The following is a 241,845-nucleotide window of genomic DNA, read 5'->3' as shown; positions in this document are numbered from 1 at the left end:
GGAAGTATTTACAAACACTTCCACGATCACAAAAATAAAATAAGTAAGACAGCACTGTAAATAAAGCCAAGAGCAATGTGGCATTGTTTGCATCTTAAATTTGTAATAATAGGTTTCAACTTTTTTCATTTCCCCTGGCTTTCATAGTAGAAAAATAAAAACCTTCCCCCACAGTTTCAAGAGATGTTAGTACATTTGTTTTGCAGATAGTATGCATGCTAAGAGGCTTTTTTCTTTTCCTGCATCTCAGATACAAAATCTGCCTCAGATATTTGGTGCCTTTCTGATTTTGTGGCTGAGGAATCCACCCCCCGCCGCCCCGCCGCCCCGCCCGCCTCTTTCCGTCCCTTTTCCCTGTCTGGTATGTAACTCTGTGGGTCCTCATACAATCACTGCACGGAGCTTCACAAGCACCTTTATTTTTCCAGTTGTAAAAACCTCTACTCTTTCTTTGTTATTTCCTTAACTAACCTTTGCTATTGCCTATTGCTGATGAAGTATTAAGAATCGTTGACTTTTATCCAGTGCCAGACACTCGGAAGTGTTTATCATGCATTATCCTTTTGGATTCCTACAATACAGAGATGATTTTACAACTTGCCAGGGTGAAGAAAGAAAAGTAAATAAAAGGATCCAAGCAAAAAGATTCCAGATCCCCACCCTAACTCTCCCACCCCCAGCTCTAGCCTCTGCTGAAGTCGCCAGTGATGACAGAATATAGGAATATAGTTTGAGTCCTGTCTTTAAATAATTTAAAAATCTTGTTATGGGTAGATGAGATTTACACACATGAATTAAAATAAAATCACGAAGCCAACGTTTGTGTCTTTGACCGTTTTTTCTCCCCTGCGAGATGTACCCTGAGGAGTTTGGGGATGACTAAATAAGTTAATGCACCCGGAGGGACTTAATACAGTGCCTATCACGTCGTAAGCATTCAATAAATCTTAACTATTATCATTATGTTTTAAAAGAGGCAGATTGGAGCGTAGAGTACACTGAAGGGAGTAGGGAGGCCGGCTGTATGAGCTGGATTCTTGGACCTCAATTCTCCGAGCCTCGGTTTCCTTATTTGTAAACTTAGGTGGCTGGAGTGAAAAAACTCGAACAGCAGTTATAGCAAAGGGTGCAGCTGTAGCCGGGGGAGCCGGGGAAACCGGGGAAACCGAGGAGGCGCGGGTCGGAAAGGGTTAGCTATGAGCCCAGATGCTGATTTGTGGGCGCCCGGCGAGAGAGACCCCGCCCCGCCCTGGAGGCCCTGGTGGCCCTGTCAGCTCCAGCCTGAGAGCAGTTCCGGTGCCAAAACCCTTCCCTCCCCCGCTCCCCCGGAAGTGCTTTCCCAGGGTTCGGGTCGGAGAGAGGCCTTGTAGGCACAGCGGCTGAGGCTCGATCCGCTGCAAGTAGGGGCTTCAGCCCGGGTCGGAGTCCGGGGGTCCGCTCCCGCCGACCTGCGCCCTGCTCCCTCTCAGCACCTGGGAGACGGTGAGTGGCCAGGGAAACGGACTGGGACGGCCGCGGGCCCGCGTCAGGACTGGCGTTCTCTTGCCTCCGCTGCCCGCTTCGAGATCCGGGCTGAGGGCTCGGCTGCCGGGGTCCGGGGAAGTGGGTTGTCGACCGTCGCGGACTTCTCCGGGCCAGCTGGGCGGGAAGAAGCGGGCTGTGGGTCCCTGGGGTGGGCGGGGCGGAGCCAGGGAGGGGGTTCCCAGAGCTGTTGTTGCTGTTGGGACTCGAGAGTGGGGATGGGCTGGGCCTCTGTCCGTCCGACCCCCTCATGCGTTGCTCTCCCAAACCTCGCCGCTCCCCAGTTTGGTTTTCTGCGTCCCGACTGGGATAGTAGCTGGACAACAGACTCAGTCTTGGGCTCCAGTTCCCGACTTTCGCCGCCTCTGGGTCTGTCCCGGGCTCAGCAATTAAACCAGGTCCCAGGGGTGTCGTCTTTTCACTCCAGGGTGGGGCGCTGCCTGTAAATGCCAGGGATCTTTTGCAGGGCTTTTCATCTAGATCTGCTTCAGGGTTGTCCGGGATCGATTTGGACTAGGCTCGGAACCGGTTCTGGATACGTAGGTCACTGTGGCAGCAGCATGCTCTGTATCATCTTTACTCGCTTGAAAGCTTACTGAAGCTGTTGTTGAAGTAAACTTAAAAAAAAAAAAAAAAAGCATGCTTGAGGAAATCATTAGTTTAGACAAATCCATCCCTTTTTTGTAGACATATTAAAAAAAAAGATGCTGTTCTGCTGTTCTCTAATGTACACTCTTAATTCCTTTGGCTATCCGATGTCACAGTTGTATGATTAGTTCATTCAAAGGCTGTACGAATTGATTGCAAAGAGTTGGACAATTACTATATCCTTTCCCGTGTAGTTTGTTTACCTTTATATTTAGAACTGTCATTTTTCTTAAAAATTGTTCTTGATTTTCTTGAAAATTGTTCTTGATTTTCTTGAGAGATTCCCTACACTGTTAAAATTGTTGCTGCAATGCAGAGTTTCACAAAGGTGGGCAGAAGTGTTTTGTTTGTTTAAACTTGTTCCGTGAAATGTTTACTTCGGATAAAATGAGGATTTCCTAGAGAAAAAAGTGATGTAGGTAGGTTTGGTGAACAGATTTTAGGTAATAAACTACTGCTGAAAGGTTCGTAGGAAATACGGGTTTTCCACAATTAATGCTGATTTAAAAACTATTTTTATAAGGGAATGCAGTTACTGCAGATTATTGCTATTAGCAGATGGCCACTGTTTTTGCAGCGTAAAGTATACACAAATCACCTTCTTGAAATCATTGACACTATCTGCACCTCTCATCTTGTGTGTATATTAGGATTTATACTGTAGTTTTTTTGGGTAATTATGTCGTTCTCTTTCCTCCCACCCCTGAAAAGAGAGGTGGTATCATGAATCAGGAAAAATAGACCGAAGTGACAAGTTCAGTGAGCTTTCTTATGCAAAGGAAAATTTATGTCAAGGTTGTTGATTTTGAGCAGGCAAAGGATAGGTGATTTTTAAAGTCCTTGGAAAAAATTGTGAAAGATTAGCTCCGCAGCTTTTCTTTTTCCTTTCGTTTTCTTTCCTTTTCCTTTCTTTTTTCTTCTTTTTGAGACGACCTCATTTTGCTCCCCAGGCTGTTGCACCGTGGCACCATCCCAATAGAGCTCACTGCAGCCTCCAACTCCTGGGCTCAAGCAAGCCTTCTGTCTCAGACTCCTGAGTAGCTAGGACTACAGGCACCAACCACTACAACTGGGTTAACTTTTTTATTTTTTGTAGAGCCTAGGTGTCACTATGTTGCCCAGGCTGGTCTTGAACTCCTGGGCTCAAGTAATCCTCCCACCTCGCCTTCCAAAGTGCTGGGATTACAGGTGTGAGCCACCATGCCCAGCCTATTTGCACAACTTTTAAATGTAGATAGAAACTGTAGATTCTTCAGCATGTGAGGTGCTTAATTATTTAGAGCATAAGATTGGAATATTGGAATTGAGAGAATCTGAAAAAGGAGTTAAGTTAGATGTAGTTACTGATCTGCAGGTATTATAATTAATGTGTTTTGAAGGGAAATATTTCAAGAATTTTAAGAGCAGAGAAAGGTGATTGGGAAACATCAGATACTTAGGCATTGTAATTTTATATTATTCAAGTCAATTCAACAAATATTGAGCATTTGCTATGCATCAAGCTATGTTAGGCAACTATGTAAGGGTTGAATTGTATTCTTTAGGCATACTAAAAATTGTCTTTTTTTTTTTTTTTTTTTTTGAGACGGAGTTTCGCTCTTGTTACCCAGACTGGAGTGCAATGGCGTGATCTCGGCTCACCGCAACCTCCGCCTCCTGGGTTCAGGCAATTCTCCTGCCTCAGCCTCCTGAGTAGCTGGGATTACAGGCACGTGCCACCGTGCCCAGCTAATTTTTTTGTATTTTTAGTAGAGACGGGGTTTCACCATGTTGACCAGGATGGTCTCGATCTCTTGACCTCGTGATCCACCCGCCTCGGCCTCCCAAAGTGCTGGGATTACAGGCGTGAGCCACCGCGCCCGGCTAAAAATTGTTTTTTAATTGGGACTTAACATTGGTGATGGGTCAGTTGAGTGCTTCGTGAAAAACACTATACTAGGCATTTTAGGATATAAAGATTAAATTTTTGTTTTTAGGAATTTGAAATCCAGAAGGGGATATATTTGCATAAACATTTACAACATAAAGAAACATTGTAAATACCTACATGGGTGGTTTGAGCTGAAGTTTGGAGTAAGTTGTACGGGCTCATTTTTAGCTTATGTAATAGAAATTAGTGGAGATAGCTCAGAAGCTCCTATTTATTGGGCACTTATTGAACACCAGACTCAATGCTATTTGCTGTTTACAACATTTTCTTAGCTTCACAGCAATGTATATCTTAATAATGAGGACACTGAGGCTCAAATATGTTGAGTTACTTGCCTGGGCTGTATGGCTAGCAGGTAACAGCCCCAGTTTGAAAATCTGTCTGGTGCCAAAGCCTGTGTGTTTCTACTGCATTATGTTGCTTCCCAATGAAGTGATAACCTGAGTTTAATGTTACAAAGAATAAGACTTTTCTAAGACAAAGATTTACGAATTGGGAGTAGGTGGGTGAAGAAGGCCTTTCAAATAAAGAGAATGATGTGAGCAGGATTGTGGAGGTGGGAAAGTTCATTGTGTACTTGAAGAAAAGTTAGTGGACCAGATTACCTAGAATATACTGTTCATTTTTGGGATTTAGAGATGAGATTTGAATTTTAATTTGGGGTACGATTGTGGAGCATATTTAAGTGCTGCTTTTAAAAGTTCAAGATTTGGAGAAAAAAGAAGTTTGACATTTGGGAAGTAATAGAAGTTACTAAGGTCTAATAGAGTAGTGTGCAGAATGATTTGATGTGGAAAGCTGACTTTCAATATAGTATAAGTACTGGGCAAGGGCGTGGTAACAGAATTAGAGCAAAGGCTCTGCAGGACTTCAATGTAGTAGGTGGATGGGGAGGAGGGGATTGTTGGAGAAGGTTTAGAGGAGATGGAAGGTGAAGATTACACTTTGTAAGTCTCGGCCATGTTGATGGTGGTACTCTTACCAGAAATATGGGCAAGGAGATACATAATGAAATCAGTTTGGGATTTGTTAAGTTTTTTATATACTTGCCAAATGCTGGAAATGCCCAAAAGCTTTTGAAGATGTGGATTTGTGATTGAGGAGCGAGGTCAGGACTAGGTATATATTAAACATGGGTTTAGTGAATAATACAAATAGGTGTACTAGTTGAATCTGTGTAAGAAGATGAAAATGCCAAGGGAGAATGTAGAGGGGAAAGAAAAAAAAACTTCTATTTTAAATGGCATTTTTTTAAAAAACAGAAGGAAATACACTAAATGGATTATTTTATGCAGTGGGTAAAGAATTTGATAGTCTGTGTATTGCCCCTTTATATTGCAGGTTCACATGGAGTAGAATCTGATCATTAAAAATTCAATTGAGAAAAACAGTTTTCTTGCCCTTGCTAGCAAGAATACTATACTATCATTACCCTATTTCAGAGAGGACAAACTACTTCAGACTCATTTCATCCAGAGTGTCAGATTTGGTTACTTAAAAGCTATGTTAGGTTGTTTCTTTTGGACATTTGTTTGGCAAGTGATATGTGAGGAGTTGGAAGCAAATCTTTGATATAGTATTTCACTTATTTATGTGTATGACATTGATTTTGAGACGACCTCTGAATATTCAAAGGACCTCTTAATATTCAAAGATAACATTTATGTCTCATTAAGGCCGTTGATGTTGCTTTTTATAGAAAATGGTATTTAATTACATATTTTTCTTCCAACTCTATAAGTACTTTCGATTAACATGAGTAGTTTTGCATTATAATGTTTGTATTATATTAGAGGGATAGAATAAGGTACTCTTATCCATTATATAATGACATATGAAAGTTACATATTTTATTTTGGAAACTTTAAGAACTGTAAATTTACAGAATTTCATGTGGTTTTCTGTTTAGGTATTTAAATAGGGGGAACTTGAGTATTAATGTGTAAAAGTTGTAATAGTTTGCAGAATGAGGCTTAGAGTTGTAACTTTTTGAGAGCAAGTTTATTATTTTTAGACTGAGTTACCATGGAAGTGTTTATTTCCTTCTTGAGAATTAATACATTCCTTTTGTTTTTCAGGAATATGTTTTCCACTGTATCACAGGCACTTGGGAATGTCGAAAGAGTCCTGCGTCAGTGTTGTTCGAGGCAGGGGGTTTTGTGTGTGCTTTGTCTGGGCTGTTTGGCTTAGTTTCAGTAAGCCTGGTATTAATGAGGCAAAGGTCAGGAGTTCCATTTAGCTTTGCTCTAAATGATGGCCAGGGAGTACACCCCTCACTCCCTCCAGCTGTCTTGGAAATTCCTTGGTTGTCATTGGTCACAAAGGTGACTAGATGAGGGTGGATTGTTATTACCATTGGAAGAATATTCTAATATAGAGGAAACTTACGGTAATGACTAGGACCTCTGACTCTAGAATTAGATAGACCCATGTCAAAATCTTTGGTGTTCGAACTTGGGAGAGTCCCTAAACTTCTCCAAGCGTACATTTCCTCATTATTGTGAATAGGTTAATTTTGGTTTGGGTATTACCTAACATTGCTTTCCTTTTCTAAGTGGGAGCTAGCCACTTAAACTTGTGGCTCCCAAAATGCTGGACTGTGGAGTAGTGTCAGTTCATGACAGTTTTCCTTTGAGTGAAAGGAGAATGTAGTTAGCTTTCTATAAAGCTAAATCTATTGACATTTTTTTCTAAAATTATCTTTTACCATTTTTTATGGGAACATACTAGTTCTTTTATCAAATAGTGGTGATGGTTAATTGGTAGTTTTTGTTTTTGTTTTTGTTTTTTAAATGTCCTTGGCAGAATGAAAGTGGCAACCCTATGCTGGTCACCCTCTCTTTCTCCCTGCGCCTTTTTAAAGATTATGGTTCTGTGAAATCCAAAAATCTTGGCTTACACAAAATCTGAGAGATTGGAGGAGACTATTCATCCACATATTTATGCATATTAAAGAAGCTTTGGGGTACATTCTGCCCTTGTGTTACCCTACAGATGCTGTATTGTGATTCTCACCACCATTGAATTTAATTTTGTCAAGATTCACAGTCAATATTTAAAACACATTTTAAGGAGCAGTTCAGACTGTTTTCAGTTGAGTTCACTCAAGTGGCTCCAAATTACTTGTTTAAGACTGTTTCTCAACCAGAGCCCCAGGAGAAAACTGGTGAACTGTGGGCGCTGCCTGAGGATGCTGCTTTAAATTATTGCTCTGTTGATTAGCCAACAAGATAAATAACTCACCTTTGACATAGTGAAGCAGCAGAAATTGGCTTTCCATTTCGCTTCTTCTGCAGGAAAAATAGAGCAAGAAAAGCATTTGTATTAATATAGCAAGTAAACCTTGTACAAATATCAGTGTTCAAAATGCTTTCTAGAGAAAGAATAGTGCAGCACTATGCGTAATGGGTTACGTAAGTGGAGCCACAGAAGCCCTCCTGGGGACACAAACCAATTATTAACATAAGTGCTTATTGAAATTGTATCAGTTGTCTAGATGAGAAGCTTATTGACTCCCTGTTTCACTTGGGTGGGCAGGCGGGTGGGGCATGGGTGGGGAACCTAAGGGGCAAACCTAGCCTAGGTGACTGTTAAATTAAGAGTTAACATTTGTTTCCTTTGAGTGTTTTTGGTTGGGTAATTTTAAAAGTTGGGAGTGCTATAGAAATACTTAAATTCCATTAGAATGCCTAAAGAAAAATGTTCAGGTTAAGTTGAAATAGCTTGGACCTACTGTTGTTTAATTTAAAGAAAACTGTGGGTTTGCTGCTTTAGATATTAAAGATGATATGGCTTTATAGAGTTATGTTGTATGTCATTGTTAGTAAATAAAAAAATAATGTTTAATTCATTTAGCAGTGCTTAAATTTTTCTCTTAAAGTACTGCCAATGGCAGAAATGTGGATGAATAGTACCCTCAGAAGGCTAGGAATGAAGCCCAAAGTGTGCCTGCTATAAATTGAAGTTTTTGATGCCTGTAGGGTTTTATTTTTTTAAATTTATGTAAATGTTGCATTTTGCTATTTTACATGCATATAGGTAGTATTTAAAAATACTCTCAACTAAAATTGATGCTTCTAAGAGAGAGTGGAATGTTCATCCTGCGGCTTTTTATATCCCTAAGTCATGGCTTGTATCACTGTTTAGTAGTACTGTGCTTAACTATTTAGTAGTGCCCCATTTATTTATTTATTTTTAAACCCTGTGTCTGATGGTTTTTGTTGGAACATAGGAAATAGTGAACAATTTCTGATACTTTCTATGTATTTTTAATAAATAGCAAGCTGTTTTAAATACTAAGGAGCTGTAGTTTCATAGAAATAAAATGATTTTTAAGGGAGATTTAATCTGTTAAATATTTTTTTCTATTTAAGATTTTAAAATGATCAGTGTATTTCTAGCATTATAATAAAATATGGTAGTACTGTCTAACAGAGCTTTCTGAAATGATGAAAATGTTTTGGAGCTATGCTGTTCAATATGGTTGCCCATATATACCTTCTGAGCACTTAAAATGGATCTAGTGTTATAGGAGAACTGAATTTTTAATTGAATTTAATTTTAATTAATATAAATGTGAGTAGCCACATGCAGCTAGTGGCTACTGTATTAGACAGTGCAGCTCCTTAAGGTTAGGAAGATGAGAGAGAACAGAGATGAGATGTCTTCATGTCACCTCTCACCTCACGTTTAGGCAAATTAGGCACTCAGTAAGTATTTATCGAATGAAATAATTTATCATTTTATTGTTTGAATGTTGAAGACCGGTGTTTGTGAAGTATTCTAGATTTTTGGGGAGGATCCATAGATTTTGAATTTTTTTATTCTGTATTGATTTTCAGAATTTACCTTTATTCTTACAAAGGCATACATCATTTTGTGTGTGTGTGTGTGTGTGTGTGTGTGTAAAATTCTATAATGAACCACCATGTACCACCAACCACTTTAAAAAACAGAACACTGCCAGCACCTTTGATGCCCCTTCATGTTTCTCACTACTTGTGTTTTCTGACATACTCCTTAAGTAACTGCCATCTGAATTTTATGTTAATCATTACCTTGCTTTTCTTTTTAATTTTATATGAATGTCTTTTTTTTTTCTTTTTACACTTCCATTTCCCTCTGTCTTGAAATTTGGAAGTTAAACTCTATGTAGTTTTCCTTTATTTTAGTTCTCCCTGACCTCCAACAAATGAGATACTTTTGTTTTATACACTGTTATTTTGATTTGCCTATACACTGAATTTACAAATGTCTTTGCTTATCATTCTCATTTGCATCTGAGACCTCTGATCTGGAATCATTTTTCTTTGTGTGAAGTATATCTTTTAGAATTTTCCCTAGAAAGGGTGTGTTGGAAAATGCCTTTATCTTAGTCTCATTCCTGAAAATGGTTTTCCTGAATATATATTCTAGATTAGCAGTTATTTTTCTCTTTGTTTATTATAGATTTTATTTCATTCCATTCTGGCTTTTATTGTTGTTGAGAAATCCACAGTGTAATTGACAGTCCTTTATAGTTAATTTGTTGTTTCTTTATGGCTAGTTTTAGAACCTTTTCTTTGTCCTTGGTGATCTATATTTGCATTTTTATATGTTTGGAAGTTGATTTCTTTTTATTTATCGTGCCTGGTATTAACTAGGCTTTGGAATCTGAAGATTAGTGTCTTTCAACAATTTTGGAGAAATTTTGGCCATTTCCTCAAATTTTGTCATCCATATTTTCTGTCTGGAATTTGTATTTGAAGTATGGTAGATCTTTTTACACTACCTCTGTGTCTCTTAACCTGTCTTTTTTATTGTCCATTTCTTTATCTTTGTGTATTGTATTGTATTCTGGATAGTCAGTATCTTGTCCTGAAGTTAACTACTTCTCTCTTCAGCTGTGTTCAACCAGTTTATTGAATTTAAAAACTTTTTATTTTAACTATTACACCTTTTTTTTTATTATTACGGTGAAATACACATAACAGAATTTACCATTTAACTTTTTGTTTTTTGAGACAGAATTTCACTCTTGTTGCTCAGGCTGAAGTGCAGTGGCATGATCTTGGCTCACCGCAACCTCTGCTTCCTGGGTTCAAGCGATTCTTCTGCCTCAGCCTCCCAAGTAGCTGGGATTATAGGCATGTGCCACCACATCCATCTAATTTTTTGTATTTTTAGTAGAGACAGGGTTTCTCCATGTTTGTTGGGCTGGTCTCAAACTCCCAACCTAAGGTGATCCGCCTGCCTCGGCCTCCCAGAGTGCTGGGATTACAGGCATGAGCCATTGCACCCAGTCCGTTGAACCATTTTTAAGTGTACAGATTGGTGGCATTAAGTGCCTTCACATCATTTTGCATCTGTCACCACTACTGATCTCCAGATCTTTTTCGTCATCACAAGCCAAAATTTGTACCCATTAGACAGTAATTCCTTATTTCCTCTTTTCTCTAGCTCCTGGCAACCACTATTTGAGTTTCTGTTTCTACAGATTTGACTATTCTAGGTACTTCTTATAAGTGGAATCAGAAAACTCTAGCTAAGATTTGTCAGATCAAAAAGTTGATAGATTTGCACATAGCAAAGAAAATTCGAAAGCATTAGGTGACAAAGATTAGTGAGGCAGATTTTTTGATACCAGATCATTTCTTTTTATTAAACAATCCTTTAAGATTTGAGTGATTAGAGGAGGTGAGTTAAGGTTTTCCTAAGGTAAACTTTTACATTGCTATTACAGGTAGTATTGGTTAATATAATCCTTTGATCTGGTAAATTGTTAAAAGCTGGGTCCTTTTTCCCTCTTACTCTCTACCTCCCATTCCCAGTTAAAGCTGGAGAGACTTGGGCATTGAACCTTTGTTAGAATATGCATTCATTCCTTGACTGACTGAGTAGGTAGTTGTTGGGAGCCTACTATATCAAGAACCATGCTAGGCATTGTGTTAAAATGTTTAATTAAGACAGATGTGATTGCTGTCATGGAGCACAGTCCAGTGGTGATAAGCTTTTATATACTTTGTAGTAGTCATTTATATATTTAAAGTGAATATATGTAAGGAAATATCATTTATATCTGTTGAAACTGTTTTCTGGCAAGGAAGAAAGTTCCAAGGGCTCTTGCTTAATAAATTATTGTAAGTATAGGTTTTGAGGTTCAAAACTATTCAGTTAAGCATGTTCTGAAAATTGACTGACATTTTAGTTTAAATTGAAGCCTGTAATTAAAACCTGATTAAGTAAATTACATTCAGTGTAAAGACTGCCATTTGCCTTCTGTGGGGTTTGTGAATACTTAGTATGTTAGTGCCTTAAAAGCTGCATGTTATAGGGCTCATTTTACATCTTCACATCTCCTACTCTCTCAAAGAAAAGTTTAATATTATACATGCTAGTACATGTATTTTTTTAACATTTTATTTTGAAGTAGATTCATAGGAATTTGGAAAATAATAGTCCTGCATACCTTCACTTGGTTTTCCCAATGAAAACATCTTATATAGATGTCATTTATGAACACAAAAAAATTGACATCAATACATTACTGTTAACAAGACTACTTATGTTTACAGATTTCACCATTTTTCAAACCTGGACTTCTTTGTGTGTGCATGTGTATATATAGTTCTATGTAATTTTATCCCATGTGTAGTTTTGTGGAAACAATACCACAATCAAGATACAGAATTGTCCCATCACCATGAAAGAACTCCTTAGTGCTACCTATTTCTAGTTACAATGCCCCACATCCCCCAACCACTAGTTTTGTCATTTTGAGAATGTTGCATGAAGTCATGTATTATGTAATCTTTGGAGACTCATGTTTTAAAAACGTAGTTTGTTTTAATTCAAAAAGTGAAATCTCAGAAAGTTTACAAAAATAGAAAAAAATATTCTTAATTCTATCACTCTACTCGTTATCATTTTGGAATTTTTTAATAGCCTTTTTCATATACATTTTATATTTATAGTATATGCTCAATTTTATTTGCTGCTTTTAAAAAACTTTATATTATTTTCTGTGTCACCATGCATCATATTTAGTTTTTGCTATCATAAGAAATGTTGCAAAATATAAATAAAAATGAAATTAAGCTTAAGAGAAATGTCGCAGAAAACATCTTTGAGTATATGGATTTCTTCATACTTCTGGTTATTTCCTTAAGATAGATTCCCAGGTTTGATTTTTGAGTCAAAGGATATGCGAGTTTTTTACTTTTGAAACGTGGTTACATTGCTTGTCAAAAGAATAGTATTGCTAGTACTGTTTCGCTGTATTCTTGTTAGATTGGGTATTAGTGCTGCTTTCCCCTTCCCACAACTCAGTAGGTGAAAAAGGTAATTCACTGTTGTAGTTTTAGAGTGCATTTCTTGATATAACAGTTTTTTCATGAATAGTAAAGTTGATTGTAATGTCAGAATGACATGAACTTTAAAAAATATGATATTGCTTTTAATTAATTGGAAAAGCTTTTTAATATCTGTGCCATTGTTCAACAGTTCTGAGCTAGAAGCTGAATCACCACACCCTTCTCTTTAGCTTACAGGTTTACATACAAAATGATTGCTAGTTTCTACATTGCTTCTCTTTGGTCTTTATCTTTATCTCCTAGTTACTCTGCTCAACTGGATTCTTTCTCTACCTTTCCTCCTGTCTGCTCCCTGTTCAGAGAGCTGCTGCTCCCTCCACTCGTACCATGCCAGCACCTCATTCATTTTTTGTATGTTGTCGGTTTCAAGTGTCTAGTCATGCTGATATGTAATACGTTACTGTAATCTTTATAGTTAAGTATACCCCTGGGAGACTACAGTCTCTTGGAGCTCTCAGGAGTATTGGCCTTGACTGTTTTGGTGACTGCTAAGGAATTTATATGGCTAATAATATCTGAAGTCTGTATGAGTAACATATAGGAATATAAAAATAACAAGAAAATTGTACATCTTTTACTTTTCTGTATGTTTTAGGAGACAGCAGTACTCTATTCTGATAACAACAGAAGACAACAAAACCTGCCAAGCATGGTGACATGCACCTGTGGTCCCAGCTACTGATGTGGGAGGATCACTTGAACCCAGGAGTAAGACCTCATCTCAAAGGAAAAAAAAAACTCTTAAAGTAAAACAAAAGGTTTTTATTTTATTTTTTGAGATGGAGTCTAGCTTTTGTCACCCAGGCTGGAGTGTGCAGTGGTGCAATCTGGGCTCACTGCACCGAGTTCAGGCAATTCTCCTGCCTCAGCCTCCTGAGTAGCTGGGATTACAGGTGCCCACTATCATGCCCTGCTGATTTTTGTATTTTTAGTGGAACAGGTTTTCACCATATTGGCCAGGCTGGTCTGGAACTCCTGACCTCAGGTGATCTACTCCCCTCAGCCTTCCAAAGTACTGGAATTACAGGCATGAGCCACTGCACCAGCCCTAAACAGTAGGTTTTAATTGAATACTTTCTAAGATTCAGATTCTGTACTTAAGTACATTTTTTTGTCTTCACAATAATTCTATAAATTTTGAGGTAGCTACATATAGAGATCCTCTGTGATATATTGAGTAGATAATTGAAAATGTTGTTTACAAGGAATCATAAAAAATAACGTATTTTTTATTTTAACTAGAATATACATTTCTTTGCCACTTTTTCCCTATAGGGTCAAGGTTTTTGTTTGTGGATGGGTCCTTTGATTAGAATTCTGGATTGCCTTTTTTGGCATAATCCACAGCCATGCAGCATTATCCATTAAGTATCCTAATAATTCCCTTTTTTTATGGAGAAGAGAGAATATAAGGCACTTTCAGTGTAATCCAGGTGTACCTCATATTTTTGTGCTTTGCAGATAATTGCATTTTTACAGATTGAAGGTTTGTGGCAACCCTGTTTAGAATTCTGTATCAGTGCCATTTTTGCAGCCAGCATGTACTTACTTCATGTCTCTGGGTCACATTTTGGTAATTCTCACAGTATTTCAAACTTTTTATAATTATTATATCTATTATGGTGATCTTTGATGTTACTATTGCAATTAATTTGGGGCACCTCAGACCGTGCCCATATAGGATGGCGAACTTGATCCAAGAAATGTGTGTGTTCTGACTGCTCCACCAACTGGTTGTTTCCCCATCTCTTTCCCTCTCCTCAGGGCTCCCTATTTCCTGAGACCCCCAAATATTGAAATTAGGCCAATTAGTCCTATGTTGGCCTCTAAGTGTCAAGTGAAAGGAAGAGTCACACATCTCACTTTAAATCGAAAACTAGGAATGATTAAGGTTAGTGAGGAAGGCATGTTGAAAGAGAAAGCCATGTAGGTTATAAATGCAAAGGAAAAGTTCTTGAAGGAAATGAAAAGTGCCACTCCAGTGAACATCCAGACACTAAGAAAGTGAAAGTCTTATTGCTGGTATGGAGAAAGTTTTAGTGGCCTGAAGATCAAACCAGCCATAACATTCCCTTAAGCCAAAGCCTAATCCAGAGCAAGGCCCTAATTCTGTTCAAATGTATGAGGGCTGAGAGAGGTAAGGAAGCCTCAGAAAAAAAAGTGTGAAGCTGGTAGAGGTCGGTTTATGAGGTTTAAGGAAAGAGGGCATCTATGTAACATAAAAGTGCAAAGTGAAGCAGCAAATGCTGATGTAGAAGCTGCAGCAAGTTATCTAGAACTTATTTATTTATTTATTTATTTATTTTTAGAATTATGTTTTATTGTTATATAGACAAGGGCTTTCTGTGTTGCCCAGGCTGGTCTCAGACTTCTGGCCTTGCCTCCTTATGCACCAGAACCATAGGCCTGAGCCACCACGCCTCCCCAGAAGAACTAATTTAATTGATGAAGGTGGCTACCCTGAACAACAAATTTTTAAGGGAGATGAAACAGCTTTCTATTGCAAGATGCTGTCTAGGACTTTCATAGCTAGAGAAAAATCTATGCTTGGCTTGAAAGCTTCAAGGGACAGGCTGACTCTACTTAGGGGCTAATGCAGCTGGTGACTTGACGTTAACGTTTACTGTTCCAGAAATCCTGGGGCCCCTTAAAACTGATGGTAAATCTACTCTGTGCTCTATAAATGGAACAACAAAGCCTAGCTAACAGTATATCTCTTTATAACATGGTTTATTAAATATTTTAAGCCCACTGTTGAGACCTACTGCCCAGAAAAAAAGATTTCTTTCAAAATGTTACTACTCATTGACAGTGTGCCTGGTCACTCAAGAGCTGTGATGAAGATATACAAGATTAATATTATTTTCATGCCTACTAACACATCTATTCTGCAGCCTATAGATTGAGGAGTAATTTTGGCTTTCAAGTCTTATTGTTTAAGAAATACTAGTTTTTAACACTATAGCTGCCAAAGGTAGTGATTCTTCTGATGAATCTGGGCAAAGTAAATCGGAAACCTTCTGGAAAGGATTCACCATACCAGATGTCATTAAGAACATTTGTGATTCATGGGAGGAGGTAAAAATATCAATATTAACAGGAGTTTGGAAGAAGTTGATTCCAACTCTCATAGATCTCTTTGAGAAATTGAAGACTTCAGTGGAGGAAGTAACAGCATATATGGTGGAAATTGCAAGAGGACTAGAATTAGAGCTAGAGCCAGACGATGTAACTGAATTGGTGCAATCTCATGGTCAAGCTTAAACAGATAAGGAGTTGCTTCTTAGGAATGAGTAAAGAATAGTTACTTGAGATGGACTCTACTCCTGATGAAGATTCTGTGGACATGTTAAAGTGATAAAAGATTTAGAATATTACATAAATTGAGTTGATAAAGCAGTGGCAGGGTTTGAGAGGATTGACAACTCCAATTTTGAAAGATGTTCTACTGTGGGTGAAATGCAGTAAAACAGCCCCACATGTTACAGAGAAATCTTTTGTGAAAGGAAGAGTCATTTGATGCAGCAAGTGATTGTTGCTTTAAGAAATTGCTGCAGCCACCCCAGCCTTTAGCAACCACCACTCTGATCAGTCAGCAGCTGTAACCTTGAGACAAAACCCTACACTAGCAAAAAGATGACCACTTGCTGAAGGCTCAGATGATCATTAGCATTTTTTGTTGTAATAAAGTGTTTTTAAATTAAGGTATGTGCATTTTTTAGACATAATGCTGTTGCACACTTAATAGACTACAGTACAGTGTAAGCATAACTTTTGTATGTCCTAGGAAACCAAAAAATGTGTGACTTGCTTTATTGAAAAATTTGCTTTATTGCTGTGGTCTGGAATAGAACCTGCAATATCTTTGAGGTATGCCGGTATATAAAATCTTTCTACATTTTCATGCTTTTCCTCCTATTTAAAGCTGTTTTGACATACACCTAATTCCATAATAACTTTAAAAAGACACTAGCCTTTGAATCTTTTTGAACTTTTCAACATAATTTTCACAGAAACAACTCCTTTTTCCTCATAATTCATCAATTCATATGATCTTAAATTACATAATTACAATAACAAGTACAGTTGGCATAAACTGGTTTGGGAACGGACAGCTGGCTCTTATTAAACATTAAATGCTAAATAAGGGTAGGGACATCTTAAGAAAGTGGTCTACTTAGAAGACTACTAGGTGTATGTGATGAGCCTGTGTTGGGCATTAGAGAGTGATTAATGGAGGGATTGGAGAGCTTTATATTTGTAAGTTGGTTACAGTAGAGGTCTGTTAAAAGAGTTTCTACTGAATTATTATTCCTCTTTCCATTTTATAGAGGTGAAAACTGAGGCTTCAGAGAGTTAAGTAACCTTCCCAAGGTCAGGCAGGTGATAATAATGCAGCCCCAGGATTTTTTACCTAGATCTGTATAGGTTCAAATATAGCATGTACTCTGGCCTTCTGTGCAGGTGTTTGATGCCCTTTAGGTCATCTGATTTACCCAGTCAATAAGTAATCTTGAGTGGTCTTCAGGTAGTGTTTAAGGCAGTGTTCTGTATGTTGTCCCACATCTTAGGTACTGGCTTCATTTTGTTCCTTGGTTCTTTTCTTGCACTGACTCTGTGTAAGAAACATGAGGGTACATTCCAAGATAAAAATTAAGCTTATAAGGCTGGGTGAGGTGGCTTCTGTCTGTAATCCCAGCACTTTTGGAAGCTGAGGTAGGAGGATTGTTTGAGCCCAGGGGTTTGAGACCAGCCTGGGCAACATGGTGAAACCCCATCTCTACAGAAATACAAAAAATTAGCTGGATGTGGTGGTGTATGCCTGTAGTCCCGGCTACTCAGGAGACTGAGGTGTGAGGATTGCTTGAGCCCTGGAGGTCAAGGCTGCAGTGAGCCATGATCATGCCACTGTACTCCAGCCTGAGTAACCCTGTCTGGAAAAAAGAAATAATAAGCTTATAATCATTTGTTTTATATTGGCTATGTCTTTGTGAGATAATGATGGCTAAGACCTTGCATTGTTATTAACTACTGAGGTCATTGCAAAATGAAAGAATGTAAAGGGGAAAAATGGAGTGGAGAGCACAGACATAAACTTTACTCTTTGACCCATTAGGTTTCCTTAAGATTGGAATCTGATCATTCATCTTTATGTCACTACTTATTTCATGAGGCATCAGTTGAGCCATTAGGGTTTAAAGAAAAGGAATATATATATATATATATATATATATGCACACATATACAGACATGCATATACACACATATATATTTGTAATTCATAGGTATCTTTTTGTCCTCATCCAGCACACACAAATCTTTTTCCCGATTAAACTTAAATGTTTTTTCAGTACTTAAGAGCCTGGTGTGTGTTTTTAGTTGGTATTTTGCTTTCCTAGAACATTTGGAAAAAAAGAAACCCCAAATTACTCTATTTTCATTTTCAGATGCTGACATCTAAAAAAGTTTCTACAAAATAAAATACATTTATTATTTATTGGATTTTCTATTTTTGATAATGAAGGCTGTAACCCAAACCAGAGCTTCTAATCATCATGCGATAACTGGCATTACCACATTAAGTTCTTTTTCCTACAGCACATGAGACTTTTATATTGTCAAGTAAACCACATTGAATTTTAATTCCAGTCCGAAAAAAGGAATTTGGTTATTTTGGTTGCATATGAAACTGTATTTCAGACAGTATATAAGACTGTTAGACTATTTTAAAATCTCCAAAATGGCTTAAGGAGCTCCCAGTTCTACCTTAGGTGGTCCTGGTCCTGGACTCATTGTCTTTAAATATGAGTTTAGGTGGGTTTTTTGTTGTTGTTGTTGTTTATAGTTGTGAATCCTTGACTTTGATCTGATTATAATTATGATTAGCAGTACTCATTAGTCGAATGTATGAAGTACCTAAGTCACTCTTGAGCTTTAGTAGTTTACCAATAAATATAAAATTATAGTTAAAAATGAAAATTATCAGTTGATGACATTCTTATCTTTTTTCTTTGTAATCGTCAAGGTATGTAAACACCACATATTAATTCTGAGTTTTTTTTTTACATCCTGTTTTCTTAACTATACCTTTCATGAAGTTTTGGGGATTTTTTTTTTTTTTTTGGGCTTTTTGCGGGGCGGGGAGTCATTAGCCTGAGTATTTGAATCTGGCAAAGGAATATACTGATTATTTGATATGCCAGCTAACCTCTTTTGTTTGCAGAGGTATATTCTAGTCCTCAAAAGACTGTAATTGATTATGACAACAAAACTTTGGGCTATATAGTTTGATTTAAAAAAAAAAAGGTCATCAAGTCTAAAACATACTGTTGTAGCAGTATGTTCAGATGGCCAAGTCATAATGTTATTAACAAGAGACTCAATAAAAGGATTTTAACAAAAACCAAATATACTACTCTTCATAATGTTACCATTATGTATTTTTCCCATTTCAAGAATTTGTTTTCTAGTTTTATAATCAGACAGATTGTTTGAATCTGAGAAAGAAGAGAGGACCTGAGTAGTAGTAGCTGCCATTAAATTAATAATTCTTTAGTAGGATAAACAAAAATCTTATTAAATAGCAACATTTAAACATTAGCTTGAAAAGGAGATAAATTGTTTCTTTAAATTTCTTGAGTTTTAATGACTAATTGAGGATTATAGTGTTCAGCTTATTTGGAATTTAAAAGCTAAAAAGAAAAATTCCATTAGAAAAATACCTTAAAAGTGTGTGGGTTTGTTTTTTTTTTTTTCCATTTGAAACTTTTGCCCAAGTTTTTCTCCTCCTCCTCCTCCTCTTGTTTTTAACTGCCTTTTAGATTCAAATTATTTTGGCACTTCTTAGGTTCTTTATAAAATATTTCTGGTGCATGTAGCCATTTGAGATCTAGTAGACCCTAACCAGAAATTTCAGCCAGATGGTTTTTTCCTTTTGGTAAAGCACAGTTTGTAGAGTGCTAACAAAATTATATTGTATTCAGTGTTATTTCTATAAAAAGATTGCTTTGAGTAAGATACATTCTTCGTTTATTTGTTGACTTATTATATTTTGGTTGATGCAAAGTTGCCATAGTCATACTTTTCATTAAAGACGAAATAAGTCCTCTACCCATGTTTATTGGTAACCTCTAGTAGCCTAGATTTTCAGTCCTAATTAAAAATGCCTAGAGATAAAATAGTAGAACTATTTATGGATTAGAAGATCTGAGAGACTGTCCTAAATTCTTTTGCTGTTTTAAAAATTATTCATTTTAACAAAAGTGTAGTATGTGTACATGATCTAAAATTTAAAGATACAAAAGGGCTTATTGTGAAAAGCAAGTCTTTTTTCCGTTCTACTAGGTCCCATATCCTGAGTCAGTTGCTGTTTATAGCAAGTTTTTTTCCTACATTTACAACCATACTCTTTTTGTTTTTTTCTTTTGAGACAGGGTCTCTCTTGCACTGTCACCCCAGCTGGAGTGCAGTGACGCAATCTCTGCTCTTTGCAGCCTTGACCTCCTGCATTCAAGCGATCCTCCCACCTCAGCCCTTGAAGTAGCTGGGACCACAGGCACAAGCTACCTCCCTGGATAATTTTTTTGTATTTTTTATAAAGATGACGTTTTGCCATGTTGCCAAGGCTGCTCTCAAACACCTGAGCTCAAGCAATCTGCCCACCTTGCACCTTGGCCTTTCAAAGTGCTGGGATTAACAGACGTGAGCCACTGTGCCCGGCCCATACATAGTCATGCTTTTTAATGGCTGTATAGTATCCATTGAATGAAATGTACCATAAATTCCCTTTTTGGTGGACATTAAGCTTGTTTCCTACTTTGGTGTGTTTCTTTTCTTTTCTTTCTTTCTTTCTTTCTTTCTTTTTTGAGACAGAGTCTTACTCTGTCACCAGGCTGAAGTGCAATGTCACAGTCATAGCTCACCACGGTCTTGAACTCTTGAGCTCAAGTGATCATTGTGACAGCCTCCCCAAGTAGGTGGGACTACAGGTGTACAGGTGCATACCTCCATGCCCAACTAAGTTTTTAAAATTTTGTTGTAGAGGCAGGGACTCACTATGTTGCCCACACTGGTCTCAAACTCCTGGCCTCGAGCAGTCCTCCTAAGTGCTAAAATTACAGGTGTGAGCCACAGTGCTGGGCCTATGTTTGGCTTTAATGATTTAATGATTATTGTATGCATATTTTGCCCATGCAAATATTTATCAGTACTTTAAAATTAGAAGCACAATTTCTGTGCCAGTGGATATACATTAGCATTTTTGATAAATATTTCCAAATTGTTCTTCGTGTATTTATTTCTAAAGATAAAATGTTAGTTTTATAAGGTACTCTGCAAAAAAATGTGATTACTAGTTTGGTTATATGCTGTTTACAATTCTATTTATTTTCTCTTTTTATTATGTGATTGCAAGCACTGATCACTCTTCTACAAACAACTGGCTTTCACTGGTTTATTTAATCAAAAATGTATCATTTTCATTACTGGCAGTCGCTGTAATTTTACTTTATGTGGATAGCCTGTATCTTGTGAATGAATTGTGTTTTAAGGAGAATTTGGCTAGACACTAAGGGTAGAGGAAATGGATAGTTTAAAATGAGACAAAGAAACAAAAAAAAAAGTAATTTGGAATTATGAATCTATATTTCCATTAAGTCATATAAAATGGGGTAACAGGGAAATGGGAAAATATATTCCTAGTTCCACCCAGGGGATCCTGATACCTATGATTCAGGTGAGTTAAGATGAATTAGGTCTTGAAGGAGATGATGGAAATGTGGAAATGGCTGCAATTGTCAGGAAGATTTATGGAATCTGAGCAAAGGGAAATGGAATGGAAAAGAAGATTTCTAGGGAAAGGGCAAAGAACCATCTGTATGTTAAGCATTTATTCCTTTTTTAAAAATCTCATATATTTTTGGGGGGCAAGTGAGTGGTTAGTGTTGCACTTTAAGGATTTTTTTGGGAGAGAGGATAGCTTGGCTCCATATGGATTTTTTAAGGGATACTATAACCATTCTTCCCTGAAGTGAAAACATACTCAAATGCTCTAACTTAAAGATAATGTTCTGTCTGTTATATCCCAGTTAGTTTAGAGGTATCTAGTGCTGGTCTCACATGGTGGCAGTAATTCTCTATTTGGTTCCATGGTGAAGTAAAACAGACTTGACTGTACAGCCATTGTCCTTCGGATGTGTCTAAATTTCTCAGTCTATTTATGAGCATCAACAAACACTTTGTGCATACTTCTGCTGTGGGTTGAATGCATCTATTTTTCTTTAATTTAGTTTAAAACTAGTGATGGAATTCCTGAGGTTTTGAGAGGAATAGTGTTGGCAAATTAAGTTTTGAAACTAAAGGCATATTAAGATACCAAGCAAAACAGAGAGAGACTATTGCTTTAGAAAGAGATCTTAAAACTCCGCTGACATTTGCAAAGCCAATGTCTTATATTTATATAAGCTTTAGATAGGAACTGCTATTTTTCTAAAATTGTTGGTTTAAAAATAATTGTTACATTTGTGCATTTTAAAAGTTGCTTGTAACACACTTTGGGTATGCTTGAGTTCAGCATTTTCAGCAAAGTATTCAGACATTTGGGCATCAGCCCTTTTGGTTTTATTCTGTCTCAGACCATTTAAGACAATTTCGATGGATTGTGAATGTCAGGGATTTGATAAGCTCCCATTAAAATTTAATGTGGTTTTTAAAATTGCCTAAAATGCCCTTTGAACCTGTTAAAATGTGCTGCCATCATCTGAATTAAGAAATTTAGCTAAATATTACTAAAATGACAAATGATATCACTTGTCATTTGTTCTTTAAGTGTACTTTCATTCTCTTTAGAAAATATTAGCTGTATATACATAGGATTATGTTGATTTAAAATATACTTTTTCCTTGATTAAATATCTTTAATACTATGTCATCTGCATCCCATTAGTATGCAGTTGTGGCTTCTGCTATTTATGTGAATTTTACCCATCAATCCATGAGCTTTTTTGAGTGCCTACTGTATGTTAAATCTGTCTGTATGTTTGGTTTTCTTGTTAGGCTTCCTTTCAAAACTTTTCCAGGGCAAGAATTATGTTTTCTTACATTTGACAGTTTTGCACAATGCAGTGTATACCTTATTGTAATGGGTAGATGCTTAGAATTTAGTCATCCATTTATGCTAGAGGCTGAGGCTACGAAGTCCAGTGAGGTAAGGACTCTACAAGTTCCTTACATTTTGATAGGAGATAAAGAAATTTAATTAATTATAGTACCATAATAATATAAAAATACATCTTTGCGAGGACAGAGCTCTGTCTGTGATGGAGATTTTACTCTGAAGAATGGTAACTAACATTTGTATAGTGTCTACTCTGTGCTTAGGGCTTCTGTCTCAGTTTTTCCTCCTAGCAGTCTTTCAGTATAAGCATGACGTCTGTTTTATACATGAAGAAACTGTCTCAGAGAGGTTATATAATTTGCTGAAGAAGTTCATTTAGCTAATGAGTTGTAGAGCTGGAATTCTAACTCAGTTCTTTCTTTTAAACTGGGACTTCTAAGCATTAGTGTTATTGACATTTTGAGCCAGGTACTTCTTTGTTGTGGGAGACTGTCCTATGCATTGTAGAATGTTTAATAGCATTCCTGGCTCTACCTAAGGCCAGGGTGAGTCAAGGAGGCACGTAGAACTCAAAATTTAAGGAGGCATTCACTCTCAGGATCTTGTAAGTACTGACCCTGTGTTTTGTCTCACAACACCTGAGTAAGTTCTCCCACATAAGCCTGTTGCTTCTAGGTTTTTGTTTTGTTTTGTTTTTGAGATAGAGTTTCGCTCTTATTGCTAAGGCTGGAGTATAATGGCGCAACCTCGGCTCACTACAGCCTCCACCTCCCAGGTTCAAGTGATTCTCCTGCCTCAACCTCCCAAGTAGTTGGTATTACAGGGGTCCTGCCACTATGCCTGGCTAATTTTTGTATTTTTAGTAGAGATGGGGTTTCACCATGTTGGCCAGGCCGATCTCAAACTCCTGACCACCTGCCTCAGCCTCCCAAAGTGTTAGGATTACAGGCGTGAGCCACTTCACCTGGACACTTCTAGTTTCTAATTCAGTATTCTCTGGTATTAGTATGAGTACTAAATCTCTTACACACTTAAATGTTTCTTGGGAGCTGAAGAACAGTGATGAACAGATGCTTTTAGGCATTTATTGTTTCTCTCATCCCAGAACACATACTCTTGGCCAAAAGTGGCTTATAAGAAATAGCATTTATAAATGATAAATAAATACTTGCTAAGTTAGAAGCTGTAAGTGATGTGTTATGAAACAAACCAATTGCTTCAAATTAATGGAAACTTAAGAGAACAAAACTGTACATGGAATATACTCAGCTTATTTTATGCCTGATGGGCCTAGCACTTAGCTGCTAGTCTTGGCTTTTTTGCCATTAGAAATTCCATTGATTATTTTCTCATGTCTGTGCTTCAATATAATAAATATTTCCTTGTTGTATGCATATATCCACTAATACTTTTTGCATTATAAACACAGTCTAGATTGTTTGGGTAGTTTTCTAGAATGGAGTATTTAAAAAATCAAGACTGTCATAATAATCTAAAATTTAAGGGTATTACAAAATAACGCTTAACAGTTTGGGAGGCTGAGGCTGGATGACAGTTTGAGGCTAGGAGTTCAAGACTGGCCTGGGTAACATAGCAAGACCCTGTCTCTACAAAATAACAGCAACAACCAAAACAAAAATTATCTGGCTGTAGTGGTGCACATCTGTAGTTGTAGCTACTTGGGAGGCTCATGCGGGAGGATTAGGAAATACAGAGTTTGTGAACTGTGGTCATGCCATTGCACTCCAGCCTGGATGACAGCGAAACTCTCTCAAAAAAAAAAAAAAGAAAAGAAAAGAAAAAAAGAAATAGTGCTTAATTGAATTATTAATAGTATGCCAGATTTGGAGTCTAAGTAGTTTTAACATACATTTAGCTTTCTGATGAAGCATTAATATTTGACTTACGATAATACTAATTTTTTCTTTTAAGTTTTAGTGGGGTTTTTTTGATAAATGGTCAAAACTCAGTGTTCTAAAACATATTGTCATGGATTTACACTTAAAGCTTGTAGTCCGAGGAACAAATCCATTGCACTAGAAAGGAGCCTGTGAAAGATAAACTATGTATATCTACATATTTTTGAAGTGTGCAGCTAAAGTCAAAACAGCAACCTAGTTTGGGTTTGGTAAAGCTCTTACAGGCTTCAGAGCATATGTATAAACCAAATGCTTTCATTTATAATAACAGTGTATAACAATTCTAACTTCCAGTTGTATGAGTAGTTTTATCATTATATTAGGAAACACTCTGTACTTCATAGGTTTTTGCCTAACATAACTTTTGGTTTTCTCTAAACCAAATTAGTTGCCTTTATCATTTGCCTACAAATATCGTTGTTTAGGGTATAACAAATAGGAATTATACATTTATAGCTAAGAATATAATTGGATATAAGTGGCTAATATTAATAACAATAGGTAACAGAGAACAATTCTGAGTGCTGGATGCTATTCTGAGTTACACTTACACACATTCTGCCTCTTAATCCTTACAGCTCCTGCGAGGTTTAGGTATTATTCCAAATTTATGAATGAGGAAATGAGGAAGCAAAGATAAAAAACTGATGATATTAAATAAAATTGAAGATAGAATGCTTAGAGTCAATTAATTCAATCTAGATTTGTTTACCCATACAACAAATCTTTATTGACTCTTAGGCCCTATTGTCTCTACTGGGGACTGGGGCCATAGCAGTAAACAAAGCAAGGTTTCTGCACTCATGGAGCTTATAGACTGGTAGTTAGAAAGAGACAGTAAACAGGTATCTAATTCATTGGTGGTAGTAAGTATTATGAAGAAAGAGCTGGTGAAAGGGTTGAAATGTGGGGTGAGCTTAGTGCTCTTTTATATCGGATGGTGTCTTAGTTCATTCAGGCTAATATAACAAAATACCTTAGACTGGGTACCTTATAAATAACAGAGAATTACTTCTCATAGTTCTGGAGGCTGGGAAGTTCAAGATCAAGTGACCAGTAGATTCAGTGCCTGGTAAAGGCATACTTTGTGCTTCATTGATGGTGTCTCTTGCTGTATATTCATATGGTAGAAGGGGCAAGACAGCTCCCTTCAACCTCTTTTATAGGGCACTAATCCTATTCATGAGAGCAGAGCCATCTTGACTAAATCACTTCCCCCAAGGCCCTACAGCTTAATACTGTTGTGTTGGGTACTAAGTTTTAACATAAAATTTTAGGGGAATGCCAGCATTCAGACCATAGCAGATGATAAGGAAAGGGCTATCTCCTGAGGTTGCCTGAAGAGCATAGGAGAGTGAGCCTTGTGGGTATTTGGGAGAGAATATTTCAAGAGAAGGAAAAGCACATGTAAAAGCTCTAGCTGAGCTAATTTGTTTCTTACTGTAGTCAAGGAGCTGCAGAGAGAACAAGGGGCCTGGCCATTGTAAATACTTTCTCTTTTACTTGGGTGAGATAGAAAGTCCTTGGATGGTTTTGAGCAGAGTCGTAGTGTGATCTGGTAAGTCTGCTGTGTTCTGCTAGTAGATGTATCAAATAGTAAGGTGATTATGAGGGTATAACTGTTATTCCAGGAAAAAAATAATTCCACCAGTATCTATCATCAGGCCTTGTTTGTTTTTTCAGATTTTTTTGATGTGCATGCTAGCTTTTACAGTTAGCCCTGACAGTAGATTGCAGTCTAGTTGGAAATAAAAGACGAAAATATGCAAAATAATAATTTTATGTTGTGGATCTATTCTATACAAGGAATTAATGTATCCAGGGATAAAAGTGTAAGGCACAATGACTATCCTCAGACTGATTATAGTCTAGTAGAGGCTGAGACAGAGAACATTAAACTCTATATATTTTGAGGTGAGTTGAGTATTAATCTACCTGCCACAAGAGCCATGAGGTGTGGCCATGAGGTGTGGAGCAAACTTGTCCACCACACAGTCCATGCGGCCCAGAATGGCTTTGAATACAGCCCAACACAAATTTATAAACCTTCTTAAACCATTATGAGTTGCCTCTTGTCGCCCAGGCTGGAGTGCAATGGCACTATCTTGGCTCACTGCAACCTCCAACTCTGGTTTCAAGTGATTTCCTGCCTCAGCCTCCTGAGTAGCTTGGATTACAGGCATGCGCCACCATGCCTGGCTAATTTTGTATTTTTATTAGAGATGGAGTTTCTCCATGTTGGTCAAGCTGGTCTTGAACTCCCAACCTCAGGTGATCCACCCGCCATGGCCTTGCAAAGTGCTGGGATTACAGGCCTGAACCACCATGCCTGGCCCAAGTTTTTTTTTTTTTATATAAAGCTCATTAGCTGTTGTTAGTATATTTTATGTGTGGCCAAGACTATTCTTCTTCTTCCAATGTGGCCCAGGGAAGCCAAAAGATTGGACACCCCCAAAAAGGATATGGGAAGTGGGGGAGGTCTGATCTGTGCACTTCTCAGAGAGCTGGTGGAGCTTAAGGAAGTGGAGGATTGACAGAAGTTATTCAGGGCATGGGGAACACTGAACCAAGCACATAAAGTCAGGAGTATTTGTTACAGTGGGCAAACCAGCCTTGAGCCAAGATTTTGTGTAGGATTATAAAGGAATAATAGCACTATTGTTTATTGAGCTTCTGTTATATACCAGTCCTTTATTACACACTTGGTGTTTATAACAACTTTATGAAGAATTATTAGCCCTCTTAACAAATGCATAGCCAAGGTGTCTGGAGGTTAAATTACTTTTGTAGGATGACACAGCTGATAAATGATGGAAGCATTACTTGAGCAGTTTGATTCTAGATACCATGAAAATACTGTTGTATTGTAGAATTGGGGCTAGATAAGTGCCCAAGAGCTAGCAGAGTAGGCAACTCTTATGATTACAGGCAATAGGAAACTATTAAAGATTGTTGACTAGAAGTGTAACCTAGTAAAAACTTTTCAGGAGTATTATTCAGGCAGTTGAGTGTATAATGTATTGGACAGTGACCTTTACAAAGGTCAGTTTAGAGGACAGACAGGAGAATTTAAAGGGAGTTTGAACTAGCATGCTTGAATAGGAATTGAGACACAAGTCCACATGGGACCACTTTTTGGAATGTATTTTTTCTTTTGATATAAATATAGAAAACATACAAAGTTACAGGAAAATATGGAGAAGATGGAACTTACTCATTTCTACCATGTACCCATGTAGAAATGACCCCTATTAATATTTTAGGGCATTCCTTTTCAAATCTGTCCTATCTCATGTCTTCCCCTCTGCCCTGCCCCCTCCAATTTTGGACAAAGAGTCCACAAGGCTACATATCTCCTCTCAAGGAGTGTGAAAGGTTTTTAAGAAACAGCATTCTAAAATAATGAGATTTTATTTGCATGCATGATTTTGTTTGTGGAATGAATGAGCTGGTAAATTCTGGAATTCAGTGAATAGAGAGGGATGAATCACATGTAGCTCCTAGATTTTTAGATTGTGTGAATGGTTATATAGGAGAATTTAGCTAGGCTTTGATGGTGAGGTTGGAGTATGGTGGGAATAGGGGGTGATCCAGAAGAAAATGGTGTTGAATTTGACTGGTACAGCATCCCAAGTTGGAATCTGGAGCTTAGTTGAGAATTTGGGGTCATCAAATAAGCCAGAAAATGTGAGAAAAAATTGAGTTTAGAAATGGCCACAGTTTTGGTCAGAGTAGTGTTTCTGACACTTCAGTTTTTTTGAGGGCCATTCCAAGATTCATTTATTTCCTTAATATCTTTAAATGACTCTTTTACTTAAATACATTTATTTAAAGAGAAACTTTATATTGGTACTGTAAATGGAAAACTAGTTCACTTGCTTTGAATAGTTGGCAACGGCAAAATTAAAATAACAAAATAATGATATTAGCTCTTAGATAGATGCTGTTACATGCTAAATTCTCCAAGCCTAAATCTGCCCAGTAAAAAACCAAAAAACAACAACAAATGAAGTGACTAAGATCTTGTAATTAGAAGTCTTCAGAAATTGAAAAGCTATTAACTTTCTCATGACATGATTGGTTATTATGTTGGTTCTACCTAAAGTGAGGAACACACATCCTAAAGTCGGGAACAGCAAGGTATGGCAGAGGAAGATGAATTGGCAGTGGAAACAGAGAGGAATTAATAAAATACTTCCTCAGTGTGTTAGGAAGTTTTATCTAGAATATAAATTAGTAAATGAAAATGTGGACAAGGCACCCAACAATGAGGAAAATACATTCTTAGCTTTCAAATATAGTAACTATTAGAACATTCTTTAGATTATGATTCTGGTCTTATGATTGAGTCTTAGCAGGCTTATTTAATTCAACGATAATAATTGAGTAAATGAAATTTGTAGATACAAGCTTAAATGTGAATTAGGCTGTCATCTTTTTATATATGAACTGTCTCTAAAGAGGAAGAATTCCACCACTTTTTAGATCCTACTTTGAGGAAATGTGATTATATATAATAGGGATAGGGAATAATTTTGAGAAGTAGTTTTGTGAGTCATATGCAAAGGTGTGAACCAACACTGGTCATAGATGTGAAGTTCCTTTTACTTTTGGTGGATGGGAGAGGAATGAATGTATTAATGGTTTACTTTTGTTTTTGTTATCCTTAAAATGAAAATTTGTCCCTTAATTCTGAACACATTTTTGGAAGTTCTTTGAATTTTAGTGATAAAATCATTCTACTTTTCTGTGGATTATGCATAATAATACTTCGTTGTTCTCTACATTATAAAATTAATTTTAAAGACTATCTAAAAGGAATATATGTGCTTTCCCTGCCTTCTTTTCAAGCTGAATTGAGATGGTCCCAATTTAAGATGAACTTTTTCTATTGAAAAAAGACTTGTTTAGGAATTGCCATCCTTAAAAAAAAAATCATTAAATTGCTACATATGATGATTATAACCTCACCTTTCCCCTTTAAAAGAATGAGACAAGATATAAATAAATACATAGTGTAATTGCCAGGCCACAAAGCTCTATAATGTACCTGAAGTACAGACTGCTCACAGCACCTAACCACCATTTGTAACAGTGATTCTGTGGGGGTAGAAAGACATTCATGACCCCCCAACTAACCAGTGAATCATTTTGCAATGTACCATGTTGAAGTTTGGAATAGCAGTAGAAGTAATTGTTTCTAGCAGAAGAGATGTATTAAAAGAGAATTAGATATCTCTTGCTGTTATCTGCTCTTGCAGGTGCCTGCAATTGTATTTAGTAGAAGGTATAATTGTTAACGTTTTGTTTTGCATTACATTAGAGCTTTTAAACTTAATTTTGAGCAACATTCAGTTTAGCATAACAAATAAATTAGATGTAAATGTGATTCACTGTAGAAATATGCTCTGCTGCTTATCTGGAGATTTTTCTGGTTCTCAGTTTCTTCAAGCATATCAGGATTCTTGAAGTCTGAAGGGTGTGGTTGGTTGTGTGGAAAGAGGTGATGAATTGGCTGTATCACCTGAAAGTAAATTCCCCATCTTAATCAATTGATATTGGGATTTCATTATCATATTGTTTATTAAAACACCATCCTATTGTTGTTGATATATTTTCCAGGTTACAAGCATTTTTTACTGGATACCATTAGTGTAGACATCTGTGGAAGCATGTATGAAACAACTGTATGGAGAAATACCTGTCTTTTGTATTAAAGGGACATCATTTATTAGAATGGACTTTGTTGGATGCAGCTTTTCCAGTTGATAATATAGTTACTTGAAAAAATCTTAATGTGTAACACAGTTTACTATGATTATTTTTAATTTTTAATTTGTTTTATTATAGAGATGGGGTCTCACTGTGTTGCCCAGGCTGGTGTCAAACTCCTAGGCTCAAGCAGTCTTCCCACCTCAGCCTCCAAAAGGGCTGGGATTATAGGTGTGAGCCCCATGCCTAGCCACTGTGATTTTTGGTTGATGACAATTTATCCAGCAAATATTTATTGCATGCCTATGTGCCAGACATTTTTTAAGGTGCTAAGTAGTCTGCAGAAACCAGGAAACATAATCTCTGTTCTTACGGAACTTTCATTATGATGAGTGAGACGAACAGCAAACAAATTAATACATACAGTCTGGTAATTATAAATATGAGGAAATGAATGCAGTGTGGTTTCAAAGTTATATACACCATTATGGTTACCTTTATTTAGTTTCCAGGCAAATTTATAGTCTGCCTCTGGTCTTCCTACTGGCGGTGTTGCTGAAGCTTGAAGGAAATCTACCTACTACAGCAGCAGCAGCAGCCTACAACCTTTCCCTCCAAGGAGTCCCTTATTAATTTTGCTACATAACAAATTACTATAAATTCAATGGCACCCATTTATTAGCTTACAGTTTCTATACATCAAAAATCTGGATACAGTGTGACTAGATTCTCTGCTCAGGATATTATTACAAGGCTGAAATCAAGGTGTCAGCTGGGATGATTTCTTGTCTATAGGCTCTGGCAAAGAATCCGCTTCTAAGCTCATTCAGATTATTGGCAGAATTCAGTTCCTTGCAGCTGTAGGACTGATGTTTCATTTCTTTGTTGGCTGTCAGCTGGGAGCCACTCTCAGCTTATAGATGCTGCCTTTATTCTTTGCCATATTCCCCGCTCCCCCTCCCCACCAGATTTTGAAAACCAGCTATGGAGAATATACTTTTTGTCTGCTCTCTCACCCACCAATCTCTCTGACTTCTCTATTCTAGACCCACGTTTGAAGGATTTTTGAGGCTAGTTTAGGATTATCCACCTGGATAATCCCATTTTCTTAAAATTAACCTGATGATGAGAGTAAAATCCCATCGTATTCATAGTCCCAGAGATTCTGCAGGGTATATACACCATGGAGCAGGGATTTTGGATCTTAGAATTCTACCTACTACTGACAGTCCCCAGTCCATGGCTGCCAGTAAGGGTTGCAGTAGCCTCTTGTATGTGAAGAGGGGGCATTAGTAGCTCTCCTTTGCACATCTGCCTGTCACCAGAGACCACGAGATTCTACGTGATGGTAATGGAGATTCTTTGGGGATGTTGAAGGGGTTTGGGCAGTAGTTGGTAGGAACTGGCTGAAGTTGTGGAACAGTGTCTTTACATTTACCTCATCAGTGCTAGGAGTAAGATGGGGAATGATAACTCAGGGGAAGAAAGCAGAGTGGAAGGGTAGGTTCTCATGCCCCACATCACCCCTGGGGTGCAGAGTTTAGCCATTTTATAGAAATGAGAACACCAGTGGTTTTATTTTTTAAACCTCAAATGAAAATTAGTATTAAATTGCTTTTACAGATTTTTAAAATTTGTCAGGGCTCGATGGCTCATGCTTGTAATCCCAGCACTTTGGGGGACCGAAGTGGGCATATCACTTGAGGTCAGGAGTTTGAGACCAGCCTGTCTAACATGGTGAAACCCCATCTGTACTAAAAATACAAAATATTTATTGCATGCCTGTGTACCAGACAGTTTTTAAGGTGCTAAGTATTCAGGAGGGAACAGGGGTCATACTTCTGTTCTGATGGAGCTTTTATTCTGATGAGTCAGACAAGCAGCAAACAAATTAATAGAGACAGTCTGGTAATTATAAATATGAGAGAAATGAATGCAGTGTGGTGGCATGTGCTTGTAGTCCCAGCTACTCAGGAGGCTGAGGCGGGAGAATTGCTTGAACCCAGGAGATGGATGTTGCAGTGAGCCAAGATCATGCCAGTATACTCCAGCCTGGGTGACAGAGTAAGACTCCATCTAAAAAAACTAAATAAAATGAAATACAATAATAAATTTATAAGTTTTTAAGGAAATTTAAAGTGTAGAACTAGGAGACTGAAATGAGAATTTATTTAAGAAGACCAAATAAAACAAAGTGCAGATGATCCCTAATTTACGATGGTTCTGCCTTTGATTTTTTGACATCACAATACTTTCATTGGGATGTAATCCTATCATAAGTCAAGGAACATTTGTATACATTATAGAGGGAAAATAACCTAAGTCTGCTATGTTAACAGTTGCATCCCATTATAAATATATTTTCTCTCATAGATTATCATAATGTAATGTTCTTTTTATTTAATGTATGCTATAAACATAAAATGTGCATTATAACTTTAAAAACACAAATAATGTTTCCTTCTTCCTCAAGGTAGAATTACAACTTGATGGAAATAAATGGACAGCTATTTCCAGTTCCCTACTTTTTAAGTTGCTTACAGTTGTGCATCTGATGGTAGAAACCTAATCTCCCAGAGACAGTGTTTCACTGTGTCACCTAGGATGAAGTACAGTGGCGTGATCACAGCTTAGTGCAGCCTCAAACCCCGAGGCTTAAGCGATTTTCCCACTTCAGCCTCCCTTAGTTGCGGGGACTGACTAAAGGTGCATGCCACCATGCTAGGCTAATTTGTTTTGTTTTGTATTGTATTGTATTGTATTGTATTGTATTGTATTGTATTTTTATTTGTAGAGATGGAGTCTCAGTATATTGCTTCAACTGGTTCAAACTTCTAGCCTCCAGCGATCCTCCCACCTTAGCCTCCCAAAGTGCTAGGACAACAGGTGTGAGCCACTGTGCCTGGCCTCTTCTAATTTCCATTTCCTTTTCTAATTTCTCCAGTTTCCGTTTCTAAAAACTGAATATCACCAAATGAGGAAATGGAAGCAAAGAAAGTGTGAACTTTCTTCTGTAGTTGTCAACTTTTGGCTTAATGTTTTGGTAATGTAGTTCTGTGGAACATTTCTCTGCTTAAAGGTGGTAGGATAGTAGGATTCACTGTGTAGCTAACCTTAAAATACTAATTCCATAAAATAAAGGGAATACATAATAAGAATCTAGCAATAGAGTAAATAAGCACTAAGGTGGTATTCTCATACTAGGGAAAATTTTTGATTTATTACATCATCAAACAATGTGTTCTACAAGTTTTATTATTTTAACTATATAGGTGGTCTTGCATCTAAAAAAGAATATCACTTAAAAGTCTTGTAGTACGGCATGAAAGTTCTGTTAGACATGGAACTGTGTTTCTGCCAATAACTCGACATTTTGAGGACAGATAGCATCTTATTTGCAATTTGAGATTGGATACAAAAATATCCTAGGGCTGAGAAAAGGCATAGTAAATTGCACCAACACAAACCTTTTGTGTATTTGTAGTGAAGGAAAAGTCTACATTGAGTTTGCTTGGGAAAAATATCATAAAAACTCTTTATGCTTTTAACCAGTAGATTGGACCTCATTTTGTGATGATTACTTTGTATGACTAATTTCCAACGCAGATTCCAAGAATGTTTCTGCACATTAGTTCCTTATCTTTTTTCTGTTATTTTCACCTTTGGTTAGTTGAAATCTACCCCCAACCACCATGTCTTGTTCCAGAAGTGTTTCATTAGTTTTTCTTATCTTAATTTATTTTCATGTTTTCTTTAATGTTTTTATACTAACCTAAAAATTTCTCCTAGTGCTTTAAAAAATTATGAGACAGTAAAGTTGTCTTCAGATGTTTTTTATTTTTACCCAAAGACTATTTGAGTTGGCTTGCAAGACGTGCTTATATTGCATAACTTTCTCTTCATGGGGAAGAGTCACTTTGAGCATTAACACTTCTGGGAATTGTTTCAAAATGTAGTTTATTGTCTTAATGTTAATAAGAGTTCCGAAAGTCTGGTAGGGGTTTTTTTTTTTTTTTTTTTGTCCTGTATCCCCAAAGACTATATTTAATTTTGTTTTAATTGGGTTCTATAACACTTGAATTGGTTTGATCCTGGATCCTTCATAAAACTATAATTACTTTTAGTAGTCTCTTGAGTTTATCCAGTATTTTAGAATATAGTTATGCTGATAAATTTGGGAAGTATTCTTTTTTTTTCCTTTCCTTTTCTTTCCTCATCTGACTGATATGTATTCTTTAGGAAAAATATTTTAAAATATTAATGCTATTAATTATTAAGTGCATTTTCTCAACTAGAAAAATTTAATTAACGTTAAGACTATAATCCGGTATTAGATAAAACTTTATGGTGACAGCAATTAAAAAATTAAAAAACAAACAAGCCCATTCAAAAGTGGGCAAAGGATATGAACAGACACTTTATAAAAGAAGACATACACGAGGCCAACAAACATATGAACAAATGCTCGTCATCACTGGTCATTAGAGAAATGCAAATCAAAACTACATTGAGATACCATCTCATGCCAGTTAGAATGGCAATCATTAAAAAATCTGGAGACAACAGATGCTGGAGAGGATGTGGAGAAATAGGAACACTTTTATACTGTTGGTGGGAGTGTAAATTAGTTCAACCATTGTGGAAGACAGTGTGGCGATTCCTCAAGGACCTAGAAATAGAAATTCCATTTGACCCAGCAATCCCATTACTGGGTATATAGCCAAAGGATTATAAATCGTTCTACTATAAGGACACATGCACACGAATGTTCATTGCAGCACAGTTTACAATAGCAAAGACCTGGAACCAACCCAAATGCCCATCGATGATAGACTGGACAGGGAAAATGTGGCACATATACACCATGGAATATTATGCAGCCATCAAAAACGATGAGTTCGTGTCCTTTGTAGGGACATGGATGAACCTGGAAACCATCATTCTCAGCAAACCGACGCAAGAACAGAAAATCAAACACCGCATGTTCTCACTGATAGGTGGGTGTTGAACAATGAGAACACATGGACAGAGGGAGGGGAGCACTACATACTGGGGTCTGTTGGGGGGAAATAGGGAAGGGACAGCAGGGGTGGGGAAGTGGGGAGAGATAGCATGGGGAGAAATGCCAGATATAGGTGAAGGGGAGGAAGGCAGCAAATCACACTGCCACGTGTGTACCTATACAACAATTTTGCATGTTCTTCACATGTACCCCAAAACCTAAATTACAAAAAAATAAAATTGTATAATTTAACTTTTGGTAAGCTGTGGAAGTTTGTATAAACTCTTTTTACAGTTATCACTGAAATGTAACAAAGGTATCTAACTGGCCATTAGGATATATATGATTGGTCATGTATTTAACTAGCCTGATACATGGTCATTGAAGCTGACTAACAATTTAATATACAGTATTTCATGTGTTTTTGTGTGTATGTATGAACTGATACACTGATATTATTTTTTAGAGAATGAAAAATAATAAAGTCCTGAATGGTCAATGAAATACTTTAGTGAATGTTACTATTCATTATTGATTTTCTGAATATGATTGGTTGAAACACTGATCTGAGCTTCTGATATGCTCTTGATATCCATTATAATTGTTTTCTTGTTGACAGGTTCAGATAATATAATTTTAAATGTTAAACTAAGACATAATCAGGATGATATGTACTAAAAATCACATAACGTATGTAAATGTAAGTAGAAACAATTATCCATCCGTAACTACATGACTGCTTTGTGGAGTAATTAAGAGAATAGATTTTGGAGTCAGGCTTCTGGGTTTGAATCCTGGCTCTACCACTTAGCTGTGGGACTTGGGTAAGTAACTGAATCTCTCTGTGACTTAGTTTCTTCATCTGTAAAATGGGGATAATATTGATAACTGTATCATAAGGTGGTTATGATGAGTAAATAAATTGTAAAGTGCTTAGGACAGTTGTTGGCACACACGGTGAGCACCATACAAGTGTCAGTTAAATATGATTTAAAATTACAGTTTACAGAACAATTCATGTTTTTTCCTTGGTCATTTACCAGAATCACAAGAGCCTCTGTGTTGTAGCCTTACTGTTACTATCCTCACTGCCATCATCACTACCATCACCTCTACTACTTGTACTACTATTAGTACTAGTACTGCTTCCTCCTCCTCCTCCACTTCCTCTTTTTCTTTTTCATCATCAGAGACTCTGCTGAGTTAAGGTACTTTCCTGGATATACACCTTTGGAGGCTGAACCTGACAAGTTGAGATGCTAAGTGAAGGAGATCACTCAACTCATAGTAAAGTGGCAGAGCTGGGATTAAGACCCTGGTCGTCTGCTCCAGGTACATTGCTTTTTGTATTATGCTGCAGCTACTTTAGAGGGTAGAAGGTTGTCTTTGGCTCATTTGTGCCTCCATTCAAAACTCCTATGTCCTGCTCCTAATCACATGTGGACACATAAATATATAGGTAGGAAACTGAGTTATATCCTTTAGTTTGCTAAGTAAATGGGGTCAATTAATTCGGTAGTGGATCCCTGTAGAAGTGGGAGGGAGCGGCCGGGCGCGGTGGCTCAAGCCTGTAATCCCAGCACTTTGGGAGGCCGAGGCGGGTGGATCACGAGGTCAAGAGATCGAGACCATCCTGGTCGACATGGTGAAACCCCGTCTCTACTAATACAAAAAATTAGCTGGGCATGGTGGCGCGTGTCTGTAATCCCAGCTACTCAGGAGGCTGAGGCAGGAGAATTGCCTGGACCCAGGAGGCGGAGGTTGCGGTGAGCCGAGATCGCGCCATTGCACTCCAGCCTGGGTATCAAGAGCGAAACTCCGTCTCAAAAAAAAAAAAAAAAAAAAAAAAAAAAGAAGTGGGAGGGAGCACTTGACTGTTATCAGGGATGTTTCAGGTGGGAATGTAGTGGAAGAGCATAAGAATCTTCTGCTTTTGGTGTAGGGAAAGAGAAGAAAGTGAGACTGTAAGGGACCATGAGTGATAGATGCTAGACTAATGAGTGCTTTTCAGTTTGTAGTGAGTATTAATCTAGTTTGGCGCACACCAGTAAACATTGATAGCATTTATAGGTGTGGAAAGCTAATAAGATCTTATCAATTTAGAGAAGGGAAAGTTTTATTTTGGGTGTAAAAGATAGTATTGATTGTAATTTCTGAGGATGCTAATAAGTTTGTGATGAATAACTGTATGGCATAATAACACGTGCATTTCATGAATGTGATTATTTTATGATGTTTTCTTTATTTTCAGTCTCTATTCATGTAGCTGACAGCTTACAGCCAAAATAATTTAGATAAAACACTGAAAATGTTTTTGGTGTAAGTTCCTTGGAACTATGACTTTAGCTCCCATCTGAACACCACCCTCTCCTCCTCTAACTGTTAAAAAATGTCCCGTTGGCTAGTGGATACATTGAGATAGTAACATATCTCAAGTTTACTGAAAAGGCCATGGTTCTAGTTTTAAAAGTTTCATGATCTTAAGTGAGACCCATTGGCTGTGGTGTATTACAACATACTTCCCTAAAAATGGACATCTTTTTAAAATACTACCTATCACTTCCTAGTGTTTTTGGTTGATATAAGAAACTGACCTTGATAATAAAGCAAATGTGGTATAAAACACTTCATGTTAGCACTATGAAGTATAGTATATAATGCATTGTAGGATTATAGGATAAAACTGGAATTAGGACGTGTCAGCTGCTGTCCTTATGTAGTTCTGTTGCCAAATGCGATTTATCTCTTTTTGTCAGTTTCTCATTGTGGAAGTGGGATTATAATGCTTTTACTCTTATTCTCTCTCAAATAATGGAATGAGACTAAGTGTGAACATTTATTGATATACATTATATATATGATATATATTTTTTTAAGTTATGGATAATTTTTTTTAAGTTATGGATAATTTTCCCTCTGTATACAACTTTATTTTTCCTTTTCTAGGTAGTTCTCTTTCAGATAATTCTTCTTTGATTTTGTATACATTTCCCTCCAATATTTCACTATGAAAAAAATGTAAATATATAGCACAATCTAGGGAGAGAGTGTGTTCATTCTCCCTAATATCCCATATCTTTTCAAATGCTTTTATAGCATTTGAAAGACTCTTTTTTTAGACCCAGTTCGGTGCCTACTTCTTTCAAGCCTTCTATTATCTTCCCTTTCTCTAAATTTCAATTTCATAGTTTAGTTCTTAGTCATTTCACTGTTTTGTATTGTTCATGAATTGTTTTAATGTCTTAATATTGGCAGCCTGCTATGGTTTGAATGTTTGTCTCCTCCAAAACTCATGTTGAAACTTAATCCCCAATGTGGCACTATTGAGAGGAAAAGCCTTTAAGAAGTGGTTAGGTCATGAGGGCTCTGCCCTCGTGAATAGATTAATACATTCATGGATTAATGGATTAATGGGTTATCACGGGAGTAGGACTGGTAGCTTTATAACAAGAGGAAGAGAGACCTGAGCTAGCATGCTCAGCCCCACCATGTGATGCCCTCTGCTGCCTCAGGACTCTGCAGAGAGACACTACGAGCCAAGAAGGCTTTCTCCAGATGCAGCCCCTCAACCTTTGGCTTCTCTGCTTCCATAACTGTAAGAAATAAATTTCATATCTTATTAATTGCCCACTTTTAGGTATTCTGTAATAAGCAACAAAAAACACACTAAGATACAGCCCTACTACAACATACTTCTTACCCGTCTGCTGCATTACTAAATTTCAAACTTCTTGAGTGCAGGAGTCTTGTCTCATATGCATTTCTTTCTGTCATGTTCCCACACATAATGCGCACTCAGTGATAAATACTGGGGAACTTTTTTGGTTGCTGTATCTCTGATGCTATTTCTGTCTGGTTATAGGGGTGTGCAATGTAAATAATAAAACAAATATTATTTTAATGTTCTTATGCCTTTGTAATAGTTTATTTGCAAATTTGTTTTATAGTTGACACATGAAATCGAGCAACTCTATGTTGTAGATCAACACAGTCCATTAGTACTGCTGGGAAAGGAAACTAAGGTGCATAGCTTTTATCTTTATATGAACAGAACTTCATTAATTTTTTAAAAAATTTAGTAGAATGTGATGTTTTAATCTCTTGATTTTAATCTTTCTTTTTAAGCATTTTCCTTTTCTGGATGAGGTTCTTGGTTTTGACTGTGTGGAAGTGTATTCATTAGATTATATTTAGTTGATGAATTTGTGTCGTGGCTCATGCCGGTAATCCCAGCACTTTGGGAGGCCGAGGTGGGCAGATCACCTAAGGTCAGGAGCTCAAGACCAGCCTGACCAACATGGAGAAATCCTGTCTCTAATAAAAATACAAAATTAGCTGGGCATGGTGGCACATGCCTGTAATCCCAGCTACTCTGGAGGTGGAGGCTTCAGTGAGCTGAGATAGCACCATTACACTCCAGCCTGGGCAACAAGAGTGAAACTGTGTCTCAAAAAAAAAAAAAGTTACAAGTTGCTATAGTTCTTGCAGATAAGATTTTTTACTGTTTTCTTTTGCATGTTTATTACTTTGTGTATTTTTCCATGAGGTGGCCTTTCAGTTTGTCCATTTGTATCATTTGGTAACTCTGCTATCACTGGTGTTTACAAATACTAGTCATTCAAAATGTCAAAATTTGGATTTGACCCAAGAGTTGCAAATAATATAGGCTTTTATAAAATATACCCAAATATGTATTTTGAGGAAGAAAGAAAGAAAATACAGTATTTAAGGTGTGGTTTTAAACAGCTAGGCTTTAGAATTGCTACATTCCCAAAGTATTTCTATAGTGAATGACATATCAGTTAATGAGTTGTACTCCAAGAAAGACATTTATTATAATTGGCCTCACTATTACTGGAAGTTCTAAGAATTAACAGAAATTAATAATGATAGTTGGAAAAAATAATATATACTTAGACAATTTTAGATCTTTGAAACAAAATCTTTTGGTTACCTTTCTAAATTAAATTTGTATTTATTTTGAAATTAAAGTGATATTTGTACACGTGTAGTTTAAAAAGTCAAATTGTATTACAAGTCTTATGAAAGCAGCAGTTCCCCATCTCACCTCCAATTATTAACCTTTACAAGGCATTCAGTTTCAGTTCTGTTAGTTATTCTGATATTTGCCTTCATCCTTCCTTCCTTCCTTCCTTTTCTTTTCTTTTCCTTGCCTTTTCTCTTTTCTTTTCTTTTCTTTCCTTTCCTTTTCTTTCTTTTCTTCCTTTTTTGAAATGGAGTCTCACTCTGTCACCCAGGCTGGAGTACAATGGTGCGATCTTGGCTCACTGCAACATCCGCTTCCTGGGTTCAAGCAATTCTCCTGCCACAGCCTCCCGAGTAGCTGGGATTACAGGCGACCACCTCTGCACCCGGCTAACTTTTGTATTTTTAGTAGAAACAGGGTTTTGCCATGTTGGTCAGGCTGATCTCGAGCTCCCAACCTCAGGTGATACACCCACCTTGGCCTCCCAAAGTGCTAGGATTACAGGCGTGAACCACCATGCCCGGCCATTGCCTTCATTTTTCTAAGTGAGTTCTGCATTTTGTTGGTTTTTCATTTTAGACAGTAGCTACTGACTTCTGTCTAAGAAGGATGAAGATTAGTTATCTTAATCTCTCTACTGCCCACAAACATTTATACATAATTCCCTTTTTCTCATCTTCTCTTTATGGGATATCAGACTTTGGGGGTAGTTTAGTGTTTATTAAGACTATGCAAATATTTTTCACAGCTGAGTCACAAAATTCACTGTGATTATATTTTGTTTTCCCAGATAATTATCCCAGTTTAATATTTTTTCTTATTATTAATTCACTTACAATTATTTAACAAATCTAAAACAACTGTAAATATGGTTGGACACATTAAGTAATCTGTCAGCTCCATTTTCTTCTGGGAGATAGCCTTCTGCATCCCAAGCAGAATTTCACCTAATTCTCTTTTTCAGTAAGGCATTTTGTCTTGCTTCAGTTGTGACTTGTGTTCCTGAGACTGAGGTCTCTTGTTCACCCTCTCCAGAGGTGCATCTCCATGCTTTTATCAGCAATAGGGAGAAGATTGGTTTTCATGGGGAGGCCACTTATAAGAATTTACAACCAGTCATATGGTTTCCACCCCCATGATGTGTTTTGTCTTCACTGTGCCTACACTACCTGAATCTTTCCAGCATGAATTCACCTTGCTGCCGCTTTTTTTGTTAAATTGTGGTAAAATATAGTAACAAAATTTACTGCTGTAACCATTTTAAAGGGTACAGTTCCATGGTATTAAGTACATTAGTGTACAATAATCACCACTATTCATCTCCAGAACTTTTTTATCATCTTCAACTGACACTCAGTACTCATTAAGCAGTAAAATCCCCTTTCCCCCTCCCCAGCTCTTGGCAACCATTATTCTACTTTCTGTCTTTATCAGCTTGCTTCCTGATGGGTTCTCCCTGGCAGGTTTGGATTTCAACTTTCTTGGTCTTGATAGGTTAGTTAATCACTCTTTTCCTTTTCTAGCTTCCAAAATGTTCTTGATGACTCTCATTTGCTGTTGTGTCTTTCCCAGTTCTCTTCATCCTTATGGACTTTATATGTCTAAAAACTCCTTTAACTTCTTAAAGCGAGGTTTCAGGAAGAGTCAGTCAGTCATGCTTTGCTGAAGGTCCGCCTTTCCCCTCTCTGCCCTCATTCCTTTGTTATTGTTTTTAAATTTAGGTGTTTTTTTTTATTATAAGAACTTATTAGGAATTTACAGGTATGTCAAACATAGGCAGTTTTAATAGCCATGTTAGCTATAAAATTAAGCTTGATAAATGGACTTCTTTGTCACTGGCTTCTATTGTGTTGGTAGGGGTTTGATTCCGCAGAGCTGTCAAAATCTCTAAACCCTTTTCTCTCTCCCTGGCGCACCTCATATGGTACCAGCTGTGCTAAGCCATATTCTGTGCTTCTACTACTGCAGCACTTTTCATAGTGATAACCTGACCCTTCTGTAGAGAATGATTTTGAGAGAGAAACTTTAAGCCAGAGACATTAAAAGTCTGTTATTCAAGTTCCAATTGAGCTGTTTCCTCTTCTGTGCAACTTCTCTGAGTGCCCTAGGCAGAGTTAATTACTCCTTCTGTGTCTTAACACTTGTGAGTAACTCCATTTTATTCTATCTCCATTACATCTGTCTCTGTACACTAGATATCTACACTACAAGATCTGCCTCTTTCTTTCCTGAACAGTTTTCAAGGTTTGGAGAACACTCACGTATTCTGATACAGTTCTTGGCCCATGATAGATAATAAATAATTATTTACTAAATGAATAAATAATTCATCTAGATTGATTGAACATCTGATTTTCTGGCAAGCATATTGTCATTGGGCCCTTTATCACTAATGTCCACTGAAAGCTGTGCCAGAAACTGTATTTGCTTTTGCTTGTTACTTGGAGTCAATACTGTGTGGTGATTAGGAGTGCGGCCAGAATGTCTTGGTTCAAAGAAACAAGCAAGTTTCTTTACCTTCTGTTTCTTTGCCTGTGAAATAGAGATGGTAATGCCTAGCATGGAATGTGGTGAATGTTAAATTAATACATCGAAGTGCTAGCTCAATTCCCTGCACATTGTCTTGTAGTGAATCTGTTTTTCATCTTTATGAGATACCTGCTATGATAACATTAGCACCTGTGATTGAAAATCAAAGTAAAATGAAAAATCTAGCTAGTATTTAAAATATTTAGCACTTTATTTTTATTTTTAATTTTTTTTTTTTTTTTTTGAGACAGAGTTTCGCTCTTGTTACCCAGGCTAGAGTGCAATGGCGCGATCTCGGCTCAGTGCACCTCCGCCTCCTGGGTTCAAGCAATTCTCCTGCCTCAGCCTCCCAAGTAGCTGGGACTACAGGTGTGCACCACCATGCCCAGCTAATTTTTGTATTTTTAGTAGAGATGGGGTTTCACATTGTTGACCAGGATGGTCTTGATCTCTTGACCTCATGATCCACCCACCTCAGCCTCCCAAAGTGCTGGGATTACAGGCATGAGCCACCGCGCCCGGCATATTTAGCACTTTAAAGCTCTTTGAACATGTTCTGAAAGGATCTCCATGGACAATGTGATGTTTAGACAATAAATTGGGAGAAGTAATATCTTTCAGTGTTACATACCTACTAAAATACTGTATTCTTTATACTATGCGACATCCAAACTCTTTTAAACGTATGAAGATACTTTGAGTGGCAGTGCCAGTACTTGTGCTTTTTTCTCCCTAAGGAGGGTTTTATGCAGCCCATCAATAAATTTGATATTTGGCATGATTTGTTTTCTCATTTGGGAACCTGCTGTATTTAATTCTCCCTTCAGAGACAGTGTGCTAAGAAAGAGGAAACCTCCATCATTCATTAAGCATTCAGTGAAAACTTGCTCATGTACTAGATGTTTTGGATACAAGGGAGAATAAGGCACAGTTGTTTTCCTAAAGGGGCCATCATCTCTTTGTTATTTCAGTAATAATAAATCTTCCAGCTGAATGTGTACATACTCTTTGACCTAGAATTCCATTGATAATATTTTATGAATGGAATCAAAATGTGTAAAGATTTATATCTTTTACTTTTTGATGAAAGTGTTCATCAAACTGTTAATCATAAAAGCAATAAAAATGTATCCGTTTTAGTATATTCATTATATTTTCCACAATTTCAATTAGAAACATGTTACTACTTAATTCAAATTTTGTTTTAAAAAAACCTCTGAACTAGTGGATTTACATGGGGATGAATAGAGGATTAGGTCAGTTGTTGAATTCTATGATCTTACAAAGGAGTGGGGGTTGGATTGTGACCAGAAAAAAATGTTTTTTTGGTTAAGTGCTATACATAAATTCATGGTGTTTAGGTATATGTTCTGAGGGCATGCAGTAAATAACAACCTATATAATGCATGTTTAAGAAATAGCCCTTGACACAAATGCAAAAATGATTTTACTTTATAATACATCCCAGGCATTACCTAGAAATGAACTTATAGACACTATAAAAATTTTAACTTTTTTGATGACTTTTTCTGTATTGGTATGTCTAGAGTATTTATGAATCATTATAAATCAGAACTTGATGTTAAAAAGTACAAACAGTTGGGTTTTGAAATCACTTGCTTTGGATTTAGTATTTTTTTGTTATTTTAAATTCAGTAGTCATGCCATATGTTATTCAGTTAACTTTATTTTACCTTATTTGAAGGGCAAAATGAAGATATCTTAATGAATCATTCAGCTATGAATCAGCAGATAAGTTCCTTGGGTAAGGTGCTCAACTCTCAAGGCCTCAGCTACTTGTATGTTGTAATGTAGCTCTAATGTGTGATCATGAACCTTGAAATTCTGTGACTTCTCTCCCCACCCCCAAATCTCTGGCAAAGTTCAGGGTTTTTTTCTATGACTTTTTAATACACTGGATGTCCATTAACAGCATACATTTCCCAATACTTCTTTTTTTTTCCTAAATTTTAATCTGAAAAGATTTGCTTTTTTAAACTTTTTTTTTTTTTAAGTTTGGGAGTCAAGAAACTATGACTTAAAAAATATATATACTTGATTTTGTTCAGTATTTTTTTTTTAATTCATTAAAACAGTTTCAACTCCATATGGTAACTGGCTCCTGAGACTCTAGGGAAACTAATCCCCAAGTTTCAGCCTCCCAACAAACCTTGTATCAACATTTATACTGACGAGTAATAAAATTAACAGATTTGAGCTGTAATATTGTAGACACTGGAAAAAGCATTACTGGACTGTAATATAGACTGCAGAGAAATCTGGCAGAAGAGGAGGAGTGTGCATTAGCCTATGATAATCAGGCACTGACTATGCACTATTTTAACAGAAAATTGAATAGTTTTGCTTTTTAGATATTTTATTGAGTTATTTTTTAAAACAAAAGAGGAATATGTATGATTTTTTGATAATAATTAATTTTTTGACCTAAAAATGACCCTTGGGGGTGAGGCTCCTCAAATGTGAAGCTCCTGCTAGGAGGAAAGCTGTTGGGAATACATAGGTTGGTTTTAGGCATGGTAAAATCGTTTGTTACCTCAATGAAAGCTATTTCTTGCATAGAGTTGTTTTCCTATGACATCACTTCTCCTTGACAGTGTTCCTTTGAAGTAAATCTAAAACTGCCTAGATATTTCTCACTTTCTAAATTAAGAAAATAATTATCCATAATTTATAAAATAAATTTCCAAGACTTCCCAGGATAAATCTATTGGTTAAAAGTGAACAATACATGCTTGCTTCGGCAGCACATATACTAAAAAAAGTGAACAATACTTTTTGAGTTTTTTTGGAGAGATGGAAAACTGTCTCTTTTTTTCGTGTGGATGGTGCAGGTGAGAATGGATTTCACTTTTGCATGATGTCAGTCAGAATTCTTGGTTAGTAAAAACCAACTCAAATATGTTTTAAAAGGAAATTGAGTATAGCTCAGTGGCTCATCGAATTGTTGTGAGTGTTGGAGAAACCAGATTCAGGACTAAGCTACCAGAAATAATGCCCCAAATCACATTGCACAACAATTCCCATGAGGATGCCAGTACCATCTAGAGACAGACGGACGGACGCCACAGCCTGTCCCAGCAACACTGCTGGCTCTGGATGACTCTAAATGCTGCCACGTCTGCCCTAGACTTGATCTTGCTGAAATTGCTCCAATCAGTGTGAGAACAAGCTCCTTCTGCTCTCGGCTACTGCTCACTAGTTCACTACTCTGGGCTGTACATGTGTGTTTGGCAAAACACATATCCTAGTTGTATGGGAGATGTGGGAAAGTGTTTAACCTTCTGCAATCATAAGATGGGTGGATGGCCAGGTGCAGTGGCTCACGCCTGTAATCCCAACACTTTGGGAGGCTGAAGTGGGTAGATCATCTGAGGTCAGGAGTTCAAGACCAGCCTGGCCAATATGGCGAAACCCCATCTCTACTAAAAATACAAAAACCAGCCAGACGTGTTGGCGCGTGCCTTAATTCCAGCCACCCAGGAGGTTGAGGCAGGAAAATCGCTTGAACCCAGGAGGTGGAGGTTGGAGTGAGCCAAATTGCACTGCTGCAGTCCAGCCTGGGCGACAGAGTGGGACTCCATCTCAAAAGAAAAAAAAAAACAAAAAAAAAAACATGGGTGGAGTTCTCAAAGCCAAGACGTGGAACCAGTGTTTTACCTTCTGAAATCATATGACAGGAGAAGTTTGAGCAGACAAATAGAATAGATGTTCAGACAAAAAGAGTAATAGATGTTCACTGCACCTGATGTTTCAGATAAAATGTTAAGCTTTCAATATGTGCCACCATGCTAAATGTTTTACAAGAATTATCTGTGTCATCCTCACAGCAAATTTAATAGTTTCATCTTAGAGATGAAGAGGTAGGCCAAGAACAAATAACCTACCCAAGATTGTACAGTTAGTTATAGCAGTGTTGGTATACAAATTCAGAGCTGTGACTCCAAAGCCAGTGTTTACTGCTTTATTAAACTGGCTTTTAGTGTTTTTTCCGTCCTGATGTATTTAGCTCAAAATTCTATAAATGAATCTATTAGATTTAACCTACTAAGTTTATTTAGATTTTATATATGGCATATTTATGTGTTAGATAGTTCAAGAAAAGCTGAAAATCTGTGGCTTTAATATTTTCTGTTTTCAAATGATGATTGAATAATTTCTGATTCTTTTTCTCACTTTGTGAGTATTTTTGTAATTCACTTTGCCTCAGACTACAACTTGATAAAATGCCTGGTTTCTGATTATCGGTGCTTAGAAATGAGTTACTGAGTGTAAGAAAGACAGGCTGACATGAGAGGGGATTTAGAGTGACTGAGACTGAGGGAGGAAGGGAGAAACATTCCTCACTCTCTCTGTCTCTCTCACATACATACACACACCCACACCCACCCCTTGAGAGGGAGAAACAAAGACAAATACATATGGGAAAGAAGGGATGTACACATGTTACCCTGAAAGCAGCATTTTTAATCTTTTGTTTCTTGTAATGTAGGTTGAAAAACAATTAACTTTTTCCCTTTCTGTATCAGGAAAGTCATTGAGGTATGTCTTTTTAAAAAAAGTTTGAATCAGTGCTTTCCCTAGAGTCAACAGTAGATCTTAAGCCTCTCTACCAGTTTACATTTTATATTGGCTTATGTATTTTAGTTTGACCCTCCCCTCCACCAAAATATGTGATATCTAGGAGAAATAAACAAGAACTGTTATTTAACCCAGGAAATATCCCACTTGGTTTGGGCAAGGGGAAATCATAAAGACAAACTCCCATCGTTTTGATGATGTCAGTTAAGCTAGAGTATTTCTTCATAAACCACATCTCTTGTTAATTGTTACTTTAGTACAAGTCTGCCCTACAGATTTTTCTATACTTTAAAACAGTATTTGATAGTAATGTTATTTTATTCACTTGTGCCTTTGAGACTAAATGGGCAGCTATATTTTTGTAAAAGTGAATAGATTGAGTGCCCTTCCACACACACATGCTCTTGTAGACTGTCTGAATGTGGGCTGGGTGCTAGAGAAGTGCTTGATGTAAGGTAAATATCCATGAAATTAAAAGTGATTTGTGTTCTCTTTAAATACTAAATTTTCAATATTCAGTATACTATACTTTTTGTCTTATCTCCATCTGATCTTTTCTAGCACATAACTTTTAATGTGAGAACTGTTATTTCTTTATAAATTGTTTTGGTTTTAGTCCAGTACTAGCTGTATAAAATGGATTTTTGCATAAAAACAATTGATGTTATATTCTTCTATTCTACCACTAAGATTTATGCTTCTTATACAAACTGTTTTAGTGAATCAGTTTTCAAATGAGCAGTAGTCCATTTTTGAAAACAGAATGTTGGCATATAGAGGCTTAGCATCCCTAATCCAAAAGTTTGAAATCTGAAATGCTCCAAAATTCAAAACTTTTTGAGCACCAATATGATGTCACAGTGAAAATTTCACACCTGACCTCATGTGATGGGCTACAGTGAAAACACAGGCACACAACACACAGCTTATTCATTCTCCACAAGGGTTAAAAAAAAAAAAAAGACCCTCCCAGCCCTCACAACTATAGTTACCTTTTCTATGTGCAGAATGATGATAGTGCTAAACAACCACAGATTGTCCACATGGGTGACTGAGATAGCAACACCTTTGCTTTCTCATGGTTCAATGTATACAAACTTTGTTTCATGTACAAAATTATTTAAAATATTGTATAAAATTACTTTCAGGTTATATGTATAAGGTATATATTTCATTATGTATATGCAGATATTCTAAAATCTGAAAAAAATCTGAAATTCTAAACACTTTTGGTGTCAAGCATTTTGGATAAGGGATACTCAACCTGTAAATTTTTTTTTATCTTTAGGGGCATTTGCCAATGGTGACTCTTAACTAATCATCTAGATAAGAAATGGTGTGTGAGGCCAAAGCAGTGATCCACCAAGCCTAGACTGTCCTAAAGAGCTGCACCACCTGAGGTTAGGAGTTCGAGACCAACCTGACCAACATAGTGAAACCCCATCTCTACTAAAAATACAAAAATTAGCCGGGAGTGGTGGCACGTGCCTATAATCCCAGCTGCTCGGGAGGCTGAGGCAGGAGAATCGCTTGAATCTGGGAGGCAGAGGTTGCAGTGAGCCGAGATCATGCTACTGCACTCCAGCCTGGGCAAGAGAGCGAGACTCCATCTCAAAAGAAAAAAAAAAGAGCTGCACCAAGGAAGCATATATCTTACTGGAATTCTGCCATTCCTAAAGGGCACATAAGCCATTTCTAATTTCCCTTAACTCAGAATTCATGCATTAATTTAAACTCTTCAGCATTGCAGTCTGTTCTAATTCATGTATAATACATGTATGTTACATATTTATTAAGCTAAAACATCTATTGTAGATTTGTTGGTTGGGTAATTCTGGGGGAAGAAACATTTATATTGCAAACTTGAGTTTTTTCCTTGTTCGTAAGCTGCTTCAGTTTCTTTACCTGTAAAATATAAAATGATATCACAGATACGTTCCCCACACTCTACAAATATGTTCTAATATGGCAAATTTATAGGGCATATCTTTTTTGCCCTTCTTAGCATTTTTTTCCCTATATTACATTTATGTATAAAATATCAAGCATGTTTCTGATGTATAAGGAAGGATGCACGTATTAGGGTGGGCCTCTGAATTCATTTGGTTTATCTTGACTAAAAGTTTTGTGGATTTCATGAGAAATACTATTTCACAACAGTAGTTCAGAGAAAACAATGTAGCTTGTCTTTGAATTTATTGAAGATCTCTTCATGAGACATGAATTCTACTCAATTTGTTGGAAACTGGTTGAAGCCGTTGATCATTCCTTCTTTCATTGTCCTTTGTACAATGTCCACTTATGGGAAATTACCTTAGAGTTTAGTTGTGGGAAAAATTGTCTCTATATGCTGTGCACTGCTGAAAAATATTTAGAGCCTGCCAGAACTACTGACAAATAAAGATAGTGTTTTCATTCTGGAAGATAAAGGCAGATTTTTTTTTTTAAATAGTAAATATTTTTGGCCAGAGGGCTCACACATGTAATCTTAGCACTTTAGGAGGTCCAGGTAGGCAGATCGCTTGAGCTCATGACTTCAACACCAGCCTGGGCAACATGGTAAAACCCCATCCCTACAGAAAAATATATTTAAAAATTAGTTAGACATGGTGGTACATGCCTGTAGTTCCAGCTACTTTGGGTGCTGAGGCAGGAGGATCACTTGAACCTAGGAAGTCAAGGCTGCAGTGAGCAGAGATGGCACCACTGCACTCCAGCCTAGTTGACATAAAGTGAAACTCTGTCTTAAAAAAAAAAAAAGTATTTTTGATTGACTTCTATTTTTGAGGTTATGGGTTATTGCCTAGAAAATAAAGGGGCCAAGGTGTGTTTTATACAAATTGCTTCCACTTCTGAGGAAGTTAATGGAGTGGGTGACAGTCTCTGGGACACATAGATATGAAGATCATCTTCAAGAAGAGGCTGTCAAATATTGAGATCTTTTTGTATTCACGTAAGTCGATTCCCTGGGGATCATATCAAAGGCAAACCTGCTTTAATACCAAGCTACTCTTCATAATGAATATTTTGTGTATTGCATTAAAATTCATGAAAAAAATAAAATCACAGACTCTGATGATGTTTACATTTGTATGCATCTCTTACATATAATGTTGAAAACATAGAAGAAAACTCACTCTGGAAGTTTTATTTTTCTTAACTTTTAAGTTCAGGGGTACGTGTGCAAGTTTGTTATATAGGTAAACTCGTGTCACAGAGATTGTTGTACAGATTATTTATCATACAGGTACTAAGCCTAGTACTCAATATGTTATTTTTTCTGCTCCTCTCCCTCCTCCCTCTAGTCTCTGGTAGGCCACAGTGTCTGTTGTTCCCCTCTATGTGTCCATGTGTACTCGTTATTTAGCTCTCACTTATAAGTGAGAATATGGGGTGTTTGGTTTTCTGTTCCCGTGTTAGTTTGCTTAGGATAATGGCCTCCAACTCCTTGTTGCTGCAAAGGACGTGATCTCCTTCTTTTCTTATGACAGCTTAGTATTCTGTGTTGTATATGTACCAGATTTTCATTATCCAATCTACCATTAAAGGGCATTTAGGTTAATTCTGTGTCTTTGGTATTGTAAATAGTGTTGCAATGATCATATATATGCATATGTCTTTATGAGAGAATGCTTTATATTCCTTTGGGTGTATACCCAGTAATGGGATTGCTGGATTGAATGGTAGTTCTGTTTTTAGTGCTTTGAGGAGTTGCCACACTGCTTTCCACAATGGTTGAACTAATTTACACTCCCACCAACTGTATATAAGAATTCCCTTTTCTCTGTAACCTTGCCGGCACGTTATTTTTTTGACTTCTTATTAATAGCCATTCTGACTGGTGTGAGATGGTATCTCGTGGTTTTGATTTGCATTTTTCTAGTAAACAGTGACTGAGTTTTTTTTTTTCATATGCTTGTTGGCCACATGTATGTCTTCTTTTGAAAAGTGTCTGTTCATGTCCTTTGCCCACTTTTTAATGGGGTTGTTTTTCTCTTGTAAACTTAAGTTCCTTATAGATGCTGGATAGTACACCTTTGTCAGATGAATAGTTTGCATATATTTTCTCCCATTCTGTAGGTTGTCTGTTTTCCTCTATTGTTAGGGTTTTTTTTTTTTTTTTTTTTTTTTTGCTGTGCAGAAGCCTTTAATGTAATTAGATTCTATATATCAATTTTTGCTTTTGTTGCAGTTGGTTTTGGTGTCTTCATCATGAAATCTTTGCCAGTTCCTATGTACAGAATGATATTACCTAGGTTGTCTTCCAGGGTTTTTATAGTTTGGGGTTTTACATTTAGGTCTTCAGTCCCTCTTGAGTTGATTTTTGTAGACGGTGTAGGAAACAGATTCAGTTTCAATCTTCTGCATATGGCTATCCAGTTATCCCAGCAGCATTTATTGATTAGGGAGTCCTCTTCCCATTGTTTGTTTTTGTCAGCTTTGTTGAAGAGCAGTGTTTGTAGGTGTGTGGACATATTTTTTGGCTTTCTCTTCTGTTATGTTGGTGTTTGTGCCTTTTTTTTTTTTTTAAACCAGTACCATACTGTTTTGGTTATTGTAGCCCTGTAATATAGTTTGAAGTCAGGGAGCATGAAGCCTCCTGTTTTGTTCTTTTTTCTTAGGATTACATTGAATATTTGGGCTTTTTTTGTGGTGGTTGTTCAGTATGAATTTTAAAATAGTTTTTTCTAGTTCTGTAAAGAATGTCATTGGCAGTTTATAAATTGCTTTGGGCAGTATGGCTATTTCAAAGATATAGCCATGAGCATAGAATGTTTTCCCATTTGTTTGTGTCGTCTCTGATTTCTTTGAGCAGTGTTATGTAATTCTTGTTGTAGAGATCTTTTACCCCCCTGGTTAGCTGTATTCCTAGATATTTTATTTTTTTGTGGCAATTGTGAATGAGATTGTGTTCCTGATTTGGCTCTTGGCATGGCTGTTGTTGGTTTAGTACATCAATTTTGTATCCTGAAACTGCTGAAGTTGTTTATCAGATCTATGAGCTTTTGGACTGAGAATATAGAGTTTTCTGGATACAGAATCATGTTGTCTGCAAACAAAGATAGTTTTACTTCCTCACCTCCTATTTGAATGCCCTTTATTTCTTTGTCTTGCCCAATTAGTCTGGCCAGGACTTCTAATACTGTGTTGAATAGAAGTGGTTGAGAGAGGGCATCCTTGTCTTGTGCTGGTTTTTAAGGGGAATGCTTCCAGCTTTTGCCCATTTAGTATGATGTTATTATTTTGAGGTATGTTCCTTCAGTAACTAGTTTGTGGAGAGTTTTTAATGTGAAGAGGTGTTGAATTTTATAGAAAGCCTTTTCTGTATCTATTGAGATGATCATGTGGTTTTGGTCTTTAGTTCTGTTTATGTGATGAGTTCTGTTTATGTGATGAATCACATTTATTAATTTATGTGTGTTGAACCAAACTTGCATCCCAGGGATAAAGTCTACTTGACTGTGGTGGATGTGCTTTTTGGTATGCTGCTGGATTTGGTTTGCTCATATTTTGTTGAGGATTTTTGCATCTATGTTCATCAAGGGTATCATCAAGGACATTGACCTGAAGTTTTCGTGTGTGTGTGTGTGTGTGTGTGTGTGTGTGTGTGTGTGTGTGTGTCTGTCTGTCTGCCAGGTTTTGGTATCAGGATGATGCTCACCTCATAGAATGAGTTAGGGAGGAATTGCTCCTCCTCAGTTTTTTATTTTTATTTTTTATTTTTGTTTTTTTTGAATAGTTTCAGTACAAATGGTACCAGCTCTCCTTTTATTCATTTCTTCTAGATTTTCTAGTTTGTGTGTATAGAGGTGTTCGTAGTAGTCTTTGATGGTTATTTGTCTATCTGTGGGGTCAGTGGTAATATTGTCTTTGTCATTTCTCATTATGTTTATTTTTATTTTCTCTCTTTATTAGTCTAGCTAGCAGTCTATTAATTTTTTTCAAAAAGTCAACTCCTGGTTTTGTTGATCTTTTGAATTTTTTTTTTTTTGTCTCAGTCTACTTAGTCTCAGCTCTGATTTTGGTTGTTTCTTGTCTTCTGCTGGCTTTTGGGTTGGTTTGCTCTTGCTTCTCTAGTTCTTTCAGTTGTAGTTTTAGGTTGTTCATTTGAGGTCTTTCTAACTTTTTGATGTGGGCATTTAGTACTATAAATTTCCCTCTTAATGCTGCCTTAGCTGTGTCCAAGATTCTCGTATGTTCTATCTTTGTCCTTATTAGTTTCAAGTAATTTCTTGACTTCTGCCTTAATTTCGTTGTTTACCCAAAAGTCATTAAGGAGCAGGTTAATTTCCATGTAAGCAATTTTCTTAGTCTTGAGTTCTATTTTTATTGTTCTGTGGTGCAAAAAAGTGGTTGGTATCTTTGGTTCCTTTGCATTTTCTGAGGATTGTTTATGTTCGATTGTGTAGTTGATTTTAGAGTATGTGCCATGTGGCAATAAGAAGAACGTGTAGTCTGTTGTTTTGGGGTGGAGAGTTCTGTAGATGCGTATCAGGTCCATTTGGTCCAGTGTTGAGTTCAGGTCCTGAAATATCTTTGTTAATTTTCTTCCTCAAAGATCTGTCTAATACTGTCAGTGGGGTGTTAAAGCCTCACACTTATTATTGCCTGGGAGTCTAAGTCTCTTTGAAGATACTTAGATAAGAGCTATCTATGTCAACTTGCTTTATGAATCTGGGTGCTTCTGTGTTGGGTGTATATATATTTAGAATATTTAGGTCTTCTTGTTAAATTGAACCTTTTGCCTTTATGTAATGTTCTTGTCTTTTTAAATTTTTGTTGGTTTATGGTCTGTTTTGTCTGAAATTAGGATTGCTTTTTCTGTTTTCCATTTCCCTGGTAAATTTTTCTCCACTACTTTATTTTGCGTCTATGGGTGTCGTTGCATGTGATATGGGTCTCTTGAAGACAACATAACATTTGGTCTTGCTGCTTTATCCAGCTTGTCACTCTGTGCCTTTTAATTGGGGCAATTAGCCTACTAACATTGCAAGTTAGTATTGATATGTGTGGATTTGATCTTGTCATCATGATGTTAACTTGTTAGGCTGACTTGTTTGTATGGTTGCTCTATATTGTCACTGGTCTGTGTACTTCAGTGTGTTTTTGTAGTGACTGGTAAGGGTCTTTTCGTTCTATAATTAGTACTTCTTTGAGCAGCTCTTGTAAAGTGGGTCTGGTGGTAACAAATTCCCTCAGCATTTACTGGTCTGAAAAGAATCTTATTTCTCCTTCATTTATGAAGCTTAGTTTGGCCAGATATGAAATTCCAGTGCTCCAGGAACACTGGTCACCACCCTCCAATGGGCAGGTGCCAGCCAAAGCACTTCATAGAGTGGTAGCAACAGGCTAGATCCTTGTATTTGTTTGCACGTGCCAACAGCAGTGACAATATGGATGCTCATGAGCTGTAGCAGGGTGCTAGCCAGTGCCAGAGTGCCAGCCTCCATGCAGCTGGGTGGCAGCATGGCTGGAGGAGGGCAGGAGGTCCCTGCAAGGAATGGGGCACTGGTGGGGGCAGTCCACTGTTTTCTGTGCTTAGTTTTGGGCAGGTGGCAGTGTTGGTGACAGGGCTGGTGGATTTAGGGCTGGTGGTCTCATTGCTGCCAATGTTTCCCTGACAATGATGATATGGTGGGGCAGAGGGCAGAGGGCTGGGTTGCACTTGTGTCAGCAGGCATGGCAGGGTGCAGACACCCTGGCTGAGAAGGGAAGGCAAGATTCCCACTGGTACGCACATGCTGGCAAAGTGATTTGAGGGGTTGCTATGGGCCAATGCTTGTAGGCGAAGCAGCACAGAGGAGGCCACAGTTGGGGGAGGTCACAGACGGCCTGGTATGTGTTCATTGGGCAGCTCTGCTAGAGCAGTCTGCCAGTGAGGCATGGTCTGCCAATGCAGGAGCTATGATGCGGCCCCCAGGAAGTACCTGGGGGCTGCACTGCGTGGAGATGTGGCCAGAGTGGGACCCTGGGAGAGGCCATCTGACTGAAGGGTGTTCAGGTCTGACTGGCCCTGTTTAATGGACACGACTGGCTCTGCAGAGTTCAGATCTGACAGTTCCCCTAGAGCTAAAGTCTCCTATGGAGCAAGTCAATTCTAGGGGAATGGGCAACCCTGGCCATGTTCGCTGCAGAGGCTCCAGCACTAAACCCTCTAGACTTGGCACAGGCTGGAGTTCTGCTACTATCACTTCTCTGAGTAGCTGTCCCTACCAACTCAAGTGTCCGTGGTGGCAGAGGGGTCTCTTCCTGCGGGGATTCCAGAGGCCCCTGGTGAGAGCAGGTTGCTCCTTGTCTGTTCAACTCACCCCTAATGCAGGAATCCCTGGGGGCCAGGAACTAGTCCTTGTACCCAGTAGCCCTGTGTAGGGTTCCCAGCTTCCTCCCACTTCAGCTCTGCTCTGTATCTTTCTTCCATCTGCTCTTAGTGCCTTCCCTCTGAAGATTTGCTACGAGTGCATCAGTCTTCCTGATGTCCCATTCCCTTGGTGGGAGCTGTTTCTTCTGGCTTCACATAGCCATCTTGGAGAGTTCTCCAAGGTAGATCATCAAGATAAAAACTCTGAAAGTTTTTATCTTGATGATCTAAATAGAATCACAATGTTAAGATGTAATATTGTTTTTTACAAAAAAAAATACATTTTGTGTTATGGCCTGGAATGTGATGTGTGTAGCACGTTTTTATACAAACCACAAATATTTAAATATGTGTTATTCATACTGTGTGTGAGTATGCAAGAGGAAAGAAGAAAGGAGAGAAAGATGAGACAAACACTGACTATAGAGAGACTGTGTGTATCATAAAGTTTCAAGAAACAATACATACCTATATGCTCTGCATCTCCACTTCCTTAAAATACAAAAGAGGCAAATGCCACAGGTGATAACCCCCAACATTGATTTCAAAAGCATACAGACCATCCTGTTATCTTTATATGTTCCGAATTCTAGGTCTGGACACCAAGTCTTTGTTGCTGAGAGAGGAACACTAAAGTCCTAAGGTTTAAAAAAATTAAGTTGTATTATTTATAATTGGTATCTTGAGAACACATGTCCTCTCTTTCCTTCATCTTTATTAACCATCAGCATAATGGAGACTGTAAGGGAGATTTGTTGTTGTTGTTGTTGTTGTTAACACTGTAAACTCAACCAAGTGGTATGTGTTTTTTGAAAAGAATTTTTTTTGCTGATAATTCCCAGATCACAGATATTTAGAAGACTAGCATATGTATTTAGTTCTTAGGAAATTTTATTTATTTTTATTTTATTTTATTTTTTGAGATGGAGTTTCGCTCTTGTTGCCCAAGCTGGAGTGCAGTGGTGCAATCTCAGTTCACTGCAACCTCCACCCCTTGGGATCAAGTGATTCTCCTGCCTCAGCCTCCCAAGTAGCTAAGATTACAGGTATGTGCTACCACGCCTAGCTAATTTTGTATTTTTAGTAGAGACAGTATTTCACCATCTGATCAACTAATCTCCAACTCTTGACCTTAGGTGATCCACTGGCCTTGGCCTCCCAAAGTGCTGGGATTACAGGTGTGAGCCATGGTGCCTGGCCCTTCCCTTGGGAAACTTTAAATTGATCAGTCTGTTTCTCTGTGTAAATCAGCAAGCTGTATTGATATTTAAAAGGCATGTTTTTTAATCATGGGGATAATTTGTTCCAAGGAATTTTCCAATTTTTCCGAATAATTTAGGACATTAGTATAATAAGGCAATGTTTCCTGGGTAATGTGTCCTGATAAGGAATTACCTTTTCATTTTAAAATACAGTGGGTATGTTACTTTTGTTTTGTGATAGGCAGTAGTTGTATCTAATAATAACCAATGAAGTTTATGATTTAGAAAGAAAATATTCTTACACAGTATTTTCTTATTACTGACACTTACAAAATAAGATTCTATTTAGTATGAAAAACTAAAACCAGTTAGTGTTATCTGATCATGTCAAGAATGTATTCCACATGAGAGAATTTTTCAGAAAAAGAAAATTTGGAATCTAATTTTCAAATTATGAAACTTAATAAAACTAATAATTTTATTATAAATTCTAAAAATTACTTTAAAAATAATTTAACATATACATGTGTATGTATGTAGATATATGAGATGAGACAAAAAAATATTTCAGATACTCAGAAAAATACAGAAACTTTTGATGAACACCTGTGTAGCCACTCTATTGAACCCTAACATTTTTCCCCTGACTTTTCTAAGTGTATAGATTAACAATCAGTCATTTAAAGGTGATTTGGGTAAATTTTTAAGAATGAAAACCAATTATTGTGCTGTGTTCTGGCCAGCTTATTTTTACCCAGTTGTTTTAGACTTAAGAATGGCATATACTTTGGATTCATAATCCCTAATGCCACAGGTTTACTCTTAATGTATAGCAGTGAATCTTGTCTGAAGCAAGAATGGAGCAAAGTTTTTTAAAAATGATTTTTTTTTCTAAGAGACAAGGTACATCACCCAAGATGGACTTAAACTCATGGGCTCAAAGAATCCTCCTGCCTCAGCCTCCAAGTAACTGGGATTCCTGTTGCGGGTGACCACGCCTGGCTTTGAGCAAATTTTTTATGTAAACAGCTAAATTTACGTGTTATTCCTATGGCACAAATATGAGATTTGTCATTAATAACTGTATTCCAAGTTACTGCAGATGGTAATATTGAACAAGACAAACTGGGATTTGGAATCCTGAGGCTATCTCTGATTTGGACAAGTTAGGTAACCACCATGTGCTTTAACGTTTTTGATAGAGAAGTTCTGAGAATTAACTAATGCAAATATGTGGCACACAGAAGTTGCTCAATAAAAGTTTTTAATATCAGTAGGCTTCTTTCAAGTTGTTGAACTTACTAAAAGTCTGATTTCTAAATGAGTGGGAGCATTTCTGTACACAAATATTCAAGTATTCTCTCCAACTTTCCAAACAAAGCAGATTTGAACATTAAATTTAATCATCTAACTTTTGGAATCCCTGCTCATTGTTTTCATTGTATCTTGGTTTATTTTTATACCTAAAGTCTGGTAGGCACATAAAAAGTACCTTATGAACCTTAAACTAAGTGAAAATAGATTGTTCAGATGAAAGGTATGTGGATAAATCAGTTTTGCGGCACTTCTACTAGAGAACTCTTGCCAGAACTGGTTATCTTTGTTTTGTTTTTCAGGGACTGTTAAATGTGATCACTGAGTCAGATTTGCTGTTTTCTCTGTCCCCTGGCTATCTCTCTTAAGACTCTGAAGTTTGCCAGCCATAGAATGTTTAAAAGGCAGAGGAGGCCTTAGCTCAGGGGGAGTTTGTTTATTTAAAGAAAAAATATTAAATTCAAACATCCTACCATGTCATAGCTAGTGCAGTCATGTTAAGAGTTAGTGAGTTCTTTTGATTCTTTCCTGGTGGTCATGATACCTGAAGGTAACATAAATTTGAAGCAGTTAAACGTCCTGATATTACTTGGAACCTTATAATGTAATACCAAACAGAAATCCCTAACGAAGTGGGAAGAAAGGGAATGCCATTTGTTTTACTGGTTTCTGTTTTTTAAAGGGACTGTTTTGATTCAAATCTTCTACCACTCTATTCTAGAGTTATGGTACGGATTATTTAAAAACAAAACAATTAAAAACACACACTATGATAGATATATCTTCATGATTTCTTTGAAGTCGGGAACATGAGAGTCTTTTAAAAGGAACAGTATATTTTTACAGATGTTTAGACACAAAGAAAGATCTAAAAATTGATGATGTTATGTTTGAAGATTACCACCTCCCAAATGTATAATTTACTTTGCTTACAAATTCTTTGCCAGATAAGGAAAACTAAGGCAGCTATTTTGGAATTGCCCAGGACACTAGGGCAGATTTCTTTGATGAGAGAGAGAGAGAGAGAGAGAGAGCTGTTGTTACTGGCAGAGGGAAAAACAAGTCCTGAGACCCTGAAGTGAGAAGGTGCTTGATGAGTTTAAGGAAAGGAAAGAGGCCAGTGTGGCTTGAATGGGGTGAATAAGGGAGAGAGTGGTAGATGAGGTCAGAGAGATGGGGTGGGGGATAGCAGATCATGGTCTTTATGAGCCTTTGTTAGGACTTTGGCTTTCAGACTAGTGAGCTGGACTCAATTGGAGGATTTGATTAGAAGAATGACATGATCTCTCTTTTGAAAATGGTTAATCTCACTGACTTGTTGAGGTGAGCAAGAAAGAAGCTGGGAGATTAGACAGGGAACTATTATTATACTAATGTGTATGCAAAATAAGGTAGCTTAGACCATGGTGGTAAGAGTGGAAGTGGTAATAATATGAATATCTTTTGAAAGTGCTCCTAGGATGAACACTACATGGGTAGTGACATTTTAAAATACTGGAAGGTAGGCTGGGCATGGCAGCTCACGCCTGTAATCCCAGCACTTTGGGAAGCCAAGGCGAGTGGATCACTTGAGGCCAGAAGTTCAAGACCAGCCTGGCCAACATGGTGAAACCTCATCTCTACTAAAAATACAAAAATTAACTGAGTGTGGTGGTACTATAATCCCAGCTACTTGGGAGGCTGAGACAGGAGAATTACTTGAACCCGGGAGCAGAGGCTGCAGTGAGCCGAGATTGTGCCACTGCACTCCAGCCTAGGTGACAGAGTGAGACCCTGTCTCAAAAAAAAAAAAAAAAAAAAACCCAAGAAATAAATGAATAAAATAAAGTACTGGAAGGTTAAATATTTCATCAATTTAAGTTAAAAAAAATTCATCAATTTATTAATCATTTCAGTAAATCCTTAGAACACTTATAGCACGGAAGTCATTGTTTTAGGTGCTTGAAAAATACCAGTAGGCCAGGTGTGGTGGCTCACACTTGTAATCCCAGCACTTTAGGAGGCCAAGACAGACAGATCACCTGAGGTGAGGAGTTTGAGACCAGCCTGGCCAACATGGTGAATCCCTGTCTCTACTAAAAATACAAAATTTACCTAGGCATGATGGGGCAGTAGTAGTCCCAACTACTAGGCAGCCTGAGGCAGGAGGATCGCTTGAACCTGGGAGGTGGAGGTTGCAGTGAGCTGTGATCTCAGCACTGCACTCCAGCTTGGGTGACAGAGTGAGACTTTGTCTCAAAAAAAAAGACAAACCAGTAAATAAAACCAACAAAAACCCCTTCTGTGGTTTGCATTATAATTATGGGGGAAAGTTGACAATAAACAAACATAATAATTGCTTATAGCAATTAATGATAATAATTGTTTATAATAATAAGCAATTAATTTGTTGTGTTTAGAAAGTACTATATTAGGGCCCCCATGTATTTCTTTTTTTTTTTTTTCCAGTCTGTAAATGGCACTCGGGAGTTGCAAGGTCCCACTGGGTGATAGGAATTGAGGATTGAAGAGTTCTGGTCCTGTGGAACAAATAGCCACTTTTCTATCCCTCCCACCTCAGTCTCAGCCCTATTAATGTTTTTTATGAGAAGGTTGCTCAAGAAGTGTTTGAGGCTGGGCATGGTGGCTCACACCTGTAATCCCAGCACTTTGGGAGGCTGAAGTGGGAGGGTCCTTGAGTGCAGGAGTTCAAGACTAGCCTGGGCAATGTAGTGAGACCCTGTCTCTACAAATAATAATTTTAAAAATTGTTGAGCATGGTGGCATGTACCTGTTATCTCAGCTACTCAGAAGGCTGAGGTGGGAGGATCGCATGAGCCCAGGAGATTGAGTCTACAGTAAACCGTGAGGGTACCACTGAACTTTAGCCTGAGCAACAGAATGAGGCCCTGTCTCAAAGGAGAAAAAAGTGCTTTGAGAGTTCTTTCCGGTTGCTACAATTTAGGCAGTTGTCCTTAAAGAGTTTTGTTATATTCAAGAGTAACATTCTTCATAACTTACCCTATATTTCAGAAATGACCATTAAGAAGTAGATGCCCAGATGAAAAGTGATGAAACAGTCCATTTGTCATAAAGTAAGATGCAGCTGTGTCATGTCAACCACCTTGGTAAGTGTGGCCAAATCTTTTTGTTTTTTTTTCAACTATAGTTATCTACTTTGAAAATCACTTAATTAAAAAATATGATAGACAGGCTGGGCATGGAGGCTCATGCCTGTAATCCCAACACTTTGGAAGGCCAAGCCTGGCCAACATGGTGAAACCTTGTCTCTACTAAAAATACAAAAATTAGCTGGGCATGGTGGCACATGCCTGTAATTTCAGCTACTCGGGAGGCTGAGGCACGAGAATTGCTGCTTGAACCCCAGAGGTAGAGGCTACAGTGAGCCAAGATTGTGCCACTGTACTCCAGCCTGGGCAACAGAGTGAGACTCTGTCTCAAAAAAAAAAAAGGTAGATATTAAAAGTTACCTTGTATTTTTGGTTTTAATTTGTAGTACAAATTCTATCATACAGCTCTAGAAAGTGTATTTCTGTGTTGTATCTTAAAACATAATTTTGATCATTATACTTCTTGAATATTTTTTAAAAATTAAATTTGTTTCATATGTTTCTCCCTAGGATTAAAAGTATACCCTTCAGTTTGGGGTTTCTTATTGGAGTGGTGAAAATATTCTGCAGTTAGATGACGTGGTGATGGTTGCAAACTTTGTGAATATGTTTAAAAAAACAGTTTAAAGAAATACATTTTACCTTATGTGAATTACACCTAAAAAAAACAGTACCCTTCAGAACATTAAGTCTTAGAGAGTAAAACCTATTTGACTTACAGCTCTTTTAGAATATAAAAATTGCCACATATCATCATGTACCTAGCAAAATGACTTGATATTTAGTGAATAGAATAAATATTTTTGAAATAACAAAAGTAATGCATTTTCTAAGTTTTTTAATAACACATACTTTTGTTATTAGAGACCAACTGTCTCTCAAGCTTTTGTAATATCAAATGTCATGTCATAATATTCTGAATGTACTATGTTAGCATTTTGTAACTTTTCCTTTTCAATGGACTATCTTGAAACTAACATTTCAACTTTCTACCTGAAAATTTTTTAGGAACAAAATTGTATCTGTTTTTCTCAGAAGAGAATTCCACAAGGTAAGAAATTATAAATATAGTAACAAAACCAATATAGTTGAGTAAGACTTAATTGGTCTTGATTTTTAAACATTTGTTTCCATGTATTTATTTAATATATTTTCTTGATTATTACAAGATTCTCACTAATTTATTAGCTACTGTTTTACCATGTCAAAATTTGCTAGCAAGACATAGATCATCTTGTTTGAATTTAGAATTAAAGGGTATGATCAAAGTAACCACCTTTAAAATTCAGATACTGCTTCTCATGGTCAGAGCTTATTAAGTGGGTTTATCCATTTTAGGAAAAAAGTTCTTCCATTGGGGCTCATTTATCTTTTACTCAGTGGACATTGCCTACACGTCTTGGAGGAGTAGAAGGTTCATAGAAGCTCACTTAGGGGCTGACAGATTTGGTTGTCTGGTGAGGGTTGCATCCTCCAGAGGGGAGGAATGCTGTGTCCTTGCATGGTGGAAGGTGGAGGGCAAGTAAAACTAATGCTGAGCATGCAAAACTTCTTTTATAAAGGCCTTAATTAGTTCATGAGAAAGGAGTCCTCATTACCTGATTACCTCCTAAAGATCCCACCTCTTAATACTATCACATTGACCATTAAATTTCAGTATCTAAATTTTGGAAGGAACACTTTCAAACTATAGGAAGAAGGGAATTCACACATCTGCTAAAAGTGAAGCCAAGATTAGGGCTTTTTAAAAGAAGCAGTAATTTATGTATCAGCACTTAAATATTTATAAGATCTTTGGTGGGAAGACCAGAAAGTACTGAAGTTGATATTGACTTAGTCTATTCATTGTTGAATATTCCCTCCATCCTCTTTTAAAAATAAAATACATCGGGTAACATAGTCCTTTTCTCCAGTTTCTTTAATTTTTAAGTCTTTTGTATGGCGTAGTAATTTAATTATTCTTACTTTGTTATGTTACCACACTGCGTAAATAGAATAGATAGTAATCTCATTTTACAAATGAGGAAACCAGTAGTAGGATTGGCTTTAGGTTCTTTTTCTAATCTTATACTGCTTATTCATTACCTTATAAGCAATGAATACTGTAGGCTGTAGTCAAAAGAGCTTTTATTAAATTAATATGGATTTGGTCCACCTCTGTTTTATCTTTTTGTTGAATTGAATTTTTATCATGATGAAAGGGCTCTCTATCTAAAAACACTTTTAGCCTTGCAGTTTTTTTTAAAAAAAAATTGTTATTGCTGTTTTCTTGGATTAATACAGCTACTGTAGTTTTCTTTTGGTTAGTATAGTATCTTCTTTTCTTTTCTTTCTTTTTTTTTTTTTTGGGGAAATGAAATCTTGCTCTGTCACCCAGGCTGGAGTGCAGTGGCGTGGTCTCAGCTCACTGCAACCTCCATTCTCCTATGTTCAAGTGATTCTCGTGTCTCAACTCCCTCGGTAGCTGAGATTATGGGCGCATAATATATATACCTATATATAAAAGGTATAATTACCAGGATAGTCTTAAATTGAAAGAAGTTGTTTCTAACCAGGAAGAACCTCATAGCCTGAGAAGTTTATAAAACACACATATATGACAAAAATATAAGCAATGAATACTGTAGGTTGTAGTCAAAGGAGCATTTTAAATTAATATGGATTTGGTCCACCTTTGTTAATTTCTAGTTGTTTTTTTGAGACAGAGTTTTGCTCTTTTTGTCCAAGCTGGAGTGCAATAGCACGATCTTGGCTCACCACAACCTCCACCTCGCAAGTTCAAGCGATTCTCCTGCCTCAGCCTCTTGAGTAGCTGGGATTACAGGCATACGCCACCATGTCTGGCTAATTTTGTATTTTTGGTGGAAAGGGGGTTTCTCCATGTTGGTCATGCTGGTATTATCCAACCTCAGGTGATCCACCCACCTCAGCCTCTCAAAGTGCTGAGATTACAGGTGTGAGCCACCGTGCTCGGCCGTATTTCTAGTTTTGAGCATGCCTGTTTACGTAAAGGTTATGTGTCTAGTTTGATGGATGGGAAATTAGAATTTCTTCGAGGGGTTGAAATGAGCAGTTTGATCTTGTGTTTTTTATATAGTAATCCCCTCCCCCCAAATTATTTGTTTGTAGTGTGAAAATCAGGTATACTGGATTATAAACCAGTATCTTCTGTCCTACAAGGCTTAATTTGGTTCAGACCCTGCTTTACGGGTAGAGGCAGAGATTTAGATTGGTTTTCAGTAATCCAGTGCTATTCTGGGTCATTTTAGGTCTGAAGGGTCTTCAGACATATAATAGTAACCACTTGGCTTACATCTAGCTTACATGTAGGTGGTGGAATACAGAAATGCAGATTGATAGTCTCCTTGGAGTTTATGGGACTTTGAAGTTTAGCAGTGTTTTTGTTGTTCAAAAATAGACTATTATATTAAAAAGAGGTGGGTCTTCTGACTCTGATTTCTTACTGTGCATTAGGGCTTTAGGTGTTACAGTTCATTTTCACTGAGGTTGAATGTAATGCACAAAAATGTGAATTGTTTTATAGTTTTATGAAAGAACATTTATTTTAGATACCTTTTTGTTTCATGTTCCACTCTTAGAGCTCCCTATGAGCTGGCTTGATTTTATTTTTCCAGCTACGTGCTTTTAGATTAAAAAACAAAACAAAATTCAGAATAGGTTGAAACTCAACACAAATTGCTGCCACAGAACAAAAGTGCTGATCAAGTTAAATCAACCCCTGTAATGTGTATTGAAAGGAAAACCTCTCCTCTCTCCCCCAGTTTGAAGAACAAGCATTTTCCCTGCCAAGAAGGACTGACTTTAAATGGACCAGCTGTCCATATTAGGAGTACAGGGTTGCTAAGGTGACCATGGCTGTTTGGAGAAGAATGCAGCTGAGAGGGCAAGTTCTTGTGTGAGCCAAGGGAAGGAATGTGGTGTGATTGTGCATCATTCCTCCTAATCACATGCTCACAAAGTGCTGTGTGGGCAGCATGTAGAAACTACAAGTCTGAGTGCTGGAGCTTGTGTGTGGTTAAAATCATTTTGTTTTCATGTAAGCCACAGGCTTACAGTTTAGACGGAAAAGGTCTGCCTTGTATGTATGTGTGTGTTTGGGGTTAAAGTTATAGACAGTGCTTTGTTGGTAGATGAAATGGGAATGAATTTGTTTTGCTTGATAGATACATATTTTTATTGTTTTTTAAAAAATTATTTATCTTGGAATAATGTTGTCTTTCCAATTTATCCTTTTCAGTCACATATACAATATTAATAGTCCCCAAGTACATGATGTGTTCCTTGTAATTGTGTATTTCTTGGCACTGTAATTTCAGAATTATTTGGAAAGTCCTAAAAATGTGTTGTCTACTTGTTCCATTTCTTCTTTTTAAAAAACTGGGTGTTTTTTCCTTGAGGCATCCAAAGATAGGTTCTGAGTGTGTCTGACAAATAAGTAGCCAATTTGGTAAAAATAATGATTCAAGGACAGTGAGAAGAGTCAAACTAACATCCCACTTACCTGAGATGCTGTTAAGATTTTACTATGGGTGCCATTACTAATACTTGAAATGAGATCTAGATATATGTGTTGATGTAGATACTTAAATGAAATGTGTTCGTTTTGTTATCTTTTCTTCTAAATTCCTACAATGATGTGTTGATCTTAAATGAGAGCAGCCCTTTATTACACTAGCATGATATTATTTTTCATAATCAGATAGTCTATTTGCTTTGAAATGACTGCTGTTTAAGTGATTAATTTATAAAAATATGGAGGGAAATGAAAGGATTAAAATAATTTGACCTCCTGTGCTTAAGCAATCCTCCCACCTAGAATATGGCTAGTTTTTATAAATGTTCCATGTGTATTCGGAAAGAATGCAAATTTTTCAGTTATTAAGTACAGTATTACATTTATGTCTAAGAACTTGTTAATTGTTCTCTTCATATTTTTTCTCTCTTGGTTTTGTTTTGGATTCAGGTTTGGTTTTATTTGGAAACTGATTTATCAGTTTCTCTAGAAAGGAAGACATGGTAATTAATGTCTCTCACCATAGCAATAGGTTTGTCAGTTTCTCCTTGTAGATGTGTTAATTTTTGCTTTATTCATTTTGAATGTATGCTACTAAATACATTAATAATAACCCAACATAATGACACAATTTAGAATTTAGAACTGTTTTATCTTTCCATTGAATTGAATTTTTATCCTTATGAAAGGGACCTCTATCTAAAAACACTTTTAGCTTTACAGTTTTTTTTTTAATTGTTATTATTGCTGTTTTATTGGATTAATGCAGCTACTTTAGTTTTCTTTTGGTTAATACAGTATTTTCATTCTTTTTTTTTGGAGACAAAGTGTCGCTTTGTCACTAGGCTGGAATGTAGTGGTGTGATCTCAGCCCTCTGCAATCTCTGCCTCCTGGCTTCAGGCGATTCTCATGCCTCAACCTCTTGAGTAGCTGAGATTACAGGCACACACCACCACGTCTGGCTAATGTTTGTTTTTTTAGTAGAGATGGGTTTTCACCATGTTGGCCAGGCCAGTCTCGACCTCCTGACCACAGGTGATCCGCCTGCCTCGGCCTCTCAAAGTGCTGGGATTACAGGCATGAGCCATCACACCCGGCCAGTATTTTCATTCTTTAGTTTTCCATGTATTTGGGTTTGAGTTTTAGAAACAGAATAAGGTTGAGTTTTATTTTTGTTCTGAATGACAATCTTTATTTTTTAAATGGAGAATTTTAGTCAGTTCTAATTACTATAGGTTTAGATTTTTTTTTTTCTTTTTTGAGACAAGATCTTGATCTTTTGCCCAGGCTTGATGGAGTACAGTGGCATGATCATGGCTCACTCTAACCTCGATCCGCTGGGCTCAAGCGATCCTCCTACCTCAGCCTCTCAGGTAGCTGGGACTTCAGGCATGTGCCACTGTGCTTGGCCAACTTTTTAATTTTTTGTAGAGATGGTATTCGACTGTGTTGCCTAAGTTGGTCTTGAATTCCTAGACTCAAGCATTCCTCCTGCCTTGGCCTCCCACAGTGTTGGAATTACAGATGTGAGCCACCGTACGCAGCTCTGATTTATGTATATTTCTATCCCCTTCTGTGGTTTTTCTATTTATCCAATTCTTCCTCTCTTTCATTCTCACCAGTCTTTTGTATTGATTTAGGCATATATGTTTGTCTCATTCCATCTCCTCTGCATACCTTGCATACATGTATACTTGTTTATAATTAATGTATTATTTATTCTTTAAGTGGTTTCTCTGGTTATTTTAACATGCATATTTTCTTAGAAAAGTCCAAGTTAATCAGTATCTTTAACCTATTCATGAATAATAGAGTAATTTAGAATGCTCTGGTTGTTCACCTCCCAACCTATAACATTGTTGTCTATTATCTTAGTTTTGGCATATTCCTTTTGTGCATACATTCTGAATTTTAGACAAATTACTGTTTTAGGTAGTAAACCTTTGTTTAAATTTATTTACCTATTTACTCTTTTCTTGGCTGATTGTTCGTTTTTGGATCTGAGACCTTTCTTCTATGATAATTTTTTTTCTATCTGAAGTACGTTTTTTAGAATTTTCTTTAGTGAAGATCCTTTGGTAAAAAGGACACTTTTTTTTTTTGTCTAAATATGTCTTTATTTCATTTTCATTCTTGAAAGGTAGTTTCTCTGTATGTAGAATTCTGTTTTCTCATCAGATTGAAGACATTAATCCGGTCCTTTGACTACCAGTATTGCTGTTGAGAAGTCTTAATTGCCCTTCCTTTGTAAGTAATCACTCTTTCATTTGGCTGTTTTAAGCCTTTTTTTTTTTTCCTTCCCATTTACTGTTTTGCAAGTGTCATTTTTTTCATTTTATTTTTTTATTTTCTGTAATCCCACTTGGGATTCTTTGGGCTTCTTGGATCTGAGAATAGTAATAATGTCTTTGAATAATTGTGGAAAATTTTTAACCATTATCTCTTTGAATTATGCCTCTTATTTTCTTCTTCTGTAACTCTAATTAGACATATAGTCTATTTTCCATGTTACTTACGCCTTTTCATCCTTTTTCATCTCCCCAAACTCATTTAAGAGCTGGCTTATAGTTGTAAATTCTCACAGGAGATTTCCTTCTTTCTACTGGCATCAAGGTCAAGCAGGCAAGTTTACTTGCTGTCACTTTCTACAAGGTAGGTTTACTGCTCATTCATTTTTACTTTGTGAATTTGGGGATTTTCAACTGCATGCAAGGCAGTCTTGGACTATATAGTCTGTCTCCTGCAGTTTTCTAAGCAGCATTGTGAGTACCTTAAAGTCAAGAACCATCTTTCATAGCTTTTTACATTTGTGCCAAATTAGGAAAACATTTAATAATAATAAAATTAAAAATACATATATATAGCATTGCAGATTCCAGCAGTAGAGCCAGTCTGGACATCTACCATGTTGCCAAAATAGAATTCCTTGATTCGTTTCAAATAACGTACAACTTAGGTAAGGTTTGTATGAGAGACATAATACAGAATTTCAATCAGCAGTCTCCCATTAACAACAACAACAAAAAAAGGCCCTAGCCTTAAGTTTAGTGAATTCATGTTTTTTTATATTTTTAAGCTAAAATAAAATGTTTAAGTTAGGGGCTTGTGCAGGGGTGGTATGTGTGTTTTCATTTCCTGCCTTAACCAACTGACTTCATGTCTATTTGAATGAAGATGGATCCTACTGAACTTCCGCTTTTATTCCTGACATTATGCATTTGTCACCTTTTCTTTTTGCAACAAAAATGGCATGTCTTACATTTATATTTTGAAAAATTTAATTTCCCTTATATTATTCAGATGCATTATTTTCAAAACACATTATCACTTTTTATGAGGTGATAAATACCTATCTATAGTTGTATTAATTTTTAAACTCTATAGACCTAGTCTATTTTGCACGAGTTTATTTCTATATTTTGTTATGCAAGTTCCCCCCAAAATAACATAAAATTTAGTTAAACACAGAAGCCCTTCTAGATGAAATGACACCCCAGTAGCATGAGCACTCCAAGAACCCAAATTTTGTCTTCCAATACAAGTTGATTATCCTTATCCTTATCCTTATCCTAAATGCTTGGGATTGATGTGTTGTGGATTTCAAGGTTTTTTATTTTGTTTTGTTTTGTTTTGAGACAAAGTTTCAAAATTTGTTTTTTAAAAAACCAGAAAACTTAGTACCTCCAGTATTTTTTTAAACCTAGAAGTCACTCTATTGCCCAGGCTGGAGTGCAGTGGTACAATCTTGGCTCACAGCAACCTCTGCCTCCTGGGTTCAATTGATTGTCCTGCCTCAGCCTCCCCAGTAGCTGGAAGTACAGGCACGTACCACCATGCCTAGCTATTTTTGTATTTTTAGTAGAGATAGGATTTCACCATGCTGGCCAGGCTGGTCTCGAACTCCTGACCTCATGATCCGCTCACCTCGGCCTCCCAAAGTGTTGGTATTACAGGTGTGAGCCACCGCGCCCAGCCAGATTTCAGGGGTTTTCTTTTTGGATTTCAAAATATTTGCATATACATAATGAGATATCTTGGGGGTGGGACTCAAGTCTAAACACGAAATTTATTTATGTTTCATGTATACCTTATACACAGAGCCTGAAGGTGATTTATAGAATATTTTAAATAATTTTGTGCATCCATCATGTAAGGTCAGGTGTGAAATTTTCCTCCTGTGGTGTCATGTTGGAGCTCAAAAATTCTCAGATTTTTCAATTAGGGATGCTAAATTTGTATGCTTCTTCTTTAAAAAGGACCAGAATTTCTTGAAGAAATGGCTCAATCTAGGACTGGGACAAGAAATAGATAAGATCAGCTTAGACCATCTGGTAGTGCCAAAAAAATAAGGAAGGACTTTAACAAAAACCCCACAAAATGGGACTATGTCAAAAGGGCATAGGAGTGCCCTGAAAGAGCTCACAATGATCAAAGTTGGAATAATTTGAACAAGAAAATAAGTGTAAAGTAGTATTGAATTGTAACCCAGAGTATAAAATAAATATCCACAGACTGATACTGGTATGAACAAATGATTGAATAAATAAATAAACAGAGAAGAGACAAATCTCCTGTACAGAAGAACTCTAAATAATTTATGTCAACGCTCCACCTTTGTCATAGTGAAACACAACTTTCTAATCCTTAAGTGTGGGCTGTGCATGCTTTCGTTCCAAGTATAGTATGGAGAAGAGTTTGGGGAGAAGTAACTTCACAGTGGAGAAACCTGACAGGTAGGTTGTCTGGGGTAACAGCAACAGTGATAAGTCATGTTGATAGTATGTTTCAAGGGCTATGATATAATAAAAATAGTACTTTATCTCTGTGATCCTCCTCCCCAAATCCCATACTCCCAGTCTAATGAGAAAAGCATCAAATTCCAGGAGAGGAGAGGCATTCTGCAAAATGCTTTACTAATGCTGCTGAAAACAGTCAGGGTTATCAAAAACAAGAAAAATCTGAAAAATTGTTACCGCCAAGAGGGTCCTTAGGAGACATGATGACTAAATGTAATGAAGTTTGTTTTTAAAAAACACCACAAAACTTAGTCCCTCAAATATTTTTTTAAACTGAGAAGTTACGTACTTTGCAATTTTATTATATTTTAGATCGCACCCCACTCTTAAATGCGTATTACCCTTGGAGCAACCCAAGTTTTAAAAAATTTAGTAAAAGAGGATATCAGATAACCAGTTCTTACAGACAGGCCTAACATTTATTATGTTGCATTTGTTGTCATCTGAAAGCCTACTCACACAAATGGTAGAAAGTTGCATTTATTACAATCTTAACTACTTTAGTATTTCAAATTTTTAAATTTCAAGGTAACCAAAAGTCTTATGAAAATATTGACACTATACCTTAGAATGTATAATTTAACTCTTTTTGTTTTAAAGGAAGTGTGTGTGTGTGTGTGTGTGTGTGTGTGTGTGTGTGTGTGTGTGTTTGGCCCACTCTGGAAAAATAAAGAATATAGCATTAATATTATTAGGCCCAGTTAGTCCATATTCTAGTATAGTTGCTGGCACAAAAGTAACATTGGGCCAGGTGCACTGGCTCACACCTATAATCCTAGCACTTCAGAAAGTTGAGGCAGGTGGATCACTTTGAGCCTGGGAGTTTGAGACCAGCCTGGGCAACATGGTGAAACTCCTTCACTACTAAAAATACAAAAATTAGCCAGGCACCATGGCATGTGTCTGTAGTGTCAGCTTCTTGGGAGGCTGAGGCAGGAGGATCACTTGATCCCTGGAGGTGGAGGTTGCAGTGAGCCGAGACTGCACCACTGCACTCAAGCCTGGGCGAGAAAATAAAACCTTGTCTCAAAAAACAAGCAATAACAACAACAACAACAAAAAGTAACACTGTATTATTGTTAATTCAGAGGAAGTGGTTTTGATATAAATCTATTAACTTTATATTAAAAGTCTTCTTATTCTTTGATATAATCCTAACACATTTTTAACAATTTAAAGAGAGATACTGGTTTCAAATAAGTTATTTCTCCGTTTGCAGAATAATTTTTCCTGACACACTTGAAAGATGATTTGATTAACTTTTATTATTAAAGCAAGTATTATCAGGGCCATATATTAGGAGAATTTATTGCCTCTAAAACCAGATACAGGTGGCAGGGCATGTGTTCTGAATATTTTTCTCTACTGACAGGCATACTTGGTATAACAAACATATTAATTTGCAGCATTCTAATTAAAAAGTGAAAATGTGCATGCTGTCAGGCCCAGTCTTAGACAGGTTCAGCCTTATCAACTAGAGGAACTTAAAGCCTTACTTTATGATGCCTTTATTTTTGATTTGTAGTTGGTCATTCGTATCCATAGGTTCCACATCTGCAAATTCAATCAGCCATGGATTGAAAATATTTGAAATAGAAAGCAATATAAAAAAAAATACAATACAGTATAACAACTATTTAGATAGCATTTGTATTTTACGTAATCTAGACGTTAAAGTATATAGGAAGATTTGGGTAGATTATATGCATATATGCCATTTTATATAAGGTACTTGAGAATTCACTGCTTTTGGTATCAAAGAGGGTCCTGGAACCAATCCCCCTTGTATACCAAGGGATGATTGTATTTATAGATTAAAGAAGAAAAAAGACTAGCTTTAAAATTTTTTATTTTTTAAACAAATGTTTGAATGAATTGGCGTATGTAAAGAAAGAAAATATTGAATATTGTTTGTACCTAACCATTATTTCATTCGTCTGTGATGTTCCAAACTTATACTTTCTACCATATATAACCATATTTCTATTTTCACAAATAACTACTTTCAGTAGATCAAAGTTGTTGGTATTGGAATTACATGTGGCAGGTAGTCCAAGTGATACTCAAAGTAAATCCTAGTTAGTATTAGGTACCTTTTAATGTTAGAAATTAAAAGAGCTTAGGAAAAGCTTTAGGATGAGAAATCCAACATGAACAGTTATCTCAATCCTAGAGTATCTTCAGCTTCACCCAGGCCCATCCCAGGACCGCAAAACATCAAGGAGTGACCTAGCTTCGAGGAAATGATGTAGCTTGGATAATGACTTTTAGGCAGTTGACCCAGATAGAGTCTTCCGGAGTTACATCTGCTATAATAACTATAATCCAAATGACAGTTTTTGAATCTGTAGTACAAAAAGGAAAACATCTGGTACTACTTCAGTCTTCTGAGTGTACTTACTCACTTTGATAACAACATGGTAGCAGTGCTTCTACAAGAAATTTTGTGATACTGTATCTTAAATTTCAAATTATTTTTCATGAGATAGCTGTCAGTGTACAAACAAATCTAAGTGATAATTTTGAGCCCCATTTTTACAAGTCATCTCAATAAGTAACTATTAAGTATTATACGTTAATAAGTAAAAATGGAAAAGCATTTGGTTGTAGTTTTATTGACATGTTTGTACATTGCAGAAATTCAGGAACAAATTTTATGTATATATATGTTGCTATTTTTAAACAATATCTGATATTCATTCAACTAAAACTTATTAAGCATTTAATATGTGTCTGGTACTCTTCAGGCACCAAGGATATATCAGTGAACAAAACAAAGTCTTTGCCACTATAGAGTTTACATTTTGTGGTGGCATTGGAGTGAAGAGATAGGGAATTAAAAAACAAGTCAGTATGTAGTATGCCACTTGGTGGTAAGTCATTTGGAGAACAATGTAGTAGGGAAAGAGGAAAAGGGTGTAACATCATGGGCTAGTGGGTAAGGGTTTATCTATTTCATATGTAGAGTGCTCAGGAAAATTCTTTAATAAATTGATCTGTGAGCACAAACCTGAAGCAAATAAAGGAACAAACCATGCTGCTATCTGGTAGAGGAGCATTACAGGTACAAAGAACAGTAGTTGCAAAGGACCTGAGATAGGAACATACTTAGTGTATTCTAGAAACAGCAAGGAGGCCATTGTGGCTGGAGCAGAGTATAGAGAATGAAGAATTTTAAACTACATGATCAGTAGTGGAACAGCAGGGGCAGGAAATGATACTGAAATATTTAGGATCTCATAGAGACTGTTGAAAAAAGTCTTTAATTTTTATTCTCAGAGGAATAGGGGGAGCCATTGCAGGATTTTGTCAGGAAAAATTATGAACCACTTTGAAGTAAACAAAAAATGGTGAATGGGTGTCCTGTCTAGCTCAACCATTGAGTTTATCTGTCTCATTTTGAGGGGGAAGCTTTTTTTTTGTTTGTTTGTTTGTTGTTGTTGTTTTTAAGAGTACTGGAACTTAACAAAACTGTTATGAAAAATGCAATTGAATCATAAACTTTGATGTGAAAATCCTCAACAAAATACTAGCAAAACCAAATTCAGCAGCATATAAGTGGGATTTATACCATGATCAAGTGGGATTTATTCCTGGAATACAGGAATGGTTCAACATATGAAAATTGTTTAACATAATATACACATTAAAAGAATGAATGGGAAAAAATCACATGATCATGTCAATTGATACAGAAAAAACATTTGACAAAATTCAGCATCCTTTCATGATTTAAAAAAAAGAAAAAAAAAACACTAAAACTAGAAGTAAAAGGAGCCAGATGTGATGGCTCATGCCTGTGATTCTAGCACTTTAGAAGGCTGAGGTGGGCAGGTCACTTGAGGTCAGGAGTTTGATACCAGCCTGGCCAACATGGTGAAACCTCATCTTTACTAAAAATATAAAAATTAGTTGGGTATAGTGGCACACACCTGTAATCCCAGTTACTCAGAAGGCTAAGGCAGGAGAATCGCCTCAACCTGGGAGGAGGAGGTTGCAGTGAGCCCAGGTAATGCCACTGCACTCCAGCTTGGGTAACAGAGCAAGACTCCATCTCAAAAAAAAAAAGAAAAGAAAGAAAGAAAGAAAAGGAAACTACTTCAACATAGTAAAAGCTATATATGAAAAATACAGTGAATGTCATTTTCAATGGTGAAAGACTGAAATATTTTCCTCTAAGATCAGGAACAAGGCAAGGATTCCCACTTTTACCAATTCTGTTAAATACTGGATGGTCTATCCAGAGCAATTAGGTAAGAAAAAGAAAGAAAAGGCAACTCAATTGCAAAGAAGTAAAGTGAACTCTGTTTACAGATGATAGGATCTTATATGTAGAAAACCTTAAAGAGTTAGCATTTTCATCTACTAACAATGAACAATACGAAGGAAATTAAGAAAATAATTTCATTTACAATAGCATGAAAAAGAATAAAATACAAATTAACCAAAGAAGTAAAAGATTTTTATGATGAAAACTATAAAACGTTACTCAAAGAAATTAAAGAAAAGTAAATAAATAGAAAAATATCTGATTTTCATGAATTGGAAACCTTAATAGTGTTAAGATGTAAATACTACTCAAAATAATCTACAGGGTCAGTGCAATTCCTATCAAAACCCCAAGGATGATTTTTGCAAAATTAGAAAAGCCCATTCTACAATTTATATGGAAAATCAAGGGATTCTCAATAGCTACAGCAATCTTGAAAAAGAGCAAAGATGATGACTCACACTTGCTGATTTCAAAACTTGCTACAAAGCTACAGTAATCAAAATAGCATGTTGTTGGCATAAAGGCAGACATATAGTCCACTGGAATAGAATAGAGAGTCCAGAAATAGGCTGGGCACGGTGGCTTATGCCTGTAATCCCAGCACTTTGGGAGGCCGAAGCGGGTGAATCACGAGGTCAGGAGTTTGAGACAAGCCTGGCCAACATGGTGAAACCCCCATCTCTACTAAAAATACAAAAAATTAGCTGGGTGCGGTGGTGGACACCTGTAATCCCAGCTACTCAGGAGGCTGAGGCAGGAGAATCGCTTGAACCCAGAAGGCGGAGGTTTCAGTAACCCGAGATCACGCTGCTTCACTCCAGCCTGGGCAACAGTGCAAGACTCCATCTCAGAAAAAAAAAAAAAAAAACCCTAGAAATAAACCCATATATATATACACACACACACACACACACACACACACACATACACACATGTATACACACACATATATATATTTCAAAACTTGTATATATACATATGTATATATAGTCAAATAATTTTTGACAATGGTGCCAAGATTATTCAATGGGAAGGGGACAGTCTCTTCAAGAAGTGATGCTGGAAAAACTGGGTGTCTGCATACCAAATAATGAAGTTAGACCTTCACATAGCACCATATACAAAAATTAAAATCAAAAGTATAAAACTTGCCGGGCATGGTGGCTCACGCCTGTAATCTAAGCACTTTGGAGGCCAAGGTGGGCAGATCACCTGAGGTCGGGAGTTCAAGACCAGCCTTACCAACATGGTGAAACCCCATCTTAAAAAAAAAAAAAAGGTATAAAACTCATAAGCAAGTGTAAGGCAAATGCTTCACGACATTGGATTTGGCAGTGATGTCTTAGATGTAACACCAAAGACACAGACAATACAAGAAAAAACTTTTGAAACTCAAAACCAAAAACTAATTTAAAAATGGGCTAAAAACTTGAATAGACATTACACCAAAGATGTACAAAGGCCAGTAAGCATATGAAAAGATGTTCAACATCACCAATTTATTAGAGAAATACAAATCAGAACTACAGTTAGATACTACCCTGACACTTATTAGGATGGCTACCTTTGTTTTTTTTGAGACAGTCTTGCTATGTTGTTCAGGCTGGAGTGCAGTGGTGTGATCTTAGCTCACTGCAACATCCGCCTCCCAGTTTCAAGTGATTCTTATGTCTCGGCCTCCCAAGTAGCTGGGACTATAGGTATGCACCACTACGCCTGGCATATTTTTGTATTTTTAGTAGGGAGAGGGTTTTGCTATGTTGCCCAGGCTGGTCTTGAACTCTTGACCTCAATGATCACTCGCCTTGGCCTCCAAAAGTGCTGAGATTAAAGTCATATACCACCATGCCTGGCTAATATTTGTATTTTTAGTAGAGATGGGGTTTCACCCTGTTGCCCAGGCTGGTCTAGAACTCTCGGCCTCAGGATTCACCTGCCTCGCCCTCCCAAAGTGCTGGGATTACAGGTGTGAGCCACTGCATCTGGCCAAGGATGGCTTTTTTTAAAAAAAACAGAAAGTAACAAATATTGGTGAGGATGTGGAAGAACTGGAAACCTTATGCACTGTTGGTGAGAATATAAAATGGTACAGATTCTGTGGAAGAGAGTATGGCAGTTCCTCAAAATATTAAAAAAAGAATTACCATATGGTGCAGCAGTTCACCTTCTGAGTGTATCCAAAAGAATTGAAGGCAGGGTCTTGAAATATTTGTACACTCGTATCCATTTGTACACAGTAGCCAAAAGGTGGAAGCAACCCAAGTGTTCATTGACAGATGAGTGGATAAGTAAAATGTGGTATATACATGCAGTGGAATATTATTCAGCCTTAAAAAGGAAGAGAAGTCTGTAATATGCTACAACATGGATGAACCTTGAAGACATTATGCAAAGTGAAATAAGCCATTCATACAAAGACAAATGCTATGTGATTCTTCTTACGTGAAGGAGGTAGTATAGTCAAAATCAGAGAGAAAGTAGATGGTGGTTGTTAGGGGATAGAGGGAAAGGGAATGAAGAGTTATTGTTTAATGGATGTAGAGTTTCAGTTTTATAAGATGAAAAGAAGCCTGGGCAACATAGTGAGACCTCGCCTCTACAAAAAATTAAAAAGCTAACCGGACATCGTGGAATGTACCTGTGGTCCTAGCTAATTAAGAGGCTGAGACAGGAGAATCCCTTGAGCCCAGGACATCAAGACTGCAGTGAGCAATGGTCACATCACTGCCCTCCCACCTGGTTGACAGAGTGAGAGACCCTGTCTCGAGAAGAAAAAAAGAATTAGAGATAAACAATGGATAGTTAAGATGGTAAATTTTATGTGTATTTTACTGTAATAAAAAAGTAGAAAATGCAATTAAATCTTATCATAGAAGTAATATAAATTATACCCAGTAGAATGCAGTTGATTACTGCCCTGTGAATATACCTGTTTTGCATCTATTTGTAAGTTTATTTCAGAACTTTTTATTCCCTATGTATGTGTAGTTCTTGGAATGTTCCTCTGAACCAGTTGTAACATCTGACTAATTCCATTATTAACTAATGAGTTAAATAATATCTTTGACATGTTTTGGTTTACTGTCTTTGAGAGTCATGATTTTTACCATTTTTAGAAAAATGTATCCATTAATACCTTTTTTTGAGCTAAGGTATTGCTTTCTCACACAGGGTAGAGTATAGTGGCACAGTCATGGCTCACTGCAGCCTCCAACTTCTGGGCTCACAGGATCCTCCCATCTCAGCCTCCTAATAAATAAGTAGCTAAGCCTACAGGTGCATACCACCACATCTGATTAAGTTTTTTATTTTTTTATTTTTTAGAGATGAGTTATTGCAGTGTTGTCCAGGCTGGTCTTAAACTCCTGGCCTCAAGTGATCCACCCACTTCAGCCTCTTGAGTTGCTGGAATTACAGGTGTAAGCCACTGCGCCAAACTCCTCTGTTATATTTTTTAACAGAATTAATCTGGTTGCTCTGTTGAGAAAAGACTAGAGCAGGACAAACAGAGGCAAAGAAAAATTAGAAGGCTGCTGGAAAAATTCATAAAGAAATATTGGTAACTTGGACCAGAGAAGTACTGGTGGAAATGATAAGCATTGGTTGAACTTGGGTATATTTTGAAGATAGATCTGAAAGGATTGATGGATTGGATAAGGGATGTGAGAGAGTAAGATGTAAAGGATGATTGCAAGATTTTTGGATATTAATCTTAATAAAATGTATAAGTAATTCTCTCAGACATTTTTAGGTTGGTAATTTCTATTTTTGATTCTTGTGAATTTAGTTGGTTTGACTAAGAAATGTAAAAGCTGGTGATCATGACTCTTTTCTCATAAGGTATCTTTTGCACTGATTATAGTGTAATATATAATTACAGTATTGAATAACAGCTGTTTAAATCAGGATTCTGGCAGGAACCCTGTAATGGAAAAGAATTTAATAAAGTGATTATTTACACAGTATGGGCAGGTTAAGGGAAATCAGCAAGTGATGTTGGCCAGGTTTGCTAGGAACACTGAGCTTGCTAGGAACAGCTGTTAACACTCCTAGGTGTCTAAAAGGGACAGAGGGAAGAAGTGGAAGTGGTTACCTGAATCAGCAAGAGCTATAGGTATGTGAGAGAGCTGCCTAACAGGGGCCATCACTAGAAGAACCTCAGTAAGGAAGGGAACCACAGCCAACCTGTTCTGCTGGTACCTTCATGCAAGTGAGGCTCCTAGGGAACAGACTAGAGTAGAGAAGGTTACAGAGTGGCTTCAGAGGGTCAAATGGAAAATATACAGCACTGCAGATAACTTTTAAGCCCTACCTTAAAACAAACAAATACACTTACGTGCTTCAAGTTTAAAAATGTAGCAAAGAAAGAAATGAAGAACATTATGATTTAGTGGTAGAACAACATGATAACTCAGTTGGGTAGGTTTTAATAACATTAGACAGAATTAGTACAGCTAAAAATCAACCATAAAATTTGGTGAAGACTAGAGGTTTTATATCATATTAAATGTTTTACTTTGGACTCACAAAGTTAAAAATACTTTTTATCTTTATGTGTTTTACTTAGAATTAATTGAATATAATATTTTATAACTTCAGAAATAATAACTTAAGAAATGTTTTATATTTCTTAAGTATTTAAAAGCTGTTTTGTTGTGTTTCTTTGTTCCCTTTAATGTAAAGTAGTTAGATTTAGTCTATTTCAGTTGAAAGAAAGCTCAAATCATCACATCTAACTTTGTTGTTAATTTTATGTATTTAATTCATTTTTTTTTTTTTAGAGACAACATCAAACTTCTTTACCAGTAATGAACTCTACTGGAACACTGTCAGTGATTGTGAACTCAGCATTTAAAGGGAACTCAGTTCTTGTTGGGTAGATAGAAGTTTGTTCCATTTGCTTAGACTTCTGTGGTTTGATCAATCTTCTATTTCAAGAGCAAGTCAAGCCTATGATTCTATAAGACGGAAATTTGAAGACAGTTGTCTGTCTCTGTTCTGCTCTTCCATATTGCTAAGTATTTTCTTCTCCACACTGATTTCTACAGTCTTACCTTACTGATTTGACCATGTTCTTTCTATCCCAACTTAACCTTGTCTCAGTTTTCCCTAGGCTTCTGTGATACCACACTCTTGGGGGTTTTCTTCTTGCTTCTTGGAGAGTGAATGTCCAGTCTCCTTGTGGGCTTTTTTTCCACTCTGCAGTTCCTTTAAACATTGGTATTTCTGAGCTGCTCTTCACCCTGGGTAGTCTCATCTGACCTATGCTTGCATCCATAAGTTGATGACTCAAATCTCTCTCCCATTTCCACACCTATATTGCTGTTTGCCTGTTGAGCATCTCCATTTGGATGTCTCACAGACATCAAAGTACCTTGTGTCCTTCCTATGTTCCCTAGCTCACTGAGTATACTGTCAACCTCAGCTGAAAATGTGAGTATTTTCCTTGACTCCTGCTTTCCTTCCCAGTCTAATCAATCATCAGGTGTTATTAAGGCTAGCACTTAAATATCACTCTAATCCATCCTTTTTTTTCCGTCTTCATTGTTCAGTAACTTAATTCAATCCTCATGATTATTGTATGCAACCACTTCCAAACTTGCAAAAACCATATGAAGTGTAGGGTGTGTTGGTAGGAAGTGTTTTTAACTTAACCTGTGAGGAAATACAGATTCAGAGAGGTTAAGTTAGAAATCAGATCTCTCTAATGTTGTAGTACATATTTAGTACATACACTAAATCTAAAATGAAAGGCTTTGTTTTTAGCATTTTAAATTTCTCCAGAAGACTTATCAGTCTCCAATCACGCCAGCCTGGGTGATGGAGCAAGACCTTTCTCAAAACAAACAAACAAAACCATCAGAGCCTTTCCTTTTAAATTCTAATGTAGTGTTTAAAGTACATATAGGTAGCAGAGATATTGTATGCCATTTGTCAATTATATGAGAATTAAAACCTCACTTAAGCCATGCTGCACTTTCTTTTTAGAAGGGTTAATCGTTTCAGAGAATTCAATTTTGTAATTTACATGTGGAAAATTTAAAACTTTAAGGCTTCAACATGAGTATTTTATGTACATGATTATGGGAAGCCAATATTCTTTGTAGCTAACTGTTGAATTAAGTTCAAAGACTTTTTAAAGATGATTCAAAAACTTCTTTAAAAGATTATTTAAAGTACACAGCTTTTCAGCCAGTGTTGAAGAAACATTTTGAGAGTGTGACAGAATAAAACAATTTAGAAATTTCAGCTGTTTTTTGTTGAGATTTGTTTTCTTCACATTTGTCTTTAAAGAAAAAAAAGACGAAGAAATAAATATTCTCAAAGTTGCTTTCAAATTGTATTTTCTCCTGGCTGGGCATGGTGGCTCACACTTGTAATCCCAGCACTTCGGGAGGCCAAGGCTGGGGCTGGGAGTTTTAGACCACCCTGGGCAACATCTTGAGACCTTGTCTCTACAAAACATACTAAAAATTAGCTGGGTGTGGTGGTGCACACCTGTGGCCGTAACTACTTTGGGAGACTGAGGCGGGAGGATCACTTGAGCCCAAGAGGTTAGGGCTGCAGTGAGCTATGATCGCGCCACTGCACTCCAGCCTGAGCCATGGAATGAGACCCTGTCTCAAAACAAATAAACAAAATCATCAAATTGTATTTTATTGTAAGTTGTGTTCAGAGAGATGAGCTCAAGTGTAATTATGAATGTGACTTCAGAATTACATTCACCATGGATGATTGATATGTGTTTAAATTAAGATCCAGAGAAAGCTGAAGGAAAGCAAACCATGAAGCCTTTAGAGGAAGGATGCATATTGTCTTTGTTAATGTGGTAGAGAGGAAAACTAAACATTCTAAATTTGGCTTCTAGTAAAATTTTGATTAATTTCCTCACCTTCATTTCCCTGTTGATAAATGAAGAAAATAGTTCCCAGCAATCTGCATTATGAGATTGTTTTTTATATCAATATTTAACAAGGGCTCAAAAGAACATCACTTTAGTCTTGGTTGCTCTGAAATCCTACCACTTGATTCTAACTATCTTCAATATCTGGGAAGGAGGAAAGAAAAGATGGTCCAAACAACTTGTCATTTCTTTTATTTGTAATGTGTTCTTTGTTCTTTCATTGACTATATAATGTTTTTATTGTGTATTTGCATTTTTATTATTTCATTGACTGTATAACATATTTTATTGATCCTAAGAGACATTTCCCAATTTTATTCACTAAAATTTGGGTGTATCTCAAGATTAGTGGCATAGTTAAATTGACTTTTTTTCTTTCTCAGTGGTATATAAAATACCAGTCTTAAAATCAATCGTGTCTCAGCTTTGATGAAAAACAGGATATATGTCTATTAATATTCAAAATAACAATAATAGTATAGTGGCCACCATACCTAAGGATCACTTTTTTGGTAGCGTCTACTTTCTTAAACACAGCCAGGAACTGGAAAGTAAGAAAATAAAGGCTTCTGGTGCTTAAAATCACTGTTATAGAACTCATGAAGTAAAGGCCAGGTACTTAAACTTACAAGACCTCTTTGCCTCTGAATGTAGTGCCTTATTTTTTACATCATTAAGTTAATCCTTAAGTATCTTATTACAGATCCACAAGGATTCAAAAGAGTAAACTAAAAAGGAATGCATATAAATGTTTATTAAATGGCAGTTCTAGGACTTACTATACTTTCTGCTGAGAATGAATGGCCCATAAAAAGACAATTAAAAATTATTTTTAAAAAGCAACGCAAAACTCAGAACTGGCCACTTAGAGCTATCTTAGCAGGAGCTTGCAGCCTAATACATGTCAGTCACACTGATTACAGCTTAGAAGAGATTCCTTATTAAAATGTAATCTGATTCCACTAGCACTTCCCTTAAGGGATGATATGATTGTACTTTTAAATTTTGATTGTAGAATATTTGTTGTTGATTAAATTTTCCCTTCTGATGGCTTAATGGAGTTTCTAGAACATACTTATTCCTGAAAGTATCAGGGGAAAAAAAAAACTACTTATGGGAGGCATCTGTTACACATCTGAAGTAGGATTTGATTCTGTAATTCCAGTGGTCTCTAGACCCGGATAATTCTACCCACGTTGCTAGATGGCACCAGGGTGCTATTTTTAGGCCTTTGGGCTAAGGAATGGGCATATGTGGTAGGAAGATGTTAGAGAGGAAAGAAGCAGGGAAGAAAAACTTTGGGAACATACTGTGGTACTGAAGGATGTCTCTGTAAGTTCTCAGTGGGCAGTTGCTTACCAGATGTCCAGCTGCGTTATTTGTGTTTGAAGTAAACCTATGCTGTGCTCTGTATCTCTCCATGAATTCTTAGTATTGGGGGCTTTTCAAGACATTCCCCGCTAAGATGTGAATTTTGAGCATAGCTTCTTGGCCTCAGGCACTTTAACCTGAGAGTAGATGTTAAGTTCTGCTGGTTGGCAGGTTTCCAGCATTTACTAATTAGATGCTCATGGCAGTTTCCCTTGGCCACTGTGTTCTTCACAGTCTGCCCAAACATGTTTTGTATGTAGTCTGCCTTTGGGTTCTGCTTAGACACTTACAGCTTTTGTTTCTAAAGATCCCTTCAGTAAGTATTGATTTGTATTTCCTTTAGCTAATAATTCATTGATTATAAAAGCAATTCACACACTAGAAAACACAAAAAGAAAAAATCCTTTTCATTCTACCACCAAATGAATCAGTATTAACATTTTAGGGTGTGTTCATCTAGTCTTTTTTTGTGGGTTTATGTATTTTGTGTGGAGGTAGGGGAGAGAAAAATAGGTATAAAATGTTACTTTTTAGAAATGCAAATCCTCTCAAGTTTGCTACTGGGTGTGAAGAGCAACTTTTAAAGTAAAACTTTTTAGAATAATTTTAGAATGTTAAGTTGCAAGGACAGTACAGAGATTCCCATATACCCTGCACCTAGCTTCCCCGAATGTTAGCATCTTACATAACCATATGGAACCAAAAGAGAGCCCGCATAGCCAAGACAATCCTAAGTAAAAAAACAAAGCTGGAGGCATCATGCTACCTGACTTCAAACTATACTACAAGGCTACAGTAATCAAAACAGCATGGTACTGATACCAAAACAGAGATACAGACCAGTGGAACAGAACAGAGGCCTTAGAAGCAATGCCACACATCTACAACTATCTAATCTTTGACAAACCGGACAAAAACAGGCAATGGGGAAAGGATTCCCTGTTTAATAAATGGTATTGGGAAAACTGGCTAGCCACATGCAGAAAGCTGAAACTGTACCCCTTCCTTAACACCTTATACAAAAATTAACTCCAGATGGATTGAAGATTTAAACATAAGAACTAACACCATAAAAACCCTAGAAGAAAACTTAGGCAACACCATTCAGGACATAGGCATAGGCAAGGACTTCATGATGAAAACACCAAAAGCAATGGCAACAAAAGCCAAAATAGACAAATGGGATCTAATTAAACTTAAGAGTTTCTGCATAGGAAAAGAAAAGTCATTAGAGTAAACCAGTAACCAACAGAATGGGAAAAAATTTTTGCAATCTACCCATCAGACAAAGGACTAATATCCAGAATCTACAAAGAACTAAAGCAGATTTACAAGAAAAAACAAACCCATTCAAAAGTTGGCAAAGGATATGAACAGACACTTTTCAAAAGAAGGCAAATATGTGGCCAACAAACATATGAACAAACGCTCATCATCACTGGTCATTAGAGAAATGCAAATCAAAACCATGTTGAGATACACCTCACGCCAGGTAGAATGGCAGTCATTAAAAAATCTGGAGACAACAGATGCTGGAGAGGATGTGGAGAAAAAGGAACACTTTTACACTGTTGGTGGGAGTATAAATTAGTAACCATTATGGAAGACAGTGTGGCGATTCCCAAGGATCTAGAAATAGGAATTCCATTTGACCCAGCTATCCCATTACTGGGTATATACCCAAAGGATTATAACTCATTCTGTTTTAAGACACATGCACACGTATGTTTTATTGCAGTGCTGTTTACAATAGCAAAGACCTGGAACCAACCCAAATGCCCATCGATGATAGGCTGGACAAAAAAAAAATGTGGCACATATATGCCATGGAATACTATGCAGCCATAAAAAATGACAAGTTCGTGTGCTTTGTAGAGACATGAATGAATCTAGAAACCATCATTCTCAGCAAATTGACACAAGAACAGAAAACCAAACACTGCATGTTTTCACTCGTAGGCCTGTGATGAACAATGAGAACACTGGGGCACAGGGAAGGGAACAACACTCACAGGGCTGGGTGGAGGGGGGTGGGGAGGGAAGGGGAGGGACAGCAGCAGGGGTGGGGAGGATGAGGAAAGATAACACCAGGAGAAATGCCTGATGTAGGCGACGGGGGGAAGGAGACAGCAAACTACTGTGCCATGTATGTACCTATGCAACTATGCTACAGGATGCAGGATGTGCACATGTACCCCACAGCCCAAATACAATAAAAAATAAAAAGAAATTAATAGTAGTACAATACTGTTAACTACAGACTATTTAAATTTCTTCTGTTTTTCTACTAATGTTCTTTTTTTGTTCTAGGATCCAACATAGGGATACATACCACATTTAGTGGTTATTTTGAGACAGTGTCTCACTCTGTCTCCAGGCTAGAGTGCAGTGGCATGATCAAAGCTCACTGCAGTGTTGGGCTCCTGGGCCCAAGTGATCCTCCCACCTCAGCTCCCCCAGTTGCTGGGACTATAGGCGTTTGCCACCATGCCTAGCTACTTGTTCATTTTTTTGTCGAGTCAGGGTCTCACTGAGTTGCCCAGACTGATCTTGAACCTGGGCTCAAGCAGTCCTCCCTACTCGACCTTCTAAAGTGCTAGGATTACAGGTGTAAGCCACGTGCTCAGCTCAGTTTTTTGTTTTTTTTTTAATAATAGTTTTTTACGTTTTTTTTTTTTTTTTTCCGAGATGGAGTCTCCTTCTGTCACCCAGACTGGAGCGCAGTGGCGTGATCTCAGCTCACTGCACCTTCCGCCTCCTAGGCGCAAACAATTCTCCTGCCTCAGCCTCCCGAGTAGTTGAGATTACAGTCATGTGCCACCACACCTGGCTAATTTTTGTAGTTTTAGTAGAGATGGGGTTTTGTCATGTTGTTCAGGCTGGTCTCAAACTCCTGACCTCAGGTGATTACCCACCTTGGTCTCCCAAAGTGCTCGATTACAGGCATGAGCCACATCATGAACGTTTTGTTTTTGTCATTAAATAGTTTTTGAACAATACTTATTTTAAGAGCTCTATAAAAGTTAATCACAGGGTAGATGTGCTGTGATGCAAACTTTTCTGGTATACGTTTTGTTGTTGGCATATCATGAGGGGGCATGTTATACAACATATATACAACTTACCCTTTAACAACATGGGGTTTGAACTGTATGGGTCTACTTGTAGGTGGATTTTGTCAACCAGAAAGTATTTGTGAGATAGAAAACTTGCATATACAAAGGGCTGACTTTCCATATACACAGATTCCACAGGGATGACTGTGGCAATTGAGTGTGCACGTATTTTGGTCCATACAGAGGCCCTGGAACCAATACCCTGATACACCAAGGGATGACTATACAGAGCAAACATTTTTATTACTGGGATACTTGAATCAAGTGTGTTAGATTGTAACATTTATTTTGAATGTACTGCTCTAAAAGTAGAGAATAAATAGGCAAATTTAGTTTTCTTTGAGAGTATATTTAACAGCATTTTAGGTTTATTTAAATGTAGAAATATTTAAATGAGCTATTTGAAACAATTTAGGGGTTAGACTTACTTGGCATTTGGCATAGCTTATCTTGAGCTATGTGTGTGTGTGTGTGTGTGTGTGTGTGTGTGTGGTGTACACATGGTGTACATATTTCATATACACATAGTCAATATTAGGTTTTTTTTTTTTAATAGAGATGATGTCTTGCTATGTTGCACAGGCTGGTCTCAAAGCCCTGTCCTCAAGCGATCCTCCTGCATCAATCTCCCAAAGTGCTGACATTACAGGTGTAAGTCACCACACCTGGCCCATATTTAGGTTTTTAATATTAGTCTAGTAACTAACATCATATCCACCTGAGTTTGGAAGTACGGTTACAGTAAATTCTACTTATACGTTTCTGCATTCAGTTTTGAAAAATACATTTTAATTTACTTGCTTTTTTTAAAAAATCTCACTCTGTCACCCAGCCTGGAGTGCAATGGTTCAATCTCAGTTCACCAAGCAATTCACATGCCCTAGCCTCCTGAGTAGCTGGGACTACAGGCGTGTAACATCTCACCCACCTAATTTTTGTATTTTTGGTAGAGACAGGGTTTCATTGTGTTGGCCAGACTGGTCTCAAACTTCTGACCTCACATGATCTGCCTGCCTTGGCCAAAGTGCTGGGATTACAGGCGTGAGCCACTGGGCCCAGCTTTTATTTACTTTTCTGCTATCCATCATTAATGTTTATTTAGCTCTAGTTTAAGGGTATTATATATAAAAAGTGAAGATACCTAGGGACTTTCTTACATGCCTTTGAGTGTTTTGTTGATGTTTATAGTTTGAATATATTCAGTAGTTTGTATATTTATTTAATGTGAAGCTTGAAATTAGAGTGACTTGCATTTAAAGTTTTGCTGTTTTAAAAAATAAAGCCATAAAGCCAAATGCTTTTTAAGAACTAATAGGTATACCAGATTAAGGAAAATATTGTAAAATTCATACTTGTGGTTTTACCTCCTGCGGTTGCTCAGTTTAGTAAAAACTTCATTGCCTATAAACACAAGTATAATAGAGAGAACTGAATTGATTTTAAGTTACTCAATGATTACATTAAGAAGAACATGGCATTTATTTGGAAAATAACAATTCCTTTGAATTTCACAGTATTTTTTACTAAATGGGTATTGGGGTTAAAGATCTTGTATGATATGTGGTTTTTCATAATTTAAGTATTTATTATGCTCGAGTTTTGTCCTGCTAAGGGATTAGTGTTTATTAGTAAATTTCTAAACTAGAGGTTTATTATGGAATTTTGATCTACAGTGTTTACAGAAAACTGAATGCACTAACTCTATGAGATCAAATATATTCATTCAGATTTTCAGAGTTGATGATAATCGTTTTCTAGAGAGTGCCTCTACTTGCTTACTGCTATCTTAAAAGCATACACGTATCTCTGCTTTCTGTGTTGCGATCTGTGAATTTTTAGTGGAGAGAGCTATGTAATTGCTCATAGAGAACGTTCATCCTTTTGGTGTTGCTAAAGGATGCTATTTTATTTTGCTGTATATGTTTTTATACTGCAGTATAAGGCACTAAACTAAGACTTTCTTTGAGAGTTCTGAAAGTTGATTTTATTTATTTTTATTTTTTATTTTTGCTAGGATTGTTGCCCTTGGTCCTGATTACCTTACTAAATTAGCTAAGGCAGAGTGACTCATCTGCTGGGTTCGCACATATCTTAGGACAGACACTATGGGCACTCCATCTTAATTGTCTAAATTTCATCACCAGTGTCTCTTGCTATAGATATGTACCAAGATTAAGGATGACTCTAGGATTAAGTTGTGACCCACACTATTAGAGGTAGAGATAGTATTTTGTATCATCTTCCATTTTAGCTTTTTTTTTAAAAAAAAAAAATCTAGTTTTTAGCTATTTTAGTAACATTTTCTTAGTATTTGCCAAATACACAAAATTATTTTATATATGTTTGTTATTTTATATATATATACATACACAAACACACATACACATATAGAAGTCTCTCTGTAAATATATTCTTGTGTTTCATTCCTAAAAAACAAAATACATGATTAAAAGGGACTTTGTAAGATTCACTGTGAGATTTGGGGTTAAAATGTGTGCATTTTCTGGGTCTAGAAGAGAAGAGGGAATCTGAGGTTAAGGTCATTATGCAGTGATGCTGCAAGTCCAGATGCTATCCAGGGAATGTTTAGAGACGTATGCTGTGTCTTAAAAGTTAGACTTTGGACATCACACAGACAGTAAAACACTATTAATTTTATTCTTACCAATTTTAAATTAAATTTTTCTTGTATGTAATCTCAGTTTTCTGCCTTCATGGGAAAGTATTCTGGTAGGACATCAGTGGTTTATGTAAGAGTATAAGGGGAAATGTGAATTACCCTGAGTAGTACAAACTGACCCTTGATGAAATGGCCATGTGCCTTCCTTCCTACCTATTTCCTAATATTTTCCCATGCACACCTTACATTCCAACTCTTAAGGAACTACCTGGTGCTCCTGGAGGAGGCCATGTTCTTTTAGGTTTGTGAGGTTTTGCATGCTTTCTTCTTGATCTGGATTGCCCCTGCCCTAGCTAACTCCCATCCATCTTTCAGGACTCAATGTTGGAACCAGCTTTCCCAGGGAGCCTTTTTGTTTTTATGCTTATTTCTGTCTTTCCTTCTGCTCTGTATTGAATGTTCTGATAGCACCAGCACATGGGTCTGCAATTCTGCCACATATTCATTTTCTTCTTTCTCTCTCACCAGACAGTAAGCTCCTTGGAGTCAGGGAATGTATTCTTTTTCTTTATTTCTAGCACTTAACTCAGTGCCTAACACAGAGTAGGTGCTCAGAAAATACTTGTAGAATGCCTCAGTTTGTGGATAGGGAAATGGATAAATTCATTGTTTAATTTTCTCTTTAATATTGATAGTTGTTTAAAAATCATTTTTGCCTACTAAGTAACCTTTTGTTAGCTTAATTCAAGCAACTATGTCTGAAATAAAGAAATGCTGCTTTAAGCTGGGCATGGTGGCTCACACCTATAATCCCAGCACTTTGGGAGGCTGAAGTGGGAGGAATGTTTGAGCCCAGAATTTTGAGACCAGCCTGGGCAACATAGTGAGACCCATCTTAAAAGAAATGCTACTTTATTAATACTTTAGATTTACCCACAGAAAAGTGAATTGTTGACAGCTTAAATATACATAAGCATATACTTAATCTTTCTTGATCCTACTGATTTTACTTGTCTCTTATAGAGCAATGAGAGGAATCTGGTTTAAACTGCAGTACAGGGAATTTTGATTAAATATAATTGCCAGAAATTAAAATACCAGATATTGAAGTGATTTGTAAGTAAGGTAATTGATTTTTTTCAAGAGTTAAAAGAGGGGGTGGGTGGAGGATTATGAATTATGAAGCAGTTCATCAGCATTGCCCTCAGACTAAAAAAAATTAAAGGAAAGAAAATCTGTTGAGGAATGTGCAAATGCAACCATATTCATGGATGGAGTCTTAAAAATACCCATATGGCTTTGCAGTTTTGTGTATATGGGTGTACTTTAAATTTTTGCCTAATAAGGGAACTGTTATAGACACCCTTGCTTTTTATATAATGGCTTTGGTTTAAGGTAACTAGCATAATATACTGAGAATCTCCCCTCAGCTTTCATTTTTAACTCCTATTTTTCAGAATAATGTAAATAATTCAGAAATCTTTGTCAGTGTTAAGAAATAACAGAAAATTAATGTGTAGAATAAAAGACTTACCCAATGGTTGTTGTTTTTGTTGTTGTTGTTTGTTTTGAGACGGAGTCTTGCTCTGTTGCCAGGCTGGAGTACAGTGGCATGATCCCAGCTCAGTGCAACCTCTGCCTCCTGGGTTCAAGCGATTCTCCTGCCTTAGCCTCCCAAGTAGCTGGGACTACAGGTGCATACCACCACGCCCAGCTAATTTTTGTATTTTTGGTAGAGATGGGGTTTCACCATGTTGGCCAGGATGGTCTCCATCTCTTGACCTCGTGATCCGTCCGTCTCAGCCTCCCAAAGTGCTGGGATTATAGGTGTGAGCCACCACGCCTGGCCCCAGTGAATTTAAAAACAACAACAACAACAAAAACAAACAAAAAACCAGCCAGACCATGGACACAAAGAACATGGTTTTTGAATGCCATCCTCTTGATTGTTTTAATGTAATGAAATATGGCAGTTTGCTTTGCCCAAAATTTAGTCATGTTGCTATACTTCTAACTATAGACATTCTTTCCTGGTTGTATTTGAAGAAAATTACTGTAGTATAAGCCAAATTCCCCCTCATTGCTACTACACCAAAAGAGCACATATACCTTCCTGAGCACCAAATTTATAATCATACTTTTGAATAGAGTTCATTGTTCTTTTTACATGTCATTCTGCAAGAATCGTATTTGGAATAATTTAGGACAGCTTTACTAAATTTATTAATGTAACACTTGTTATAAGGATGTGCTTAAGTTGTAGATTTTCTGTGCTTACAGTGCAAAAGCCTTCTTTATGAAATAAGAGACAGAATTTTACCTGTAATGGTGATAAATAATGCCTTGTCTTTTAAAATGCTATTTTCTAAATGTTTATATCCAGAGTTTATTTGGTTTTCATGGTAACTCTGTTAAGTGAGTGCCCTAATATTATAAATGAGAAAATGTAAGCACAGAAAGGTCAACTGACGGTCAGAGGCATGCAGCATTGTATAATAACTAAGTATTTTCACTTCCACAGCTAACATTTACTAGTGCTTACTGTATGCTAAATACTGTTTTAAGTTTTTTATGTGTATTAATTAATACGTGCTTGGGCTTTAGTGTCAGATCAGAATTTAAGTCTAGCTCTTCTGATCAGTTGTTGACCTTGGAAAAGATACCTAACCCTTTTAAGTCTTGGTTTCCTTATTTGGAACACAGAAATAATGGTAGTATCTACCTTACTGGTTATTTGGATTAAATGAGATCATCCAAATGACTCTGTGTGTGGCATAAAGTCTGTAAAATTAGTTTGCTGTAGAAAAGTAGGGTGGTGGTAGACAGCATTTAGTGTAATTGTTAGCCTCTTGGTAAAATTGTATTCTTTTTTAATAAGTATCATAGTCGATGCAGTTATATATACCTATTTTATAGAAAAATACTGATGTTACAACAATAACATTATAGTTCCATATAGTGCCTGTAACCACCTCTTCTCTTACTGCCTCCTAATTATCTTTCGGTTCTTAGTCTTCCAACAGTGGGGAGAAACCAAAGGGGGTTAAGAAGTCAGAGAGAGTATCTGAGGCATCCACTGGACACCCACAGTCCATTGGATTATGTTCATTCCAGGAGTATTTTGGTATGTCAGTTGCTTGGAACTCAGAATGTGTTTTCTTAGGAAAAATTTCCTTCTAAATGAGGCACAAAAAATATTTTAATCCCTGATACAACTGACATGTTGGATATTTGCACTGAAAAACAGTAAAAGCAAGCAAAAACTATGCAATACATTGTCAGTGTTACTCAAAATAGTTAATAAAATTGAATAAATATTGATTCTCAAGAGATTAAAATAATTTCTGGAGATTCATGTGAGGACTTTTTAAAGTTTTTAAGAGCTTTATGAGTTGGTATACTGATTCTTTAATATATTTAACTTCATTTCAAAGCGTATGACTTTTCGTTGATAGTTAATAGGTGGATCACTATCATTTCTCTTATTTATTTTATTTTATTTATTTTTTATTTTTTTAATTTTTTTTTTTCATTGCATTTTAGGTTTTGGGATACATGTGAAAATCATGCAAGGTTGTTGCATAGGTGCATACATGGCAGTGTGATTTGCTGCCTTCCTCCCCTTCACCTATATCTGGCGTTTCTCCCCATGCTATCCCTCCCCGACTCCCCACCCCCGCTCTGTCCCCCCGACTCCCCCGCAACAGACCCCAGTGTATAGTGCTCCCCTCCCTGTGTCCATGTGTTCTCATTGTTCAACACCCACCTATGAGTGAGAACATGTGGTGTTTGATTTTGTGTTCTTGTGTCAGTTTGCTGAGAATGATGGTTTCCAGGTTCATCCATGTCCCTACAAAGGACGCGAACTCATCGTTTTTGATGGCTGCATAATATTCCATGGTGTATATGTGCCACATTTTTCCTGTCCAGTCTATCATCGATGGGCATTTGGGTTGGTTCCAGGTCTTTGCTATTGTAATCCCTACAAAGGACGCGAACTCATCGTTTTTGATGGCTGAATAATATTCCATGGTGTATATGTGCCACATTTTTCCTGTCCAGTCTATCATCGATGGGCATTTGGGTTGGTTCCAGGTCTTTGCTATTGTAAACTGTGCTGCAATGAACATTCGTGTGCATGTGTCCTTATAGTAGAACGATTTATAATCCTTTGGATATATACCCAGTAATGGGATTGCTGGGTCAAATGGAATTTCTATTTCTAGGTCCTTGAGGAATCGCCACACTGTTTTCCACAATGGTTGAACTAGTTTACACTCCCACCAACAGTGTAAAAGTGTTCCTATTTCTCCACATCCTCTCCAGCATCTGTTGTCTCCAGATTTTTTCATGATCGCCATTCTAACTGGCGTGAGATGGTATCTCAATGTAGTTTTGATTTGCATTTCCCTAATGACCAGTGATGATGAGCATTTTTTCATATGTTTGTTGGCCTCATGTATGTCTTCTTTTGTAAAGTACCTGTTCATATCCTTTGCCCATTTTTGAATAGGCTTGTTTGTTTTTTTCTTGTAAATCTGTTTTAGCTCGTTGTAAATTCTGGATATCAGCCCTTTGTCAGACGGGTAGGCTGCAAAAATTTTTTCCCATTCTGTTGGTTGCCGATTCACTCTAATGACTGTTTCTTTCACCGTGCAGAAGCTGTGGAGTTTGATCAGGTCCCATTTGTCTATTTTGGCTTTTGTTGCCAATGCTTTTGGTGTTTTGGTCATAAAGTCCTTGCCTACGCCTATGTCCTGAATGGTTTTGCCTAGGTTTTCTTCTAGGGTTTTTATGGTGTTAGGTCTTATGTTTAAGTCTTTAATCCATCTAGAGTCAATTTTAGTGTAAGGTGTCAGGAAGGGGTCGAGTTTCTGCTTTCTGTATATGGCTAGCCAGTTTTCCCAACACCACTTATTGAACAGGGATTCCTTTCCCCATTGCTTGTTTTTGTCGGGTTTGTCAAAGATCAGGTGGTTGTAGATATGTTGTGTCGCCTCCGACGCCTCTGTTCTGTTCCATTGATCTCTGTTTTGGTACCAGTACCATGCTGTTTTGATTACTGTAGCCTTGTAGTATAGTTTGATGTCCGGTAGTGTGATGCCTCCTGCTTTCTTTTTGCTTAGAATTGACTTGGCTATGCGGGCTCTCTTTTGGTTCCATACGAAGTTTAAGGTGGTTTTTTCTAGTTCTGTGAAGAAGGTCATTGGTAGCTTGATGGGGATAGCGTTGAATCTGTAAATTACTTTGTGCAGTATGGCCATTTTCACGATATTGATTCTTCCTAACCATGAACATGGAATGTTTCTCCATCTGTTTGTGTCCTCTCTTATTTCGTTGAGCAGTGGTTTGTAGTTCTCCTTGAAGAGGTCCTTTACGTTCCTTGTTAGTTGTATTCCTAGATATTTTATTCTCTTTGTAGCAATTGTGAATGGCAGTTCGTTCTTGATTTGGCTCTCTTTAAGTCTGTTATTGGTGTATAGAAATGCTTGTGATTTTTGCACATTGATTTTGTATCCTGAGACTTTGCTGAAGTTGCTTATTAGTTTCAGGAGATTTTGGGGGGAGATGATGGGGTCTTCTAGATATACAATCATGTCATCTGCAAATAGAGACAATTTGACTTCCTCCTTTCCTGATTGAATACCCTTTATTTCCTTTTCTTGCCTGATTGCTCTGGCTAGAACTTCCAGTACTATATTGAATAGGAGTGGTGAGAGAGGGCATCCTTGTCTAGTGCCAGATTTCAAAGGGAATGCTTCCAGTTTTTGCCCATTCAGTATGATATTGGCTGTTGGTTTGTCATAAATAGCTTTTATTATTTTGAGATACGTTTCGTCGATACCTAGTTTATTGAGAGTTTTTAGCATAAAGGGCTGTTGAATTTTGTTGAAGGCCTTCTCTGCATCAATTGAGATAATCATGTGGTTTTTGTCTTTGGTTCTGTTTATGTGGTGAATTACATTTATAGGCTTGCGTATATTGAACCAGCCTTGCATCCCCGGGATGAATCCTACTTGATCATGGTGGATAAGCTTTTTGATGTGCTGTTGTAATCGGCTTGCCAGTATTTTATTGAAGATTTTTGCATCTATGTTCATCATGGATATTGGCCTGTAGTTTTCTTTTCTTGTTGAGTCTCTGCCGGGTTTTGGTATTAGGATGATGTTGGTCTCATAAAATGATTTGGGAAGGATTCCCTCTTTTTCGATTATTTGGAATAGTTTCAGTAGGAATGGTACCAGTTCCTCTTTGTATGTCTGGTAGAATTCGGCTGTGAACCCATCTGGACCTGGGCTTTTTTTGGGTGGTAGGCTCTTAATTGCTGCCTCGACTTCAGACCTTGTTATTGGTCTATTCAGGGTTTCGACTTCTTCCTGGTTTAGGCTTGGGAGGAGGCAACTGTCCAGGAATTTATCCATTTCTTCCCGGTTTTCTAGTTTATGTGCATAGAGTTGCTTGTAATAATCTCTGATGATGGTTTGAATTTCTGTGGAATCTGTGGTGATATCCCCTTTATCATTTTTTATTGCATCTATTTGGTTTTTCTCTCTTCTTTTTTATTAGTCTGGCTAGTGGTCTATTTTGTTGATCTTTTCAAAAAACCAGCTCCTGGATTTACTGATTTTTTTGTAGGGTTTTTCGTGTCTCTATCTCCTTCAATTCTGCTTTGATCTTAGTTATTTCTTGTCTTCTGCTAGGTTTTGAGTTTTTTTGATCTTGCTCCTCTAGCTCTTTCAATTTTGATGATAGGGTGTCAATTTTAGATCTCTCCTTTCTTCTCATGTGGGCACTTATTGCTATATATTTTCCTCTAGAGACTGCTTTAAATGTGTCCCAGAAATTCTGGTATGTGGTGTCTTCGTTCTCGTTGGTTTCGAAGAACATCTTTATTTCTGCCTTCATTTCAGTGTTTATCCAGTCAACATTCAGGAGAAAGTTGTTCATTTTCCATGAGGCTGTGCGGTTCTGGGTTGGCTTCTGAATTCTGAGTTCTAACTTGATTGCACTGTGGTCTGAGAGACTGTTTGTTATGGTTTCCGTTCTTTTGCATTTGCTGAGGAGTGATTTACTTCCAATTATGTGGTCAATTTTAGGATAGGTGTGATGTGGTGCTGAGAAGAATGTATATTCTGTGGATTTGGGGTGGAGAGTTCTGTAAATGTCTATTAGGTTTGCTTGTTCCAGGTCCGAGTTCAAGTCCTGGATATCCTTGCTAATTTTCTGTCTCGTTGATCTAATATTGACAATGGGGTGTTGAAATCTCCCACTATTATTGTGTGGGAGTCTAGGTCTCTTTGTAATTCTTTAAGAACTTTCCTTATGTATTTGGGTGCTCTTGTATTAGGTGCATATATATTTAGGATCGTTAGCTTTTCTTGTTGCATTGATCCCTTTTATGTAATGTCCTTCTTTGTCTCTTTTGATCTTTGTTGCTTTATCAGAGATGAGAATTGCAACTCCTGCTTTTTTTTGCTCTCCGTTTGCTTGGTAAATCTTCCTCCATCCCTTTATTTTGAGTCTTTGTGTATCCTTGCATGTGAGGTGGGTTTCCTGGATACAGCACACTGATGGGTTTTGGCTTTTTATCCAATTTGCCAGTCTGTGTCTTTTGATTGGGGCATTTAGTCCATTTACATTTAGGGTTAATATTGTTATGTGTGAATTTGATCCTGTCATTTTGATGCTAGCTGGCTGTTTTGCCCATTGGTTGATGCAGATTCTTCATTGTGTTGATGCTCTTTACCATTTCTTGTGTTTTTGGAGTGGCTGGTTCTGGTTGTTCTTTTCTATGTGTAGTGCCTCCTTCAGGAGCTCTTGTAAAGTTGGTCTGGTGGTGATGAAATCTCTGAGTTCTTGCTTGTTCACAAAGGATTTTATTTTTCCTTCACTTATGAAGCTTAGTTTGGCTGGATATGAAATTCTGGGTTGAAAGTTCTTTTCTTTAAGGATGTTGAATATCGGCCCCCACTCTCTTCTGGCCTGTAGAGTTTCTGCTGAGAGATCTGCTGTGAGTCTGATGGGCTTCCCTTTGTGGGTAACCCGACCTTTCTCTCTGGCTGCCCTTAGTATTTTCTCCTTCATTTCAACCCTGATGAATCTGATGATTATGTGCCTTGGGGTTGCTCTTCTAGAGGAATATCTTTGTGGCGTTCTCTGTATTTCCTGGACTTGAATATTGGCCTGCCTTGCTAGGTTGGGGAAGTTTTCCTGGATAATATCCTGGAGAGTATTTTCCAGCTTGAATGCATTCTCTTTGTCACATTCAGGTACCCCTATCAAACGTAGATTAGGTCTTTTCACATAGTCCCATATTTCTTGTTGACTTTGTTCATTCCTTTTTACCCTGTTTTCTCTAATCTTGCCTTCTCGTTTTATTTCATTGAGTTGATCTTCTACCTCTGATATCCTTTCTTCTGCTTGGTCAATTCGGCTGTTGAAACTTGTGCATGCTTCGCGAAGTTCTTGTGTTGTGTTTTTCAGCTCCATCAATTCACTCATATTCCTCTCTAAGTTGTCCATTCTTGTTAGCATTTCATCAAGTCTTTTTTCAGGGTTCTTAGTTTCTTTGCATTGGGTTAGAACATGTTCTTTTAGCTCACGAAAGTTTCTTATTATCCACTTTCTGAAAGCTGATTCTGTCATTTCATCACACTCATTCTCCATCCATTCTTGTTCCCTTGCTGGTGGGGAGTTGTGCTCCCTTGTAGGAGGAGAAGTGTTCTGATTTTGGGTGTTTTCATCCTTTTTGCACTGGTTTCTTCCCATCTTAGTGGATTTATCCGCCTATCGACTTTGTAGTTGCTGTCTTTCTGATTTTGGTAATTTTAAGTCTGCAGCAGCAGAACTCATAAACCCCCTTTTTCTTCCCTCCCGGTGTTCTGTCCCAGGGAGTTAGGGCTTTATGATTTTCTGCTGTCTTGTTGTTGCTTTCCCTGCCCACAAGGTGGCAGCCTAGTTGCACTTAGCCTGCAGAGGCTTCGCTGAGCTGCTGTGGGCTCCGCCCAGCTTCCTTGTGAACTTCCCTGCAGTCCTGTTTATATGGGTGTAGTTAGAACTGCTTCCGCTATGCTGGCCCGCCCCTGTAGTGACGGAGTCTCTGTAGTGGCGGGTTTCCTTGGTTACAGCAAATTGCCCTGGGAACTGCAGGGTGTGTCCTAATGGAGGACGCCCCTCTCCCACAGAGCTGGACCGACCCGGGTTCAGTTGTGTTTCCTGTGGCGCTTTCTTTGCCCTGGAATCTCCTGGCTTGACTCCCTGTTTCAGCTCCCCTTGCTGGCTTACCGGGGACTCGGTCTCGCTCACTCTGCAGGAGGAGCCTCTGCCCCTGCCTCAGGGCGCAGGCCGAGTGGCTGCGCCAGTCAAACCAGCCGCGCTGGCGACCTGTGGGGCTCTTCCACCTGTGAATCTCCTGGTCTGTGGGCAGTAAAAATCCGTCTGGAAATGTGGCGTCCACTCACCCTCTGCGCTTTCTCTCAGAGCTGCAATCGCGAGTTCCTCCTAATCAGCCATCTTGGATCTCCCTCCTATTTCTCTTATTTTTATGTACTGTTGTTAAAGTCATTGCAGGATAAGGGTTGGAGAATGCTTATGAGAGGAATGAAGAATGAGCAGAATAGAGATGTTTCTGACCTAATTGGCCAAAATCCCTTAGAATACATTTTAGAAGAGACAAAGAGAATATACATTCACCTAAAAGAAGTTGTAGAATTAGTTCAGCCCTGGGCCGTTTTCCAAGCCAGAGACAAAGCATGGTGTATATTTGAGCTTCTGGAGAAGAGAAAGGGATAGTAAAGAAGAGGGAGTGGATTGCTGCCCACCTTAAAGTGAGGTGTAGCAGCAGTTCACAAGGGATGTAAGCCAACACCTGGCATGCTGATTTTATATATAAAATTAAAGTTCAGAGTTGAAATTGTTGACTGTCTGTGGGTACATGGTTTTGGAAATGTTCATTTCAGCTATCAATCATATTTGTTCTCTAATTAATATGTAGATTAAAATGAGACTATTCCCATAACCCCTAATAAAATGCCGGATACAGAGTAGGTATTTAGTAAATATTAGTATCCCTGTTTGAGTGAGTTTGATTTTTCTGTGTGTTGTGAAGGGTAAATAAATTGACCAGAAAATTTTCAAAAATATATTGAAATCTCTTGTAACTCTAAACTGTAATTTATCACTGTAATTTCACTGTTCTATGATTCTGTGGCATGCTTGTTCATACCATCGATTTTCTGCTTTACTGACTTTTCTGAACTGGTTTTGGAGGGGTCTTATGGAATAGGAAGATATGGAGGGTGGATTTTGAAGACAGTCTTCAAGAGGAATTATGGTGAGTGAAGTTTAGGAACAGTCACTGGAGATGGAGAATTAGTCTGCTACTGGCTAAAATGGGTTTTTAGAACTGGAATGGAACCTTAGAGGTGGTTTAATCTAACCCTTCATTTTACATCTGTGGAGTATAGAGAAGTGAGTTGTGCAAGTATTATAGCTGTAGTAGAAAAGCCAGAAACAACATAGAACTAAGACTATTTTTACTTTTTCTTCTGAAAAAGAATGGTAACAGGTACATATATTAATTTTTAAAGTTGATGTTATATATTAAATACTTTTTATTCAATCTTTTAGACTTTTGAGTTTGTTTAAATAGATTAACTGAACTGTGTTGCCAGAAAGTTCATAAGGAATATTATTCTTTAGAAATAAGACATTCTCAATGTTTTCCTTCTGTTTTTAGGTTAAGTCAGCAAACAAAGAAAACATGGTATTTTGAAGTATGATTGAACTCCTGATGCTGCAGCACAGGCTAAGAATATTAATGGCCAGATCTAGGTAAGTTGAAGTTGATTTGCTTTTTATATCACTAAGCCTATATTTACAATTATTTTTTATTTTTATTTTAAATAGAGATGATGTCCCACTATGTTACCCTGGTTTCGAACTCCTGAGCTCAAGCGATTCTCCACCTTGGCTTCCTAAAGTGCTAGGATTACAGGCGTGAGCCACCACTCCTGGCTTATAATTGTTTAATGAGAGAATTTAATAATGTCTTCTTGAACTGCAACCATTGCTGACACCACCACCTCCACTTCCAAGAATGGCTTTAATTAAACTAAGACATGTTTACTAATTTAAAGTAGTCAGCAAGCTTGTTACAGTATTGCTCTTCCCAAACAAAAGCTACCTTTTATTTTTTGAGACAGGGTCTTACTCTCACCCAGGCTTAGAGTACAGGGGCATGATCATAGCTGAGTGCAGCCCCGACCACCTGAGCTTAAATGGTCCTCCTACCTCAACCTCCAAGTAGCTGGGACTACAGGTGTGGGCCACTTTGCCCAGCTAATTTTCTGTTTTTTATAGAGACAGAGTTTCACTGTGTTGCCCAGGCTGGTCTTGAACTCCTGAGCTTAATTAAGCAGTCCTCCTGCCTCAGCCTTCCAAAGTGAAGGCATGAGCCACCACACCCAGCCTACCTTTTGTCTTTTTTTTTTTTTTTTTAAAGAGAAAGAGAGAGAGAGAATGGGAAGGAGGAAAAAGGAAGAGAAAGAGAGAGAGCGAATGGGGAGGAGGAAAAAGGAAAAGAAAGAGGGAGAGAGAATGGGAGTATTGCTTTCTTGCCCAGGCTAGAATGCAATTTAGTAATGGGTATTGAAAACCTCTTGTATACTGATAATTATACTTAATGATGTAGTCAGGAAGGAATAAGGGAAGAAGATAACAAACAAACAGCCAACCAATATTTCATTTAAACCTATGAAATGCTATGCGATTACTGAGGAGTGATTTACTTCCAATTATATAGTCACTTTTGGAATAGGTGTGAGGTGGTAATGTATGTTTTGTGTATTTGAAGTGGAGAGTTCTATAAATGTTTATTAAGTTTACTTGTTCCGGGTCTGAGTTCAAGTCCTGAATATCCTTGTTAATTTTCTATCTCGTTGATCTATAGAATCGTTAGCTATTCTTGTTACATTGACCCTTTTACCATTATGTAATGTCCTTCTTTGCCTCTTTTGCTCTTTGTTGCTTTAAAGTCTACTTTATCAGAGGCGAGAATTGCATCTCCTGCTTTTTGTTTATTTGTTTATTTTTTACTCTCTGGTTGGTAAATCTTTCTCCTTCTCTTTGAGTCTTTCTGTATTGTTGCATGTAAGATGGGTCTGGATGCAGCATACCAATGGGTTTTGGCTTTTTATCCAATTGAAATATATATAAGTTTAATACTGGCGTTTGATGCTAGCTGGCTGTTTTGCCCATTAGTTGATGTAAATTTTTCATTGTATTAATGTTCTTTGCTTTTTGATATATTTTTGGAAAGGCTGATATTGGTTGTTCCTTTATATGTATAGTGCTTCTTTCAGAAGCTCTTGTAAAGCAGGCCTGGTGGTGGTGAACTCTCTAAGTACTTGTTTGTTCGCAAAAGATTTAATTTTTCCTTCGCTCATAAAGCTTAGTTTGGCTGGATAGGAAATTCTGGGTTGAAAGTTCTTTTCTTTAAGGATGTTAAATATTGGTCCCCACTCTTTTCTGGCTTGTAGGGTTTCTGCTGAGAGATCTGCTGTGAGTCTAATAGATTTCCCTTTGTGGGTAACCTGACCTTTCTCTCTGGCTGCCCTTAGAATTTTCTCCTTCATTTCAACCCTAATAAATCTGGCAATTATGTGCCTTGGGGTTGGTCTTCTTGAAGAATATCTTTGTGGTGTTCTCTGTATTACCTGGAGTTGAATATTACCTTGCCTTGCTAGGTTGGGAAAGTTTTCCTGAATGATATCCTGAAGAGTATTTTCCAACTTGGATTCATTCTCTTCATCACATTCAGGTACACCTATCAAACGTAGATTAGGTCTTTTCACATAGTCCCATATTTCCTGGAGACTTTGCTCATTCCTTTTTATCCTTTTTTCTCCAATCTTGTCTTCTCGTTTCATTTCATTGAGCTGGTCCTCGACTTCTGATATCCTTTCTTCTGCTTGATCAATTCGACTGTTTAAGCTTGTGCATGCTTCGCGAAGTTCTCGTGTTGTGCTTTTCAGCTCCATCAATTCACTTATATTCCTCTCTAAATTGTCCATTCTCGTTAGCATTTCGTCAAACCTTTTTTTAAGGTTCTTAGTTTCTTTGCATTGGGTTAGAACAAGTTCTTTTAATTCACAGAAGTTTCTCATCACCCACATTTTGAAACCTGCTTCTGTTATTGGAACACACTCGTTCTCCATTAAGCCTTGTTCCGTTACTGATGAGGAATTGCATCCCCTGTAGAGGGAGAGGCATTCTGATTTTGAGTATTCTCTGCCTTTTTAGGCTGCTTTCTTCCCTTGATTATATATTTATCCATCTGTCGTCTTTGTAATTACCGACTTTCTAACTAGGTCTCTGAGTGGACGTCCAACTTTTTGATTCCCAGCACCGAAATCTGAGCAATCCACTGCGCCGGCCAAGACAGCAGTGTTAAGGTTGATGGTGCCTTTCTGCCCAGGAATCTCTGGACTCTGCACCAAGAACTGCCGCCTTAAGGCGCCAGCAAAACCGCCACGCCGGCCACAAGAGTCGCTCTGGCGACCCGTGGAGCTCCTCCGCTGGGAATCTCCTGGTCCGTGAGCTACAAATATTCGTCTGAAAGTGTGGCATCCTCTCGTTCTCTGCGCTTTCACTGGGAGCTACGTGCCCGAGCTGCTAGTGATCAGCCATCTTGGATCTCTCACCACCTTTTGTTCTTAAATGTACCCTACTTTTGTATGTCACTCTCTTGAGGGAGCATAATAAAATCATTTGTGTTTTTGCTGAGTTACATACTTGGAGGAGCGCATGCAAATGAGATCACGATTGTTCCTCAAGTGTGTACAATATTAGTGCATATAATTTGGTGTCACATAGCTCAGATGTAGTCTCCAGATATTAATCTGGTAGTTATAAATGCAGAATATCTAGTATCTAGCCTTTTCCCTTGCCTAACAGTGTGTGGTTTAGGAGAAAGAATTAGAGATGTGGATGAAAACTTCACATTAAAGAAGTCTCCTTTCAGGAATTGGAAGATTGGCCATGACTGCCTATGTTCCAGCTGTTTCTATCCCTCACTCATACTAAGCCTATTCTTTAGCCTTACTGAGGCCACCTGTTTTTTTGTTTTGTTTTGTTTTGTTTTGGGTTTTCCCCCCCATTTTCTATTTTGTTAGCTCTCTTCTTTCTTTACTTCTTTCCTGACTAGTTGTGATGATCTGTCACTTCAAACCCCTGTATTACCAATATCCTTTAGTATTCGTGCCCTCTTATCCTCTGACCCTGGATCAGTTGAACTGTCTACCCCGTGGACTGCTGAGCAGCTATCAAAACAGCATACCTTGCCTCTGCAGCCTCTGCTGAGTTCTCATCTCAGCCTACTTAATAATCTTGCTCTCTTTTCTTGGATAGTTCCTTGGTGACTAATCCTGCCATTCTCAAGTGCCTCATTCTGCAAGCCTTGCCTTCTGTTTTACAAAGGAAATTTAGGGTGATAAATGTTACCTACTTCAGCCTCTTTTCTACGTTCCACCACCCTTATATCTTTCATCCTTCCTCAGAGAATGAAGCATTCCTCCTTCTCTGGGTAAACCTCTCAGTTTGGGCCCTAGAACTCATCTCTAGTATCCCCTCTTCTTGAGCTGTCAATTAGCCCTTCTCTTTCCTTTGTTTTTCCTGTTTTTAAAACTTTGTTGACCTATTGATTATAAGCCTGCATAAATCTATGTCATCTTAACATATATAACTCAAGTAATATATTCTCTTTTGAATATGTTCACACCTTAACCCTCTCTACTCCTTATTTTTTCAACCAGTTCTTGAAAGGCCAATTTCCATCCTCTAGGGATTACCTCCTTATCTTCCACTTGCTCATTGCAGTTTGGTATCTGTCCCTGCCATGCCACCATGGATGGTGCCCTCCTGCTTGATGCTTAGGTTTTGTTTGTTTGTTTTTTTGTGGTTTTTTTTTTTACCTTCACTGGCTTCTCTCTACTCCTGTATTTAAACGCATTTGTATTTCCCCAGAATTTCAACCACAGACCAGTCTTCATACTATTCTTGAACCAATGTCTTCTATTTTAGAGCTTCAAATACTACATGTGTTCTAACATTTTGCCTTCTCCCTCAAACACATTCTCATGTACTTAACTATTGCACTTGGCTGTTTACTGGGCCCTCAGTTTAACGTATCTGAACAAATCGTTATCCCTTCCTCTTGAAGACTACTGTTTTTTGCATATCAGGTAATAGAACCGGCACCCTTTGCCATGCTGGAAACTGCCTCTTTCTTCCATTATGTCAAGTCAATTCTTGGTGCCACTAACTTTTCCTCTTAAATTTAGTATTTTCTTCTTTATTCCTACCGTTGCTGCTCTTGTTTTAGGTTTTTATTATATTTCACTTTTTAATAATCCCAAACTGATTTCCTTTCCTCTGAGCAAAACTCCTACTTAAATTTATCCTACAGATAGTTATATTTAAAATGCACTTCTGACATCTCACTTTCTTACTTAAAATACATCAGTGGTTTTCCATCATGTGTAGGATAAATTCCTTTCTCCTTGGCATGACATACAAGGCTTTCATGTCACATATTAGGCATTTCAGTAATTATTGTTGTACTGAACTGAAACAGTCAGTGTGGACAGAGTCCCCAAGTAGGTTGCACCACCACTCATATAAATCATGTATCACTTAATGATGGAGACACATTCTGAGAAATGTGTCATTAGACAGTTTTGTCAGTGTGCATACATCGGAGTGTGCTTACACAAACCTAGATGTTATAACCTACTATACACCTATATGGTATAGCCTATTGCTCCTACTCTACAAATCTGAGCAACATTACTGTACTGAATACTGTAGGCAGTTGTAACACAGTGGTAAGTATCTGCATTTCTAAACACAGAAAAGGTACAGTAAGAAAACTATAAAAGAGAAAAAAGTGGTACACCTGTATAAGACACTTGCCATGAATGGAGGTTATGGAACTTTAAGTGCCTCTTGAGTGAGTTGGTTAGTAGTGAGTGAATGTGAAGGCCTAGAATGTTATTGTACATTACTGTAGACTTTATGAAACTGTACACTTAGGCTATACTGTTTGTCTAAAAAGTTTTTTTCTTCAATAACAAATTAAATTTAGCTTACTATAACTTTTTTACTTATAAACTTTTTAATTTTTGAAACTTTGACTCTCTTGTAATGATACTTGGCTTAAAACATACACATTCTACAGCTGTACAAAAATAATATTTATATCCTTATAAGCTGTTTTCTGTTTTTAAAATTTTTAATTTTTTTTACCTTTAAAACTTTTGTTAAAAACTAAGACAAAGACACAAACACACACATCAGCGTGGGCCTATACAGGGTCAAAATCATCCATATCAATATCTTCTCCTACATCTTGTCCTACTGGAAAGTCTTCAGGGGCAATAGCATGGAGCTTTCATCTAGGAAAACTGTGCCTTCTTCTGTAATACCTCCTGAAGGACTTGCCTGAAACTGTTTTGCAGTTAATTTTTTTTTAATAAGTAGAAGGAGTACACTCTGTAATAATAGTAAGACATATAGTGTAGTAAATACATAAACGAATTACATAGTCATTTATCATTATCAAGTATTATGTACTGTACATAATTGAATGTGCTTAACTTTTATACACTGGCAGTGCGGTAGGTTTTTTTATACCAACATTATCTCAAACACATGGTAATGTGTTGCACTATGAATGTCTCTATTATCCCTTTACTTAAAATTTTTATATTACTCATCCTATAAATTATTAATATTAAACATTTATTATTTTTTAAGAAATTAAATGTTTATCGAATATGTGCCATGTCAGTCAGTACGCCTAGTGCCCTGGAAAATGAAGAAGACAAGATTTTCTTTCTTTTTTTTTTTTTTAAGGTTTCCTATGTTTCAAGAGATCACAGCAATGTGGATGGTGCAGAAAGACAGACCTTGCAATAGGATGTGAGAAAGGCCATGACAGAGTTATGCCCATTCTATTGTGGGAACACTAGAGGCAGGCTAGCTTCAAGTTCATTTGAAGATCAAGGCTCAGATCTAGGGAACATGTCCCTAGCTTGTTCAGGCTGCTTTTTGGTTGGGTCCCATTTGTCTTCCATCCTACCCTTGTAGTCCAGTCATACTGAACTCACTTTCTCCTGAATGTGGCGTGACCCTTAATGACTTTTGTCTGTCTCAGGTGCTTATTTATCTTTTTTTGCTTAGTACATTGTTTGTACTCACCTTTTAAATCCCAACTCAAATAGTGCCTCCTGTCCTGCCTAACCCAGAAAGTTAGGTGCTCCCTTTCATGTGCCCGCAGTACTCTGCTCATATCCTGAGTTATCACAGTACATTATCTGCATTATCTGTTCGTGCGCGCTCTCTCCTCTCTCTCTCTCTCTCTCTCTCTCTCTCTCTCTCTGCCTCCCCCCTCCCTCCCTCCCTCCCTCCACCCCTCCCTCCCTCCCTCCCTCCCTCTCCCTCCCTCTCCCCCCCTTCCTCCTTGACACTCACAGCTCTTCAGAGACAAAGATGATGATGTAAGTGTCCTTGTACTATGATACCTAGCTGGCATGTTAGTTAAAGTAAAATACCAAATATCATGAGTCTTAATTAACTTTACTATTATATGTTATCATATACACTTTTGGTTTATACACTAGTACACTTTTTCATTTTCTTAATACTTACACCTGCCAGGCATCCTTCACATTTGTTTTGTGCAGTCCATTTAAATCACAAAGGTCCTATAGGACTACTATATGTTAGGTCTTGTGTTAGGTACTAGGAATGTAAAAATGAGTAAGGTTCATTCCTGCTGTCAGGGGGCTCACAATGGAGGAAAGAAGACAGATAAACAGACGCTTGTCACAATTTCTACTCAGTATGAAGTGTGATAGATGCTATGATACTAGAAAGCCCAGAGTGCTTTGCAGTAGGCATGACAGTGATCCATAGTAAGTATAACTCACCTAGTTGCTTGGAGTCAGGGAAAGCATCCCAGATGAACTGCACTTTGAGTTGAATCTTGAGAAAGCAAAGAAGCAGAAAGGGAGCAGCTTGGAAGGGTGTGAGAGACCAAGGTGCTCTGGGGAAACTGCAGCTTGTTCATTCTGATTCGACTAAGAGTAGGGCTTCAGACAGAGAACAAGGAGAGTCTAGACTGGATCTGTAGGCAGGGTTCGGATTGTATCTGATCAGACTATCATACTTAAGCGTTTAAACTGTTATACTGAAGGTAGTGGAGAGCCACTGAATAATTTTCAGCAAGTTTCAATCAAATTTATGTTTGTAATGTTATGTTTTGTAGCTTCTGTGCTTCCTTCCCTCCTCCTTTTTCATATATTTTCATATTCTATCTGATTATTTCCCTTATTTGTAAGGGATACTTTGATGTTTTCTTTGTCTGCTCAGTTGGAGTATTCTTAAATACTCAATGTCAGGTATATAACCACTTATCTCTAACCATCTATGGGAAAGAAGTATTGAATAGACATACTGTATCAGTTTTGCCAGTGTTCTGTGTGTTACTTTACTGCTTAATTTTGAGTTGTCTTTCTCTTTTACTAATGCACTATTCGAAATTTGGTTTTCTTTTGATTACCAATTTGATTTTGTTTTAATTACCAATTTAACTACCAATCTTGTCTTGTGGAGACATAGAAGATACTACAATGAGTAACAACAGTCAAAATACCTGCCAAGCCAGAAATTCACCATCCCTTTGGTGATTTTTTTATTTAAAGAAGAACAAGCATGGTAGTCCTGTAGTTCCAGCTACTCAGGAGGCTGAGGCAAGAAGATCACCTGAGCCCAGGAGTTTGAGCCTAGCCTTGGGCAGCGTAATGACCATCTCTGTCTATCTGTCTCTCTCTCTGTCTCTCTCTCTTTCTCTCTCTCTTTAAAGAAGAGCGTGAAATTCCTAATAAGCCACAAAGGGTTAATTCCATTATTCCAATATTCTTAAACAAAAATTAATTATTTAAATAATATTATATATATGAGACCTTAAGTTGGTTTGTTTTTTAGATAATTTTAGAATAGGTGGCCTTTGCAAATTTAACTAGAAATTTGAGATTTGTGTGACATTATTAATACCTCACAAAATTTACTCTTATTCTTACTGAGTAAAATCAACTAGCTAGTTGTGTAAAATCTAGCTGCAGCCATATACCTTGTTGGGCTTAATTTTCTGCATCAAAATAATGTTTCCATTAGATGATTTCCAAAGTGTTTTCCTGTTTACAATTTTTGTATTCTTCATCTAATAAATTTTTCCAAATTATTTTTCATGTAGTACACACATGGTCTTCTGAAGAAGCCATGGGTAGCTGTTGTAGCTGTCCAGATAAAGACACTGTCCCAGATAACCATCGGAACAAGTTTAAGGTCAGTAAAACTGGTCAAGTTGTGTATCTTACTGCCTACTTGGATGTTCTTCTTTTATTTCACTTAACATATCTTACTTACTCCTGGCTTTTATCACCAAACTCTTCTATTTCCCTTTCTTTCTGCCCTGTCTTTTCTAGATTTAATAAATGATGACAACATTTTCTTACAGTACGGAATTTTTTTTAGTTTTCCTTTGGTCTTCTGTATCTAATTAGCCATACAATTCTGGTAACGCTGTCTTTAAAATGCCATTTCACAGGGTGCCTTTTCAGTCGAATCACTGTCTGTCTTTCAGTTATTATTTTCATGCGTGCCTGCGTGATTTTTTAACTGGACGCTTACCTCAAGTCACCCTCTGATTCATCCTGTAGTCACCATCAAATTAATCTTCTTCTTTCATCATTCACTAAGCTGTTTGCCAAAACTTCTGTGGTGTTATGTTACCTATAGGCTAAATGCTCCCATAGTTGTTATGTGTCTCCTAATCTGACCTCGATCTGTTATAAAGAATAGCCTTGATCACACAAACCTAGGTGTAAGTCTGTTACTTTATAAGCTTTGTGACCTTGGGCAGGCTACATTATTACTAAGTCTTACTTCCATTTTTTGTACAATATAGTCTAGGATTGTTATGAGGGTTAAATGAGAAAAATTATACATATAAAGCTCTTTTTTCACTCCCATGGGAATAGTAACTTCTCCCTAAATGTTATCTACTATTCTTAGTCTTTGGATGTTTTCTGAAGCTCAGCAGTACAAAACCTTTGCTTATATGAACTCCATGCCAATCTTACTTTGGTCTCTTTGAAAGACACTTTCTTTGTTCTGCTTTAACATTGTGTCTTCATGATGTACCCTGTATCTCCTGACCCACTAGATTTCGCTTCTTACTTTATTTTGTGCATGAATTTAATTATACTAGCAGTCCAGCTAAAGGCCTTCCTCCTCTTACGTGAAGGTGTCTCTCAACAAGCTTAGACCACAGTTCCTGCCTTCTGCAGCCTCTGTTGCATTCATCACTTAATCATATACTGTTTTGTGGTTTGTATATTTTGTTTCCCCAGTGGGAATATAAATTTCTTACAGATCTGAACTGAGTGTTACACTGCTACGTAGACCATGGCTGACACACACATTATTTGATGAATGAACTAACAAATTACAAATAACTAATTAGCAACAATGCATTTTCCTGACGAATTGGTGAAATATTTGTATGACTGTTACTTTTTTTTAGGTCATTAATGTGGATGATGATGGGAATGAGTTAGGTTCTGGCATAATGGAACTTACAGACACAGAACTGATTTTATACACCCGCAAACGTGACTCAGTAAAATGGCACTACCTCTGCCTGCGTCGCTATGGCTATGACTCGAATCTCTTTTCTTTTGAAAGTGGTCGAAGGTGTCAAACTGGACAAGGTAGAACCTTTGTTTTTTTCCAAATATTATATTTGAAATATTGCTCTTTCAGCTATTTTATATATAAAGATTAAATTAATATTTTTTTCTCCTGAAAAAAATCCCAAAATAAATAGGTTGTTAAGAAAAGATATGGTATACTATGTATTCATTTATTAAGTTTTTATTAAGCATATTGTCTATGTGGGAAATTTTGGCTTGTGTTAACTTTAAGATTTTTTAGTAAATGATTAGGCCTGCTAAATTGACTAAGTGTCTTTATCATTGGTTTTTTTACTACCTACTACTTGAATGGCCTTGACAAGTTACAACACTTCTGTTGAATGTTAAGTTTCTTCTCTATAAAACGGAAATGGTAATACCTATCTTATAATTATTGTAATAATTAAACAAGATAACGATTGGCAAACACGTAGGGACTTTGCAAGGGGCCTGTTACATGGCAAATGATCACCTTGGAATGGTGAGTTGGGCTCCCCCTGCTGTTAAAAAAACAGACTAGCGTAATTGTGCAGGTCTTGATTTCATTAGCTTTATTTTGGGCCATCTCTTTTAGATTAATGAAAATTATTCTGTAAACTTTTGGCAGGGGTTTGTTTTGAAACAGGGAATAATCAATAATTTATCATATATTTATTTAAAATGAATTTCTTACTCTTGGTGCATAGAATGCTTATTTTACAATTCTGCTCTTTGTCAAGTGTTCCTATAGTTTTTTTTAAAGGTATATTAACTATTTTTCCCTTTTGGTTTATATTTTTAGGAATCTTTGCCTTTAAGTGTGCCCGTGCAGAAGAATTATTTAACATGTTGCAAGAGATTATGCAAAATAATAGTATAAATGTGGTGGAAGAGCCAGTTGTAGAAAGAAATAATCATCAGACAGAATTGGAAGTCCCTAGAACACCTCGAACACCTACAAGTAGGTACCCATTTTTCCTCTCACATTTTGAGTAACAGGTGTTTAGTTGTAAGCTATAGATGATGGATAGTTAGTCTATAACACACTGGAAATCACCATTGGATAACAGAAGTATAATGGTTGTCAGTTTTTAAAAACAGCTGTAATTCTAAGTACGTCAAATATTTTAAAAATGAAAACATTATTTCATAATATCTAAAATATGGAGTGGGTGGGTAATACTATTTGTGCTCTGATTTCTGCTGTCTTGGCAGAAAGACCTTCTATAATCCTCTCAGTACAGATTGGATTCTTACTCATTTTTATTCTCTTTGCCCTACCCTGCTGTTCCTTAAACCAATAAACAAAAACTCAGCTCCAGGATTTGCTGCTCAGAACTTACCTAATGGATATCCCCGATATCCCTCATTTGGAGATGCTTCATCCCATCCTTCAAGCAGACATCCTTCTGTGGGAAGTGCTCGCTTGCCTTCAGTAGGGGAAGAATCTACACATCCTTTACTTGTGGCTGAGGAACAAGTAAGCATGTGCTACTGTGTAACAACAGCAATAATGATTCTTCAGAGTTAGCCTATCACTGTGCTAATACTGGAAGATTTTATTCAGCTTGAAATTTAACTTTCACTGTTTGTAAATTACTTTCATAGTGAACAGTCAGAGGAAATAGCATATATTTGTTGGTGTATGTTCAAATACATGTGGGTATTCAGGGGAACTTAGCATTATAGTAGCTTGTAGGTTCACAAGAGAGGTGTATCTATAGACTAAGAAAGGCATAATTTATGGTCAGTTCTCATTATAAGAACCTCCAGTGGATTAAGAGTTTATGCTACTTTTCTTATTTTAGTCATTATAGTCAGTGAACTACTAGTAGGAAGGTAGATTTTGCTGTTAATGTTATGGAGTTATTTAGTGTTCCTGAGTATTCTAGTTTTCATGTGTGGAATGAAGTATCTGGTTGGAACCTCTGTATTAATTAGTTATACTTATGTTTTGTAAACCGTATGTCACATTAAAAAGTTTTTAGTGTTTTTAAAATCAGTTTCTTTGTGTTCTTTACATAGTGAGTTCTTATATTATTTACTGTAATTACATTTTTTCTTGTTTTGCATTTATTTTTGAATCTTTAAACTTTCATATATGGTCTTCTAAATATTTTTATATTATCTCCCCAAAATATCATTAAGCTTTTATAAATTGTGATATTTTCTTACTAGGTGGCATTTATTTTATATCTGTGCATTTTATAGAACTCTTATTAAATCTAGTAGAGTTTATCTCCTTATACAGTCAGATCATCAGTAATTAAGGATAAATTTATCTCTTCCTTTTCAAAGTTGTTATTTCTTATTTCTGAGTCATGTTTTAATGCTTTGATGAGAACCTCTACAACAGCAACAAAATGGTAATCTCTATTTTGTTCCTGATTTTTATTTTCTACATAATATTTATTTTGTTTAACCAGCAAATATAATGCCTGTTATTTTATTTTTTTAGATGAAATATCACTCTATCGCCCAGGCTGGTGTGTAATGGTGCAGTGTCGGCTCACTGCAACCTCTGCCTCCCAGGTTCAAGCGATTCTCATGCTTCAGCCTCCCAAGTAGCTGGGATTACAGGCACCCACCACCATGCCCGGCTAATTTTTGTATTTTTAGTAGGGACAGATTTTCACCATGTTGGTCAGGCTGGTCTTGAACTCCTGACCTCAAGTGATACACCCACTTTAGTGTCCCAGAGTGCTGAGATTACAGGCTTTAGCCACTGTACCCAGCCTGCATGTTATTTTAAAGTAGTTATTCTTTTATCAAACTAGGAAGACATTTCTATAATTAAAAAAAAAAATAGGTACAAAAGTTTTGAAATAAGTACATTTGGAGAGAAAAAAAGTTAATAAAATTAACTGATATGGTCAGGCTTTTTTCATTCTTTTAAGTAAGTTAACTAATTCACTTTCTGTTTTGTTTTAGGTACATACCTATGTCAACACTACAGGTGTGCAGGAAGAGCGGAAAAACCGCATAAGTGTGCATGTTCCATTGGAAGCGAGGGTTTCTAACGCTGAAAGCAACACACCAAAAGAAGAACCAAGTAGTATTGAAGACAGGGATCCTCAGATTCTTCTTGAATCTGAAGGGGTCAAATTTGTTTTAGGGCCAACCCCTGTTCAAAAGCAATTAATGGAAAAAGAGAAACTGGAGCAACTTGGAAGAGATCAAGTTAGTGGAAGTGGAGCAAATAACACAGAATGGGACACTGGCTATGACAGTGATGAACGAAGAGATGCACCCTCTGTTAACAAACTGGTGTATGAAAATATAAATGGGCTATCTATCCCTAGTGCCTCAGGGGTCAGGAGAGGTCGTCTGACATCCACCAGTACCTCAGATACCCAGAATATCAACAACTCAGCTCAGAGAAGAACTGCATTATTAAACTATGAAAATCTACCATCTTTGCCTCCTGTTTGGGAAACCCGCAAGCTAAGTAGGGATGAAGATGACAATTTAGGACCAAAGACCCCATCTCTAAATGGCTACCATAATAATCTAGATCCAATGCATAACTATGTAAATACAGAGAATGTAACAGTGCCGGCAAGTGCTCACAAAATAGAATATTCAAGGCGTCGGGACTGTACACCAACAGTCTTTAACTTTGATATCAGACGTCCAAGTTTAGAACACAGGCAGCTTAATTACATACAGGTTGACTTGGAAGGTGGCAGTGACTCTGACAACCCTCAAACTCCAAAAACGCCTACGACTCCCCTTCCACAAACCCCTACCAGGCGCACAGAGCTGTATGCCGTAATAGACATCGAGAGAACTGCTGCTATGTCAAATTTGCAGAAAGCACTGCCACGAGATGATGGTACATCTAGGAAAACTAGACACAATAGTACTGATCTGCCCATGTGAGCCTGGAAAGCATTATGTTGTTTGCACCTTTGTGAAGTTTTTAAAAATGAAGATGCAAGTGCTTCATTTTCATTTCTAAACACTAACTCCTTTTATAGACTGATAAAATTTTTTCTGAATATTTCATGTGCATCTTTAACTAAAGGGAATTAATGTAGAGCAGGTACTCCTTAAAGAACACTAATTTCATTATATACTACTCATTGTACAGCAGCATTCCCGTTTTCACAGTGCCTATTTAAAATGAGAGTTGAAGTGAATGACATGCTGGTTGATTTTTATCAATATTATGGACTTACACATATCTTTCATGTCTAAGTCATGGTTGGCTTTTAAAACTTTTTATAAAGCCTCTTGACAATGTGCATTGCTAGCAGATAACTATAGGCTTTGAGAGTAATGCTTGTAGATTCACTTTTCACAGTACGTGGCCTCCAGCATGTGACATGAGGAATTCTTTATTTCATTAATTAAAGGTTTTTTGACTTGAGCCAAAATATATGTAAAGGAAACAGAAGTACCACACCTCCTCTTATACCAGTCAGCTCCTTTGCCTTCAGTGTTACTAGAAAGAAGCCTGTGTCCATGAATACGGTTTGCTGTTGGTGCATTGAAAGGCAGGAAGGAGACAAAATTTTCTATTTACTCATCTCATGATGTCATTTGAAGGGCATGTCCAGATATCTTACTCAGAATTATAATAGGCTCAAGAATCAGTCTCAGGTCACTTTACCCAAAAACATTTGAAAATCTGCACCACAATCTCTTGAAAGTTTCTCTTCTATAGATTATTGACAACATGTTGTTTTCTGGAGGCATTTGTGCCATTAGGTTTTCATTTATCTTCGGTTTTTTCTTTGGTGTTTGGGATGTCTTATTTTTGTTGCCGTATGTCCTTTAAAATTTAAAATGTTTGAGTTTGTATATAGTTTTGAAATTGGACTATGTGTTCATTGTTGTTTAGTTTGCATTTTTGTCAAATTACGGTTTTGAAGGTTCATTTGGAACTTACTGTTATTCTATAACAGGGTTGCCCTTGTCCAGTATTTATTTATATGCTGTTTACTTTTCAAGTTGATAAAAACAGTTTCTCAATTCTAAATTTCCTGTGTCCATAGGTGATCTCTTTAGCAACTGAGAGAAAAAGGAAGATACTTTTAACATGCAAAGTTCCCTCCAGGTGTACTGTGTTTTCTCTGTGGGCACTCTCCCCAGCACTTTAGCAGTAATTCCCCAGCTACACGCTGCAGTTGTACTCTGCCCACTCTAGTGTTCCTCAGCTCTGCTGTCCTTTTCCTTGTAGCTGGATCTTTGATTATCCTTTGATTTCCATGAAATGTTAATATTGTTGCCAGCATAGCAGGTACAGTGGAAGTCTTGTAGCAATGAGATTGTGTCATAATTTAGGATTTAAAATGAATTAAAGTTTGTATAAACTAAGGAGTCTCCATATGTCAAACTCTTGGAAAATCGAAGATGTTCCAATTTCCTAAACACTAGAGAATACAAGAGAAGGTAGAGTGGAAAAAGGTTAGGTAACCTTGCAAAATATTTTACTATTTTCTCTAAATATGAGGAAGTTTGAGATTATGATCTGGATCTACCAGATGTAACAAAGGTTAATTTAGCATGAAAAAGTTTTAGTCATATTAGCATCCATCCTATTCAGTAAATAAATGAATCATAGGACAATGATGGATTAGCAGAACAATAGAGTGGGATCATTATAAAGAAAATAAATTATTAAAGGTGTCTTTATCGTTTTCAGTGCCATTTTTAGTGTCTTTATTATAAATCAATATCAGTGTCTTTTATCATTCTATGTGCATAGCAGGATTTTCTTTTCCCCTTTTGTTGCCCCGTGAACTTGGTGCTTATTAAAGTGTTCACTGTTCTCTTAAAAGAGAGCAGTGGTATAGGTGTGCAGTTTCCCTGATGCAGGTTCCATTTTTAATATATTGTTCCACTTATTCTTTCTTCTAAGTAAATTGCTAATTGTGCCAAATTTATGTAATAGTTTTTGTAATGTGGAATAAGAATTACGATGGAACCAATGCACATAGTTTTTTCTGAAACAAGCAGTCAAGGCAGAACATTAATCTCCAAATGAAAGGGCTGATCTATTTATTCATTTTGGAGGTTGGATACTTTATGCTTTCTTTCCGTCATCCTTTTCATTGTTTCCTCCAGATTCTAATTAGTTTTTCTTTTTTTAGATAACTCCAATATAATCATTGCTGTTTATGCTTTAAATACTATGTGCTTTAAAAATGAAAATGGGACCAATTTGTCTGCTAAGAATTTGACTTTAGGTACTATAAGAGTATTAGGAAGATATATACGACTGGTGTTAATTTCTAGTTGTCTTCTAGAAATCACTTGTGTTCCTATTTAATAAAAGGTAATTTAGAATACTACTTGTCCTTTGCAGTAGTTTAGTAATGGGCATTAAGCTGTGTCCTGGAAGGATGTACCTATTAGTAGGTGCATTTTAGAATGAGATATTAATATTTTATTAGCATATAATTGTGGCCATATGTCTCAGATTTTCTGAGGCGATCTAATTTTAGATATTCTATTAGTAGACCATGTGATCCTTCTTTTTGGTTTTGGAAATATAATCACTGTTAATGTTTTCCCTTCAAATAGAATACTGTTTTATCCATATAAATCATAACAGCATCTATCCCATGCCAGGGTTGGAAACTGATATTGGTATTGCCTGTGTTTTTTCTTCGTGTGTTTTATTTCCCAGTTTCATCTTCTTTTAAAAATGAAAATATGGTGCCTTCCCTCCCTCCAGGAAGATTGGCAAATAGTTCCTTTTATTTACTGCTGCTGTGGAGTGATGAGATATGCACTTTACTCTCGAAGATTCAGCAAAAAGCTTTTCACTTCCCAGTATATCCAGAATACATCACATCTGGGACTTAGGAAAATTTGCCAAGCAATCTTTGTTTTTATAGATATTAATGTTGATCCCCCCATTCAATGTTATAAGAACAAGTCAAGGTAGTGTTTGTTTATCTCCTCTCCCTCCCCAAAACTGTGGCACAGCATATAAAAATGTACCTCAATAATGTTCTATTAAAAATGGGACAGGGGCCTTATGTTTTCATAATTTCCCAACAATGTGCCGCCATATTTTTGCCTCAAGGTAAAGGTTTTAACAGACTAAAAAGTACTTCCCAATTCCCTGTGCTATTTCTAACCTATGATGCCCAAGTGTTTTGTGCAATGTGTAGTGCGTGTGTATAAATACATATATTCTTGAAATAGACATAACATCAGAGACATCATTCACGAGTAACTGATGTATTGGCATCTCATTCATACTTCTGATGTGTGAGGTATATGGTACTAATTACCTTTTCCTTGATGTTTGCCAAATTCCAATAAAGACATTGGTACGAAATTACAGAATGTAAAGAAAATGTTTTTGGCTTGAAAAATTAACAAATATTTTATGACATACCACAATATACTCTGCCCAAACCAGCACCCTATCTATCTTTCCTGTTCTTTACATCCCTGTTCCCCATCCCTACTTCCTCATTTTTTGGGGGTATAACACAGTTCTTTTGTAGCATCCTTATATTGCAATTCTATGGCAATTGGACAATTATAGCATGGAAACAGACTGGTATTAATAGTACAGTAGTCACCAGTGTGCCACATTTGCATTAGTAATGCAAAATATACATTTTATAAGGAACAAACTTTGTGTTATGTTTTATTTTCATTACATTGTATAATACTGTAAGATTATTGTATGTCCTAATTTGCATTATAAATGTTTTTTTCCTACGTAAAGGCATAAATATAGCAACTTTGTATAAAGGTAGCTTATTAGATTTTTAATTTTTTCTTTTATAAAAAATTGTCTAACAGTGGGACTACCATTGCCAAATTGTACATGAAATATGAATTTTACCCCCATGGTTAACTTCCTTTATAAACATTCCGTATTTCTCTAATAAAAGACATAAGTGATACTATACTATGCATAAATTGTATCTTAATGCTGTTTGAGATCAGCATTTTAAATTTTGGTTTGCATTTTTACTATTGGCAAAACGTAACCACTGTTAATTAAAATAAAACCTTGTATATGTAACAACATAATTTGCCCTCTATCCCTTCCCACCCTTTGTTCTCTATTTCTCCCTATCAGTGCCAACTTCATACATTTTGTAGCATGGCAATAAAATATAACTTTTACACTGAGGCCGAGTGTGGCTTTTTGGAGGAAGTGGGGATGGGACGATTGCTCTCTAGTTGTCCTTTGCATATGACTCTCCTTTGCATATGACTCTCATAGTATGAGCCATGTCATCAGGCATGAAAAGTTCTCTCATACACGATGTAAACATGCTTTTAAGGACAAGTGTGAATGTGCTTTTAATCTTAATTTTTGTCATGACAACTAATTTTTTTTATCTTTGGAGAAGTCAGAGTTCTTAAGTACAATCAAACCTTTATTAACTGGAGTACTTATAAGCTAGTAATTGAATTTAGTTCAACAAGGGCTAAGCAACACATTTTTAAAATCCTTATTTATTATAGAGTATTAGTATATTTTACTGTCCTACAAATTATGTAAAATATGGTTTAATCTTAGATGACTTAGGATTTTGCAATGCCTTACTGTTGTCATTTTGGCATAAATATCCATGATGAGGTACTCAAGTCAAGCTGAGCTGACCGTACAGTAACCTGAAGCATTCATGAAAAATTGCTTTGTTGAATAAAGTCTGATTGGAGTTCTTTTCATGCTCACTTTCCCCTTATTGCTGAAAGTAGATTGCAATAAAAACCCCAATAAAAAGTTTGGTTGGATATTTACTTAAAGTTTTATTGTATTTATGTTTCACATATTGCTTGAAACTTTGACATTTTCTTTTCTAGTCTCATAACACTGCCTCTGTTTTCAAAACAAACGTATAGTAAGATTATCGAAATGAAATTGTAAATATTTGACAGGCTCTGTATGATCATTCCAACTAGAAGTTCTCAGCTCTGAGACTTCAAACCTGTTTTTAGCCACTGAGTGACATTGCAAAGCCTTAGTTGAGTACAGGTCAAGATTAAAATTATTTAAACAATGAAGGGGATGGACATGTCCACAAATGATTGATGTAACTGGTATGATAAAGACACACAAAAAGGAAGGGCATTCAACTCGGCCTAGGGGTGGTTTTCAAGCAAAGCTTCTTGGAGGGGGTGATCCCTGAGGTGTTTTGTTGAAAGCCTGTGTAGCTTAGAGAAAGAGAGGATGTCTTAAGGAGAAGGGATAGCATGTGCAAAGTCAGAGGTATAGAAAGATCATGACATTCAGTGGTTGCAAGAGGTTCCAAATGACTAGCACATGGAGAGCAAAGGCAGGGTTGGTGTATAGAGAAGAAAGGAGAAATGAGAAACACATCACATAGAATCCTAAGGAGCTTTTGTTTAAATTAGGTGAGAGAACTTGAAGGATTTTAAACACCAGAAAAATGATAGTTTAGAAAGATTACTCTGACAACATGGATACATGAAGGCACAGTATTTTAACAAAGCAGGGAGACTGGTTAAGAGGCTTTTTTTCAGAAATGGAGCCAGATCTGATAAATGCCTATTCAAAGGCATTGTTAAAGGACCATTAAGATTGTTTATTGCTGTGCAACAAATCACCCTAAAATTTAGTGGCTTAAAGCAGCAAATTATTTTGTTTCTCAAGTTGCTATAGATCGGGATGGGCAGGGCACAGCAGAGACGGCTTATCTCATACGATGTCTGGAGGCCTAGCTTCCTCACGTTTTGTGTCTCAGCTAATACGGTTCAAGCAGCTGAGGGCTGGCTGGACCAGTTCAACCAGGTCATGTCTCGTACTTCAATTCTAGCTGTCAACTGTTGCCTTAGTTTTCTTCCATGTAGTCTTGGGTCTTCATGCGGTCTTACATGGCAGCTTAGGGTTTCCAAAAGCACAAAAGTAGAAGCTGCTAGGCTTTCTTGAGATCTAAGCCCAAAACTGGCACAATGTCATTTCTGTTGTATTTTGTTGAATTATGCTAGATCATGTAAAGGCATAAACAAAAATGTAGTTTATTCAGGGCCACCAATGTAACAGAGGGCCTAAAAGAGAAAGAATCAACACTTCTGATTGACAAGGGGAATGACAGAAATGGAGGGGTCAAGGATGACCCCAGTTGTCTGGTTTGGGTGACTGTGATGGTTGATGGTGTCAGTTCACTGCTGAGATTTAAATATATTTGGGGCTGGGCATGGTGGTTAAAGACAATTTTTAAAGATGTTATAAATGACAGCCCTCCAGAATACCCTGTTTTATTATGACACTTCTCACAACTGTACAAAACAAAGCTTCACTCAAACCAGCCAAGCTCAAAGCACAGAAATAAAAGCTAGGTATTTCTACTTTACCTCTCTCTCTCCCGTGCTGACATTCATCCCTTCCTGTGCACAGCCATAAGAAAAGCCAACATTTACGTAGTGCTTTTATTTATTTATTTTTTTAGACTGAGTCTTAACTCTGTCGCCAGGCTGGAGTGCAATGGGGCAGTCTCGTCTCACTGCAACCTCCGCCTCCCGAGTTCAAGCGACTCCCTGCCTCAGGCTCCCAAGTAGTTGGGACTACAGTTGCGCACCATCATGCCTGGCTAATTTTGTATTTTTAGTAAAGACAGGGTTTCACCATATTGGCCAGGATGGTCTTGATCTTCTGACCTCAGGTGATCCGCCTGCCTCAGCCTCCCAAAGTGTTGGGATTACAGGCGTAAGCCACCGTGCCGGGCTATAATAGTGTTTCTTATGTGCTAGGCACTTTATTAATGCTTTTCAACCTCAGGATAACCATAAGAGATCATTTTGATTATTCTTACTATACAAAAAATAAAACACAGATTTGTTAAGTAACTTCTTCCAGGTCCCATCTTGTAATTTAGAGCCAGGATTTTGAACCTAGGCACTTTTCTATGGAGATGTTCTTAAATGCAGTTTGTTTCTCATTCTACACACTTGATCTAAGTACTAAGAAGTCTTTATCCATCTCTGCTTTCCTTTTGGGTGACTCTCTTGCAGGATGTAATTATGATCTTGTCCTATCTTCACTCCTAAGATAACTACCTAGTCAAGACCAGAAACATTTTACTTATTTTCTGATTTGAAAAGATTGGTGATATGCAAAGGCCTAAAGAAGTTTGGCTACTCTGCCAGGTGCAGTGGCTCACACCTGTAATCCCAGAACTTTGGGAGGCTGAGGAGGGTGGATCACTTCAGCCCAGAGGTTTGAAACCAGCCTGGGCAACATGGTGAAAACCGGTCTCTATGAAAAAGTACAAAAATCAACGGTGTGGTGGTGTGTGCTTGTAGTCCCAGCTACTCAAGAAACTGAGGCAGGAAGATAGATTAAGCTTGGCAGGTTGAAGCTGCAATCCACTGTGGTCCAGCCTGGGCAACATAATGAGACCCTGTTGTTGTTTTTTTAAAGTGCTACTCTAAGTGTGCACCACAGACTGGTTCCTGTGTACAAACTATCACAGTCTGCAGTAGGAGAAATATCAAGTCCTCTAACCTTCACCTTATTACCCAAACAGTAATCTGGATGGACCCAACTCAGTGTGACTATGGACTCCTGGTCCTTTATTTGGTTTCCTTTCCCAGGTATTCTGAGTGTTCCTGAGGAATGTAGACAAGTCCCATAACTCTGTTCTGGTGGTTGTTTGCTACTTCAGCTAGTTATTTCACTCCAGATAATGAATCCACCCTTGCTCCCAAATCACCTCTAGCCATCAAATAACGATATGCTATAGTGCTTTCCTACTTCCACATCATGCCAAGCATACCCAACCTCAGCTACTATATTTCACAAAGCTTATTAGAAGACTGGGGATATAATGATAACAATAGCTAAGCTAAACAGCTTACAGTAGGCTAGGCACTGTTCTAAGCTATTCAATCTTTGTGATAATTATCTCCATCTTACACAAAAGAAAATTGAGGCACAGAGAGATTATATAACTGGTGGCTGGCCAGTTAACAAAAAGCCAACTCACTGAAAGCCAAATTATACCAAGGGGAAGAGAGAGGAGGACATAGGGTCATAGAGAGGAGGACTTAGGGTCATAGAGAGGAGAGGGTCACAAAGACTTTGAGGGAGGAGAAGAGGTTAACTAAGAAGCAAAGACCAAGGGACTTGAGAGTAGAGGACAGATGATGAGCCAGGAGAAAGTCACACAACGTGTTTAATCACAGATACATGGATTCCCAAGGTCTCACTACCTCCCTAGGTTCTGTAACCTATCTAATACAAATTGCTATAAAATGTATAAATAGGCCAGGCACAGTGGATTCCGCCTGTAATTCCAGCACTTTGAGAGGTCAAGGTGGGCAGATCTCATGAGCTCAGAATTTCAAGACCAGCCTGAGCAACATGGCGAAAACCTGTCTCCACCAAAAATACAAAAAATTAGCCAGGTGTGGTGGCACATGCCTGTATTCCCAGCTACCCGGGAGACAGGTGGGAAGATCGCTTGAGGCCAGGAGGCAGAGGCTGCAATGAATGGAAATCACGCCACTGCACATCCCAGCACTTTGGGAGGCTCAAGTGAGCAAATTGCTTGAGGTCGGAAGTTCGAGACCAGCCTGGTCAACATGGTTAAACCCCGTCTCTACTAAAAATACAAGCTGGCCATGGTGGTGCATGCCTGTAGTCTCAGTTATTCGGGAGGCTGAGGCAAGAGAGTTGCTTGAACCCAGGAAGCGGAGGTTGCAGGTAGCTGAGATTATGACACTATATTCTAGCCTGGGTGGCAGAGAGAAACTGCATCTCAGAAAAAAAAAAAAAAAGTATAAACAGCTAAAAGAGAGTTTTTGGTAAGCCACCAAATTGATCACGCTCTGAATGACCTTCAATGAACTGATTTAAAGAGCCCGTGAAACCCACCCAAGATTACAAAGCTAGTATGTAAAATGGTTGAAATTCAAACTCATATACTCTGGGTCTAGAAGCTGAGTGTTTAGCCTCTGGGTGCAGGGGTGGCATCAAAGGATGGGGAAATAGGAAAGGAATAAGTGTCAAAAGATGCAATGGAGAAAGGACACATTTCCAGGGTCCCATTATAGGATCTCTTCCTGGCTGCCTCTAGCCTCAGTTCCACAGAGTGGCAGGGCCTGCCTCCTTCTCCTCACCCAAATACCTCTGGCTACATTAAAGCCCAGCAGGGAGCAGTCATTGGTTTCCCCATTACACACAGTCTCAGACTTGCCTACCAGAGGACATAATAAACATCTTCAGGTATGTAATTTTGCCCACAATAAAAACAATCTTTTTCAATATTGTGCAGGCATCTTAGTTTTTCATTATGAATCTTCTCATTCCAGAATGCGATTTGGGATTTGCCTAGTAAAGTACATTTCCTGAAAGAAGACCAACTTTTCCTACAAAGAACAGAAAAACTCTTAGGAGATTTAAAATAACAATTTGTCCAGCCCGAACTCCCCTTTTTATGTTGGACCTGAGGAATACAGTAAACCAGGGTCAGCAAACTTTTTCTGTAAAGAATCAAATAATAAATGTTTCGGGCTTTGTGGGCCCATACAACTTGTCATGACTACTCAACTCTGCCAATGTAACTCTGCTATTGTATTGTGATGTAAATATGAATGGGTATGCCCATGGATTCCAACGAAGCTTTATGGGCCCTGAAATATTAATTTCACAGAATCTTAAAAATGTAAAAACTGTTCTTAGGTCTCAGGCCATAGAAAAACAGTTGGCAGGCTGGGTTTGACTCCTCATAGCTTGCCAACCCCTGGTGGAAATCAATCCACCTAGAGGAAATCTGAAGGGTAGGAACAACTAAAAATTGAAAATTCCTGAAAATGTTAGCAATGTCAAAAATCTAGGAGACCCCAGCTACTCAGGAGACTGAGGCAGGAAGATTGCTTGAGCCCAGGAGTTCCAGGCCAGCCTGGGCAACATGGGAGACCCCATCTCTTAAAAAAACAAAACAGCCGGGCGCGGTGGCTCACGCCTATAATCCCAGCACTTTGGGAGGCTGAGACGGGTGGATCACAAGGTCAAGAGATCGAGACCATCCTGGCCAACATGGTGAAACCCCGTCTCTACTAAAAATACAAAAATTAGCTGTGCATGGTGGTGCACGCCTGTAGTCCCAGCTACTCGGGAGGCTGAGGCAGGAGAATTGCTTGAACCCAGGAGACAGAGGTTGCGGTGGGCCGAGATCGTGCCATTGCACTCCAGCCTGGGTAACAAGAGCAAAACTCCGTCTCAGAAAAAAAAAAAAAAAAAAACAGGAAAAGAAAAATCCAGGAGCTTGTTAAGTGATCAGTTAATCAAAGGGAGAAAAGTGGGTATCACCAGATGACAGAAAACAAATTTTTCTAGAGAACTAATTTTGCTTTAGACATCCGTCAACTTAGAGAAAGTAGAAAACTGTCTCTAATAAACTGAAATATTTGGGACTGATCTCGATCTCTGCCAAACCATGTGAGAATGTTTTGGCAGAGATCGAGATCAGTCCCAAATATTTCAGTTTATTATAAACAAAGACTAGTAAGTCGTCTCTGCTATTGGAGGGAAAAAAATAGACTAAAATGCAAAAATTCCTGAAAATGAGGAAATAAGGCAAAGATAAAATACTACAAATGTCTCTTGTCAGTTCACAAGACCTTATCCTGAGCAGTTAACGTCCAATTATAAATAACGTTTGAAAATTTAATAAGAGAAGAGGAAGTCTTCTTCTGTAATACTCAGTAAATGATGTTTAAAATTAAAATAGCAATAATATTAACTGGTAATATGGTAAATATCCCCCCCGAAAAAACCGAAAAAGTTGAAAGCAATGGTATATAACATTTTAAACTGTGTACATATGTGACTTTAATACAAATGTTTCAAGATTAAGTTTAAGAAAATAAAAATTAAAAGTACGAGCAAGAACTCCATTGCTATGACAACCCGCGCAGCGACCACCTCTTTGTTTTTGGGTTGTTCTTCTCTCAACCCGCCCCTTCCTCCTCCTCCTCGAGCGGTGGCCACGCCCCCTCCAGTGCGAAAGGCTGCGTTTCCGGCCCGTGGGTCTCGAATCAAAATGAGACACCTGCTGGCGGCAACGGCTGGTCGGCGGGGCGCGCAGGTCGAGGCTCCGCCCTCGACAGTAGGGCGTGTGGCGTCACTTCCGACTTCCTCCTGTCCGTCGGCCCCCGAGCACGAGCTGTGAAGGGATCCATTTGTGTGCGGAATCCCTCGGAACCATGGTGAGCCTGGCCCCCAGCCTCTTGCCCTGCTCCTGCCCCGCCGTGCCCTTGCCACCCCATTGCTCCCTCTGTCCTGCTAGCGTCGTAGGCTCCATTCCTCTCTCCCGGGCCCGCCGCACATGGTGCGGGCCTTGGGGCGTGCGGCCTGTGCCAGGCCAACCGGTGGAGCCCACCACGAGGGGGAGGGGTGGGCCACAAGACCAGCGTCTCCTTCTGCCCAGACCGGGTTCCCATAGTCCCTGGAACCCAGGCCCGCGCCTCACCCCAAGCGAAGAAATTTCTAGTGCGGGTCCCTCCCCGCCCTCCCTCTAGGGGCGGAGCCACCCGAGGGTGGAAGATGGAGGCCGCCGTGTTCACTCGCCCGCCGGGCGGCTGTACCCTTGACGGCCTGCAACCCCTCCGTGCCTCGGATCTTTGTTTCAGATCGTCTTTAGTCTCGCTATACGTAACTGTCAATCTCGCTGGTGTATAGTTAATACTCCTGGGGCCCTTGTAAATCTGAAAAGCCATGTCGCTTTCCTTCAAGTCCTTCCCTGCACTTAAATGCCTTCTCCGATGATGGAAGCTTCATTTGTTTGAAAACATTATTGTAAATGAATTTTCGGATAGATTCCATTTGTAAGACTAGTGGAAGGCACCTCAGTATAGAGTATTGGTACTTAAACAGAACGCCTCTTGGTTTTCCTTTTTAGGCGTCCCTTTCCCTTACACCTGTTAACATCTTCAAGGCAGGAGCTGATGAAGAGAGAGCAGAGACAGCTCGTCTGGTAAGCCTTGTTCTAACCATTGTTTTAAAGATAAAACTGGAGGCCAGGCGCAGTGGCTCACTCCTGTAATCCCTGTACTTTGGGAGGCCGAGGTGGGCGGATGAACTGAGGTCAGGAGTTCGAGACCAGCCTGGCCAACATGGCGAAACCCCGTTTCTTCTAAAAATATAAAATTAGCCGGGCACGGTGGCTCACGCCTGTAATCCCAACACTTTGGGAGCCCAAGGTGGGCGGAGTTCGAGACCAGCCCTTGGTGAAACCCCATCCCTACTAAAAATACAAAAATTAACTGGGAGTGGTGGAGTGCACCTGTAGTCCCAGCTACTCAGGAGGCTGAGGCAGGAGAATCACTTGAACCGGGAGGTAGAGGTTGCAGTGAGCCAAGATCACACCACTGCACTCCAGCCTGGGTGACGGAGTGAGACACAGTCTTTAAAAAAAAAAAAATACAAAAATAGTCGGCATGGTGATGGGCTTCTGTAATCCCAGATACTCGGGAGGCTGAGGCAGGAGAATCTCTTGGACCTAGGAGGCTCAGGTTGCAGTGAGCTGGGATCTTGCCATTGCACTCCAACCTGGGCGACAGAGCAAGACTCTGCCTCAAAACTAAAATAAATATAAAACTACTTTTCTCTAAGACTGTAAAGGTGATTCTGATAATCTCCTTGGTTTTTACTCTAGTCTTCTTTTATTGGTGCCATCGCTATTGGAGACTTGGTAAAGAGCACCTTGGGACCCAAAGGCATGGTAAGAAAAATAGCAAAGTTTTATGTTTTAATACTGTTTTAGAGCCTTTAGTGGAAATATGTTAATAACAAACATTTTTAAATGCTTTTTAATCTTTAAAATGTTTAATTATAAAAGACAAATGTATTATCCTTAGAAAAATCAAACTCACTAGTATCGCCATCCCCAATCCCATGCCCCTCCCCAATGACAAGTACTGTTATTTGCATGTACAACTTCTAATACTCTGTTTGCTTTTATAGAAGTATATGTACTTTATTACGTATTTTCTTAGATATTCTCATGTAACGATACTGTTTTATAAAACATAGATACTATTTACAAATACTTTTTTGTAGCTTGCTCTTTTAAATTGTTTTCAGGGTAAGTAGATAATACAGTCTCCTCTTTAACAAATAGTATGTTGCACCTTAATTATTTTATAATTTAATTATGGCGTATTGATAGTTTCTTTTCATTGTTTTTGCAGTTACAGTGCTGAAACAAAAACTAGTGTCTCCCTGTGCTTCTAGTGTTTCTAGGGTAGATACCACGGTTTCGTTACATGGTGTATGTATTGAAAACATTTGATGGATGGATACCACAAAATGGCCATCCAGAGTGTTTATACACTAGCATTATATGAGAATACTGATTGATGCATGCATTCTTCAAGATGTACTTATGTCTTAACTTGAACCAATTATGTTTCCTTTAGGATAAAATTCTTCTAAGCAGTGGACGAGATGCCTCTCTTATGGTAACCAATGATGGTGCCACTATTCTAAAAAACATTGGTGTTGACAATCCAGCAGCTAAAGTTTTAGTTGGTGAGTCTGAATATACTTTTTCACCAACCTAATAATACTGTTTATTAACATTTTGAAATAACTTTTTAAATAAGCTGTGTTGACCAGCTGTACTGTCAATCAATTGATGTCCACTACTTTTTAATTATCATCATTAAAATACAGGCTTCAGGAGTGCCATATATTGGTGGTAAAACTGTTGCATTTTAGACCTCAGAGTTCTAAAGAATTTATTGGATGAGGAAGCTTGATAAATTATGTTTAGATTGGAAGTGAATATTTTTGAAGAATTTAGTGCTAAGAAGCAATTTTGAGTTAATAACTAATTTCTTTTTCTAGATATGTCAAGGGTTCAAGATGATGAAGTTGGTGATGGCACTACCTCTGTTACCGTTTTAGCAGCAGAATTGTTAAGGGTAAGAGCAGCTGAACAACTCTCTTTTCCTGCTGTGTTTTTGAATATCAGATAATCAAGTCCTTATTTCATCTTTACTATTGAGTGCTTAATAAATTTTCATTTGTGACTTTTATAACTTTATTAATAGGAAGCAGAATCTTTAATTGCAAAAAAGATTCATCCACAGACCATCATAGCGGGTTGGAGAGAAGCCACAAAGGCTGCAAGAGAGGCTCTGTTGAGTTCTGCAGTCGATCATGGGTTGGTATACCAGAGTACTACTGTTTTAAACATTTAGTGTTCTTTCATAATATGCTTAATGCAAGAAATCTAGAGGATACTGAAAAGCATACACAAAGATCATCTTGCTGCCTCACCCCACTCCAACAGTCAGACCTAGATCAGCCTCCAGAGATGACCACTGAAGTTTGGGTTTTTAGTCTTTTTGTATCTATAATCAAAATATGCAAATAAAGCAAACAGTATAGTACTGTGTAGAGGATTTATTAGCCTCTTTTTAACGTAATTAAATGTTAAGCACATTTTTGGATGTCAGTTTTCTATGCAGTATTTTAATAGTTACCCATTTGAGTATGTGGCTAGAATGGCTACATTTACTTAACCTGTCTCTAGCGGAGGATTTGTGTATTCAACGATTTTTAGCTTTATGATAACAATGTTATTATAAAGAACATAGCCCACAAGTTTCTAAAGTGTAATTGTTGTGTCCAAAGGTAGGTGTGTGTGTTTTAAGGCAGGGTTCCCCACCCCCAAACATGGGCTGCACAGCAGGTGGAAAAATTGTCTTCCATGGAACCAGTCTCTGGTGCCAAAAAGACTGGGGACCACTGTTTTAAGGCAGTTTCACATACATTATGAAATAAGCCTCTGGAAAAAAAAAGTATTGATTTACCCATCCACAGTTGTATAATAATATTTGTTTTCCACATTTATTTATTTATTTATTTATTTTGAGATGGAGTCTTGCTCTTAGAGTTGCCCAGGATAGAGTGCAGTGGCATGATCTCGGCTCACCGCAACCTCTGCCTCCTAGGTTCATGCGATTCTCTTGCCTCAGCCACTCAAGTAGCTGGGACTTTAGGCATGCGCCCAGCTGATTTTGTATTTTTAGTATAGATTGGGTTTCACCGTATTGGTCAGGCTGGTCTTGAACTGACCTCAGGTGATCCACCCTTCTCGGCCTCCCAAAGTACTGGGATTGCAGATATGAGCCACTGCGCCCTGCTGTTTCTAATTCTTGCCAACATTAGATTTTTGTTTGCTTATGTGCCTCATCCCCTGCCCCCTCAACCCCCTTTTTTTTTGGCATGTTGCCAGTTTGGTGGGGAAAAAAATATCGTTTAATTTGTGTTTCCTGATTACTGCTGAGGTTTACTTCTTTTCATATAGCTTACAAACTTGACCAGTTAGGGTAAAATTATCTATTGACGTGAATATCTAGATAAATTTTGAAAAGTAAAGTAGGGTTAATATGTATATTTGGTTGGTTTTATTTAGTTCCGATGAAGTTAAATTCCGTCAAGATTTAATGAATATTGCGGGCACGACGTTATCCTCAAAACTTCTTACTCATCACAAAGACCACTTTACTAAATTAGCTGTAGAAGCGGTTCTCAGACTGAAAGGCTCTGGCAACCTGGAGGCAATTCATATTATCAAGAAGCTAGGAGGAAGTTTGGCAGATTCCTATTTAGATGAAGGTATGTATGAATGTCAGATACAAGAAGCTTTGATTAGATGCTGAGGGCTGAATGCTGAGTTTTGGGACCAGTGGCAGTTTATAAAGCCATTGAACTTGTCTTTAAGGATGTATCATATGTGCAACCATTTCTGTCATTTTATTGACAGTGTAGTCTTCTTCCCACACTATTCCAGCATTGTAGGTAATCTCTACAGTTATCTACGATGAAGTTATTTGCACTCTGATAAAGAGGAAATACAGTTTTCTTTTACTAGAAATCATCTATTCTCAAATAGTATTTTCCAGTATTATATGTATTTTCCAGGAAGGGTCTGGGTCAGTCAAATCAGTGAGGATGTACAGTTGACTCAAACAACATGGATTTGAACTGTATAGGTTCACTCAACACAGATTTTTTTTCAATAAATATAGTTCTTTGTGGTTTGCACATGTGCAACCAAACATGCATGGAACATGCAGTATTTGCAGGATTTGAAACCCATGTATATAGAGGGTCAACTTTTCAAATTTACTGGTTCCAGGGTCAGCCTGGGACTTGAGAATGTGTGGATTTTGGTGTATGTGGCCATCCTGTAACCAGTCTTCCTTGTTTGTATACCGGGGGATGACTAATTTTTTTAAAAAAGAATTTTAAAAAATTCTTTAACAAATAATTATATATGTTGATAGGGCAAGTTTTGAAGAGTGATAAATGAGTCTTAAGTACTATTTTCTTAGTACATTTTGTTCATAGAGTATAGTTTTCCAAATCATCTTCACATTGTATTTATTTCACAAAATGGCCTGTCAAAGAGTATAAGCATTCTCAGAGAAGAAGGAAAAAAGAATTAGATAGTGCTTTACAACTTCTGCTTTTACTAGTGATTTGGAGTCCTGGTTTTGCTCTATGTCATATGTCTTGATTTATTTTAAGAGAGTGTCATAATTCTGAAAATACTCCTGGTTAAGTTTATATATAAGAAGTGTGTAGCATTTCTTTTTTTTATTTTTGAGACGGAATCTGGCTCTGTCGCCTCTGCATCAGTGTGATCTCGGCTCACTGCAACCTCTGCCTCCTGAGTTCACTCCTGCCTCGGCCTCTCGAGTAGCTGGGATTACAGGCATGTGCCACCATGCTTAACTAACTTTTTGTATTTTTAGTAGAGGCAGGGTTTTGCCATGTGGGTCAGACTCGTCTCAAACTCCTGATCTAAGGTGATCCACCTGCCTCGGCCTCTCCAAGTGCTGGGATTACAGGCATGAGCCACCATGCCCAGCTGCTGTGTAGTGTTTCTAATAGGGACTGGTGTAGGGAAAAAGCATTAAAACAAGAATAGTAGCACAAGCAGCACCATTCTTGAACATCTGCTGTGTACTAGGAATTATAGTAGGAGCTTGAGTCATTTAGTCATCATGATGATCGGGTGAGTGAGGATCAGGTGTACCTCAATACAGTAGAAAACCCAAGATAATGGTGGCTTTATAAAAGAAAAGTTTCTAACATAACCAGAAAAGGCCTGGAAAGATAAGTGGTACTGGGTGGTTCATATGACTGTTTGGTTCCAAAGCAAGAGGACTAGGCTGCTAACTAGCACCTCTGCCACTGGTTACATTCCTGTTTTATAAATTAGTATCTGTGGTTGGATAATTTGTCCAAGGTTATATAGCCAGCAGCAGGGGCATGATTGGGGTCAAGTTTATCTGACTCCATTGTCCATGGTTTTTCCATTTTTACCACCAGCCTCAATACTTGAATATCTGATCCTTCAGTTTCTCTCTTGTGATGATTTTAAGCTAATAAAAGTGGACTTAACCTATTGTCTTTATATTGCAACCCAAACAGATGTGTGTGTAGTATATATCTGAAACAAAAGTTACAAAATGCTGTTTAATTTTACTGTCTGTGCTGTGCTCTCATATTTTCTGTTTTATACATTATTTTTTGATTTTGTAGTAACTCCTCCAGTGGGATGCTTTATACCAGGAATGTCCAAGGGAGAGAATACAATCATGGGTTCTTAGTTTCTGTTTCTGATTGGGCCAGTAAAGCTCCTTCATCATCCCTCCTTTCTGCTTGTCACTAGAGAGAGAAACTAAAATCCATGGCTTTCAAGCTGCTAAAAACCTAAAACAAAGCCAAACAGCAACAACAAAATAAGGCGGGTTGGACAAGCTTGCTTTTATACCATCTAAGAGCTTGGTAAATTGGACTTTAATGGCTTTAGCGTTTTTGAAATAGTAATAAGATAAAGCAGAGAGCTTTATAAGATTTACTAAGGCTGCTTTGAAGTATTAAATGTGATACCGTTCTTATATTTATTATAGGCTTTCTGTTGGATAAAAAAATTGGAGTAAATCAGCCAAAGCGAATTGAAAATGCTAAAATTCTTATTGCAAATACTGGTATGGATACAGACAAAATAAAGGTATGTAACTCTAATTCTGAAAAATTCAAATTGCTGGCTTTTATAAACTGAAGAATCAGTCACGCTAAAAAGCTTGAAATATGTATGAATCTGTTGTATATATACACATATATTACTTTTTGATATGTATGTTAGTAAAAATGTTGAAATATGCTATGGGACTCTTTTTAAAAAAGAGTAATGAAACTGATGCTTTTTTTATGTGTTTCCTTATCTTAGATATTTGGTTCCCGGGTAAGAGTTGATTCTACAGCAAAGGTGGCAGAAATAGAACATGCGGAAAAGGAAAAAATGAAGGAGAAAGTTGAACGTATTCTTAAGCATGGAATAAATTGCTTCATTAACAGGTCTGTGTTTGCTTGCAAGAAAGGATTTTTTTTTTATGAAAATGTAACGAATAGTTTATTTACATTGAATTAGTGATTTGTTACTTAGGAACTGCTATACATAACTTCACTTAAATTAGGGATTTTCATAATCAGTAAATTGTGATTTATACACATGGCCAGAATTACGGGATCAATGAATACAGTAACTTTAATAAAGAATACCTGTTTTCAGTGTCAGCATGGATGTGTTAGTATTATAATTGATAAGTTCCAATTATACAGGTAAGAAATACAGTCTTGTTCTAATGTAAAAATATTTACATATTTTTTAGTCTAACGTAGTTTATCTTGTAACAGTTTTGAGCATAATGTTTTTATGTATTTTATTTACAGGCAGTTAATTTATAATTATCCTGAACAGCTCTTCGGTGCTGCTGGTGTCATGGCTATTGAGCATGCAGATTTTGCAGGTGTGGAACGCCTAGCTCTTGTCACAGGTATGGAAAAAAGGTATTTTCTAATGAACACAGTAGTTACTCTTGGGTTTATTATTTGTTACTATATACAATTTGCTGAGAAAACAAATGAGTCTCTAAGGAGTTAGAATTTCAACAGTTATTCTGAAATCTAATTCATACTCTTCAATACCTTTAATTTAGATACATTATATTTACTATACCAAATTATATGCCACATTTGCCATTGGTACATATTTTTTTCATTGTGTCATTGTTTTAAAGGTAGATTTTTGGCTGGGTGCAGTGGCTTATGCCTGTAATCCCAGCACTTCGGGAGGCTAAGGCAGGCAGATCACTTGGGCTCAGGAGTTTGAAACCAACCTGGGCAACATGGTGAAACCGGTCCCTACCAAAAAAAAAAAAACTAGCTAGATGTGGTGGCGAGCACTGTGAGTGCAGCCGCTTGGGAGGCTGAAGCATGAGAATTGCTTGAGCCAGGGAGGTGGAGGTTGCAGTGAGCTGAGATTTTGCCATTGTGCTCCAGCCTTGGCGACAGTGAGACCCTGTCTCAAAAAAAAAAAAATTTTTTTTTTTCTCACAAACCTGTAAAGACCACTGTTAAAATCTGAACAAACTAGAGCTTTAAAAAGAAAAGTTTCCTTACCTTTATCTAGTTTGTTCATTTATTTTTATTGCCAAGTAGTTGAGTGCTTTGTGTCCTGTGTAGTAGTAGTACAGTTAAAATAATAGCCTTTATTGAACACTTACTGTGTGCTGGAGAGTGGGTCAAGTACTGAAACATTGCTTTTGTTAATTTTTAAAAATTTTCTGAAAGCAATAAATTTTAGAATAAGTGAAAACAGTCAACATTGTATAATGAAAATTAATATACCTCAATACCCTTTAATAGAAGTGTGAGTGATATAATCCCAGTTGTGTCAAATAGAAATTGTGTTTATAAATCAGATATATCTGTTTACATCAAAATGACATAATGATGCAGGCTGATTGCAGTGGCTCATGCTTGTAATCCCAGTGCTTTGGGAGGCCGAGGCAGGAAGATCACTTGAAGCCAGGAATTTAAGACCAGCCTGGGTAACATAGTAAGACTGTCTCTACGAAATATTAGCCAGGCGTAGTGGCATATACCTGTAGTCCTAGCTACTTGGGAGGTTGAGGCAGGAGGATCTCTTTAGCCCAGGAGTTCAAGGCTGCAGTGAGCTACGATCCCATCACTACACTCCATCCTAAGTGACAGAGCAAGACCCTGTCTCTTAAAAAAAGAAAAGTGTAACTTGTTGCTCTTTATTCTGGTAATGGTTTAAAAAAATTTGTTTTATTAAATTTTTTAGATTGAGGGGGTATAAGTATAGTTTTGTTAATTCTAAGTAGCCCTAGAAAACTAAGTTTAACAAATTTTTCCAGATTTTAGGTCCTTGAAAATGAATGAATAGCTTGGAAAGTTGGTTTGGGAATGGGAATTAAGGAGACCTGGAGACCTGTGTTATGAGCTGTGAAGTCAGTAAGACTGTCATACTGTTTGGAATAACCATGAATATTAGAAGAAATTAACGTGTGCTAACATTTGAAGAGTGGACTTGGTCTCATCTCAGAATGATCTCTTAAGACATTTTTTAAAAATAATTTGAGAAGCATAGTCTTCCTCTGACCAAGAGACATTTTCCTTTAATTACTTGAAGTGGATTTGCCTCCTTTAAAGTTCTTTAGGAGCCGTTGCATACTTGACGCTTTAAGGTGACACATAAAATTTAAGATGCCCATGTTTATGTAATTTTTTAGTGCCACAAAATGAAGATGTAAGAAATAAAGGATAATAATATATTAATGGGATAAACATATCACAAGGACTTGACATATGAAATTGCTATATGTTCCCAGAAGAATGTTTATTAAGTACACCAACTATGTCTATGAAGTTGACCACATGGTGGCTCCCATCCTTAAAAGCTTAGTAGTTGTCAAGTTGTATGATGACATTGGTTCTTGCAAGTGTCGTTAAATAAGTGTCTTGTGTTGAGCATGGTGGCATGTGCCTGTAGTCTCATCTGTTCAGGAGGCTGAGGCAGAAAAATTGCTTGAGCCCAGAAGGTTGGGACTGTAGTGTGCTATGATGGTGTCTAGTGAATAGTCATTGCACTCCAGTCTAGGCAACATAGCAAGACACTGTCTCTTTAAAAAGAAAGAAAAAAAGTCCTAAGACCAGAGTCTTTATGAATTTATTGTAAAATAAATAATAGAGCATTGGCAGATTTATCAGTAAGGAATAGGAAAAGAAGAGTTGATTGATAATATATGGAATCCACATTATGAAATGAATAGTCAGCTAGAGAAAAGGATTTTGACATGGAGACCTAACTTTTGCTTAGTTAGGAAGTAGGGAATGAAATGGCTGACCTGTTCAGTTTACAGCATGGGAGATGGAGGGAAAATAGGAATAGAAATGAGACATAAGGACTGTAATTAATTTGTTCATATTGAATTTGCTCTGGGAAATTCTTAGTATGCTTTTTTTTTTTTTAAGGCCTTATGATGTTTCAGTTGTGGTAATTAGATCAGGTGCTTATTATTTTAAGCAGTTCATGAAGTGTATAGTGGTTGATATAGGACAAGTATTTTCATGTCTTATGCTGGGAATTATATCATAAGGGCTTAGTCTTAGGATTGGATTCAGAAGAGAATCTGAATTTAAACTCAAAGTAACTGCTTTAAGACTCAGTTTAACCTTTGGGAGGCAGTAGTATTGTATAGTATGTGCTTATAGATCTGAAGCCAGATTGGTTCGGTTTGAACCCCAACTTTTCATATTCATCCTAGTTAGGTAACTTTGGATAGGAAAGTAAACCTCTTGGCCTCATTTTTATCATGTGTAAAATGAGATAATGAACCTATCTAAGAATTGTTGTAAAGATTAAATAATTAGTCCATATGAAGTACTTAAAAAGACTGCCTGGCATATAATAAGCAATCAATTTTTAAAATGTTAAGATACACATTATCTATCATTATCCATTACTGCTTATTAGAAAACAGGAATTTTAAGCCTGCTGTGCATTGAACTAGTAAATGTTTATGTTTATAGGTGGTGAAATTGCCTCTACCTTTGATCACCCAGAACTGGTAAAGCTTGGAAGTTGCAAACTTATTGAGGAAGTCATGATTGGAGAAGACAAACTCATTCACTTTTCTGGGGTTGCCCTTGGTGAGTGATTATGTAGATCCTGGTTAAGGTTTTTAAATTCTTGCTAGGTTCTGTTGAAGTAAAGGTTATTGTAGTTACCAGAATAGCACATATTACAAGTCTTAACTCTAGAAACATGATATATGTTTTGTTTCAGTCTCTTGAGGTCAACCTCATCTTTACTGTGTCTTTGTGAACAGTGCATGTTCAACATAGGTTTTTTCCTTGATAACTTAGAACCATTATGAACCTTGATTGTTAGAGAATGTATAATCAGGAAGATCCAATAATATAACCGACACTTGCATAAATAATAGAAAGCAAACTTTTTATCCCTAAGTGTCCCTGTGACTTTTAATTTTAGGTGAGGCTTGTACCATTGTTTTGCGTGGTGCCACTCAACAAATTTTAGATGAAGCTGAAAGATCTTTGCATGATGCTCTTTGTGTTCTTGCACAAACTGTAAAGGACTCTAGAACAGTTTATGGAGGAGGTAAGCATTTGAAAAATATTGAACATATTTTTATTTCTTAAAGTACAACTTAAGTCATAAGTGGTTTTAATGGTTCTTATAGAAACTATATTGCCTTTGCACTATATTTAAAATGCTTGGCATATCTTAAGGAAAGTCAGTAATTCAGTATCTTGGAGACAGCATTACAATATTTTATTGGAATTTTAATCTGTAGGCTGTTCGGAGATGTTGATGGCTCATGCTGTGACACAGCTTGCCAATAGAACACCAGGCAAAGAAGCTGTTGCAATGGAGTCTTATGCTAAAGCACTGAGAATGGTAAGTTAATAAAAATAAGAGATCTGGACTTAAATTTTGTGGTTATTGATAGTTTTAAAATGAATAGAAAATGATCTGGTTAATACTACTTTTAAATTTGATTCTGGAGTTTCTCCTCTTCATGAGCAGTAATTAAAAGGAAACAGATTTTTCATTGTTTCTAAATGTGTAATTTTAAAAAGCCATGCTTTTAGGAGTAAATCAGTAGTTCTTATAGTAGGGTGAGTAGTTACTTGTTTTCTTCATTTCATAGTTGCCAACCATCATAGCTGACAATGCAGGCTATGACAGTGCAGACCTAGTGGCACAGCTCAGAGCTGCTCACAGTGAAGGCAATACCACTGCTGGACTGGGTAAGCAATCAAAGGGAACTTTGCGGCCGTTGCTAAAAATAACTCTTCTCACTAAGCTTTTTTTCTTTTGGAACATAAAGAGTTATCATGATAACCATGTAAAGGACTCTTCCTGGCCTTTGTCCTTGTAACCATTACATGTGCTGGGAAAATGTGTGACTTTATATCCTTGACACTTCCCAAACTTTGTTATTCCATAAGAGATATAAAACTGGTTAGAAGATTTGTAACTATTTGGTGTATAATGACTAGGATTTAAATATAAATAGTACTTACATTTTGAAAAATAACATAAACTGCTATGTTGCTTATACAATCAGTGTTAACTCCTAATTTCACAGTAAACTTATTGTGAGATAGTCTTCTTGAGCACAGATCACAGTTCTCCAGTCCATAGATAAAAGTGGCCAATGAGGCAGCTTTAATTCTATTGAAAAATTTTCTGACAAGCTGTGCAGGACATTATAGAGTAGTCTTAAGGTAGATAATCCTGTCAATTTGAACAAGAGGGAGCACCAGTTCATCTGTGAGAAGATGAAGCAGATTCTCACAAGAAGAGAAGTTGGGTAGATTACTTCTAAATTATCCCCCATTTGTTTTTTGTTAATTGACATTGTTTTCTATTAATATGGGTGAGCAATAGTTAACATCATTATTGTTGTTGTTATTACTGAGACAGTGGTCTTGCTCTGTTCCCCAGTCTGGAGTGCAGTGGCACAATTAGAATTCACTAGAACCTTGAACTCTTGTCTCAAGCAGTTCTCCTTCCTCAGCCTCCCAACTAATTAGGGCTAAAGACATGTGCCACAATACCTAGCTAAATTATTTTTATTTTCTTAGAGATGTGGGAGTCTCACTGTGTTGTGCAGGCTAGCCTCAAGCAGTCCTCCTGCCTGAGCCTCCCAAAGTTCTAGGATTGTAGGTGTGAGTCACTGAGCCTGGCCCCTTTTAATTTTGTTTGTTTGTTTGTTTGTTTGTTTGTTTGAGATGGAGTTTTGCTCTTGTTGCACAGGCTGGAGTGCAGTGGCATGATATTGGCTCACTGCCACCTCTGCCTCCTGTGTTCAAATGATTCTTCTGCCTCAGCCTCTCAAGTAGCTTGGATTACAGGCGCCCATCACCATACCTGGCCAATTTTTTGTGTTTTTTTTTTTTTTTTTTTTGAGACGGAGTTTCGCTCTTGTTACCCAGGCTGGAGTGCAATGGCGTGATCTCGGCTCACCGCAACCTCCGACTCCTGGGTTCAGGCAATTCTCCTGCCTCAGCCTCCTTAGTAGAGCCAGAGTTTCACCACATTTGCTAGGCTGGTCTTGAACTCCTGACCTCAGGAGATCCACCTGCCTCAGCCTACCAAAGTGATGGGATTACAGGCCTGAGTCGCTGTGCCCAGCCCCTTTTAACTTTTTTTAAAGACTTTCTTTGAGCTCATTTGTAGGCTTATCCACCTACTGAGTAAGAAATTGGGTATCTTAATTTTATTAATAGGATTAATTTTTATTATAAATCATTAGAGATGATTCAATACTTTAGTTGTTAAAACTACGTTTTTTTTTTGTTTGAGACGGAGTTTTGCTCTTGTTGCCCAGGCTGGAATGCAATGGTGTGATCTTGGCTCACTGCAACCTCTGTTTCCTAGGTTCAAGCGATTCTCCTTCCTCAGCCTCCGGAGTAGCTGGGATTACAGGCATCCGCCACCACACCTGGCATTTTTTTTTTTTTTTTTTTTTTTGTATTTTTAGTAGAGATGAGGTTTCACCATGTTGGTCATGCTGGTCTTGAACTCGTGACCTCATATGATCTACCCGCCTCAGTCTCCCAAAGTGCTGGGAGGTGTGAGCCATTGCGCCCAGCCGTAAAAGTACTTTTTAGTAATGTGTTTTTCTTTGCAGATATGAGGGAAGGCACCATTGGAGATATGGCTCTCCTAGGTATAACAGAAAGTTTTCAAGTAAAGCGTCAGGTTCTTCTAAGTGCTGCTGAAGCAGCAGAGGTGATTCTGCGTGTGGACAACATCATCAAAGCGGCACCCAGGTACTGTAACACTTTTCTCAGAAAAAATTATTAACAGCAAAACAAAAAATAGGGAGCTGTGTTTATTTTATAATTAGAGTTAATGAAAAGCAGAGACAGTTTTGCTTGGATAAAAGTATTATGTAAGTTGGCTGGGCGTGGTGGCTCATGCCTGTAATCCCAGCAGTTTGGGAGGCCGGGGCGGGTGGATTATGAGGTCAGGATTTTGAAACCAGCCTGGCCAACATAGTGAAACCCAATCTCTACTAAAAATACAAAAATCAGCCAGGTGTGGTGGTGTGCGCCTATAGTCCCAGCTACTTGGGAGGCTTAGGCAAGAGAATCTCTTGAATCCAGGAGGCGGAGGTTGCAGTGAGCCGAGATCACTCCATTGCACTTTAGCCTGGGTGACAGAGTGAGATTCCATCTCAAAAAATAAAAATAAATAAAAAGTATTGTATAAGTTCCTTAAAATATCACAACTCTTAACACTTAGGCCAGAAAAACTTGAGGGCTGGGCAGCTGATAGAATGCTGTGATGCTTTCTAATTGTCTTTAAAAAGAATGATAGCAAAAGGAAATTGAGTTCTGTAACTAAAGTGTTCTGATTAGGGGCAATGTCATATAGCCACACCTACTTCTAGAAATCTTCACAATAAGTCAGTATGCTCACCTACAATTGAAATACACTTTAAAAATGTATAATACTTTATTTGGTCTGATAGAGGTTGGGTATCTTTTATTAGCAAATTACTGCAATTTCTGAGTGATTTGCAGTAAAGAAAACTTAATTTTGTTTAACCCAGCCTTCCAAACTTACTAGACCAGGGGCTTCTTTTTCATATTCCTTATTAACCTTATTCCAGAGGACTTGCTTTTCAGATCAGTGCCCTGTGACAGCTGTTTCATAACTTTTTTGACAATGGTTAACATCCTAGTTCCCCCATAAGCTACTAAGGTTGAGAAGTTTATCTCTTTATATGATCCCGGTATAATGCTGTATTCTTTGATCTGTTCTTCAGCTTCTTTTAACTGTTGTGTGTGCCTCTAAAAGCAGTGTTTCAAGCTTTAGATCATTGAACAAGCATTAAGTAAAAAACATTTACTGGTACCATTATCATCCCATCTTTCCAAAAGATTGTTCTATGCCCAGAAGCCCTAAGAGCCTTGGCAGTTTACAACCTCTAATTTAAAATAATTGTTTTTGCTTAATTTAGTAAAATTCCCTAAAACATGCTTTAGTCAAAAACATGAATTAACCTTTTCTGGAGAATTCATTTCTGTTAGGTAGTTGTTTGGATGAGAAGTTGAGAGCTGCCAAATACCTGCAGGCCTTCACATTCCACGTGTTTTCTAATGTCTTAAAAACAACATAGTAATTGAATAATGTTAATCATGAGGTAGAAACATCCTTCTTATAGAGAATCGGGGTGTCTTAGTCCATTTTCTGTTGCTTTATAACAATATCGGAACCTAGGTAGTTTATAAGTGACAGGTTTTTTTTTTTTTGGAGACAGTCCTACTCTGTCACCCAGGATAGAGTGCAGTGGTGCGATTGTCTATTTCTGCTGACTGCAACCTCTGCCTCCCGGGTTGAAGCGATTCTTCTGCCTCAGCCTCCTAAGTAGCTGGAACGACAGGCACATGCCACCATGCTCAGCTAATTTTTTGTATTTTTAGTAGAGATAGGGTTTCACCATGTTAGCCAGGATAGTCTCGATCTCTTGACCTCGTAATTCACCCACCTTGGCCTCCCAAAGTGCTAGGATTACAGGCGTGAGCCACCATGCCCGGCCAAAATTTCTTACAGAGGCTGTGAAGCTCAAGGTTGAAAGGGGCTGCATGTGGTGAGGTGCTTCTTGTTGGTGGGGGTATCTGCAGAGTCCCAAGGCAGAGCAGTCCTGATGTGCAGGGCATCACACCGAGAGGGGGTGAGTGGCTAGCTCAGGTCTGTCTTCCTCCTCTTGTAAAGCCAGCAGTCCCATTCCTATGTAACCCACTAGTCCATGACATGACCTGGTCACTTAAAGACCCAACCTCCAGTATTGCCGCATTGGGGAGTAAGTCTCTATGTGAGTTTTATAGGGGACAAACATTCAATCCATTGCAGAATTATAATCGTTTTAATACAGGATTCTAGTTGTATTTATTATAATACTTTGGATAAAATCATTTTTTTCATTTTTCACTACTGACTTTTTTCTTACTCTCATAGGAAACGTGTCCCTGATCACCATCCGTGTTAAGCATTCCCATGTGCTGTTGATCTCTGGACCAGTTTCTAGCAAAGTTGTGTTTGAAAGATAGCCTCTTAAGACAGTGCAATCTGTTTATCGGTGCCCATGATATCCTTAAGTTTGGACATTTAGCTGACCTTCTCTTTTAACATGGGTCTAATTTATTGCCACGTAATTTTCCATACAAATCAGTTGATTTAAAAGTTCATTTCTCATACTGTGCATTAAAATAAAAATTTGAACAATTACTTGGTTCTTATGTCTTACTGATTTGTGTGTATTCTACTTAATGGAAATTAATGATTATTTTCAGTATAGCATTTTCCAGCTTAATTAATGTTTGACTATCTACATTTTTGAAATAATTACCTTGATTAAGCCCAAGTTAAATGTGATTAACACAACATATATTAATCTTTTGGTTTTGTTTAAGAACACTCAATCATGGCCCGGCGCAGTGGGTCACGCCTGTAATCCCAGCATATTGGGAGGCTGAGGTAGGTGGGTCACTTGAGGTCAGGAATTTGAGACCTGCCTGAGCAATATGGAGAAACCCTGTCTCTACTAACAATACAAAAATTAGCTGGGCATGGTGGTGGGTGCCTGGAACCACAGTTACTTGGGAGACTGAGACAGGAGAATTGCTTGAGTCTCAGGGGCAGACGTTGCAGTGAGCCAAGATCGCACCACTGCATTCCAACCTGGGTGACAGTGAAGTTCCGTCTCAAAAAAAAAAGTATCAAGTTTTACTACCCATTTAATTTGGTGTAGTGAAAATGGTATAAACTGGTACTCATTTAATTTTGTGTAGTCTAAGTACTTTCTCTTGCATTGGAAAAAATTGTGATGCTTTCTGTTACGTATTTATTTTTATTTTATTTTTTAAATTTTTTTGAGATGGAGTATCACTCTGTTACCCAGGCTGGAGTGCAGTGGCGTGATCTTGGCTCACTGCAACATCCACCTCCTGTTTTCAAATGATTCTCTTGCCTTAGCCTTTCAAGTGGCTGGGATTACATGGTAGGTAGCCTGCCACCATGCCTGGCTAATTTTTGTATTTTTAGTAGAGATAGGGTTTTGCCATGTTGGCCTGGCTGGTCTCTGCGTTACGTGATGTTTTTAAGCTTGGAAATGTCATGTTTTAAATGTTGTTGCAAGATGATGTGCTCTAAGCACCTTTTTTTTTTTTTTCCAAGACAAGATCCTCACTGTCACCCATGCTAGAGTGCAGTGGTATGATCACAGCTCACTACAGCCTCTACCTCCTGAGCTCAAGCAATTCTTCCACCTCAGCCTCCCAAGTAGCTGGGACTACAGGTGCATGGCACCATGCCTGGCTGATTTTTTTTTTTTTTAATTGTAGAGACAGGTTTTGCCTTGCTGCCCAGGCTGGTTCTCAGCACCTCTTTCCAATGCTTTGTGAGGTAATAATTCTCTGAAGAAGATTATGGTTAGACTTAAGTATTGTTATTGATTGGGCTTTTTTTTAAGGATTTTTTTTTGGGGTAAGTAGGTAAGAGATGAGAACGGGTGTAGGGTATGGACTGAGTTTGCTGGTTTAAAGGCAACTCTAGTTTTGGAGAGGCTGTTAATGCCTCAGTATGTAGCAGAATACACAAGAAGTGAGAGCCCAACAGTAGGTGGAGTTTTTATTGGACGTCTGCGCTAACATCTTGGAGGGACATTCACATAAAAGAGCAAAGGATTTTCAAAGAAATATTGATAGACCAAATTTTTTTTTGTTGGGAGAAGGGAGAACTTGAGACATCTAAAAATTTGTTTCAATATTTTAATACTACTTTGTAGATATGATTAAAACTAGAAAATGTATTATCAGAGAATTACACTGAACAGCAGTACCACCTGCTGTGTAATTTTTTAAGTGCTTTCTCACACATTAGTTGTAAGCCTCACAACTGAGGTAGCTTGGAGCAGGAGTGCATATGACAGAAACCACAAAGGTTTTGGTGGAACAGGTGAGTTTATCCTGAGGGAACAGATGGCATGGAATTAGGTCATAAATTGAAAGGGTACTTAGGCATATTTTCTCCAAAGACCTTAGGATTGGCCAATAAAGTTTAAAAAGGTAAAAATAAGGAAACTTAACTACTATATTCAAGAATATAGCCACACCTTGCCTTCATATCTTTGGAAACCCCTAGCCCTTACAGATTGTCGTCTTTGGAAAAATGTCAGGTTCACAAATTTTAAAATCTCTTCCATTTCAGAGTTAAGTATGACCTAGACCTAGCTCTTATTAATGGTTTTAGAATGGAGTTTTTACAATTTTAGATTTGGGGTACATGTGCTGATTTGTTAAATGGGTATTATGTGTGATGGTGGGGGTTGAGTTTCTAGCATATCTGTCACCCAAATATTGGACACTGGACCCAGTAGATTATTTTTCAGCGCTCTACCCTTTGGAGTCCCCAGAGTCCATTTCCCCAGTATTTATGTCCATGTGTCACTTTTGTTAAGTTCTCACTTACAAGTGAGAACATTGATTTTCTGCTTCTGTGTTCACTTAGGATAATGGCTTCCAGTTCCATCTGTGTTGCTGCAAAGGACATTGGTTATTCTTTTTTTATGGCTATGTTGTATTCCATTGGTGTATATGTACCACGTTTTTAAAAGTCCAGTCAACTTTTGGTGGACACTTAACGTTGGCTTTGTGGTTTTGCTACAGTAAATAGTGCTGCGAGTGCAGGTGTCTGATAAAATGATTTTTTTTTTTTTTTTTGGATAGATACACAGTAGTGGGATTGCTGGGTCAAATGGTAGTTGTATCTTTATTTCTTTGAGATGTCTCCATACTGTTTTCCATAAAGGTGGAGCTGATGTACATTCCCACCAACAGTGTATGAGTGATGGGTGGAGTTTTTTTTTAACTCAGAAATAGCAAGTATGGAAGCAGTGAATTTATTTTCACCAGACTTGTGACATGAAAATATAAATTTGGAACATAAATTGTTACTGCATAGAAATTTGTCTAAGTGCTTAGGAGTTTAAAATCTATCCTAGTTAACCTTCAGTTTTTCTCTGATGAAGGATAATTTGGGTTTGATATTTTACACTCTTCAACCCCAAATCCAGTCTTTGCCTGCCCCAAGGCTGTGCAGACTTACCCCTGCTAGCTGCCTTGCTCACAGCTCCCTGTGGATTGGTTTTCTATTGCTTTAACTGAGGATGCACTGGCAAGAGATGGAGAGAGAGAATCTATCCTCTTTCTGCCTTTGCTCTGTGTCTCTGGAGGTAACTGCATCCCTGCAAGACGTGCTACTACATCTTCGTTAGGCAGCACCTGTATGGTGACTCTCAGCTCTTAATGGATTTGGGAAATTTTTTTTTTTTTTTACCCTGTTCAGTCTTACAGGTGATAATAGCTGGTGCTATTGCGACTGTCTGGGTTGCTATTACCTTGTTTTTTCCCTCTACTTCAACCTGTCTTCACTAAAGTCTCTCCATGTAATCACATGGGCTGAATGCAGTTTCTTGCTAGGACTCTGAATAATAGAAGTCAGCAAAATACAAAACCCTTTATAAGTTTGCCTTGTACCCTACTAGCATATTAGATCAATAGACATATGAAGAGAATTTAACCTCTTTAAAAATCAATTACTATAGAACTTTTCAGATTCTCAATAGGAAGACTGAAGATAACCCTGATTTCAAATTTGTGATTTTAAAATTGTGAGCAGTATGTAACAGCTCTTTTCAAAAGAGTGTTGAAAAGATGACATGAATTAAACAAGAACCTGAGGAAGTACCTGGCCTCTAGCAGTGTTCTATGTGTCAGCCTTTCCTCCTGACCTATGGGCTGGGTACATCATAAGATCTCCCATCTTCAAGAAGTGTGGTGGAACTGTGCAAGGCACTGATGATTCAATGATAAGACCTACTTAGTGTTTGCCAGAAGTGGACGGTCAAAGGGAAGAAAGGCATGTATACCTTGTTGTTTTCAAATAATATTGGTAGTATCCTTAAGTAGTATGCTTAAAAAAAAAAAAAAAAAAGGTCAAAAGCCAGAGTAAAAGTTTCTAACAGGACCCATATCTTCAGTCACATGCCTTCTGCCCCTTAAGAAACAGGTTTAATGCCAAGGAATAGTCCTGTGTTTTCAAGGACTTTGATGATTAAGTTAATTCTAGAATAATAGGAAAGGATTAGAGCATATTAATTTAGAAATTTGCAAATTAATTCTTGGTAGTCATGTCTGTATTTTCCTATTTTGGTAAACCAGAAGCATTTGACCAAACTGGTTATATTTTTTATATTCAGGACTTTAGATATTATGATTGAAAATTTTGCTGACGGGAAAACAGCTTTTTTGGTCTATTGCCACATTTTTTTTTTCTTCTTCAAATCATGCCACTTTTTTAAAAAAAGCAAAAAATTATACTTGCTTTTATGGTAAATATAGGTGTTGTGCTGCATGGTGTAATACTTAGTAAAAGAACATTTTATATAAACACTCACTGCCACATGCCAAGCACTGTTCTATGCATTTTATACACAGTAATTGGTTGAATCCTTACAGTGGCCTGTAGAAACTGTTACCATTTTACTGATGAGGAAACTGAGGCACACAGATGATAACTGACTAGTAAGTGGTAAGCGTGAGGTTTGAACCCAGGGAGTCTAAAGGGCCATGCTCTTAGCCACTATGCTACGTTGCTTCTGGGTCGCTGTGTTGGATATGTGCTTTTCATTTGAGTTCAGTTTATTTTTAGGGCACAAACCCACTTTTAAGTGTAAAATTACTAACTCTAGAGATGTTGCATTTTAGGAGAAAATAAAGAAGTAAACTTCATTGCTGATTTATTTCCATTGATTTCATGTTAAAGATTTCAGTTGGCGTCACTCTTATTTATGGAATCTAAAATCCTATGTAAAATCGAAGATATTTTCCCTTTGATGCATTAACACTTTGAGTTTCAAGACTTAAAATCAGGAACAAAAAGGTTACATTTGGTGCTTCAACATTTTCTTATTTTACTTTCTTTTTTATTTTTTATTTATTTTTTTTGAGACGGACTTTCTCCCTTGTTACCCAGGCTGGAGTGCAATGGCGCAGTCTCGGCTCACCGCAACCTCTGCCTCCTGGGTTCAGGCAATTCTCCTGCCTCAGCCTCCTGAGTAGCTGGGATTATAGGCACGTACCACCGTGCCCAGCTAATTTTTTGTATTTTTAGTAGAGACGGGGTTTCACCATGTTGACCAGGATGGTCTCGATCTCTTGACCTCGTGATCCACCCACCTCGGCCTCCCAAAGTGCTGGGATTACAGGCGTGAGCCACCGTGCCCAGCCCTATTTTACTTTCTAATTATGCCAACATTTCTAGAAAACATTAGAAGGGTTAGTAAGTATGCATTTATATACTTTATAAAATTGATCGAAAACCTACAGTGAAAACATTTTTGGAAAGCAAATTCAGTAGCAAACACTTCACCATACTGTTTGAGAAATGTTTGTTGAGTATTGATTGTTTTAGAAGAAAACAGCTTGATTATGGGCCAAAACGTTTATAATTTGACTATTGATTCAGACCAGTTAGCTTGTTAGATGAGAACTCTGTATGGATCAATTGGCTTCACTCTGTTTTGTGGTTACAGTCTGCAACTACATTGGAAAAGGTGGCCCATTAATCTTGGGAAGGGGAAGACAGGGTCAAAAGAAAGTCAGCAATCTATTAACCTTGCTATAGATTAAGCTTAGAATGCAAGTTCTGTTGACAGAAGTTTCTAGCATCAGCTGAGTATAATTTGGCTTCAGTCACTAGAAATGAGATAAATCCTAACTGTCCAACAGAAATCTGGACTTGTTTCAAAAGGAGTTGAATATGTTTGACCTAAAAGTTTAAACCTATTACGTTAAATGATTAAAGGGGCCTTTTTTGGTAGTCTGATCAATGGGTTGCAAATGCTGTGCAGATGGGAGGTGGCGATAGGAAGGAATTATGCAAAATCATGGAACTTCCTCTGGTTTAGCAGGAAACATTTCTGGTAGGAAGACATACATGAAAATAAGTCTGCTGTGTAATGTCATTTTAGAACCAAACTTTGCTAGGTTAAGATGCTTTTATGGAAACGTCCTTTTAAAAACTCAGTACTGTATGTTTTCATTAAGATGACACTTTTTGTGTCCTTGTTTGCTGAAAAGGTTCAAGTACATAAAGAATTGTATTATTAAATCACCCACTGACAACAATTTCTTTAAAGTTTATATATTTGTGAGAAGGTCACAATTTACATACTTTCCAAAACAAAATACCTCCGTTCATACACTGTCAAAACAGTCTATAAAAATCAAAACACATTGAAACAAAGGCAGAGATACTAGCTAAAGAGGCAGAGACTTCCTATATACACTACAACTTGCTATTCAAATTTCAAAGTGCTTGTTTCAAGTGAACACATTTCTCACCTACTGTCTTTAAACTAATATGCTTCTGGAAATGTCGTTTTCCTCCAAGGACAGGGATTCAGTTTAGCTCAGTTCTGACTCATTAGTGTGAATAAACAGAAGGACTTTGCTCCAGGGAGAGAGCCAGACATCACAAGGCTTGACTTTAATGAGACCACATTGCCACAGAGGTTCTATCTTCCAGATGACTTCCAACGTCCGTCACAGTAAACTGTTGGGAGCAGATCTTGGGTCAAACCTTTTAGGGAAAATGAACTAAACCAGCATGAATCACTGTCAAGTTTAAGGTGACAGCTGAAGGCTGGGTGTGGTAGCTCATGCCTGTAATCCCAGCACTTTGGGAGGCTGAAGCAGGAGCATTGCTTGAGCCCAGGAGTTTGAAACTAGCTTAGGCAACATAGCAAGACCTCATCTCTACAAAAAAATTAAAGACTTAACCAGGTACTCATATCTGTAGTACCAGTTACTGGGAGGCTGAAGCAGGAGGAAGGCTTGAGCCCTGTAGTTTGGGGTTGCAATGAGCCATGATTGTGCTACTGCACTCCAGCCTAGCAACAGAGTGAAACCTGGTCTCTAAGAATAAAAAAGGGGCAGCTGGAGTTCACCAAGAGGTATTGTCCATCAGGGATCTTTTCAGCAGGCACTAAACTACTAGGGAAAGAGTTTCATCTTGAGCCTTTGTAATAACTTTTTTCTGTGAATCTTACTGATTGACTAGGTGGAAATATCCTTTTCAGTGGCCTCAATCAATGATACATTGATACTGTTTATGGTCATTTACAGTAAAGAAAGTATGTCCTGTAGAGGGACAGACCACCAGAATATTGAGTTCTATGACAAATACCTTATTTGAGGAGCTCATGAGCCTCATGACCAGTCACTTCTGGAGAGTGCAGGAGTTCAGTGTCCCAGCTCTTTTTGCTCTTCAGTGTTTCAAAATATCTGCGTAGAGAAGCTGTTTTCTTGCAAAGAAGTTATGATCTCTGGATTGTCATGCCGTCACTGGCACACAACTCCCCTCTGGAAGAGGTGCTGTTGGCCAGAAATGTTTTCTTCTCAGTGTGATTTATGACATTCCACCTGGCTCTCTCCATCAACCTCCACTAGCAGAGCCACCCCCGAAGGACCCAGCACCATCCTTTCCACTCCAATAAAGAGACTTCCACAACATGCTGCAGTTGGGTCCTTGGCATTGACTTGCAACTGAAGCTCCTCAGGGGTCGGTAGGAGGAAGTGGAGGAGGTGGGGCAGGTGCCTGTTGTTCCTGGCTTTCCTCTCTGACCAATGCATAGCGCCTGACTTTTCTGGGGTCAGGCTCTGGGGTCTCCTCTGCCCATCTCCCCACACGGCGCACACCTTTGGCCACCTTGGGTGCGTTCCTGCAAGGATTGTGGTCATAGATGACCAGCTTCAGACTTGACAGGTGGGCCAGACTGGGAAAATAGTGGATGCTGTTCCGGTCCACATCAATAACCTCCAGGAAGGGCATGTGAAGCAGCACAGCAGGGAAGTCGGTTAGTCGGTTGCCCGAGAGCCAGATGGTCCTCAGCTCCTGGAGGCGCCGGAGCTGGCCTGGCAGCAGACGCAGGGCATTGGAGCCAGCATGCAGAGTCTTAAGGAGTCTCAGCTCACAGACCACGTCCGGCAGCTGAGTGAGGCAGTTGGCCTCGATCCACAGGGTCCTGAGGTTCTGGAGCAGGCTCAGCTCACTGGGGAGGTCGCAGAGTTTGTTGTTGCCCAGGTAGAGGATGCAGAGCTGTTTCAATGTGCACACCACCTGGGGCAGAGCCTTGAAGTTGTTGAAATCCAAGGCCAGAATCTGCAGGTTCTGTAGCTGCCCCAGCTCCAGAGGCAGGCTGTTGAGGTGGTTGTTGCTTAGGTAGAGCTTGACCAGCTCCCTGAAGGAGCACACGTGCACGGGGAAGCGCCGTAGCTGGCTCCCACTCAGATCCACCATCTTGTCCAGCGGCATCTCATGGAGTTCCCTGACCACATAGTTCTGGCAGCGGTCAGCAGGGATGAAGGCCACGAGGGCCCTGATGGTGTTCCCCATGAGGAGGTCAGGGGCATGGCGAGCCCCAGAGGACCGACTCACCCAGCAGGGCTGGCTCAGCTGACTGCTCTGGGGCCTATCCTACTCTCCCATTATAACCTGGGGATTGCGTGACAAAAGCCAGTCACTTTGACAGAGAAAAGTGCTTCTGATAGCAACTTGAGTGTCCTGCGACAGCGCAACAGACCGGCAGGGGCTGGGAGGCCATGTCTGACTCACATGCTTGCTTTTAATCACCTAAGCCCCAATCCCCTTTATCAACTTTTTTTCATTTCAAGCTGAAAATAGCTTTGCTGTTTCTTTCCTAATGATAAAATATTAACACATTACAGAAAGGTGTGAAAGAAGAAAATGAAAAACACCCATAGTTCTATTACCCAGAGATAAATACTGTGCACATTTGAATGTGTCCTCTAGCCTTTTTGCTACAAGTAATCATTTGTTTTTTTTAAATTGCACTTTAGGAGGTTTTTTTTTTTTTTTTTTTGAGACAGGGTCTCATTCTGTCACACAGGCTGGAGTGCAGTGGTGCAATCTTGGCTCACTGCAGCCTCGACTTCCCTGGCTCCAGCTACCCTCTCATCTCAGCCTCTTGAGTAGCTGGGACTATCGGCGCACACCACCATGGCCGGCTAATTTTTGTATTTTTTATAGAGATGAGGTTTCACCATGTCGCCCAAGCTGATCTCGAACTCCTGGGCTCAAGCAGTCTCCAACCTTGGCCTCCCAAAATACTGGGATTACAGTAATTTAAACAGTTCTCTGTGGTTAGGCATCTAGGTTGTTTACAATGCACGATTATTATAAACATCTGCGCGCATACTGATGTGAGCAGCGATTCACTCATTTCTTTAGAAACCGTCTTTAGAAGTGTTGCTGGATCAGGCCAGGTGTGGTGGCTCATGCCTGTAATCCCAGCACTTTGGGAGGCTGAGGCAGGCAGATCACTTAAACCCAGGTGTTTGAAACCAGCCTGGGCCACATGGTAAAACCCTGTTTCTACTAAAGAATATAAAAATTAGCTGGGTGTGGTGGTGCACACCTGTAATCCCAGCTACCCAGGAGGCTGAAGCAGGAGAATTGCTTGACCTGAGAGGCAGAGGTTGCAGTGAGCTGCGATGGAGCCATTGCACTCAGGCTGAGTGATAGAGTGAGACTCTGTCTCAAAAAAAAAAAGTGTTGCTGGATCACAGATACACATCGTTTACAGGTTTTTCATTGATGGCTCCTCTCTACCCCACTGAATCCGAACCAGTACACACTCCCACCAGCAATGGTTACAGGTATCTACTTTCTTGTGTCTTCGTTCTTATCACATTTTATCTTTCCACAGTTTAAAAACTTGCCATTGACAACAGATAAGTAGAAAAGCAGAAGAAAGAGAAGAAAGCTAGCCTTCTGGATCTTAAATAAATTCAAATGTATTCCTACAGGGCACCTGTGTCAGGTATGTTTGACCACCTGTGAAAGGTGTGCACTTCCCCCCATAGTGTCCAGTTGTTCCCGGCAAGCAGCTTGCAGGCCAGGAGAATTTCCTAGTGCTGATCTGGAGGAGAAACTCTTCCTGTTTTGGCCAATGGAAGTAATGTGGGCAGAAGTGTTAGATGTCACCTCTAGACTTGGCTCATTGCAAAACAAACCTTTCGCCCTTCTCCACATTCTCCTTCCCATCTGCTGGCTGGATATTATCACCCAGAGTGACTTTAGGAGCCACCAAGTATGTGGAAGTCATATGTTGAAGGTGGCAGGGCCGTGGTCATCCTGGATTCCTGAATATGTATGTGCTAAGAGCAAAACCTCTCCTTACCCTCCTCACTCCCACTTGATCCCCAGTTAGACTGAGGTAAATGAGAAATAAATATTAATTATGTGAAGTCATTTAGATTGGGGGCTTATCTGTTATATTACTTTATACATACAGCAGTTGTTAAAAATAAGGAGGCAAATCCACATATTCTGATATGGGAAGTTATTCTGGATAAATAAATAGAGAAGGAAAAAAGCAAATTGCAGAATAGTTTATGATTCCCATCTGTGAAAAAATATACGTATGTCTTTGTGTGTGCATAAAAATATCTGTAAGAAATAATGGTGATTAACTCTGGAAAATCTACCTGAAGGTTTGTGAGTGATAGGGATGCTGACTTTTTTCCATTTACATCCTTTTGTACTCTTGAATTTTTTTTTTTTTTTTTTTTTGAGATGGAGTTTCACTCTCGTTGCCCAGGCTGGTGTACAATGGTGAGATCTCGGCTCACCGCAACCTCTGCATCCCAGGTTCAAGCAATTCTCCTGCCTCAGCCTCCTGAGTAGCTGGGATTACAGGTGTACACCACCACACTTAGCTAGGTTTGTATTTTTAGTAGAGATGGAGTGTCACTTTGTTGGCCAGGCTGGTCTCGAACTCCTGACCTTGTGATTCACTCGCCTGGGCCTCCCAAAGTATTGGGATTATAGGCGTGAGCCACTGCACCTAGCTGAATATTTTTTTAACTAGAGACATTTATCATTTTAAATTTGAAAACTCTAGTCAAAAACAACCAATCCATCAGCCTGCCTGCCCTCTGAATAGAATGTCAGGGTGGGTAAGGGGCTGGCATACCCTCACTCCTTGTCCAGTGACTTTGCTGCTGAATTGCGTGCCATGGACCACACCGCTGAGGAGCCCCTCGTTAACGGGGATTCTACAGAGCCATTTGGTGATGCAGCAGAGATCCCCACTTTCTGCTCACAGGTCACGACTGAAGCCAGTGTTCTTCCTGGACTTTCTACACATTGAATGTCAAGGGCTATTATCTTGAGCCCTCTTCTTACTTTGCTTATTTGTATTAAAATAACTGGCCTGTCAACTCTGCTTTGCTGCTATATTTAGCATGGTCAGTGGTGACACAAATGGTTATGAAGCAGCTGCCCTAACATCGTCCCTAGAAATGATAATGGTAATAATGTTGCTACCAGGTGCCTTATGTATATTATCTGTTCTTACAACACCAGCCCGATAGATATGCTTTACCTTACTTTTCAGATGGGAAAACTGTGTGTGAGTCAGAGAGGTTTGCTGGTAACATCAAATATTTATTGAATATCTACTATGCTTTAGATGCAGGTAATCAAGTGACTAGCAAGATAGATAAACTGATCTCACAGAGTATGATTTTATCACAGTGTGTTCCTGTTGAGCCACACAAGGTGACAGACTTTGTGCCGCCAAATGGACCTTCCATGCAGCACTTTAGATAACAAAACACTTGAAGAAGATCTCTTACGTGAAAATCAGGGATTGAAGTAAGGACAGTTTTTAAAATCAAGACCAAAAAATGAAGAGAATAGAAGAAAATAATAAACTGTACTGTAATATTTTCAGAGCGTTAACTATAGCACTTATGTGCTGGATGTGGTATTATTAGGTCATTTAATCCTTATAGCAATCCTAAAATGTATGAACTGTTATTGTTTCCACTTGATAAAGAAAGAAATCGGGGAACAAGGAGTTTATACAACCTGAACAAGCTAGGATTTGAACCCAGATCATCTTGCCCTATAGTCTGTGTTCCAAATACCATGCCTTTCTTGGATAACATAACATCCATAAAAAGAGTAGGATGATATTAGAAAGAAAGAAATATTCTAAAAATAAGAAAGGGCTCTTAGAAATAAAGATATGGCCTGGGTGTCGTGGCTCATACCTATAATCCCAGCACTTTGGGAAGCTGAGGTTTGTGAATCACAAGGTCAGCAGTTCAAGACCAGCCTGGCCAAGATGGTGAAACCCTCTCTCTACTAAAAATACAAAAATTAGCCAGGCGTGGTGGCAGACACCTGTAATTCCAACTACTCAGGAGGCTGAGGCAAGAGAATCACTTGAACCCGGGGGGCAGAGCTTGCAGTGAGCCAAGATCGTACCACTGCACTCCAGCCTGGGCAACAGAGCGAGACCCCATCTCAAAAAAAAAAAAAAAGAAATAACATATGAAAAAAGCACAGTTAAAAAGAAAAAGAAAAACACCAGGTGGTTTCTCGAAAAATTAAAAATGATCCAACAGTTCCACTTCTGGGTATATATCCAAACAAAAAGAAAGCAAGATCTTTTTTTTTTTTTTTTTGATACAGTCTCCTTTTATTGCCCAGGCTGGAGTGTAATGGCACGATCTTGGCTCACTGCAACTTCCGCCTCCCATGTTGAAGCAAATCTCAAGCCTTAGCCTCCTGAATAGCTGGGACTACAGGTGTGCACCACCACATCTGGCTAATTTTTGTATTTTTAGTAGTGATTGGATTTCACTATGTTGGCCAGGCTGGCCTCGAACTCCTGACCTCATTATCTGCCCACCTTTGTCTCCCAAAGTGTTGGGATTACAGGCGTAAGCCACCGTGCTGAGCTTTCACAGTTATTGAATGTACGGTGGAATATTATTCAGCCTTAAAAAGGCAGGGTGAACCTTAAAGACATTATGCTAAGTGAAATAAGCCAGTCTCAAAAAGACAAATGCTGCATGGTTTCACTTATTTGAGGTACTTAGAGTAGCTCAATTCATAGAAACAGAAAATAGAGTGGTGGTTACCCGGGACTGGGGAGAGAGGAGAACAGGTATAGAGTTTTCATTTTGCAAGACTGGAGATGGATGGTACAACAATGTGAACATACTTAACGTTTTTGAGCTGAGCACTAAAAAATGGTTAAGAGGACAAATTTTATGCATATTTTCTCACAATTCAAAAAATAAAATAAAAAAATACAATAGAAGGCTTGAGAACATCTCATCAAAAGTTGAAGAAAAGGCTGGGTATGGTGGCTTATGCCTGTAATCCCAGCAATTTGGGAGGCCAAGGTGAAAGGAGTTCAAGACCAACCTGGACAACACAGACCCTGACTCTACAAAAAATTAACTGGGCGTGGTGGCACACTTGCCTGTCCCAGCTACTTGAGAGACTGAGGCGGGAGGATTGCTTGAGTCTGGGAGGTTGAGGCTACAGTGAGCCATGATCATGCCATTGTACTCCAGACTGAGCAACCGAGTGAGACCCTGTCTCAAAAATAAAATTAATTAAATTAAAAAAGGGAGACAGGCTGGGTGTGGTGGCTCATGCCTGTAATCCCAGCTCTTTGGGAGGCTGAGGCAGACGGATCACCTGAGGTCAGGAGTTTGAGACCAGCCTGGCCAACATGGTGAAACCCAGTCCCTACTAAAAATATAAAAATTACCTGAGTGTCGTGGTGGGCACCTGTAGTCCCAACGACTCGGGAGGCTGAGGCAGGAGAATTGCTTGAACCCAGCACACAGAGGTTGCAGTGAGCCGAGATCACACCACTGAACTTGTGAACTTCGTAGCACAATAACTGAAAAAGGCCAACACCTCTGGAAAATTTCAGGACACTGGAAAGAAGAACCTAAAGCTTTCTAGCTGGAAGACAACAGAGTGAACACACACACAGCTAGAGACGAGAACGTCATTGGGCATTTCAGTAGCACTATTGGAAACTGGAAGATAACAGAGCAATGCCTTCAAGTTCTAAGGTAAAATAATCTCCAGTATAGAATCTCAGACCCAGTCAAAGTAGGATATAGAATGATTTTTTTTTTTTTCAAGCAGAAAAGATGTCAGAAAGTTTCCCTCCTAGGCACAAATTCTCAGAAAGCTACTCAAGGAAGTGCTTTATCAAAATGGAAGACACAGAATCCAGGAACCAACAGCCCCAGCAAAGGAAACAAGACGGAGATTTCAGGTGACAGCTGGCTACGCTGGCGGTCAGGGCGGAGCAGGGAGAGCCACAGGAGCCTGGCAGGGAGTGCATCGCTGTCCCTGAGGAGTGCAGTGCGGAGCGCCTTGGTTGGAGGGTGTCTCTGAATGACCTATGAGAGCACCCTGAGGAAAGGGCCTGAATATTTGTGCACCTGCTGCAACAGAAGGCATGTATCTGCCTAAGGGGAACTGAAACAGCCTCGCCCTCCTTCTGTGCCCAAGCCTGGGGGGTCTAGGAGCAGGGGCCAGGGGAGAAGGTGTGGAGCAAAGAAGGAAAACAGCAGGCTCTGTTGTTTTCAGCCCTGAGACCCTCTCCCCAACCCCAGCTCTTTCTCATCGCTGATCCTCAAGCCACAGGCCAGGCCTCACCTGGGAGAAGGAAGGAAGTTTTTTTTTTTTTTGAGACGGAGTTTTGCTCTTGTTATCCAGGCTGGAGTGCAATGGCGCGATCTCGGCTCACCGCAACCTCCGCCTCCTGGGTTCAGGCAATTCTCCTGCCTCAGCCTCCCGAGTAGCTGGGATTACAGGCACACGCCACCATGCCCAGCTAATTTTTTGTATTTTTTAGTAGAGACGGGGTTTCACCATGTTGACCAGGATGGTCTCGATCTCTTGACCTCGTGATCCACCCGCCTCGGCCTCCCAAAGTGCTGAAGAAGGAAGTTTTAAATTGAATATTAGAAGTTTGAATGAGACACTAAAATTCTGACATACATTTGACTGAAAATTTTAATACCCCCAAGTGTCGAGAAGGCTGTACAATCTACCCAAGATGTGATCCGGGGGCCGGGGTGTGGGTAGGGATTTCATAGAGCGTGTGTGAGGAAGGAGGAGGAGGGATGGGCTAATGGTGGATTACTCCCCACTGGGTTCAGCCACCATAAGAAACCCACATCATCCGGAATAAAATAATCAAGGTGACCCCCAGAAAAACTCAAAACAGCCTAAGCCAAATGGAAAACACACTCACGTGCACACACCTACTTCCCAAAGAAAAAAACAATGTGCATTAGTGATATTATAACTGTATATATAGGTTTTCATCATGGCTCCTGGCTCATAACTCCCATAGCCCCTGTCGTCGTTCTTTGTTGTAATGTTGGGGCACTTTAGGTGCCAAGAGCAGGTCTAAGGATATAGAATCTCAGGACTCAAATCTGCTTGTGGATCGTAAGACCTTCATTCTAGAGAGGGTTTTGTCTTATTCTCTGGAGGAAAGAAGGCTGAACAGAGACCAAGAAGAATCTAAACAGATGGGTCTTGCTGGGTTTAGATCATATGCTTTTTGTCCAGTTTCATTTCTACATGATTGTCAATCATTTGTCCAGTTAAGTCTCCATAAAAGGCCCAAGAGGAGAGGGTCTGGGGAGCTTGCCCTCCCTAAGCGAGTGGAGGTTCCTGGAGGGCTGCGCCCAGGGAGGGCAGGAAGCTCCACACCCCATCCCCCATGCCTCGCCCTATGCATCACTTCATCTGTATCCTTTGTAATATCCTCTATAATAAACCGGTAACTGCAAGTAAGTGTTTTCCTGAGTTCGGTGAGCTGCTCCAGCAAACTAATTGAACCTAGAGGGGGGTTGTGGGAACTGTAACTTGAAGCTGATCAATCATAAGTTCTGGAGGCTGGAACTTGTGACTGGTGTCTGAAGACGGGGTGGCAGTTTTGGGGACTGAACCCTCAACCTGTGGGATCTGATACTCTCACCAGGAAGGCAGAGTCGAAATTGAACTGGAGGACACCCCGCTGATTTCCACTGTGACGTTGCTCCCTTGCTGGCTGGTGGGGAGAAATCCCCATGCATATTTTGGAGTCACAGAAGTCTTCTTTGTTGATGATCGTTGTGGTGGTGTTGTGAGAACAGAGGAAAAACAGGGCTTGAATTTTTACAAACAGTATTGCAAAAGATAGAAGAAAGAGTGTTGAAAATAAAGACCATAAAGTGAACGGCTCTGTTTTCTGGCTAATTAGCTTTGAGGTGCAGCTGGCTTCTCCTTGGTTTGAATTCATGGTGAGGCTGGTGCTTGATACAGAGAAGAGCCCCACAGGCAGAATCCTGGGCCTCCCAGAAGAGCAGTCCAGAGGCAACCTTGTACCACCAAGCTTGGGTCTGACCATTTGCACCGGGTTGGTTTCTAATTCAACTGCTCCACGGAGATGTTTGCCCAAACCTTGGTTTCAAGCTAATTGGTGTTGAGTCTTCAAATACTTCAAGGTGCAGTTCTGGTGTTGAGGTTCTTAATTTCGGTGCAATATAAACCATCTTTGAATGATTAGGATGAAAAGGAGTTTATTATGTTAGGAAGCTCACAGACCTCCTTGTCTGTGCTGTGGAACTGGGCTTGGATGCTAAGCTAGGACCAATGCCCTAAGCTGCAGTGCAGAACTGGTCCTGTGAAGGCATCCTTGTCACCACCTCTGGACCCAGACCCCCGCTGCTTGTACCTCCCAACCCACTGGTGCTGGCTGCTGCCTCCAAACCTGGTGTAGCCCCCACCCTGGCTACCTCCCTCTTCAGAAGGGATTTTGTGAAAGTCCTGCTTTTTTGGCTCTCTAGCATTTGAATCAGGGGCCAATGGGGTAGACTCATTTGTCACATGCCACAGTCAAGCCAAAAGGAAGCTTTCCGCTTCTATAATGGGGAGTGGTTATTTTCCACCACCAAGATTTATAAGGTGAGAAATTCCCCAAACGTGGAAAACTGACAGTCCAAAAAAAAAAAAAAAAAAAAAAAAATCACAGAACTCACCACAACTAGCCTGTGGTTCACTCCCGTGTTTCCATGGCTGGCTGACCCTGCACAGTCCATTTTTTTTCCTGTATCTATGGGACTATTATGAGCAGTTTATTAAAGCAGTTTTAATTACTGTGGAATACATGATGATTTCCCAGAGCTGGAACAGGACTGGTTTTCTAAACAATTGTATACTGTTAAAAGATTTTGAATGGAATGTTTATAATCCTAAGAGCTTCAGCAGAATCTAGTGACATTCAACGTGACAGATGTATTAGCAGTTGACCATGCTACTTAGGCAGGAAAATGATATGTCAAACATTAATGAATAAGAATTGTTTCTATCAGTTACTAATAAACAATCCATCAAAACAGAACTGCTTGGTAGCATTTGGTTAACCTGGCTCTGTTATGTACTTAAAAGTAAAAAAAAATTCTTTTTACTCATTTCATGATTTAGACTTTTGATTAATTCAGCCTCTTTACTATTGTATTTTGGTTAATGTTGGCGACCGTCCCTTCAGTTGGGCGCCAGATGTTGTGGTCCATGAGATCTGCCGGGGGTCTCTTGACCAGCAAGAGGGTCCCAATACCTGGAAGAGAGAGTGCGCAGAAGAAAAGAATGACAGAAAGAATGAGGTCTGGAGGACTGAAATAGGCAATGCCCAAGTCAGCAGTTTATTTCTGGTGCACAGGAGCTTATATATGTTTTTACATACAGTGACTGACGTAGGTCCCATTACAAAAGTTTTATCAGGAGGGAACAGAAAATTACAAAGTAAGCAAGGGAGGGGGTAGCATACAGGTTTATCTAAACATCACTGAACACAAAACAAACAAAAGATTCTTATCCTATAAAGATTCTTATCCTCTTATCAATAACTACAGTTACAGTAAGTAACTTCAAGGCAAGCGATAATTTGAGGGGTAGCAATTTTCTAGTAACGTGAGCGATCACAGGATTTAGTGAATGCAGGTAAACAGTCATAAAACCAGCCCAGAACAGGAACTTCAAGGGAGACAATAGTCTCATAAATGACCACACTTGGCGTTACCTCAGTCATGCCATTAGATCAGTGAGCCAAGAATAGGCTTCTGCAAACTCAGGCCTCTATCACTTCCTTCTTTTTCCTTAGCTCGACTGCCCCCAGCCAGGGTGAAACATGTCTGGGATCTAACTCCGTAATGGTGGAGACACGGAGGGGTCTCTACGCTGGCGGAGTGATCCCCATAGGTTAATGAGGTCGCAGTAGAATTTTTAGTGTTACAAGCAAAGACTTTGATGCATTAGAGAGACATCTTGTGGGCTGAATCTGAACCCTGCCATACATTTGTTTCAGGGCTTTGGACAAAGTTCCTGTGCCTTGGCTCCTCATCTGTAAAATGGGATCATTCCCCGTCCCTCTCATTATGCTACTGTGAGGATTAAATGGGATAATGTACTTACGGTAATGAGCACAGACTGACAGTCGTGCTTACTAACTAGGAGCTGGTATTATTGCCATGCTCAAGGGCTTTTTACTGAGATGCTGCACTGGGTTCATTCAAGTGACTTGGGAATCCGCACAGTCTATAAGCAGGCTGAGCACTGAGCAAGTGCCTGGCTCAAGCGACGCCTGTGAACTGGAGCAGATCTAGAGTTTTCTAAGACTTGACTGAGATGGGAAATGAGGAGAGCAAGCACATAGTTGGTGTTTGCTAAGTGTTGGTGAATTGATGGAATGGATAACTTTGATGAGAGGCACGTGTTTGCTTTTGCAGTCCTGGTAAACTGAACTAACTTGGGACCTTTCTTTGACATGATATTTCATTTAAAAAAGTCATACAGCATCCAAAAATAAATAAATTCAATTAAAATCTTTGTCACCACTGCATGAGAAAATGACAAAGGAAGATTATTTTTCTGATGTCCAGTGATTCTTCCTTCTGCGTGCCTTTCTCTCCTTGCATCTCCTACCCAGCGTGGGTGCCTTTAAGGCCCTCTCTTTGAGTGCAGCCTCTGTGCCACCCAGGGCCTTACAGAGAAAAACACGTGAGCTCCAGACACCCCAGGCACCAGGAGGCAGCTCCACAGCCCTTGCCAACACCCCTCACATGCTGTGGCCTCACTCTCTCCTGGTCTCCTTTTCTAGCTATTCTTTCTCTCCCCCAAGCAGCTCTCTCTGTTCTTCTGGAATTACACACATGTAGCCCATCCAGGCCTCTCTCTAGATTGCATGACCTCAGTTTGCATCAATGAAGACACAATGCAGGCGGGAGGCCTTTTGCGGGCACTTCCCCTGGAGACCACCGAGACCGCGAAGTCCAGGCAAATCTTGAATGTCCTGTTGCACGTGTGGTTCTTGTGCTTCAACTGATGGTGTCCTCTTTCAGGATCCTATTCCTCCCTTCCCTCTCTTTTCCCTGGATGAAACCAGGATTTCCTAGGAAGCCACTTTCGAGCACCAAAAAGGATCACACCTTCTTTCCTTGTGAGAAGCATCTTACTGACCTAGCAGATGGGCAGTCCTGAAGTCCCCATGACCCCTAAAGCTCAGCCTGTGGGGATTGAAACAATTTGACTCTTGCTTCTCCTGGATTTTAGCTGCCATTGGCGTTTGCCTGGCCTTCCCATTTCATGTATTTGTATCATGTTTAAAGTGACTTAAATGTCCCTTGGTAAATCCAGGGGTGTGGATTAATCATTGCTATAAATCCATTGCCAATAAATCATGGGTTTATTGATCTACCCTGTGCTGTTGTCAGTTGACTGACCAAGGGACAGGCTGCTGGTTCCACAGCATTTCACAGACCCGCGTGACCCCCTTCATGAAGTCGCTGGAAGGAAGGTAACCTCTGCCCACAGATGTCTGTGAACACTAAACACTGCATGTGTTTGAGATATGGGACAATCACCCTGGATTACCACTTATGTCAGGGTTTCAAGGCTCCAGAGCACTCTCACTGGTTTATCTAAGGGACCCATAGAAGGTCTACAGGACTTGGTTCAGCCAAGGAATGAAGATCATGATAAAAGTCTCTGAATAGGAATGGCAGAATGGTGACCGGTGTGTAAGAAGGCAGCTGTTTATTTATGTATTTTAGAGGCAGGATCTTGCTCTGTTGCCGAGGCTGGAGTGCAGTGGCGGGATCACAGATCACTGCAGCCTGGAACTCCTGGCCTCAAGCCGTCCTCCTCCCTCTTCCTCCTGAAACTAGAAGGCAGCTATTTCAGATGGAGATGGGGAAACGCAGCCTGCTGCTCCTGGCTGACTGCTTCCTGGGAAGTCTCCAGAGGACTCCAGAGTCTCCCCTCCCTGTCGCTCTCCTCAGGCAGGGTTGAGATCTGGAGGCTGCAGTGAGGGAGCGTAACCTCTTCTAAATGGAAGCGTCCACTGCTCTCTCTCTTCTGCACTCGGAAGCGCCCTCACCTGTCCCATTCTACCTATTTCCTTCCTGTTAGCTGCAGCGCCTCCTGGTGGGCCCATGCGGGGTGGCCGCGCTCAACTCCAGGTGCCCGCAGCCGGAGCAGCCCTGGGTGTGGGGATCTTCCTAAAGTGCAAAGCTGTGTCGCCCCCACCTCCAGCCTGTGCAGGGACTTCGGATTCCCCAAGCAACGGAGCCCAGACTCCTAACGTGGCTTTCCAGACCCTCCAGGTTCCGGCCCTGCCCATCTGCTCTGCTCAGCTCAGCAGGTGCTACTCTCCTCCTCATTTCCTGGTTTAGGAGACCGGGCCTGAAAAATTCCTAAGCCAGCAGAAGCAGGTAGGCCTTAAGAGTAGCCTCAGTCTAGCTTAAATTGCACACATAAGTGAAACCTGACTGGGTCATAACTGCAAATGTAAGTGAAACTTTACTTGGGTCATTTCTGGTTAATGCTTGTATTACACTTAATAAGGCGACCCGGCCAATCATAAGCAGCCGGCTAACATATAATATGATGGGGGTTTTCAACAAGGTACCCCTAGAAGATAACCATCTTCTTGGAAAGCAGTCAGCTTTCTTTGTTTTATCCCTGCATTTTCCCAGTGAATGCGTGCCTCGGGTGTTCTGTTGCTGGGACACTTAGACGACCTCTGTTGGTCTTGGGCTCTCCAATTCGTGAATTGCTTTTTACTCAAATAAACTCTTTGAAATTTTGGCTGCGCACGGTGGCTCACACCTGTAATTCTAGCACGTTGGGAGGCTGAGGTGGGTGGATCACTTGAGGTCAGGAGCCCTTCTCTACTAAAAATACAAAAGTTAGCTGGGCTCGTGGTGGCAGGTGCCTGTAATCCCAGCTACTGGGGAGGTTGAGGCAAGAGAATTGCTTGAACCTGGGAGGTGGAGGTTGCAGTGAGCCGAGATCGCCCCATTGCACTCCAGCCTGGGAGACAAGAGCGAAACTCTGTCTAAAAAAAAAAAATATTGTGCCTCAGATTTTTCTTTTACACTGGCCTGTGGGCACTCTGACTGTCTCTTGGCTCTTTGAAAGTGCCAGTGTTCACCACACAACCCCAAGGTGTCCCTCAGGCAGCCCCTTCTGCCTGGAATGAGCCCCTCAAACCTGGCCTTTACTTGCTAATACCAACTCTGACTCGTCTGTGGAGTCCCAACTTATGTCATTTCCTGACTTCTCAAACTGGGTTAGTAATTTTACTTTTTATTTTTAAAATTTTTTTGAGACAGGGTCTTGGTCTGTCACTCAGGCTGGAGGAGAGTGGCATGATCATGGCTCATTGCAGCCTTTACCTCCTGGTCTTAAGCAATCCTCCCACCTCAGCCTCCCAAGTAGCTGGGGCCATAGGTGTGTGCCACCACACCAGGCTGATTTTAAAATTATTTGTAGAGTTGAGGATCTCCTGTCTGGGCACAGTGGCTCACGCCTGTAATCCTAGCACTTTGGGAGGCCGAGGTGGGTGGATCACCTGAGGTCAGAAGTTCAAGACCAGCCTGGCCATCATGGTGAAACCCCATCTTTAAAAGAGAAAAAAAGAAAGATGAGGATCTCCCTGTGTTGCTTAGACTGGTCTCAAACTTTTGGGGTCAAGTAATCCTCCTGCTTTGACCTCCCCAGTTGCTAGGATGACGGGTACAAGCCTCCGTGCCTGGCTTGGGTTAGTGATTTTAGAATGTTCTAATAACACTCTCCGTAAATGTTTGTTGATTGCTTGTCTTCTGCCGCGAGACCGTAATCTCCTGTGGGAGTTGCTCGCTGTTGTATCTCTCAGTTTATAGCTCAATGCCTGGCACATGGTAGGCCCTCAGCAAGTATAAACAAATGAGCTCTTGCCGACTACTAGGGAAGGATGCATTGACTTGCACCTGGAAGCTTATGTTTAACTACTATGTTAGTCCATCTGTGTTGCTGTAAAGGAATACCTGAGACTGGATAATTTATAAAGAAAAGAGGTTTATTTAGCAGTTCTGCAGGCTGTTTAAGAAATACGGCAGCAGCATCTGGTTCTGGTGAGGATCCCAGGAAGCCTCCAGAGTGGAAGGTGAAGCAGGCACATCACATGGCAGAGAGGGAGCAAGAGAGAGAGAGGAGGGGGCATCAGACTCTTTAACAACTAACTGGGTTTTGTGAGAACAAATAGAGAATTTATTCATATGGAGGGTACCAAGCCATTCATGAGGGATCCCCTCTTATGACCCACACACCTCCCACTCAGCCACATCTCCAACATGGGGCATCATGTTTCTTCTTTTCTTTTATTTTCTTTTTCTGAGACAGAGTCTTGCTCTGTCACCCAGGATGGAGTGCAGTGGCATGATCTCAACTCACTGCAACTTACACTTCCCAGGTTCAAGTGATTCTCATGCCTTAGCCTCCTGAGTAGCTAGGATTACAGGCGCACTCCACCATACCCAGCTAATTTTGTATTTTTAGTAGAGATAGAGTTTCACCGTGTTGGCCAGGCTGGTCTCAAACTCCTGGGCCTCAAGCTATCCACCCGCCTTGACCTCCCAAAGTGCTGGGATTACAGGCATGAGCCATTGCACCCGGCCTTAGGGATCACATTTCAACAGGAGATTTGGAGGGGACAAACATCTAAAACATGTTAATTACTAAAGACAGCAATAAATATAGGGAAGAACACAAATTCAACTTATCCCCCAATCAGCACTGCTTTAGATAGTACCTTTTGTAAGCACCTTGTGTAACATGATATGCAGCATATATGTAGTTTACCATAAAAGTTATTTCACTGGGAAAAGGGGAGTAGAAGTAAATAGCTTTGCCACAGAATAATCAACCACAATAAGGTTATTTTTCTCAGTGGTATTTTAATCACAGAGGTTTATTTTCCCAAATAAAAAATACTTCTAGCCAGGCATCATGGCATGCACCTGTAGTCCCAGCTACTTGGGAGGCTGAGGTACAAGGATTGCTTGAGACCAGGAGTTTGAGACCAGTCTGGGCAACATAGGAAGACCTTGTCTCAAAAAAAGAAAAAAGAAAAAATGTGTCTAAGACCATAGTGATAAAATCTTTACATTTAGGAGTAAATCCAGGCTTAGACCCAGAATAAAGGCTTTTCACCTCCAGCATTATTACTGGCTCAAGGCTTTCTTGCATATTTACCACCCTGTGTTATGGTAAATACAATTGGTATGGAAAATACCGTGTCTTTTCACTTTCTTTTTACTGAGTAAACAAACAAGTTAGTCTCAGGGCCTTTGTGCTGAAGTCTTTTCCCTCAGCCCTCAAATTCCCTTGAAGCAAAGTGTGTGTGTGTGGTGTGTGCACATGTTGTGTATTTATGTGTATATGTGTGCACATGCATGTGTATATATCTATGTGTGTGTACATGTATGTGTATGTGTGTACATGCATGTGTATATGTGCCTTTATGTGTGTATATGTGCATGTGTGTGTGTGCACGTGTGTATGGTTCCCTGAAAACCTTTTTAGGCCAGCTCCTTCATGGGCATCTCCTCAAGGAGGGTCTTCCTGACCACCCTATTTAAGCTGGGCTGCCTCTACTCCCAGTTTCTCTCCATGTTAGCACTTACCACAATTTGTGATGGTTTTATTTCTTAGTTCTCTTGCTTCTCTGCTGGACTGTAAACTCCCTGAGGCCAGGGATTGTGCCAATCCTGTTCACTCTTATATTTTAGCACTAAGAACAGCACTTCAAACCGTATGGGCATTCATCTATTCAATAAATAAGTGGTGTACAATGTACACAATTTCCCGCCCTTCCAGAGCATTTGAATGAACAAAAGATGCATTATGCTTAGTTTGCTAATATAAACTCAGATTGCTGGTAGCCAGTGACTTGAAAATATGTATTTATGAATAAATAACATTTTTTTCTACCTTTGATTATCACCGAGGTAAAGGAGAGTGGTTCTGAGAAGAACTTATGAATTTTATTCAGAAGGGTTAATTAGATATATACAGGGCTGGAAGAACCCAGAAATGAATTCACATTTGCTTGGTAACTATAAGATAGGCTCCAATCTTAGACTTTCCAGAAAACAATGCCAGGGAGGAAGCTGAAGACTTCCCCTGAGATTTTAGCTCACCACTCTGAAAATGTGCTGAGCTGCTGTATGGATGTGCCCAAAGCAGGATTCTAGAGAAGTCTCCCAAGATATTCTGTAAGTTAATTAGATTCAATGTTGAACTGCTGGAAACTGTTCAATAGTAACTGCTGTGCTAAGAAAATTATTCTGAGAAAAATGAGCTTCAATAATCTCAGTGAAATGAAACTTGAATCCTGAAGGAATTCCATCATCAGCTCACAGGGTGAGGGGCTGGGTGAGGAGCTGGGCAAAGTTGAGCTTAAGTGGGAGGGAAGGGTGACTTTTTTTTTTTTTTGAGGCAGTCTTACTCTATCCCTTGGCTGGGGTGCAGTGGCACAGTCTCGGCTCACTGCAACCTCCGCCTCCCAGTTCAAGCCATTCTTGTGCCTTAGCCTCCTGAGTAGCTGGGATTACAGGTCTGCACCACCATGCCCAGCTAATTTTTTTTTTTTGTATTTTTAGTGGAGATGGGGTTTCACCATGTTGGCCAGGCTGGTCTCGAACTACTGACTTCAAGTGATCCACCTGCCTCAGCCTCCCAAAGTGCTGGGATTACAGGCATGAGCCACTGTGCCTGGCCAGGGGCGGTATCTCATAGCCTGTGTGTACGCAAAAGAAACCAAGGTCAGGCCTTGGGAGAGTTCTGCCTTACAGTCCCCAGGAACCGGCAGTAAGGGCATGTGCTCTCTGAGGCTGGCTTCTTGGTGGCCTGGAGAGAGGCCTGGTCCAGGATTATAGCCGGAGGCCGTTCTGGTCCATTTTGCTGACCATCTGCTCTCTACTTTACAAAGGTAGGATTTGCCATCAGAACACACAGCAGTCTCAGAGTGGCCTTTGGACAAAAACAAAAAAACAAAACCAACAAAACCCCACAGATCAGCACTTCTTCATCCGAGCATTTCCGCGGTTCTGTCGGGTTTAACGCAGTCTCCTAAGCATGTCCTGCAAATGTAGCAGCCTCTGCCAGGGGACAGTTGGCAATGTCTGAAGACATTTTTGGTTGTCACCCTGAGAGGGTGCTCCTGGCATCTAGTGAGAAGGGCCTAGGATGCTGCTAAACATCCTACATTGCACAGGACAGCTACTGGCAACAAAGCTTATCTGGCCCCAAATGGCAGTAGTGCTGAGATTGAGAACCCCTGGGCCATAATGCCAGCCAGCCGTCTTCCAGGAAAGTGCATCCCATCATCACAAAATAGTTACAGCAACTAGTATTATCTTCCTGACTGGAATGCATTTTGTCTTCAGTCTTAGGGAAGATTTTCTTTTAATTTGATAAAGTGGAGTGGGATCAAATACAACTACACTTTCAAAAACTTCCTTTGGCAGCCTTGATATTTCCAAATCTTCTTGACAGGTAAAGGGTTGATAATGTGCAGGCGGCTTTGGGTTTGGACTCATGAAATTTGAATCAACTATAAGCCTCATAAAAGATGCATGAAGTCTCCTGTACGGTTTTGCGTTTTGTTTTTGTTTGTATTTTGATGGAGTGGGAGGTGGGGGACTGGTGGATCTTGCAATGCATTTTCCAGTAGAAATAATGCTATAAATTATGGTATTTCACATCAGTCTATAAAAGGTGGCTTAATTCACAGAACTACAGTGTGGCGACGGTACGGTGATTGCAGTCTTACTGACTGCTGTGTGTAAGATGGTTTCTGTGTGGAAACAGATTCTGAGCTGCAGCTTAAGCAACAGAGCCAGTAGCTAGAGGTGGTTTCAGAGGATGGGAGATGCCATCTGGGGCCACCTGGGGCTGTGCATATTGCTGCCTCAGTACAACCAGGGTTCTTCCAGCAAGCAAGAAAGGGGAGGTGAGGAAGGAAACCCACAGTGCCTGCCTGCCTGCCACTGGAATGTAGGATGTGTGTGGCTTGGCAGTCAGGTGGATCTGGGATAGAATTTAATTTCTACCATTTCCTGACTGTATGGCCTTGGAGACATTGCTTAACTTCTTTGAAAGTCTTTCTACATTTGTCAAATGGAGAAAATGATGATGAGAACTAAATTAAACAGAGAAAAGTAAACGGAGATGATGAAAATAGTCATGATAAGGAGCTGGGCGCGGTGGCTTGTGCCTGTAATCCTAGCACTTTGGGAGACCGAGACAGACAGATTACTTGAGGTTAGGAGTTCACAACTAGTCTGGCCAATGTGGTGAAACCCCATCTGTGCTAAAAATACAAAAATTAGCGGGGCATGGTGGTGCATGCCTGTAATCCCCAGCTACTTGGGAGGCTGAGGCAGGAGAATCTCTTGAACCCAGAGGTGGAGGTTGCAGTGAGCCGAGATCATGCCATTACACTCCAACCTGAGCGACAGAGTGAGACACTGTCTTAAAAAAAAAAAATCAAGGTAAGGATTAAATGACAGTACCTGGAATACAGCTGAAGCTGAATACATGTCAGTTTCCTCCCGTCAGCCCTCCCAACTTTCTCTCTCACCAGCAGAGTACTCGTCTGGTATCACCTCACATCTTCTAAGAATGTCAATATTTGCCCAAATCCGTGGTCGGCTCCAGCCATGTCCATAAAACTGCCAACTTAGAACCTCTTAGAACTGAGCAACTTCACAACTTTGGGAACCAATGAGCTATCAGGAAACCTGAGGAGTAGAGAGAGGCTGCTGAACGAGAGCAGTGAAGCTGATCTTGGTGGCTCTGCTGTGCTTTCCGATTGTCGTGGGCATGGGGAGGTAAGGGGACCTTGGCGTAGCATGAGGCCTTGATGTCATCTCTCCTTGGTTGTCACCTCTCATCCCCCACACACTGCGGGGCCGACACTGGAATGAGATGATTTGAAACTGGGCAGGGGACTGACACCGTGAGCTCACTCATCTTTTTCTCTCTTTTTGGGATTTCTTTGATCCAATTCATGTCCAGAACATGAAACACATAACACATAAAGTAGTTCTGTGGTCTCTCATGCAGATACTCACTTCCTTACAAGGGAAAGACAGCTTTTTATTGATCTTGAATGGCATTCTGTGAAATGTTGGCAGGATGCGATTGTTTGAGCAGTACCTCACCATGTCTCATATCCCTCTTCCCAGGGCATAAAGTGTTATTCAGTTGGTTCCTCCCAAGTGGGGAATCAATTAACACTCAATAAATCTAGTTAAATGCCTTGAAAGGTGGTCCAGAAACCTGCAGAAAACCCTAATTCAGGAAAACGAGTGGAAGTGGCTTGGTCGTCACTGGCTATGTCTTAAGACAGAGCCGGTTTGTACCTCCATCAGAAGCATAGCCCTGGAAAGAATGCGTTTCACTAAAAATAGGGCAGTTGGAGGCGTGGCTGCACCAGCAGATAGAGTCTTCCCAGCAGCTTTGGGGCAGGCTGACTGATACAGCTTTCTGCTCCGGGTGTCCCAGATTACTCATAGCTGTTTCCAGACCAAAGCGCCCTGGGGAGGCTGGCATCATGCCACGTGTCAGGTGCTTGTTATCAAACAGGGCGCGTGAGGCTGGAGTTGGCCTAATCAGCCTCTAATCCTTGCCTGAACTTCAGAATGGATTGGAGAGGGCTGTCGACCTGTTCTGTTACTGTATTCTCAAACCCAGCAGTTTCCTTTACGCATGTGTGTGTGTGTGTGTGTGTTTGACTTCTAAAAAAGTTGGATATTTCCTTCCATTGTAAGTTGGAGGGCAGTATAGCACAGTGGTTAATGGGTATGCTTCAGAGCCAACTTCCTGGATTGAAGCAACCTTCCTGTTCTCTTTTGTTTTAAATTAACAAAACATAACTCTATTTCTTTTTCTTTTGTAAAGATGAGGGTCTCACTACATTGTCCAGCCTAGTCTTGAACTCCTGGCCTTAAGGATCCTCTCACCTCAGCCTTCTAGAATGCTGGGATTACAGGCATGAACCACTGCACCCAGCCTCAAACTTAGTTCTTTTAGAGTAGTTTTAGGTTCACAGCAAAATTGAGCAGGAAGTGCAGAGAGTTCCTATATACCCCTTGTCACCTCCCCTGCTATTAACATCTCCTCCAGAGTGTATGTAGTTAAAGCTGATGAACCCACATTGACATGCCATTATTACTCAAAATCCAGAGTTTACATTAGGGTTCACTCTTGGCGTTGTAGATTCTATGGCTTTTGACAAATGTATGTTTCCATCATTGTGGTATCATACGGTATATTTTCACTGCCCTAAAAATCCCCCGTGCTCTGCCTATTCATCCATCCCTCCCTCCCGGAAACCACTGATCTTTTTACTGTCTCCATAGTTTTGCCTGTTCCACAATATTATACAATAGGAATCATACAGTATACAGCCTTCTCGGATCAGCTTCTTTCACTTGTAAAATGTGTTTAAGTTATCTTTATGTATTTTCATGGCTTGATAACTCCTTTCTTTCTAGAAGTAAATGAGATTCCATTGTCTGGCTACACCACAGTGATTTGTTCATTCACCCACTGAAGGATATCTTGGTTGCTTCTAAGTTTTGACAATTATGAATAAAGCTGCTATGAACATCTGTGCAGGTTTTTGTGCAGACATGTTTGCAATTCATCTGGGTGAATAACAAACGTGATTATTGGATCATAGGGTAAGAATAGGTTTAGTTTTGTAAGAAACTGCCAAGCTGTCTTCCAAAGTAGCTGTACCATTTTGCTTTTCCATCAGCAATAAAAAAAAAAGCCCCCGTGGGTCCATGTCCTCCAGGGCACTTGGTGTTGTCAGTGTTTTGGGTTTTTGGAGCCTGTTTTTGCTATTTCTTAGCTTTTGATGACCTGAGGCAAGTCATTAAACCTCTCTACCTTGGCTTCTTAGTTTGTAAAACACAAATGGTAGGGCCTCCGTGACTGCGTTGACATGAGGGTTGAATAAAGAAATTCATGGAAGGCCTGAGGAATAGGTCTGGCGCCTGCATGTAGACTCAATAAACATTAGCTATGATGTTTGGATTAGGTTGGATTTCTGTCCTAAGAAGCAGCTGAGATTCTTGAGCACAAAATAATGTTTTGGCTGGGGGATGGATTCCATGAAGTGCGTTCTTTCTTTTCTTTTCCTTTTTTTTTTTTTTGGATGAAGTCTCACTCTATTGCCAGACTAGAGTGCAGTGGCATGATCTCGGCTCACTGCAACCTCCACCTCCCAGGTTCAAGTGATTCTCCTGCCTCAGCCTCCTGAGTAACTGGGACTACAGACACATGCCAGCATGCCCGGCTAATTTTTGTATTTGTAATAGAGAAGGGGTTTCGCCGTGTTGGCCAGGCTGGTCTCAAACTCCTGACCTCAGGTAATCTACCCACCTCCGCCTCTCAAAGTGCTGGGATTACCAGCATGAGCCACTGCGCCTGGCCCACGAAGATATTTCTAATTATAAGTGTTGACCCCATGCCATCACCATGCTGAGGGATATAATCTCATTTGAACACCAGTACTAGGGGACAAGGTAGACACTCGAATAGTCTCCACTGTCAGGTGAAGAAATAGGAGGGTGATACCTGGAGCAGAGGGCTCCCAGAACCCCTAGTCAGCACCGTGACTGGCCTCCTATGACTGGTCTGAACGTTTACATAATTTGGTCTTACCCCTGGTAAAGTCCTTCCTGTGTCCTTGGGAAATAGCACAGGGAAGAGGGGAGAGCGGTGGGAGGAGCAGGAGGGCACTCAGGCAGTCTCCCTCTCCGCTTGGCACCTGAATAGTGCTGAGGGGGTGCAGGGGTCTGGACATTTCAGATGAAGGTTGTGATGTTTCCATGCCCAGCCACCCACTGCACAGGCAACTGCTCTATGGCTGCCTTATGAGTTATCTACATGGAGAAAGTTTCTAGAACAACAGCCACCATTTGTTAAACCTCCACGACATGCTCAGTACCCAGGAAAATGCCCATTTAACCCTCCTAGCAGCTCTGTGAGGTATGAACGATTATTAGCCCCATTTTCAGATAAGGAGGCAGGTCTGAGAGGTTAAGGAGTGCCCAGGCCCAGAGCGAGTAAGTGGCAGACTTGTGAGCCTGACTCCGAAGCCACAGCCTCACAGGGATGGCACCCGGTGGGAAATGTCTCGGCACTGCGAGCTTCAGGCTCAGAGGCTTCTGGCGAATGAGCAAGGGGGTCACTTTTTAGGAAACTGCAGAAAAGTGAAAAAACAATGTGTGGAGAGGTAGCCATGTTCCTCTGATGCCCAGAACAAAAGGATCCCAGGCCTGATAGATGGCTCATGCCCTGGGGCTCACCAGGCTTGGAGCCTGGGTCACTCTCTGTGCTAGCCTCTGCTGGGAGTGAGGCAGCCACAAGTCCCCACTTGTTCCCTCTGGGACACCTGCCCTGAGTATAGTGCATTCAGACGGACCCCGTGACCTGTCCTGAGGTTTCACGTCCATACTCAGTCTCCTGGCTCTGTGGGAGGTGCGCTAGGCCAGGCTGGGATGAGACAGAGCTCCTGCCATGGAAGTCTGGTGCAGACTGTCCTGGATGTCCAAGCAAATACCTGTTGCGGTCACTGGCCAAATCTTACACGGAATTGTAATCCCCAATGCTGAGGGTGGGGTCCGGTGGAAGCAATTGGATCATGGGGGCAGATTGCCCCCTCGGTGCTGTTCCCATGACAGTGAGAGTTCTATCCAGATCTGTTTGTTTAAAAATGTGTGTACCCCCCACCCCGCTCCTGCCCTGCCAATGTAAAGATGTGCCTGCTCCCCCTTTGCCTTCCGCTATGATTTAAGTTTCTTGAGGCCTCTCCGGAAGCAGAAGCCGCTGTGCTTCCTGTACGGCTTGCAGAGTCATGAGCCAATTAAACCTCTTTTCTTACATAGTACCCAGTCTCGGGTATTTCTTATAGGAGTGAGAGAATGGACTAATACCCCTTGACCCAAAACTGTGGAAATCATATTTAACAATAGAAAGTGCTTGAACAAAATCATTTTTTTTTTTTTTGAGACAGAGTCTCGTTCCATTGCCAGGCGCCAGGTTGGAGTGCAGCCGCATGATCTCGGCTCACTGCAACCTCCGCCTCCCGGGTTCAAACAATTCTCCTGCCTCAGCCTCCTGAGTATCTGAGACCACAGGTGTACACCACTACGGCCAGCTAATTTTTGTATTTTTAGTAGAGACAGGGTTTCACCATGTTGGCCAGGATGGTCTCGATCTCTTGACCTTGTGATCCGCCCGCCTTGGCTTCCCAAAGTGCTGGGATTACAGGTGTGAGCCACCGCGCCCAGCTTGAATAAAATCTTTTTTTTTTTTTTTTTTTTTTGAGACGGAGTTTCGCTCTTGTTACCCAGGCTGGAGTGCAATGGCGCGATCTCGGCTCACCGCAACCTCCGCCTCCTGGGTTCAGGCAATTCTCCTGCCTCAGCCTCCTGAGTAGCTGGGATTACAGACACGCGCCACCATGCCCAGCTAATTTTTTGTATTAGTAGAGACGGGGTTTCACCATGTTGACCAGGATGGTCTCAATCTCTTGACCTCGTGATCCACCCGCCTAGGCCTCCCAAAGTGCTGGGATTACAGGCGTGAGCCACCGCGCCCGGCCTGAACAAAATCTTTAAAAAATATTATTCAATGAACAGCCTGGGCAACATGGTAAAACCCTGTCTCTACCACAAAATACAAAAATTAGCTGAGCACGGTGGTGCACACCTGTGGTCCCAGCTACTCCAGAGGCTGGAGTGGGAGGATCACTTAAGCCCAGGAGGCAGGGTTTGCAGTAAGCTGTGATCAAGCCACTGAAATCCAGCCTGGGTGACAGAGTGAGACCCTGTTTCAAAAAAATAAGAATTCATTGAGAATTTGTATCATACCTTATATATATTTAGGTTATACACTGATTACAGTTATGAAAAAAGATGAAAGGAGAAAGAAAAAGATTGGAAGGAAGCATGTGAAAATGATAATGGGTGACTTCTTTTTCTTTCCAGTTATTTCCAAAACATGTAACACATTTACTTTTATAATACAAAACATATATTTAAAAATGTCCCCTTTTCCTCTTGGACAGCTTATGCCTGTCTCGAGTTAGAAGGAGGTTAGATAACCAGGAAGAGACCAATCTTTTCTGTAAATTTCCTCCTTTGTAAAATGGGCGAAACAGTAGAAAAAGAGTAGAACTTTACAGGATTAGTCTAAGCATTACACGGGACAATCTGAGTAAAATTTTTACTATAAGTCTAGCACATGGCAAATGGTCAGTGATAGTGATTAGCACCATCACCATGATCATCAGCGTTAGACCATCGGGACATCCCTGGACCTGGGAGTTCACCATTCCATGAGACACCACAATTCCAATATTATGTGCCTGTGGCAGGCTGATGGATGTGAAGAGGAAGCAGAAATGCCACTTCCTAGTTTGCTGATCTGTGAGTTTCCAGCCATGAGCTGAGAAGTCAGCCTTTGAGTCGGAAGTGGTGACCTCTACCTAGAGATAGTAGAAGCTGACCTTGTCGCTCCCCGGAATGCATCAGCCGCTCAAATCGAACCTCCCTGTCAGCAGGGAGGGCAGGCCTTCTCCCTTCAGTACAGCACCAGGAGTCTCCTGGGGACACGGGGAGGAGAGATGGGGCAGGTGAGAAAGCCTGCCATCTCTGTTGGGTGGCATGTGGGGTTGGAGGACAGGCAGATGCTCACTGCTCTACTAGTCACTGGGAGGCCACATGAAAAGAGGGTGGAATTCTGGACCTAGCCAAGGTTGAGTTCCTAGCCAAGTTTATCCAGTAACATGGCTTCCTTCTTTGGGTCGATCGCTCCACTATCTCTAGCCAGCCCTTACTCCTCCTCTAAGACTTGTTTATATACAGTTGTTTATATACAACTGTTTTATATACAGCTGTGTATTTGACATCCCTACTTAAAAGGGGTTTAATATACCCCAAATACAACTCTATTCTTTGCTCAGCATGCCCTTAACCTACAAGTCTTCGTCTCTTTTCCTTCTTTCAGAATAGCACCACAAACTACCTACTTGCTTGAGGGAAAATTTAGGAGTCACCTTCAATTCCTCCTTTCCTCAACCATATCCAGTTCGTCAAATGGCTCTGATATATATCCTGAATACTCTCCTCACCCCAGGTCCTCCACTCCCTACCTTTAGTACCATAGTCCAGTCCAAACCACTAACGCCTTTCCAAACCATTCTTTATACTGCAGTCAGAGTGCTGCATTAACAAGCTAGGTCAGGTCATAGAAACTGGCGTAAGAACTCCAGTGGCTTCATACTGTACCTGGAATAAAACCCAAACTCCCCACTCTAAACTGCAAGGCCTGTGTGATCTCACTTCCTCCCACCTCCCCAAGGCTTTGATTCAAACACACTCACTTCTGTTTTTCAGATGCACAGAGTGCTTGCCCACAGCAAGACCTCGCTGCTCCTTCTATCTGGAATACCCTTCCAATGGTTAGCTCTTTTAATACTCAACTATCGGGTCAAAAGCCAGCTCGTCACAAGACCGTCCCTGATCTTCCCAAGCTCCCATTACATCTGAGTGAGAAACCCCTCTGTCCGTCATGATGACTACCACATTGCTCTGTTGATTTTCTTTATACCCTCATTACACTCTGAAATTATCTTGTTCACTCGTTACCAGGTTTTGGCTGTTTTCTCCGAGCCGGGTAGATGGCACAAAAGCAGGGTGTTGTCAGTCATGTTCGTTGTTCCATATCTTGCTCCTGGAACAGCATGTGGGACATGTTGGTTGCCAGATGTGAAAGGGAGGCAGGACCAGATGATTTGTGTACATGTATGTGGGGCCTGGCTTGGGATCACGGTGGAGTGCAGGACGGTGCCTAATAGGACTGTCATGCCTGGCTGTGGTCGTTTAGACACCGAAGCCTCCACCCTGTGAAGCTTCCCCTGTAGCCTCACTGCAGTGCTTGCGCGTCTTCCTTCCTTGGCTTTTTTCTGACCTTTGTTACAAACAGCTTGGCAATACTAGCGTTATGGAATAAGGGTTTAGAGAGTCGTCTTTGAGCTGGGATGACCTTTGTCCTGGTACAGCTGGACGGTGTTTGATTTAACGCACCCAACACTGTCAGTGGGGGATCCACTTATGCCATCTTCACAAGGTGAAAGATCAGAAATTGGTGAATTAACCAAGTTTCCTTTCTCCTGAACAGGCGGGCTTTTAATATCAAATGAATGTGTGAACCCTGATTATCTGAGAGAGGTCTCAGTCAGTTTAGGAAATTTATTTTGCCATGGTTAAAGACGCATGCCCATGACATAGCCTCAAGAGATCCTGACAACACATGCCCAAGGTGGTCCAAGCACAGCTTGGTTTTGTACATTTTAGGAAGACATGAGCCATCAATCAATATATGTAAGATGAACATTGATTCAGTCTGGAAAGGCCGGACGACTGGAAGCAAAGTCGGGACAACTCAAAGTGGGGAGGAGGCTTCCAGGTCATAGATAGATAAGGGACAAAAGGTTGCATTCTTTTGAGTTTTTGTTTGTTTTAATTGAGACAGGGTCTCACTCCATTGCCCAGGCTGGAGTGCAGTGGTGCCTTCTCAGCATGGCAACTTTCACCTCCTGGGTTCAAGTGATTCTTCTGCCTCAGCCTCCCAAGTAGCTGGAACTACAGGTGTGCACCATCACACCCAGCTAATTTTTGTATTTTTAGTAGAGATGGGATTTCACCATGTTGGCCAGGTTGGTCTTGAACTCCTGACCTCAAATGATCCGCCACCTTGGCCTCCCAAAGTGCTGGGATTATAGGCATGAGCCACCGAGCTCGGTCTCTTTTGAGTTTTTGATTAGCCTTTCCAAAGAAGGCAATCAGATATGCATTTATTTCAGTGAGCAAAGGGATGACTTTGAATAGAACGGGAGGCAGGTTTGACCTAAGCAGTTCCCAGCTTGACTTTCTCCTTTAGCTTTGTGATTTTGGGGCCCCAAGACTTATTTTCCTTTTGCAAATGGATCTGATGACTGGAAAATGGTTCCTCCAACTCAGAGCCTCTGCTCTCACTGTCTCCTTTATCTAGAACATTCTTCCTTACAGACTGAATGACTTCCTAGCCCATCTTTTTTTTTTTTTTGAGACAGAGTCTTGCTCTGTCACCAGGCACCAGAGTGCAGTGACGTGATCTCAGCTCACTGCAACCTCTGCCTCCTGGGTTCAAGCAATTCTCCTGCCTCAGCCTCCCAAGTAGCTGGGATTACAGGCGCACACCACCAGGCCCAGCTAATTTTTGTAGTTTAGTAGAGATAGGGTTTCACCATGTTGGCCAGGATGGTCTTCATCTCTTGACCTCATGATCCGCCCACCTGGGCCTCCCAAAGTGCTTGGATTACAGGCGTGAGCCACCGCACCTGGCCCCTAGCCCATCTTTTACATGATTGCTCAAACATCCATTCTTCATGAGGTCCTTCTCAGTTACTTTTTCAAAAATTCTTTGCTCACTTTCACCTGTCCTGCTTAGTTTTTCTCCAAAGCACTATCACCATCTACCAGCCTGTAGACGTGATTGAGTGATATGTGTTTGTGGTGATGTGACGTGTTTGAGTGAGTGATGTGTTTGTGGTGATGTGACGTGTTTGAGTGAGTGATGTGGTCCCCCACCCTCCAGTGTAAGCTCCATCAGTGAGGGGATTTTATTTCTTTGATTCCCTGTGTATCCCCAGCATCCAGACCAATGCTCGCCATGTCACACGTTGCTCACTAAATATCTGCAGGATGAAGTAAAGTATAGACATCAGAATCACAGGTTCATGGGGTGGGGAGGATTTCTGGGCTAGGGCATCCTAATAAGACATGGCATCAAGCTTGAGCTGTCATTGAAAATGAAAGTTTAAAACAAACATACCAAAGCACTGAAGCTAAGTACATGTCCCAGGGCTACAAAATCATACATCTCTTAGGTTTAATGGAGCCACAAACCAAGATACTTAGCATGAAAAAGATTTGTATCTTATTTTGTTTATTTACTTTTCTGAGACAGAGTCTTGTTCTTGTTACCCAGGCTTGAGTGCAATTGTGCAATCTTGGCTCACTGCAACCTCCACTTTTTGGGTTCAAACAATTCTCTTGCCTCAGCCTCCTAAGTACCTGGGATTACAGGCATGCACCACCAGGCCTAGCTAATTTTTGTATTTTTAGTAGAGATGAGGTTTCATCATGTTGGCCAGGCTGGTCTTGAACTCCTAACCTCAAGTGATCCACCCACCTCGGCCTCCCAAAGGGCTGGGATTACAGGCATGAACCACTGCACCTGGCCAAGATTTGTGTTTTAGAAAGAATTTTACTTATTTTGTAATTGTTAATTGGTATGGATTGAGTATTTGTGATCCCTCCAAAGCCCTATGTTAAATCCCTGATCCCTAATGTGATGGTATTTGGAGGTGAGACCTTCAGAAATAATTAGGGTTAGACTGGGTCACAAGGGTGGGGCCTTCATGATGCCCTCATTAAAAGACTATGAGACAGGAGAGCCTTCTCTCCACCATGTGCGGTTGTAGCTAGATGTCTATAAGCCAAGAAGAGGGCCCTCACCAGATGCCAAATTTTTCAGTACCTCGATTTTTGGCTTTCCAGCCTCTGGAACTGCGAGAAATAAATTTCCGTTGCGTATAAACCACCTAGTCTATGGTGCTTTGTTATGGCAGCCCAACTGACTAAGATACTGGTGTGGTATTACAGAACAGTGTTGTGAACTCCTTGAATTGCAGTGCTGATTGTAGGACTAAACTCTAGGAGGCAGTGTTGCGTATTCTAAAGAAATTGTTCTTTCTAACTCTCCTAAGAACCTTAGCCCAGCCACTTTCCAGCCTTGAGCTTTTGAGTTCTCATCCGTAATAGGAAGGAAATAGATTGGACGTACTTTAATTTTTCAGTGCTAACATTTGTAATCAGTTCAGCGTGCAAGATGATGTTGACTTGCCTAGATCTTTTTTCATCAAACATCCGTCTTTATGTCTGTTTACCAAATGTCCTCACTCTTGGTGCAGAGTAAATTCCACTCTCCGGAACTACTGCTTACGATTGCTATACCAGTGGAAAATAATTTCCTTCTTTCTCCAGATGTCATTATTTTCCTTTTTTTAATTCCTTACCTTTCCTACAATCTAGAATTGTAAGAAAATAAATATTAGAATATTTGACCAAATATCTGGGCATCATGGCCCAGCCAAGTTGACAGATAAAATTAGCCATCACATAGTGCTGAATACTTATGCTTTGCTTTTTAAAAAAGCTTTATCTCAGTAAGTACTATATGCTTTATCTCAGTAAGTACTCACAACTCTTTAATATCAGAAATGCTGAGGCCCGGAAGGGATTGAAAAGGCTCGTCCAAGGTCACACAGTAAGTGGCACCATGGGACAAAATCCCAGGTCCTGTTATTCTGCATCCCATGCTCTTTCTCCCTCATCTCCAGAGTTGACAGTGTTCCCAGGAACGCGTCATTCATGGTGATTTGGTACCTGGCTGTTAAAGGCCCTCTGGATCAGAGGCACAATCATTGTCAGTCAGTCTCATTTGGAATCCTTGGTCTTCTGTCACAAAACACAATCAGCCCCAGCTCAGATGGATGGTTTTGAGGTGTGAGTTTTTCCTTGTCTTTTTTTTTCACTGTTGCAAGCAATTTGGTTTCCTGATGTCTATTTTTTCATTTCTCAGTCATGGCAAAGGCCACAGTGATGAGTTGCTTCTGGGAGGTATTGAACATCCCTTGTACTCGGGATCAATTCACTGGGTCAAGCTCATAGAAAGTTGTTAAAGACAGATTACTGGCAATAAATGTGCACAAAGCCACAATGATGGAAATGTGTCTAAGATTCTTCTGGGCTCTTTTGCTTTATTTACCTATTGACTTTTCAGCACCATGTCTTTCTGATGTGTCAGGAAATGTCTCATATATCTCCTTACTAACATTAGTCACAGCTATCAGCTGACAATGAATTCAGTCCTAGGTTGTTGGGAGTCGCCATGATTCTTAAGGACTCTTACGGAATCAAAGAGGGAGAGTATCTTCGGAAGTTCAATTTGGTTGACTTAGGAGGACCTCTTAGGAGTAAACTAAGATCCACATTAACACGTGATAAAATGGCCCTATTGTTTTGTGGAGCATTTTTTTCTTTTTTCTTTTTTTTTGAGATGGAATCTCACTCTGTTGCCCAGGCTGGAGTGCAGTGAAGTGATCTCTGCTCACTGCAACCTCTGCCTCCCGGGTTCAAGCGATTCTCCTGCCGCAGCCTCCTGAGTAGTTGGGACTACAAGCATGAGCCACCATGACTGGCTAATTTTTGTATTTTTAGTAGAGATGGAGTTTCACCATGATGGCCAGGCTGGTCTTGAATTCTTGACCTCAAGTGATCCTCTTGCCTCAGCCTCCCAAAGTGCTGGGATTACAAGTGTGAGCCACTGTGCCCAGCCTGGAGCAGTTTTTTCCCTGGGAAGCCAAATGATAGCAGAGTTAGTTTCAACTAAACCCTGCCTTTGGTTCAGTGGGAGCCAATAACATTGAAACATGTGATGACTGGGCCTTGGCAACCATCAGGACAGAATTCAATTTGCCCTTAAATTTTTATACTCAGGGGAAACACACCCATGCACATACACACACATCAAAATAAAGTTTGCCAAAGATTCAGGGTAGCAGGAGGGACAAGGGGAAAAGCATTCATCTAAAAACAGTCGTGATGGTTAGTATATGAAAGGCATCACACCAGGTCCTGGGCCTGTAGCCTCTGTAGCCTCACAGAGCTCATGAATAGTCTCAGAAAGGCAAATTCAACAAGTATTTATTAAGGTCCTGCTTTGTGTCGGGAACTGATTGAAATGTCCCATCTTATTCGGTGCCATCACAGAACTTCCGTCCAATAGGGAATACATGCTGTGATATGGGAGACAGAAGATATGGAATTCTGTAGCTTGTCCTGGCCTGGAAGGCAGGGAAAGCTTTCTAGATGAAGTGATATCAGAGCCACCTCCTTAAGGATGTGTAGGAGTCAACCAGATGGACCTGGTGGTTTCACTCAGGAGAAAAATGAATGTTTTGGTTGGAAGAGATATGAGGCCGTTGGTAGAACTGAAATAAGGGCGGATAGGCTGGAAAAGGCCAGTACAAAGTGAGGCTGGGGAATGGTTGGGAGCAGAGGAGGGGAGTGGTGAGAAATGCGGGGTAGAAGGGGATCAGAGGCCAGAGCTGGGGGGCTTTGTGAGCCATATTGAGGAATTTGGGCTTTGCTTTTAGTCTTTTTGAAAGATTTTTTAAAATGCTGAATGAAACAATGAGGCCTGAGGCTTTGAAAGTTCACTCTGTCTGCAATTTGCTGTGATACATCCTTTAATATAGTTTGCCCCATTGGCCAGAGAGCGCTTTGAATACAGCGTATTCGAGGATGCAAAAGCAAGGTAAGGGGATGTGGGCACAGGCGGGGCTGCATCTGTTGCTGTCAGCGGCTCTGGGCCCCTCTCGGGGTCTCTGTGGCACTCCAGGTACCTTCTCTGTTTCCATCATCCACGACTGTCGCATGCTCCTGGCCTTCAGGGTGGAGGCTGTCACTGCCCTCTGTGATTTTGATCACAGCTTACGTCTGGTCTACTACCCTGAATCTTTGGCAAACGTTCTTTTGATGTGTGTGTATCTGCGCATGCGTATTTTCCCTGAGTGTGAAAATTCAAGGGCAAATTGAATTTTGTCTTAATGGTTGCCACACCACTGCAGATTCAGACATTTCCCTCCCTGCTGACCTCTCTCCGAATCTAGCAGCTTCTGTCTTGGTGCCTGCCAACACCCACTGAAGAGGCAAGTCCAGAGCCTCGGCGAGGAGACTCAGCTCAGGGAGGAAAAAGCACTGTCCTGTTCTCTCCCTGTTCTATTTGTTACTGGCAGAGTCTTACTTGTTGGGGTGGTAACAGAAACTTGCCGCCTGGAGACTAGCAGGCTTGAATGCTGGTTCTGCTGCCTGATAGCTGTGTGGCTTTGAGGAAATGATGTGAACCTTCCTGACCCTCAGACTCTTCATCTGTGAATAATAATGACCGACACTGCACGGTTGCTGTGAGACTAGTAGGTGTGCCATAAATAGATCAAAGAAAAACGGGATCAAAGGCAAAGCTGTCTCTGGTAGTGACCTTGATGAGAAAATAAGTTGGCATCTCTGTCTTTATTTGATGATTTCATCTAATAATAACACTTTCAATATTTTAATTAAATTCCGTTTTTGTATTTTTTTCAAATATTGTCCAGATACTTTTGCCTTGGAGTTTTTAGAGTGTAGATTTTTTTTTTTTGGAGACGGAGTCTCACTCTGTTACCCAGGCTGGAATGCAGTGGTGTGATCTTGGCTCACTGCAACCGCCTCCCAGGTTCAAGCGATTCTTGTGCCTCAGCCTTCTGAGTAGCTGGGATTACAGGTATGCATCACCACACCCAGTGAATTTTTGTATTTTCAGTAGAGATGGGGTTTCACCGTGTTGGCCAGGCTGGTCTTGAACTCCTGACCTCAAATGATCTGCCCACATTGGCCTCTCAGTGTGCTGGGATTCCAGGTGTGAGCCACTACACTGGCTAACAGTGTCGCATGTTGATTGACAACAGTAAGTCTAAGGTTAGTCCTTGGAATTGTCATTGTTGCTCAGAGACCTTGTGATCATGGTATTGGCAGTAATGGGTTCTGGAATATTACTAAAGGGTAATATGGGAGAGAGGGCTGATGCTATGAAGGGTTCTTGAGATAAAACTCCAGGACATGTTGTTGTATTAGTTAGGGTACCAGCTGAAATGCTGTAACAAAGAGATCCCCCCAAATTCAGTGTCACACAAGTCATGAAACAGGTCCACGGTAGGGGGGTGGCTCTGTCATCCTCAACACATGGCTTCCAAGATCTCTCCAGTCGCCCGTCTCCCAGACAGCAGGAGTGTGGAAAGGGAGCGCCGCAGCTTCTCCTTCCAGGAGATGATCTGCAAATTGCACCTGTTACATTTTGTTCACATTCTATTGCACAAATGTTGTCCCTTGCGATCCCTAGAATGGTTACCAGGAGATAATTAGTGGACTTTGCTATAGGTAGCCAGTAGCCCAGCCTGCAGAGTCTGTCAGATATGAAATCCCAAAGTTCCTCCTAACTGTTGGCAACAAGAATCAGTAACTGCTACTACAAAAAGGTAAAACAAAAAATGAACTTACACTTTCAAGATATCATTCGTGTATATTAAACAAATACTTCTTGAGTGTCCATGCGGTGCCAGACAATGGCCTAGCCTCTGGGAGGTACAGCAGCCTACAGAACAGGCATGACCCCTGGCATCATGGGCCACATGAATAGAAGCTGCATGTTCCTAACACGGAGGCTCACTTTGCTGCTCTACTGTGCACTGGTTAAAAAATATAATTCCATGGGGCTCCATGGCTCATGCCTGTAATGCACTTTGGAAGGCCAAGGTGGGTGGATCACCTGAGGTCAGAAGTTCGAGACCAGCCTGGCCAACAACATTAAACCCCATCTCTACTAAAAATACAAAAATTAGCCGAGTATAGTGGTGCGTGTCTGTAATTCCAACTACTGGGGAGGCTGAGGCAGGAGAATTGCTTGAACCCAGAAGGTGGAAATTGCAGTGAGCTGAGATTGTACCATTGCACTCCAGGCTGGGTGGCAGAGACTCCGTCTCAAACCGCGCCCCCCCCCCCATCAAATATGGGGAGTATTGTGCTTGCTTCTGGGTGCACCTTTGAGTAGGACCATTTATGACACTACCAGTAGAGACAGATCAGTACAGTGGTAGGATTAAGATCATCAGTTGTAAAGAACAATTTGATTCTTAGTTTGGCAAGGTTTGGTCTCAAGAAACAAAGTGTGCGTGTGTGTTTGTGTGTGTGCATGTGTGTGTGTGCTGGGGGCATGTATAGAAGCATCATACTCTTCAGATGTTTGGGGCAGGTCCTGAGTGTGCAGGAGGATGAACTTAGGCATGGGCAGAGAGGCAGAATAAGAACCAGCTGGATCTGGCTGTTGGGGACAGCTTTTCGCTCAACATGGAGAAGGCCTCTAAAGAGTGTGATGTCCCAGCATGCAGTGTGTTGTCTCGGGAAGGGTGAATTGTCTTTCAAAAGGAATTCCTTTCATAAAGGAATTCCAGCTGGATGAATCTTGGCAGGGCAATTGTAAAGAGAATTCTATCACACAACAAGGCACTGAACCAGGTGACACAAAAATTTCCTTCTCATCTCAAGGTTCTAAGACTGGCAGGTCAGTGACAATGGAAACCTACTGTGAATGCATTTACTCCAAACAGCCTGGAGCCAGCGGGTGTCAGCAGCCTCTGAGGTCTATTCCTTGATGTCCTGTGAATGAAGAAACTCTCCTTCCACATTCCTTACTGATTTGAAGAGAGAATCAGCTGGACCTGAGGGTCCCTAAGGTGTGCGTGAAGGTCAAAGCTCCCCATCTCTGCCCAGGTCATTGTGTTAGACTTCTGTGAATGTGGCTTTGTCTTCTCTGTCCCCTTCCTGCTGATCCACCTCCTCAACCTGAGTAATGTCCCCAGGTGTCACGCACACCTTGGAGGGGACTGTAGCGTCACTTTCCTGATCTCAGAGGACACACTCATCTTTGCTGCTTCATTTTCCCCTCCTGATAAGACCCTCAGCTGCCAATTTCTTGGATTCTGTCTTTGGTAGGCTATTCATTTAGAAGGGATTTTAAACATTAACAAGAGCTTAAAGAAATAATTCAAGTATGTGTGCTTGGGCTGTCCATAGTCCCAATCCCGTATTATCTTAGACCCAGTGATACAGGACCCCTGCCCCTAAGAAAGGCTATTCCCACCCAGAAGCCCGTCTGTGCTTTGAAGCATCTTCCTCTAAAGTTTCTCATGTTCAAGTCTCTCCCTGGTTGTCTGGGACTGGCAGGGTTAGCAATGCCACCTGGACAGGGTGTATAGGGTTATCCTGAAGGTCCTGGTTCCAGGAAGAACCTGACTGATGCATGGGTCACTCCTGGGTCTGGTGCAGAGTGTGTGTGTGTGTGTGTGTGTGTGTGTTTTAACATGTTGATTTGGAATGACTCAAATTATTTACATACACAGGGGCTCTGCATACATTAGGAGCAGCCCTGATCTCCCCAACCCTGTCCATCCGTGTCCCAAGCCGCCTTCCCTAGAGGCAATGTCAAGTGCATCTGAGAACCTCCAGTGGCTCTCAGGGATGAACATAACTTCCACCCTCGGTTTCAGGTGGATTGAAGTGGAGACTGTCATCTGGGCTTTCTGACGCTTTCTGTGCTAAGTGCTGCCATCTGGAGGCAGCGTGGAGAAACCCTCGCAGGTGTTCCTCCCTTGGCCTTTGCTTCCGCCACGTGGAATTTGTTACATGCTGTTTTTATCAAATCGGTCCAAGGCCGGAGATTTAAGAAATAATGTCCATAGATATTTGACTTTGCAAAATAGTCATTTATATACTTTCAGGGAAGAAACCTTAAAAATTCTCAAATCTGAGGAGTGGGAAGGGGAGGAAAAAAAATTCCGAAATCGTTTGCTCCAAAGTGTGGCCCATTTTATTAACTAATATTAAAAAAACTTAATAATTATTGAGTCATAACTTTGCATCGGACCCTGTATTAATTGCTTTATCTTCACAATTTCATTTAATTTTTCAAACAACCTGATGAGGAATGTGCTGGCATTAACACCATTTTGTAGTTGATGAAATTGAAGCTAAAGGATGTAGGGTAACTTGCCTAAGGTCTTACAGCTAGTGAGTGTTTGAGCTCGACTAGAGCGGTGCCTCAGCTCTTAACCACCATACTATTTAATAATATGATATACACATGACAGCAAGCATGTATTGTGTATGCTATATGGCAAGCAGTGTGAGTTTATTAATACCCACAAAAATGAGTATTACTATTATCTCCATTTTATCTGTGAGGAAACCAAATCACAGAAAGGTTAAGTGATTTGTCACCAAAAGTGATCTATCCAAGATTTGAACCCTTGAAATCTGAGTCCAAAACTCATCTTTGTTTTTTGGAGACAGAGTCTTACTCTGTTGCCCAGGCTGGAGTGTAGTGGCATGATCTCGGCTCACCGCAACCTCTGCCTCCTAGGTTCAAGTGATTCTTCTGCCTCAACTTCCCAAGTAGCTGGAATTACAGGTGCCTGCCACCACACCCAGCTAATTTTTTTTTTTTGTATTTTTAATAGAGATGGGGTTTTGCCATGTCGGCCAGGCAGCTCTTGAACTCCTGACCTCAGGTGATCTGCCCACCTTGGTCTCACAAAGTGTTGGGATTACAGGCGTGAGCCACCACACCTGGCCCAAAGCTCATATTCTTACCTTTATGTTCAAAGACCTCTCTTCTTCACAAAGATTGATCAGGCCATGTTTGAAATTTGGTTTTATATGTGGAATGTAAAGTAAAATCAGAGCTCAGAGCTCATAAAGCAGGCACAGTGGCATGTGCCAGTAGTCCCAGCTACTCAAGAGACTGAGGTGGGAGGATTGCTTGAGTCCAGGAGTTCAAGGCCAGCCTGGGAAACATAGCAAGATCCATCTTTAGGAAAAACAAACAAACAAACAAAAAACAAGAAGAACTTACTCCCCCGGTATATCATGGACCACAGATGATGGGAAGTACACATTGTCTGCTAAAAAGTACATAGGAAAGGTGCGTGGCTGGTACTCAGCCGGCAGGTGTTGTGGATGCAGGTGGCAGTGATGCCCACGCCCCCTGTATCTGTTCTTTTAGGTTCTAGAAGGCCCTGAGGGAGGGGATTAAGTATATCAGTTTCAGATGTCATCACCACCAACTCTGGACAACTCTGGATCCTAGGAGACATATTTATATCTGATTTTTACTGCATGTTTTTGTTTTGTTTTGTTTTTTGGAGACGGCCTCACTTTGTCACCTAGGCTGGAGCATAGTGGCATGATCATAGCTCACTGCCACCTTGACCTCCTAGGCTCAAGCCATCCTCCTGCCTTGGCCTTCTGAGTAGCTGGGACTATGGGCACATGCCACCATGCCTGGCTAAGTTTTAAGTTTTTTTGTAAAGATGGGGGTCTTACTATGTTGCCCAGGTGGGTCTCAAACTCCTGGCCTCCAGCACTCTTCTTGCCTTGGCTTCTTAATGTTGGGATTACAGGTGTGAGCCGCTGTGCCCCACCCTACACTGTTTCAGTGGGGTAACAACAGAGTGGGATTTGCAAAAACTGCGTGTGGGAGAGACACCAACTCCCTTAGCCTTGGGTCCTGAAGGTGAGGCAGCTGCAGAGAACTGCACTCGTAGCTGGGGGACCAGACTCCACTGACCTTGATGGGACAGTTGAAGGGCAGGGCCATTTCTACTCTGATGCTGGCTTTCTGCTCTTTGGTCTCAAATGCCTCAGTGCTCCTCTCTGAGCATCCCTTGAAATATTAGGAGGAAAGTGGCTCTAAACTTTGTGTTGGCTAAACACAAAGCCAGTCCCATCAGGGAGAGAGCTCAAGAACATGGGCATATTCTTGCCTCTCGTGTTTGATGTTTTGCCTGACATTCAGTCTTTTATCAACTCCGGGTCACTTACAATGTTTAGAAGTTTATTTTGTCTGCAGTGAGGGAGCTTGATCTTGTCCTTAGCTATCTCTCCCACCAGCAGGATTTACCAACTCTGGCTTAGCTGTTTCTTCTTCCTCCACTTACTGGCTTGCCTTTTTTCCTAGGAGAGTAAAACTAGCTTTAAGACATTCCATATCCTAGGCTGGGCACAGTGGCGCACGCCTGTAATCCCAGCACTTTGGGAGGCCAAGGTGAGCGGATCACTTGAGGCCAGGAGTGGCCTGGCCAACATGGTAAAACTCCATCTCTACTAAAAATACAAAAATTAGTTGGGCGTGGTAGGGCATGCTTGTAATCCCAGCTACTCGGAAGGCTGAGGCACAAGAATCACTTGAGCCCAGGAGGCAGAGGTTACGGTGAGATGAGATCATGCCACTGAACACCAGCCTGGGTGACAGATGAGACTCCATCTCAAACCCCTGTCCCCCACCAAAAAAAACCATTTCATATCCTTTCATCTCCTCTCTCTGTGGAGTGCCCTCTGTTGCTCAGCGCTCCATGTCCATTGCTGTGGAGCTGACATGGGAGTGACTGATGGCTCATAAGGTTGAAGGATGGAAATAGTAGGAGGGCTCCTGGCTGCCCCACCTATGGCAAGAGCCAACCAGCCTGCCAGGTACCGTGAACAGCAGCTGTGGCTATACAAACCTAAATGAAGAGGCTCGAGTTTCTCGAGTGGGAATGACATGGCAATGACATGCTGTTCCTGAGTTGTCTGGGATCTGACATCTCTGCAAGGCCTGCTGCCAACGGGGCCTGGTCAAGCAGGGGTGGTTGGTGCTGAGAGTCCCTGCATCTCAGATGATTTACACTGTCATCCAGCCAGGGTGAATATTATGACTGTGTATTTCACCCAGAGAGGCAGGTCAACAAGAGAGAAGCATGCAGGTTTAACATGTCTGAGTCATAGCATGGGGCTGCTGGAAGTTTATAGAAGTGAGCAGAAAGATGATCTGAGAACTTTAACTTCTGCATTTGCTTATTCTTTCCCTCAGTACATTTACAGAACTCATAGTGGTTGAAGTCTCCATGGAGCTAGTGATGCTTTAGTAAAAGAAGTACAAACTCAAGATACCTATGAGAGCCAGGCAGGCAACAAATGAGTGAAGCAGGCCTGGTATAGGGCAATAGGGAGTGGTGGAGACTGCAGTAAATTGGAGCCTGCTGGCCAAAAACAGCTCTCTGAAAATCAAATTCAGACTACCAGCTACTGGTTTCCCACTGCAGACCAAAATTGTATATCTAATTGGGTTTCAGACTGCTAAGTTAAGAAACTTATTAGTGAACATTATTTTGCTTAATGTTAAAATAAAAGACGAGGCTGGGTGCGTGGCTCACACCTGTAATCCCAGCACTTTGGGAGGCCAGGGTGGACAGATCACGAGGTCAAGAGATCGAGACCATCCTGGCCAACATGGTGAAACCCTGTCTCTACTAAAAGTACAAAAATTAGCCGGATGTGGTGGCAGGCACCTGTAGTCCCAGCTACTTGGGAGGCTAAGGCAGAAGAATTGCTTAAACCCGGGAGGCAGAGGTTGCAGTGAGCCAAGATCACACCACTGCTCTGCAGCCTGGCGACAAGAGTGAGACTCAGTCTCAAAAGACAGAAACTAGATTCAGTAAAATTGCTTTAAGTGCTTCTACGGTTCTACTTTTCATCATGGAAACTGGTGCTTGTGGAATGCCCCAGTTTAAACCCTTGAGTGAGGAATACTGACCATATGTGAGGGTTGGGCCCTAAAGTCAGCACACAGGGGAATACTGGTAGAGTGAAAATTACCATTAAAGTCTCCTAGGAAGGTAACATGTTGGGGACTAATAAAGTGCTTTTCTCAGGAACTCCACATGCCTGGATGCTAAAAAGTAAAGAGTGTTTTTCAGTTGAGCAGCAGATGAGATTGTTGGCTTCCGTTTAGGAGCCCAGTTATTTGAAAGATTTGAGTGTTGTACCTTTAACCACAGGATCACTCTTAGCACACTGGCATTGAGGCTGAGGGAGTGGCATTTGTGTCTCCCATCTTCCACTCATTCTGAGGCATTTGTGAGAATGGTCTTATCTTTCTACACGCATACAGATGCTTCTCTTTTCTTTGCCAAGCTCACAGAGTTGAATTCACATAGTTGAATTTAAGATAATTTCAGTGTTCTGAAGCATGTCCCAGAACCTAAAAATCTCACTTGTGTACAAAGAAGAAGGAATTGCTGGTCTTGCACTGGATTCTCAGATGTGTTTCAGGCACCCAAACCAGCTTTGACTAATGACAAAGTACAATCCCATATTATACCCAAGAGTTTGAGTTGTTACCAGTGAAGCAAGGGATCAGGAGGGGAGCAGGTATAACTGTGGGGAATGTATTGAATAAAGAAATAAGCTCTAGGGTTGGGCCATCCTTCAGGGAAGTCACGTATTTGCCTCATGGTTCATGTTAGGTGCAGGCCTGATTTTGAAACCCAACTCTGCTAATTATCAGCTCTATGACATGGTACACTATTTTATTTCCCCAAACCCTAGTTTCCTTACCTATAAAATGGGCATAGAGATACTTCACAGCTTGTTAAGATAATTAAATGTGATAAGGTATGAACAGCACTTACTGCCACCTAATAGGTTCAATAAATGCTGGTCTCCCAAGGTTCTTTCATGGACTTCAAAGGGTAAATTGGCAGAAGTGGTTGAGTGGTTGCAGTGATGGATGATTGACTGCTAATCTGTTGTGTGCTGCAAACATAACTTTCTATCCTAATCTAGTTAATTGTTATGGATGTGGTGTGTAATAGTAGAATCAGCAATGAGCCTAGGGGACCTGTGTTCAAATCCCAGATTGAAATTTTAACTGTTATGTAACCTGTAGCAAGTTATTTAACTTTTCTATTCTTCCTTCCTACTTAATGGGTAATAGGACTTTGTAGCTGTCATGAGAACCAGTTGAAGTGACATATGTAAAACACCAGGCACATCCTAAATACCAAACAGGTGTTAATTCTTCTTTTTCTGACCTCACTTCTGTTTTCTTTCACCATTTAGGTCAGCTTTCTAATGTTCATTACAGCTATCTCTTTCTTCCTCTCCCAGGTACAGAATCTCCAGAGATGTTACTGGAACCAGCATTTGAGAGGGATTTTAAATCACTTAGTCTAAACATTCATTTAGAGATGGGCAAAATAAAGTCCAGATTGTTCAAGTAACTTGATTGAGATTACACAGCTAAGTTTGTGGTTCCACTTGATTGAGATTTCCAGGTCTCCTAACTTTGGATCTAGATCTGATTTGGTTTTATTTATTCACTTTTTTCTTTCTTTCAAGCAATTATGTACCTATTTTTTTAAATATGGGCCACGTACTATTCTAATCACTGGGGATGCACTGGTGGAAAAAGACAGTGAATGGAGCTTACATCCCGGTGGAAAGGGCCTGGCTGCCTCCTAAGACAAGTGGGCACATGTCTCATTTCCACTCTATCTACGAGAAGGGCATTGTCCCACCCAGCCTGTCACCAGCTGAACCTTTTTCCCTGCAGAGGATCAGGGGCACATAGCCTCTGCCTCAGGGCCAGGGGGAGCAAAGCCATGTTGAAGAGAGGTGAGTGAATGTGACAGAAATTCGCCAGTCTTCCTACATTCTTCAGTTATGAAAGTAATCAAATTCCATTTTTATTTGGAAAAAATGACTGATTGTTTGAAAGTGTTTTCTAATCTTGTGCTTTTCCTTTGGAGTCCGTAGGGTCCAGTAACCATGCAGATTAATAACAAGCTTAGAATTGAAAATTAGAATTGAAGATGCTGCCACCTCCAGAAAGTTTTGTTCCTTGGGGAATAAAAACAAGATGAGATTCATTGACTTCTGAACCCATCTGCAACCATCCAGGCACGGCAGCTGATTTCTAAGGACAAGGCCAAGGCAGGCAGTAAACACTTAACACTCACCCATCTTTACTGAGTCTGAGACTGTAGGCCCAGAGCAGACCTCAGCCAGTAAGAACAAGTGATGCCAGCCATTTGGTGTAAGCCTCCACCTTTGCTGATCCCAGGCCCTAAATAGAGTTTGATTGTGGACTCCACCTCTCTGGATTTGATCCTGCCTTCTTCTGAGTGTTGAAGGATCCAGCACTATCATCTCTGTTTCTTCTTAAGCAACAGCTCCTTAAGTAGCAGGCTTTACTCTTGCAGTTTAATCTGATAAAAGAATTGGCCTATTTTTAGTGGGCTTTTGTGCAAATGAGGGCTATGCCCCAAACACTGAAAGCGGAATCGTCACCAGTCATCAGGTAACAGGAGGCATGCATTTGGAAGGAAGTTTGTATTTAGTGGGGAGGAGCTGGAGTTTTATTTTATTTCTTCTACTCATGTCACCCTATCTCTTACCTCTTTCAGATGCTGTTTGTTTCATACCAGTGTATCTAATTTGCAAAAAATATGTAGAACTTAACGAACAGTTCATTTAGTAGATGGAGGGATAATTGGCTCACTCTATGGAGAAAAAACAACGATGAAACTTGTCCCTACTTAACACTATAAAGGAAATAGGACAGAAATGTAGGAGAATATCATGAGAAAAGGATGGGGAAGGATTTCTTCCTCAAAACTTCAAAAGCATAAAACTAAAAAATTGATGAATTTGATTATATTAAATTCAGGATTTTTATTCAACAAATACCATGGACACTGTTTTTTTTGGAGACAGAGTCTCACTCTGTCACCAGGCACCAGGCTGGAGTGTAGTGGAGCAACCTCAGCTCACTGCAACCTCCACCTCCCCGGTTCAAGCAATTCTCCTGCCTCAGCCTCCCGAGTAGCTGGGACTACAGGTGCAAGCCACCACGCCCAGCTAATTTTTTTGTATTTTTAGTAGAGATGGGGTTTCACCATGTTGGCCAGGATGGTCTCCATCTCTTGACCTCGTGATCCACCCTCCTCGGCCTCCCAAAGTGCTGGGATTACAGGCGTGAGCCACCACACCCAGCCTACCATGGACACTTTTAACAGACACACAGAAGATCAGAAAAGACCATTGCAATGTCTGAAACCAACAAGGATCTATTATTAGTCTAGACAAAGAAGGAACTCCTGAAAACAAACCAAGAAAAGTATAGAAACTCTGTTAGATAAAAAAGCAAAAAAGTTGAAAAGGCAATTTTCAGAAGAAGAATCCTTAAAAAATATGAAAATTAGCTAGGCATGGTGGCCCACACTTGTAATCCCAGCTACTTGGGAGGCTGAGGCATGAGAATCACTTGAACCTGAGAGGCGGAGGTTGCAGTGAACTGAGATCACGCCACTGCACTCCAGCCTGGGCAGCAGAGCAAGTCTGTCTCAAATAGTAACAATAATAATAATATATTCTTCCTAATATTATTTAAGAACTTATCCCAATAAATTGCTAAACTGTGGATAGACAGCTGATCTAGCTTCAGCTTTTATATATGTCTTTCTTAGGACTGAACAAACTGTATCTTCTAGACATGTAATTTGGCACTTTATTTTAGAAAGGACTTTTTAGTAGAAAATAGTTACAATGGATGGGGTCAGTTTACCACCTTCCCATGAGCCAAGCAAACTCAGATTCCTCTGCCTCAGACTTCCAGGAGAATAACATCAGGGAATTGGTGAAATCCTGGATGATGTCACCAGATGGACTTTTATTCATAGTCATTCATGAAACATTGAACAACTATTGAGTGTCAGGCATTCTGTTGAAGCTTATTGTTTGGGAAGTTCTGTCCCTCCCACCCTGCCTTTGTATTTTTTTAGTAGAGATGGGATTTTGTCATGTTAGCCAGGCTGGTCTCAAACTCCTGACCTCAAGTGATCCGCCCACCTTGGCCTCCCAAAGTGCTGGGATTACAGGCATGAGCCACTGTGCCAGATCTACTGTCACTCTTTATATAAACTATAATCTCAGGAAATTACAGTCATGCCAGCAATGGTATTTAGCTACTCTTACTGGTAGGAGCCATTCAAAGAATCTAAGCATGAACCTCAGAGTTCAAATTTGATTTTTCTGAATTTGAGATATCAGATCCTCTTAGCATCAAGGGAGAAATGGTAATTATTTCACAGCTTGTACACAGAATAGGAATTTAGCTTGTTGCTGGGCTAATCCGTTCTCTTCTAGTTCTATTTCTTTCTCTAGCTCATCTCTCGTCACTAATCTCCTCAGGGGTTGTCTCAGTTTTACCTTCTTATTGGCCTTTTCAGGTTTCTCAAACTGGGTATATTGGACCAAATAGTTGTGGATGTCTGTCCTGTGCATCGTAGGATGTTTAGCAGCATTTCTGGCCTCTACCCACTAGATGCCAGAAATATTCCCCAGCATGACAACTAAAATTATCTCCAGGCATCGTCAAATATCTTCTGGGTGCAAAGCCATCTCTGGCTGAGAGCCGCTGGCCAAGACAAAGAACCTGGAACACACCAGCACTTCTGTGCAAAACCCGTTTTAGAAACGTTCTTATTTGTTTTCAGGATACAAGCTGTAACATTCCCTTTGCTGCTTCTGGCAAATGTCTTAAATTAGAAGGTCAGAGAAGATGATTCTAGGTAACCACCTGGCCAAATCTACCTGTGACAAAAGGAAGGTTTGAGCCCACTTTCTGAATTAATGCAGAAACAAAACAAAATAAAACACAAAAATGTAATCTCCAAGAATTACAGAATTCTTGTAATCTCTAAGAATTAATTATTTGGGCACATGTGGTTTTTGGGTCTCTATTTTACTGGGAAATTGGTTCCTTTTCCATTTGCCATGGCCAGGTATGCGCTGGCTGCACAGGTGGAGGTGATGAAGAGAGAGTTTTGAGCTAGGTGAATGTTTGTTAGGATTCTGTCTCTCAAGCTTTGCCAGTGAATAAGAATCTTTTTTCTGGGTTTTGTAAGATTTTCAAAAACAGAACGATCCTGGTATTCTTGAATTGGTTCTTTTGACTCAGTGGCCATATGAATGGAAAAGCCTGTCCTAAAAATTAAGGTCCATAGAACTACAAAAAAAAAAAAGCGTGCAAAAGTATTGAGGCCCTGACACAGCTCAACAAGACGAAATGAGGAAGTCCTTGGTTGTTACTGTTAATAGCCCAGCACATCAGAAAATGTTTGTTGTTGATCATGTAAATGATTGTGGTGAGGGAGGGCAGGGGGAATTGGGTTTCAGTGTTCTCTTAGGAGGTTTTACAGTTGTAGTTACTCTTTCTAATTAACTGATGTAGGACCAGGTTTAGGGCGATTAGATCCCTCAGGAGGGTCTTCTAACTTTGAATCAGAGGTTGTAAATCCTCTAGATTGATAGTGGAGAAGACAGAAGGAACTGCTTTTCTCTAGTTGCATGTTTTGATTGAGGGGATGGAGACACATAATGGGTTAGAGGGGGAACTCACTGCCATGGTGAGGAGGTGTGGGATATGGTGGAGCATGAGGAACTATGTCAGAAAATGCTGCGGAGAAGGAGGATGTGGGAGAAGCTCCAAAGCATATGAAAGAAAAAAAGTGAAAAGAGAAATGACAAGGTTAAAAAGTAGGAAGCTTAATGGCTTAAAAGCTCTTAGAAGAGCTTTCTGAGCCAGGTACGGTGGCACGTGTTGGCAGCCCCAGCTTCTCGAGGCTGAGAAAGGCTGATCTCTTGATCTAAGGAGTTCAAGACCAACCCGGGCAACAAAGCAGGATGGTCTCTAAATGAAGAAAGAAGAAAAGCTTTCTGAATGAAAGAGGTTAGAACCCTGGAGAACAAGGGGATCCTGGCAAAGTGACTACGTGAGAACGAGAAGGTCTTTTTCTGAGGTTCATGGTGAATCCGTGGGAGCACTAATCCCCACCATGCTTGCCACTCATATGGTGTTGCTGCGTTCCCAGCCTTTTCTCATGACCCTCACAATAGCCCAGGGAAATAAGCCAGAAAAGAGCCCATTTTACAGGTGAGAATAAGAAATTCGGAAGAACAGGGACTTGTTCAAGTTTATAAAGGGAAATGCTAGTTTTCCTTATTTCATTATAACACATGGCCACCTGGGCTCAGTAGATTCTCAGAGTAGATTTTATGACAATAAGATCTCAAAAAATGATTAAAAATGGAATCAGGCAGGGTGTGGTGGCTCATACCTGTAATCCCAGCACTTTGGGAGGCCGAGGAGAGAGAATCGCCTGAGGCCAGGAGTTTGAGACCAGCCTGGGCAACATAGTGAGACCTTGTCTTTAAAAAAAAAAAAAAAAAAAAAAAAAAAGAACAAAAATTTAATCAATCAAATTTTAAAAATTTATCTGGAGAAGAGGGAAGTTCAAGGGGAAACACTAAAAAGAAGAGGTATATTTTTAAGATTTAAGCAAATCTTTACTTTAATGGAGAATTTTACATTTCTCCATTCCATTTAAAATGTTTTCCATGGCTTAACTGAACCAGGCTGAAAGTGGATGCCTGGAGTGGTGTGAAGTAGACAGGGCAATAAAGGAAGGGGAGATAACAGCCTTCTTTGTTTTGCCGGGGGCCAGCCATCTCTAAATGCTTGGGAAATAGAGAAAAACTTAGTGGCCCATTTCTTTACTGAACTGCAGACCCCAACTTCAGGGCAGAGTTGTCTTTACAAAGCAGGGAGAAAACGCAACAAATAGAGCTTGGCCTCACTGCACTCTCTGGCTTTCGGATTACATTTAACATAGAAGAAAGTTGAGCCTGTGCTTGGAATGGGCAAACCCAAAAGATGAAGCCACTGGGCCATGTAAGGGAGATAATGAGGTCTTGTGAAAATGTGCTATTTTTTGTTGTTGTTGTTGAGAGAGAGTCTCGCTCTGTCTCCCAGGCTAGAGTGCAATGGCACAATCTGCCTCCCGGGTTTAAGTGGTTCTCCTGCTTCAGCCTCCTGAGTAGCTGGGATTACAGGGATGCAGCACCACACCTGGCTAATTTTTGTATTTTTAGTAGCGACAGGGTTTCACCATGTTGGTCAGGCTGGTCTTGGACTCCTGACCTTGTGATCCACCTGCCTCAGCCTCCCAAAGTGCTGGGATTACAGGCCTGAGCCACCATATCTGGCCTGAAAATGTGCTAATTTTAACACTGTGTATCAGGAGGAGTTGGGGAAGGGGAGGAGCGTCCTGCCAACTTTCTTCTGTCATGAAAAATGAAGAGGACTATGGCTGGTACTCCAAGCTGGAGCAATGCCCTTCTTTATGAATGCATAAAAGATGCATGTAGACGAGCGGGGAGGACCCAGGAGGCCTTTGAGGCTGGAGAGATTTAGCCTGAACTTGTGATTTGGGCATGGCTCCCTTGCGGCATCCTCCAGAATGCTGGGCAAATTGCTGGCAGATTCAGGGCCTTACAGATAGCATAGGGCAGTGAGAAAGCATAATGGTTAAGAGTGTGGGCTCTTGAGTCAGATAAACCTGGGTTTGAATGTGAACACTTCTTGACTGTGTGATTTTAGGCAAATACCTTACTTCTCTAAAGCCTGTTTCTCTTGTCTTTAAACTGGAAATAACAGTGTATCAATCTCATAAGATTCCTATGAGGATTAGTGAGATCATCTGTGAACTTTACACGCTGCTGCCTGGAACACTGTGAGCACTCAATAAATGGTGGTTATGAGGGTTATTTTATTTCTAAAGCCATATGTAGTCAAGTGTCATCATATGACAAATGGTAAGGGCAGTAGTCCTAAGGCATGGCCCTCCAGGCACTTGGGAGCCCACAACAAACAGCTGTCCCGAGAGCTCCCTGGGAGGAGTTAGCCAACATCTGATCCCCATTATGCAGCCCTGTACCCCATTAGCCACCCAGCTCCAGTATCCTATCTCATTCCCAAATGACCCGATAGACACAGTAACTGGTCCCATGTTGCAACACGATTGGGATTTTTGCATAAGAGTTCGAATTAAACAGGTGCGAGCCAGCTTATTCATTGGTTCCATAGCACTTGGCTATGTAAGTTTCATATTTTCTTGGCTTCCTTTTTCTTCAGTGCACAAGACCAAAGACTGGAAGCAGAAAGAAATGGCAGTGGCTGAAAGGGCATGGGGGGAACCATCACTCCTATATGCCTTCCACGGGAAGTGAGGCTGGAAGGGTATCAGGTTGGATTTGTTGACACTTTGATGATTCTGTAGGAGGCTTTGCCAATGTCTTATATTTTGAAATTCATGGCAAGATGTAAGCAACAGATTTGGCAAGAAGAAATATTCTAACCTGAAAAATGGGACAGATTAGAGTCACTAGAAAAGAAGCACAACCAGATAGAAGGGAAAAGAAAAAAAGGATGACAGAATAAAGGGGAAAGAAAGAAAAGTAGAAAAGGAAATTGAAGAGAATGAAATGTTCTGGTGCTGATAAAGCTTAAAAATTAGGAAATCATAATGACAATAATAATAGTTATAGAAAGTAGGAATGAGAAGATTAAAAAGCCTCAAACAAAGAAGTTAGGAAGGAGGGGTTGTTTCAGCCATTATGTGATTTATGTGATGCATCTCCTTCCTTCCTTCCTTCCTTCCTTCCTTCCTTCCTTCCTTCCTTCCTTTCTTTCTTTCTTTCGTTCTTTCTTTTGTTCTTTCTTTCTTTCATTTTTATCTGTCTGCTTTATGGCTAAAGAAGAAAGAGAAAAAAGAAGAGAAATAGAGAATCCTATGTGTCTGGACCTTTAGGTCTAGGGGATTGGACTATGCTCTATGAGACTCTTTCACAGCTAATAATCTATGAATTTATAAGTCATGTATATTTTCCAGATTCCTTATTTGGTTAAGACTTATTTGATTAAGTCATTGTGGTTTGTGTAACTTCTGATGAAAGCCATATTGTGATGGATGACGCGAATATGTTTGATTTTTCGCAGTTCTTGAAAAGTCAGGATCATAATGCCCTTCAAAGTTCTCAGTAGCTTATGCAGTATGATCATGTTTTAAAAACATTGACTAGCCTTCAGGTATGTCCTGAGATTAATGCTGCATTTGTGGAGATAAGAATCTAGGCTAGAACCAGAACTAGAACTTTGTGGCACTCATTTGGGTGGTTCCTCGGTTTCCTTGTTGTTCAGCTCTATGATATCTGTTTCCTTGGTGTCCAGGTGTTCCATTAAATACAGCATATCAGGAGAGACTCGAGAGCCTGCCACAATGTTGATCCCACTGATCTCTGAGGATGTTTCTGTGTCAACTAAAAGAGCTGGCTGAGAGCTCATGGGGTCTGGACTTAGGTTTCCCAGGGAGGTGTGGCTGGACTCCAGGAATTCCGGAAGGCTCCACCTTTTTAGAAAGGTATCACCAGGGTCTCCTTCACACTTGAATATGTTTCCCTCAGTGCTGGCTGAAACAGTCTGGGGACTGGGGCCTCTAGGAGGTGTCCCCTTCTCTAAAGAGGAGAGGATGGATCTCACTGGGCCCTGCTGCTGCTCAGTCTTGCTTGGCTCAACCCCTGTAAACTCAGAGCTCAAGATGGAGGTAGCGGAGTCATGGTGGTAGCCGTCTGATGTGGACCCTAGTGCTTCAGCCGCTGTGACCAATACCTCAGGCACCGGTGGCATTTTGATGGGGGAGGTTCTCACACTGGACTGTGGGGTCAGGCTCTGTAAAGTGCTTGTCTGGCTGGTCTCCCTGATGGTGGACAGCTCTCCTATGCTGGAGTGTAGCGTGGGGCTTCTTTCTGGGAAGTAGGATTTCTTCCAGGTGGGTGAGGCCCTGTGGGGATTTCTTGAGGGCACAGCCAGTAGATCCCTGGCTGGGCTGAGGTCATCTCGGGGTAAGAACATGGAGCTGTCACTCGTCTGCCTCCTGTAGCTTCTTCTTCTGGGGCTGGAGGGGTGTTCATGGGCACTCAGGAACCGCTTGACTCTTCCTATCATGGAATGCCGATGGCCATGCTTCTCATAATCCCACAGCCACTCCTCATCAGGAAAATCAGACCCAGACAGCCTGAAACACACAACGACAAGATCCAGGCAGAGTAGCTTCAGGGGCCTAGCTTTGGGGGAAGAGTCTCAACGTTAAGAGATGAGTTTGGTATTTTTATCTTATAGCTTTTCAAATGGGGGCTTAGGGACTTGAGATAGTCTAGCAGAGATTCTCACACTTTTTGATCTCAAGCCCCATTTAAACTCTTAAAAATTATTGCATATCCCAAAGAGATTGGCTTATATGGATTATATCTGGTACTCTCTACTGTATTTAAAAGTATAACTGGAGAATGTCTGAAACACAAGCATGTACAAGCACACATTCCATTGACTGCTAAGTGATGACATCATCACATATCTTGTAGCCTCTGGAAAATTCCACTGAACACGCTTGATAGAATGAGAACGAAAAAGGCAAATAACATGTTATGCTATTATGAAAACATTTTTGACCTTCAGGACTCTCTGGAGGGGCCTTAGGAATCCCCAGATGTCCCCAGATCATACTTTGAGAATCACTGATCTAGAGAGTTGGACATTAAAAAATTATCTCTATCTATCTATCTATCATCTAGTATATATTTTTTTTCCCTTAGTACAGATGAATTAAGGTCGTATTTCCCTGGGACCCATCAACCCCCCCTTAACAATGGATCATAGGTAAATTCATGAGAGTGCAATGACCAGCTCACATTTACTGACTATATGCTAAGGTCCAGCTAAGCACCTCCTATGCATTGATTCATTCAGTTATCACAATAATTAGATGAGTTGGTATTGGTATTGTTTTTTACACTTTACAAATGATGAAACTGAGGGCTGGAGAGATTCACTAAGCATAAGTAGCTAGTGAGAGCAAATTCGGAAGTCTGGCTCCAAGCCCTGGCTCTTAATCACTTTGGTGGAAAGCCTACTACGCGTGGGTCAAGGGATGAGCTACAGCCCAGGGCAGAATAGTGAGTAAAGCACAGTCCTTGCCCAGAGGTAATTCATAAACATTCCTGATAAGTCTTTGCATTTATGTCTGTATAATTAGGGTTAAAAAAAGAGAAATGAGAATCTTGTGGAAAGAATATATTCATCCTGTTAGGGTGAACTCGCATCGCGATTGGGCTCCCCTTGTGATTAAGTTTGATGGATTGGCTACCAAGAATTTCCTGCTGAATTTTTACTATTTAAAAAATAAAACAAATAATTCTACCATTTAATTAGTTAATTAAAGACAGAATCTTACTCTTCCACCAGGCTGGAGTGTAGTGGTATGATCTTGGCTCACTACAACCTCTGCCTCCCAGGTTCAAGCAACTCTCATGCCTCAGCCTCCCCAGTAGCTAGGATTACAGGTGTGTGCCACCACACTCAGCTAATTTTTGTATTTTTAGTAGAGACTGAGTTTCACCATGTTGGCCAGGCTGGTCTCGAACTCCTGTCCTCAAATGATACACCCATCTCAGCCTCCTAAAGTGCTGGGTTTACAGGCATGAGCCACCACACTCGGCCAATCCTACCATTTTAAATCTCCTTTAGGACTGACATAAAATAATAATTAAGATGACAATAAGCCTGTTTGGTAGGTTGGTCTACTCTGGCCTCAGATTACATAGTTCTTTGTCACACATCTCTGTGGACTTACAACCTAAATGAGGTTTGAAGAACGACTGAAATCCTTGTGCTTGAACTACGAATGCTCATCATGCTAGCTCTGCGAGCAACAGTAACCAGCTAGTCCCAGTCCAGTGTTGGTGTTGGGTGACAAGATGCTTTACCTATCCCGGTGCGTTTTATGTGACATAAAGGAAAACACTGGGACAGTATAATGTTGGTGTAACTTGAAAGGGCAAATAGCCAAAGAAAATGTCGTTCCTCATGTTTATGAATAAAATATGGGTGACTGAGATGATTAACTGGCTGAATGTCCCGGGACGGTGTTTGATTACAGCGTTGTGCTGTTTTTCTAAAGCCCCAGCAGCGCCCTTGGCTACCAGATAGCCTTCTGACCCACCCTCTACTGTGCGAGGCTCAGATTCTATTACATTGACTTGAGAAATGCAGACTCATGCTTCAGTGGCCTTGGTGACCCTGCTGGGTGGATTGCATTTGGCTAGCTCTCCAGTCACACTCCACAGTCACCCACTTAGTTAGGGAGGAGGACACCAGAGGAACCACAAGCGCACTTGTTCGCTAACACTGCCACACCGGATATGCGCCGGGAATCAAGGACAATCTGGCCATCTCTCTGTATAGGACAGGCATCTGTCTTCCATTTGGGATCTCAACTATTTATTTGGGATTTGTTTTTTTTTTAACTACCTCTAAAGCATGCAATCTTGTAAGAAGGACAATCTTCTAGGAAAAAAGTTTGTATTATTAATACCTCAAAACTTTGTGACTCAAAAGACAAAAACTTTATGTCCTAGTGTAGGGCATATGCACTATACCTTCAACTACAGCAAGAGGTGTAAGCCCCTGGGTCATAGATGGGGGAAAATGGACAAGTTGCAACAAGCAAACTGCAAAATGTCTAGTGTTCTTGCTAGCGTCCTACTGATTCATGACTGACATTGGGTACGTCTGCCAGGAAGACTCTATTGTGCCTTCCTTCCTCATAAGACTGTGGAGTGGATGCATGAGATTTCTCTGTTTATTCACCAGACTAAATTTATTGAGCACCTATCATAAACAATTTGCTGCATTAGCAAAAAAACTGCAAAAGCAAGTTTTTGAGCTGGGCTTTGACACTGAGTGGGAATTGGATAGATAGAAAAGGGACAGAACATTCCAGGTGAAAGAAGTGACTTGAACAAATAAAGCAGCAGGGAAGTTTAGGGTGTTTTTGAGAAATAGGAGATACTTGAATCTCCGTGAAACACACAGAAAAGTGTCAGGCATGGGCTGGAAAGATGTCCTTGGACTGTGCCATGAAGAGTCGTATACTAGGTTGCGGGATGTGGACTTTATCCTGGAGACAGAGGGCAGCTGTGGATTGTCGTTGAGAATGGAGGGCATTGCTAGGGTTGTGTGGCGTTGGCAGGGGTGTGCATGCTGGAAGGCTACACAAAAAGCAACGTTGATGACTGCTTTGGATAAGAAACATGACTTGAAAACTTCACTCCTTTAGTTTGAAACAGGGTCTTTGGAATAACACTTGGTGATCTGTACCCTGGGGGTAGTTTTATGTATCTCATGCTGAATGATGAATGATGCCCTCCAGGTCTTAATGCTGTAACAGAGCAGTAGGAAAACTTCCCAGCATGAAAAACCTAATGACATTTCTTCTAAATGCTTCCATGGAAGATCTCATTGCCAACACACAATGTTCATCTCCTTTCTCTGATAGCCACCATTCCCATATATGACAGCAGAAGCTGTGGTTTAAGAACAAAATTGTTTAAAATAGAATACTTATTTATTTAGAGACAGGGTCTCACTCTGTGATCCTGGCTGGAGTGCAGTGGCACGATCATGGCTCACTGTAGCCTTGACCTCTTGGACTTAAGTGATCGTCCCATCTTGGCCTCCCAAGTGGCTAGGACTGTGAGTGTGCACACCATCCTTGGACAATTTTTTATTTTTGGTAGAGATGGGGATCTCCCTATGTTGTTCAGGTGGGTCTTGAACTCCTGGCCTCAAGTGGTCCTCTTGTCTTAGCTTCCCAAAGTGTTGGGATTACAGGTGAGAGCCACCACACTCAGCCTTAGAATAGTTTGAAAGGGTATTTCCCAAATGGGAGACTGGGGTATAAATTTTAGGTTCTTTTGTGCTTTTTTTTTCCTGTTCCTTTTTAGATTTTTAAAGTATCCTCTTAGTCTAGGGTTAGTACAGTCCTGAGCTCAATATAATATCATTTAACCAACTGATAGCAGAAATATTATATGATAGAACAAAAGTACCCTTATTATATTCCTGTATATTAGAGACAGTCAGCTGAAAAAGCTAGGTTTTATATTCTAGAACTCATTTGGACTGAACAAGGCAGGTAATTAGAGATAGGAGGACATTCATGGAAAGTGTCATGCGGCCATCAGTTTCCAGGGATGAAATTTGAGAACCGTCTCTGTGGTGGGAAAAATAATTTGAGAGCTTGCAGAGCCAGGATTACTGCCGTCTAGGCTGACACCAACCAGCTCTGTGACCTTTGGGGACTCACATAACCTCTGGGAACTTAGCATCATCCTTGATAAGCTGGTGATAATAATCCTTTACCTGCCTTTTAGGTTGTTTGAAAGTTCAAAGACATTTGTAGGAAAGCTTTCAAAGTAGAGCATGTAAAAAGGACTCTGTCCATGACTGGCAAACTTTCAGAGGCGGTTTCCAAGTCATCACTGACTTCTCGTACAGGTTCGGAGGAGATGATAATGTGTGTGTGAAGGTCACTCTCCTTTCTTCCTCAAGATTGTCCTTTTAAAAAATGTTACGCCGAGGCGGGTGGATCACGAGGTCAAGAGATCGAGACCATCCTGGTCAACATGGTGAAACCCTATCTCTACTAATACAAAAAATTAGCTGGGCATGGTGTCGCGTGCCTGTAATCCCAGCTACTCAGGAGGCTGAGGCAGGAGAATTGCCTGAACCCAGGAGGCGGAGGTTGCGGTAAGCCGAGATCGCGCCATTGCACTCCAGCCTGGGTAACGAGAGCGAAAACTCCGTCTCAAAAAAAAAAAAAAAAAAAAAAGTTACTACATCTAGGAGATATCACTTAACAATTAACACCCTCAAAAGGGATGACTTAGTCATTTAATGATAAGACTAGGGCACTGGGTGGGTGGAGGGGAAATATAAGAACTGGAAGAAGCTGGGTTATTTGAGGGAAGAAGAGAGGGCTGCTCAAATGGTGAAAATTGTGGAGACAGACTACCCTGACCTTGCCTCTCGATATTGTTTTTTTGTGTGTGTGCCACTTGCCAAACATCATCAAATCCTGCAATATGTATTTATTGTGCAATAGAAACTATCACTACAAAAATATAGGAAACATGAGAATGAGAACGATTGCATCACATATTGGGCTATTTTTGAAAGAGAGAAGAGTAAAAGAAGAGAGAGAAAAGGTTGTGTTAAGCCAGTCAGGCTAGTTAGCTATAGTTGAGTCCAGAGGAGGGAGAGCATGCATTAATTCCACAGGTTAGATAGATGTCTGGATTAAAATTATTTTAATCTCAAGTGTTAATTAAAAACTCAAATTTCAAAATATATATGAAATACCTAGGTAAATATCAGCCCCATGGTTTCCCTTGCAAATGACAAATATCTGAGGGCATAAGCAGCCATGATTTAATTAGAAACTTTAAAAGATGCTTGGGCTGGTCAGGGGTGCAGAAGAACATGCTTCACCCTCTGCTGCCATAACAAAGAGGCAAGAGACAGGCTGATGAAGATGTCAGCAGACTGCCATACTTCTTGGGATGTGTCTAATATAGAAAGACAAAAAGAGCCCTGATAGCTTGAAAGATTTAATGCATTTCTCCAAAGCAAGCTTTTTGCAGAGCAACCCCCTTCTCACAAGAGTGATTCGGTAAATATAGAGCTTCGAAAAGATTGAAAGATAAAACTGGATGATGCTTGTCTTTCTTTCTCTGCTTTACTTTTGAAGTGTTATTTTGACAATTTAACTTTGAATCATAAGAGACCTTTTTAGCATAACTGAAATGAAGAATTTAGGAAAATGATATTTAATATGATGAGTTCTACTTCTCACTGCAGATTTTTTGTTTTCAAATTGCTAGTATACTCACAGTCAGGTGACTGCCTTGGAGGGAGCCGATAATTTGCCTGAGAATCTATCAGGACAGAGACATGTGTGGAGGTGCATTTTTTCATGGACAAAGCAAAATGTACTCTTCAAAACCATCTGAGGTGCATGCGGCTATTTTTAACCATGTGCATTGCAGAATCATCGTCAAAGCTTCAGCCAAGGATTTGTAAAATGGGCAAGGCAACCCTCCCTCTGAGCTGGGAGGTGTGGGGCTGAAGGTTATGAGGAAAATCCAGTGCACTGAACATTGTATTCACCCAGCCTCCCTCTACTCTCTTTCGGGTGAACAGTTTCAAGCTCTAGAGCATCTTAGGAGGTACTCATAGCCCAGAAAGCTGCACTTAGGGCTGTCGACCCCCGTACTACCACAGTGGTGGCCTATCTGATCATTGAACTGAGAGTTTTGGCAAATGTGGTTGAAGAAGTGACCTCCTGTGCCTTTAAAGAGTCTTACCTAGCTATATCTCACCACCCTGGTTATGCTCTCTTGGCTCCTGCTGGCTGACATAAAAAGAAATTATGGCCCAAAGTAGGGGTTCACTTAAAATCGCCTTTTTAATATTGGTACATTCTATAGGAATTTTGTTAAAAAAGGAAATCAAGCCGTGTACAGATCTGATACCATTTAAATATGAAAACTGAACACCAATGGTGACCCCACATCAGGATATGAAAGAATCCCTGAGTAAGTTCTAAAATTATAAACTTAATGCACATTCACATCCTTGGAAGTTTCCATTTCTCCTTCCTTTCTGGTACATTGAGTGAAAAATCAATGTTCCCAGAATATACTTTTGTTGAAGTTAGTAATTCAGAGTTTGAGATATTTTTGGTAGTTTGTAATATAAGCATGCAATGGTATGTATCAGACTATCTATTTTCTTGTAAAACTAAAATATTTGAATATAGTTGGCTAAGTAACATCAACATGGAAGTATATTTAACCACACTTTGATAAAGTCTTCACCACTAAAATATGTATTTTGACATATTTGAATTAATATCACTAAAAACACTTCTGACCTACAGTGTAATCCTAAATATTTTGTGCCCTTTAAGTACATTTGTCTATATGTATAATTACCAAAAAATTGTGTTATTGTTATATATTCCTAGAACTTTTAGAATAAAGATAGATTAGTAGAAATTATTATTTCTGACAAAGTTTCATAGTATCAAATACATCTTAAATAAATTCCTCAACTCCTAGCCACAAAGAACTCTTTACAATTTTGAAGATTTTTCCTCTTTACTAAGGGGATCCTTAATTGACTTCATAGACTCCTTTTTAATATCATTATACATGTGAGAACATTTTGACATAATTATTTGAATTATGGCAGAAGAGCCCAAGAAAACAAAGCTCTTTAAATGGGATTATAGTTAGTAGTTTAAAGTTTACAGGCTTGGAGCATGCCTTTAGATTAGCAAGACAGAGCAAGCACTCTGGACACACTTGAGTGATCCATTTCATAAGCAGTTACAGCCTGTCTTCTCCAGAATTTCGAATCCTTTAGCTGTTATGGATGGATAGTTTGTTAGGGTTTTTCCATTGCCCTTAAGGGATTATCTTCTTTACTGTTAGCTGTTTGGATTTTCAAGATAGGACTAAAGGGCATTATGAGACTTCAGGTCTTTAATTTCTATGTGTTCCATTCCTCAGAGTCTTGAACATTTGTGTTAATGGGTAATCCCAAGTAATTAAAAGACAGTAAGAATTTTGAAGTGACTCATGATGATCTAATGGGAAGACAAGCATTCTACCTCTACCCCAAGCCAGCTGTGGTAGGGTAGGCCTAGATCTTGAGTTTTGTTCCTTTGTTTTTAAAAAATTATTTTCAGCAATGCTGGCTTGAGTTTAAGCATTTAAAGTTTGCTTGGGTAAAATTATTTTTATCATGCATGTATTTATTATTGTCCTAGGAAAACTCATTATTACATTAGGGTTTGGGTGTATTTTCTCATTGTGCATCTTACAATGTTCTTTTGGCTACTTGTGGGTGTTTTCTCGATCTTGGTTAATAGTGTCTCCATAGTTAAGCTAATGAAAAGATGCCTTAATTAAAACAGCAGGTCAAGGCTGCACACAGTGGCTCCCACCGGGAATCCCAACACTTGGGAGGTCTAGGTGGGAGGATTACTTGAGACCAGGAGTTCAAGACCAGACTGGGCAACATAGGCAGACCTTTGCCTCCTAAAAAAAAAAAGACAGGCATGGTAGTGTGCACCTGAAGGCTGAGGCAGGAAGATTGCTTTAACCCAGGAGTTCAAGGCTGCTTGTTCAAGTGTGATCGCACCACTCTACACTCCATCCTGGGTGACAGAGGGAGTCCCTGTCTCAAAAATACAAAAGACAAAAACAAACAAACAAAAACCAAAAACAAAACTCCAGCAGATTAGAAAGAATTCCATATTATCACAAAAGAACAAGCAAAACAGATTCAACTGAAGTGATCTCACATGAGATAATGGTAAAAGAATTCGCCCAAGAAATATTTTTTCATTGCTTATTAACTCATAAAATGGCTCAATGTAGATTACTGGCCATGTAATAATCACTATTTATTAAATGTTCAAGACTGGCATATTTATGAAAGCATTTCTATTTTGGGTACTGCATTCAGATTTTTAACTGACTTTTTTTCCTTCCAAGTATTGATTTTGAAGTTGATTTTTAACATGCTCCATGCAAAGATTAGGAGATAGAACTTCAGCGTTGGATTGGTATGAAAGCTTATAAAATGCAGTTTTGAAACAGCAGCTCTTTGGTCCTAGATTGGACAGAGAAAGATGAGCTCTGTTAATGCTTCCTTTAGATTACGACACGATGTCTAGATGAGGCAAGAACATTGGTTCCTGCTTCCCTAGTGCACAGGCACCATCTCCCCCTCTCCCCTTACTGCATCCAACTTCAGCTGCTTCCCTCTAGCTCAGGCACTGGGGCCTCCCCCCACCCACCGGGAGCCGGCCCTGTGTCTTTAGGCCCTTGCTCTGTCATCCCACCTTGCTCCTGTGTGTCTTTCCTCTCTTCCATTGGGCTCCTTTTGCTCAGCCTGTCTTTTTTCTTTCCTTTTTCAAAACAAGGAGAGTTATTAATTTGTTTCTTTATCACATCTTTCTTTGTCTTACAAAGGATTTGAAGTGGCTTATGTAAATACATAAATTGCAATAATATGGGTTATATATAAGATATTATATTTTATATATTATTATATAAACATATATAATATATAAAATATTACTTTTATATACTATTATGTTTATATAATATATAAATAATATTACATTATATATTATTATATTATTATAAATAATATTATGTTATATATTATTACATTTATGTGATATATAAAATCAGGCCAATATAGTAGAGGTAGAATAAGGAACAATCATAAAAAACACAGAATCTAGAAATTCATGCCCAAAAAATCCCATTCCACAGATTTGCTAAAGGTGGGCCGCAAATTTGATTGTCAGCTTCCCAGCAGCCAAAATGAAAAGGAAACCATCATTAATTATAAAATTATAAAGTTTGTAAGATAAATAGTGTAAGATTTGCCCACCGATGTCTGAAATAGATTTCTTCTTGTGGGTCCTCTGCTAAAAGGGATGCTAAGTCACACAGTGGACAGCACTACAGTAAACACCAGAGGAAGTCTTAATGGCTCTGTCCGAACAAGGCCGGGATACAGCAGCAAAGTGAAATTCAGTACAAGTGGTGAAGATAATTCTAAGGAAGCCAAGACAGATGGATCACCTGAGGTCGGGAGTTCAAAACCAACCTGTCCAATATGGTTGAAACTCCGTCTTTACTAAAAATACAAAAATTAGCCAGGTGTGGTAATGCATGCCTGTGATCCCATCTACTTGGTAGGCTGAGGCAAGGGAGTTGCTTGAACCCAGGAGGAGGAAGTTGCAGTGAGCCATGATCGCACCACTGCACTCCATTGGGGGCGACAGAGAGAGACTCTGTCTCCAAAAAAACCCAAAAAACAAAAAACCAAAAAAAAAAAAAAAGCAAGTAAAACAATATGGCATTAGCGTCACCCAAGACAAAACAAAAAAGCCATCCCTGGAATTCTGAATTGAGGAGGGAAACAGATGAGTCCCTTTCTTAGTGGATACTATCTGGTCTGTTTACCTTGTCAATTCAGACTTCTCAAAAAAATAGTCCATGGATACTTAATGAATTGAGGAATTACATGTGTCTTGGTTTTGTTTTCTTTTTGTTTTTAAAGTATGAAAATGGTATTATGGTCTATTGCTTTACCATGATCAAATGGCAGGGAAGATAAAGGCGGGTGGGGAAGGAAATAAGACTGGCCATGACTTGATCATTGAAGTGAATGATGGGTACATGGAGCTTTATCACAGCTTGTTCTCTACCTTTGGATCTGCTTACACTTTTTTTTTTTTTGAGACAGGATCTCATTCTGTTGCCCAAACTGTAGTGCAGTGTCACAATCTCGGCTCACTGCAACCTCCCCCTCCTGGGTTCAAGCAATTCTCCTGCCTTAGCCTCCCAAAAAGCTGGAACTACAGGCATGCGTCACTATGCCTGGCTAATTTTTGTATTTTTGGTGGAGATGGGGGTTTTACCACGTTGGCCAGGCTAGTCTTAAACTCATGGCCTCAAGTGATCTGCCTGCCTCGGCCTCCAAAGTGCTGGGATTACAGGCGTGGGCCATCGTGCCTGGCCCTGTTTGAACTTTTCTATAATAAAATTATTTTTTAAAAACAGCTTACACTGGCAATCTTGACCTTCTTACCTGTCAATCACTTCTAACCTACTGTAGTTTAATTTCTGCCTTGTATGCTCACTTAAGTCTCTGATGACCCTAACATGCAAAACCTGTCGCATGCTTTTCAGGCTTTATTAGGAAAGTTTGTACCTTTGGCCTTTTGGCAGGGCATTTTCTGGGTTACCCTGAATCTATATTGACCATTCCTGCTCTGACTACCCTTTTCCTGTGATCACCCTTTCAGTGATAGTATTCTACCCTTCCTATTCTGCTCTGCTTCCTTGACACTGTTCTGGGTGCTCCCACCCACTCTGATTCTACGTACTGATATCAGTAAAATGCATCCTCTGTCTCTGGACTCACTGCCTGCTGGCCATCTCCAGGTGAATTGCCCACAGAGGTCTCAAATTAAACACATGCAAAACAGAGAGCTTATAATCTTTTCCTTAGAGCAGCTCCTACCCTTACCTCTCTGTCATCTTTGGTTTATTACCATTCTTCACTCCTTCTTCTTTCTTGAATCTGTCCCTTCTGTCATCTCTACTGTCTACATCTCTTGTAATACACCTACCTCAGGCCCTTATCCTCTTCTGTTTAAATGACAACAGCCTGCTAACTCTGGCTCTGGTCTTATCCTCAGCTCTCCGGCTTTCTGCCAGCCACCAGGCTAATCTCTCTAAAGCAACAATGTGACCCTGTTATTTAATAGCTTTGAATAATGGCTGAAATCCTTTACCCACCCTATAAAACCCTCCATCTTCTGTCCTTGCCTCCTCTCCAGATTCATTTCTTGGCTCTTCTGCTTTGCCTATCAAATTGTTACCCTGAGTACACTATTTATCATTCCTTTCTATCTTTGCCCATATTGGCCTGAAATGTGCCCTCTGTTGAATCCCCTCAATCTTATCTGTGCGCTGGCTCCTAATTCATTCTTTTTTTCTTTTTTTTTCTTTTTCTTTTTGAGATGGAGTTTTGCTCTTGTCACCCAGGCTGGAGTGTAATGGCACGATCTTGGCTCACTGCAACCTCCTCTGCCTCCTGAGTTCAAGCAATTCTCCTGCCTCAGCTTCCTGAGTAGCTGGGATTAAAGGCTGTGCCACCATGTGTGGCTAATTTTGCATTTGTAGTAGAGACAGTGTTTCATCGTGTTAGCCAGGCTGGTCTTGAACTCCTGACCTCTAGTGATCCACCCTCCTCGGCCTCCCAAAGTGCTGGCATTACAGGTGTGAGCCACCACGCCCCGCCTCCTAACTCATTCTTAAAGATGTATATTAGAGTCCCCGACTCCAAGAGGCTTTCTCTGCTTCTTCAGGCTGGGTGAAGTGTATCACTGCGTGTGTTCCCACAAGGCTGAGCATTTCTGCACTGTAGCATTTACCACATTGTATCGTCACTTGTTTCTCCTTATGTCTGTGAGCTTAGGAGGTGTTTTTTTCTTTTCTTTTTTGACTACCTCTAGCATCTGGCATAGAACCTACCTCATACTAGGCCCTGAAAAAAATTTACCTGAATAAATAAATGAGTGCATTCTGTATGTGAGAGTCCAAGGGAAAATATATTTTAAATTTGTTCTTAAGCTAGAAAGAGAGAAAATTAATTTATTTGAGTTATATATGTTTAGTAAATATGCAGAAAATAGGGCCATGTTTTGAACATATTCCTTAATATAGAGAATAAAGACATTGTCTCCAAGGCGTGTCCTTCTGAAGTGGAAATGAACAGTGTGCTGAATGTGAACAGCGCTGCCGAATGTGCTGGCTGTGAGGCGGGCAATCTTGTGGGTTGCCTTTGGAGAGTAGTACTTCTGCTCTGTTCTTGAAGGACATTGCTTTGATCTTAGAATATCTGGATTATGAGAATTGTGGCTACAAACCCAAAATATTGATGTGAAAAGGTAAGGAAAATTTGATTTCTGAATTAAATATGCAGGGAACATACACTGTAAAGGTAATAAGAAAAAAAGAAAAAAGGCAGGGCCCAGTGGCTCACGCCTGTAATCCCAGCACTTTGGGAGGCTGAGGCAGGCTGATCATGAAGTCAGGAGATTGAGACCATCCTAGCTAACACGGTGAAACCCCATCTCTACTAAAATACAAAAAATTAGCTGGGCGTGGTGGCCCTTGCCTGTAGTCCCAGCTACTTGAGAGGCTGAGGCAGGAGAATCCTTTGAACCCAGGAGGTGGAGGTTGCAGTGAGCTGAGATCACGGCACTGCACTCCAGCCTGGGCGACAGACTGAGACTCTGTCTCAAAAACAAAAGAAAAGAAAAGAAAAGAAAAGAAAAAAATCTCATCCAGAAAAGGATTTTATATGATCATCAAGCAGCAGGTACTTTATAAAGTGGAATGCTTTGTGTCTACAGCCTCTTGACACGGGATGTTCACCCTCATGCAAAGAGCTCATTGGCTCAGTCAGCACCGACAAAGCCACCTGTGCCACAACATTTCTTACCTTTTGCCTTCCCTCACCCTGAGCCTCAGTCAGGTGGCTCATTTGACATTGACCTTGTATTTGGTGAGGGAAGCATTCATTGCTTAGGGAATTATCTTCTATGATTTTAGATGGCATCTATTGTTTTTGTCAGCCCAGCGAAACTATTCACCCTCTTCCTGATAATAGCACCCTGATTTTTCCTGGGACATCACATACTCCATATGGTTGGATGGGGCTGACTATAACCCTTCCTTCAAAGATGGACATATAAACCAGCCACGAATAGTCAAAATATTGTCTCCCTGTTGATAGTAATTAGTTTGGGAACAGATATGTGAACCAAGCCCAGTCAGTCATAGCAAATCGGCACTTCAGTTTCAAGAGTTGGAAAAGAGATGTTCTTTTTCCACAGGTTAGCTGAGAAAGTCCGTTGTAAGCCTGAAGCTTGCCATTTTGCCCTCAGGATGTGAGAGCCTGCCTGAAAACTGAGCCAGTGGAGAGAAAAGCAGACCTGAGAGAGACCGGCAACCGTGAGTCCTGGTGACATCCTCTGAGCCTCTGGATCCAGTGACACCCAAAGCTAGGCTCGTCTCTGGATGTGACACTATAAACTTCTTTTTGCTTAAGAAAGTTTGAATTTGGTTTTCTGTCATAGGCAACCAGAAACATTTTGTCTAATACCACAATCATAGGAAAAATGGACACTAATAAATCCAAAGGGGGACGTTTCTATCAACTCAGGGCTTCCAATCTCCTATGTTCCTGCAGTAAAGTTTCCTGGATTGTGGTCCACTGAAATGGTCCTCATTCATATAGAAAATCAAGTTCAAGTGAGCTTTTGCCTAATTGTTTCTTTGATCAATTGGTTCTAGCAGATCCAGTTAAACCTCTCACAAAACCCTCTCACCATAGATTCTGGCCTTTGTCTCTTCCTCTCTCCACTCTGCTGGTGAATAGCCCATTTTAGTTGGAGGACTTCTCCCTGACAATTGATAATTTTTTGCTGCACTTTTAAATATTGTACGCCCTGGTTTTGTCTCAGTTGTTTTATTTTCTGTCCTAAATTTCCAGGATAAGTTTAATATGAAAAATAGCTTAAAGTTATTTAATCTTTCTCTGCTTCAGTTTGACAACCACAAATAAGACTTGACTAGGTGATAATGATCGTCATGCTCTCTTGTTTTATCTGGAACATTTTAATGTTTACAATCTCATCTAATCTTCCCAATAATCTTTTGGGGAAGAAATTTTCTCTGAGATCTTGTCAATCCCTTATTCTGTTTCTGTATTTAGAAACAGGAGAAACATGTGTTCTAATATTTTCTAAGGAACATGGAAATTTATGTAGTAATTTGCAGAATTTTGATGATTAGGATGAATAAGTAGATCAGGATAAAAATTTTGAGACCTTCAAAAAATCATCTTAACCATGGGGCAAGAACAACTCAGTGAACGTTAGAAGTAGAGCGTGTGGAGATCTGCTGTCTAAATAGAGCCATCACAATGATGCCCTGATTCTACCAATATTGTTGGTCTCTTTTCAAGTTAAATCTTCAAGTATTTTGCATTAATCAATGGTGGCAGTGAGGAGAGGGATAAAGCATATTTAATTATCTAAAATCAAACTCACAGAAAAACAGCTCTTATTAATTCTGAAAATTGAGAGGAGTGCTGGATGTCCATGAAGCTCTGCCCCTGCAGAAGGTATCCAAAGGCTGGGACATGCATACAACAAGTGATTACTAGCCATGGACCCTGAGAATATATCAGGGGCAGGGATGGGTTCCCTGGCCTGGAAGGAGCCCTGGGTGGGTGGGTCTGGATTTAGAAGGGTACATAGAAGCAGAAGCAAGTCTAGCCTGGAGTAGGCAACCTTCTGTAAGATGTGTTTTGCAGGCAACAAGGCAAATCTCCTGGCTCCTAAATCTTTCTCATTATTTGCCACAACTACTGAAATTCACTTTCAGTCTTCCTTTTATTTGGGTCTTGAAAGGTTTTCAGCCTCAGAGGCCCCTTTGGAAGAGAAGTGCCACAAACCATCATTGATGGGGATTAGGAGACGTTCAGAGGGAGTAGGGTTGGAGCAAGATCTCCTGAACATGGAAGGAGGAGGGCAGGCTACTCCAGGGAGGAGGGAAAGAAGGGTCACAGGCAGCAATCATGGGACGTGAACCCACTGCACGAATCTGCTTAGAGCAGGCCTCAGGGAACAGTAAGCCACAGTCTTGCCAAGAATTATAAGAAAAATTCCACAAAAGATTCCTCTTTTGCTACAGTTTTTTTTTTTTTTTTTGAGTGGAGAGTTTCTTACTTTCTAAATTTGTGTTTTTATCTTTAATTTACTTGGAAACTGTGGCATTTGCCTTCAGCAAATATACTTAAACTTCTCCCACATTCACACACTTCTCCAATATCAAATACATGATCAGACTTAATGAAATTATTCTAGAACTGGGCCTGATTTACTTCAGGCCTCAACTCATTTACTTAAGGCTCATGATACATAGGAGTGATTGCTATGTTAAAACCACTAAACAGAGACCGACTTACATACTAAGCCCAGGTAGAAGAAATGTCAAAAAAAGTTACAAAGATTAGAACAGTGATCTATCTGCTCATTTCCTAAATATTGGAGATAATTATTTTAATTAATTTTTTTTTTGAGACAGAGTCTCCCTCTGTTGCCTAGGCTGGAGTGCAGTGGTGCGATCTCGGCTCTCTGCAACCTCTGCCTCCCAGGTTCAAGCAATTCTTCTGCCTCAGCCTCCTGAGTAGTTGGGATTACAGGTGCCCACCACCATGCCTGGCTAATTTTTGTATTTTTAGTAAAAATGGGGTTTCACCGTTTTGGCCAAGATGGTCTCTTTCTCCTGACTTTATGGTCTGCCCTCCTCGGCCTCCCAAAGTGCTGAGATTACAGGTGTGAGCCATCATGCCTACCCTTAATTTTAATTTTAATTAATTATTTATTTTTCTTGAGACAGGGTTTCACTTTATTGCCCAGGCTGGAGTGGAATGGCACAATCACAGCTCACTGCAGCCTTGAATCCCTGGGCTTAAGCAATCCTCCGACTATAGCCTCCCCAAGTAGCTAAGACTACGGGTGCCATCACAGCTGGCTACTTTAAATTTTTTTTTTTTTTTGTAGAGACAAGGTCTCACTATGTTGCTCAGGCTGGAAAATATTAGAGATTTTTTAAAACTGCACTTACCCCATCTGGACTGTTGACCCCAGAAATGAGGGAATGCAATAGTCAGCAGCTGCCAATGTGTATGGTGGGCGAGCAGCAGAATCGTCCCAGTAAATGTCCTTCTTCATCTTGGGTAAGCTCATGTGCATTTCATCCACAGCTAAAAGAGAGACCTAAAATCATTGTTATATTGTTAGAATAACTCAGATGTAAATTAAATAAAAAGGAGAAGTTCCTGTGGGCAGATGAGCATTAGAGTGAGCCAGGACACAGTCTAAGTAAGTGAATATGCAAATTTCTATAGTTCACATTTGCCATGACCACAGCTGCCGCAGAAAGTTGTATCTGTCTTTTACTGCTCAAGAGCACTTGGCAGTGAGGGTAAATGGGGCTTAAAGCCTCCCACACTCTGGGATTAAGCCACATGCTCCAGAGTGGAGCTGCCTCTTATCTGGAGGGAGAGGAGACATCTTTTTATTCTTTGCTCACAATTATGGTGTTGTTTTACCTGATAACATCCACTTAACCTCAAATATTACAGGAAGGTGAAGATTACAACTTTCATTCTGCTAACCCTATAAACACATTTTTACCTGACATCACTTCTTATATGCCCTGGTTTCTTATCCATTTCTTCGTTTGGAAAAACAAAGTCTATACTGCTTAGCACTATGGTGATCTCTCCTCTTGGCTTTGACAAAGTGATGCATGAATAAATTATTAATCCTCTGGAACCCCATTTTGACAAAGTGAGTGACCTAGGCATTATGTTTTCTCCCTAAGAGACTGACATTGAGATCTACTGTGAGATGTTTGAACTTATTTAACAGCTGAGTAAGGGCTTGAAACAAATGAACAAGGTGAAGGCCTTCACTCGTCTGTGGTTCATAGGGAAGAGAATGGTCTGAGGTGGGTCTTGCCTAAAAGGAAAATTCCTTCATGCTGATTCTTCATGAAAAGCTCTCTGAAATAGTGCATTTCATGCAGATTTGAGACACAGGCTGGCGTGGCCCAGGTTCCCAGTGTCCAGCTGTTGGCTATCTGACTGCTGGGATTGATGTGACTTTGGGAACTCCTACCAGATTGTGTCTAGATGCCATTTTAAGTCACTTTTAACCTCTCTGGTTTGCAATAGAAAACCAACTAAAGAACAATTAAAAATACTGCTCTATGCTGAGATGTAAGAGGCTGGAAAAAGCCAATAGAGAGACTTACAAAGAAAACTGGCTTGAAATTCTACTTAAAAGGAACTAAATTTCACTGGAGCTGAAATCCCAGATGTGTAAGCTTCCAAAAGGACCTGAGACAGCATAGTATACAGCCAAGCCTCTTTCATCTGTGGCTAAAGCTCTGAAGCCAAGGGGTGTGCATCTAAAATCTGCTTACGGTTGAAATATCACAAGTGATTTATTATTAATATTTGAAAAAGAAAGAAAAATTCCTCTAACCTGCAAATTTCTGTCAATGCACCAATTAGTTTCAAAATCATCATCATCTTCTCCAAAAGGATTGATAAGCTGCTCAGCTACCTGTAGTTGAAAAGATAAAATAAACCCATCATGATACCTCTGAAGACTAAGAATAGAGACCGAAGACGATTCCAGTTTTCCTCTCTGCTTCCTTTTGTAACTTTCAAAATATGAAGAGTAGAGGGGAGTAGATTGTTCTACCCAGATGCTTATTAGCAAGCAAGACGTGATTCACAAATCACCAATGATGCACCTTCATAGGTATGCTCTCCAAAGGGCTCTGCACATTCAACTAGCAGCAATGCAGGCCCTATCAGGGGAAGCCATGTCCTATTTAGGAGCCAAATCAAATGACTGAATAGTGAAGGAGCACCAACAATTTGCAAGGCACTCTGAAGGATATACAGGCTATGCTTCCAGGGAATTTACAGGGCCCAGATGACAAGACAAAATGTACACAGGGAGAAGGTTAAACAGCGAAGGAAGACAAATCACAATTAAAGAAAATAATATAAGAGGCTTTCACAATTAATTAATTAATTAATTTTGAGACTGTGTCTCGCTCTGTTACCCAGGCTGGAGTGCAGTGGCACAATCTTGGCTCACTGTAACCTGTGCCTCCCGGGTTCAAGCGATCTCCTGCCTCAGCCTCCTGAGTAGCTGGGACTACAGGTAAACACCATCACGTCCAGCTAATTTTTTTTTGTTTTTTCAGTAGAGATGGGGTTTTACCATGTTGGCCAGGCTGGTCTTGAACATCTGAGCTCAGGTGTTCTGCCATCCTTGGACTCCCAAAGTGTTAGGATTACAGGTGTGAGCCACTGTGCCTGGCCGAGCTTTCAAATTACTGAACATAATTGCTAAGTAAATGAGTCAGAGAGCTAGTAAGTCCTAAAGCTGGAAATTGAGGCTTACTTAGTTTTACCCTAAAGGATTTACCCTTATCCAGTAAGTTAGTTTTCCTGCCGGGAAAAGGTTAGGTAGCTATTATTACATATCTTTTAATATTTGATCAATATTATCTGTCCTTTCTTGCCTGGAGATTTGCATAGATTAATTAAGGTTACTGATTGAGTCCTGAAATCTTTTTGAATTCTATCTAAATTTTCATTTTTATACGATCAATCCTGTATGTGTTATCATGGTCTGCATTAAATTGAGAAAATGGCATGCATGTTTCTGAATTGACAATCTCAAAATATATCTTTTTCTTCACTGGGGGCTGCATTTTCAGCAAGTAACTGAGTAATATACTATTCGCAAGGTTAAGATGGCTTTTCTACATGTTGAAAAGATTTATAAATATCCTAATTATTGAGATAGAAAAGCTGTTTAGAAATGGAAGCACAATCCATTAGTGTTTAGGTTGCCTATCTTTTTTTTTTTTTTGATACGGAGTTTTGCTCTTGTTGCCCAGGCTGGAGTGCAGTGGCACAATCTCGGCTCACCACAACCTCCACCTCCTGGGTTCAAGTGATTCTCCTGCCTCAGCCTCCTGAATTGCTGGGATTACAGGCGACCACCCCCATGCCCTGCTAGTTTTTTGTAATTTTAGTAGAGATGTGGTTTCACCATGTTGGCCAGGCTGGTCTCGAACTCCTGACCTCAGGTGATTCACCTGCCTTGGCCTCCCAAGTGCTGGAATTACAAGCATGAACCACTGTGCCCAGCAAGTTTGCCTATCTTTTAATGGAGCTAAGATTGTGCCTTTTAATATTTTGTCTTTTAAGATTTTTTTTATTTTAGACAGGGTCTCATTCTGTTACCCAGCTGGAGTGCAGTGGTATGAATATGGCTCACTGCAGCCTTGGCCTCCTGCACTCAGGTGACCCTTCTACCTCATCCTCCCAGGTAGCTGGGACTACAGGCATGCATCACCACACCTGGCTAAATTTTTGCATTTTTTTGTAGAGATGGGATTTCGCCATGTTGCCCAGGCTGGTCTTGAACTTCTGAGCAATCCTCCCATCTCAGCCTCCCAAAGTGCTGGGGTTACAGGCATGAGCCACCATCCCTGACTTAAAACATTTTATAAAGGAAAAGGATGTTAATATTTTAGAAAGCATGTCAGAAGGAAGGAACCATTATCTGCTCTTTACAGGCTGGTCAAGCACCTTACATGGACACAAAACAAAGAATAAAAAGCTCGGTGCAACTTGGGAAAGGATGAAAAGTACTTTTTGAGAATGATTGAGTATTTGGACCACTGTGGTGATTTTATATTTATAAAGCTAACATCTACTTTTTCCTCTAATGGGAAATGAAAGTCATTAGTCTCTTGCGATTTCTTGCTCTTAAAAAGGTAGAAATCATTAAGAATCATTGTAATATGATTAAAAATGCTTCCGTTTGTAAGGGACATGCCTTTACTCTTTGGAGTATAATTTGAAATGTCAACATATTATTTTTCTTGGTTAAGATTCAAATCAATGAAAGGAAAGACTTCTGCAGGGAAAATTTCACTGCAACCTGAAGACATCATCAGGGCTTGACAACGTATGGCTTTTTGGAAGGCCAAACATTTGAAAATTCTGCTTTATTTATTTATGTATTTATTTAGAGACAGAGTCTCACTCTGTCACTCAGGCTGGAGTGCAGTGGCACGATCTCAATCACTGCAATCTCTGCCTCCCTGGTTCAAGAAATTCTCCTGCCTCAGCCTCCTGAGTAGCTGGGATTACAGGCACGCACCACCACACCTGGCTACTTTTTGTATTTTTAGTAAAGCTGGGGTTTCACCATGTTGGTCAGGCTGGTCTCGAACTCCTGACCTCATGATCTGCCCACTTCGGCCTCCCAAAGTGCTGGGATTACAGGCATGAGCTACCGTGCCCGGCCAAAAATTCTACTTTATGAACATCATCTTCATACCATAATTACATTTCAATGAACTTAATGAAGCCATTGTCATTGATTTTTTTCTATTGCATACTTTCCATTTGGAAGTTTATAGAGGTGATAGAAGAATCAGGTCTCTGATATTTACACACATGCATTTGAGGAGGTGGTGGTGAAGGGAGGGGGAGCAAGAAAAATTCTACACAGGAAATTAGACAAGCCATTCTCACAGCCTGAACCTGTTTAATTTCCTGGCAAACCATGTCGTCATTATTTCTGGTGTTTCTGGTGTTGATTCTGATGAATTCTTTTCTGAGTCTCAGTTTTGGTTTTAAAAATGGGGTATATTTAATGTGGGACCGCTAGCAGAATTTCAGGGAATTGCAGTAACTATCCATAGAGTTGAGCAGAACCAAGATTCTACTACAATATTAATGGTTAAGTCTGATTTACAAGCCTTCTTGTTTACTCTTTAACTCTGCTTAGTTGCTTATTGTGGTATATAATGTCAATGCAGGTACACTTATTACTTTAGTAATTACAATAATGTAATCCTAATGGGAATACACAGAGACTTAAAAGAGAATCAATAGCCATAAAAAAGTGTTCTTCTAATCTCTTTACACAAATGAGCTGCTTTAGACAGTACTGACTGTATCCCTGTCACTTGAATCCCTGGCAGAAAAGTGATAACATTGCTGAGCTATTACATGTTAAATCTACCTTTGACTCACTCCTGAGTCATTTGCTAAAGACTCAGTAAAGGATCCGTGTGGAGAGTCTGGAGCATAACAGATAACAAAGGGGGCCCCTGAGACCATTGGCTACCTTGAGCCATCCTGCGTAGAAGAAGAACTGTAGGAGGGTGAAGATTGGAATGTAAAGATCCAAGTCATGCCCTGCATAGCCTTTGGTGGGATCCAAAAACTGGCGTCCAATCAGGCACGCAAAGAAGAAGGTATAGACAGCAAGAGTGACAACCTGGAACAGAGAGAGACTGGAGTGAGGGGACAGTGCTGGCCTCCCACAGTGAAGCTACAGTGCCAAGGTGGGCGAGTAGAGATGAAGAATTCCGTGCAAAGTATTTCTTACCTGGGTGTAAACCAGCGGAATCCCAACCCAGTCATAACCGAATAAGAGGCTGCACCAAGAGCGGAATCGATTCATTTCCTAAGCCAGAAACAGATCTAACATGATTTACTAAGATGACAGGTGTGGTAATAAGTATTTACTGGGATTCAGAATGTGAGCATGTCTTTTATGAATATGTCTGTAAAACAACGGGACTGACTGTAAGTCTAGTAAATTGGTTCCCAAGGATACTCCAAAAGGAAAGTTCTAAAAATGACAATAAATCAATGAATATCATTGGAACAATGTGTTCACTGATGAATATATTTGGACATTAAAAAATATTAAAATAAGTCATGGCCAGGTGCAGTGACTCATGCCTATAATCCCAGCACTTTGAGAGGCTGAGGCAGGAGGATCACTTGAGCCCAGGAGTTTGAGATAAGCCTGGGCAACATAGACATTGTTTCTACAAAAAATAAATAAATTATCTGGGCTTGGTGGCACGCGCCTGTAGTCCCAGTTACTCCGGAGGCTGAAATGGGAGGGTCACTTGAGCACAAGAGGTCAAGGCTGCAGTAAGCCATGATCGTGCCACTGTGCTGCATGTAGCCTGGACAGAATGGTACCTATTTCCAAAACAAAAAAGGACTTCATGAAAGTATCCCTCTCCACCATTCTATTGAACCTATAATTTTCAACATATATATTGGCCCAAAGTCATGATGATAAGGAAATGGTATTTTAAATAAGTAAATTTTTGTCAATTTTGGTAGATAATCTGGAAAGCAATTTTTTTCTTTCTCTCATTTTAAAACATGCTTATTATAGATCTTAGAAAAGAGATACAATTATAACTGTTTCCTCCCATGAATGGAGACTTTTTAACACTCATATTGATAGAAAATCTATCTCTGAAACAGGCAGGGCAGGATTCTTTGATTTTTTAAAATCTATTTCGTATGAGTTATTATGTAAGACTAGGGAAAAGAGTTCACATTAATCTGGGCACTATTTTTAAATAATTCATTCCCGTTAGCCTAATCTAGGCAGGGGACTGTCATGGCACAAATCTATCCAGCCCTTACATAAATTTTTTTTTTCCAGATGAATTTAGGGTTATTTTGTTTAACGAAAATACTATTTTACTTACTAGAGTAGCTAAAAAGCTGGCTAAATCTCGCGATATTCCAGTTTTGGGGAAATGGCTGGGGAGGTTTATTTCTCCTCCAGAATTTATTCTACGATCCTGGATCCAGGGATGGCAAATATGCCACATGGGCACCATAGCCTTCTGAGCCCTTGGCGACCCTTAGCTAATCAGTCAAGGAATACTTTCTTACAGAGCCTATTAGAAAGCATGATTTTGTTTAAAATGTAGCATCCAAGCAACCATTTCCAAGCAGGCTGAGTTTAACCTGTGTGCCACCTCTGTCCTGAATGCTGAGGATTCTGACACTGGTCCCATCTTTCCAGTTCCTTTGGAACCAGGAATGAACTAAGCTGACTCTTCCTGGTCTAACGTGTTATATCCATGTCTCTCTTGGTCTCTAATTAGCATCTTTTTCTTATGGTTTATGATATACTTACAGTCATCAATGATTGCAGATCAACACTGTCTCTGATTCTACCTTCATTCCGGGCTTTAGTTGCAAGATTTCCAAACCAGATGAATGGAACCCAATATTTCAGATGAGGAGATTTGAGGTGGTTGAATAATTTCCTTTCATCTGCTGTCATAAAACCTTTACAAAAAAAAATAAACATGGGTAGTTATGCAGACTTAGTTTGGCACTAATATGTTGCCATATTTCAGCATCTACTATGTAAGCATATAATGAGGGGATATTAAAGAAATATGGACTAAAGCTTCCTGTCTCAAGCAGTTTATACTTGAATTAGAGTTAAGGAATGTGTGTGTGTGAGTGCACACGCACACACACATACGTATGCATGCACAGCCACAAGTTATACAAAATCCCTGATAGTGGAGGCCAGTAGGGAGTAAGGAGACATTAAATGTGAACTAGAACATTTGGGGAAATTTCTTCTTTAGGTTTTGGTTTAGTCATCTAAAATCGGGAACCATAATACTTAGAATTGTTATGATTAAAATAATAAAATATGATAGTGTATACAAAGCACTCGGCATTGTGCTGAACACATGATTTACATGACTTCGCGATTTCTCCTGATCTCTCCTTTCCAAGTCCTACTTAATCATGTCCTCCTCTGTGAAGGCTTCCTTGAGTCCTTCCTTCTCTTTCCTGGGGGATTTCTTCCCTTTAAAGTTATCACGTGGTATCACTCTTGGCTTGCATCATAGTAATATCACACATAAATGTTTCCCTCACTATGACCCTTTTGAAGGGCAAAGAGTATATATTAATCTTCATAGTCCTCATACCATTTTGCACATATTTTAGGAGTGTTTTTTTGTGGCCAGGCACGGTGGCTCATGCCTGTAATCCCAGCACTTTGGGAGGCCGAAATGGGTGGATCACTTGAGATCAGGAGCTCAAGACCAGCCTGACCAACATGATGAAACTTTGTCTCTACTAAAAATACAAAAATTAGCTGGGCATGGTGGCGCACGCCTGTAATCCCAGCTACTGGGGAGGCTCAGGCATGAAAATTGTTTGAACCCAGAAGGCGGAGGTTGCAGTGAGCCGAGATTGTGCCACTGCACTCCAGCCTGAGCGATAGAGTGAGACTTTCTCCAAAAAAAGGGTTTCTTTGTATGTGTGTGTGCATGTGTGTATGCATGCACAAATGTGTGTGTACAAAGTGCAATTTGCTTGAGCTTGCAGTGAGCTCTCTGAGCCTCAGTTTTCTCATCTGTAAAAGAGAGTTAATACTTGCTTCACAGGGATGTTGTAGAATTACCTGGATGATGTACATATGGCAATACATTATTTAGTGTAATGCTTAGCACACATTTAGCACCTGCACTAAGGCTGATTATGTGAAACTTTAGTTATCCTCTGACTGCTCCTTCCTCCCCGAACACCAAGGGAAGAGGAGATTGAGTGACTGAATTGTAGAAGAGGAATAAGGTAACAGGTTTATTTAATCAACAAACATTTATTGAATGCCTACTATATACCAGGGTTTGCTTGCATAAAGATGCACTTTAAAACTTAGAGTTTACAGTTGATCTTTTATTTTTAAAAATTTTGATTGAATAATTCAAATGGTACAAAAATCCCAAAGGGCCAAAGGATTATTAGTGGAGAAAGTCTCCTTTTCCCAGCCACATAGTTTCCCTCCCTGGAGGAAATCATGATGATCCATTTATTGTGTATCTTTCAGAGAAATCTCATAGCTTTTCATACAGACCTATTTTTTAAAAACACAAATGGATTTATACTACTTAGGTATCTGCCATTGGCTTCTATTTTTCAGATATATCTTGAAGATTAAAAAAAATTAATATATAGAGAGCAGCAGCATTCTTTTTAATGTCTGCTCTCTATAGATTAACATTAATTTATAGTTAACTGTATATAATATTTTATTTAGCGAGTTTCCTTTTGAATAGACATTTTAAGACATTTAAGTTTTTGATATTTTGCTGCTTAAAAATAATGCTGCAATGACTCTCCTGGTATCTACTCCCTTGGCTATTTATTTTAAGTAGCTTTTAAATGTTAATTATAATTTAATATAGTGTTTTCTGAATTAAAGCTTATTTCTAAAACTGATTTTTATTAGATACTAATTTTTGAGGGTTTTTTTCTCAAAAATGCAATTATTTGCTTATGGAATTCTGATACTGATACTACATGCAGATGAAAATCAACTTTTGCCCTAATATCACACATTTTCTCTCTTTAACCATTTGTAATCAGTTAACAAATCTGGTTGTCCTATTTAAGATAATCCTTTTGCCAAGTGCAGTGGCTCGTGCTTATAATCCCAGCACTTTGGGAGGCCTAGGCAGGAGGAGTACTTACTTAGGCCAGGAGTTTGTGACCAGCCTGGGCAACATCACAAGACTTCATCTCTAATAAATAAATAAAGTAATCCTCCCTCCTTATGATGCAGGCCAAATTTTATTTAAGAGGTAGTGTTACAATAAAAAAAGTCAAAGGAGAAGTGAAGTGTGCCCATTTTGAGAGTCATTAATTCATAGAGCTTTGGCATTATCGAGACCTTTGACGTGACCTAGGCCATTGTTTTTAAGAATAAGATCCAAAGGCCATAGGTCTGAATCACTTGTGACACCTATTAAATATGGAGAGGCCTGGACCCCAACTCTGACTACTAAATCAGACTCAGTAGGGCAGGAGTTCTCAACCCAGGTTTGCACCTCAGAATCTCATGTGGGTACTTTTAGAAAATATCACTGCCTGGGTCTTATCCTTAGATATTCTGATTCAGTTGATCTAGGATGAGGTCAGGCATCAGCATTCTTTTTAATCTTCCTGGGTGATTTAATAGAATTGGGTCTAGGTAGTTGCATGTTTACCAAACTGTGCAGAAAATTCTGACATACAGTGGTGTTTGAAAATCACTGTCCCACTAACTGAAGGTTGTTTATTCAGGATTTGAAATAAACAAAGTAAAAACTACAAAGCTAATATTTACCAACAGGAGACTAGTTTTAGATAACACTCGGGTTGTTTATATCAGCTTAGAAGGGTTCTCTCCATGCCTAAAGAGTGATACTCTCCCTGGAAGTAAAAAATAAAAATGAGCTTGGTAATTCTCTTCTTGTTTCTCGGTGCATCTGAGAGTTGTTGCATGATCTAAAAAAAATCTGTTTTTGTTTTTTAAAGAATTGCAGAGCATGATTAAATATAAAAAATTTTTAATGGGACAGAATATCTCTCTGTCATCCAGACTGGAGTCTAGTAGTGTGATCTTTGGCTCACTGCAGCCTCAACCTCCCAGGCTCAAGCAATCCTTCCACCTCTGCCTCCTGAGTAGCTGGGTCTACAGGCACAATGCCTGGCTAATTTTTGTATTTTTTGTAGAGATTGGGTTTCACCATGTTGCCCAGGATGGTCTTGAACTTCCTGGGCTCAAGTGCTCTGCCTGCCTTGGCCTCCCAAAGTGCTGGGATTACAGCAATGTGCCACTGTGCCTGGCCAGTTAAATCTTATTGGATGAAGTTAACAGATAAACTTGATCTGTCTTGGCTTTATGCTTAAGACTTCCTGTAGCCTATTCTCACATATCCCATATCAATTGTCTAACAGTTATATTCTTGAGACCTGTAGTGTAACTTTTAAAAATGATCTCATTTATACATTAGCTGCAATCTGTCATTTGACCAAAGAATAACTTTATCTCTGGCTATTTTTTATTCAGAAGTAATGGATCAAATTGTGCTAGCACGTCCTTCCTTAGCTTCTAAGTAGAAAGCAAATATGCAGAGTGAGGGTTTATTTGGTGCAAACACTAATGCAAGAGATTGAAAGAGGAGTAGAGCAAGAAGAGCTGGTGATTTTGTTTTCAGCCCAAATTTATTGAGTATTTTGCTAGGTGTTGTGAAAGATGAACGATGATCACTGAGACATTAATGTATCCTCTAAGAATATATAAGCAGAATAATTTTTGTTATTCCTTGCAGGGTCACACTTACTTATCCAGAGTATGAAAGGAAAATATTTTGGGTCCCCAAAATCACTAAGCTAAAGGGAAAAGTCAAGCTGGGAACTCCTTACAGCAAACCTGCCTCTCACTCTATTCAAGTAATTATTCTACTCATTGAGATAAATGTGTATCTGATCGCCTCCTTTGGAGAAGCTAATTAGAAACCCAAAAGAATGCAACCATTTGTCTTTTAGCTAGCTCTGACCTGGCAGCTCCTTCCCCACTTTGACTTGTCCCGCTTTTCCAGACCGAACCAATGTTTATCTTACATATGTTGATTGATGTCTCATGTCTTCCTAAAATGTATAAAATCAAACTGTTCTGACCACTTTGGGCACATGTCGTCAGGACCACCTGAGGTTGTGTCGTGGGTGCACGTCCTCAACCTTAGCGAAATAAACTTTCTAAATTAACTGAGAACTGTCTCAGATTTTCGGAGTTCACAAAAGTAACTCTGCCTTTGGAAATCAAAGTTGTTGGTCAACTGAAAGAAAATCTCTAGATTGTTGGTCAAGTCCATTCCAAAAGTATTTGTTATGAAATGGAATGTCACCCTTATCGGGACTTCAAGCCATTTTACCCAGAGACCAATAGTATTTTTCAGACTATGATCATTATTGTCATTGCTGAGGCTATGCTAATTGCATTTACTAATTTGCTACAGTTTGGCAACATTCTCAGTGGGCTGGTCCTCCCACCACTTGGTCCCCTGCACCTGTCTGTCTCCATGCCGTGCTCCCCTCAGGCCCCATCACACCCCTGGTATAGCTATTTTATTCTGCCGTTGCATCTGCCTAAGTCTGGCTGGCTCAGCTCTGCTCAGCAATTTTCATATTGCTTATCCCCAAAACCCTACTTCATCTTTCTAATCAGGGTAAAATCTATCTCTCAATATAGATACGTTTGCATTTACTCCCAGTTGAGTTGTGGTTTGATGGAGCAGGATCTGCTACTTTAGGACAAAATTCTATTGCCCTCAAGCCAAAGGATTAATTACATCCATTGATAGACAAAATTCCAGTCATCATGGATTCTGCCTGCTGTATAGTTGGTCTATTTTTCCTTGATTGAAGTTGAGGCAGATGTCTTTTGCCTTTCAAGCAGAGTATTCAAACGAGGCTCTATTAGCAGAGGAACTAAAAGCTCTGCATCTCAAAATTTGAAGGCAGAGTGGGTTTGATGCCAGTTTTTTCTGAAAGAGAAAGTTGTGCATTCAGCATGTGAGCCCTTCAAGGGATGACACTTTTTCAGGAGGAGTGCAATGTGCCTGGCTAGTTTTTTCTCTGTATTTTCCAAATGAATGGAATGAAGCCACCAGCTTCAGCTATAGCTGTCCTTTCCATTCAATGGAAGAGGTTTAGAAATCCCTGTTAATTGGGAAAATCAAGGGGGGAGCAAAATGAGATTGAGAAAGGGCTGAAATCACATTGTGACAGCATCATGCAGGGCAGTATGCCAACCCGCTTTTTTGTCCACCATGAATGTAGTCAGACATATGTTGTTCATAAAACAGTTATTGGCCCTGCCGCATGATGTGCTTTCTGCTATTTGATTCGATTCGATTCGATTTGATTCTAGTGTTCTCCATTCCATTTCACCAAAAATACTGGTTATGAGCCATTAACCTGATTTAAGAATCCCATAATGAGTTACAAACCACAGCTGAAAGAGCCTAAAATAGGATACGGTGGAGTAAAATCAGTTTCTGGGAGTAGCAGTAAGGAACAGAGACAGACACTCCTCTATTATATGCATATGAGCAAATCTCTAGTTACCCATATCCTTGTCCCTAAATTATTATCCCATTTGGTAATTCACTGCCTTCTCCATAATCACACACAAGAAATAACATATAAAGAAATCAGTGCTTTTAAATTCTCATCTGCACAGTGGCCCAGAATTTTATTTGCCCTGGGTGAAATAGATCTGAGGCAATTTGCGGATGAAATAGGAGGAATTAATTGATGTGTGCTAGTGCAGCTGTTCCTAAACTTTGCTGTACATTAGAATGGTCTGGGGAGTTTTGAAAAATCCTGATGCCCAGGTTGCTCCACATACCTAATGAATCCTAATGTCTGAGAATGGGAGTGAGACATCAGAATTTTTAAAAGATCACCAGAGATTTCAACATGCAGCAAAGTTTAGGTTGAATAACTGCCCTAGTGCTGATCATTTCAGCATTCTCAGTCTGGGTCAAACATCCTGCAGTGCTTCTAGGGAGCCTGTTTAAAAATGTCGATTTCTAGGTCCTAAGCCCTAGAGAGTCTGATTCCAGGGTTGCCTAGGACCCTGAAGTTTAAATAAGCACCCTTGCTAATTCAGTGAATGTGGTCTGCAACCATACTTTGAGAAACATTGAGTGGATAACCCTTATTTAACTCCTAAAACAGACATGTGGGGGAACCTTCAAACACTGACCAACCGAGACTGCCTATCCATGCTATTAATTCAAGGAGGGCTAGTTCTGCATGCACTTTCTCTCCTGTGCAGAGCAAGTACACATAGGTGAGTCAAGTTTCACTCACAGGATGGCATTCTGTCTCTTCTAGGCTCATCATGTGAGACTACAGGGGTGACTGACTCAGCCTCTAAAAGTTCAGCCAACAGAAGAAAAACTGGCACAGCTATGAATACCACTGTCCCCTTGGCTCTCACTCTTGTAACACAAGGCAGTGGAGATTCAGAGGCCAAGGAGCCCCAGAGCTGTGGAATGCATCAAGAAAAACAACAGCCCACCCAGGCCAGAAATGTTATACCAAATTCAATTAATTTTGTGAATGTTTCATAAAATGTTATACAAAAGTCATTTTAGTTTACCTAGTGAGAGAAGAGAAGATCACAGATTAAATGATCTATCTGTGCCAGAAACACAAATGTGGTTCTAACAGTATTAATTCCGTGTTAGAGAAAAGCTTGCTTGTTTGAATAATATTATTGTTTTACTTGAGTTTGCAGATTAGTCCCAAGAAACAGCCTCAAAAAAAACAAAAAAGAAACAAAAAAAACAAGACCTTCAACAGAGATAAAAGAAAATATACTGGCTGGGCGTGGTGGCTCACAACTGTAATCCTAGCACTTTGGGAGGCCAAGGCGGGGGTCACTTGAGGCCAGGAGTTTGAGACCAGCCTGCTAACATGGTGAAACTCTGTCTAAACTAAAAATACAAAAATTAGCCAGGTGTGGTGGCGTGTGCCTGTAATCCCAGATACATGTGAGGCTGAGGCAGGAGAGTCACTTGAACTGGGGAGGTGGAGGTTGCAGAGAGCCAAGACTGTAACACTGCACTCCAGCCTGGGCAACAGAGCAAGATTCTGTCTCAAAAAAAAAAAAAAAGAAAAAGAAGGAAAGTTAATACGCTGACCAACAGCCCTGGGAATGGACTGACCATCCTGTAAGAATAGGCTGATGGTGCCTGCAGAAGGTCATAAAACGTTCACCAAGAAAGCAATGATTAACTGCCCACCTGAATGAAATTGCTCACATTTCTCAAGACTGTTTTGATCTTCATTTCTCTTAATTTCCCTTCAAAACCCCTGACCTAGAGGCACAATTCTGAAAGGCGGCCTTTGAACCCTAGTTCACTGCCTTTCCCGGATTGTTGACTTCTCGAATAAAGCTAACTTTCCTTTCACCAAAGTTCTTGAGTTGTATGGCTTTTAAGGCCTAAGTGACCCAGACCTGAGTTTCATTTACAGGGCTAGCCACATAGCCAGAGTGTCTCAAGTTAGAACTTTTATCTCAACATTCGTTGACAACTGGTGGCTTGCTTGGCTATATTAATGTCTGTTAACCAGAAGTATCACTAAAAATTCCAGTGGAGTCTCATCAGGCTCCCTCTAGTCATGGAAGACAGTTAAGAAACTTTACATTAAGATTCCAGGGCAGGCCAGGTGTGGTGGCTCATACCAGAAATCCCAGCCCTTTGGGAGGCCATGGTGGGAGGGTCGCTTCAGGCCAGGAGTTCAAGACCAGCCTGGGCAACATAATGAGACTCTGTATCCAAAAACAAATAAAGAATAAAAGAATAAAAATAAATAAATAAATAAATAAATTGGCAGGCACAGTGGTACACATCTGTAGTCCTAGTTACTGAAAAGGCTGAGGCGGGGTGATGGCTTGAACCCAGAAGTTTGAGGTTACAGTAAGCTATGACCATGCTACTGCACTCCAGCTTGGGCAACTGAGTGAGAACCTGTCTCTAAAAATATTAAAAAAAGAAAAGACTCCAAGGCTTTAAGAAAATTAAAGGATATATTTTTCCTCAGAGTTTACTGTCTTATAACTACTCTTATGAACTACTAAATACAGAAACTATTTACATTAGAGAATTGCAATGCAGAGATGTTAAGTTTAACTGAAAATGTATTTATGCTTGTTTATGACAATGATTAATGTAAGATAAGATTTGTAGTAAATTTCATTGATCCTTGAGGATGGGGACCATATTTATTCTTGCTTATAAGGGTAATTCCCGGTGCCTGGCACAGTGCCTGTCATATATTTTTGCATGAGCAAAAATGTGATAATAGATTTAGCATTAGCTTGATCATGTTTCTTTAAGAGGAACTTATATAATTTCCTGTTACCTATTTTGAAGATAACTACTTTTCTCTCCTGATGCCTGTGAAACACTAGATGTTTTGATTCAGTATGAGACCATACTATAAGCACGCAACTAAGGTCATCACTTGAATCAGCCAAGATCTGGAATTGTGCATCTGACTTGACTTGGAATCAGTGACATCTCCCAGGGCAGGTGATTGGAATGACTGGAATTTTCCAGAACAGATTTGTAGCCAATAGGCAAAAGTAAGAGAGACTGTTGCAGTTACTCTGATAAATAACTGATCACAGACCAGTTCAGGGACTTTTCAGCATAATAGACATTATTATATCTATTATATATTAAGCACAGCTCCTCCAGCTCCAGCCAAGGAATTGCCAGATGCTTCGGAAGGAGGTGCTGGTCCTCCCTCTTGGCCTTCTCGCTTATTGCCTTCTTATGCAGGCAAAAACCCTCGCAGAAGAAAGAGAAGTTGGAGGGAAACAATTGCCTCAAAGCCAGGGAGTTGCTCTCAGAGTGCAAGCCAGGGACCCCTAGCCTCAGACTCTGTTCACACACTGATTCCTGGAGCCCATTCCAGACCTACTGAGTCAGAATCTCTAGGGGTGGTATCGTGGGATCCAAATTTTTAGCAATATTGATTTTAACGATATCTAATGCACCCTGAAGTTTGAGGACATGTACTTTTCCTTACAGGTGATTTTATGCAGAGGATTCAACTGACAAGAAGGTCCTTTGTGCCCTTAACATTGTCCCCACCCTGTTGGGGCCCCCAGTGCTTTACTTACCAGTCCTCTCTGCCCTCAGGCAGGAGCAGGTGCCCTGGCTTTGGACTCAGGGGATCTGCCAAACATTTTCCGCTCTCCCTGAACTTCCTGTTCTTCCCAGAAACCTTGGCACAGGCAAAGGACAGTCAGGGAATGGCAGAGGCATATGCCCAGTTGGAATAACTTGGAAGTGGACCCCATGTGCAGACTCTGAGTCAGCCCTCTCTGCTGGGGAAAGGAGCAGGAAGTTTAGTGAGTCAGCGCTGCCAGTGACAGAGGGTGCCGGCCTGGGGCAGCCAGGAAGACAGGCCTCTGGAGCGTCTCTCCTGGCTTAGAGGATAGTGGCTTGGAGCCTTTGCCCTGCTGCCTAACACACAAACCCTATATTCCTGTGGGGACAAGCGCTACCTACTACTCCTTTTCTGCCTTTTGAGAAAACTCTTAGGGATTAATGAGAGCAATTGGGACCTTTTCACTGAGATAATCAGTGATTGTGTCATAGGACTCTTGGAAAGTCTTTCACCTCATCATAGCTCCTCTGTCAGTTCTCTTCTCCCTTCATCCATTTCAAACCAACCACCCAAAAAGTTTAAGAACAAAGCTTGTTATGTCCAAGCAGGTTGAATTCAAATCCCTTGTATAGCAGCCTCCCACCAGACTGCTTCCTCAAAGCTCTTCTTTGTAATTCGGGAACCTCAAGCTGAAACCTCGAATCTACTGATTGCTGCTGCTTTGCTATTGGTAATGAGTCGGCGGTTGCCAAAGCCTTTTGTCCCAGGAGTGAGAAAAAGGGTTTAAAAAATAAGCATCCTGGAAAAGACGCAGTACTTCTCAAACTTTGGGATATTAAAAAAACCAACACAAGAGCATGTTTCGCTGCAGATTCCTGGACATTACATCCAAAGGTTTCTGTTAGGTTCTATAATAATTCAGTGGGCCTGAAGTGGGTGGGACACAGGAATATACATTTTAAATAAGTAAACTCAAGTTATTCAAGGTGTAGAGGGCCTGTGGTTCTGTGGATCATACCTAGAGACATTAGTTTAAATGTACATCCAGGAGTGAAGGACTCATTTTGAGATTCCCTTGGAATGGTAGAAATATTGGTGGTGGAAGAGATAGAAGTATTCCAGTATTCCACATGCCTCCGAAAGGGAAAAACCTGAATGCGAGTACGTGGCAGACATCTGTACAAGTTTGAGAGGGAGTGGGCCTGGGTATTCTGAAAAATACATCCAAAGGAAATAAAATCACATCATTTTCTTATTGGCCTCCCTTTATCTACTTGCACCTCAGACCTGAGCTCAGCTTAGTCCTCTGAGCTCATGTCTGACCAGAGGCCCCAGAGGCCTCTCCATTGCCAGTCAACCTGGCTTCTTCCCAGCGTGCTTTTAATGTGAAGGTGACTCTAAGAAGATGAGATTTGCTTTGAGGATTGGACCTGGCATCTCATTCCTGTCAGAATGCACTCTCTTCATTTTAAGGATGCGTCAGAACTAGAGAAATATCACCTCTGTTCATCCAAGTAAACTTTAGCTCATCAACTTGGAATGGGTCATACGTTTCTTGTTTGTTTTTAGGTTTTTCTTAGAGGTGGTAATTCTTAATATATTTGATCCTGGAGACATTAAGATAATTAAGTTGTATAGTAGTATTTTTTTAACTAGGTCATTCTGAAACAGTATTCTACTTTCATATTTGGAGGTAGGGTAGCAATTAATTTTTTTAAAGTTTCTACTGATTTTACATTATCATATATCTGTGCATTTGCCAGGCCTTCAGACTCTCCCCCTGAATCCTTAGCCAACTCCCGGCACCCATTACTTTCTTACATCTCACTCTGTATCTCTAACAGTATCATCTACACCCCTTCTTCCTTATTCCCACCTTGACATTCACAACCTCTTGATCAAAGTAGATCAAAAAGACCTGGGATATTATATTAATAACAAATCTTCTAAAGTGGCTAGAGTGCTGTGTTATGCTGTTGTTCGAGATACAACTTCATTACAATGCAAGAAATCATGCAGCACTTACTGTGTGCCAGGAATGCTCCAAACACTTTGTAAATACTAACTTGTTTAATACTTACAACAAGCCTATGGGTATATGAGGTAGGTGCTATTGTAAGTTACTACAAGTCTATTTTATGGATGAGGAAACTGAGGAACAGAATGGTTAACTAACTCAGACAAGGTCATATAGCTAGTAAATTGTGCAATCAGGTTTCAAACCCTTCCTCTGTGTTCTTAATCATTGTGAAAGTTGATAATAGAATCGGGTCATTCCTGTCATACCTAACTAAAACAGAGTCAAGAAGCCAGCAGGAAAAAGCAGTCGAGACACCATGTAATTCTCTCCAGGCCTGGCTGCTGAAACTGTCTGCTATAACCTGAAACCAGTTTTATAGTTGCTGAAATGATCTGCTGCAACTTGAAGACTAATTGTACCCACCTCCATCACTTGCCAATCAAAACTTGCCAGCACCCCAGAAACTTATTAGTGCCAATGAACTTCTTCAAATAGCAATATGTAACATTTCTCTCTTTTTAGAAAACCTCCAACCTTCTCTTTGTATTTTGGACATAGTGAATACCATCTGGTCTGTGTGTATGCCTCAAACTGGAATTCTTTCTTCTCAAATAAAACGTGAAATATAGACATTCATCTCTACATTTTTATTTTGACTTCAGTAGTCACTATCTATATTACCCATTTAAGAAGGCAAAACAGAAACAAAAATGAAAGCCAGCAAAAACTCCAAAACAAAAAATATTATCCGAAAGTGTCTATTTTCCAGGACATTTCAGAAAAGGAGACTAAATGCTGCAAACTAATATGAGACTGGACTCAATGTAAAGGCAGAATCACCTCATAGTTCTTATCCATATGTGCCAAGAATGATGTCATTTAATCCTCGCCCTATTGAAGGCTGATTTAGTAGCTTCTTTGCTAAATATTTACATGCCAAAGAGAATCATCCTTTAACTATCTGCATCTACTTTGAGACTCGGGAGACAAGAGGTCCACACTGAGACAGCTTTTGACTGTTACCTCTCAGTGTCTGCCTAGATGAAAACTGACATTGCTGGTTCCTACCAGAATCGATTAGAAGGAATTAACTTAGGAGTTTGGAGCCTAAATTTTAATTCTGGCTTTTCCACTGATCAGCTGTGTAATTCAGGGCAGGTTGTAACCTTTCTGAATCTATTGTCTACCTTTCTCATGTTTTCTTGAGGTCCAAACGAAATAGCTATAAAAGAGAGAAACTATAAAGTGCTGGAAAACTGTAAGTTAATATGACAGATTTTTTTGTATTTTGTATTATTATTATTATTTTTGGGGGGACTGATGAGGACCTTGTGGTCCAGGCTGGAGTGCAATGGTTGCTCACTGCAACCTTCACCTCCTAGGTTCAAGCAATTCTCCTGCCCAGCCTCGCGAGTAGCTGGAATTACAGGCATGCCACCATGCCCAGCTAATTATTGTATTTTTAGTAGAGGCGGGGTTTCACCATGTTGGCCAGACTGGTCTCGAACTCCTGACCTCAGGTGACCCACCTTCTTGGGCCTCCCAAAATACTGGGATTACAGGCTTGAGCCCCCGTGCCCAGCCAGATTGTTTAAATAAATATATTAATTATTATGTGTACCTTAAGGCAATGTGACTACCTGCCACTTTCCCTCCCTGACCTCTGAAGTAAACTTGAGGGCAGGAACCATGTCTTATTCATCTTTGTCTCTTAGCTAGAGTGCAGTGGCGCAATCTTGGGTCACTGCAACCTCCGCCTCGGCCTCTCGGATTCAAGCGATTCTCGTGCTCAGCCACCCCGGTAGCTGGGATTATAGGCACATGCCACCACACCTGGCTAATTTTTTCTAATTTTAGTAGAGATGGGGTTTCGCCATGTTGGCCAGGTTGGTGTCAAACTCCTGACCTCAGGTGGTCCACCCGCCTCAACCTTCCAGAGTACTGGGATTACAGGTGCGAGCCACCGTGTCCGACCAATAAATGTTTCTTGAGTGAATAAACAAAGATAACGATTTTCAAAGTAATTCTGGAGGTTCTATCTCAGCTGAGAAGCGCCCATGGAAGCAAAAGCCATTCGTAGTACCTGCTTCAACCACGTGGTCCATTGTGGGAAACCTTTTGTACACAGCAGTGCTCACCGAGCGGAAGATGAGCAGGGAGGTGAGATTGACATAGCGCATCAGCGTCCTTCTCAGCAGGCGCCCGTGCTCGTCGCTTCCGTGAACACTGCTGGAGATGAGGAACATCAGCCTGTCTGGCCAGGGCAGATTCACAAACTGGTTCCACCATCGGTTCACTACCAGAGTAACATAAAACCCTGTAGAATAATAGGAAATTATAAAGCGGTTTCTTACAGCAGACATGTTGGTGACACTGATGCTTTTAGCTGAATTTTAGCTTTTTTAGATGTTGGGGGTCAAAAATATATTATCCATATCTTCTGATTTTGCGCTCTAGGAAAAAAATGTCATTTGTGCCTGGCAATGCCTAAGCACCCTGTTAAGTGTGTATTAGATCTCAAATATTGACTGCAAAATGGAGAGTTAGTGAAGAGAAAGCTTAAATGTCCAATAGCAGATTATGTCCTCAAACTTGTTTGGTGTTAATTTAGCAAAAGCAGCCCTGAAGGCAAACCTTATGGATGATTCTGGTTCTATTGCAAGCAGCAGCTTTTCAGGCATGCCTCTCAGCTTGGAAACACTCCCATGCAGAGTCATCGGTGTCATCCTAATGGAGACAGCTGTGTGGCTGCAATCTGCGTGTGACCTATACTTACCAAGCACAAAGGTTACTGGAATTTGTTCAGCATATCTGTCACAGTAAATTGATAATTTTTCAAAGTAACGTTTTTGGGCTCCTGTAAGTAACAATCTGGAGCAAAAATAAAATGCACAGCCCTTTATGATATTATACTTCTGCACCTGCTTCGCAAGTGACATCAAGTGCAAACAATTAAGCACAAATAATCTGTTTTATTTTTGAAGGAGCAATAATTTTTTTTTTCTTAAGCTGACGTGTCTCAAAAGCTTTTTAATTGCTTAATGTTTCAAGTGCTAACATCTTGTAAATGTGATTGGCCATTAAATAGTGGGATTAATTAATCATTATTTTATTTTAAAAACTTTATATTTTAAAAGTTTCATATAATTGATTCATTGGACTTAGAGCAAGGTAAGTTACAAAATAATTCATTTTTGAATTATTCATCAGGAATAACTTAAAAAGAGTGTATTATTATGAATTAACATTATTAAGTAATTATTAAATAATAACCCTCAATTTGACACCTTGATCTTCCTCCTGAATGTGCTACTTAGCACATTCTTGATTATCTTGTGTTATGCTTCAAGGGATATTATACCTCATTTTAAAGCCCAGAGTTGTTTGAAGTCTAAAACAAATTTAACAGTGAAAAATGAAAACTTTCATTATTAAATTTAGTCACTCTCTCGAAATTTGTGTTATAGATCTAACCCAACCTGCCCAAAGCCCATTTCCTGGTATCATTAAACATAAGTGCATTTAATGTGAACATTATTGATTATAGAGAAGAGATTCAGAGTCTGAAGAAATGTTTTATGGCAAACTAATAATAATGACAAAAATATAGGAAGGAAAGCCAAACAGATGAATTCAAATAAATCAAATAAATCGATGAGTGTAACTGTTTCAAAGGCAGAAGGAACCCAAGGAAAGATCAATTATAACAAACACCGAAGGCTCATTTGGGTCCATAGAACTTTCATAAAGGAAGCAAAGGGATAATGAGATAACAGTAAGCAACCAATTAGATTGCAGAGAGAGAGCTGTTGGGAGCTGGTCCTGACAAAGAAGGTATATGGGGTACAGGGTGAGCTTGGAGTTCCTGCCTCAGCTTTGGAAGAGGTGTTAGAATTACTGAAGTCAGGGAAAGCTGACAGGACAGGTACCAGATTATTGTAGAGGTCTATCAGGGTAATGCTGATGACAAACTACGGCCAGAATGGTTTCTGATGTTCAAATAGAAATGGTCAAAGAGGTTTTAAATGTGGAAAGCATGGACCTTTTTCAAGATCAGACAAAGCCAGATTTTAATCCCAGGTCTGACACAAATTTGGATTTTGAGAATATTTTTAAATGTCTCTGAGTCTCAGTTTTCTCATCTGTAAGTAGGGATAGAAAATCTATATGGGGTATTATAAAGATTAAATAACAATGTGTGTGTGTGTGTGTGTGTGTGTGTGTGTGTGTATAAAACCACTTAACAAATTGCCTCATACTTAGTTAATAATGAAATGGTCGGTATTAATAGTTGGGCAAAGAAAACATCTTTGGCTAATAGACATAGAAATTTTAATAGCTAGAAAGTATTTCAAAAATAATTTTGTCAAATTCCTCCAAAAATAGAAATGTAATCAAATTAATGAATCTGGTTCCTCCTTATAATTTTTGTTAAGAATAATTATTTACTTATAATAGAGCTAATAAAGACTTAGAGAATAAAACTACGTCTGTATTTTTCTACAGAAATGTTTGACTTCCTTGACAAACTCATCCTGTAGCCCTTGGGATACCTTTGATTAAGATATAAAGATCTATTTTAATAAGGTGTCACAACTGAACTTTAAAAAATTAAGGATGACTTGAACTGAAAATTTTGTTTATAAATGTAAGCACTCTTTGCTTTAGAAGAAATATATGCATAAAATTTTGGGGGGTATAAGTATGATATTGGAACAAAAGTTGAGGCCCAAAGGAGCATTTCTAGCTACACTGCAACTGTGCTAAAGGCTATTCTATTCTAGTTTTAGCAGCAATAGCTGCAATACATTTGCAGGAGTAAAAATGAACTAATGAGATAATTATCATGAAACACCATTGTATCTTTCATCATTTCATATTCTGAAGGCTTAGGTGATACATACCTAAATTGCCAAAATAATATATGATATGATACGTCTGAAAAATTATGAGAGGTTTTTAATAAGACTTTCCCTCTAAAAATATTTTGTCAAAGTATATACCAATATGTACACTTGCTCAGAAGGGTTGTTTTGATGCACAGAAAAATAACTCTACCTATTTTAATAATTGTCAGTCAACTAAATTAATATATTTTTTTAACCAAAGGAGAACCTATTGCTGCAAGGAAGAATGTGAGAGCAATACAACACAAATTTGTTTATCTATATGCAGAAGAAAAATAACAAACTTACGTACATAGAAAAAGGAAATACAGTCTCAAAAACCTTTAGTTTTCCTGTTTTAAGTTTTAGCTTCCTCCAGAGAATAAATTTATGCATTAAATTTTAATTAAAAAAGCTTTAAAAGCTCATAAAGCTCTCCTTTTATCTTACCAATAGAATTTTATTAGCACTATAATTTTTCATCATAAAACTATTTCTTGGACTTGATATTTCTCACATTTCCTGTCAATTTGTATATTCTTGATGTTATAAAGAATAAGCACCTCCTTTTATGAACATAACATGCCCTCAACTCAGAAGATATAAAGAAAATAAATTAGTCTACAGGACTTTTCTTTAGTTGAGGTACTGTTAAGGGTGGCAGACATCATCCTGGGTAAGATAGTTTCATTCCAGGAAAAAGGAAGGAAAGCTTTCACCTGAAATACACCAATCATGAATGTGTTCATTATATAAGCAGTGGCTACAAGCTGTCGAATCACAAACTATGAATGACAAGTGGATAGAAGCACCAATAATTATTTGCCTGTGGACTTTGCCCATTCAAAAATTTTTGTGTAGTAAGGATTTAAGGAGAATCCTTCCATTTTATGCCTATTGCAAGAGTCTTGAAGCACAGCTGGGGCTGGCATGAAGGCTACCTGAATCTTACAGTGACAGTCTATTTTACATCCTAACAATGGTTGACTGGATTAAAATCTGTCCTGAAGGGAAGAAGACAAAAGAGAGGCTCATGCAAAACAGGAGTTACATAATGCAGAGTCAGTGGCAATAAAAGGGTTCAGATTTTTGAGACTGTATTTTTATACAATATTTGATTGCCATTTAAGGAGACATGCAAAGAAAAGTACCTGTACACCAAACTTATTGCTGTATAAAGAACAGCAAAAACAATAAATTCCCTGTACAGTAGTTTGTAGATGCTGCCTCTCCACTTGAAGAGTAACCTATGAAATCCAAAAAAAGTTGCATTTGCTACTTTACTGGAGTAAGTGACAGTCATCTTGGATATTTTTTTCTAGAAGAGCAAGAAGACAAAACACAAGTAAAAAGCAATGTTTAAAATAGGGCATAAATCTGTATGTCTGTATATCAAGGAAACTCAAGCCAGCAACTAGTCAGCCATATCTTTTTTCTGTCTTTCTTAGTTTCTGTAATTTGAAACTTTCAGATAACCGTTATCTCAGTGCTAGATCATTTAGCAGAAAGCAGGAAGAAAGGAGTTTCTGGAAAGAGTAATATTAGACATCTTAAACTTGCCTTAACTGTTAAATATTATTTTTAGATTATATAGCCATTGGTCAATATATATTTGAATGAACAAATGAGACAAACAAGGCCCTCGTGGGAATTTAATTGATGGGGCACTTTTGGTGGGTTTGGTTCCATGTAGGTGTCTCACTACTGGAGGTCCAATTGTTAGCACTCATTGCATTTCAAACGGTAGCCAAAAAGTTGGGTCATAGTCATAAATAAGAATAGTGCACTTTCCCCATGAAAAGTTGTACAGAAATGCTTGGGGATGGTTCAAATTCTATTTGGAGCTGAACAAAATAAGGTCGTTATTTATGACTCTTTCTACTTGAGTCCATTTCATGAACGTGGTTAGGATGAGCACTGGGCCCCAAAGCCTTGTTTTCAATGAGTTCTTTGGAATTCCACCACTTTCCACCGAGAGATTAAATATTCAGGGTTTGAAACAGACAGCGCAAAGCTAATCTTTGAAAATCCTGCTCAATTTCTGGCTAAGATAGAACATATGCAAATAAAATGAGATTTATTTAAAATCTTACTTTTCTCAAAAGGATCTACGTGGAGAGTCTTACGGAGCTACTTAGACTGAAATTATGAAGATTTTAGGTAGAATTGCACTAAATACAAAAAATAAATTCTATAGCAGATTTCTTTTGGGAAGTAATCTACACCACATATTTTATCACAAACAAGAAAATTTTCTGTCTTTACTCATTGCTGGAAAAACAATTCAACTCTGATTTGCCATTTTCCCTAAGGAAATGGAACTCTGGAGCTGCATTTACAGCATTTTCTAAAATCACAAACTTAGCTTTTAACATTACTGATTTTAATAAAGAAGCCAGGGCCTTTTGGCATAAGTAAGTGGCATTACGAAAGGATAGGACTCATGCCACAAAACCGGTTTTATTTTTCCATCTTTACCTTGTCTATTTGTCTAGTGTGAATACAGCCAAAATTGGAAGAGGAGTGTAATAAATTAAGCTCATTTCATAGTTTGTTCTCATGGACTCCTTGTTTTAAATAACAGTCCTTGAATAACTTTTTCTTCTTTCATTTAGTAGTTCACTCTTCTTTTTAAGCTCTGCCAGGAAAATGAAAATCACAGCAAGTAGAGGTCAGAATTAAAATGCATAGGTTTATTCTGGGCACTAACCTATTTATTTGGTTTGGAGTCTCCTCCAGGAAAGATAATCTTCAAATTTCGGGCTCCCCCTGAAGAGGCGCCTTCAGGCCGGTGCTGCACTCCCGGTGTCACCCTTTGCCCATGCACACTCAGATTTTCTTTCTGTTCTCTGACCACTGAGAGGACCCAGAGTGTGACAAGTACAGGGGTTAAGTGTTTTTCCACTTGTGGAGGCCTGTTTATGCCAGTTTACCCACTGATGACAGTTACAGCCAGGAACAAACAGAAGCAACAGCTGCTGATGCTGCTTTTTTCTAAGCTATAATTATAACTCCACCTGCCACTCCCTGTACCTCTTTGAATGAGAAGTTGGCAGTGACATGAAGGATGTTGGGCTGTTTGTCTGTTAGATTCGTTTTGACTCCATCCTGGGATCAAGGAAGAAAGGTTCATTTGACCCTAAAGAGTTCAAAAAAGAGGCCCCATTAGCCAAAAAAAAAAAAAGGCTTTCTGTGCTTGAAATGAAGATTGAATTCTTAAAGCTGGGGTGGGATGTGGTGGCTCACACCTGTAATCCTAGCACTTTGGGAAGCTGAGGCAGGTGGATCATCTGAAGTCAGGAGTTCAAGACCAGCCTGGCCAATATGGTGAAACACCATCTCTACTAAAAATACAAAAATTAGCTGGGCCTGGTGGTGGGCTCCTGTCATCCCAGCTACTCAGGAGGTTGAGGCTGGAGGATCACTGGAACTCAGGAAGTAGAGGCTGCAGTGAGCCGAGATCACCCTACTGCACTCTAGCCTGGGCACCAGAGCGAGACTCTGGCTCATAAAAAAACAAAAAAAATTTTATGAAGCCATAAACTGGGGCAGACAAGAATATAAACAGGATTTTTGCCCACTTCAGAGGTATTGAAAATGTTCTTCAATTCAAAGCACCAATTATGCG

The 241,845-nt window shown here is 39.6% G+C and overlaps 4 protein-coding genes across 22 annotated transcripts; 2 read left to right on the top strand and 2 right to left on the bottom strand.

The window, feature by feature from the left end:
- Positions 1 to 1,340: 1,340 nt before the first annotated feature.
- FRS2 (fibroblast growth factor receptor substrate 2) lies at positions 1,341 to 117,817 on the top strand. 7 transcript variants are annotated; one of them, XM_012441274.2, is made up of 9 exons: positions 1,341 to 1,482; positions 61,200 to 61,294; positions 62,306 to 62,348; positions 99,651 to 99,745; positions 108,228 to 108,319; positions 109,560 to 109,746; positions 110,510 to 110,668; positions 111,024 to 111,187; positions 112,639 to 117,817. In XM_012441274.2, exons 5-9 carry the CDS (start codon positions 108,254 to 108,256, stop codon positions 113,587 to 113,589), a joined length of 1,527 nt encoding a protein of 508 aa, XP_012296697.1. In that variant the 5' UTR covers positions 1,341 to 1,482; positions 61,200 to 61,294; positions 62,306 to 62,348; positions 99,651 to 99,745; positions 108,228 to 108,253; the 3' UTR covers positions 113,590 to 117,817. The 7 variants fall into 7 exon arrangements, with proteins under 7 accessions (XP_012296697.1, XP_064233068.1, XP_064233067.1 ...); XM_064376998.1 differs by lacking the exon at positions 1,341 to 1,482 and adding an exon at positions 13,143 to 13,158; XM_064376997.1 differs by lacking the exon at positions 1,341 to 1,482 and adding an exon at positions 36,388 to 36,529.
- A 6,946-nt stretch (positions 117,818 to 124,763) lies between these two features.
- CCT2 (chaperonin containing TCP1 subunit 2) lies at positions 124,764 to 141,320 on the top strand. The gene is made up of 16 exons (XM_012441278.3): positions 124,764 to 124,866; positions 125,559 to 125,633; positions 126,315 to 126,380; positions 127,078 to 127,189; positions 127,508 to 127,584; positions 127,714 to 127,826; positions 129,084 to 129,286; positions 131,593 to 131,693; positions 131,913 to 132,040; positions 132,416 to 132,519; positions 135,581 to 135,700; positions 136,044 to 136,172; positions 136,369 to 136,472; positions 136,726 to 136,825; positions 138,715 to 138,856; positions 141,051 to 141,320. Exons 1-16 carry the CDS (start codon positions 124,864 to 124,866, stop codon positions 141,079 to 141,081), a joined length of 1,608 nt encoding a protein of 535 aa, XP_012296701.1. The 5' UTR covers positions 124,764 to 124,863; the 3' UTR covers positions 141,082 to 141,320.
- A 5,960-nt stretch (positions 141,321 to 147,280) lies between these two features.
- Positions 147,281 to 149,622, bottom strand: LRRC10 (leucine rich repeat containing 10). Its single transcript, XM_012441279.2, has one exon. The coding sequence runs from the start codon at positions 149,547 to 149,549 to the stop codon at positions 148,710 to 148,712; it is 840 nt and encodes a 279-aa protein (XP_012296702.2). The 5' UTR covers positions 149,550 to 149,622; the 3' UTR covers positions 147,281 to 148,709.
- Positions 149,623 to 196,570: 46,948 nt separating this feature from the next.
- On the bottom strand, positions 196,571 to 241,059 carry BEST3 (bestrophin 3). 13 transcript variants are annotated; one of them, XM_012441432.3, is made up of 12 exons: positions 240,928 to 241,059; positions 240,696 to 240,855; positions 239,369 to 239,535; positions 236,108 to 236,202; positions 235,415 to 235,648; positions 221,959 to 222,113; positions 220,390 to 220,467; positions 220,126 to 220,278; positions 216,439 to 216,519; positions 215,012 to 215,163; positions 207,628 to 207,693; positions 196,571 to 198,891 (listed from the first exon to the last, which is right to left on the bottom strand). In XM_012441432.3, exons 3-12 carry the CDS (start codon positions 239,518 to 239,520, stop codon positions 197,982 to 197,984), a joined length of 2,076 nt encoding a protein of 691 aa, XP_012296855.2. In that variant the 5' UTR covers positions 239,521 to 239,535; positions 240,696 to 240,855; positions 240,928 to 241,059; the 3' UTR covers positions 196,571 to 197,981. The 13 variants fall into 13 exon arrangements, with proteins under 13 accessions (XP_012296855.2, XP_012296857.2, XP_064233066.1 ...); XM_012441434.3 differs by having other exon boundaries at positions 235,415 to 235,627; XM_064376996.1 differs by lacking the exon at positions 207,628 to 207,693.
- Positions 241,060 to 241,845: the final 786 nt, after the last annotated feature.

The sequence above is a fragment of the Aotus nancymaae genome, unplaced genomic scaffold (assembly GCF_030222135.1).
Source record: "Aotus nancymaae isolate 86718 unplaced genomic scaffold, 86718_ANA_hifiasm-v0.15.2.pri h1tg000016l, whole genome shotgun sequence".
Classification (NCBI taxonomy): Eukaryota; Metazoa; Chordata; class Mammalia; order Primates; family Aotidae; genus Aotus; species Aotus nancymaae.
The sequence above is the reverse complement of the archived record's forward strand: the minus strand, read 5'-3'. Positions and strand labels throughout refer to the sequence as shown.

Coding starts and splice junctions, on each gene's coding strand:
- CCT2 (XM_012441278.3), top strand. Junction 132,041..132,415: donor ATAAATTGCTTCATTAACAG/GTCTGTGTTTGC, acceptor TTTTATTTACAG/GCAGTTAATTTATAATTATC. Junction 135,701..136,043: donor CTTTTCTGGGGTTGCCCTTG/GTGAGTGATTAT, acceptor TTTTAATTTTAG/GTGAGGCTTGTACCATTGTT.
- FRS2 (XM_012441274.2), top strand. CDS start 108,254: ATGGGTAGCTGTTGTAGCTGTCCAGATAAAGACACTGTCCCAGATAAC. Junction 109,747..110,509: donor AAGGTGTCAAACTGGACAAG/GTAGAACCTTTG, acceptor TTATATTTTTAG/GAATCTTTGCCTTTAAGTGT. Junction 110,669..111,023: donor AACACCTCGAACACCTACAA/GTAGGTACCCAT, acceptor ACAAAAACTCAG/CTCCAGGATTTGCTGCTCAG.
- LRRC10 (XM_012441279.2), bottom strand. CDS start 149,549: ATGGGGAACACCATCAGGGCCCTCGTGGCCTTCATCCCTGCTGACCGC.
- BEST3 (XM_012441432.3), bottom strand. CDS start 239,520: ATGACTGTCACTTACTCCAGTAAAGTAGCAAATGCAACTTTTTTTGGA. Junction 220,279..220,389: donor TTCCGCTGGTTTACACCCAG/GTAAGAAATACT, acceptor TCTCTGTTCCAG/GTTGTCACTCTTGCTGTCTA. Junction 216,520..220,125: donor TCTACGCAGGATGGCTCAAG/GTAGCCAATGGT, acceptor TTTCAACTACAG/GTAGCTGAGCAGCTTATCAA.